Source organism: Solea solea, chromosome 18 (assembly GCF_958295425.1).
Source record: "Solea solea chromosome 18, fSolSol10.1, whole genome shotgun sequence".
NCBI lineage: Eukaryota > Metazoa > Chordata > Actinopteri > Pleuronectiformes > Soleidae > Solea > Solea solea.
In genome coordinates this window covers 22443294-22730247 of record NC_081151.1, presented here as the reverse complement: position 1 = coordinate 22730247, position 286954 = coordinate 22443294, and the positions used below count along the sequence as shown (strand labels likewise).

Below are 286954 nucleotides of genomic sequence, written 5' to 3'. Positions count from 1 at the left end.
CCCGGGCGCACGCTCGCCGTCTGGAGATTAGAGACGAGGACGACTTAATCAGGGAAAATAAACGACAACACATCTGTGTCCACAAACACGGACGACAGCGACAACCAGAGAAGATATTTATGTAAATCTTAAAGAAATATAGAATAAAATGACACTCAGAAATACAAATAAATGGGTTTTTGTATTTCTTTTTTTTTACAAAACAAAAAAGGCATAAACTTTATGCAATATTTCTTTGTAGAAACAAGGATTAAATGTCCACCATGTGGGTTTTCCTACTGCATAGAACCAAGTTTCTTGTTTTCAGATATAATAAGCAATATTCAAGATTTTCCACTCAGTTTTTAAGCAAATTTCAAACGTTTCTTACTTTAAAAAGAGAGATTAAAGATGCAGTACGTAACTGTTGGTGATTTCTGTTGTTTTGAACTGTTAAAAAAAAAAAAGTGTATTCCAACATTTTTTAATCACCTTATTGCAGCCACTTTGACTTCAAGAGACTTAAAGGCACTGGCCAGATTAAAGGGAGGGATTATAACCTTTGAAAATAAGATAACCAGGGTGTGAGATTAACGGGATATTTGAGCCTTTCTCTCCTGAGGAAAAAGATAAAGAGTCTGGAAAAACAGTCACAGAATCGAGAGGGAATATCATATTTGTACGCTATTTTTACAGAATTGCGTCCACGACGATAAACGTCTCGACTCAAACGGATGCTTTTTAAACAGCGTTTTGCTCCAAATTTGGGAAAACGAGGAGGAAAAACAAGGTGGGGGGGGGAAGGTGGAATATTCTGGCTAACACGCCAACTGTAATCTGGATTTACAGTTTATACATCAGCGTTTAAGGTCGTGAAGTAGAGGATACGTGGTGTTCCCTCGGTGCGGCAGACCAGGTAGAGACACGCGGCGACGACGTGCAACGCCTTGCGTCCGCGCGTCAGGTGTTTGCCGAGCGCCATCCTGTAGAAATTATAGGCCGTGTCCAAACAGTGCTGGTTCATCTGCAGCTGGCGACCCAGAGTGTTGATGTGCTGTTTGGCTGAAAAACAAAACACGAGGAAACGAAACACTTTGTTGAATTACAGGCCAATATAAATTTGCTGAAACTTAATTTTTAAATTAAATGATACACAGTATGGTAATATTATTCTTTTCTACTTGACTGAAAATTGTGGATTTTGTTTATATCAATGACATCTGTTGAAAACTCTTTCTATTTTATTTATAGTATATAAAATAATGGGCAAAGTTGTCCTTTCCAGGAGAAATATTTAAACGTTATTTATCACAAACAGCTTCCATAGTATACACAATGTGTTCTGGTCACTGTTGCAAAAACAAGAGCAAAAGAACAGTGTCAATATTAAAATAAAAGAAATTAAAAAAAAATAAAAGAATAAAGATTATTGTGTGAATAACAAAGACCAGAAACAGTGATTTATGAATACTGTGAAAACATGACTGCTCTGTTGTTCCCATTCAACTAACAAATAAACAGATAAATAGAGTCATAGTTCTCTCTCTTTACAAACACTTAACCACACCATTATCACAACCTCAGAAAAGAGGTTCTGCCTCATTAGGACCAGGTTTTGGTCTTCATGAGGACACATGTCCTGACAAGGATGGTGTTTATGACAGAAACAGAGTCCTAAAGTGGTCACACACACACACACACACACACACTCTGGTTTCTATGACTTGAGAGGACATTACATTGACTGACCTCAGCCTACATGTGTTCATTTACATTATGGATTTACTTGATTTTTGTCACCATAAGGAAAACAAGTCCCTATAATGTGACTGTGTGAACACATTTAGGTCCCCACAACATAAGGAATACCAGGTACACGCACACACGCAGGTAATTACAGTGCTACAAACACACAAACATGTCAGGACACACATGACTAAAGACAACCAAAGGTTTCCATTAGACACATGTGTGACCTGTCTGCATCATTACACACACACACACACACACACACACACACTCATGTTCTTTGTGTGTGTAGGCACTCACAAAGAACATGTGTGTGCTTTCTTTGCACACACACACACACGTAACAAACAGCAGGTGGAGACTAAAAGAGTTTATAATTAACTCTCACATAGCTGCAGGGCATCTGTGTGTGTGTGTGTGTGTGTGTGTGTGTGTGTGTCCAGAGTTCATGACCTTGCATGAGCGCACGCGCACACACACACACACACACACACACACACACACACACACACACACACACAGAGAAGACCAGATGTGTGTGACCAGTGAACTGAGTGTGTTGTCTGGGAATGTGAGCGGCTCTGAGCTCATCGAGTGTCGTCACTTTAACACACTTTCACATCTAACTCAATATGAAACCACATCTAACTCAATATGAAACACACACACACAATATAAAGGGCTTTAACTCCCAGATATAATTAAAGGTTTATATACATATTGTCTTGGTCTCAGTCCCTAAAAGTCTTGGTCAAGTTACCCAAAAAGTTCCTTAAGTAAATGTAACTCGTTATTACCCACCTCTGAAAGCACTTACTGATTTCTCATTATGTGTTATATGACTGCTATCTAATATGACGTTAAAACTTTCTACATTGTTTTCTGCATTTATTTCCTAATCTTCATAAAATCATTGAAAGTGAGGTATTGAAATATAACTTTATTTATAGATCAAAGCGGTGTAAAATCACCAATAACAATAAAAGTGGCAAGGTAAAGCATCTACCCTCATCAATTGTTCTAGTCACTAGTCACTCGTGTGTGTGTGTGTGTGTGTGTGTGTCACGTATAAAATGAAGTCACCGCAGTTCCACTCAGCCGTGCAGTTATGGCTCCGCCCACGTTAAGTAGGTACTTTTTTGTAGTGGAGATGCAACCTAATCGTGCCGTGTTGTGGCGAGGCGAGTAGAGCTGGTGGAAATACGCTATAAAAGTCTTGGTCTTGTCCTAGTCTTTGACCCTAAAGGTCTTGGTATTGGTCTTGTCCTAGTCTTTGACACAAAGTCTTGGTCTTGACCTGGTCCCTGGTCTTGGACACTAAAAGTCTTGTCCTTGTCCTCATCTTTCCGTGGTCTCTGTCTCTAAAGGTCTCGGTCTAGTTTTGGTCCACCGTCAACATTTTAGCACATGTTAAAAACACGTTACACCGTCATAATTATGTTGCCAGTGTCGTGCGAAAAACCGAAGCTCGACTCGTAAAGAAAATCGCAGTCGCAGTAAATGTCGGAAAAAAAATGAAGAAATAATTATGAAGTAATTAAGACGTTTTCAGCGTTTTTGTTGAGCGCGACTTTAACAAGTTTAAACCTGAGAAACAACCACAAGCAGCTCGTTCATATCAGAATCACAGCGGGAATGTTTTTCTGCACCGTCGTCACATGAATCACCGTCTGAAGGATTTTTGTTTTGTTTTTACTGCGGCTGCACTTTGTGAATCACTTTGTTTTCACTCATAAATCCAGACTTCAGCTGCTGCTGCTGCTGCTGCTGCTGCTTTTACATTCCAGTCACCTCGCCCGCACTGCGGCGAGCTGCTGTGCACCGATACACCGGGGAGTGCTGGTGACACACTGTTGCACAACTCAACTACACAAACACACAACATGAGGAGGAGGAGGAGGAGGAGGAAGAAGAGGAGGAGAAGGAGGAGGAGGAGAAGGAGGAGGCGGGGTCTGTGACCGGAGACGTGAATCAGTTTGGCGGCGAGACGGAGCAGGAGGAGCAGGACGCCGACGTCCACTGGGGACACATTTCAGCGGCAGAGGGAGATAAGGAAGAAGAACTCTTCCTTCTGAGACGTTATAAATCTTCACACTTAAAGGAAGAGTTTGACATTTGTGCAATTCTACACCACATTAGAGTAAATGCAAAGCTGGAGGCAGTGGCTACTTAGCTTAGCCTGAGTGTAAAGAGTGAAAACAGGAGGAAACAGTGACTTTGCCTCAGCTTAAAAAGGTCAAAGTAAAGACTAACCACAGTCTGTGAAACACAAACACAAAGCGCTGATACGTCTCAAAGAAATGTGGCAAACACTCAATTCTATGAACTAACAATTATTAGTTTAAATCTCCACATAAAGACGCTCCTAACCCTCACCCCGGCTTCTTCTTCAGTTCACCGAGAGGTGCAATGCTGCCCTAATGGTTTCTAATGACAAAACCCAAGGGACAAAAACCCAAGACTTTAGGGACTGAGACCAAGGAAAAAACCAAGACTGTTAGGGACTGAGACCAAGTAAAAACCCAAGACTTTTAGGGACTGAGACCAAGTACAAACCCAAGACTTTTAGGGACTGAGACCAAGTAAAAACCCAAGACTGTTAGGGACTGAGACCAAGGAAAAAACCAAGACTTTTAGGGACTAAGACCAAGAAAAAACCCAAGACTTTTAGGGACTGAGAACAAGTAAAAACCAAAGACTGTTAGGGACTGAGACCAAGAAAAAACCCAAGACTTTTAGGGACTGAGACCAAGAAAAAACCCAAGACTGTTAGGGACTGAGACCAAGGAAAAAACCAAGACTTTTAGGGACTAAGACCAAGAAAAAACCCAAGACTTTTAGGGACTGAGAACAAGTAAAAACCAAAGACTGTTAGGGACTGAGACCAAGAAAAAACCCAAGACTTTTAGGGACTGAGAACAAGTAAAAACCAAAGACTGTTAGGGACTGAGACCAAGAAAAAACCAAGACTTTAGGGACTGAGACCAAGGAAAAAACCAAGACTTTTAGGGACTAAGACCAAGAAAAAACCCAAGACTAATTTTAGGGACTGAGAACAAGTAAAAACCAAAGACTGTTAGGGACTGAGACCAAGAAAAAACCCAAGACTTTTAGGGACTGAGAACAAGTAAAAACCAAAGACTGTTAGGGACTGAGACCAAGAAAAAACCCAAGACTTTTAGGGACTGAGAACAAAGAAAAAACCACAACTGTTAGGGACCAAGCCCAAGACAAGACAAGACAAGGAATTATGCCAAAACTAGACCCACCCTTTAAAGACTAAGACCAAGACAAGGCTGAGACTTTTAGATACCAAGAGCAGTAAAGGGGCAGAGACAAGAGACAGACTTCTAAAGACAAAGATGAACAAACAGTCAATATTTTTAGGGACCGAGACCAGGCCAAGACCAGGACTTATAACAAGACTAGACCAAGACTAGTCTGAGACCCACAGGGGGACACAGGAGCTTTTTTTTTTTTTTTAAAGTTCTTAATCAAGATTGATGTGTATATGTTTTAAAATAACACTCTTGGAAATGATCTGTCAAAATGATATGATATAGAGATGTTAGAGGCTGTAAATGAGTCGCTGCATCACGCACAAATTTACTCTCATCACAATTTACACCATTGTTAAGGACTTTCTTTAAAAGGAGATGGTAATTTTGGGGGATTTACGGTGTTTATGACAAGCTAAGAAGTGCTTTTCCTGTTTAATAAAACCCTTTACACACACAGGGATCATTACTCAGCGTGTGCTGTAGTCTGACAGCTCTGCGACTCTGTTGCTGAAACATCGTCAGCCGAACAGACGGCCGTCGCCGCGGCAACCAGCTGCTCGCCATCATATCGAGCTCTGGCTCTTCGCCCGACAGCCTGTCGAAGCTCAGCGGAGCCGAGTGACTCGCTACAAGTTGTTGATGCGTTTTTTAAGAGCGGGCGGGAGCGAGACGTCGGGTCCTGGGACGTCCTGGGGGGAGGGGCAGGGGGTTTGGGGGTTACCAGAGACTGATGGTGTCGTAGATCTAGTGCCGACACTGCATTATCATAAATACTAAAACCCTACTGAGAGACAGAGAGAGAGGAAACTGAGCTTCTCTCAGCAGCAACATTTTAATTGGTTAATCCATTAGACATGAATTTTTCTGATGGTGTTGACGAGCACTTCATCATGTTGAAGCAAAAACATGACACATTTTCTGCTTTTTTTCTTCCTCCCACGACAGGAAACTAAACATCTTTGATGCCTTAATGTGTGGGAGCTCCATTATTGTTGACCATCAACATAATCAAGCCGCCTGGATTGATTCTTAATTTTATGGCTGTAGAATTGTGTTGAATGACTGAGTGCTTCGGCCCCTTTTTCTAAGATAACTTTCACTTTCAAAATCTGGCAGTAATGACAGTATATGGGCACAAAGCTCCATTCCTCTGCTTTCATGTAGTTTTTGAACTTTGACAAATCCTGTCTGTGACGACAGGACGGTCACAGAAAGGTTAAAACAAAACAGTCCAAGCTCCACGTCCAGTTTCCCTCAACATGTTTGCCAATGCTGTCATCTACAGGTCGCAATCACAGCTCCAAGTCGTTTATCGCAGTTCTCATGTCAAGTTAGGGCCCCGACACCAAGCTGAACAAGTTCACGAGTGATAGTGATGTAAGGAGGCAAATAGACATAGAATATGCTTTTACTGGGATGGATAAACATACGGATCAGTACACCGAGGTTTGTATCATTGTCCTGAACAACATATTTAATAAAAGTGACCAAAACATCCAGAGTTTCCTTCAATCAGAGGAAAAGAATCTCACACTTCTCTATTCCACCTCTTATCACAGCAGCAGCAGCAGCAGCCACTCAGCACTGTTACAGACTTTACAGGTGTGTGGCGCCCCCTGCTGGTCACTCACCCCTCTGCAGAGTCTGAGCTCGGGACTCCGACCCAATTCCGTGGTGACCTTCTCCAAAAACGGGATTCTTGTTTCCTGTTGAACACGACAAGACACGTTTGCATTTGAAATGTTTAAACCAATAAAAATAAGGCAGTAAAAATCATTATTGAATACGAATGAGACAGAGAACTAAACATTTCCCCCTTTCCTTCATTAGAAATATACTCAGAAATCAGAAAAAGTGGCATATTAACTTAGATTTAACTTCTATTTCCATACATTTGTCAAGTTTTGCTTGAAAAATTAAATCAAAACAATTCATCATTTATTAATAAGTGCAGATTTATTGTATTGTAATCAATTATTTCACTGAAATGATCTTCATTTTCTGATTAACCTTTTTTATTTGATGTCCTCATTGACAAAATTGCTAAGATTATATATATATATATATATAGATAAAAAATGTCCTTCTTGCTGCTGGAAAGTTACATTTATCGTCTTCCTGTTACAATGTGTGTTCTGTTAAACTTACTTAAGTGATTAACATGAACTTTGTTTCCCATAAAATATGAAGACTGTTCAGTTTTATTCTTTTATTCACTCTGGAAATGACTGTAAAAAGCAGCGTTATCCAACAGCTCACTCTAGTGGACAGTTGGAGGAAGTGCATGATAAAAAAAAAGAGAAAAATCTGCAGAAAAGAAATGCTGTCGGTTAAAGGTACGAGATAATCTTGTGGTGAATGTTACACACGGAGATTAGCAACTGTAACACACGTGTGTTTTCATGTTCCTGAACTTCACATGCATGTCTGACAACGACACCGTCCGTCTTAAACACCACTCACTCTCTCCCACACCAAAGCCCATAGAGAAAATCAGTTATTTCTGCTTGCAGGGACACAGGAGTTTGGTGCGGGAGAGTGAGTGGTTTGAAAACTTCAGTTTGCAGTAGAAAAAGACTTTAAAACAACAAGATAAAGTGGAAAACATAGTCTTAAGATATCATAGGCATAGATTTTATATGTTTTTATTGATATCTCCCTGTGGCTTGTGTGCGCCTCACTCACCTTCCGAAGAGACAAACTGTCCGACGGCGAGCGAGCCTCCGCCTCCCGACTCCACAAACTCCACCTCGGACACGATGATGTTGTCCTCCAGCACGGAGCCGCAGCCCATGCAGACGGCATCGCCGCGCGCCTGGTCCACATCCACGTCCGAGCTGCCGCAGTTCTTGCACGCTTTGGGACTCATGGCGTCGTCGCCTGAGGAGCTTCAAACACCTGAAGAGAAACCATGAAAAAAGGATCAACACAGGAGAAATGTGTCGTCTGCAACCGCGGACCTTTAGACCCCATCATTGATCAAGAGGAAAAAAAGAAAAGAAAGACATTTTTAAAGTCAACATTCAGTCAATCAATTCATATGTTGCAAAACTCACAGCTGTCAAAATAAAAGCTTCCAGAGACTTTTGATTGATAATATCGGTCTATTAATTGAAGGATTGTCTAAGGATAAGTCATTAAGGCAAAGGCCTTGATTTACGAGAGCAGCCCGGACAAACGTTTCATGTTTTTTTTAATCCTATAATCTGTGAAACAGTTCAGGCTCAGACAGGCTTCAAAACATGCAAGAGATATCGGTAGAGATGTGACAGATATATCACTAAACAGCTGTACCAATCATGCCGTGATGCCGAGTCAGGTGAAAACTGTGTTTTGTTTCGTCCTCAAAACCAAAGACCTTAAATGCACCATCATAGACGAGCAAAGAAAAGTAGACAAACTCACATTTAAGAAGCTGAAATCACAGAAACGTGATATTAATATTCATTGAGATATTGATTTGAGCTTGTTCAGCTACAAGCACATGCTGTAAAACCACATTTCTGGAAGAATGAGCGCTAAAGTGTCTTATTGTGTTTTGATTTGATTTTTAACCATTGCTTCAAGTGCATAAACATGTTTCCATGGCCACAGAAACATGTGTACTTGGTACACACTTGATCGACTTTGTTTAAATATGTGAAGTTTGGTGCTTTATACTTGAGATACCACAACGTCCCGTTTCATAGAGAAAGATTAAAAATTCAACACGTCACCACGGCGACAATGTTGAGCGTAAAACACACAATTTTCACAAAATAGCTTCATTAAGGTCTGAAGGTCATTCTCACCGAAGAACAAGCTGATTTGATCTTAAATGTGAATATTTTCTGGTTTCTTTGCTCCTGATACAGGGTGGGTCATCATGGTCGCAAGTTGTACTCCACCCCTGGCAGGTTGTACTCAATTCCCTTGTAAGTCGCTTTGGATATTAGCGTCTGCTAAATGACATGAAATGTAATGTAATGTAATGTAATGTAATATAATATAATGTAATATAACAGAGAAATCATTGAAACTGAATCAATTTGGTTTGTGGAAAAAAACAATACATCTGAGAATGAGAACATCATCATTTCCAGTGTCTGACAAACACTGATCAGCATTTTCTGAAACTGTCTGGACCAAGCCATTACACGATTCATCGAGAAAATAATCCACAGGTTAACGGACTATTTTAATTTTGATAGTCGGTTAATCTGTGAGAATATTATAATTTTCCAGTAATTGAGACTTTATCAACATTTTTCATGGAACAAACATTTAACTGGTTAATCGGGAAAATAATCAACAGGTTAATCGACTTTGACAACAATAATCGTGAGTTGCAGAGGCTCGTGCAGTGGCTCGTGCAATGATTGTGCACAACTTCCGCCGGTTAGCTACGTGGCACTGCTCTGCAACAAGCACCAGCGGCTAATTTAGCCTTCTCTTCACCTCTCCGTCTCCATTTATTTAAAAAAATCAAAAAACAAAAGCTTGAGTGTCTCTTTTATAACGGTCACATCACTTCTAAGCGTGGAAATCATGTAAAGTTTGTGTTAAATGAGCTGTCACGCGCGCACACGTACACACACACAGCTGACAGCTGACGAAGCTAGCACAGATATGCTAATAACCGGCGAACTCTGACTCAAAACTGCGGCTTTAATACGAAACTACGAGCCGAGAGCGAAGCACCGAGTGTGGGACAGACACGCGGAGAAAGTGTGGTGGTTGTTGTTGCGGTTTTGGATTGTTGTTTAGTGGACGTACCTTGTGTTTTCGGAGCAGCAGAGTCCGTCAGTGAGAACCTGACTGCGGCCACGCTCACGCCAGTCTGCCGCCGCTGCTGCTGCTGCTGCCGCACACACACACACGGATCTACTGCTTCCACTGTTAATGTTGTTTTTTTAAAGAGTGCGTGTGTGTGTGAGAGAGAGAGAGGTTTATCTCTATATGTGTGTGTGTGTGTCAGCGCTCACAGTTCAGCCACATGCTGTAATACCCTTGCAACCATCAACACACACACACACACAACATGTGCGTTTACATGCTGGAGACACGGGCGAGACCAACACGGTCCGAAGAAGAGGGGGGGGGAAGACAGAAACCGAACAATAATAATAATTAACAACACAAACAGGAAATTACTGAAACATAAAGTGGTAATCTGTGGTGAAATATTATTACCTGAGCGCAAGAAAATTAAGTTAAATTACATTACTGGGGAAACAACGTAGCGAGACAAACGAGAATCCCACCCTACTCTGCTACTGTAATGGTACGTCTTACGTCAGTGCTTTTAAATGGACAGTGCGGGCAATTAAAAGTGAAGATAGACAGACAAACAGACAGGTGATAGATAGATTAGCTATGTAGCAAATTAGCTAAACTACTGAAATAGATAGATATGAGCTACCTAGCAAATTAGCTAAACTACTTCAATAGATATTAGCTACGTAGCAAATTAGCTATGCTACTAAAATGTATTAGCTACCTATTCTACTTATTTATTTAAATAAATAATAGTCAGATGGACCAATCTGGGAATTTCAATCACATGTAAATGAAGTAAAATGTTGTTACTACCATAATACATTAAATACCTTGATATTAAATGTATTATTTCCTTCCTTTAATGAGTTTATTTTGTAATTATTATGTCATAGAGATGTGTTTTATATTTAGACAGAAAACAGGGTAGTTTTCTTCCAAAATGTTTGGAAAACACATGAAGTTTAACTCCATAAAGAGACATGTCTGTTCTTTAAATGTTACTTTAAAAATATACATATATTTAAAATAAACAGTAATTGTGTAACATGAAAAATCAGATGACTTTTATTGATTCATTTGGGCTGACTCTTTAGGACTTGAGAGAAAGGTCAATCATTTTTAATTTTAAGTTTTCAACATGAATGGACATTTAAAATTCGATCTCCATGGAGACAATGGTCTTTGAAATGATGCAAACACCACCACAACAGTTATAAACACTTGATTTTATTCCCAACAGAATAATCCAACAAAGTTGTGACATACTGTGGAGCATTTTCAGTAAAATAAATGAAGTTGGCGACAGTAAATCAGCGTGTGAGGGTACATACACCGGTTTTTGTTTAAAGTGACAACAAAAACTCCAGATTATTGTTGAACATTGAAGATAATCCAGAGGAGCGGCAAAATTAGTCCCACATGATGGTGTTCTGTAAACGTAATTTATCATCATGTTTGATAACTGTGCAGCTCTAACATCAACCTCCGTCACATAAATCAGATGTTTAATGGAAGATAACTGACGTCTAACGAGGAGATTATGGATTATAATCCTTTTTTTTCACTCAAATCTTTCCTGGAAGCTTCAAACCAAACAACAACTTCAGTTCTTAGGTGAGCAGCGTATAAAAATAAACTTTACATTACAAAGTGGAGGAAGAGGAAAAGGTGAAGGTCACGACAAGTATTTATTTTTTTACTAAAGGTGAACTCACTCTGTGCTCGATTCACTCAAACAAAGTCAGAAACGGATAAATAAAAGACGTTTGTCACTGTGACGTCATCTTCTACACTTGGCGATCGTAACTAAATATAATATAATACTTGGCGTCTCCACTGACGCAAAACTGAACTTTTGAGTCCTTCACTCGCGTGTAACAAAATCAGATTTAAAGGTCTAGTGTGTGAAATTTTGCAGAAATTGTGCTTTACTTCTGTTTTTCCCATTAACTCCAGAATGAGCCTTTTATATTTGTATATACTGTAGGAGTAGTCAGTTTTGATGCTAACTCAAGGCTACGTACTTTCTCCAACACAATATAACGCACCGATATTGAACCGATACCGATATGAGTAGTGTATTAAGTATCTTTTTTGATGTTATTTCCATTTTATTTATTTTATTTGATCCGTTTTTATTGTGTTTAATTGTTTTGGCTGTTTTTTTTTATTAGGGATGGGAATCGGTATCGGTCAGTATCGGTCCGATACTGGTCAAAATCACTGTATCGGATATCGGACAGATAAAAACATAAAATCCGATACAAAAAAAACCCCAAAAATCATATATATACATATATACACATACATACATATTTATGTATATATATATATGTGTTTAGACTGTAAAAAAAGTCATGTTGCGGGCTGTTTATTTCTTGTTATGTGAGACGAATATTTGTTCTAAAGTTGGAGAATTACTAAATAATAGCCCAACAGTTTAAAAAAATGGTCTAAAATGACACCCATATCAAGGCGATACAGTCATTTGCTATGTTTGCCATTCCTAAATTTCACACAATGTACCTTTTAATGCATAATTTGTGAAAACAAACGCGAAAGTTTGAAACATTTCAGTCCACGTCGACGTTTTCTGTTTGCGACACGTACGTCCCTGGAAGCACGAGTGAGAGTGACCTGCCCGAGCGTTCCAACTCAAACATCGGTGAACTGCGTTTGCGTCGCGGCAGGTAACCATGACGACAACAAACAGGAAGAGAAAATACTGTGTACACAAGTGTTTTTTTACGGAAGAAAAAACAAACTGATTCCAGTCATACTTCGGCTTTAAAAATCACGCCATTACGTGTTAAAGTAGGAATATTAAAGAAAATATCTCGTACAAAACTTTGATACATGAAAGTACATTTAAAGCATTTATTATTATTATTATACGTCTGCGTTTATATTTAGTTTTCACCAGAATCAGTGAAAACATCTCGTCGTTTTCCCCAGACAGACGCCTAAGGAGTTAAATCTGTAAATCCTTGTAAATTATACAGTTATCGCAGAAAAAAGAACCAAAAAAAGACACACACACACACACGACCAGAAGTTTCACGACAGAATCTGAATCTAAAGCTCAACGGTCGCCTGTTAAAGGACAAATACGCCTCTGGCGCTTTTCCACGACACAGTTGCAGTTCAGCTCGACTCTGCTCGTTTTATTTTGCTTTTCCATGAGGGACAGTACGTGGTAATTGGTGCTTTATTGGTGCGTTTGCGTCGCGTATATAAAAGCACGTCACGGCACTTTCGCGCAGCCAGGACTATGACAACCCCGCCCACGTTGAGGAGGAGCTATGAAGTCATGGAAAAACGGCGTGACTGATACCAAAACGTCGCAGAGTCGAGCCGCCGCGTGCTGGAACTGTCGTGGAAAATCCTCCACGCGAGGGTCACAGGGTCGCTGGTGCCAATCCCAGCCGGACATAGGGTGAAAAGCAGGGGTCACACCCTGGACAGGTCGTCAGTCCATCACAGGGACACATACAGAGACAAATAACCAGTGTCCACACCCCAAAAGCAGCTTTTCTGTCCTGATTTAAAGGGTTTTAAAGCGGATTTGTCCTCTAACTTGTAGACGCAGTCTTTTAAGTGTCTCCTGATTTGTACCAGGAAATGAAATCCTCATTAACAAACACACTGAGAAAAATAACAGCAGCGTATAAAGTCGTCGCGTTTTTAAACGGTTTATGAAAAGGTCACGTGTCGCCGTAGTTTAGGATCATTTGGATTTAAAGTCAAGGAGCAGGAAGTTAAAGTGGGCGTGGCTTTTATATAAACGTTATAAGCGCGTGTCTTCATCCCCTGAGAGAAAAAAGACGGGAAGAACAATCAGACTGTTTGTGGTAAACATGAAGAATAGAGGTAATAAAATTGTTGTTGTTTTTTTTTTCAAACATACATATATATATAAACATTTCTTTCTTTCTTTCTTTCTTTCTTTCTTGTAAAAGTGACCGTGATAAGAACGGGTTATCAAGAGCTGATGTGGAATCAGTGGAGGAGCAGAATCGGAACGGACGTTAATTAATTAAATTAAAAAAAGAAAAGAAGAGAAAAGAAACCTCAGAGGAGACGGAGGACAAACACTTGTGTGTGTGTGTGCGCTGCCTGGTTCAGAGTTCAGCTGCTCTGTCCGTCACTGGTCCCGGGATTCATACAGCAGTTTGGCAGCCTGTGGTCAACAAAAACATGTTAAAGGTATAATTCAGCGTGTGCATAAAGCTGAACAATAAAAACAATAAAAAAGTTCAAACCAACATCTCAGACTGGGTCGAAAGCCAAAGAGTAAAAACAGGTTGTAAACGTGGACCGTTCCACAATCACGTTTATTTTAAGAAATAAAGCTCAAAAAAACACATGTAGTTTACCTGCCAGGCCTGTATGTGGCGCTGTAACGCTGCCACAGAGAACTGATCACTCCTTCAGACACTTTAATGTAATCACAGACTTTTTGACATTTTTTGGACTTGTTTAGTTGTATTTTATTTTGAAAAATGCTTAGGCAAATGTCTGGCAAATGAAGCCCAGAAATGATCCCTGGGGTCGTGACCCCAAAGTTAAGAATTAGTTAGTGAACTAACTCACTGACAAACTGACTGACTAACTAACTCACTGACTCCATACCTTGTGCATGGCAGCGAGCCATAGTGAAGCCACCTTCTTGTCGTCTGCAGCCTCCAGGCGGAGCTGCTGAGCGTCCTGAGAGCCCATGGGTTTGTAATGAAGCAACATGCCACTGGCTCTGGATGTCCCTCCTACACACACACACACACACACACACGTCATATTAATTAAAGTGTTCAATGTGATTTTACAGGATACAAAATATAAACAATACTGAAGACGTCTCTCTGGACAGAGGACATTTTTTTTATTAAGTTTGGACGAGTTTATAGATGAATTCAAATATTTGGTTTGTGTTTCCGCTCAAACTAATAAAGTCTGATATTATTATTATTATATTATTATATTATATTATTATTATCCAGCACAATAACAGTAGTCGCTTCAGTCAACCATCGCAGTTTTTCTGATTGATTTGCACAAAATAGCCACATAAAATGAATAAAAATGTTACATTTTAATCTTTAAAAACTGGATTTTTATGAATAAAATTGTATTTATTTAAACTTCTTTGACCACATGCTTTGATCACAGATCGAGACACGACGAAGGTGAAGATGATGAAAGCAACATTAAACTGGAAGAATAATATAAAAACAATGACTTATTTCAAAATAAAATGAAGTAATTAAATGAAGTTGTTAGATTTTTTATGTTCTAGTTTTTTTGCTCATTAAAACAAAGAAATCATTCAAACTCAATAAAGAAACAGATTTTTTTTAATATATTTTCTGACAGTATATGGACCAAATAACCGATGAATGGATTATGAAAATAATCTTTAGTTGCAGCCCTTTGATAAACTTCTATTAAAGTTTGTGTTTCTGTTGTTTTTCAGGCAGAAACTGAGACACAGAAGAATCAGACTCATGCAGACAGATGTGAAACAGAGCTGGGCGGTTAAACCTGTACTTATATTTTTATTACGTTATTATACATTTAATTATATATTACAAAAGACTGGTGTATGAAAAACGGAACATGGGCCTGAGGTGACCACCTTCAGTTTATGACACATTTTTATTCTTTTATTTTCATTATAAAGTGTCTTTGAACACCATTTCAAAGCTCTAACTGAATAAAAACAGATTATTATTATTGTTATATTGTTAATACCGCCCAGCAGTGATGTGACGACACAGAAGACAGACGAGGACATAGCAGCGCTAACCTTCAGAGATACACTGACTGTCCAGCAGACTGGTGTAAGTGTGAATGTCAGTGTCTGCGTCCAGACCACCAAGAAGAAGAGTCACATCATCAGAGTCAAAACAGAAGAGACAGACAGGGGACACAGACAGACAGAGGACACAGACAGACAGAGGACACACAGAGAGAGTTTGTTAGTGAGGAAATAAAGAATAAAAACAGGTTAAGTGAGGAGAACGCAGAGCTGGACACAATTTTAAAGACAGTAAAGACTGTGATTATTTAAAGAGGGAAGCAGAGGGGAGGGAGGGAGAGATCTTTAAGAACCTGTAAGACATTTTACTGTCAGGGGAAACTCAATGTTTACAACTATTACAGTTTTGAAAAAAAGTGTGTGTGTGTGTGTGTCCGAATCCTAATATTGGTAAAAAATAAATAACTCAAATTTAAAAACTCCTAATTATTGAATTCATTTAAAACAAATGATCTTTGTTGTTGACGGTATCACTGTCTCACCTCCTGGACTCGTCCCGTCTGTCAGGATCTGCATGCTGGACATGCGAGACAACTCCACCTCAAAGTGACTTTCACCGTCCAGGAACAAATACCTGACGTCAGGGAAAACTCAAACATGACTCAGCGTTCATCCTCTGATCCTGTGTCAGATTAAGCTTCAACTAAAAAGAAGGAAATGAAATGAAATGAAAGTGTCCCATTGAAACCTCTGACCTGTGGTTGTTGGACAGACGACACGTCATCGTCTCCGTCTTTTCTGTCGTCCCCAGCGTAACGATGAAGGTGCCGCCTGGACACAAGAGACATGTCAAAAATACAACGATCATCAGCATCGTCCTTCACCAGTGAGGATTATTAAAGGTGCAGCATGTAAGAAATGAAACCCAACATTTCAACTTTGTTTCTGATGAAAATAATACAATTTTTTATCAGTTATTATAATAATAAAGAACTTCTCACCTCCCAGCAGAACTTTGAGCTGCTTGTCAAAAAACTCCATCTCTTTCTGGGAGACGAGGCTGCACTCGGCACACTGACGCACCGGGTCCACGAAACACATGCGCGGCAGCGCCACCTTCTTACTGCAGCATTTATCACAGAAGCAGCGGCCGCACCGTCGACAGTGGTGCTGCAGGGAGAAAGACAAGAAATTCATATTTTCTGGTTTCTCTGCTCCATATAACAACAACATAATCAATTAAACTTATAAATTAGGGCAAGACTTCTGAGAACATCATTATTTTGAGATTTCAGACAACTCATCAACTCATTGAGAAAATAGTAGACAGATTTATTGGATGATTTAAATTAAATCAAGATCAAGAAGGTGGTGGTGGTGAATCCCAAAGGGAACGGCTCACGTTTAATGTTTAAATGAGCTGATTTTATTTTGAAGGGACTGTATTTTATTGTGAAACTGGGTAGAGGATGAGTAGAGATGAATATTTACTTCATTTATTTATTTATATATTAATGTTTTTGTTAAAAAAAAAGAAGAAAAAATCTAAATCAAGATCAAGAAGGTGGTGGTGGAGGTGAATCCTGAAGGCCTCAGCTACCGTTTAAGGATTTAATGATTGGATTTTATTTTGAAGGGACTGTATTTTATTGTGAATGTGGGTCAGAAAGGAGCAGAGATGCAGATCTTCATGTTATTACGTCCACACACCACAGAGTCACCTGTGTTTTCATGCCAGAATCAATCAGCAGGATCAAAGTATGAGGAAAAAACAAACTTTCCTTCTCGTTTGTTTGTGTGCGTGTGACAGAAAATCTGTGATTTGTGTTGTGTTTTTTTGCTTAAACAAACAAACGGACCTTTCTCCTGATGAAGTCAAACTTGGTGTCACACTGCATACACCTCGGACACTGAGAGAGAGAGAGAGGAAAGAGGAAAAGACGGGATGTTACACAACAACGTACGTGCTGAGCTCAGCACATTCAACTTGAACAGGAAAAGAAAAGCATGTGGTCGTCATCTGCAGCTTCTCTGGAAACCAGATCCTACGATAAACTACGACATTCATTTACACAGAGCCTTTACAAATGTCGCCATGTTTAAAACTGTCGCTGCTGTGTTCACAACACATTTGTTAATATTTAATCAAAACTGGAGCAGGAGAGGTAAAAAAAAAACTGGAACTAAAATTAAAATCAATAATATTTCCATATACAATTCTCTTTTAATTACATGTAAGACATTTTAGTTTAAGTTCTCAGAGTTTTCAGCTTCTTATATTTGAATATTTTCTGTTTTCTTTGCTTCATATAACAAAATCATTAGAACTGAATGATTTTGGTTTGTGGACACAAAAATCCTTATTTTCCGTGTTTGAGAAATGCCAGTCAACAGTTTCATCAACCAAACAACCCATAAATAAATATATAAAATGAATATTTACTGAAAATATGCAGACATATATGGTTACACTTTCTATAAACTACTAAAAGAAAATCCCTCCTTTATCACGACATACAATAAATCTCAGTGTTTTATTTTACTCAAATATTTATTGCCATAAATACAGTTATTGTTTTATTGACCATTAACTGCGTTTGCAAATGATGATTAATGACTGACAGTGTGTGTCGTAGTTGACAGTCAACGTGTCTGCAGTTCGGCTTCAGTAAAACAAACACATTTATTTGTTAAATCTTTATTTTTCTTTTCTTCTTTATCAAGAAGCTAAGGAGCTACGTGTTAGCCTAGCATACTGTACTCCTGCAGAGAGGCGGGCTAACGCGAAGCTAACACACGAAAAAGCAGCTGCTTTTGTCTCTTTAACAAACAAACACATGACAACTAGTTTTACACACATATTTTAACTAGCTGGTTAGCTGGTTAACGGCCGGGTTAGCTGGTTAGCTGCCTGGTTTGACCGTGTCCGCAAACAAACGCCCAGTCCTGGACCAGGGGCCAAAAGCTCTGACCACCAGAGCTGCGTCAATACCACGCAGTTAGCACCGGATGAACCGGATGTTCGAGGCTTTGCCTACAAAAATAAAAGTATTACACTACTATTCTTTTGCATATTCAATATTTGAAAAAACTCTAAAAGAATACACTTAATTTTATATTAGAAATTTAAATAATCAACAATTATGTTTTACGACTCATGTGTAAGTATATATAATTTATTCTTATTTCTCTAACATACAATGACAAAATATAATATTATATTATTATATTGTTTAATATTGTACACAATTCCATCTTTTTTGGGGGAAAACAAACAAATTATTGATTAATCTGGGGAACAATCTATAGATTAACTGGTTATAAAACAATCCATCTTGATTGTTCATTATCATGGATAATCGAAACTGTCTTAAAACAATCAATAGAGTAATTCATAAAGATATTAAAATACAATATGGTTATATTTAATAATTTATTGCTGTATGTGTCAGAATTCTAATATTTTGACTGAAATTTTGCACCGAATGCACTTTAAAACGAAGGTTTTGATTTTTATCTAAAATAACAGTAGAATAATTTATAATACTGAAAAGATAAAAAATGAATTTCTTTAAAAATGGCCATTTGACTGAATCGTGTTTCATTTAAAAAAAAAAAAAAAAAAAACTATTTTTTTAATGGAAACAGCTGGTCTTATTTTAAAAACAACAAACGGAAGTGCTGTTAGCTAATCTCTCAGTAACTTCTCGCTCCGCGCTGCTCCGACATGTCGTCGCTGTCACATTAAAACACCGCGGTGTCGCTCACCTCTTTGTCCGGGACCCACTGCGGTTCGTCCAGGGCGAAGGGGCTGTTGAAGGCGCCGTTCTCCGGAACCATGCGGAGGCCGCTGGGGCTGCGGAGCAGCTTCTTCCCGTCAGGGACCGAGGACATTTTTCTGTTTCTTCTCCGAACACTCGTTGCTGCTGCTGTCTGAGTCCGAGGACACACCCACCTTCCCAGTCTACACTGATGGACAGGGCGCTCAGCCAATCACAGCACAGATCTGTGGTCACGCGGTGCTGTGGGTGAAAGTGGAGTGTTTTTGTTTTTACGACACCGCCCCCTGAATAAACACACACACTTCTGTGATTATAATCGATATTTATATCAATAATTACAATATTAAAATTAAATCATTAATTTTTCTTGGATGTTTACACCTTTTCTGCCACTGCTTTTAATAAATAAATAAATACAAGAGGAAAAAAAAATATTTTGCAATTGCAATTGCAATTGCAGCGCAAAACTACTGTTTTTGTTTGACTGGAATAGTAATTGATGTTTCCTATCTTATTTTTGTGTTTTATTCTCGATTTTTGTTCAATCTTACTTTTATTTGTTTGTTACATTTCATTTTTTATTTCATATTTTTGCACCTTCTGCAGTTTCATTGTACAGGAATTTACTGTTCCTGTACAATTCTATTCTAAAAACTTTCTTTTCTAAACTTTTTAACTAAACTACATTCACCTTTCCTAATAAAAATATATACTTACTAAACGGTCAACTGACGGTATACGAAATAATAATTATATTATATAATATGTATTTTCCCACTTTTCTCACATTTTTCAAGAAAATTGATTAACAGAATAAAAAGCTAAATTTAACTTAAGTACAAAAATATCAATACAAATGTGAGGGAAGTACAGACAAAACATTATATTCTATAATAATCTAGAGACACTAGGTAACTCATTTTGTTTAATCACTTTATTCTTCATGTGTAATACAACGAAATAAGAGGTTTAAAAAAATAACGCATAATTAGTGTGTGTGTGTGTGTTGTGCAGGTGTAATAAAGGACAGGTTGTATCATTAATGCCAGTCTCAACCAGGAAACATTTATTTACTGTGAACACACATTTAACACAGAGGGGGAAAAAAGGTTTGATTATAAAATTATAATGTCAACAAAAACCCACATTTTTTAGGAGCTCATTAGTGGAGGGAGCAGCAGTCAGTATGTTGCCATGGCAACCAGACATCAATACATCCAAAATTATATTCGATTGGTTTGTTTTATGTATGTGATAATACACTGGAAATATTATAAAAAAAACAAAAAAAAAAACAATTTTGCTTTTGTTTTTAATTTTTTGACATTTACCTGCAGTTCAATTATAGGGTGATAGGGGGCGACACTGAGTATAAACCCTCGCATAAGAGTTCACACATCACACACGACAACGTGGTCCACAGACACGAGAGGAGAAAACACATATAAGGAAAAATAAGATAAGAGACTGAAATTTACCTTCACAAACACAATCGACAAAAAACTACTGTGCTTTCATTAATCACAAATTTACATTCATGTCATCATCATAATCATCAGCTACATAGTCATCGTCCTCACTCAGAAATCATTTCATTTCAGGATTTTCCTTCTGTTTTTGTTGGATTTTCTCTGTACAAGCGCGACATGTGTGTGTGAGCAGGAACAATGCGTACGCCGACGACGCTTCGCTTTTGTCCAACGATCACTTATAAAGTATTTATAAGTAAAACTACGGAAGGCAAAACAGGCCAGAATGAACAGGTCTGTCATTTTACGTATGTGACTATTTTTGGCCTTTCTTTGTTTCCGTAGTTTAACTTATTTATTTTATCAGTTTTATTGGGTTTAAGGAATTTTATATTTTATATATATATATATATCTTCATTTAAATTCTTATTTATTTGCAAAATGCTGAGAAATGAGCCTCCGCTTCTTCTGCAACAAATTGTAACAAATTAAAATATGTAACTATTGTTTTATTTAGTTTTTTTCAGAAATTCATCTTTTTGTTTAAATTGTTGCCCACTAAAACTATCCAACGTTTATTACGTTATTTATGTGCCTCGATACTTTGTGGAGATTCTACATTAAGACGAGAGAGAATTAGAAATAAGAGCTGGAAGCAGGTCGATGAACCGACTGATCAACAGTCAACAAACATCTAAAAATGAGATCTTTGACATTTAAAAAAAAATCACTTTGACTAAATTGTTGCAGGCACAGAAAGAAAAACAACTATAAATGTTGTAAGTTATTCAATCTACTGTTTATTTACATTTCAGGGCTTCGTGTATGTGTTTTTATTATTATTTATTTGGGAAACCAACCAAAAACAATTTTTATTTAAAAAGCTGAAACGTTACATTATAAAGTGTTGGAATGAAAACCTTCACATAAACTCTGAACGACACGAAGCTAACATCAGGTTTAAGAATTGGAATTCAAAGTGTGAGATGTAAAGATTTGTTCAAGCAAATTTAAGGAGACGTCAGACAAAAGCTTATTGCACAGCCCTGCAAAAAAACAAAAACAAACTAAATACACGCATATCCAACTTCTGTGAGAAAAACTAACGCTAACATTTTTCATAATTTAAAAATAACCTTAAAGTTGTGGTTTTTTCTGTTTGCCTGATATTTACAGAGTTTACAGTTTCTTGTTCGTTATCAAACTTCTTCCAATCATGGACGGACTTTTTTATAAGACACTTTTTGGATTTTTTTGCATTTTACATTTCTTTTTTAAATCTATCGTAGAATTCAGAATTTCCTGATTTCTTGATTAGAACTGGGTTAACTTTTCTTTTTATGTGGAAGAAAATCTGTCAGACTTTATCAGGTATAATCTGATAAGAAATTTACCTACAGGGTTTAATAAAGTACCAAAAATTCCCTAAAAATTTTATAATAATAAATTGTTTTGTTTTTTTAAATATAATAACAAAAAAAGTTCAATGTGAGAGTGTATTCAAAATACAAAAAATAATTGTCCTGTTCAATCCTAAGAGAAAGTTTGTAAAGTGTTGGTCCAAACATAATCACTGAAAATATAAAAATAATGTATGAATTCATTGATTTTTGTTCCCAGATTAAGATAATCCAGTCAAACCCGACAATTTAGCCTTACTTTAGAAGAACCACTCACACTTAATAGACTTTCTCTTAAGATAAAAGAGTAAAGTTATTTTCTGAGCTTGTGAAGGTTTTGTTGAACATCGTCTGCATAGAGGCGAATCCAGTGAAAATGCATAGTCATCATTCACGGCAGCGATAGATGACTCAGCGGTCTGTAAAGTGAATAAACCCGCTTTAAGAATCTTTAAATCTCGTACACACAAAACTGCGAAAAACGGAGCTTACGTCACTTAAAGCCCGGCTTTTCTGACCTTTAACCTCAAATTCTGACAAATTAAACTTATTCAAGTCCGTCACCACTTTAAGACGATAACGTAGTAAAATGTGAGCGTGTTTGCAGAGTGAACGTAAATTCAATTCCGATTTTTACACTGAAGAATCTGTATTTTTATTTCATTTGTATGTTTCTTTTGATATATATTTACCTTCAATTCCACTTCTTTGGTTCTATTAAGAATCGCTGGTTTACGATGATTTACGAAAATTCTTACATTATTTATCTAGCAATATTTTTTATACAATAATAACTTTCTTTAAATAGGTTTTGCATAAACTTTTTTGGTTGGATTTGTAAAACTTCACTCTCGTGGTAAAAGTGTTGAGAGTATTTTGTTTTATACATAAACCTGGATGATTTTTTTTGTGTGGAGAGATAATGAAGTTTGCAGTCAGTGTGTGAAACTAAAGCCTCCGTCCTGAGAAAGCCTCGCCTTTATTTTACGTTATTTTACCGCGGAGCTCGGATATTCCCGAGGCTTATTTCAGAAAAAAAACCAAAGAAAAAAACTTCGGAGCAGCAAAACATCAATTTCAAAAATGTAAACATAGAACTTCAAAAGCAAAAGTCTTCATTCATCAAAAACAACGTAAAAACACCAGAAACTCGCTGCAAGAGAACAAATCTTTCAAAGTGCGGTGAAAGCGCTTGACGTATTTTTTATGTTTTGTTTCTTTTTACAGCGGTTGGTCAAATCAATGACTCAGCACAGAAAGTCCGTCCTCACCACTTCCTGTGACCTAACAGGCTCCGCCCGCCCCGTCACCTTCAATGCGCCAGGTCAGTGTGGCTAGCGCTCAGGTCGCGACTTTTCCTCAGACGATTATTTCGTTCCTGTAAGAGAAAAAATGTTCTTTACGTTTACTGTGGATTTTACGACATAATTCAAGCTGTTTACGTAACGTAAACATAAAACAACGACGGTGTGAAGTTAGCATGTTAGCACAACGTTGCTTTTACTCTTATTAGTGAAATAATCTGCGACAAATTAAGAGAAGATATAAAAGAAGAGCAGAGAAAAGTATCTGAACAGCTTATTTTTTTAATCCTTTTTGATGCTTTTTTATTTATGGTTAAAAAAGTATATTTTTTATATAAATTATAATTTAATTTTCAGGTTTGGCAAATCATAATTTTTTGTAAAAAATAATTTCATTTGTCAAACTTTTAGACTCAAATGCTCTTTACAATAAAAATAATCTTCATATTGCACTTATTTTAATCAGGAATGTGTTCTTTTTGACTTGACTTTGTTTTTTAAAAACAAACTGCAGATACTTGAGTTGTCGTGTCTCAGGTTCTTACTTGGTAGTGGTCGCTCACAGCCTTGTCCGCCACGTTAAGAACGCCCAGTGAGCTCGCTCGCTTCATGCTGCACCGGGTCAGTGACATGCAGGGAGGGAGGAGGGGGTGAGGTGGAGAGTCAGGTGTGAGGGGTTAAAGTTCAGTGTGTGTGTGTGTGTGTGTTAATGACATGTTTATGACACACAGATGTTAGTGTCACAACAACAAAACCACAACCTCACCATGTTAATGAACTTTTAAAAAGGTTAAAGGTCACACACTGGAAGCACAATCATGTTTTCAATCCTCTTTCTCCCACACCAAAGCCCATAGAGGGGACACAGGAGCTGCTGGTCCACTGCTGCCTCGTGTGGTCACTTTGTGTCACTGAAGTCAATCTTAACAAAGTACTTTAAATGCCGAAGTCACAAAATGACACATTTGAAGTTAGTGATGGGGGCAGCAGAGGATCAACAATTCCTGTGTGTGTGATGTTAAAAACAGTGATTTTCTCTGTGGGCTTTGGTGTGGGAGAGTGAGTGCTTTACAAACGTGTTGTTTGTTCAGTGGAGTCAGTGTATGTGTGTGTTTATCACACACAAATATTCGCTTCACAACAAAATGTCGGACCTTATCCTGTTAATGAAGGTTCAGAAGGTTCAAAGGTCACACATTAAAACCACGTTCTGACACACGACGCCATCTTTAACACGCTTCTCAGGTTAAATCTTTGGGGTTGCCAGGTTGTTGCTCTTATCCTCCTTGTGTTTCAAATTCATCAGGTCAATAATTTAATTCAGTCCGTTTCCATGAGGCTACGATCGCTTGTTAATCTGTCGGCTGCACCAAAGTCCAGAGAGAAAACCAGGGATTTAAGCTTGCGGGGACACAGGAGCTGCTGGTCCACTGCTGCCTCGTGTGGTCACTTTGTGTCACTGAAGTCAATCTAAACAAAGTACTTTAAACGCCGAAGTCAAATAATAAGACATTTGAAGTAAGTGATGGAGGCAGCAGAGGATCAACACCTCCTGTGTGTGTGTGTGTGTGATGTTAAAATCAGTGATTTTCTCTGTGGGCTTTGGTGTGGGAGAGTGAGCGCTTCACAAACTTCAGTCTCACAGATAAAGATAAAGACGTGAACATGTTCTTAAGACGTCGCAGACTTGAGCTGGTGTTTATTGAGAGCAGATTGGCCATGATGATGATGATGATGATGATGACATCAGAGTGAGGTCATCACATCCATCGCCCCGCCCCCCCCCCACTGAGCCACAGAGAAGAAGAGGAAAGAGGAAGCCACACAGACGAAGCATGCGAGGAGACATTCAAATAAAAAGATATTTATTCATAAATAAACCTTCAACACCGCATCACATCAACAAAAACAGAAACATGCAAGTCCAAAATAAAAGATAAAAACACCAAAGCAGAGTAAAAGGGAACTATTTTTCAAACAGGTTGAAAGAAATAGTCCAAATAAAAACATAAAGTCTCTTCCACAAGCAGACATTAGTCGTTTGTGTCTTTTCTACACGTCATCGTCTGGGAGGAAAAATCACTTTGGTTTTCTCTTTTTATTCTAAACCACAGAGAATCAGAGCCAGCGGCAGGAAGAACAGGAGAAATCTGACAGATTAGGTTGTTTTGTTGTTGTTTTTCATGTTGTCAAGACGACTGAGAGACTTTTTATTCACTTTTACAAAATGTATGTATAAAACCAAACTTTTTTTCATTTATTTTTTACACAATTTTAGATCGGAAACATTTGCTTCATTCTTAGTTTAAATCTTAGACTTCTTTTGTTTTATTGCATTGTTTGCCAATTTTTTTTAAATGAATTTAAATATAAATATTTACAATCTGAACATCATGGCACTTTTCCGAGATATCTTTCTTTTCACACTTTTTTCCTCAACCTTTTCGACCAAATTTGACCAATTTCATAATTTTCCTGAAGCTCTTCAATCTTATTTCACCTCCACACACTTTATTATTAGTATTTATATATATATATATATATATATAAATATATGTACACACATATATATATATATATATATATATACAGTATATATATATATACATACACATATGTATATATATATATATATATACAGTATATATATATTATATACTGTATATAGTATATATTATCTATATACAGTACATACAAAGGTGGTGAGAGTCTTTGTGGGAGGGTTTCACGTATATCAAGACATTTTATTTTGAAAAACTGTTCGTACAGGGAAAGACGTTCAGTTCCTGTGCTGAAAATGGACTTTAATTTCAAACACCTGACTGATTGAAATTATTTCAAACTAAAGTGAACAAAGTTGAACTTTTCTGATGATAAAACTTGTTTCAGGTGTTAAAAATATTAAAGCGTTAATGATATTATAGTTGTCAAATATTATGACAGAGGAAAACTCTCCGATATTTCCTTTTTTTCCCTGTAAATGGGCTGAATTGTCAGTTCCAGTTTGTTAAATGTGTGATGACGATGTGAGTAAAGACAGCTCAGCTCATGCAAAGTGAAATAAAAACAAAAAAAAGGCCGATGTGTAAACGACAGGAGGAAAAAAACCAAAAAAGCTCCTTTTCCATCATTTCATGTGCAAACAGCTCGAGAGTTTCACCACCAGCAGAGTCTCCGTGCAGCGACTCGTCCTTCACCGCGTTAACGTCAGTCACGTGTCAGAGTGAGGGGGAGGTTTTGTGGGTGAGGGTTTTTGTGGGTGAGATAGTTACCCGGGGTTTTTGGGCTCGCTGTCTCGTGGCGACGAGCCGCCGCCGCCTTTCAGCTTACGCACGAGCTTCTCGCTGCTGCGACGGATCGACGCTCGCAGTTTACTGAAGGAGCCGCTTCTCTTCAGGGAGCCGGAGCCGTCCTGAGGGGACACGCCACAGGGTTACACACCCACACACACAGGGGCTGCACAGGCTTACACACACACACACACACACACACACACACACACACACACACACACACACACACACACACACACAATCACAGGAGCTGCACAGGGTTACACACCCACACACACACAATCACAGGGGCTGCACAGGGTTACACACACACACACACACAATCACAGGAGCTGCACAGGGTTACACACCCACACACACAGGGGCTGCACAGGGTTACACACCCACACACACAGGGGCTGCACAGGGTTACACACCCAGACACAATCACAGGAGCTGCACAGGGTTACACACCCACGCACACAGGGGCTGCACAGGGTTACACACCCACACACAGGGGCTGCACAGGGTTACACACACACACACACACACACACACAATCACAGGAGCTGCACAGGGTTACACACACACACACACACACACACACACACAGGGGCTGCACAGGGTCACACACCCACACACACAGGGGCTGCACAGGGTTACACACCCACACACAATCACAGGAGCTGCACAGGGTTACACACCCACGCACACAGGGGCTGCACAGGGTTACACACCCACACACACAGGAGCTGCACAGGGTTAACTTCACATAGATTTACAGTATATGCACCATTTCATTCATTCATTCATTCATTCATGTCATCATGTGTTTTGATTTATGATGACATGAGGAAAATGACTGAATTTTATAAAATTTGACAGATTAAGGAAAATATAATCTGATAGAATTCAATAGGATTTTACTTAATTTGACAAAGATACAGTTAGATAAGAAATAAATGACATTATTTACACTAATATTTGATAAGAGATTTTATATTTATTTAGACTCTTTTACAGTATTAGATAAAACACATACAAGACTTGATAGAATGAAATAAGTTTTATATGATGGGATAAGATTTAATAAGAGTTATGATTCAATAAGATAAACATCTGTGAAATCTGACGATTTTTCAACACTTGTTCAGACACAATCTGATGGAACTGAACAAGATAAAAGGATTTTACTCAATTTGATAAACAACAAGTGACTCATTTTGACAAGATTTTATACATTTTTACAATATTTTATACTTAAAAAAAAGTGATGATTTGATACACTATGCTAAAATGACTTTGGACATGTGATGATGTGATTTGATGATATAAACTTTAATCAGATATAATTTGTTGTGTTCTGCATGTTTGGAAAAGGTTTTCCAAGATACAATTTGGTATTTTGTACATTATTTTTATATTTTATTTGGTCAATTTTGGAAGATTTGATAAGATAAACATTTATAAGAGATTTGGTGAGATACAATCTGATAACATTCAACAGGCTTTCACTGAATTTGACAGGAAATAGAATTTGATTTTTATGAGATATAACTGGTTGACTTTTGTAAGAATAAAAGTTGATAAGTTTTGATAGGAAAACATTTTTCTATGATTTTGATGAGTTAGTTCCAGCTGCAGCCAGTTAATGAACAGATGCTGAAAAATGCTGCTGCTGACGATGATGATGACAAAGGCACACACACACGCACACACGCACACACACACACACACACACAAAGAAGCGACAGGCCCAGGTTGAGGTGAGCGAGTGAGTTCAGGTTTTTATTAGAAGTTTAGAAAGACAAATATTGTTCAGATGCACAAACGGGGACAGAAACACTCAGAGAGGATTAGTAGCAGGAAGAAGAAGAAGAAGAAGAAGAAGAAGAAGAAGAAAAAGAAGAAGAAAAAGAAGAAGAAGAAGAAGAAGAGTTCTGTTTTACTTCAACATGTGCAACAGTGCCCCCCGCCCACAGAGCCTGGTATTACATCTAACATACAGGAGAGGAGCCAATTAACACGTGAAGGGACCAAAAACAACTTCTCTCTTGTCAAATCCCGCCTCATGCGTCGTGTCCATGGCGACGCGACGCCCTGCTTTGTTTTGTTATTGTTGGCATGACGCGGATCATCACACAGCGACGACGACGACGGCGACTAAACTCTAACCTACAGAGGCACGGTCCATCATGCAGACGCCCGTGTTATTTAATTATTTATTTATTCATTTATGTATTTACAGCGTGCTGAGTCACTAGAAGCCGAGTCATGATATTAAGACGTTTGATGGGAATGATTTCATGAAGCAGGATGAACAGGACACAACTCGTTTGTATTTTTAGTTTCTGTGTTCCATTCATCAGATTTTGTACATTTTTTTTTTATCTCTTTTTAATCCAAACAAAAATATTGATCTTAATCATGTTTGTGGTTGTTGTTATGACATATATCCAATTAAATACTGTAATTTAAGGTTATTATTATTATTATTTACAGAAGCGATTTTACTCGTCCCTGATTCATCTACTAAATAAAATGCCTGAACACGAGGAGCTGAAATTCTCTATCGAGCTTTTAAAGTCACTAAAATTTTAAAACAACAAAGAAAAACCCATTCATTTTCTTTTGATTTATCAACTACAGTTAATCTTATGTTCACCTTTACATTTAATAAGCTACATCTTATACCAGTATTCATATTTCTTCTTCTATTTAACCTTTAAAGATCCTGTATCACGTTTATTTATGACTTTCCTTCTCGTGTTAGGGGGGAGGGGCCTGACAAACATATGAATATCTTTAATAGTCATGTGATATTATGGTGTGACATTAAAAGTCCAGTAAACACCTTCAACACCAGAGAAACCCCAGCAGAGAGAGACAGAGAGACACCATCAGTCCAGAGCAGGAAAAGAGAGGAAGAGGAGGAGGAGGAGGAGGAGGAGGAGCTGAAGAAAACTGCAAAAGCCCAAGAGTTGAGGAGCGACGACGAGGCGAAGCGTCCGTTCATGCAGAAGACAAGTTTGTTTGTTTCAGATTAGAACCGATACAAGGCATCTGGAGTTAAGTCTGTCAAACAGCACCAGAGCAGGAAGAGGAGGAGGAGGAGGAGGAGGAAGAAAAGAAGAAGAGACAGAGGGAGGGATTAACAGTGAAGGAGAAGGAGGAGGAGAAAAGACACACGGATTAATACGGATTAAAGAGGGAGAAATGATTTGATTAACGTCAGATTACACAGCTCAGACGCAGCATTTCTCCACCACATGTAAAGTAACTGTGACTCACTAACGGAAGATTAATCCAGATTAATGACTTTAAAAATGTCCATTTCAGTTTCAACATCATGATCTGGAAGAACCAGATTAATAATTTGACTGTAAACCACACACTGCAGGTCCAGTCTTTTATTTTGAAAGGCTTCTAACCAGGTCAGATTTTTCTAAAAATCGTAAACTGAAAGACAGTAGAGAAACTGAATAATCTGCAGTCAGATTATCAGAGGAATAAATTTCATTTGTCTTGTTTTGATTGATTTGTATGTGTAAATTTGATGTAATCCCCACTGTTTGCCACTAGGTGGAGCTTCAGCACCGTTTAAAGATGCTGGAGAAAAACTGGAGTCTGAGACATCAATGATTCATTATTAAAAGTTATTAAACGACAACATAGAGAAGAGAAGAGAAGAGAAGGAGAGCAGAGCAGAGAGGAGGAGACACGACAACAGCCACATCCATACTGAACATTATTTACGCTTTATTTCATATTTACATGTCGTTTTTTATCATTTATCAACGACAAAGAAGCAAAGAACCACAGGAGGAGGAAAAGAAAATAGTCATTAATCTAAAAACGGTAAAATAATAATACATTTAGTCTTTTATTGATATTTACTTTGATGTTTTTAATCTGTTGTGAAACGATTTCCTTCATTAAAATGTATTTTTAGCTCTTAAATAACTTAAATGAATCACTCTTATGTTATACATTATATACAGTATATTCCTCCATGAATCTCAAATTAGAAACATTTTCTCACTTTATTTAACAACGTAAACACATTTGCACATTTTTTATGTATTTAAAAAAAAAAACCTGCAGCATTTTTTCTTTCAGTTTTATGTGGAAAATGAAGGTTTTTTTTGGTTCTAATTTACTTTGCTCACTGGCTGCTGACGTGATGATGATGAAGAAGAAGAAGAAGAAGAAGAAGAAGCAGCAGAGAAAGATCAGAGAGAATAAAGAAGAGTTCATATACTACAGAGGCAAAGAGAGAGAAATACACACAGTACATGAAGAGTACACACACACGAGTAGAGAGTACAGTACAGAGCCCGTGTGGAGTCAGAGGAAGTCACTGACGCTGCTGATCACTGGACGTGTTCATGTGTTCACTGCTGCGTCTGTGAACGCGACGATGAATCCATGAATTATTATTATTATTATTATATATATATAGTATAATAATAATTATTATAATAATAATGTATTAATGCTCTGGGAAGAACCGGACACTGACTGGCCGTCGCGTGCGGTGTGAACACAGCATGACGCTGCATTTTCCCTTCACTCTTCACTCTTCACTCTTCACTCTGTCTGAGTTTAACTTTGAAAACACTTGTTATCGACACGCTCTTCCAGCTACAGCTCTGTCCAGATGAGACCAGAGATCCAGAGATCAGCTGCTGGAGTGACACTGTGTGTGTGTGTGTGTGTGTGTGTGTGTGTGTGACACCAAACCTCCCAAAACTACGGTCACAGTTACAGGAGGAGGAGGAGACTGCTGATTGGTTGTTCAGTGGGCTATTGACGACTGTTGCTATGGGAGCAGAGGCAGCAGCAGCAGGATGCTGAGTGAGTGAGTGAGTGAGTGAGTGAGTGAGTGAGTGAGTGGCTCTGCTTGGTCACTAGAGGCTGAGAAGGAAAACACTAAAACACTGCAGATGCACTGAGATTATGCAGCAGTGTGGTTAGAAAACCAGGCTCTGCAGCAGCAGCAGCAGCAGCAGCAGCAGCAGCAGCAGCAGCAGCAGCAGCAGCAGCAGCAGCAGCAGCAGCAGCAGCAGCAGCAGCAGCAGCAGCAGCAGCAGAGGGAGTTACATGGAGAGGGAGGGAAAAGTGATGATGACATGCACTGCTTTGAACAATTAGTGAGGGAAACCTCTACAGGAGAAGAAGTTAAGGAGAAAAGAGTTCTCTACACTACGACTGAAGTGTTTTAATTTGACATATTTATGTTTACACCAACGCAGCAGCAGCAGCAGCAGCAAAAGAATATCATCACCTCACATGTTGTTAGTCTCTATACTGTTATATTAGAGATAAACGAGGATATAAAGCTGCACACAGGTTGTTTCTCTGGACTCACCAAGACTTTACTCATTTATTCAATATACAGCCTTTAAAACCAGACGAAAGTGTCACAGACACCAAGATCTAAGACCAGAATCTGGTCTCATGTCACTGTATATACTGTAGATATAACAGGATCATTTGCCCAGTCCTAGATCAGAGTCGAGTACAAGCGACAACGAGTGTGGCAGTGCGACAGTCGATCAGCATCATGAGTGCAGCACAGCTTTTATTATTATTATTATAATTATTATAATTATGAAGTATAATTGAATAACTCACTCATTTACAACCCAATTGTTTTATTTCTCAACAGAAGCCGCTGACCAAACTGGAGCGGACTCAAAATAAAAGGTCAAGAGTAAATCAGGAGGACAGGAATCTTGTGACCTTTAAAGGTTAAAGAACATTTCTATTTCTGTTTCAGGCAAATTCATCACAAACACACAATCCACACCCGTCATGGGATTATGTCTAAGACTTAATCTCACCTTTGGACAGACAGAAAACTCAGGTTTCACTCTCCTGCACCAAAGTCCACAGAGAAAACCATCGTGCTGCCCCGTGTGGTCACTTTGTGTCACTAAAGTCAACCTGAACTGAGTGACTTTAACGTCAGTCACAGAACGCGTTAACGCCGTTAAACCAAACCTTTGTCTTCATGTGGCTTTGCGTGTGTGTGTGCGTGTGTGTGCGTTGTGTGCGTGTGTGTGCGTGTGTGTGCGTGTGTGTTGACTCTGAGTGACACGTGCAGGGCCGTGTACTGTACTCACCCCGTTCCACTCGACGCTCATACTCACTTCCTCGCCACCGTCCGGGCCGCTCTCGTACTTCACCGTGTCCGAGGTGAGGCTCTCGCGGCTGCGCTGCTTCTCGCGGCTCTCAGGCTCGCTCAGGACCTCGGCCATGCGCTGCTTGTGCACGTTGTCCAGACCCTGATCCACACACACACACACATAAGAATAAATGCAAACAACATTAGTAACATTTGGGACTGAACCTTTAAAACCTAGAGACTGAAAAACAGAGAAAGCAACATGTTTTTAAGTTGTCCTGTTTGATGATACAGATTAAATGTTTGGATTATGAGCGTCAGGAAGCTTTCAGGAGCCCTCACTTTTAAATCTGTGAAAAACTTGACAGGATTGACAGAGAAATGACAGTTTTAAAATCCCCCTCGTCTTCATGTTTTCAGAGTTTTAACATGGGAGTCAATGGGAGCTTTGAGCACAACTCTCTGTGCTTTCAGGTGAGTTTAGGAAAAACTGCACGTCATATGAAAAAGAAAACAACACACAGGGTTAGACGACAACCACAGCAACGTTTTTAAGTCAAAACTGTGTGTGTAGGTTGGGAATTGTGTGCAGGAGGAGTTAGTTTAGAGATTTTTGTGATTATTTTTCATGGATACACAATCATTAAGTCTGAAAACGTCCAAAGAAAAAGTACAAAACTTAAACTGTGATTGTGAAAAAACTGTAATAGGTGTGTAAACTTTGATTTAGGTGATAAAAGTCTCAAGTCTTGTGCCCCTGTTTAAAGTTTCAACCACGTCTCTACGTTAAAGTGTGACGACACTGTGAGGCTCCAAAGTTCTGATCATTTTTCTACCGTTCTCCATTCATGTGTATGTGGAAACTCTTCACAGTTTTTTTACTGGAAACGCTCTCATTCATCTGGCATTAATCCAGTTTAATCCTTCTGTTACCATCCTGGATTTGGCACGCGGTACTTCTCATAAGAACTCTGCGACCAGCGGTCAGCAATTGGTGGCCCGTGGACCAAAACTGGCCCGCATCAGTATCTGGGCCTGGAAGACTGGATGATTTAATATTAAAGTCATAGATGTGACAGCAGCAGCAGAACATGACTCAGCAGAATTACAATGACAAAATCCTTTTCTTCTTTTTTTTTTTTTTTTATTAAAGTTACACAAAAGAATTGTTTCCCTCAAGAGAAATAAAAGAAATAAACTGATTTCCAGCTGTAAATGATTTTATTGTTGTTTTTAAATCTTATAAAGCACTTTAGTAACTTAGTTTGGAACAGAACTGTACAAGTAAAGTTTTGTTTTTATAAATACTAATAGTATGATGATATTATTTGGCACACAAGCAACCAAAATGATGCTGATTTGACTTTTTTGTTGACGACAATGATGAAAGAAAATGAGTCAGTTTCTTAGTTTGAAACCAGAACATTTTCACATTGAAGAAGCTGAAAAATACTCAGTTGGTTGAGAATTCATTGCGTAATTGATTAGTGATCGATCAATCATTAGACCTGGTTCCTCTTATGAGACTTTTGGGACAAAAGAGGCTAAAAATCCCAATAAATCCCCTAAAATTGAGGGCATATTTAAGTAAAGATTATTTTTTAAAAACCTAAAATTATGACAGACGAGTGTTGTGTGGCAAATCCTCACTCACTGGAGAAATGAGATAAAGAAGAAGAGTTTGCTTTTTCTTCTCTCGTTCTCTTTGTTTCTTTAAATACCAGAAAAACTGGTTGAAATATTCTTTTTTTCATTTTGTTTTGTTTAGTAGACGCCGCAGCAGCTGAAATACAGATCACACAACTACAGTATACAGTATGTGTACAAGAGGAAGAACATTTGATATACAACTGCACTGCAGTGTCATGAGTTCCAGCTGCTGAGATAATCCACTTTAATAAAAGAAGAAGCTAATTCAGCAGCTCCAGAGAATCACCTCACTCACTGATGATTTCACACCACAGAGACAACACTTTCCCTCCCTGCCCTCAGTGACGTCACCTGTTTCCTGGAACGCATGGCAGCTTCCTCCAGAGTCTCCGCCGCCTCGAACTTCCCCTGCCGCTTGTAGAGAGCGCCCAGGTTCTTCAGGGTGGTCGTCACCGTGGGGCTGCGGAGACAAAGACGCAGGAACATGGTGGTCAAAGAATTAGAGATAGGTGAAAAAACAACAACAATAAAATACTCATACAGCTTATTATAAAGAAGAATATTAGACTATTGTGAGTATGATATACAGTACGTGTAGAGATCAAAATAATAAGAATCAAACTGTCACCGTCACCTGTCCACTTTACAGGCTTTGTACCAGCCGCCGTATTCTCCAAACGGTGAGCCGTCCTTCTGCTTCCCCTGGAACACAAACACTGTCATCAATCCATCTGTAGTTTTAGTGTTAGGTTGAGAGTTTTTTGTGATATGGAGGACGCACCAGGACGTAAAGATGAGAGGAACAAATATAAGTATAGTTCGTTAACTACAATAATAACCTTGGTGCAAACCATTATTACAAATCCCCAAAAAACTAATGAATGAACAGAAGCCAGTTGTTAGGGAAAGGGAATGTACCAAAGGCTGCAGGTGACAGTGAGACACATCATATATAATATATACTATATATTATAGTATATATATATATATATATATATACTATATATTATAGTATATATATATATATATAAGACAAGACGTGAGGAATGACGTTAAAATGTTTATTTTATTTTGTAGAACGAACTAAAAACAGCCAACGTTACGACAAAAGTTTGATACGAGCAGTCAGTGGCTCTTATTTTGAAAGGCAGGTTGAAAGGAAGTGGTGCTGTATATGACTGAGACTGTTGTGTATGAAGAAAAAAAAACATCAGCTGGATTCAGGATTTTGTAAAAGTGTTTCACGCTTTGTGATAATGGTTTGCACTTGCAGGCCACCGTAGTTTTCTGGTAGTTTGAGTTTGAGTTTGAGTGTCACCTTGCTCTGCTCCTCTCTCTCCTCAGCGTGCATCCAGATTGGTTTGTTCACGTCTGAAATACAACGAAATACAATCATCAGACAACAGACGCGAACCTGAACGTTATTGACCTTTATCTTGACCTTTACATGAGGAGAAAACTGCAGGGACGTATGAATGTTTGTTTGAGTCTCTCTGCAAATAACAGGATACTGACTGCACTGTTTAAATGTCAGCGTGTGCGTGTGTGTGTGTGTGTGTGTGTCTGTTACCGTCGACTGAGCCGAACTCCCTCTCGTGAGCGCGGGTGAGGATTTCTTTATACAGAGTCTCGGCCTGCTTGAACTTGCCCTGCTTCAGGTAACAGGACGCCTAAAAGAAAACAACACACACACACACACACACACACACACACACACACAGAGAGCTGAGTCAGCAGGACAGTGAAAACGATGAGTCGTGAGAAAAGAAAAGGAAACCTCGAGAGTTTCCACCCTGTAACTCATTAATCTACAATAATACACTCGTTAACCTTTATTTTGAAAAGCACACGTTGTGTATGTGTGATGTTATTTCTCCCTTTATTTTTAATGTTCATTATTTAATTATTGTAAATTAATCTCCCAACAACTGCAAAGTATATTCATTTATTCACCGACTGTTCTGAAGAATTACTTTTTAGAAAACACAGCACTTCCAATGACCCATGTGTATCTTAGGGAGATTCTCCAAAACTTCCAAGGTCCTTGAAATTGTTTTTGTCAAATTCACAAACTTTTGAGGACCTGTAGGAACCCTGAAGCACAAAATTCAAGCACTTCCAATGACCCAGGTCTTTTTAAGATAACAGCCTTAAAAAAAATTCAAATTCACAAACTTTCAAGGATTTCAAGGACCCCCCTGGGAACCCCAAAGGGCACTATTATTTACCTAAATCAACTGAACTTCTTTCTTGCACAAAATTCAAGCACCATTAATAAAGCATGCCTAGAGTGAATTTTCAAAAACCTTCAAGGGTCTTGAAATCCTTGAAAATTTGTGAGTTTGTAAAAATTCAAGGACCCATGGGAACCCTGGAGTGCACATTGGCAGTGGATGTTTCCCACTGCCTAAATATCAACTTCACTTCTTTCTTGAACAAAATTCAAGCACTTTCAATGACCTCATGTCTATTTAAGGCTATTTTCAAAAACTTTTAGGGGGGCTGGAATTATTTTTTTCAAATTCACAACTTTCAAGGATTTCAAGGACCCGCGGAAACACATCAGCAGAGAGTAGACATTTAACTAAACATCAACTTCACTTCTTTCTTGCACACATTCAAGCACTTTCAATAACCTATGTATTTTAAAGTCAACTGCCTTAAATTCTTTTCAAATTCACACATTTTCAAAAACCTTCAAGGGTCTTGACATCCTTGAAAGTTTGGCATTTGGAAAATGGTGGTGGGAGACATTTACCCAAATATAAACTACACTTCTTTCTTGCAAACAGTTCAAGCACTTTCAATGACCTATGTCTATTCAGGGTGATTTTCAAGGGCCTTGATTTATTGTTTTTTCTTTTAAAGATTTCAAGGACCTGTGGGAACCCTGTGTTATGTGCTTACTGATCTTCCAGTGGTGAGTCACTGATTACCAGGTTATTCTTGGTCTTGGCCACGTTGGGGTCGTCTGGGCCCAGCTTGGTCTGGTAGATATCCAGCGCTCTCATGTAGTAATACTCCACCTCCTCATATTTGCCCTGGTTCTGACACAGCAGAGCCAGGTTGTTCAGCTGCTTGGCCACGTCTGGGTGGTCCTTCCCCAGAACCTGGGACAGAGGACAGAGGACAGAGGACAGAGGACAGAGACGAGGGTTATAAAAACAACAACAATCGTGTCCACGGTGACAAATGATCACCAGGTGGCGCTGCTGTTGCTGGGTAAGATTTATCTTATCTACATGTGTATGCAGAATATCCACTATATACACTAGATACAGATGTTTCATTGGGACGTGTCACATGGTCACACCTGAGTTAATGAGCGGAAACATATATTTAGGGCTGCAGCGATTCATTCGTTATTAAACTAATCAGCAACTATTCTGTTCATCAATTCATTGGTTTGAGAGATTTTTCAGCTTCTTAAATATGTACAATAACAAAGAAATCATTCAGTGATTCATTTTGGTGACATTTTGGGGTTTTTCAGACACAAAAATCAACATTTTCTGACATTTTACCAATCAAACAACTCAGTTATGAAGAGTCACTAATATTTAATGTATATGTAGCTCTGCATGTATGTATTTTTTAATGAAAATGAAGCAAATCTGTCTCCTGCTTTTCTTTCCCTGAACTTAAGTCATTTAATCCAGAACGTGAAGTCCTTTGACCAGGCACAGGTTATGTCATTGCAGAAAAAAAATAATCTCAACATAATAATCTGTGTTTAGTTTGGTATTTTTACTACCAAGGTCCTGGAGAACAGTGGAGACGGCCATGAAGTCTGCGACGAGTGAAGTTGAAGGAATTTCATGTGAACATTCTTGGCCGTGGAGAACAGAGGGAACACGAGGACGGGGCACGTTCACGGAGCGACCCTACGACAAAGATAGAATCTCTCTCTCTCTCTCTGGAACAACCAGGCCGGGCTGACACAGGTGAGATTTATAGTTTGGACTGCGAGATAAACTGTGAAAATCTGTAAATTAATTCCTCCTCCTCCTCCTCCTCCTCCTCCTCCTCTCTCCCTGACGCCTGAGCTTTTAAAAGAGACATAACTGCAGCAAAGAGTGAGTGAGTCTTTCTGATTCAGCAGCTCTGCCTCTTTTTCACTCTGCTGCAGAGACACGTTTTCAACTTTAAGCCTGAGTTTCAGAGGCATACACAGAGAAATCCTTCAGCTAAACACAAGGATGACGTCTCCTCTCTATGAGGAGGAGGAGGAGGAGGAGGGTTTGCGGTAAATATAAAGGTGTCTCTTCAGCTCCTTCAGGACTTGCTGAGCAGCAGCATCTCTGTCAGTGTCAGACTACAGCGGGGGAGACAAACGAAGACGATAAAGTTCTCGCCGGATGTTTTAAGCAGCGGAGATAAATGAGAACAAGACGCTGCTGAAGGTTAGAGAAGGAAGAACTATCCTAACCATTATCTGTCGATTATTTTCACAATTAAACGAGTCATCGTTTGGTCCAGAAAATGTCAGAAAATGCTGAAAAATGTTGTAAAAATCACAGAAACTAGAAAATATTCACATTTAAGAAGCTGAGAAATGACGGAAACTAGATATATTTACATTTAAGAAGCTGAAAATGACAGAAACTAGAAAATATTCACATTTAAGAAGCTGAAAAATCACAGAAATTAGAAAATATTCACATTTAAGAAGCTGAAAATGACAGAAACTAGACAATTTTCACATTTAAGAAGCTGAAGAATCACAGAAATTAGAAAATATTCACATTTAAGAAGCTGAAAATGACAGAAACTAGACAATTTTCACATTTAAGAAGCCGAAAAATTACAGAAATGAGAAAATATTTACATTAAAGAAGCTGAACAATGACAGTGTGACGACCTTTGACCTACCTTCTCTCTGATCTCCAGCGCTCTCTTACACAGAGGCTCTGCTTCCTTGTACTTGCCTCTCTTCCCATACAGGACAGCCAGGTTGTTGAGGGTGGCAGCGACCTGACGGACACAAAGAATACATTTCAATTTGAATATTTTCATTGAATGATGTGCAAACAGTAATTCTCTGCCGCCCCCTCAGCAGCATCAGCAGCAGCAGCATCAGTGATCAATGCCATTGATCTGGTGAGTGAGTAATCAATAAAAAAAGAAGGTGCAGGAAGAGAATGATTATGGTGCACTGTAATCTGATCCCAGTGAAGTGGCGTGATGAATCCCCAACACGTGTGCTCAGGAGGAAGGAGGCGTCTGGAGGTCACGTCTGATCTCTGATTCAGACCAGAGTCTGGTGGCCATGTGGGCCGAGTGGCAGGAAGTGTGAGGGGGGGGGGGGTAGGTGGGGCTGACGGTTCGAGGAGATGAAGAGGTGGAGAGCAGTGAAGGGGGAAGGGTCGTTTCTTCCTCTTGTATAATCTAAAGCGATGTGGAGATACTTGAGCTACGATACAACTCAGGAAAAGATACTAGGAAAGAAATCAGCACGATTAGATTACAACTCTATGATGCTCACGGCGCCATGTTGGCAGGGAAAGCTGCGCTGGTTTTAAGCTGCAACGCTGCGGTGTTCACACTGAACGTCGTATTTTAAATTTCTTTTTTACCGTCGGCTCGGGCTGCAACTAATCTGTCGATTGTTTTTCTTGATTAATCGAGTCACCGTTTGGTCCAGGAAATGCCCATCAGCGTTTCTCAAAAGTCCAAAAACCAAACAAATGATTCAGTTTTAATGATTTCTTTGTTACGAGGAGCAAAGTAATGAAGAAAAAACTCACATTTACGAAGCTGAAATAATCAGAAATCTTGTTTTAATTCCTTAAAAACACTCAAACCGATGAATCGACTATCAAAATAGTTGACCATTCATTTAGTCATCGAAATAATCGAGTAATAGTTTCAGCCCGAGCATCAGCCAAAGCATTGTTGCACTCTCTGTCGTGGAAACATCTGCAGAGAAGGAGAAACCGTCGACGAGTTTCACCGCTAACTTGCAATAAAAGCAATAAAATTTAAATTCTCCTCAATATTAACAAGATAAAGATGAATTTAGAAGACGGTGAGTGTTTTTTTTACAAGAGTTATAAACGGCAGCTTCATTAAAAAGATTCACAACAGTCCATTTAGATCAATACAGTCCTTCACTTTATACTTGATGAACTCGTACCAGCACATGTTCACACCGCCTACTATAAATAGAGAGCTATAGACGTGAATATCAGCCAACGTGAGCGTGTTTGGCTTCCAGCACGTACAGCTACAGATCACATGATACGACGACCGCAGCAGAGAATTAACATTAACAAATGATGATGATGATGATAGAGGAAGAATGAGAGGAATCAAAGGAGGGTGAACTGGATTCAAACTGGATATTCAAAGAGAATAATGTAAGTAATAAAGTCAGTCGATTGTGAACCAAGATGAGTTTTCCATGAATAATAAAAATCACTTCCTTGTGGGGGAGAGAAGGATTGTGGTCTGGTGACAGGATGAGAGGGTGAGAGGGTGAGAGGTGGGAGGTGGGAGGGGAGGAATGTGGAGGGCTAACCTCAGCGTGACGACGGTCCAGACAGTGGAGACACGAGCCTGCTGGGGTTCAGACAGTTAGTCCACCTCTGGTGTGTTTACAGGCCGAGCTCTAATGCATCTTTAATTATTTATTCATGACTCACCATCACAGATGTCATTTAACTCAAATCCATATCATCTTAGTTTTAGTGCATTTAAGACAACAACAACAACATTGTTTTAACACTTCACTGACACAGCGAGCTGTGGTGTTCATTAATCATTTATTAAGTTAATATGAATCTATTTTACTAAACTAAATTAAATCAATGTCAAAGGGAAAATCATCTGGATGGTTTAAGGTATCATAGATAAAGTTCTAATCTTAAATCTAATCTTAGTGGCACTTTATTCCGTATGTATTTTATTTATTGTCGGATTTAGTATTAGAATAACAGTTTTTGGCTCTAACCTAAAATAATAATTATAATCCAGCAGTAGCACATAACTGCTTGAAGCTTCCTACGAAGTAAAAGCTTACGTCATAATCAAAGAGGAGCTAATCAAAGGCTACCGTAGTTCCCTGAAGTCCGAGGATTGTTACAATTCCCAATTTCACCACTAGATGTCACTAATTCTATCACACTGTGCCTTTAAAATTGAATATACCACACTTTAATTGCGTTTGTGTAAAGGGATAATCACTTCACAATTAAATTCGGTTGGTTTTCGTAGCTTTAGTAGTTCCCCGAAGCACGTAGCGGAAGGGGGAGGTAAGTTTCCGAGTCTTTTCACCACTAGATGTCACTAATTCTATCACAGTGTGCCTTTAAAATTAAATACACGACAAATAAGTATGTTTGTATAAGGGTACAAATGTTTTAAAGTTAACTGTAGTTCCCTGAAGCACATGAGACAGGGAGAAGTAAGTGCCCTCCGTTGTTTGATGGCACTACTTCTTACAGTTGCAAATTTTATTTATGTTTCTACGGCAACACAAAAGGACAAACCAGCCACAGAGTACATCTCCTGTTTTCAAGTGGAAGTGTACTACTACATAAACAAAGAAGAAGAAAATCCTTTTTTGGTGTGCAAAGGCTACCATAGTTCCCTGAAGCTCGTGGGAAAGGTAAATGTGCAAGTCCTACATTTGTTCGATGATATCTTACATAATGGACCTTTATAGTTAGATATGTTATTTACATACATACGTCAGCCACAAACACAGAGTACAGCTCGTGTTTTTAAGTGAAAGTGTACTACTACATAAACAAAGAAGAAGAAAATCCTTTTTTGGTGTGCAAAGGCTACCATAGTTCCCTGAAGCTCGTGGGAAAGGTAAATGTGCAAGTCCTACATTTGTTCGATGATATCTTACATAATGGACCTTTATAGTTAGATATGTTATTTACATACATACGTCAGCCACAAACACAGAGTACAGCTCGTGTTTTTAAGTGAAAGTGTACTACTACATAAACAAAGAAGAAGAACATCCTTTTTTGGTGTGCAAAGGCTACCGTAGTTCCCTGAAGCTCGTGGGAAAGGTAGAGGTAAGTGTGTTGAATGAATTCTTACATAATGGACCTTTAATCAGTGCTGTTTGATGGTTGTGTACGTCCCTATGGTTCAGGTAACATGTGTGTTTGTTATTGTTTAACTGTCCAGAGCAGGAATAATAAGTAGTAAGTAAGTAAGTGTTGGAGGAGGACGATGGCACTCACAGCTGGATGGTCTCTGCCCAGAGTCTTCTCCCTGATGGCCAGAGCGTCGTTCAGCAGGTTGGCCGCCTCCTTGTACTTGTTCTGGTCCCTGAGTCACACACAAAGATAAAAACAGACCGACTATGTCAACAATTTCAACCCAGGGCTCATTATTTCCCGGCGACAAGGTCGGAACAGAGTCGCAGGAGTTCCCACAGTCACAGAGTCGTGAGAGTTTCTTTCGTTTCTTCAGCGACATCAAATCAAAAGCATGAGCCGACTATTCAGCGGGTAAGATTTGTGTACATGGCAACAAGCCTGGCAAATTCTTGTGTGTCACTCTTTTCTTCCTCGCCTGGGAATTTAACACTGGACCCAGTTGTCGTGTTACTGTAGTGTAAATCTTGTGTTTGCCCCGCGCTCCGCTTCTGACGCACAGAGCGACACGCTGCTCCGGGAGCCTCAAAGGCCGGGCCGTGCAGAGCTCTGAGGGGCGGGTACCACTGTGACGAGGTCACTACTGTGAGAGAGGATTTCTGTCGGTTGTGAGGGCGTTTGGATTGTGCTGTGGCAGCAACAAGGTGATTAGCATTCTTTTCACTGGAATCTACCAGTAACAACAACAACAGTCCTTTACTCTGTGTCACTAAGACGCAGCAAACTCCATTCAGGGAGTCGAGAGTGGCGTTAAACAGTCACCACCGTGGAATTGTGAGGATTTACAAGCTAAAAAGAGACCTCCAGCACGGCTCAAAACACTGCTGTAGCTGTTGTAGCACAACGACACGTTAGCTCCTCCCGCTAACCTGTAGCTGCTGCCAACTAACAGCAACCACGGCAACCCACTGGTGTGGGAATATTTTGCGTTCCGCCGTTTAGTTTCGTCAACAACGTGGAAAAACCCACAGTGTGTAAACTGCGTTACGAGCGTGTAGCGAAAGCACACGACGTCTCCACGGCACGTGCATAAGGGTGTAGACGTATCCATGACAACGACTCCGTTAACACAGACAACTGATGATGTCAATGAAAGCGTTAGAAAGAATTACTCGATTCATCGATTACTAAATTAATTGAAACGGCTTGAAGCTTTTTTCATGATTAAAACAATAACATGATTGTTTCAGCTTATTAAATGTGAATATTTTCTTCGTTTCTTTGCTCCATATGACAAAGAAATCACTAAAAGTGAATCATTTTGTTTGTAGAGAAAAAAAAAGTCATCATTTCCATGTTTGACAAACATTTTTTTAACGTTTTCTGACAAATAATGGACAGATGAATTGATGAGTTGCAGCTCTAAACCTCCGTTACATTACAACAGTGGTAATCATGACATCAAACCAATGATCCTAGACTAAACTAAAGGGATTTGAAGAATCAAGACACCCATATTTATAGCCGTTACCGTCTTACAGAAACAAAACTCCTCCTGATCTGTTAAGATGTCGCTGAGATAAACACACCTGATCTTGTTAAATTAAACTGAACCACGTTACATTGAAATTGCCACCAAATCCCTAATCTGGACCAGATCCGGATGAAACGCAGTCTGATGGTAGAGTGTCTAATCCCGCATACACATTCTAAATTTCACTGAAATCCGCTGAGTTCTGACATCTGAAATGACCTAAAAGCGCTGAAGGACTCACCTGTAAACGAGGGCTAAGATGTTGAGCATGGTGGCCACGTCTGGGTGGTCGTGTCCAGAGGTTTTCTCCAGGTCCTCCAGGGCCTGTTTGCAGAGGGGCACGGCCACCTCGTAGCGGCCCTGGGAGGCGTACTGGATCACCAGGTTGTGGAGCGTCCTCAGGCGGGCCGGGATCTCGTAGCCTCCCTGCTGAGCCGCCGCCGCCGCCGCGCTGCCATGAGCCGGCTGGACTGGAGACAGAAGAGAATGATTTCATGTTTATTTTGTGACCAGAACTTTGAAAAAACGTTCCAGTTGCTGGATAAATTGATTATTTTATCTGTACTGTGTGTAACTTTACTGTCATTTCATTTCCTTTGCTTAAAGCTTTTGTTTTTCTATTTCCATCATTTAAACAAAAATCATCCAACAAATAAATGAATGGATAGAAAGTGAAATGATTGTGTTCCAGCAGCCCTTTACAACTCTTAGATATATAAAATATAAAGATAAAAACGCTGAAGATCTATGTAAAGAAAATGATTTATAAAATAAGATGTTAAAAAGAATTGGATACAGCTACACAGGGAGGTAGAACAATCTTAGAATAAAATATAAAATTGTACAATAAAGTGTCAAAATATAAGAGCTAATACCACAGCTATGGAACAAGGAATAAGGAATCTTAAAAAAATCAAACAACTACAATAAATAAATGTTGTAATGATGTAATTTTAAATAAAAGGGCGCGATTCAACCTCAACACAAACAGGATTATTCACTCATAAATGAGTCTATTTCAGTGTGCTATATTTGACTGGGTCACAAGGAACATGTCTCATGTCTGTAAGTCTGTCTAGAATATGTAAGAATGAATGGATGAATGTGCATGTGAGTGAAAGGTCAGGAACCCAGATTAATAAAGATTTTGTCTGGTGAATAGCCCAACAGAATAATGTCAATAATTCTAAAATTAAATCCACAATTTTCAAAAAAAAAAAACTACGTTGTCCTTTCAAAATAAGACAACACTAGAGTGGATGTATTGTTTTGATGGACTAAAGTCAGGTGTTTGGAGTTCCACACTCACGTGAAACCACAACAGAAGAACTTATTGGACTGATGGAAGAGAAAAAAAAACAAACACTATAATTAACTATAATTCTTTTCCAATTCATTAACACAAACAGGGCTGCGAGTGTTTTACGAGCACATCTGGAAACTCACAGTGGATAATGAGAGCTCGCCGAGTGGCTCAAATGGAAATGTTTGTCGAGAGAGAAATGACTGTATTTAAATCACGGCAGAGCTGTCATCATCATTATCTTCATTTTACTGAAACCCCCGAGGCTTTTCCAGGAGACGCGTCAGCGCTGACGTTCACCCTCTTCATCCTCGCTCTTCTCTCAAGCAGCTCAGTGGAAGAGCTTTTTAAAAGGTTTTGTTGTCATGAAGGGAAATTAGAGCTGCGCCAATTAACTCCTAAATGAAACCGCAGCAACTCTGACTGTTTGAGTTAGTTTTATAGCTTTTATTTTCAAAATAAAAGCAAAATCTTTGACTTCATATTCTGGTTTATTTTGATGTTTTCATTGAGTGCTTTCAGATCGAAATGGTACACCGCTTTCTGACAATTAACCTGAAACAAAACCTATTGATTTATTATATTTAAGAAAATAATGGACAGGAAAACCAATGACTTAAATATTGGCCCTAAAAATATTAAAAAGAAAGAAAAATTAGATTAAAGAAGAATAAAAGAAAAATGAGACGTAAAAGAGGTTATTTTTGGAAACACAAATAAATAAAAAAAGCAGAAATTCTGAGATTAAAAGCAACATTCAGAATTCTGAGGAAAAAATATCATATTCCTGAGATTAACGACTTTTTTCCTCAAAATTCTGACTTTAATCAGAATTTGAGAATTTCTACTTAAATCTAAGAATTCTGGCTTTATATATATACATATATATATATTTGTGTTTTGAAAAAAATTAGTGTGCATATTTGCTTTATTTTCAAAGAAATTGTGCAAAAAATGAGTGCGTATGATTGCAACTTACAACATACTACATATAAAATTTTAGGATGAAAATAACAAAATAAACCTACTTTCCCCCCCTTTAACCTCAGTTTGCAGTTTGTTGAGTGACCTCACAGTGTCACTTTTAAATCACTCTACAGTATTGACCTCCTTTTACTTTAGATTTATGATGCTGGTACAGTGAAGAACCCCACCCTCATCACTCTGTCTGCTGTCCAGTCATAACTCATTTAACACGTGGTCATCGACACGAGAGCAAAGCCAGTGTCCACACAGCAGAGAAGCCAGTTTTAACATAAAAAAAACATTTAAAAAATTCCTCTAATTGATTCAAACCTGCTCCGTTTCCTCTGCTCGACCAACCTGCACACACTGAAACCATCATTTCAGCCAGAACACAGAAGTCTGCACCACACCCCGAAAATTACACCCACTAAACAGAGTCAGAAAGAGGGAAATACCAAAGAGCCACATCCTGACATTTGCATGGAGAAAAAAAAAAATGCATAGCTGACAGATTTCTTTAATGTTAGAAACAACAGTGAGAGCAGAGCTGCAGCAGAACTGCAGCCTGAGGCCGGGTGAGGCCGGGTGAGGCCGGGTAAGCCCTGGACCCTGTGTCACTTATCTTGCATGTGAAGTTTAGTGCAGATTGGTCATTTACATTTAAAGTTACAATGCACTTCCTGTTTTGGGTTAGGGTTCGTTATGTTACGAAATTTGGACACCAAATCCAAAATGGTTGATTTTTTGTTTGTCAGGAACTTAAAAAAAGAACCCACCAGGTACCAGGAACTATCACTGATGGAAGTGTGCAGTGGAAAAACACCATTACTGCGTCTTTAGAACTTAACAAGATCACCCTGTTTTTAAAAAGGTTCCCTCACAAAGGAGGGAGGAGCCGGGACACTTACTGCCTGGGGCTTGATCGTCGTGGTCGTCAGGAAAGAGATCGTCGAGATTCTCTTTGCTGGAGTCCGAGTCCTTTTCCTCCTGAAAGAGAGGAACGACAAAAGGATGGAGGACAAAGAGGTAATACTGAGGGAACATGATGTTTTCCAAACATTTCTAACACATCTGCCGCTTTGTTGGCAGGCAAATATGTGTCAAAGCCCTGTGAGGTCATGCAGGATGGTGTGTTTGACAGTGTTTACTCTCACCACATAACACAACAATGACACAGCTCATCCACCGTGCAGTGTCAAGTATCAAACGCCAACAGCTACTCATCAAAAGTACAAATGAAGCACCCAAATAATGCTTTGCTTTGTGAGTAGAAGGCGGCATGGAGGACTCACAGAGGGCGACAGGTCCTCGTCGTACTTCTTCAGCTGGTTCATGAACTCCAGGTGCTTCTTCTCCTCCTCCAGCTGCGCCACGCTCTGCTCGCTCTTCTGCAGCTTCTGCTGCGTCCCGGCGAGCTCGTCCCTCAGCCACTGGTTCTCCTGGCAGAGCCGGCGGACCTGAGACCGCAGCTTCTGCTTCTCTGACTCCACGGAGCTCAGGTGGCTCGACAGCGCCATCATCACCTGTGTTAGGGCGACGCCACACGTCAACAACGTTTACCCTGATAGCAGCTCATACAAGAGACGAACAAAGTTAACATATTTAATAAAAATTTTATCTAATAACATCTTTCATATCCTGCTGTTAGACTCCCCCACACCAAAGCCCATAGAGAAAATCAGCATTTTTAGCTCTTGAGGACAGAGTTGCTGCAGGTCTACTGCTGCCTCGTGTGGTCAGTTTGTGTCGCTTAAATAAATCCAGTCACAAATCAACACATTTGAACTAACAGATGAAGGCAGCAGCGGATTAACATCTCCTGTGAGCTGAGATGTAAAATCACTGCATTAATCAAACTACTTTGGTCAATTTTTTTAATTTGCAAACATACCAATTAATTCATATTTTTAACAATGCAACAGGTTAGAGATCCACATTTTATTAAAATTAGTTCTGTGGAAATCTCTTTAATAAACAAGCAAAATTGGTATAAGAAAAATGAAAAAGTAAACATCCCAGCCTTAGTTGTGTCAGTAAAAACTATATGATTTATATGACATTAAATAGACTTTAGAGAAAGACGGACAAAGGCACTGTGGTATTTGATGAATTGAACAGTGTGGCTTTGCTCTGTTATTACTACAGACTTGTTTCTCTGCAGACCAGAGCAGCAGCATTTTTTTTGTCCACACAGAACAGCTGAGCTTGTGTATACACCCTGTGGTCCACCAGGACATTCATTCACAAACCTCTTTGCTCTTCTGTTCTGTATCACAGCCGTTCATGGACTGCACAAAAATTCTGAATTTTCTAAATGACAGGAAGTCGACCATTTGGGATTATACAATACCAATGTTAGAGGTCTTTAGGATAATCCAAATCATATGAAACCAGGCACAGACATTCAAAAATATGAATCCCTTTAAATGTTTGCCTTACTTTACTCGGGTGTTGCCTGGTCTTAGTTTTACATATAGTCACACGTATTTTGTTTTACATATTTTGACTCGATGATACTGTATATTGTCACTTTTTTATTTAACTAGCTGTCATTTGTTCGCCTTTTTAATCTTTTTACTAAAACACACACACTGACTTTGAACTTTAATATTTCTCCAGTGAACCTTCAACATTACATATTATTAAGTCGAATGACATATCATGTTAGTCGAGTAATTCAGCATTTAACCTTGATTAAATGAAATAGTTTATGTACAACTAAAAGTAGCATGCGAGTATTTGTGGACACTTTGTCAGTGTCTAAAAAGCTATTGTGGCTATTTTTATTTATTTATCCTTTATTTAGCCAGGAAGTGTCCCATTGAGATACAAGATCTCTTCTTCCAGGGAGTCCTGATCCAGATCAGCAGCAGAGATTTGTACAAATAGTAAAATAAACAACAGAAGAAGGTGATTTCTGTGACGCTGCCGGACACGTACCTGTGCCTCGCTCAGCCCGAGCTCCAGCATCTCCAGGGACTTGCGGATCATGTGGGACTTCTCCTCGACGAGGACGCCCTCCTCGTCCTGCTTCAGGCAGCGCAGCGTGCCCAGCAGGCCGTCCAGGATGGAGTGGTGCTCCTGCTTCAGGGCCTCCAGCCCCTGGATCACCTGCTTGGTCCGGGAGATGATCTCATCCTGGGACAGCTTCTCCCCGGGGTTCTCCTCCTCCTTCACGCACACCATTGTGGACATGTCCTCACGCATCCTGTCCAAATCACAGCAGGGGGAGAAAAGTGTGAGCCGAGCAGAGAGAAAACTACAAATAAATGCTAAATTGATTCACAGTGTGGAAAACAGAATCAAACTACTAAGGATGAAACAATTACTCGACCAATCGATTACACATCGATTACTAAATTAATCGTCAACTATTTTGATAACCGATTTATCGATTTTTTCACGATTAAAACAAGAATTTGGATCGTTTCAGCTTCTTAAATGTGAATATTTTCTGGTTTCTTTGCTCCATAAAACAAAGAAATCATTCAAACTGAATCATTTCCGTTTGTGGACAAAAACAAGACATTTGAGAACATCATCATTTCCAGGTTTGGCAAACACTGATCAACATTTCTCTACATTTTCTGACATTTTAGGGACCAAACGATTATTTTAATGAATCGATTATGAATATAATCGTTAGCTGCAGCTCTACAAACTTATCCAGGGCTGCAACTAACACTTATTTTCATAATCAGTCGATGACAAGTCGTTTGATCGATAAAATGTCAGAAAATATTGAAAAATGTTGAAACCAAACCTGAATGAGGAGGTTTTCAAACGTCTTGTTCCATCCGCAAAGGAAAATTAATCTGTTTTAATTATATATGGGTATATATGTATATATATATATGTGTGTATGTATATATGTATATGTATATGTATGTGTGTATATATATATATATACACACACATATATATATACACACATATATGTGTGCGTGTGTGTGTGTGTCTGCGGAATAAACGTGTGTAATATCTCCCATAATCACCAGCTTCTAAGCGCTGTAGTCTATCACACATAATCAGATTTTGGAAGATTAGGGAAGGAAACGGATGAGTTTATTATTGTTTCACATTGTTTTATAATATGACGTTAATATGCACAAATTAGCCTAACCTGGCAGAGTTATACTTATACGTTCTTTTGTTCCCACTGACACACACACACAGACACAGACACACACAGACACACACACAGAGTTAAGAGGATTATGACTGAGTGCTTTGGCAGCACATGAACTGAGCTGCCTAATAAATCTGCAGACCGTCTCCAAAGCGACTGAAGTGAAGTTTCACTGCAGGTCTCTGTGAAACCAGAGTGGAGGGTGTGACTTTTCCTTTCATGTTTCAAATGCCCACCACACCTCAGCACTACAGCGCAGCAGTGGAGAAGACACCAGACTCCAAACCCTGAGCTGAGCTGAGCTGAGCTGAGGAAAGATCTCTACAGAGGAGATCGCTCCATGTGACTCAGCAACCAGCACCACAGCCAATCAGCTGAGAGTGGAGCAGGAAGCCCACGCTGTGAGGAGCAGCAGCAGCAGCAGTTTTAGCCTTAACAACACTGCAAAAGCACAAAAATTCATTCTATATCTGAACATCCATCCACAGTGAGAAGTGTAAATTAAATCACCAACTGTTTTCAGAACCACTTCATCAGTTTGCAATAATTAAAACAAGTTTCTCTGATTTTGCAGCTCCTAAATGTGAATATTTTCTGGAAAATCATTAAAAAAAATGAAGTTGCAGCCTTAATAACATTACACAAAACTAATCCTAAATATGAACATCAATCCACGGTATTTTTTTTTAAAACCACAACAACACAGATAAAAGGTACATTTTTATCCACTGAGATCACATAATATCCAACTAGGGCTACAACCACTACTGAATTATTAATTCAAGTAAAAATACTTCTAAAAACTCATTAAAACTGAATCATTTTGGTCTGTGGACAAACTAAAACATCAGTTTGAGGTTATGAAAACACTGATTGACATTTTCCAACATTTTATGGAGCAAACAATTAGGTTGCAACACTTGCAAAACCAAGAAAATCAATCCACCACGAAACAGATGAAGGTCCATTTCTACCCACTGAGATCACGTAATATCCAGGTAGGGCTCGATTATTAACACAATGAATAGGTAATGAATCAATTAAAACTAGTTTTCTGATTTTTCAGCTTCTTAAATGTGAATCATTTCTGATTGAGTTTGCTCCAAATAACAAAGAAATCCTTCAAACTGAACGGGGTAACACTGAGCAACGTTTTCACACATTTTACGGCCCAAACAAGTTACTGATTAATCACTGAATTATGAACTGATACCGTTGCAGGCGTCTGCAGGTGTTTGTCAGACAGAAGTGAAAGTGACAGCATGAGTGTGTCTTTATTTTTGATCAAAGATCAGTCTCAGTGCCCAGAGCAGCACCGCAGGGGAACGCAGAGGAAAACTCATTTTTGATGTTAACGTTTGAAATGTAAATAAGTGGCTTAAAGCCGAGCGTCCCGGGGAGAGGAGATGCTGCAGCTCTTTATGTAAACAGGCTTCAGCAGTGGTGCAGTATGTGTTCAATACCAGTGAAGAAGAAGAGGAGGAAGAGGAGGAGGAGGTGGTGGAAGAGGAACACTCAGTGCCTGCTCCGGGATGGAGCCGCTGGCAGGGTGAACAGCAGGAGCACAGAGAGAAAGAAGAAGCATCTTAGTCAGCGATGTGTCGACTCATACAGTCATTACAGTCGTAAACAATCTCTGCAGGTTCAATTTAAACCTCATCCACACAAAATAGGATAACATGATGATTTATTCTGTGTATTATGAACAAACAATGTCCTCAAGGCTTGGCCTGTATGGTAATATTTGATTTAATATTATTCTATATTCCATTCCTCAAACAAAAGCTTATCCCAAAATGTGACTGAAAAGGAGCAGAAAGAAGAAGAATCTTATGTTATATGCACCTATTACTGGAAATGACGATTAAAAGCTATGTTTACGACACATGTTAATTGCCGTCACAAACATAAAAGGGAAAGAAAAATTCACACGTCTGAGATAAAAAATTATTCTATATTTTAATTATTTTCAAATAGATTATTCTCTTGATTAATCAATTGGTTGTTTAGTCCATAAAATGTCTGAAAATGCTGAAAAACCTGGAAGTGATGACGTCTTAAAATGCATGGTTTTGCCTGCAAAACCAAAATTATTGAATTGCAATAATAATTAATTAAATTATTAAATGATTAATTAATGAGTAATTTGTTGGTTATATGGAGCAAGTTTCTGTTTCAGTTTCTCAAAATGCATAAATGCTGCATTTGCATGAATAAAGTTATGTATGAAGTGTTAATTATTGCATTATCATTCATAATTATTATTGCTGGCCTCTTGAGAAGCAGAAAGATGCAGTAAAATTGTCGTCACTGCACTTTTACTGTTCTTATTTATTTATTTTGCATACGCAGCAGAAATGAAACTGCCAGAGTCATGTTTCTGCTCGGTTGACAATTTAAAGTCTGGTATTAATCCGACGTTATCTGTGTTTTGGTTTCACTGGGACACGAGTCTGACGCTGTAAATGTCGTGTTGAGTGAATTAATGTGACAGATGCTGTAAAAGCCTGGTGATCAGAGGCACTGCAGCGTAATCTGTGGATCACTACAAAACAGCCCATTCACACACACACACATGTGCTGTACTGATGCATTCAACAACGTTTGCATTTCGCTCCATTTGCCAAGTTTAAAAAGACATAATGAGTGAATCATGTGACGACGATAAGACCAAGGAAACAGCCGGGGAGTCACGAGTCATGACACAGCCCGAGTGAATCTGAGGAAACGACGACGAGCGTGAAGTGTGTGAACAATGAACACATTTGAGGTTTGAAAGCAGAAGTGACAGATGAGTGAATCACTGAGACACAGAGGGTCCAGCTAACGCTTCTTTTCTGAAGTGATTCATCTGTTCTCAGTTTTTCAATGAATGAAAAAAATGTCCATTCATGTTTCACAAACCTTTTTTTTTTTGTCCACAAACTAAAGGGATTTCTTTGTTATATGGAGCAAAGAAATCAGAGAATATTCACATTTAAGAAGCTGAAAAATGAGAGAAACTTGTTTTAAAGACAAAAAAAAACCAAATAAAAACAAAAATGCAACAAAATACAAGCTTTGAAGTAAGCAAATAAACAAGATGGCGGGCCCTGCCATTGTAAACAATGAATGACTTAATTCAGGATTAATCATAACAACCTTATGCGGCATGTTAAATAATGATAATCAATTATTTTTTCAGTTATTCAACAATTATTCAGATCCCACAGCTATCAGCTAATAATGATAATTACAGAAGTAAGAATACATTATAAAAAATGACTTTGATGACTCAAAAATGACAATTCTCTATTAGCTGGGTTGTAATTTGAAATAACCTTAGTTTAATTGAGTTATTAGGAAATCAAAAATGAAGATATTTTGTTTAAATCTTCTGTTTCTTACTCATTAGTAACCTGAATGTGTGAGGTTTCGGAGAGTTAAACACACACTTGTTTTTCTTCCTAAAACACTCTGCAGCACTACAAGAAAAATCTCAGTCAAGTCTATTTACTTTGCACTCATACGACTGTAAACACCTATTTATTTTAGATTTAGGTCTGTTGAACAAAAGTCATATTTTAAAGGGTATTTGGCAGATTAGACCTGCCACCACCACCACCACCACCACAACAACAACAACAACAACAACAACAACAACAACAACAACAACAACAACAACAACAACAACAACAACAACAACAACAACAACAACAACAACAACAACAACAACAACAAACTCTGCTGTGAAGAACGGGCACATTACTTTTTTATCCCACCAGTAAATAAGGCCAACACACAAAACCTTTGGGATGTGTGTGAGGCAACAACAAGCTGTGCCAGGGGAGCATGGGGTTGTTAGCCTGAGGGGGGCGGAGCCACGCAGGTTGTCAAGAGTCTCTCCTTTGGGTGGATTAAACATTAAATACTTCAGGGAAGGGCAAACAAAAACAAAACACACACACACAAGTACAGAGACTGCACTGGGTTGTCATGCACTTCACGCTCATCATAATAATACGTGCACACAAAGGCGCGACACAAAAGAGGCCCTTCATCAAACCCATATGTGACCACACCATTTAAAAAGCCGCAGCCCATACATTTTTGGTCTTCGTGGATTATTAGCTTTGCCAGAATTTGTGTCTTCTGTGAGGGTTACATTTAAAATGTGTTTGTGGTCTGAAGCCAAACAATCAAGATATTTGCAGTCGGGAGATGTTTTGGAACAGTCCAGAACACGTTTAGCACAACCTCCCAATTAAGGAAAAACATACGTACATTAGTATTTCAGCCACTTTACAAAAGCCCTACTTAGTATCTTACTTCTTAATTCTCTCCAATAACAGCCTTTTCCGAGTGAAAACGAAGGTTTAAGCCACTTTCTAAGCCACTCACTCTCCCCACACCAAAGTCCATAGAGAAAATCATCGATTTTACGTCACAGCACACAGGAGTTGTCGATCCACTGCTGCCTCCATCACAAAAATTTAAATGTGTTGTTTCGTAACTTTGGTGTTCAGAATCCTTTGTTAAGATTTACACAAACTGACCACACGAGGCAGCAGCAGCAGACCAGCAGCTCCTGTGTAGCCATGAGCTAAAAACACTGATTTTCTCTATGGAGGCAAGAGAACGCAGCAAACACATTATTAAAATAGCTAAGAGTTAACTGGGCATATATTTAATAGGTGAGCCTTTAGTTAAGTGGCTCAAACGTGTTCAGTTAGAGAAAGCGTCCATGACACACAATATGTCAGTAACTCACACACCCACACTTCAAAAACTCTAAACGGTCCCTGCTGTGGACACCTCTGTCTGTGCTGTGACACCCACACTGAGACCCACTGTCCCCTGCACACAGGCAGCTTTCAGAGCCCTCACCCGGTCTGAATGTCAATGACCAGGACGTCCAGCGTTCCAGTGTTTGGGTATTTAATCTGTATCATTGTAAAAAGTCAACCAGTTGGGCTTCTTATTGGTTTTAACAGACATTGTCACATCACCTCAGCCCTGGCTGCTCTTCACTGGCTCCCTGTACATTTAAGAAGTGATATTAACATTTTATTGATGACTTTTACAGCTCGTATGGCGCTGGCAGCCCCTAGCAGCCCCTAGCTACATGTTCACAGTTGTTGACGCTGTACAATCAGGGCTCCTCGGCTCTGGAACTACCTGCATGAGGAGATAAGGCTCGCAGAATCAATAATGTCTTTTAAATCACATCTTAAAAACCTTTCTGGTTTATTTATCTGACCCTTTATATGTAACAATATGTAATTACTATTGCTATAAAGTGCCAATTCGTGATTTTCTTAAATGATAGCCTACTCTGTTGTCCATCTATTATCAGAATGTGGCAGCAGCAGCAGCAGCAAGCATTTGGCCAGAAATTATGAAATTTACGAGCTTTCTTGAATGCATTTTGAAGCTGCTCCTCTCAGCTCGACACACTGAGAACCCGACATTACTGTCCATATTAGAATTGGGCATTTAAAGCGAAGATGAAGCAAAAATAAAATAAAATCTACTTGCTGATGTAACTAATCAATTAACCTGTCAACTATTTTTTCGATTAATTGATTAGTTTTTAGTTCCAAAACATGTGAAATAATGTTGAGTGTCAGTTTTGAGAAGATAATTTTAAAAAACTAACAAAACTTCGAATTATTAGAAAAAATATATATATCATTAGAGCCTTACTTGACAGATGTGGGAAAAATGGAACATAAATAAAAGTTATACTAAATGAATCATATCGTTCACGGTTTACCGAGAATCGTATCGTATCGCGATGCCTTTTGCACTTTCCCAGCGTGCTGACAGGCGTGATTTCCCCGCGTAACCCCATCACTGGTCTCCAGCCTCTCACGCACATATGGCTGAACCAGAAAAACCAGTTGGCCTGGACTCATTCCTGTCACCGTGCTAACTCAGCGTTAGCCCCGCGGTGACAGTTCCGGTGCTCCAAGCGTCTAATTCCCGTACCGAACGTAAACACCAGCCGCAGCAGAGGAGACAGTGTGGAGGGAAGATTCTTTACACAACACCGGTGTCCGCACTTAGAATGAATATGTGTCCTTTGACGTCATGTCACTCTAAATAAAAACATGTTTACACAATAAGAAAATGTCAGAAAGTGGCTAATTAGCTTCAGAGAGCGCTCCAAGAAATACACGGAGCCCATTCTTACCGTTCTCTCAGGACATCCGTTGCCAGTGTAGCCGGACTGTTCCGCCGCTTCCTTGTCCCTTCTCCCGGATAAAATCACGACCAATCAGAGGTGGGGGCGCCGCTCCTTTACTGTCAGTGTTCAAATATTTGAATACGAATATTCGAGGGTGACTTTATTTCCAAACTGGGGAAGGAATCCACTGCACGGACCGCCGCGGTTCACTGATGTCCACTGAGCTACGTAGCTACACGTTTAGCTTCACCTCCGCTCTTCAGTCTGAGCTCCAGCGGCTCCATCGTGACAGCGACTGCTCCGAGTAACTAATGCCGACGGGAGAGCGGCTTCGTGGGGGGAGAAGAAGCCGCAGAGTGGCCGCCCATGGAGATGACAGCCCGGTGGTCCAGTCACTGACTGACTAACTGACGCTGCGTGAAAATGGCGTCACCTGGTGCGACCCCCCCCCCCCCCTCTCCCGCCCCTCCTCCTTCAACTGGCTAATGATGACGTCACCTCTGTCCGGGTGAAAGAGGAAGCTGTGGTTTCTGCAAAGCAGCCAGATTTTGTATTTAATGAACACATTAATTTATTTGTTAATTGCATATTATCTATTTATGGACGCACAAAAGAATAATGAATAATGAATGAGATAATAAGTCATAATTATGAGATACTTTTGAGATGCCATGTCATTATTGTGAGATATTCAATGATTATTATGAGATACTTAGTCATAATTACGATATACTGTCGTCATTTTGAGTCATAATACCTCCTAATTAAGACTTACTAATATATATATTTTCATTTTTCCATGTCTATTTTCTAAATAGAGAAAGGCCCCGCCTTTATGCCGTACAACATCCCATAATGCTCACTGACGCAAAATGTGTAAGAATCAGTTGCATCAAGAAAACAAACAAGGACGAGTTCAGACCTCGTCAGGAGCTTAGAAATGTAGAAACTCTTCTGTCTGAGCCTTTAATTCTGTCCATGCACTTATGTAAAAAGTGGAAATAGTCTATAAAAACCTCAGGGGATTCAACTGAATGAAAAATACTGAAAAATGACTGAATAACTCATGTGCTGTTCCCTGAAAAATGAATGAAGCTGTTGAAAGGAAGCTCATGTCGTGACGTGATATTGAAAAATAAAATGAGGTGGAAACAGATTTTTCTTTGGTTGCATAATCCTGCTGAGAAACAAACTGTCTAGAGGAATTAGATACGAGTGCTTTTCTAATTCTTGGTAAATTAGATTAAATCAGGGCAGAAAAACCACACACACACACACACAGAGAGTGGCTGAAGAGTTGTATTATGAGGAAGAAGAAGAAGAAGAAGAAGAAGAAGGAGAAGAAGGAGAGCTGGTTTTCTTGTGTCTGACGTTTGTCCACATGTTACGTAAAGTGACTCGAGCCATGAGGAAAGTGATGGTGAAGTTTCTTCTGTACCATTCCCTGAATATGAAAAGAAAAGGGGCGACAAAAAAGCAAATTAAACATGGAAATATGTTCAAGTTAAAGCAATAAAATAAAACAAAAACACCAGGTTTAGTTCAAGTAAATTCATCTGTAAACAATTTCCTTTTAAACAACTTCTTGACTTGATGAACAACATCGTTAGTTTGTTACTTTATTGACACAAAACATAAACCATCGGCATATACGCGCTGAAAACCAACATAAAGTAAACTGTCATATTAAATTAAATAGCAACAGACGGAGCAGGTGTACCTAATAAAGTGGCTAAACTAATACAAAACAATTCACATAATAACACCGTTATTCAATTTTTGGACGGAAACTTGAATGTTTCTCAAATCTTTTGTTTTGAGGCGAAACAAACGTGTTTCACTTTACAATTAGAGATTTAAAGATTTAAAATCGACTGAGACGAGAAAACCGTGAACTTCTATGATTGATTCAAATTTGAAACCAAAGAAATCAAACTAAAGCAGGAGCAGCTGTGATGTTTATGTTGTTCATCAGTAAACAAACAGATTGTTTTACAGCCCACGGCTCCACCCACCCAGCGACAGACACCCTGGCACATGCTGTGCCGTAAAACAAACTCACCTGTTGTAATTGGCATGTCGCGTTGTGTTTTCGTCCAGAAAGTTCTTGTAAAACTTTGCCATTTCCTCCGAGTCGAGGGAGCGACGGCGTCCTGACGACAGACAGACAGAGACAGACATTTAAATCACCATGAATCCACCATAAATCATCATGGAAGCCCCCCGAACTCTCCAAATGTCAAGTGATTTAAATGTTGGTTATTTCACAGGGACGTGAAATAAACAAGTGTAACAGTGTTTCCATTTGTTTTGTGTGGGTTTTTTTTTGCAGCGATGAAAGGATAAATAAAAAAAAGAACGAATCCTCTTTACTTTTTCTTTCTTTACACGAGTTTGTGTGTTCTCACCGTTCTCGTCACGCACACCCAAGCCTTTCTCCTTCAGCTGTGAGGTGATGAAAGCGTGTTTTTCCTGCAGAGAGCGGACAAATGTGACATTACACAAGCCATTCTAGAGATAACACATATATATATATAAAGAAAGAAAGATGTCTTTCTGAACAACAGGATACACAAAGATTATATTATACAAAATCTATCTTAAATCTAACAAGGAACTGAACTTATACTGAGTTTATGTTAATATATCCAAAATATCCAAGTTTAATTTCAAAAACAAACAAACAAAAACGTTTTTTGAAAAATGAAAAAGCTGCTTTTAAATTAAGTTTAATCTCCAAAATGAAACAAACAAACAAATATGAAGAAGGAAATAAAGAGACAAAGAAGATCAAGATGAGAAAGAATGAAAAAAAGACACTTTGAAAACTGCTTCTAAAACATTAACATTTCATTTCAAAGTAAAAAAGGAAGAAACAAGTTCATTACTTGTGTGTGTAATTAATTATTAATAAAATATAATATAATAAACACTGGCGAACTGTCCAGGGTGTACCCCGCCTATCGCCCGATGTAGCTGAGATTGGCACAGCACCCCCCGCGACCCTCTGGCAGAGGATAAAGCGGTAGATGATGACTGACTGACTGACTTTGTTGTGAAGCTGTAAGTTGTGTGATGCTGCCCCCTGCTGGTGAAGCAACAGCACAGCGAGGAAACAAACACCCACCATGAGGACAAACTTGACACAAACAAACGTGTTTTCTAAATATTTAAATATATAAATGAATGTATGAATGAATGAATGTGTGAATGAATGAATGTGTGAAGGAGACACATGGACCTTGTTGAAGGCGATGTTCTGTTTGGTCCAGAACTGGTGGTTCCAGTCCTCCGTCTCCTGCCTCAGCGTCCTCAGACGTCTCTGCAGCGGGGACTCGTTCTCGGGGACGTGGTAGACGATGGGTCTCAGGTTGGACAGAGGGTTCGGGGGACCGATCCAGTCGTATGTGGAGTCGGCTGCAGGTCTGGAGTTTGACCACTGCGTGTGACGAGAATTCAAAAGTGTGTTCTTAAAACGGATGTTTTATTTCATTTCTCAGGGATGAACTGATCTGATTTTGGTAGTAGGTCAAAGGTCAAGGTTAAATATATATATAAATAACACGTAGTGTAACAAACCTTGTTGTTAGTGGTGTCCTGTTGTTTGTTGAGTCCACAGCTGCTGCTGCTGCTGCTGCTGCAGAGGCGACATTTTACAGCTGAAGACACGTTTGCTCTCAGATTCCGCCATGTTGTCAAACTCTTCATCACCACTGAACTCATCCTCACATCCATGACGACACAAACTGACACAGAACACAGTTACACGACCCGAACAGAACCGAAAACACACGTAACTACACTTCAGCTCACATTGAGCTCACGTCCTTCTGTCAGCGGAGGCAAAAAAAACAAACAGCAAACACACTGACTTCCTGTCACGTGCATCCGGCAGAAGAAAGTAAACAGGTGCGCTTAAAAACTCTCACCTCACCGTCCCGACAGATTAACCCAGCTAGGCGGGTATGGGGTTTTTTCTCCGAATACGGCAATGGAGAAAATAAATATTCATTTATTTTACTCAGTAATAATTAAAATATTAGAACAAATAGACACGAATTGCTGTTGTTGTTATTGACTGGGGCGTTTCAATTAACTTTCTTACAGCGTAGAACAAAATAAAATACACGAAAAGATCATTAGAAATAAAATATACAAGGCTATATACATATCTAAATTCATTAACTAAATGGAAAAAAGCTTAATAAATAAGTAAATAATACATAAATACATTGAGTACAGCCTAGTGTTGGTGCTACGTGACAAACGGAACAGCGACATGACAAAATGGAGCGCACCCACTGTTAGACAACCAACACTTAACACAGAGAACCAGCCGAGTAGATCATCCGTTACAAAAACACGTTAAATCTCGTTTTTAACATAGCATATATTAATATTGTAATTTCGCTAAATATTGATTATATCACCGGTGTTCTTTTACGCAGATAAATACACTTAAATCAAAAATATAACGCAAACTCCGCGTTAGTTCACTGCTCTCGCGAGCAAGCGAAGTCACCGCTAGCTAGAAGGTAGCTAGGTGAGCTAATGTTTAGCGTTAAACGGTGGAGCTGCGCACTTTCCGGCTACTGTTCACATGGCTGTACGCTGGTTATGCAGGTAAGGAGCGGATTAATACACGCGATACAAGTGCTGTTGGTGATATAAAGACTTTAAAAAGAATGATGAGTTCAAGTTATTTGGTGAAGGTGGGGCAGAGTCAGGTGACAATAGCGTTCACACGGCAGTGCCTGCGCGTCGCAGGGACCGGCTCACGTCTCTCTGCTGTTCGGGCTCATTTAATCCAGTTTAAATAATCTGAGGGGGTTCGTTAATGTGTGGATTTATAGAGGAAGTTGACTTAAAGCAAAGACTGAGTTTGAGGAAGCGCCTCACTGTGTGTGTGTGTGTGTGTGTGTGTGTGGGAGGGGCGACACCGGGCAGCGACACCAGCCGCACCGCAGTCCGTCATCCAGGCAGTTGGTGCTGAAGCAGAGCGGAGCTGCATCTTCCTCCTCCTCCTCTTGCTTCTCCTCCGTGGCGTGGGGATTATAATTTCACCTGGATGCCACTGTCCTCCAGGAGCCGCCCTGCTGTGGCTGATGGAAACAGACATTCGTCAAAAATGTGCGCGAATGTGTTCGGAGTTTTGAAAAGGTGAGGATTATGGTGAAGGAGGTGGTGATGATGAGGAGGAGGATGGTGCACATGCAGAACGTGTGTGTGGAGTGATGAAGATGATGATGATGTTGCTGATGCGAGGAAGGATGCAGCTCCTGGAGAGGCTTCAGTTCAGGGTGATGGAGAGGGAGGATGAGGTGCTTGCTGTGGTGATGCTGCGTTTTTTAGGCGATTATCTGCGGTGACATAATGCGCAGATCTGTGCAGGAGCCTGGAGCTGAGGAAGGACGGTGTGTTTAGGGAGGAAGCTTTCACCACTGGGTGCCTCCAGCTCAACACTGGGTCCATATGGAATTGGTCACAACCACCCTGAACGAAATAATTGTGATACCAGATTTTTATTGTGGCTGCAAATGCATGTATGTTGTGCAAAGGCTGTGAAACATGTTTGTTACCAATGTTACTAAAATACTGGATGCATCGCATTAAAAAAGTGACAAAATGTTGTGTCACAAAAACATGACCCAAAACAATTCTGATAATTCATGGAATTCACAAAGGATTAGTAAACAGACGCGACCACAGAGAGACAAAATGTAACAAAAAGACAGTGTAACGTCAAATAGACACATGACTAAATGTTAAAAAAGTAACCCCATGCATCACCATAAAGTTACTAATTGTTGTAATGTTACAAAAACATTCAAATAGACCAAATTAATTGTGATTCATGATTTTTAATGGCAACAGATGCATTTGCCGAATATTATTATTCAACATTCTTTTTTATTGAAATTGAAAGATGTAAACATTCTATTTCTGGCTTTGATGTCATGGCAACAGTGTCTGGACAAAAATGTGTAGGATTGAACTGGATTGGTTGAATGGATCTGTGGATTACTAATAACACTGAGAAGATTGAACACAAACGCCGTTGTAAATAAATCAAAGCGTCACATGTTGTAAGTGTGACCTCGTGTGTGCTTTGTGTTTTTTCCCATTAGAGATGTGGAGATAGATTTTCCACCAGTTGCCGTGTGATTATTTACATGTGAAGGAACCTGTAAGAGCAGCCGAATTAAAGGCTGTTGTAAATGTCTGTGCGTGTATTGTGAGGTTCTATTCAAGAAACACTTCAAGGTTTCATCCATTCTGTCGACTGAGATTGAGCTTGGCTCTGATTTGCGGATCCTGTTGTTTTAACCTCCTTTTAATTTTTCCTCCAGCCTGTTTGGGAAGCCCTTTGATGGCGGGAAAAGGATGGACCATGGTGGCCCGCAGCAGCAGCAGCAGCAACATCCCATGGAGCAGCAGCAGCAGCCGTATAATGCACAGCACCCCGCCATGATGCGCCTCTACGAGGTGCAGAGGGAGGTGGCGTCTCTGGGGCCTCAGGTGTGCACCTTCAGCGGCCTGCAGAACGACCGCGACTACAAGCGCCTGGAGCGGGAGCTGACGCGGCTGCTGCTGGAGGTGGACCAGGTGGACACGGAGGGCAAACCGGAGCTGCAGGGAGCTCGGAAGAGGGCAGCGCAGGAGGTGGAGGGGCTCCTCCGGTACCTGGAGGAGAACGCCACACATCCGTCCCGCCAGGTCATTGAAGAGCTGAGCGTTGAGGCGCGCCGCCTGGTGGACGAACTCATAGTGGCGCCTCAACGTTCTGGCGGTGTAGCCGAAATCAACGACGAGCTGGTGGACGCTCTGCAGGTGCTCGTGCTGAGGCTCACCCAGGTGAAGACTGAGGGGAGGGTGCCGCTCCGCAAAGCACGTTACCGGGCGCTGACGCGGCTGTGTGCGGTGCAGGACGTGATCGAGGGACGCACGCAGGAGCAGACCCTCTCCCTGCCGCTGTCCGGGGAAACCCACGAGGCCGTGAACCGCATCAACCAGGTGATGGTGAAGGTGAGCGTGGCCCGCGGTCAGCTGGTGGCGCTGCTGATGGGCCTGAGCGGGAGGGACAGCTGCGCTCACCTGTCACGCATCCTGACGGAGATGCAGGTGGAGCTGGACGCTCTGGATGTCTCCGGAAATGGAGCGATCAGGAATTACAGGAAGCAGGTTGTGGAGGAGATAAACGGGCTGTTGAAGCACCTGGACCTGGAGGGAGAAGGAGACGACACACGCAGGTAAGAAGAGAAGAAAGTGGAATTTTACCTACTGATTAATCTGCAATAATCTGTCTCATTTGAATTAATCTAGGGCTGAAACTAAATTAACCATCGACTATTATGATCATCGATTAATTGGTTTGAGTAGTTTTTATTTGTCCACCTTTAAAACCAAATATGAATGAAATAAAATGTGTGCAAGTTTTCTGTATTCATTGTCAGAACTGCCAGAATAAATTAAACTGCCGTTTTCCTCACCGCTGAATCCTGAGCTTACCTTACATTTGCTGTGCTTTTATTTTGGCGGTTGTCTTTTATTGTGATTTTTTTCCCCCACCGTCACAGCTGCTGCTTTGAAGCGTCACGCTGCAGACATCCTCTCCGTCACTCACTGCACCATCACAGCGCAGCTCAGTGAGATGTTAGGTGGTTCAATTCCCTGTTTACTCAGCAGCACGGGCTTTTCACACAAGCTCACGTTATGATGACGTTACCATTCTCACCTCAAACACAGCGAACGGTGTTGTGAATCATGCTGCGTGAATCATTCCCAATACAGTCTGATCAGTTTAGATTAAAGTATCACAAACTTTTACTGATGGAGCTTCAAATCAGTGTTTTTGTAGGGGAGTGGTTTACAAACTTCAATCTGCAAACCCTTTACAAAAATCCTGAACTATCCCTTTAAGGCCTCTTCAAGTAAAGTAACTTATAAAAGTAATATATGTATAAAAAATAAAAGCCATAGAAAAGTATTGAATAAGAATTAAATGGGGCCTAAGATGGAACCTTGTGGTTCTCCATCTTCAAATCCTGATCTCCCTCATTTTTAAACTTCTTCCATGGAGATAGAATAAAGGAAAATTAAAATGGAGCGACAGAAACAACCATAGTCGTTCAGGATATTCAAATGTCAGGATTAAGTGAGACTAGCTCGCTACTTGTATCTCACAGATAAATGAAAAGGCAACGGTGGCATTTGGGGATTTCTTCCACTTTTGGACTCATTTCCAAAAAAACAAACTTGTTTTGTGTGGACGGGCCCTTAATTCTCTTTTATTTTGAAGTAAATGGTATGTTTGTTTTTGTTGTTTCTATAGATATGACTTGGGGCAGAACAACTCCATCCGTGAGATCGAGTCTGTGCGAGCTCACGTCTCCCACCTGCGAGAGGGCATCCTGCGACACTGCGCCATGGGCGACCTCAGCTTCAGACCCAAAGCCGAGCTGCAGAGCCTCCTCACACACCTGGACCAGGTGGACACGGCCAAGAACCCGTGCATCCGAGAGGCCCGCCGCCGCGCTGTGGTGGAGGTCCAAGCCGCCATCACCTTCCTGGACCTCCGCGAGGCCCTGGCCCGCCGCCAGCCGGGCCCCAGCGAGCACCCGGCCCACCGGGCCGTGTGGCAGGTCCTGGGGAGCCTCTCGGACCTGCAGGCTCAGGTGCTCGGCTTCGACGGCAAGCGCATCGACAAGAGCTACATGATCCTGGAGGAGCTGCTGACCAAACAGCTGCTAAAGCTGGATGCCGTGGACCCGCAGGGGGACGAGAGCACCAAGGTGGCGCGCAAGCAGGCGGTGAAGTTCGCCCAGAACATTCTCAACTACCTGGACATGAAGACGGACGAGTGGGAGTATTGACGAGTGGGACGTGGCTGCAGGAACGAACGAGGAGCTGATAATGTGTGTAAATAAAGAAAAAAAACAAACTGCTACGTTATCATTCCATGGGCTGTAAATATGGACTCAAACCCCCAGAATGCACTGCAGCAGCGCTTTTCTGTCATCTTTAGCGATAGTCGTGGCCGACCCTGCTGAGAAGTCAACACAGAACTCCTTTTGTGAGACTCTATTTTTGTGAGCGTTTGGAGGATTTTCATCTTAAACGTCCGTGTGTGTGTCGTCTTCGTCGTGTTTGTGTGTGTGTGTGTGTGTGTCTGTGTGTGTGTGCACTTGTTGAACCTGCTGCCAGAGCACCAAACAATCCCTGCTGGTCATTTCCTCCAGACTGCACTCATTATTGATCGATTGCTTGAGCCTGATTGATTGCTTCACAGTGGCTTTTCCATCTTTCCTGGTTAATTTGAGTGTCAGTTGCTAACGGAGACGGTCGTTGTGAGTTTGAACAGTGACCTCATCGGTGAGAGACGTCTGTCCACTTTGACCGTGACAACAGAGCTTTGTCCACATTGTAATATCTACACAAAAATACCAGACATTAAAGTACTACACAGAGGCTACATTTGTTTTCCTCTTTGGCAGCCATGTTTTCTCTCAGTGCAGTGTTTTGCTCACTTAAAAAGCACAGCTCTGGTCGAATTACTAGAAACTAGAAAGTGTTGCGGTCAAAATGGTCATAATCTCACCTATAATCACAGCTGTCGTGGTCAAAATGGTCATAATCTCACCTAGAATCACAGGTGTTGTGGTCAAAATGGTCATAATCTCACCTAGAATCACAGCTGTCGTGGTCAAAATGGTCATAATCTCACCTATAATCACATCTGTCGTGGTCAAAATGGTCATAATCTCACCTAGAATCACAGCTGTCGTGGTCAAAATGGTCATAATCTCACCTATAATCACATCTGTCGTGGTCAAAATGGTCATAATCTTACCTAGAATCACAGCTGTCGTGGTCAAAATGGTCATAATCTCACCTATAATCACATCTGTCGTGGCCAAAATGGTCATAATCTCACCTAGAATCACAGGTGTTGTGGTCAAAATGGTCATAATCTCACTTGACACTAAGGCTGTTGTGGTCAAAATGGTCATAATCTCACCTATAATCACAGCTGTCGTGGTCAAAATGGTTATAATCTCACCTAGAATCACAGGTGTTGTGGTCAAAATGGTCATAATCTCACTTGACACTATGGCTGTTGTGGTCAAAATGGTCATAATCTCACCTATAATCACAGGTGTGGTCAAACTGGTCATAATCTCACCAGAAACCACAGCTCTGGTGGTCAAATGGTCATAATCCCACCTGAGCCCACAGCTGTTGTGGTCAAGTGTCTGAGCTCTTGTGTTTGTGTTTGGTGCTCGTGGAGCCGTCAGTGTGTCGTATGTTTCCAGACGTCGTTGTTGTTGTGACTCCGTGTGATTGCGTTTGTCTATAAATGGATCACAGACCGAGGAGGAGAAGTTTTTTTTCTTTTGTTTTGCTGCTGCTGCTGCTTCAGGTTTTCGTTTCTTCCCGCTGCTTTGTACTGACAGGAGTGGAAGAGTGAGTCTGAGGCTCTGATATTCACTGACTGACACATGAAGGCTGAAGCTCCCGGGGCTGACAGTCGGGGTCCTGTGTGGTAGCGAGCGCTGATGGTGATGGCAGTCGACGGAGCTTTCTAGAAACCTGGCAGAGCTGCTGCTGGAGTCAGTGAGAGAGAAGAATCCAAATCTCTGTGCCTTTATTTTCCCTTTGTGTAAAAGTAGAGACTGAACAAAGAGCGAGCAGCCACTTTTCTTTTTTTGCGTTTCTTCTGCACAAGAACGAGGAGACTCGAGCGCCGAATGTGTTTTTAAAACAGAGCAGCACCTTGGCAGATATCGCCGCTAATTATTTGCACTACTCGTCACAAAGTCCACCCTTTTTTTCACGTCAGTATTTACAAAAAAAAAAGGTGTCACTATGGTAACTCACACAACAACAACAACAACAGCAACACAGAATAATGAACTGCTTCCTGATGACCCCACAAAATGGCGTACAACTGTAGCTACAGCCACTCAGGAAGACACGCCCGCGTGATGCTAATCGGGTCACAGAAGAGACTAAAAATCAGGGATTAGGATTATTTTGTTGCGGTGGTGAGTGGGTGTGTCTTTCTGAGTGACAGCGACCGCACATTTGACCTTTGATTTAAAATGTCTGCCGGACATTTTCAAATTGGAAGCGCGTGATTTGACGCTAAAGCAGCTATGATCTAGAATTCATGTCTTTGACTATTCATTTAGTTCATTAAATGATGTCGCCACAAAGTTTAGTCCAAAAGTACTTTAAATAAATCACCATGTTACAGATAATTGATACATTTGAGTTAATTAAGACACGTTTTCTGTTGTTTCAGCTTCGTACATGTGAATGTTTTGGTTTATTTGCTCCATAAAACAAAGATAATCATTACAATTATGAATTGTTTTGGTTAGTAGACAAAAACAAGACCAAATGGACCAAACGACTAATTAATTAATCCTTCAGATTAATAGATTATGAAAATAATGGTCAGACTCAGCCCTGCTGTTCTTATTTTATTTAATTTTTTTAAAATCAAACTTTCAAACCAAAATAGCCGGGGATTAATTCAGTCATGTATTATTAACGGATTAGTTGATGAATATTTGCCGTGGCACATCACAGTTCATTTTCTGGTCGTCGTCATAGTTACTAAAGAAACACGTTTCCTCAAAGCTGGAATAACTCAAATATTTTAGATCCAAAACAAAAACAAACACCTCACACACACACACACACACACACACAGCAGACGACACACTGTTTATTTACAGTCTGGACTGGACGTCGACCCAGTGTGAGGCTTTTTCTACGGATGATGTATCAATTACATACAGTATTTTCAATAAAAACAACATAAATTTAAGATTAAATACACAAAACAGCCAAAAGATTATTTTTATCAAGAACAAATCTGAGAGAAAAAATGTGCCCGGTCAAGAAATAATCGTCGGCCAACGCAGATTATTTTTGTGCTGCGTTCCATTTGTAGGCGGAATTGGGAACGTCTCCAAAATGGCTGCCAGAGTTCAAACGCTGCGACGTTTACCGACTGCTATCGTGTAACAGCAGCTGACCCGAGAACGCGGAAACAAGACAAATATCGGTTTAACCTCTCGCCTGGACCAGTATGGCGGCAGCATTAGTGTGTGTGTGTCTGTGTGTGAGTGTGAGACGCAGCTTCTGCCTCGTGGTTTTGTGGAAATGACTAAAAACTGATCTGATCACAAACTGTAATCTCCCTCCGACTAAACCAACGTGACACACCTTTCACTTCACACCCTCCTTTTTCTATCCAGTAAAATACACACACACACACATATATACAGTATATATATGATATATAAACGTATATTCACTGTGTCTCTGAACATGAACGCTTCCACCTGAATTATTCATCAAGTGTTTTAAACTGAAGAAAAAAATTGTTTTTTTCTAACTCTCGAAGCCTCTGCTGTTGTTTTTATTAGGGACCGAGCACTCACACAGTGTGCGAGGACCTATTGTAATTCTAGCAACATAAACCGCGCACTCACACAGCAGTGTGCAAGGACCTAGGACCGTGCACAAACACAGTAGTGTGCAAGGACCGAGGACCAAGCACTCACACAGTGCGCGTAGGGTCCGAGCCCACGCAGTGGGCGAGGACATATTGTTATTCTAGGAATTATTATTAGGGACCGAGCACTCACACAGTGTGCGAGGACCTATTGTAATTCGAGCAACATAAACCGCGCACTCACACAGCAGTGTGCAAGGACCTAGGACTGTGCACAAACACAGTAGTGTGCAAGGACCGAGGACCGAGCACTCACACAGTGCACGGAGGGTCCGAGCCCACGCAGTGGGCGAGGACATATTGTTATTCTAGGAATTATTATTATTATTATTATTATTATTATTATTATTTTCTTTCATGCCACGGGATCTCGAATTTGACCCCCTGAACCTGCGTGAAAACGGACGAAAATTGGCACGCACATCAGAACTGCCGAAAAATTCGATAAAATAGTGGAATTGCGAAAAACCAATGCAAAATGGCTCAGTAGCGCCCCCACAGGTCACGTGCCTATGGAGCAGGCAAAATTTAGTTTCACTGAATTTCCCCAAATTTGGAGGGGCGATTGTTCGGCGCAAGCCGAACAAAAAATCCTTTTGACACCATGACCTCGACTCAACAGGAAGTCGGCCATCTTGGATTTGGCGTCCATCTTGGCGTTTTACAAGTTTCGTAACTGAACGAACTTATCTGAGGGCGTTCATCGTAGCAACGCGCAAAACGCGTCAAATTGTTCCAAACCCATCCAAGATCAAAAGTTATAGAAAACTTTCGCAGATTCAAAGGGGCGTGGCCACGGCAGCCATCGAAATTTTGGCGAATTTCGGCGTCTCGCCACGAAACAACACGTGTGCTATAACTTCGCCATACTTTGTCCTATCCGCACGAAACTTCATACGTGACACGAGACCCCGCCCCTGAACACGTCTACGAATGCGAACTTGACCCCAACACCATGTCGGCCATTTTGATTAACGCGTTTCGCCACTAAACAGGAAGTGCCCTGTAACTCGCCCAAAAATTGACCGATTGGCTCCAAACTTGATATGTGAGACCATGGGCCCGCCCTGAACACATCTGCAAGACATCACCTGCACACAGGAAGTAGGTTGCCCAAAACAGGAAGTGCCCTTTAATTCCGCCAAACATTGACCAATCGGCCCAAAACTTGATATGTGAGACCAAGGGCCTGCCCTGAACATGTTTGCAAACCATCACCTGCACACAGGAAGTAGGTCACCTGAAACAGGAAGTGCCCTTTAACTTTGCCAAACATTGACCAATCGGCCCGAAACTTGATATGTGAGATCAAGGGCCTGCCCTGAACACGTCTGTAAGACATCACCTGCACACAGGAAGTAGGTTACCTGAAACAGGAAGTGCCCTTTAACTCCGCCAAACATTGACCAATCGGCCCAAAACTTGATATGTGAGACCAAGGGCCTGCCCTGAACATGTTTGCAAGACATCACCTGCACACAGGAAGTAGGTCGCCCGAAACAGGAAGTGCCCTTTAACTCCGCCAAACATTGACCAATTGACCTGAAACTTGATATGTGAGACCAAGGGCCCGCCCTGAACATGTTTGCAAACCATGACCTGCACACAGGAAGTAGGTCTTCCCAGACAGGAAGTGACCCGTAACATTGCCATACGTCAACCAATCTGCACTAAACTTCACATGCAAGATAAGTAACCCCGGCCAGAGCCCACGTTATACATGAAATGCCGGTAGAGGGTGGCGGCCGCGAGGTCCCGTACAACGCTGCTTGCAGCTTTAATTAGGGACCGAGCACTCACACAGTGTGCGAGGACCTATTGTAATTCTAGCAACATGGACCGAGCACTAACAAAGCAGTGTGCAAGGACCTAGGACAGAGCACTAACACAGTAGTGTGCAAGGACCGAGGACCGGGCAAGCACACAGTGCGCGTAGGGTCCGAGCCCACGCAGTGGGCGAGGACATATTGTTATTCTAGGAATTATTATTAGGGACCGAGCACTCACACAGTGTGCGAGGACCTATTGTAATTCTAGCAACATGGACCGAGCACTAACAAAGCAGTGTGCAAGGACCTAGGACCGTGCACAAACACAGTAGTGTGCAGGGACCGAGGACCGAGCACGCACACAGTGCGCGTAGGGTCCGAGCCCACGCAGTGGGCGAGGACATATTGTTATTCTAGGAATTATTATTATTATTATTATTTTTCTCTCCACGGGATCTTGAATTTGACCCCCTGAACCAGCGTGAAAACGGACGAAAATTGGCACGCACACCAGAACTGCCGAAAAATTCGATAAAATTGTGGAATTTCGAAAAAACAATGCAAAGTGGCTCAGTAGCGCCCCCACAGGTCACTGCCTATGGAGCAGGCAAAATTTAGTTTCACAGAATTTCCCGAAACTCGGAGGGGTGATTGTTCGGCATAAGCCGAACAAAAAATCCTTTTGACACCATGACCTCGACTCAACAGGAAGTCGGCCATCTTGGATTTGGCGTCCATCTTGGCGTTTTACAAGTTTCGTAACTGAACGAACTTGTCTGAGGGCGTTCATCGTAGCAACGCGCAAAACGCGTCAAATTGTTCCAAACCCATCCAAGATCAAAAGTTATAGAAAACTTTCGCAGATTCAAAGGGGCGTGGCCACGGCAGCCATCGGAATTTTGGCGAATTTCGGCGTCTCGCCACGAAACAACACGTGTGCTATAACTTCGCCATACTTTGTCCTATCCGCACGAAACTTCATACGTGACACGAGACCCCGCCCCTGAACACGTCTACGAATGCGAACTTGACCCCAACGCCATGTCGGCCATTTTGATTTACGCGTTTCGCCGCTAAACAGGAAGTGCCCTGTAACTTCACCAAACATTGACCAATCGGCCCGAAACTTAATATGTGAGACCAAGGGCCTGCCCTGAACACGTCTGCAAGACATCACCTGCACACAGGAAGTAGGTCGCCCGAAACAGGAAGTACCCTGTAATTTGCCAAACATTTACCAATCGGCTCCAAAATTAATATGTGGTACCAAGAGCCCGCCCTGAAGACATCTGCAAGACATCACCTGCACACAGGAAGTAGGTCCCCCGAAACAGGAAGTGCCCTTTAACTCCGCCAAACATTGACCAATCGGCCCAAAACTTGATATGTGAGACCAAGGGCCTGCCCTGAACATGTTTGCAAGACATCACCTGCACACAGGAAATAGGTCGCCTGAAACAGGAAGTGCCCTTTAACTCCGCCAAACATTGACCAATCGGCTTGAAACTTTATATGTGAGACGAAGGGCCTGCCCTGAACACGTCTGTAAGACATCACCTGCACACAGGAAGTAGGTCGCCCAAAACAGGAAGTGACCTGTAACATTGCCATATGTCGACCAATCTGCACTAAACTTCACATGCGAGATGAGTAACCCGGCCAGAGCCCACGTTATACATGACATGCCGGTAGAGGGTGGCGGCCGCGAGGTCCCGTCCAACGCTGCTTGCAGCTTTAATTATTATTATTATTATTATTTTTCTCTCCACGGGATCTTGAATTTGACCCCCTGAACCAGCGTGAAAACGGACGAAAATTGGCACGCACACCAGAACTGCCGAAAAATTCGATAAAATAGTGGAATTGCGAAAAAAGAATGCAAAGTGGCTCAGTAGCGCCCCCACAGGTCACTGCCTATGGAGCAGGCAAAATTTAGTTTCACCGAATTTCCCGAAACTCGGAGGGGTGATTGTTCGGCATAAGCCGAACAAAAAATCCTTTTGACACCATGACCTCGACTCAACAGGAAGTCGGCCATCTTGGATTTGGCGTCCATCTTGGCGTTTTACAAGTTTCGTAACTGAACGAACTTGTCTGAGGGCGTTCATCGTAGCAATGCGGAAAACGCGTCATATTGTTCCAGACCCATCCAAGATCAAAAGTTATAGAAAACTTTCGCAGATTCAAAGGGGCGTGGCCACGGCAGCCATCGGAATTTTGGCGAATTTCGGCGGCTCGCCACGAAACCACACGTGTGCTATAACTTTGCCATACTTTGGCCTATCCACACGAAACTTCATACGTGACACGAGACCCCGCCCCTGAACACGTCTACGAATGCGAACTTGACCCCAACGCCATGTCGGCCATTTTGATTTACGCGTTTCGCCGCTAAACAGGAAGTGCCCTGTAACTCGCCCAAAAATTGACCGATTGGCTCCAAACTTGATATGTGAGACCATGGGCCCGCCCTGAACATATCTGCAAGACATCACCTGCACACAGGAAGTAGATCGTCTGAAACAGGAAGTGCCCTTTAACTTCACCAAACATTGACCAATCGGCCCGAAACTTGATACGTGGTATCAAGGGCCCGCCCTGAACACGTCTGCAAGACATCACCTGCACACAGGAAGTAGGGTGCCTGAAACAGGAAGTGCCCTGTCATTTGCCCATACATTGACCAATCGCCTCCAAAATTGATACGTGGTACCAAGGACCTGCCCTGAACACATCTGCAAGACACCACCTGCACACAGGAAGTAGGTCGCCCGAAACAGGAAGTGCCCTTTAACGTCGCCAAACATTGACCAATCAGCCCAAAACTTGATATGTGAGACCAAGGGCACGCCCTGAACACGTCTGCAAGACATCACCTGCACACAGGAAGTAGATCCTCTGAAACAGGAAGTGCCCTTTAACGTCGCCAAACATTGACCAATCCGCTCGAAACTTGATATGTGAGACGAAGAGCCTGCCCTGAACACGTCTGCAAGACATCAGCTGCACACAGGAAGTAGGTCAGCCGAAACAGGAAGTGCCCTTTAATTCCGCCAAACATTGACCAATCGGCCCAAAACTTGATATGTGAGACCAAGGGCCCGCCCTGAACATGTTTGCAAACCATGACCTGCACACAGGAAGTAGGTCTTTTCCAGACAGGAAGTGACCCGTAACATTGCCATACGTCGACCAATCTGCACTAAACTTCACATGCGAGATAAGTAACCCGGCCAGAGCCCACGTTATACATGACATGCCGGTAGAGGGTGGCGGCCGCGAGGTCCCGTACAACGCTGCTTGCAGCTTTAATTATTATTATTATTTTCTTTCTCTCCACGGGATCTTGAATTTGACCCCCTGAACCTGCGTGAAAACGGACGAAAATTGGCACGCACATCAGAACTGCCGAAAAATTCGATAAAATTGTGGAATTGCGGAAAACCAATGCAAAATGGCTCAGTAGCGCCCCCACAGGTCATGTCTATGGAGCAGGCAAAATTTAGTTTCACCGAATTTCCCGAAACTCGGTAGGGCGATTGTTCGGCGCAAGCCGAACAAAAAATCCTTTTGACACCATGACCTCGACTCAACAGGAAGTCGGCCATCTTGGATTTGGCGTCCATCTTGGCGTTTTACAAGTTTCGTAACTGAACGAACTTGTCTGAGGGCGTTCATCGTAGCAACGCGGAAAACACGTCATATTGTTCCAGACCCATCCAAGATCAAAAGTTATAGAAAACTTTCGCATATTCAAAGGGGCGTGGCCACGGCAGCCATCGGAATTTTGGCGAATTTCGGCGGCTCGCCACGAAACAACACGTGTGCTATAACTTCGCCATACTTTGGCCTATCCACACGAAACTTCATACGTCACACCAGACCCCGCCCCTGAACACGTCTACGAATGCGAACTTGACCCCAACGCCATGTCGGCCATTTTGATTATCGCGTTTCGCCGCTAAACAGGAAGTGCCCTGTAAATCGCCCAAAAATTTCCCGAGTGACCCAAAACTTGATATGTGAGACCATGTGCCCGCCCTGAACACATATGCAAGACATCACCTGCACACAGGAAGTAGATCCTCTGAAACAGGAAGTGCCCTTTAACTTCACCAAACATTGACCAATCGGCCCGAAACTTAATATGTGGTACCAAGGGCCCGCCCTGAACACGTCTGCAAGACATCACCTGCACACAGGAAGTAGATTGTCTGAAACAGGAAGTGCTCTTTAACGTCGCCAAACATTGACCAATCGGCTCGAAACTTTATATGTGAGACGAAGGGCCTGCCCTGAACACGTCTGTAAGACATCACCTGCACACAGGAAGTAGGTCGCCCGAAACAGGAAGTGCCCTGTCATTTGGCCATACATTGACCAATCGGCTCCAAAATTGATATGTGGTACCAAGGGCCCACCCTGAACATGTTTGCAAACCATGACCTGCACACAGGAAGTAGGTCTTCCCAGACAGGAAGTGACCCGTAACATTGCCATACGTCGACCAATCTGCAATAAACTTCACATGCGAGATAAGTAACCCGGCCAGAGCCCACGTTATACATGACATGCCGGTAGAGGGTGGCGGCCGCGAGGTCCCGTACAACGCTGCTTGCAGCTTTAATTATTATTATTATTTTCTTTCTCTCCACGGGATCTTGAATTTGACCCCCTGAACCTGCGTGAAAACGGACGAAAATTGGCACGCACATCAGAACTGCCGAAAAATTCGATAAAATTGTGGAATTGCGAAAAACCAATGCAAAGTGGCTCAGTAGCGCCCCCACAGGTCATGTCTATGGAGCAGGCAAAATTTAGTTTCACCAAATTTCCCGAAACTTGGTAGGGCGATTGTTCGGCGCAAGCCGAACAAAAAATCCTTTTGACACCATGACCTCGACTCAACAGGAAGTCGGCCATCTTGGATTTGGCGTCCATCTTGGCGTTTTACAAGTTTCGTAACTGAACGAACTTGTCTGAGGGCGTTCATCGTGGCGACGCGGAAAACGCGTCATATTGTTCCAGACCCATCCAAGATCAAAAGTTATAGAAAACTTTCGCAGATTCAAAGGGGCGTGGCCACGGCAGCCATCGGAATTTTGGCGCATTTCTGCGTCTCGCCACGAAACAACACGTGTGCTATAACTTCGCCATACTTTGTCCTATCCACACGAAACTTCATACGTGACACGAGACCCCGCCCCTGAACACGTCTACGAATGCGAGCTTGACCCCAACGCCATGTCCGCCATTTTGATTAACGCGTTTCGCCGCTAAACAGGAAGTGCCCTGTAACTCGCCCAAAAATTGACCGATTGGCTCCAAACTTGATATGTGAGACCATGGGCCCGCCCTGAACACATCTGCAAGACATCACCTGCACACAGGAAGTAGATCGTCTGAAACAGGAAGTGCCCTTTAACTTCACCAAACATTGACCAATCGGCCCGAAACTTGATACGTGGTATCAAGGGCCCGCCCTGAACACGTCTGCAAGACATCACCTGCACACAGGAAGTAGGGTGCCTGAAACAGGAAGTGCCCTGTCATTTGCCCGTACATTCACCAATCGGCTCCAAAATTGATACGTGGTACCAAGGGCCTGCCCTGAACACATCTGCAAGACATCACCTGCACACAGGAAGTAGGGCGCCTGAAACAGGAAGTGCCCTTTAACTCCGCCAAACATTGATCAATCGCCCCAAAACTTGATATGTGAGACCAAGGGCCCGCCCTGAACCCATCTGCAAGACATCACCTGCAAACAGGAAGTAGGTCGCCCGAAACAGGAAGTGCCCTTTAACTCCGCCAAACATTGACCAATCGCTCCAAAACTTGATATGTGAGACCAAGGGCCCGCCCTGAACATGTTTGCAAACCATGACCTGCACACAGGAAGTAGGTCTTCCCAGACAGGAAGTAACCCGTAACATTGCCATACGTCGACCAATCTGCACTAAACTTCGCATGCGAGATAAGTAACCCGGCCAGAGCCCATGTTAAACATGACATGCCGGTAGAGGGTGGCGGCCGCGAGGTCCCGTACAACGCTGCTTGCAGCTTTAATTATTATTATTTTTCTCTCCACGGGATCTTGAATTTGACCCCCTGAACCAGCGTGAAAACGGACGAAAATTGGCACGCACACCAGAACTGCCGAAAAATTCGATAAAATAGTGGAATTGCGAAAAAACAATGCAAAGTGGCTCAGTAGCGCCCCCACAGGTCACTGCCTATGGAGCAGGCAAAATTTAGTTTCACCGAATTTCCCGAAACTCGGAGGGGTGATTGTTCGGCATAAGCCGAACAAAAAATCCTTTTGACACCATGACCTCGACTCAACAGGAAGTCGGCCATCTTGGATTTGGCGTCCATCTTGGCGTTTTACAAGTTTCGTAACTGAACGAACTTGTCTGAGGGCGTTCATCGTAGCAACGCGCAAAACGCGTCAAATTGTTCCAAACCCATCCAAGATCAAAAGTTATAGAAAACGTTCGCAGATTCAAAGGGGCGTGGCCACGGCAGCCATCGGAATTTTGGCGAATTTCGGCGTCTCGCCACGAAACAACACGTGTGCTATAACTTCGCCATACTTTGTCCTATCCGCACGAAACTTCATACGTGACACGAGACCCCGCCCCTGAACACGTCTACGAATGCCAACTTGACCCCAACGCCATGTCGGCCATTTTGATTTACGCGTTTCGCCGCTAAACAGGAAGTGCCCTGTAACTCGCCCAAAAATTGACCGATTGGCTCCAAACTTGATATGTGAGACCATGGGCCCGCCCTGAACACATCTGCAAGACATCACCTGCACACAGGAAGTAGATCGTCTGAAACAGGAAGTGCCCTTTAACTTCACCAAACATTGACCAATCGGCCCGAAACTTGATACGTGGTATCAAGGGCCCGCCCTGAACACGTCTGCAAGACATCACCTGCACACAGGAAGTAGGGTGCCTGAAACAGGAAGTGCCCTGTCATTTGCCCATACATTGACCAATCGGCTCCAAAATTGATACGTGGTACCAAGGACCTGCCCTGAACACATCTGCAAGACACCACCTGCACACAGGAAGTAGGTCGCCCGAAACAGGAAGTGCCCTTTAACCCCGCCAAACATTGACCAATCGGCCCACAACTTGATATGTGAGACCAAGGGCCCGCCCTGAACATGTTTGCAAACCATGACCTGCACACAGGAAGTAGGTCTTCCCAGACAGGAAGTGACCCGTAACATTGCCATACGTCGACCAATCTGCAGTAAACTTCACATGAGAGATAAGTAACCCGGCCAGAGCCCACGTTATACATGACATGCCGGTAGAGGGTGGCGGCCGCGAGGTCCCGTACAACGCTGCTTGCAGCTTTAATTATTATTATTAGGGACCGAGCACTCACACAGTGTGCGAGGACCTATTGTAATTCTAGCAACATGGACCGAGCACTAACAAAGCAGTGTGCAAGGACCTAGGACCGAGCACTAACACAGTAGTGTGCAAGGACCGAGGACCAAGCACTCACACAGTGCGCGGAGGGTCCGAGCCCACGCAGTGGGCGAGGACATATTGTTATTCTAGGAATTATTATTATTATTATTATTATTATTATTATTATTATTATTTTCTTTCTCTCCACGGGATCTGGAATTTGACCCCCTGAACCTGTGTGAAAACGGACGAAAATTGGCACGCACATCAGAACTGCCGAAAAATTCGATAAAATTGTGGAATTGCGAAAAACCAATGCGAAATGGCTCAGTAGCGCCCCCACAGGTCACTGCCTATGGAGCAGGCAAAATTTAGTTTTACCAAATTTCCCGAAACTTGGTGGGGTGATTGTTCGGCGCAAGCCGAACAAAAAATCCTTTTGACACCATGACCTCGACTCAACAGGAAGTCGGCCATCTTGGATTTGGCGTCCATCTTGGCGTTTTACAAGTTTCGTAACTGAACGAACTTGTCTGAGGGCGTTCATCGTAGCAACGCGGAAAACACGTCAAATTGTTCCAGACCCATCCAAGATCTAAAGTTATAGGAAACTTTCGCAGATTCAAAAGGGCGTGGCCACGGCAGCCATCGGAATTTTGGCGAATTTCGGCGGCTCGCCACGAAACAACACGTGTGCTATAACTTCGCCATACTTTGGCCTATCCACACGAAACTTCATACGTGACTCGAGACCCCGCCCCTGAACACGTCTACGAATGCGAACTTGACCCCAACGCCATGTCGGCCATTTTGATTATCGCGTTTCGCCGCTTAACAGGAAGTGCCCTGTAAATCGCCCAAAAATTTCCCGATTGACCCAAAACTTGATATGTGAGACCATGTGCCCACCCTGAACACATATGCAAGACATCACCTGCACACAGGAAGTAGATCCTCTGAAACAGGAAGTGCCCTTTAACTACACCAAACATTGACCAATCGGCCCGAAACTTAATATGTGAGACCAAGGGCCCGCCCTGAACACGTCTGCAAGACATGACCTGCACACAGGAAGTAGGTCGCCCGAAACAGGAAGTGCCCTGTCATTAGCCAAACATTGACCAATCGGCCCGAAACTTGATATGTGGTACCAAGGGCCCGCCCTGAACACATCTGCAAGACATCACCTGCACACAGGAAGTAGGTTTCCCGAAACAGGAAGTGCCCTTTAACTCCTCCAAACATTGACCAATCGGCCCAAAACTTGATATGTGAGACCAAGGGCCCACCCTGAACACGTCTGCAAGACATGACCTGCACACAGGAAGTAGGTAGCCCGAAACAGGAAGTGCCCTGTCATTAGCCAAACATTGACCAATCGGCCCAAAACTTGATATGTCAGACCAAGGGCCCGCCCTGAACACGTCTGCAAGACATCACCTGCACACAGGAAGTAGATCGTCTGAAACAGGAAGTGCCCTTTAACTTCACCAAACATTGACCAATCGGCCCGAAACTTGATATGTGAGACCAAGGGCCCGCCCTGAACATGTTTGCAAACCATGACCTGCACACAGGAAGTAGGTCTTCCCAGACAGGAAGTGACCCATAACATTGCCATACGTCAACCAATCTGCATTAAATTTCACATGCGAGATAAGTAACCCGGCCAGAGCCCACGTTATACATGACATGCCGGTAGAGGGTGGCGGCCGCGAGGTCCCGTACAACGCTGCTTGCAGCTTTAATTATTAGGGACCGAGCACTCACACAGTGTGCGAGGACCTATTGTAATTCGAGCAACATAAACCGCGCACTCACACAGCAGTATGCAAGGACCTAAGACCGTGCACAAACACAGTAGTGTGCAAGGACCGAGGACCGAGCACTCACACAGTGCGTGTAGGGTCCGAGCCCACGCAGTGGGCGAGGACATATTGTTATTCTAGGAATTATTATTATTATTATTATTATTATTATTATTATTATTATTTTTCTCCGCATGGAATCTCGAATTTGACCCCCTGAACCAGCGTGAAAACGGACGAAAATTGGCACGCACATCAGAACTGCCGAAAAATTCGATAAAATTGTGGAATTGCGAAAAACCAATGCAAAATGGCTCAGTAGCGCCCCCACAGGTCACATGCCTATGGAGCAGGCAAAATTTAGTTTCACCCAATTTCCCCAAATATGGAGGGGCGATTGTTCGGCGCAAGCCGAACAAAAAATCCTTTTGACACCATGACCTCGACTCAACAGGAAGTCGGCCATCTTGGATTTGGCGTCCATCTTGGCGTTTTACAAGTTTCGTAACTGAACGAACTTGTCTGAGGGCGTTCATCGTAGCAACGCGAAAAACGCGTCATATTGTTCCAGACCCATCCAAGATCAAAAGTTATAGGAAACATTCGCAGATTCAAAAGGGCGTGGCCACGGCAGCCATCGGAATTTTGGCGAATTTCGGCGGCTCGCCACGAAACAAGACGTGTGCTATAACTTTGCCATACTTTGGCCTATCCACACGAAACTTCATACGTGACACCAGACCCCGCCCCTGAACACGTCTACGAATGCGAACTTGACCCCAACGCCATGTCGGCCATTTTGATTTACGCGTTTCGCCGCTAAACAGGAAGTGCCCTGTAACTCGCCCAAAAATTGACCGATTGGCTCCAAACTTGATATGTGAGACCATGGGCCCGCCCTGAACATATCTGCAAGACATCACCTGCACACAGGAAGTAGATCGTCTGAAACAGGAAGTGCCCTTTAACTTCACCAAACATTGACCAATCGGCCCGAAACTTGATACGTGGTATCAAGGGCCCGCCCTGAACACGTCTGCAAGACATCACCTGCACACAGGAAGTAGGGTGCCTGAAACAGGAAGTGCCCTGTCATTTGCCCATACATTGACCAATCGGCTCCAAAATTGATAGGTGGTACCAAGGACCTGCCCTGAACACATCTGCAAGACACCACCTGCACACAGGAAGTAGGTCGCCCGAAACAGGAAGTGCCCTGTCATTTGCCAAACATTGACCAATCGGCCCGAAACTTGATATGTGAGACCAAGGGCCCACCCTGAACAAATCTGCAAGACATCACCTGCACACAGGAAGTAGTTGCTCTGAAACAGGAAGTGCCCTTTAACTTCTCCAAACATTGACCAACCGGCCCGAAACTTGATATGTGGTACCAAGGGCCCGCCCTGAACACGTCTGCAAGACATGACCTGCACACAGGAAGTAGGTCTCCCTAAACAGGAAGTGCCCTGTCATTTGCCCGTACATTGACCAATCAACCTGAAACTTGATATGTGAGATCATGGGCCCTCCCTGAACACATCTGCAAGACATCACATGCACACAGGAAGTAGATCCTCTGAAACAGGAAGTGCCCTTTAACTCCACCAAACATTGACCAATCGGCCCAAAACTTGATATGTGAGACCAAGGGCCCGCCCTGAACACGTCTGCAAGACATGACCTGCACACAGGAAGTAGGTCTCCCTAAACAGGAAGTGCCCTGTCATTTGCCCGTACATTGACCAATCAACCTGAAACTTGATATGTGAGATCATGGGCCCTCCCTGAACACATCTGCAAGACATCACATGCACACAGGAAGTAGATCCTCTGAAACAGGAAGTGCCCTTTAACTCCACCAAACATTGACCAATCGGCCCAAAACTTGATATGTGAGACCAAGGGCCCGCCCTGAACATGTTTGCAAACCATGACCTGCACACAGGAAGTAGGTCTTCGCAGACAGGAAGTGACCCGTAACATTGCCATACGTCGACCAATCTGCACTAAACTTCACATGCGAGATAAGGAACCCGGCCAGAGCCCACGTTATACATGACATGCCGGTAGAGGGTGGCGGCCGCGAGGTCCCGTACAACGCTGCTTGCAGCTTTAATTAGGGACCGAGCACTCACACAGTGTGCGAGGACCTATTGTAATTCGAGCAACATAAACCGCGCACTCACACAGCAGTGTGCAAGGACCTAGGACTGTGCACAAACACAGTAGTGTGCAAGGACCGAGGACCGAGCACTCACACAGTGCGCGGAGGGTCCGAGCCCACGCAGTGGGCGAGGACATATTGTTATTCTAGGAATTATTATTATTAGGGACCGAGCACTCACACAGTGTGCGAGGACCTATTGTAATTGTAGCAACATAAACCGAGCACTCAAACAGCAGTGTGCAAGGACCTAGGACTGAGCACTCACACAGTAGTGTGCAAGGACCGAGGACCGGGCACGCACACAGTGCGCGCGAGTCCGAGCACACGCAGTGTGCGAGGACATATTGTAATTGAAGGAATTATTATTATTATTATTATTTTCTTTCTCTCCACGGGATCTTGAATTTGACCCCCTGAACCAGCGTGAAAACGGACGAAAATTGGCACGCACACCAGAACTGCCGAAAAATTCGATAAAATAGTGGAATTGCGAAAAAACAATGCAAAGTGGCTCAGTAGCGCCCCCACAGGTCACTGCCTATGGAGCAGGCAAAATTTAGTTTCACCGAATTTCCCGAAACTCGGAGGGGTGATTGTTCGGCATAAGCCGAACAAAAAATCCTTTTGACACCATGACCTCGACTCAACAGGAAGTCGGCCATCTTGGATTTGGCGTCCATCTTGGCGTTTTACAAGTTTCGTAACTGAACGAACTTGTCTGAGGGCGTTCATCGTAGCAACGCGCAAAACGCATCAAATTGTTCCAAACCCATCCAAGATCAAAAGTTATAGAAAACTTTCGCAGATTCAAAGGGGCGTGGCCACGGCAGCCATCGGAATTTTGGCGAATTTCGGCGGCTCGCCACGAAACAACACGTGTGCTATAACTTTGCCATACTTTGGCCTATCCACACGAAACTTCATACGTGACACCAGACCCCGCCCCTGAACACGTCTACGAATGCGAACTTGACCCCAACGCCATGTCGGCCATTTTGATTAACGCGTTTCGCCGCTAAACAGGAAGTGCCCTGTAACTCGGCCAAAAATTGACCAATTGGCTCCAAACTTGATATGTGAGACCATGGGCCCGCCCTGAACACATCTGCAAGACATCACCTGCACACAGGAAGTAGATCGTCTGAAACAGGAAGTGCCCTTTAACTTCACCAAACATTGACCAATCGGCCCCAAACTTGATACGTGGTACCAAGGGCCCGCCCTGAACACGTCTGCAAGACATCACCTGCACACAGGAAGTAGGGTGCCTGAAACAGGAAGTGCCCTGTCATTTGCCCGTACATTGACCAATCGGCTCCAAAATTGATACGTGGTACCAAAGGCCTGCCCTGAACACATCTGCAAGACATCAGCTGCACACAGGAAGTAGATCGTCTGAAACAGGAAGTGCCCTTTAACTTCACCAAACATTGACCAATCGGCCCGAAACTTGATACGTGGTATCAAGGGCCCGCCCTGAACACGTCTGCAAGACATCACCTGCACACAGGAAGTAGGTCGCCCGAAACAGGAAGTGCCCTGTCATTTGCCCGTACATTGACCAATCGGCTCCAAAATTGATATGTGGTACCAAGGGCCTGCCCTGAACGCATCTGCAAGACATCACCTGCACACAGGAAGTAGGTCGCCCGAAACAGGAAGTGCCATTTAACTCCGCCAAACATTGACCAATCGGCCCAAAACTTGATATGTGAGACCAAGGGCCCGCCCTGAACATGTTTGCAAACCATGACCTGCACACAGGAAGTAGGTCTTCCCAGACAGGAAGTGACCCGTAACATTGCCATACGTTGACCAATCTGCACTAAACTTCACATGCGAGATAAGTAACCCGGCCAGAGCCCACGTTATACATGACATGCCGGTAGAGGGTGGCGGCCGCGAGGTCCCGTACAACGCTGCTTGCAGCTTTAATTATTATTATTATTATTATTATTTTCTTTCTCTCCACGGGATCTTGAATTTGACCCCCTGAACCTGCGTGAAAACGGACGAAAATTGGCACGCACATCAGAACTGCCGAAAAATTCGATAAAATTGTGGTATTGCGAAAAACCAATGCAAAATGGCTCAGTAGCGCCCCCACAGGTCATGTCTATGGAGCAGGCAAAATTTAGTTTCACCGAATTTCCCGAAATTTGGAGGGGCGATTGTTCGGCGCAAGCCGAACAAAAAATCCTTTTGACACCATGACCTCGACTCAACAGGAAGTCGGCCATCTTGGATTTGGCGTCCATCTTGGCGTTTTACAAGTTTCGTAACTGAACGAACTTGTCTGAGGGCGTTCATCGTAGCGACGCGGAAAACGCGTCAAATTGTTCCAGACCCATCCAAGATCTAAAGTTATTGGAAACTTTCGCAGATTCAAAGGGGCGTGGCCACGGCAGCCATCGGAATTTTGGCGAATTTCGGCGGCTCGCCACGAAACAACACGTGTGCTATAACTTTGCCATACTTTGGCCTATCCACACGAAACTTCATACGTGACTCGAGACCCCGCCCCTGAACACGTCTACGAATGCGAACTTGACCCCAACGCCATGTCGGCCATTTTGATTATCGCGTTTCGCCGCTAAACAGGAAGTGCCCTGTAAATCGCCCAAAAATTTCCCGATTGACCCAAAACTTGATATGTGAGACCATGGGCCCGCCCTGAACACATATGCAAGACATCACCTGCACACAGGAAGTAGATCCTCTGAAACAGGAAGTGCCCTTTAACTTCACCAAACATTGACCAATCGGCCCGAAACTTAATATGTGACACCTAGGGCCCGCCCTGAACACGTCTGCAAAGTATGACCTGCACACAGGAAGTAGGTCGCCCGAAACAGGAAGTGCCCTGTCATTTGCCCAACATTGACCAATCGGCCCGAAACTTGATATGTGAGACCAAGGGCCCGCCCTGAACACGTCTGCAAAGTATGACCTGCACACAGGAAGTAGGTCGCCCGAAACAGGAAGTGCCCTGTCATTTGCCAAACATTGACCAATCGGCCCGAAACTTAATATGTGACACCAAGGGCCCGCCCTGAACACGTCTGCAAAGTATGACCTGCACACAGGAAGTAGGTCGCCCAAAACAGGAAGTGCCCTGTCATTTGCCCTTACATTGACCAATCGGCTCCAAAATTTATATGTGGTACCAAGGGCCCGCCCTGAACACATCTGCAAGACATCACCTGCACACAGGAAGTAGGTCGCCCGAAACAGGAAGTGCCCTTTAACTCCGCCAAACATTGACCAATCGCCCCAAAACTTGATATGTGAGACCAAGGGCCCGCCCTGAACCCATATGCAAGACATCACCTGCAAACAGGAAGTAGGTCGCCCGAAACAGGAAGTGCCCTTTAACTCCGCCAAACATTGACCAATCGCTCCAAAACTTGATATGTGAGACCAAGGGCCCGCCCTGAACATGTTTGCAAACCATGACCTGCACACAGGAAGTAGGTCTTCCCAGACAGGAAGTAACCCGTAACATTGCCATACGTCGACCAATCTGCACTAAACTTCGCATGCGAGATAAGTAACCCGGCCAGAGCCCATGTTAAACATGACATGCCGGTAGAGGGTGGCGGCCGCGAGGTCCCGTACAACGCTGCTTGCAGCTTTAATTTTATTTTGAAATTTAAGTGATTGCTCTTTATCGTGGAAATACAGATTTACACTTTACACAAAAAGATGAAGAGGACGCGAGGGGAAAGTCTGGGTTTTTACTAAAAACTGTGTGAGAACATGGAGAAACAAGGTATTATTATTATTCCTGAGAAACATGCGTATATTATGGCCGTTAAATGCTGCTTGAAATGTTATTATACTTTACTTACCACAGACTCACTCGTTCTGTTCTTAAATAAAAGAAAAACTCACAACATTTAAAGAAAAATGTCCCAAAGAACAGATCAACAAAACTAAATCCAGACAAGAAAACACAATCATTCAGTATTTACTTCAAACTAAAAACAAATGTCTTCATTTTTTGAAGCTCTAGTCAAACCAGATTTTTGAATGAAGAAAAAGTCAGCATCATAATTCATCTCTCAAATGATTTGAGTAAAATATAAATCTGTGTGAAAATATACAGTTTGTCTAAACACGTTTAGTTTTTCTGCTGCAGATTAAGTCAAACAGTATTTCAGGCTGCTGTGAAATTAGGATTAATTCTAAATAAATGACATCTGATTTGAAAAGCTTTTGTGTAAAAAATCTGACGTTCATTGACACAGGAGGTGTTTTAGCAACAAAGACAGGATTTTTATTTTGAAAATAAGACTTTTAATCCCACTAGTATCACTACGTGTAATCTGATTTAGTTTATAACAGTGAGAAGACACGTGTGCGTGTTTTATATTTTAGATCATTTTTAACATATTGTAACAAAAACTAGAAAACACTCCAATTGATTTGATTTGTTTTTAAACTGAATAATCTGAGGATTATGGAGAAATCCACAAAACATGTTGAAAGAATTGTTTAGAAAATGTTACGTTCTTTTTTGTTGTTTTTTAAAAAAAAAAAAGGTTGCGGTTCAGATCAGATCCCGCCCACTTTTCTTTCAGAGTTCTCGCTAAAATCGTAATTATATCGTGGGTTTTTGCGTAATCCCGCACGGACTGAAACTAACAAACTGTTCGTGGAACAGTGGTTTCTAATCTTAATACAGTGAGATTATAGATTATGAAGTTAACATGTGTTTATGATATTTTTGTTTACAGTAGCATCGCGTGTTTGTGAGGCGAGACCAATGTTTTTGGCCACACCCCCTCATATTCTGGGCGTGGCTTAAAAGTCAAATATCAGCATCCGGCTGCGGTGATTAAACGAAGGTTTGAGCACGAAGTCGATGCTAACATACAAATCATTCCCTCATTATTGACGATACTGAGTTTAACGACTGTTGCTTTTTTTATTCATTGAAAACTTTTTAATTTCCCTCACTTTTCCAAAAGTCGCCTTTAACTGCAGCGATTGTGACTACGAGCTTTTTTGCCGTTGTTTCTCCTCCGAGACGCACTTGTAAAAAAAAGAAAGAGGAAAAAAAAAGCACAGTGAGACAGAAAACAGACGTTTGTGTGTGAATTTGTGAACGTGTGAATGCGACGTGAATGAATGGTTGTGTTTTCAATTTGTATTCCCACTGCAAAATAAAGACAGTGTGTCGACATCTGTGTCTTCTTCTTATTATCATTATTATAATTAGTACAGAACTTTATCTGATTATAGTCGTCTGAACTTGTTCAATGGACCTGAACCAAGTCACATTTAAATTGACGCCAAATCTGTAATCTGGATTAGATCCGGATGAAACTTGGTCTGATGGTATAGCGTCTGATCCGGCATACATGTAACAAATTTCGTTCAAATCCAAGGACATTTCACTGAAATATTTTAGAATTGTTAGACAGTTTTACCCATTTATAAGAGATGGGGATTTCTTGAAAATTGGACAATTTTTGTGGCGTCATGAGTGGGCAGATTCTTACCAAAATTGAACGGGAACATACTTGGGTGATCACCTTTGCATCACGAAAAATTCAGATTGATCCGATAAAAAAAAACTGTAGACAGGAAGTTGCTAACGGAAGCACAAACTTACAGATGAACCCACACTTATTGGAGGCAATGATGACGAACTCTTAAGGAAACGTACCGCGTAATTTGACCGTTGAACGCTGCGTGAAATTTATTGTGTGCATCATAAACTCACTCACAACATAGAGGCATCTTTGAAGCGGAACAAACAAAAACAGTTGGAGGTTTAACAGAAAATAGTTTGCTTGAATGTAAAATATGCAAAAATATACAAATTGCTGCATTTATAAATGTATATTTAATACATTTATAAATGTATTATTTTCTCTTGGGGAAAATGCTTTAAAATGTACAAATTACAGGTAATAATCACATGATTTAATACGTTATGATGCACCAGTGTGTAAACAGGATGATGACATTTTTACACATTTACTTATTTTAGGGAGACACTTCTGCAGTTTTCATCACGTTCTGTTCCTTGTACGGCCACTAGAGGGCACTACATGCTCAGCTCAGAAGAGTGTGTGTATGTACATATATATATATACACACTCTGACATACACACACATGCATATATTTACACACTCACGCACGCACACACACACACACAGTGCTATAGAGATTACATAAGCCACAGTGATGTTATAAAACACAGCATCGACTTTGTTTCACCTCAGCAGATTTTATGAAGGTTTTTATTTTGTGTCCAATTCAGTGTTTATGAATAAACTTGTGTCTATAAAACACTGACGTTATGAATCACATAGGACATTTTTAAAAAGCCAATATCAGTGATGTTTAATCCAGATTTTAATAAATTCTTCTTCAGACCCCGCCCATTTCACCGTGTTATCACTAAAAAAATCAACGCAGTAGATTTTTCGTAACTCTGCGAACTCTGAAGACACAGTGTCTATGAAACGCTGTCATTATTGTAACACAGCATAAACTTAATCCGACCTAATCCACCATATGTTACTCCATGTGCTTGATTTCTTTAGGAATTTAATACGGATTATCAAGAAATTCATGAAAATGTTGGAAACGTGGTTTTAAAACTCGCAGAGGTATCATTTTATATTTTTAAAAAAAGCTAATATCAATGATGTTTAAGCAGAAAAGTCACTAATCTCTTTGTACGTCAGGCAGATTTGAGTTTATATATTAAATAAAGTCACATTTACAACAACATTTTATATAATTTCTCTGCAGAATTACTCAGGTCTGATATTGACTGGATGTACTTTAATCTCATTGCACACACAAAAAAGAGTCACAAATGTGTTGGATAAAAATCAAAATAATAATAATAATAATAATAATAAAATGAATGATTTAAACATACAATAACCTCCGTTTGTAGACAAACAAGCTCATTAATTGTTCATATAAAGACACTGATTATAATGTTTTTAAGTAATTAAAGTAAAAATGTTGGTAAAGAGGATTATTCTTTGTGAGAAATGTACTCACTGTGAACGATGGTGATGAAGCAGCAGCCGGTGTAAAATCCGGTTAAATCAGTGTTTAAAGACTTTCTTTCTTTAGAACTAATGTTCTACACTAAACACTGAAATCTGTTTGGCAATTAGAGCAAACACAGAACACCTGTGTTGTCATGCAAGTGCTCATGGGAAATGCAGCTCTTTACAGATGCAGGTGCCACGATCCAAATACCTGGAAGATAAAATAAACCAAAAACATAATGACAGCTGCCATTAATTATTATTTGAATAATACATTTATTTCAAGCCCAAAAAAGTCACATATATTCAGTTATCTTATTTTGTTCATCAAAAAGAGTGAAATATGAACCTAAAAGATCAAATCTGTTTAATAAATATGATACAGAAAATCATTACATCTTCAAGTTGAAGCTAATATTTAGCATTGAGAACATTTGCAAGAACTTTAGCTTTAGCCTTAAAGCCATATTTTCTTCCTCAGATATTTATGTAACTTTTATTGGTTTAAAAAAACAATAAATCAGAAGAGGACTTGAAGCTAACAGTGGCTAACAACTAGCCTCATCTATAACTTGGCCAGTAGGTTTTTTTTGCTAAGAAATAGTTTCGGTAAAAAATAAACAACAAATAATAGAAGGAGAAGTTAGATAACAGTGCTCAACAATGGTTGATGCTATGTGAATAGCCACCAATTAGCATAAGCTTTAAAATTTAGCAATAGCTTTGCCAAAGTTTGTGTTTTAGCTTTAGGGCCTTACAGTTAGCTTTAGCCATAGCTTTGCAGCATTTACGTTTTTTTTGCTGGAAATAATATCTGTTATTATTATTATTATTTGGGGTTAAAGTTCAACCAAACAACAAAAAGTAGCTGGTAGCAACACATAGTTTAGCTTTAGCTTTGTCTCTGTTAGCTTTATAACAGTCTTATCCTGAAGATCTTAAATTTTTAAAAACGATTTAGTATAATTGACCGTTTTGACCTTGACTTAAAGAAAAGGAGGAACTAGCTAAAACAAACCATGTAGCCAACAATAGCTTAGCAGTTAGATTTAGCTTTGGGTCACCTTTTTTAAAGAATTAAGAATACAGATTTGTTGAAAGTAATATATATTATTATTATTATTTGGAATATTGAGCAGAAATGAAACCAAACCAATCAAAAAGTAGCTATCTCTTGCTAACTGTAGCCACACATAGCTTATGTACATTTGAAAGATTCTCTTGTGTGATTGACAGTTTTGACCTCGTCTTTAAGAAAAGGAGGAACACGCCGACATAAACCAGAGTCACAACAACATGGAGCAAGGTCATTTTCAGCCTCGGGATTATAATCTCACAACTAATCTCTAATAGACGGTTGTTTTATGTCAACATATCACAACATTTACGGACGGCTCGGCTGCACAGCGCGATGAAGGACGAACGCGTGGAGACAGAGGGAGTTTATTTACTGAGCTGTGTGTGATGAGGAACACGAGGAACACGAGGAACATGAGGAACATGGGGAACATGAGGAACATGAGAATGAGTCACCAGAGGCAGAAGAGACTGAGGAGGAGGAGGAGGATAATGAAGTACTATTAATAAACGCGGTGGATGTGAATGTTTTGCGTCTGTAACAGTCACAGTGAGACTGCACTGAGCTCCTGAGAGGTAAAATGGAGGAGGATGAAGTGTTTGAATGTGACTGTTATGTCATGACAGCAGCAGCAGCAGCAGCAGCAGCTGGTTCCCTCCCTGCTGCTGTCAGCTGTGCAGTGCTGCAGAAACACAGCAGAGGAAGAGGAGGAGGAGGAGGAGGAGGAGGAGTGTTATGTAATTCTCCTCCAGCTTCTTCTTCTTCCCCGGGTCCACGAGTGTGAGCTGTAGCAGCAGCAGCAGAAATAAATAGTGGGTTTTAATGGCTTTGACCTGTGAGGCAGAAACAAGGACGACGACCTGAGCTGAGTCATCCATTCATCCATTCATCGACTCACTCACTTATGTTTTTTTCAGTTTTCACCTCTGTAATATTTCTAAAGTGAAACCGCTTGTGTTTAATGTTGAGATGGAGATGCGTATTAGAGTGTTCACGCTTTTATATCCTCACGTCTTGTTGCCTGTTTTAAATGAGAAGGCACTTGACCGCATTCAGCTCGTCCACAACTCTGCTGCAGGGAGAATTTTAGACTCCATTTGAAAACCTTGACCCTCAATGTTAGAGCAAAAACTACTGCTCACATCTCTGAGGTCAGCAGGTCACATCTATTTTACTTTATGCATCGCCCTGTGAAGCACTTTGTGATTCCATATCTTATGTAAGAATAAGAAGAACAGTCTCATATTTGACACTGTGCCGACATATGGGGAAACAAACTTACATCCTGCAATTAAACTTCAAGAGTTTAGAGCAATTTGAATAATAATAATAATAAATGCACTCATCAGTTTTTCATGTTTAAAATTGCCAGATATTGTATGTTCTAAAACATGAGAGACATTCTTTAAACTAAGAGAAGGAAATTATAATTTACTGGGATTATATAATGTTTGAAAATAGCAAAGTGAGAACAAATATACAGATAAAGACAGACGTGTGTCAGTTTTGATTTATTTTACATTAAAATGTTCAGTTTTAATCCTTGTGTAGAGCAGGGGTCTCAAACACTTTTATTTTGAAATATCATTATAAATATTATCATTTCAATGACTTTTTTACAACTGACCGGCCCCCCAACTGACCAAACTAGACTCCTACCCCTCCCAACTAGCCCCCAGGTCATTTTAGTTTGAAACCCCTGGTGTAGAGCGTTGTTATTGACTAGTATTGCTATGAGAATAGCCACCATTTAGCTTAAGCTTTACAGTTTAGCAATAGCTTTGCCAGTTTGCGTTTTAGCTTCAGGGCCTTACAGATAGCTCTAGCCATAGCGCTTTTTTTTGTTGTAGAGCTGACAGGTTTTAATATACATTATTATTATTATCATTATTATTATTATTATTATTATAACAATAATAATAATAATAAAGAGCCCCCAGGTCATTTTAGTTTGAAACCCCTGGTGTAGAGTGTTTTTATTGACTAGTATTACTAACTATCAATAGCCCCAGATAGGTTTTGGTTAATGTTTCCTCATAGTTTCCAACTAGAATGTGTTTAACTCGGCGTCGCTCTCACTTCACACCACTCATATCCTGGGTCATGAAGGTCTGGAACACATTAGTTGTTTTGAGCCGTGAGTCATTTCCAGCTCACATTTCTCACACGAGACAAAATCAAATATCTATAAAAGTTGAAGACGAGTCAGAGCGAGAAAACTCGTCTCTTGTCTCTTCAGCTAAATTTAAAGGTCATGTCCAGAGGTCAGGGGAGGATACGAGGAGGAGCCTCTGACTGATCAGGTCTGAGGTCCATCTGTCTGCTGTAAGTGCAGTAACTGCTATAACTGCTGTAAGTGCAGTAACTGCTATAACTGCTGTAAGTGCAGTAACTGCAGCTGTGTGGAGAGTTCTGCCGGAAAACCACACACCACATATACACTCAGCTCCAGCTCATGCAGAACAACAGCTGGAGACTCATTTTTTCCTCTGCTCTGCCCTGTGACACACTCACTCGTTTACATTCTTTGAAGAGCGGTCACTCGGTTCATTTTAAATACGATAGCTTGTGAATATGTTCCTCACTGTCAAACAGACTTTTCTTACTCTCCTGCACCAAAGTCCATAGAGAAAATTGGCCTTTTTAGCCTGCGGGGGCAGCAGTGGATCAACAACTCCTGTGTGCTGTGATGTAAAATCGACAGTTTTCTCCATGCACTTTGGTGCAGGGGATTGAGCGACTTAGGCGGACGCAGATTTTATGAGGTGAGCCTTCTCTCTGAGGTGTTTGCACATGTATGGATCCATCCATCTGCACCAGATGGCGATGGTGCCATATTTGGCCGGTTGCCACAGCAACAGCAGGGATTACTCACGCCTCCGCAGTCGGTGCCCTCTGATGGCCGTGTGTCTCCACTCCCACGTTTCTACATCTGCACTTCACTGACGAGTTTGCAGCGTCAATCTGAGGAAGAGGCAAAGTACGGCAGCAGCTGCAGGAAGAGTGAGGGGAGTTACCTAACAGAGGAAACAGCAGAGCAAGAATAGTTGCACTGAATTTTTTATGTCTCCTACAGGCTGAGAGATCGACTGCCATATTTTATTCACGTCCAGAAGATCTGGAGTAAGATGCCATTTTTTTCCGCAGTGAAAACACTTGGAGCTCTCACGTCCATGGTTTCCAGGATGTAACGCAGTGCAGTGTTTGGTGAACATGATGAGGCTGACGCACCTCAGGCTGAACTGCAGGGGGCAGCCCATCATTGTGCCACACCACGGAGAGAGAGAGAGAGAGAGTCACTGCTCACCTTCAAGAGTCATGTGCTCTGTGTGTGTTTTTAGGTCAAAGAAGCTTTTTTTTCCTCCTCTCAACCTGCAACACAAAGTAAGAGAAGGAGACAAAGTGGTCAAAGACAACAGAGGTGAGAGGAAACGTTGATGTGGCACTAAACGGCATCAGCGCCACAGCTGAAGCTCATTTCACTTATTTAGACACAAATTCTTACATGACGTCTGCCAACGAACAACTAGAACAAGGAACCGTGATAGTTATGAAAAAGCTGAAATGCTATAATGGTGTTTTTATTGACAGTGTATATGAACACATGAAAAGGATCTATATCACACAACGAGCAGCTGTTTGTCCACAGACTGAGAACGATTGGACAGGACTGAGGCAGAAAAGGCTCCGCTGTCGCGTTTGTGTCTGCAACGCTGTCAATCAAAAAGTGGCTCCGCCTTTCAGACACTTCCTCCAATCATCATGCAGAGGCGTCCACGTCTGCCCACTGCTCACAGAAACTACTACTAAGATAACAACTACTAAAGGCCTACTACCAAAACTACTACTAAACTACTGTCAAAACACTACTAAAACAACTAAACTACCAGTAAAATAACTACTAAAACTACTACTTAAACAACTACTAAACTACTATCAAAACACTATTAAAACAACTAAACTACCAGTGAAACAACTACTAAAACTACTACTGAACAACAATTAAAAAAAAGAAAATAATAGGCTACATTAATTTGATATAAAAATAATAAAGGTTAGTTGCAGAGCCACAGAATCTTACACACTGGTGCTTTAATAAACATGGAGAAGCTTCAGGTGCATGACTCAACAATCAATGAGAAAATTAAATGAAACATCTGCTCTGTGTAATGAATGAATGAATGAGGACTGCTCTGTGTCTGCAGGACATGAACTCATTTTTGGAGGATTTGTATTTCTTTGTCAAACGTGTGTGTGTGTTTCCTGCTGCAGTGTAAAGTCCAGTCTGTGACTCTGTGACTCTGGGGCTCGTCTGTGTCGTCCTGCAGCGCCGCACGTCCACCGCGCCGAGGTCAAACACACATTCTGCACCTTGTGACACCAACGGGAATGTGACACACCTCAAGTGCAAACACGGATCGTACCATTTTAAATAAAGGACACGCCTGTGTTTTCACTAATACTAACACATATTTATACTAATACATAAGAGTTTAGCAACATATCACTGAGAGCATAAAAGCCACAGTAATTCATTTCAAAGAATTTAGCAACAAAGCAGTGTTAGCATGCTAACATAGAAAAAGCCACATCAATATTTACCAACAGGAATTCATTTAAAAGAATTTAGCAATGTAAGCATGCTAACATAGAAAAGCTTCAACTCTATTCACCAACAGGAATTCATTTATAATAAATTAGCAACAAAGCAGTATTAGCATGCTAACACAGAAAAAGCCACATCAATATTTACCAACAGGAATTCATTTAAAAGAAATTAGCAATGTTAGCATGCTAACATAGAAAAGCTTCAACTCTATTCACCAACAGGAATTCATTTAAAATAAATTAGCAACAAAGCAGTATAAGCATGCTAACACAGAAAAAGCCACATCAATATTTACCAACAGGAATTCATTTAAAATAATTTAGCAGAGTTATCATGCTAACATAGGAAAACAGCGTCACTGTTCATTGAAATGACTAACAAAGCAATGTCAGCATGCTAACCATAGCATTTATCTCAAAGTATCACAGTCAGAACTAGCTAGCAGGGCTAGACTTTTCATTAACAACAATTTATTCCTTTTAATTTATTTTTCCTTATCAAGTTCTTTGAATTTATTTACATTTAATTACTTTTTAATGACCTAGCTTCCTCTGTTGACACTGTTAATATTTATATGAGTGTTTCTGGTTCAGTTTGTGTCTCAAGGTTGCTCAGGCATGAATAAGGTTCAGATTACTGAGTAGAGACCAGTATAAGGAGCTTAGCAGTTAAAGCCTTTGTAAACTAACAATATTTATTAAAGGGAAATATTCCAAGAAAATATGGAAGAAAGATTTTTTTTTACAGAGAAACTCCAGAAAACCAGAGTAAAATCTGTCAAATGAATGTTTCAGCAGACATTTCTGAGATTCTTACCGACAGGAAATTTTTAATTTGGAAGTTTTTGTCCTGTCAAAGTTGCAGAGACACAGTTTCTTTTGTTAGTCAGATGTTCTGTCTCTGCGTCTCGTCCCCCGTGACACACTGACTCATATGAGTCAACGTGGATCCGGATTGAACCCTCGACTGCTCCACTGAGACGGTTTCCATGAGTACAAAAGCGTCTTTTAGATGAACTGAGTGAGACGTCAAAGATCTCGAGCAATCACAAAGTCATCACATAATTCAGAGAGTGTAGATAATATTCACTCTTTGTTGTTTCGTTAGACGTTTACGCCTGTGCACACGTCCTTTTGTCTTGAAATCTTTGGATGTCCAATTGTTGATTTGGGGGAATTTTCCAGAAACACTGGAAGTGGTAGGAGGCCAAGAAATATACACCAGAGAGATTATGTATATAATCTGGCTCGGGGGAAATGTCAGGATCAGGATTATTATTACTATTGACTTTTAAACTTGCTCAGTAAAAGAACTTGAAGTCATGAAATTGTCTAATTTAACAATCGAGTGCAGTAGGAGAGTTTGATAAAATGCATTTAAAGGCATGTTTGCACCTTTAAGATTTGTTCATTTTCAGTTTTAAAGCTGTATGAGTGTTTCCACAGCTTGTACATTTCCATGAGTTGAGTGTTGACTCTCGGTGTGAGTGTGTTCTCCTTTAAATCTACGCCGTCGTCCTGTTTCCTTATCACAAGGTTGAACTGTCAGTATGTACAATCCAGCAGATTAGAGCGGCACGGAGCTAACATGTAGTTCGCAGAGTCCTCATCTCATATCGCCTGCTTATGAATTTGATGTTGATGTCACGTTTACAAGGGTGACATCACCTGCGGCCAATCAGAGAGCCTGTAACAATCATTTAAACTTTAAACTGCTGCTGCCACTGTTGGACTTTGACCGAGAGGAAGTAATTTAACCAGTTACAGGTTTGTTAAATACCCATGTAAACATATTTCAATATTTTCTACATTACGTTAAAATAAAATTTTTTATTGCATTGTATTTAAGTGTCTTTATTACTGTTATTTCACTTGATAATATGAGTTCAAATAAATCTGACGGTGTCCAACAGGGCTCCATTCTTGGACCTCTACTATTTAAGCTTTCAGTGTGTAGTTGGAACTCTCCAGCTTCTAAATCAGTCGTTTTACGGATACAGTAGGTAACGCAGCATTAACAGTCCATCAGAAATCAGAAATATATGCTTTCTATCTTTACAAAACCACCTTCAGTTGAATTAAGAACTTTTCTCATCTGTAACATGTTGTGTAACTCTGACGGTGTCCCACAGGGCTCCGTTCTTGGTCCTCTACTAATCAAGCTTTAAATGTGTAGTCAGAATTTCCGAGGTCAATCAAGGAACCAAAATTTCAAAAGGTAAACATGTTTCTGCGCTGTTTGTGTGAGCAAGTAGAGCATGTAGAGCATTTTTATTGACTGTCTAACAATGGCTAGCCCGATCTATCTTGCACAACCTTCTTCAATTGAATTACAAACTTTTCTCATGCATAACAATTCTACATTGAGAGCAAATGTTTCGATTCCAGCTTTAGTAACAACTGACGACACTGCAAAGAAACCTAAATAAGGAATTTTACATTATACAGCTTCTAGCATGGTTCCGCTTGGATCAGGTTGACTGTACTTGTGTTTTTTTGCTTTTCCATCAGTGATAGTACCTGGTGTTTTTTTTAGTACCTGCTCTGACGAGGTTCCAAGTGAGCTGAGCCCATACTAAATTGTGACGTCAACAGACTGCCATGTGGCTTGAGCTTAAAAAAAAGTCATACGATAAACCACCAAACACCCGAAAAAAAAGAAGAAAAGTCCCACTTTCTTCTCTTCTTCTTTCTTCAGAGCGTGACGTCATGTTCTAATGACCTTCTCGAGTCTTTGACTCCACAGTCACGCTCTGCAGGAGCCCGATTATTACCTGCACTGCTGATGAAGAATCAGAGATAACTGTCTGCTCTTACATGTTCTCATTTACCTTTTGTTCAGATTAGATACTGACGACTGCAGCACTTTGTGTCCTGCTCCTACACACACACACACACACACACTGCTGTACTGTGAATATTTTCTGGTTTCTTTGCTCCATGAAACAAATAAATCATCAAAACTGATGAGTTTTAGTTTGTGAGAACATCATCATTTCCAGGTTTGACAAACACTGATCAACATTTTCTGACATTTTATGGAGCAAACAACTCAATCTTCAACAGATTGTTTCTGCTGCTCTCTGTAAAGTCAGTGACAGGACAAAGACTCACCTCTGAGTGCAGGTGTGGACACTTCCTGTCTGCACACTTTCATATTTCTTAGAGGACAATCCCTCCAGCTGAGAGACGACGTGTGTGTGACATTATCTCCACTTCACTGAGGCTGGTTTTTATTTTTACATTCCTGTGTGATTTAGAGAAAGAAACAAATACATCTTTTACCTCCAAGTGTCAGCAAATATGGTTTAGAAAAATAAGAATAATCCTATTTAACTATAATAAACTGAATGCTCTTCTTTTTGTTACGGTACATATATAGTAATACGTGAAAATAAACGTAGCATTACTTGTCCACACTGCATCCAGGAAATTTAAGAGCTTGGAGCTGCATGGTGAAGGAAACAGCAGCAAAAATTCTACTTATAGTTCCAAAATCCACTTATAATTCCAAAAACTACTTATAGTTCTAAAATCTACATAAAAAAAGTTTGTTGGCTTAATGCATTTGAAAATATCGAAGAGAAATAGATGAAGTAACAAAAACAAATGACCTGTTTAATAAAAACAGGACTTTTAAAGGATCCTCACCCTGGGAACCGGCCTCATTAAAACACATCTCCACTCTCGTCTCTGACGACGTGGTTTGGAACGTGGCCAAATGTTTTCAAACGCGCCGAGGTGTGGGGTCGCACTCAGAGTAGGACAACAATGGGAGGTTAATCAGCATTTCTGTGCAGAGACAGAGACAGAGAGAGCGAGAGAGCAGGGGCGCTGTGTCCGTCGTCTCATTGGCAGGAGTCCACAGCTCTGGACACTCAGCTGCGGGTTCACTGGGAACCTTTATGGTCCTGGGAAAAACAAGGCCGTGTTGTTAAATGTTCCAGGAAACACAAACTGGAAGTAAATAAAAAGATTCTGACATGAAAAGACTGAGGAGATGGAAATTTATCCGATGAACAAGGAAGTGGTGCTTTTTCATTCTTGGCGACTATTTCCATGGACAACTGGTTAAAGGGGAAGTTGTTTTTTTTTTTGAAGTGTGGCCGTAGGAGGTACTGACGCTGGCAAGCAGCTTCACGAAAGACTTAACTAACGTGAGTCGACAAATGTGTTCATTGCATTATCTCGCCAAGTTTGTAAAACGTGCACCAAAGTCCATTAAGAAAACAAGTGATTTTAGCTCACGTGGACAGAGGAGCTGCTGGTCTACTGCTGCCTCGTGTGGTCAGTTTGTGTCACTGACGTTAACCTCAACAAATCATTTCAAACACCAAAGTCACAAAATAACACATTTGAATTTAGTGATGGAGGCAGCAGTGGATCAACAGCTCCTGTGTGCTGTGATGTAAAATCGTTGATTTTCTCTATGGGCTTTGGTGCAGAAGAGAAAGTGTTTCAGAAAACAACAAAAAGTTCAGTTTCCATTTAGAAAACGTCGTCTATCAGTGAAATAAAAGCCCAAACATGTATGAACATGAATTTTGGGCAAGAAAAGTAAAGAAAGTTTAATTGATTTTCAAGGATTTGAAGGACCTGTGGGAACCCTGAAGGACACGTGTGGTGGGAGACATTGACCTTAATATCAACTGAACTTTTGTCTTGCACAAAAATCAAGCACTTTCAATGACCCATGTCTATTTTTTTTTTTTTCCCCAAGATTCCCAAACTTTCAAGGATTTCAAGGACCCTTGGGGAGCTACTTTCAAGGGCTTGGACTTTTTTTGTAAATTTACAAACGATTACGATTTTGACGACCCACTGATGACCCGAAGCTTACTTAAAATCCTTGAAAGTTTGGGAATTTTAGAAAAAAATTCAAGGCCCGTAATAAGAGATGGGTTCAATGACCCATCTGCTTGAATTTTGTGCACGAAAGAAGTTAAGTTGATTTTTTTTTCTCCCAAATTCACAAACTTTCAAGGATGCAAACAATGCTAAACTGTAAATTACAGAAAACATGCGTTAATCTCCAACGTTTAGCAAAGCAAATGTCTAAAAATGAGGAGTCGGTGGAAAAGTGTCATATATGTCACTTCCTCAACAATAACTCTTCAAGAACCCCACAATATCCCTTTAAATGAGGATGTGTCATGTTGGTTTCTTATTTTTTTACATAGATTTAGTCACAAAAAGGAAGAAAGAAGAAGGAAAATACAATCTTTTATGTGTTGTTTGATTATAAAACATGAATAAATATAATACAAATAAGTGTGTGTGTGTGTGTTTGTGTGGTAACACACACCAGCATCAGCTTTCACCCTCACAAAACTGATCAATTGTACTTGGGAACATGTGAGCATTAATATTTGATAGTAACAGGATCAGAGCTTTGAATTCACCGCAGCACGGAAACATTTGTCCCCGACAGAAGAACTGGGTCACAGACATTTTCATTATCACCGCTGTGTCCAAAACAAAGAGACAAGATTAAAACACGGATCTGGTTTGGTTTTTGTTTTCCTCCTCTGCACAGGATCAGCGGCCTTATTTTCACTTATCGTCAACAATGAGGAAACACACGGAAACAAACTTCCTGATACATAAACATGTGACCTTTTTTTCAGGGAAGGTCACTTGTGTTAAATATTCACATCGTGTCACTTTGAATTATCATCACCAGTGAAGAAAATCTATAAATACTGCACTGGCACCAAATATCAATATTTCATCTAAAACATGACCTTGACAGTCCTCTTGGTGGCGCTCTTCATGGAGCAGGATAAAGCACTATGTTATTAGATAAACAGAACCCTTGTGTGATTGATTATTGCACAACTGCTGTGTCGCGATATTATCGTTATTTTTGACCATGTACGGCATCTTTAATCGTGCGCTAACCTGCGATAATAACGGGTAAAAAATGGCCTTTTCTTACAGTTATTATTCAGACAGATATTGTTTTATTAAATAAAGAGCTGATATGTAACATTTAGGAGCCTTTATTGGTCTAAAAATTGTGACTACATGTCACACTGGACCTTTAAAATCTTGTTTACATTGGTGGATTATCTCCAAAAAGGACATCATTTAGATTTGAAGACGGTATTTCGGTTGCGTGTAATGTGCAACGTCACCTCTAGGTGTCACTAAATGCTACACACTGGTATGGATTGAGAAAATGTTCCTGCAAAACACTTAAGAAATAAATAAATATGATTATATAACCAGTAGAACAACAGCGACAGAGAGACGAACGTGTAAGAGGTTTATATCCAGAGCAACGAGCAGCAGCTTTGACTCCGCGCGTCTCTTTTCAGCCTCTAATCTCATCATCTCCACTTTTCTCCTCCGCCTCTCGTTCAGTTTTAGTCGCACCGGGATTAAAGGGTTAAAGGGAAACTGTTTACAGTCACAGAGACCGAGGGTTTCGAGATCCACGTCTCCGTCCACATGGACATGTCTCCTGACTCTGGTTTCAGAAGTCTCACTTAATTAAATCAATGTCTGCTTAAGTCTGTAATATCATCCTAATCTATTCAAGTCTTTTTCTCACTGTTAGACAAGACTTTTCCTGAAGTTTATAAACCACTCCCACTCCCACTCCCACACCAAACCCCATAGAGAAAATCAGTGATTTACGCTTGCGGGGACACAGGAGCTGCTGGTCTACTGCTGCCTCGTGTGGTCACTTTGTGTCACTGAGGTCAATCTGAACAAAGGATTTCTAATGCCGAAGACATAAAATAAGACATTTGGACTTAGTGATGGAGGCAGCAGTGGATCAACAACTCCTGTGTGTGTGATGTTAAAATCGCTGGTTTTCTCTATGGGGTTTGGTGCAGAGAGAAGAAGTGATTAAAAACTTGTCTAACAGTGAGATAAAGATGTGAACATACTCTCCAGATATTGTAGACTTAAGCTGGTGTAGATTTGATTGGTTGGGTAATTTACTTTTATTATTAAGTGGCTAAAATAATGTTGTTTTTTTCCAAAAATATGAACCATCTCTTTAAGAGTGGATTTTTTTAGCTTGTGGGAATAAATGTAAAGTGATGCACGCTGAAAATAAAGAGTTAAACACCAAAAAATTTTTTTTAAAAATAAACGTCCTTTTCCTCACTTCACTTTGAGCTGAGTGATTATAATGTTTCACTGGAGTCGACATTATTTTCTCATCCTCCATTAAAGCCACACTAGCGTCTGTGGTCGACTGCCAGAAAAGAGTCATGTGATCGAGTGAAAGCCGAGCTCTCTGTGGAACCGTCGTCATCGTCGCACGGAGCAGGAGACGTCGAGCGTCTAATCTGTGCAGCGAGGCTGGGAATAGATCTCAGATCTGAGCTGCTGCAAAATCCTAACTGCTAATCAGCTTTTCCTCATGAACTCAGCGCTGAAAGCGGCCTCGCGTCCTGAGGTCAGAGGTCGCGCTACCACGGAGGCGAGACGAGAGGGCACGCGAGCGCGTTCTCATACACGAGATATCACAGTTACTTCTGAAAGGACTTTTACTGTAAATCCATATTCATTGATCATTGGCCTCAGAGCATTTTTTCCCATGACTGTGTTAAAACCTGTGTTTGGAATACATGGGAGCCAATGGGAGCTGTACTTCTGTGGGGGGTCCTTTAAATATAACCCAAAAACAAGGGCGTAGGTTTGTGACATGTCCCCATCAATATTTGGAGAAAGCCAGATTGTCCCTACTAATGTTTGAGACAAGGCAATGTGTACGGACGCGCAAATTCTGTGAGTGAGCGGATTTTACGAGCGCCAATGAATGCATCACAGCTGAGCACACACACACAAAGCGGAAAATACTCCAGACACCCAAACACCTCATTCCTCCAAATCTATGACTTCCCTGTCTCCACCGTTTAACTGAAACATGTTATTTGTGTGCCGTAAATCCCAGATCTCACTAAAAATAACTCAAAAGATACTGACAACAAAACTGGATCTGTTTCAGCATCAATCTGCTGCTGCTGGATTTTGCCTCTAGGTCACACACACTCTCACACAATAAACTAAAACAACCTCAGTGCTTTTTATAACCCACTGTAAGCCCAGGATTAGACTCTTTAACCAGTTACTGTTCCCACTAACTGTAAAGATGCCACTGTGAATAACAGCAGCAGCTCTCAGGTGTTCGATGGGATGTCACAAAATGTCCGCCCACCATCATCATCATCATCATCGTCGTCGTCGTCACAGTTCATACTCTGAGGGTCATGGGAGGAGGAGGAGCAGGAGCAGGAGTCAGTCCCAGCTGACATGAGGAGAACGTGGACAGATGACCAGGTTAAGCTGCTTTCAGAGTCAGAGCTGCACTCTAGCACAGACGCTGCTGCTGCTGCTGCTGTAAAACAACACAAACACTGCAGAGAATCTTCATCACAACACACACACACACACACACACACACACACAATCAAGTGAGGGACAATCATACATGATAAAGAAAATGCCAATCCATATACTTAACTCGATAAATATCTATTCTATATCTATTTTAATAATCCAAAGAGCTGCATTTGGTGAACGTGGTCGGACGCTTGGAAAATTAACATTTGATGAGAAAAAATGTGGAGTAAATGGGTCATGGAGAGGAAAAATAAGACAAGATAGTTCATGGGCTACATCTTATCGTTTTTTGATAATATTTTAACATGTTTATTTTGCAGTTAAAACGTTTGTTTCTGTTAAAAAATGTACAAATACAGCAGGAGGAATGACATAATGCTATAAAAGACTACTCCTTTATCTTTTCATCTGTGACATGAATAAATGACATATTTCTACACTTTACTGGTATTTTAATTGTTTTACAGTTCTTGGTTCAGTGTGATCAGTGTGAGCTTTGATTCCTGCTGCACATTTTCCACTTTCCTGCAGGATAATAATGAAGTTGAAAAACACTTCAAGACGATTATCTTCTCGATTAATAGTCATCGTTTGGTCCATAAAATGTCAGAAAATGATTCAGTTTGAATGATTTCTTGATACAATTCAAAATTTAATAAGGTGACAAATCAGAAATCAGGTCCTTTCATCAGCACTTTCACAATAAAACGAAGAAAACAAGATTTTTCTTTCACACTTTTATTGTTTTCACTTGGGGAAAAAAAAGAAGATTTCTTCTCGTTACAAATTAAGAGTTAAAAAGCAAAGGATTTTTTCTTCTGAAATGAAATTGATTTGATTTTCACTCTTGCTTGATGCAAGCAACAAACCGTTGCCGAGCAACATGAGGATAAAATGACGTATAAACAAAAGTGTACTTCGTCGTGGCGCCGTGGTGCCGACCAGGACCTGGAGGAACACGTCCCCCCGCTGGATTATCAGTCTTTAAACGTGTGCAGATTATAAACTGTGAGAGAGGAAAAACACTAAATTCTGAGCTTCAGGTTCTGGGTTTGGTGGCGAAGGTGAGGTAACCTGTGTGACCCGGAATCTCTCTGGGGGGCGTGGTCGTCTTCAGGGAGATGGAGGCGTGGTTCGGAGCCTCCCCTCTGGAGTCGGGACCGGGCGGAGCGGAGGGGTCGGGGCCGAAGTCCGGCAGCGGCATGGAGACGACCCGGACGTCGTGGACTCTGAGAAGAACCTCCACGCTGCTGAGCTCCTCAAAACCCTGATCCATCAGAGCCTGGCACGTCTTCTGGACCTGCTCGATGCAGGGGGAGAACGAGCACACACGACCTCCTGCTGAGAGACACAGAGACAGAGGGACACAGAGAGACACAGAGACAGAGAGAGACAAAGAGACAGAGAGAAAGAGAGAGGGAGACAGAGGGACAGAGAGAGACAAAGAGACAGAAAGAGAGAGAGAGAGAAAACAAAAGGACAGACTGAGTCAATAATGTGGTTTTATTGTGAAAAAAGAAAACAAATATGTTTCGGCCAACTCCTCTTGTTTTTTCCTCCATCTGATAAAACACCATTAATCAGAATAAAAGACTGGAGGACAGAAAAAGAATATAATCTGAACCAGATTTCTAAATTTAATATGGACTGAAGGACACATTTAATCTCACTCCTGGGAAACTGGGGATACTACGACGTCTATTAATATTTCGTTTTTCTTTCTCACAGAGAAATCGTGTCGTCTCCTGCAGACAGAGGATCATCATGAACTGAGACTGTGTTCTTAACAAACAGATCACCTATCCACCGCGGCCTCTCGTCTCTGACCGACGGCCCGCGGAGATCCAAGCGGGGGGTCGCGACCTCCAGCGTCTGACAAGAAGACTGAGGAATGTGAGCGAGGAGGGAGGCTGCTGGAGGACGAGACCTGTATTGACCAGAGGAACGTTTCCTAATCTGTGGAGCATCATCTATTACCGTGAGGTGGCGACACTGCATGTGTGTTTGCAGAAGCGATGGAATTTACCAGGTTTCTTGAATGCAACTTGAAGCTGCTCCTGAACATACTGTGAATACTGCGTTACGTTCATGAGCTTTTCCACTATACAGTTCCAGCACGACTCGGCTCTGCTCGTTTTCCACGACTTGTCATCATATCACGGCTGCGTGAAACTGCCGTGACCTGGTTTTTTCAGGTGTTTTGGGTGTAAATGAATCATTAGAATCAGTGGATTAAAAACATTTGTTCACAGAATCGTTCAGTACCCGAGTGAACATAATTACCAATGGCACAACTTTGCGTATTGAAAATGTAACGCATATACAGTTGGTTTTAAAGGTATAACTGACACTACAAGTGTTATTGTGTTTGTTTTTAGGACGTGGACGTCTGTTTTTAAAGTTTATTTCCAACTCGGAGCATTTGTGGCAGTAGAAGAAGCAGCACTTCCTGCTCGTTTATGACTGGACGACAGACACAGACAGACGCCTGCCTGACGTGCGGCGCGTTGGTCGCGCTGCACAGTCGATCATTGGGTTAAAGAGCGAGTTGAAACTTTGAAGAGTTCACCGTGTATCTGATAAACACAGCGGGATGTTTTGGATTGCAATCGTTCCTTTGGACCAACGGCACCAGTGTTTTCTCGCTCTCGCTCTCCTGACGGCCATAAACACAACGTGACCGTCTCCCAGCAACCAGAACACACACACACACACACACACACTCACACAAACACACACATATACATACACATACACACACACAGGGAGGAGTCAGGTTGATGATTGACCCACGGCGTCTAAAAGCTGTTATTAATAACCTCCATAATCAACCAGAGCTCCACGAGTGGTATCTGAATGACCTGCGGCGCGAGTCCTGACTGTGAAGCTCTGGGTCTCTGAGTTTGTTTTGTGGGACATGTTTGCTCTGAACTTACATAATAAGACTCCAAGTCCTTCAAGGGAGAGAAAGGGGGAGGGAGGGAGGGAGGGAGGGAAGGAGAAGGAGTATTAGCTGTGCCAGGATTCAGAGAACAGCTGAATACAGGGTTGGGCTTCAGGCCAGGGCATTAGCAGATTTATAAAAAAAAAAAATATATTTCACCGAGTGCAGTTCAGTGAAACTGGCTCTTCTTTCGTCTGGCACTTTCCCACTGTACAGTCCCGGCACGGCACAGCTTGATTGTACATGGTTTGGTATCGTTTTTCATGACTTTCATGACATAGTAACGGCTGCGAGAAAGTGCCGCGACACGACACAAACGAGTGACTTGTATAGCAGTTGTTTTGGGTGTGACTGAATCATTAGAATCAGTCGATTAAAAAAAGATTTGTTCACAGAATCGTTTAGTATTTCCTGCATGAGCGGAGCACAGACTCCGTCTGACACGGCCCTGAACTGAAATACCACTGAATGTGGTTGTGATTGGGCTAATAATCGCCGGCTTTCAGCAGTGCCGTCTCTAAATACACCAGACTCCTCTGTTAAATATCGACACCATAGACATTTCCTTTGCTTAATGTTGGAGATTAACACACGTTTTCAGGATTTTTAAGTCATTTTAACGTTCGGCATTGTTCACTTTGAGTCTTGTGTCGGACGGCGCACTCATGACTCTTCCAGTGACGACACTCTCTGACCGATCAGTGGCCGGCACTCTGTTGACGTCTCATTTTTGTATCTCAGCTCAGCTTAGAACCTCATCAGAGTAGGGACTGAAAAATGTTCCAGGTAACAGGTACTATCACTGATGGAAAAGCAAAAAAACAAAAACATGCTGGAACTCGGTAGTGGAAAAGTGTCATGTACAGTTTGTCTGAGGAGAGACATGAAAACTAGAGCTGTCACTGTTTATCTTAATATTCAGATATCAGTTTGTATTTAGGGGAGAAAGTTTGAATTTGAACCTTTAAAAACCATCTGAGTTCTGAATATGCAGCCTAGAAGTGCATTTGACTCATAAATAATGTGAGTAATAATAATTCTCATTTACATTTGACTAACATAATTAAAATGATCAGCGTGCAGTTAATAATAATAAAGGTGAATAAAAATAAAGATGTTTCTTCAGTCTGTAGGATATGAGGTGTATAGGTAAGGACAATATTTCATCTAAATTGGGGATAAACTGGGAATTTGACACACACACAAAATAAGCCAAATAGAAAACTTTGTATGAGAACATGAATGGTTTTCCATGAATCTGAGCCTCTGACAGACACAACCATGTGACGAAATGATAAAACTATTAACTATTAAAACTATAAAATGTTTGTTTATGGCTGCTTAAGTACTTTGGAGCATCAGTGCTGCGCTTGGCTCCGGCTCTCTTCCCAGCAGTGGGAAAGTTAATCAAACTCTTTTTTTTTTGTTTCCTTCTGGAGCCACAGTCACCATCTCTGTGCCTGCTGCAGCAGCAACATAACCCTGTATGGTCATGGGACCTGTTCTACAATGGCTGCTCTCTATTTATCTGTATCTTTATATACGCGTGTGTCGGCTCATGAAAGGAATACGTGGCAGTGGCTCCATAAATGGGAGAGAGAGAGAGAGAAGAAGAGAATTGCAGAGCAGCATCTTCCCTGCTGCTGAATTCCTCTTCATATTGGGACGTGTTTTACAAAAAAACAAAAAAACAAAAAACAATGCTGCATTTATGTGCCCAAGGCAGATTATGTCCTGGACTCATAAAAGACAAAAAAGAAAAAGTGTGGAGTCACGCACCATTTACAGAGCGAGACTGTGTAAGTCACTGGAAGAAGTGATTAGAGTAAGAGGTTTTCAGTGTTTGTGGCAGCAGCACAGGGTTTTTATTTCAAAACAGAGCCTAATCTGGATTAATCTGTCGATTATTTTCTCGATTCATGGTCCAATAAATGTCAGAAAACGCCACAAACTAAAAGCACTCCATTTTCTCTGTGAGTACTTTGTAAATATGAAGAAAAGAAAAACAGAAAATAGCCGAAAAATCAGATTATTAATGTAAAATTGACAATTTATGACAAGAAGTTAGTTTTGATATGGAACAATATACAGTTCACAATAAAAAAAACATCTATGATGCAAAACTAATCTACTAATCTCTAAAGGAAATTCTAAATTATAATTTGATATTAGTTTGTGGGCCACATGAAATCAACTGGGGGGGGCCACATCTGGAACTTTGATGCTTCTGGATTGTAATAAGTAATATGCTGCATTTTCAAGTGAAAAGTCACCTCAGGTCAGGTTTCCAACTTCCCGAGTCTGTAATCTGACCCGACACCCCAACATGGGATACCAAAATGGCTGCTACTCAAATCAATAATAAAAAATATTCTGCTGACGTCACGATCTTGACATCCGAAAGCAAAGGTGGAGTCAAGGATTTAACCACGCCCCCAGTGAGACGTTGTTCCATTGTAGCATGACGACATGTTAGCTCCTTCCGCTAACCTGCAGCTGCTGCCAACTAACAGTCACCATGGTAACTGCTGATTTGATTTGTCAACAAGAATGTAAACTATGTTATGAGCGTGTAGCAAAGCAGAGGACATATTATTATTATTATTATTATTATTATTATTATCATTATTACACATTAAACATTTAATGAACGTTCTGGAACCAGACTACAGAACGCCAAGCAGGTAACATGTTACCATAAGAGGTGTTTCCTTCCATGTACGATCATATTATTGGAGGTCAGAGGTCAGATTTAGTGAACTGAACAACAGATTGCTGGACCTTCAAATTTAAATGAGTTATCATGACATAAAACCAATGATCCAGGACTAAACTAGACACGTCCATTATAAGGTCACGAATCGTGATTTATACTGGAATAAAAACTACATTTGGACTTGGTGACGTAGGCAGCAGTGGATGAAAACCTCTTGCGTCACGTTTCAGCCAAGGTGGATGTGACCTGGTCACGTTTTAATCTTCTATAATGTCGACCGCTCATTACATAAGCGTTTCCTCACCTTCCTGCAGAGCTCCTTGAACGTCTTTGAAAGCGCGTTGCTATGTGCGCTCACTGAGACGATGAGATAATGCGACTCTGAACACTAAAACACTGACCAGCTCACTGAGCCACACGCACACACAGACCTGTCTGGACACGCTGGTTGTCACAGAGACCGCAGCGAGCGGTTCTGACTTTCATACTGGCTGTTCTGTGAACCAATACGCACATAAGGATGAATGTTAATGAGAGTGGCAGCGTTGATTAGTATCGATGGTGTTGCTGGCAGAGCACAGTGAGCCTCCACAGCCAGAGGGAGGAGGTGGAGGAGGAGGAGGATTTACAGACTGGTGTATCAAAAAAAAAAGGTGCACAGTCATGATCAGAAAGCTGCTGCACTACTGCTGCATCACAGAACTGCGACTGTTTCTCTGTGACATTAACATACATGCACCAGGACAGTACTGCAGTCTTGGGATTGGGACACACCTCACCACCACAAACTATGTCATTTGGAACCACAAGGGCGTGGACTAGAGCAGGGGTAGAGCAAGTTTTTATTCCAAGTAACACCTGATAACATACCAGTAACACTATTATTATAATTTGGTCGAGCAAAGTCAGCTACAGACCGTTCACAGGAGGCAGATTTATTCTCTCGTCCTCACATATGCTTCACTCACACACACACACGGGTATAGTGAGATTAAATTAAGATGGAGCGAGAGATAAGATATTCATTTTCTACTCCACACCGACCACATAGCCTGGTATATACAGTAGAACCGTATTTCTGATTTTACAGCTCTACGAACAAGAAGCAGGTGTATGGTGTACCAGTATGAGAGGAAATGACACTCCTGACCAGCAGGCGGCGGTAGTCTGTAGCTGTCATTGTGAAAAGACAGATACTAAAGAAGTTTTTGGTGGGTACAGATATAGATTGATCAGCTTATTCTGTCTAAATGTTCCCTTTTATGGTTTGTGTGCTGTGTTGACTCTGTCTTCTGTTTGGCTGGAGGAAATCAGCCAATCACGATGTCCTCCTGGTGTGTGTGTGTGTGTGTCTCACCTTGTCTCTTCAGAGCGGTCTTTGCGTGTCTCACTGCCTCCCATGGGCTGGGAATGTCCAGGAACACCGCGTCCGCCACTCCCGTCACTCCGAAGCCGTCTTTGCACACGTCCTGGTTCCTGACGGTGACCAGGTGATCCACACGGTGCTCTTTGAACTCCTCAGCCACCTTCTCTGCCCGCTGCTGGTGAAACTCCACCGTGTGCAGGTGTCCTGTGGGGGCGATGGTGCGCAGGATGGCGTGGGAGAGCGAGCCGCTTCCCGTACCTGCAGCAGAGGGAGGAGGATGATGATGATGATGATGAACCTGGAGAAGTTCTCACACACTGTATTTTTAGCAGGTTCTACTATTTTTCTTTTTATACTGAAAGTCACAATTTGTGACAACAACTCAGGTTAAATGTCTTTGGGTAAGGCTTGAAGTGGAAAGCCTCAGAAAACCTGGAACAACTCCCAGAGGGTTTGGCATTTGGTGCAATATGTGCACCTTTTCTGATGATAATAAGATTAGATTCTTTATTTTCATTGCACACATAGACAGCTTTCGCTCTCCAAAAACTGCTCAACCCTTCACCTTAAAAGACATCCCTAATGCCTTCTATAAATCCCTCCAAAGATTTTCAGTTGGATTTCAATCTGGTGACCGAGAAGGCCATTCCAGGACGTTCCAGGATTTTTTACTCAACCAAGCTTTGATTGACTTGGAGGTGAGCTTGGAGTCATTGTCTTGCTCGAAAGTCCAATGATCACTAAGGTTCAATTTGTTAACAGAAGGCATCACGTTCCTCTTTAAAATGGCCTGGTTATTTCTGGGAATCCATGATGCCAGGTTCACGATCATTGCCAGTTCCTGCCATGCTTGACTGTGGGGATGGTATTCTTCTGGTCATGAGCCTGGCCTTTCGCACGCCAAACATAGCGCTGATCCATATGCCCAAACAGTTCTAGTTTGGATAGAACTTTGTAGATTCAAGGGTGGAGTCCGGCCATGAAGTCCTTGTTTATTCAGTGCACATCTTATAGTTGCCAGTGATGCACTTGTACCGGCCATCATCAGGTCATCCTGGAGGTGTCTTGCAATCACACCAGGCTTTTTCTACACGGCCAGAAATCTTCTTATACCCAAGGCCCTTCATAATCTCTCTCAGCTTTTGTGAAAGCTCCTTTGTCTCCCCCATGATAGCAACTCACATAGAATATCTTCATGGATGTGAAGCAAATGAATGACCATTATTGAGTCCCCAAAGTCCGAATTATGTTTCCACTCCACCATGGGCCATGAATACTGTCAGACAGCTTTGAAAAGCACAATACTATATAGGGGTTGAATAATTGTGACATGGCTCAATCTTAACATGACACATCTTTAATTGTTCAAAAGTGTATGTCATACGTCCGTCGTCTGGCCCTCGACTAAAGACAAGGTTCCAGTTCTGCATAAGTCTATAAGAATAAATGGAAGACACGTCCGTCTGACGGTTGATCGCATAACGGCGGAACGGTTCACTTGACAGGCTTCAATCTTGGCAGGTGACTTACTCAGAGCCGACTTTGACTTTGTTTGGATAAGAAATACAAGAGATATGTGGAATTAGATTTGTGTCAATATTATCAAACAAAGATAAAAGATAAAATATCGATTAAAATCATTCAAAATTATTGTATTTGATTTGTTTGAAAATACACATTTCTTTTGCGCCTGCGCTCCAAAATTGTTCTTTTGCGCTACCTGACTTTTTGTTCGCGAAACTGACCATGGGCCTTATAGATAGATTGTAGATGCCTGCTTTTGTGGTTCATAAAAAATGTTGATAATACTGACACAAATCTAATTCTATAGAGATATGGCAACCAAAAAAAAAAAAAAGGTGCACATTGACCGGGTGCTGCACTATAATTTCAGAATAACCGTCTCTGTTTAGTCTAAGGATGTTTGGGTGTTTCCTCTGTCGTGTGACAGTCATAACAACAGACTCACAGCTGTTACCACAACACACACACACACGCACGCACGCACGCACGCGTCCATACAGCTCGTCTCTGTGTGATAAGTGGATGCTACATTTCTGAGTGGGCCCTCTCTGCCTGGAAGCAGCCGTGTCAGTCGTCCCACTGCACACAATGCCTGCTAATGTACAAGCTGTGACGGAGTGATGCAAGTGTGTGTGTGTGTGTGGGGGGGGGAGAAATAAACCCCGGTCATGTGACCTGCAGCAGTTCAGGCGGAGGGAGTGGAGCATATATCGCAGCTATAAAGTGGCCAGTGGATCCCATCCTCCACACCCCACATCCCCCTTCTCCTCCTGATATTACGTCACCGCTGCCTTTGTCCGCACGACGACAAAGAGGGCAATGTTTACTCCAGAGCTGCACTAAGACTTGATAAGACCTCACACTGCTGAGCAGGATCTGGGACGACGGTGATTTTGATGGTTTCAGTGAGGGGGGAAAAACACCAGGATGCACGTTTGTAAATAAACAGGTCGAAGCAGCAGAGACACGAACCCTCACAGATCCATCGATCGTCATCTCTCAAACTGAAAATGTGCCGTGTGCGGATGGCGACATTGATCTGCAGAAAGAGACGATCGATCAGCACAGCACCAAAAATTATCTGCTTCCACGTGAGCATTTTAGCTCTGGATCAGAATAAACTGCCTCAATTAAGGCTGTTAAATAATAAAAAAAACGACATATCTGATTATAGTGGGTTGAAGAACCTATGAAGCCTTCAGATCCTCAATGGAAGTCTATGGGAAAATTAGCGTTTGGGCCATAAAATGTCACAAATTGTTGACCAGCATTTCTCAAACCTGGAAACAATGTCTTCAAACGCAGAGAACCAGCAAATATTCAAATTTAAGAAGCTGAAAAAACAGAGAACTTGTTATTAATGATAAAAACACTCAAAATAGCTAATCGTTGCATACCCAATGACATCAGTAAACATTTTCCCGAAGGAGTCAAAGGTCTCAATCACTAGTTTTAGCTCTTCTTCAATAGAACACAGTGTAAATCTTGTAAATGATCACATTCACATTGATAGAGAATTGCAGAAATGAGTGGACAGCAGTGTGACCGACAGCTGGATGGCCCTGGTCGCAAGTGACGCATGTGAATTTATGATTTCAGAAACAGATGGCGCAGTTTAAATTAAAAACTGCACGACAGGCGTTTGTTGTCATAGCCATTTTTTACACAGCCAGTGGGAAGTATGGACGACAGGCATGAATGTAGCAGGTGTGATCAGTTTTGAAGTCTGGTCCACTGGAGGAATCATCAATGTGAGTATTAACCCTTACCTAAGAAGTGAAACTTGAGTAGAGGGCAAATATATTTAGCCTGTCTTATGAAAATTCATCTGCAGAAGAAGAAGAAACCACAGACCAAGTCAGTGCTCGGGTCCGACACAAGTGTTCAGATAAACCACGTCTGTAGCACAGCTCAGTTCAGGTTAGGGAAGTGTTTAAGACACTCAGTGCTGGTTATTAGTCAGACACCGTCCAAAAATATGACACGACACATGATGTGCGAGAACAAGGGAGACGTGACTTCCGCGTGAGCAGAGTCGAGGTACAGTATTATTATTAACAGTCACAAGAAAGCAGACCGTGTTAAACTTAGAGGAGTCTCCTGGACAGAAATATGATTAAGTTCTGCCAATTTAGAGATTGATTGTTTGCAGGCCGTTAATCAATCCCCAGATTTGCTGTGATATCCTAATAAGAACCTCTAAAATGGCTCAAAATAATCAGCACTGATGCTCAGAAATGTAGTGCTGACATTTCACAGTGTCTTCATCAGCGTGTGCGGGAGGAGGTTTTCAGGAAGTGAGAGGAGAGACTGGTGCTTCCACTTCCTTCAAACCTTTTCAAGACATTAGACAAACAGCTTTAACATAATTGTTTTTGCAGACATCATTTATCCGTTTTCTAGCAGAGCGTTTTTACGAGTTGTTACACGTGTCGTCGTGCTGAAGAGCAGATTATTACTCCACTGATAACGGAGCTGACGCTTTGATGCAAATGGTGAAACTGAGTGGTGACTCGTCCCCGGTTCCTCTAATCTGCTCTCAGAGCAGGAGCGTTAAGTCTGTGTGCAGAGGAAGCTGCGATGCAAGAGGCTGAAGACTCGGGCGTGGGGGAGGGGAGGATGAGCGAGAATCTGACTGCTGACTTGAACTGCAGGAGTTACACATCCCTGCTTTCTGTGGACGGGAAGTGGAACCGGCACAGGCCAAAGAACATGGACGAGAGACTGAGAGAGTGAAAGTGAGATTCTTTTATCGTTGACCCACTTTGGTCTTTGGGGACTTAAATAATTAAAACGTCAATAAATAATTAAAACCCCTGACATGCTCTCCTGTTTTTCCTCATCCATCTATAAATGCATGCAACGTCTGTCCTTATGTTAATTGCATTACTATCCAACAGTTCACTCACAGGCAGTTCAAACTTGGCAGGTGACTCATCGAGGGCACAAGTGTGTTCAGTGCTGACTCTGACGTTGTTTGGATAAAAAAAAAATCAAGAGATATCAGTAGAAATGTGACATATATGTCGCTAAAAGAGCCGCTTCTACCCCCTCCACTGAATTATTTCAATCTGTCGTTATTTGACATTATTTTTAAAAAACAAACAAGCTTCTGCTATGTAAAAACAACAATAAGTGTGTTGAATAAGTGCACTTTCAGACTAACATACCTGGATAATGTGATTCATAGTCTGATTACTCCTGCATTTATACACTTAGTCGGACTGGAGTTAGACTTGGCGTTCTGCACATGCACCAAAGACATGTAAACTAAATATTGATCTTTAATTAGAAAAATATAACAATAAACACTTTATGTCCACTCCAGGTTTAAGAGAGCCAGTCTTAAAGGGTGAGATCAGTGCTGGGGATAACTCATAAGGTGTGTGACTTGTGTATATTGGTGCGTGTGCGTTGAAGGGGCGTCCACCCGAATGTAACAATAACAATTGTCGTTCACTGTAACCATAAATAAAGGCTAATAACCACCATGGTTGAAGTAGCATCAGCGTACTCTAACTATAGCCTGGTAAACACCTGACGCATCACTGCTGCGTTCCATCGTGTTTTTAATTTCATGTTAACAGATTGGTGTGTTCACACTGCACGCGGGAGGCGCATGAATCTCAGTAAACACAAAATGACAATGTCTAACCTGTGCATCCTCAAACTAAAGGTCTTCGCTCCACAGGAGAACACATGAACATGATGAACACTGACACATCATGTGACGATGTTTCGTTCTGATGCCCGCACCTGTGTGTTCACAATGATGATGATGATGATGATGAAATATACATAAAGCAAAGTAGCAGCAGAGTAATGTGATACAAATGCAGATAGAGCGGCTCTCTGCATGCAGCTGCTGCTGAGAGTGCTGACTCAGCAGATTTCCATCCAAACTCATCCATCACCCCAGAGACCCCTCCCATCAGCACACACACACGGGGTACAATCAATGAGGTGACATTCTCAAGGCTGCCCACGGTAAAATATGATGAAGCACCGCACCACACCCACCTGCACCCACACTCTCCCTCTCCCATCCCCCCCTCACTTCACTTAGACTGAGGGAGACTATGAAACACTCAGAGTGAATACAATTAAACAAATGGAACTGTATGTTGCAGCTGGATGTGAACCACCAGAGATTGAACAAAAACAACAGAGGAAAAAATGGAGCAATATCACCAGAAATCATGGGGGCAGTATAGAGTCACTAGTCCAATCAGTCCATCTACTGCAAGAGTATGTATTGGCATTTAAAACACGCTGCCAGAGCTCACTGGTATCCCTGCAGCCAGAAAATGGAGAGTGACTTACATTCAGTGGTCTTACATTCCACTGCTGCAAAACCCACTTGCATTGCAGTCCATTTCGGACCAAGCACAATAAAACAACCTCTTCAACGGTCGCCGTGTTTGTTAATGCCTGCAACTTGACTCTCGGCACTGCCCTCTAGAGGAAGTATTGCGTAAACATCAATACCAACATAAACGGGCAGTGACAGAGATGAGGTTTGGGACTGATGGACGTAAAACGGACGAAAATGGGTATAAATGGGCTTTTGGAGGTTGAAACGGACAGCCTAGAAGCACATCAGACAGCCAAGCTCGGCTCACACTTGGCATGCATACACCCATGTGCATCAGAAGAAGATAACAGAGATATTAGATATTGTTTCGCAGTGACAACGTAGGAAACAAGCAAACTAAGCTGTCCTTATCAAAAGACAATCACAACACCAAAGCACCTGAACGCATCATGGTGAAGAACCTGTAGTTGTACACCATAGATGGCAAACCTGCAGACTCAGCTTTAATCATGCACTCTCACCTGACTCGCACACGACAGATCCCGGCTTCAGCTCCAGCATCATGGTGATGGTGGCGATGTCTGTGGTGTAGAGGATTTGCGTGCGGTGCGGCAGCGAGACTGTCCACAGCTCCGGTGTGGGGTGAAGCACGTGGACCCACCCGCCTTTGCTGCAGGTGACCTTTGACCCGTAACGCTGACCGATCAGGTCGGTGGAGTGGCGGATGACTCCGTAGCGGGTCTGAGTTTGGGCACCTTTCTGCACCTTGATGGGCATTGTGGAGTCGATGCCGAGGTAGACGATGGCGACGTCGCCGTCCTGAATGACGTCGGAATACTCCACAAAACTCATGGTGAACGCGTCACTCTGCAACAGATGGAGGCAGGCTGGATTCAAGCAGAGAAAACAAAGACCATCGAGAAAATCTGTAATTTTACATCCCAGTACACTGGAGTTGTTGATCCCCTGATGCCTCTTTCAAATGTGCTAATTTGTGCCTTTGGTGTTTGACATGTTTGGATTTACCTCTCCTTTGACCTCCTCAAACGAGTCTCCACAAGCTAAAACCTGTGATTTTCTCAATGGACTTTGGTATGGAAGAGTGAGAGGTTTATAAACATCAGTTTCCAAAATAATAAAGCTGTGTAAACAGTGGCAAAACAATTATTAACGTGGTGTGCACTTAAGCTGGCGTCTTGATGCCTCTGCTAGGGAACCTTGTACAGCCACACCAAAACTATCCCTTTAAATGAAAATGACATTCAAGCAAGCCTGTTGACAAAACACATTTCATATGTACCTTTGTTTTTTTTGTTTTTGTTTGGCCAAATTAATAAATAACGATAGCGATGATTTGGGTACTTTAGTTCAAATACAAAGTGCAAGCAGACAAAACAACAACAGAAACCCCGTTTGAATCTGTGGCTCCTGCTCTTATGGTCTTAACCATGTGTTACATGTGTTGTTGGAGGCTCGCAGTCATGGTAACGACTCTTGCATATATTCTGAAGTGGCTCACGCTTGGACGGTTATCCAAAATCTCTGCAGCTGAGAAGCATTAAACCTTGTTTTAATTAAGTCACATCTGAAGGGCAGCGAGAGACAGAAGGTGGATTCATTGCAGTTGATATAAATCAAATATAGTAAGTAATGGACAAAAACACGACTGTTACAAGTGACATGGAGGAAGAATATCTCTACTCATATAAGTTTATACGTTCCAAGTTCAACTTGCTATTGGCAATAAAGAGAAGAGGGTTGGTGTCAGTCGTCACAGTCTCTTCAAACCAAAGGCCATAGTTCATAGCCTTGATGTGATCTTCAAATCAATAAGCAAAACAGCTTTCTATCAGCCTAAAAATATACGTATACACACAGAGTCAAAGGTTTTATGTCCCAGACAGACCAGCAGAAGCTCATTAATGCTTTAATCTCAGCATCTGTCTCTGACAGAACTCCCCAAAAGGGAGCAGCTGCAACTCATTCAGAACACTGCAGCTCAAGTCTTAACCAGAACAAAAACATCAGAGCACATTACTGCATTTTTAGGGCTGTTTGTTTCGTTTTCTTGGATTGCTTATCCGAACATCGGAATGGACCAAACAAGCAAACCCTGGTCCGCCTGAGTATATGGGTCTTGGTTCACTTGCGAGTGAACCCTGGTGCAGTTCGCTTACAGTGGGAAATGCAAACTGACTATCCAGCAAACCAAAGAGAGGAAGTGAGGATAGCTCGCTGCCTCGCCTGCTGCTCATACTTGTGAAAAACCAAATAGGTTTGAACACCAAAGTAAAAACAGAAACCCCAAGATTGCATAAATTTGATGGTGATGCATTGTTTGTTTATGTGATGAACAAGCCACATAACGGGGATGAATTTCTGTTTTCAGTCCTGGCGAACCAATGAGTCAGGTTATCTTCTTCCTCATGCTTTAATTTCTCCAGTGCTTGTTTGGGGCGGTTATTGCACGTTACAAAGCAGCTGTTTTAACTGTGAGGCGCGGTCCAGGCAGTTTGGTCCACTTAGAAAAGTGCAGTGTGAAAGTGAACCAAACCAAATGAATGGGTGTGAAATGTTTACCTACCCAATTGAACCGGAACCCCGAACCCTCCTCGTGTGAATGCACCCTCACTGGCTTCCAGTCACTTATAGGATAGACTTTAAAGTTCTGCTGCTCATCAACAAATCACTAAATGGTTTAGGTCCAGAAAAAAATCACGACATAATAAAGGAATATACACCTGCTAGGGGGCCACACGGTGGGGTAGTGGTTAGCACTCTCGCCTTGCAGCGAGAAGACCCGGGTTCGAGCCCCGGTTGGAACAAGGGCCTTTCTGCATGGAGTTTGCATGTTCTCCCCGTGTGTGAATGGGTTCTCTCCGGGTTCTCCGGCTTCCTCCCACAGTCCAAAAACATGCAATGTGGGGATTAGGTAAAATTGGACACTCTAAATTGACCATAGGAGTGAGTGTGAGAGTGAATGGTTGTTTGTCTCTGTCTATCTGTGTGTGGCCCTGCGATGGACTGGCGAACTGTCCAGGGTGTACCCCGCCTATCGCCCGATGTAGCTGAGATTGGCACAGGACCCCCCGTGACCCTCTGGTGGAGGATAAAGCGGTAGATGATGACTGACTGACACCTGCTAGGGCTCTGAGATCAACTGACTCAGGTCAGATAGTCGAGAGCAGATTTCAAACCAAAGATGGTGGAACAGCATTTAGTTGTTAAGCTGCAGACAAGTGGAACTGAAATCAGCACCAAATGTAAACATTTTTGAATCCGGGTTAAAAACACTACTTTTCTCATATGTATGGAGACCCGGTATGTATGGGGGGGGAAATGTTTTCCTCCATGTCATATAATTATGCTTCATCTCTTTTTAAGAAGTTTACATTTTGATTTACTTCTCTCTTTCTTTCAAATAAAACACGTTGACTTGTCCTTGTATGTGAAATGTACCATACAAATAAAGCTAGCAAACATGCTACTTTAAAAATGGTTCAAAACTTCTCAATTCCCCCTGCTAAGTAGCTAGCATGTTAACGTTAGTCACCGGTAACTACCGTGTCTGTGTTGTTTAACCTCTTTAACCATTTAAAACATAGTTAACTCGTTTAACAGACACACAAAGAGTGGTGGTAGAAAAATATTCACACGCACGTGACACAACTTATAACAACGTCCTGCTAACGGGCTAGCATGCTAACGTTAGCTACAGCAGCCGATTAAAGCGAATAAAACAAACGCGTGTTGTCTCGTGAACGTACCTTTTCCAGAGAGGTGGGTGTTTGTAGTTTAATCGATAAACGACGGTTGTAGTTATCTCTGTTTGTGTGTGTGTATTAGCGCGTGAGCAGCTCTGACAGATACACGTCCATTCATTTACACACACACACGTGGGGTTGTTTTCAGCGGAAGTGATGTCACACAAACCGGAGGATGATGAATCAGTTTTACACAAAAAAAAGGCTGTGCAAATCGTTTGTTGATTTTCCTGCATTTTCACGGTTAATGACAATAAAATTACATTTAGATTTACAGATTCTCAATTATTTAATACAGTCTTTACTTTACTTAACCCAATAAAAACTTATTTAAAAAAGAAAAAATATCTAAATTATTAGATTTAAAAAATCGAAATTATGAGACAAAACGTCAATTGTGTTGAAATTATTAGATACAAATTTACATCTTTGAGATAAAAAAATTTAAATTGTGAGATAAATTACAAAATTAGTCAAAATTATGAAAGTAAATGTAAAAAATATTGAGATAAAAAGGCAAAAAAATACAACATTGTTGGATAAAATGTCAACATTTTGTGATTGAAAAGTGATAACTGAAATAAAAGTTTATTAATTCAATTAATTTAAAAACTGAATAGAATAGAATAGAATAGAAATACTTTATTCATCCCCAAGGGGAAATTGTTTTAACATAGCAGCAATACAAACAAATATTATAAACATCAAATGTAAAATGTGCAACAGTGAGAAAAAAAGTGCAATTATAAAGGAGGAATACAATTTTGAATAATGAGTGAGTGAATTGTCAGTGTGTCGGAGCAGTGAGCGAGTGAGCGAGTCCTCACCCTCTCTGACTGGAGCCAATAGAATGAATGGACTACAAATAGTGACCAATGGGAGGAGACATGGTGGATTATAAAGGAGGCAGAGGAGCCGCTCATCAGTCTGTGACCGCAGGGACAGAAACAGTCTGCTCCTCCTCTCATCTGCTCCGCTACAGGAAACATAGGGATCTTTGTCTCAACCCCTGGTAGTAATAGTCCACAAATCCGTCAACAAAAGGTAGGAATCCATATTGTATTCTCTTTAAAATCATCCGTTGAATGTGTTACTTTAAAGAAAACAAGGGGATTGACGCAGACTGAGCCGCAGCCGCAGCCGCAGCATCATCTCAGGCCTGGAGATGAAAAATCAAACATCACACAAACAATGGAGGAATCTCATCCTGCAAAATCCCAAGATTCAATGAAACAAACGAACGATGGTGATTCGTGTAACGCGTGCGTGTTTGCGGCGCGTGCGGGGGATTTTAATAATCCCTGCAGGATGATGAGTTAATCTGCATCAGGGGATTAATTTCACTTGATTTATCATTTTTTTTAAAATGATGATTTTTCAAGGTTTGAGGATGACTGTGAACTGTGAGGAGTCTGCGCGTGTGTGTCACCTTGTCCCCTCCTCCATCCTTCCTTCCTTCCGTCCCTCCTTCTACCCTTGTTTCCTCTCCTCCGTCCTTGCAGGGAGCAGCCATGCCTTTCGGGAACACGCACAACCAGCTGAAGCTCAAGTTCTCGTCCGCGGACGAGTATCCGGACCTGAGCAAACACAACAACCACATGGCCAAGGTCCTCACTCCGGACATGTACGAGCGGCTGAGGAGCAAACAGACGCCCAGCGGGTTCACCCTGGATGACGTCATCCAGACTGGGGTTGATAATCCAGGTAAAAAAAAAAAAAGAAAAGAGAAACGGCATCAGTTTTTAAACTGCAGAGCAGCAGCAGGAGCAGCAGCAGCAGGAGGAGGAGGAGCAGGAGGAAGCAGCAGCAGCAGCAGCAGCATCTGTCTCCACACTGTGACCTTGTCAAAGGATAAAATGTTACCGCACATCGTGATCATTTCAGAGCAACACGCTCTCAGATTACCAGTGTTATATAAACTGCGTCTCATAATCTACTGCTTTCACGTTACAAACCTCCAGCCTCTGCTGTTAAAGGGTTTTCATTTTTATTTATTTTTTTATTTTGGTCATGAGACAGTGACGCATAAAGCAGTGCTGCCCTGAGCTGTGTGCGCCCCCTGCTGGCCCCCTCCTCTGCCTACAACCAGTGGCATAGAAACAGGATTTGTTTTCAGTCACTGGATTAAAATATTTGATATATAAGATTATTTAATTTACCCCCAACATTTAAAATCAGCTGGTGCGTGACTATTATTGACACAAATGTAACACTTCAAATTGCATAAAGGTATAGTTGTGTTACTTATTACAAACCGCTCACTCTTTTGATTTGTTTTTAAACTTTTATTTAAATATAAATAAAACCAAACACTATTGAGACTTCTTAAAACACTACAGATATCTAAATATATCTAGATGTCAACATTTCGTGAATTCAGGGATTGAAATTCTCCATGTGGATTAACCTCAGTGGCACAAACTGACCACAAGAGGCAGCAGACGAGCAGCAGCTCCTGTGTTGAAGGTCACACTGACCCCTCCCCCCCTGCTCCTGTTGACCTTTGCCCTCAGGTCACCCCTTCATCATGACGGTGGGCTGCGTCGCCGGGGACGAGGAGACGTACGACGTCTTCAGCGAGCTGCTGGACCCCATCATCGAGGACAGACACGGAGGATACAAGCCCACAGACAAGCACAAGACTGACATCGAAGCCGGCAACCTGAAGGTACCACCAGAGGGCTCTCACACGCACGCATCTGTTTATTATACAAGTTTAGTTTCTTCATTTATGCTCCAAGAATTCAATATTTAAAGACGACTTTAATGTAGCTCAACAGTAAATAGCCACCAGCTAAAGCAGAAACCACATAAACTCTATCGCCACCTAGTGTAGTGGAGGTAGTGGACACTTAATTCAATAAATGGAATCATCTGGAATAAAGTAACAGTCATATTTCTCTGTGTGTGTCAGGGCGGCGATGACCTCGACTCCGACTACGTCCTGAGCTCCCGCGTGCGAACAGGACGCAGCATCCGCGGCTTCTGTCTGCCACCGCACTGCAGCCGAGGAGAGCGCCGCGCCGTGGAGACGCTGTCCATCGAAGGTAAAGACGTCTAATAATGGACAGATTAGTTTTTTTATTTGAAGGGCACCACTTCTCGGCGATGCTCGGTCAAAAGTGGGTGCCATCTGGTGGCGACGAGTGGAATAATACAACACATCAGATTATTATTCTAATGATAATCCGGTCATTTTTGAGCGAGTTAACGATCATAAAAACTCAGGAAACTTGGCATGGAGGTCGGGTGTGGAGAAAATGCGATATTGGCTCAGGGCTCAGACTTGTGCGTGGCACCAGGGCTCTATGGCGCCCCCCTAAGGTGTTTGGCGATTTTGCGTGCTGAACAAACTCGTCTGAGCGCGTTTATCATACAGACATGAAAAAACGCGACAAAATAATCAAAAGGTTTTGCGGATTCAAAAGAAACGACCCTAAACATGTCCTGTGCATGGCACTGGGGCTTTATAGCGCCCCCTAAGGCGAGACATGGACTGCTGCGCTCCTTTCATGACTCGGTTGTTTTTTGTTTTGTTTTTTTAAATATGCTATAGAAATAAATTGGGATTGGTCAAAATCACTGGATCGGATATCGGAAAGTCGTCAAATCTGCTACAGTTCACCTTATTCCAGCAGCAGCTGCGTGGCCTCAAGATGGCGCTGTTTTCCAGCAAAAAACATGAGCGTCTTCCAGTTTATAAATCAGTAAATGTGTTTTGTTTTTTTTTCTAGTGTCAAAATACAACATGCATCACCTGTACGTGGTGAGGCGTGCGTCGTGATTATCCCGAACAAAATAACTGATTCACGATATTATTGCGATGACTGATTTCAAATATATTGATTTAAAATAATTTTTTTCATTCATCTTGTTAAATATATGCCAGGCTGTGCGTTTTTGAGCATTTTCTCCTGTATTTTTAGTCTATTTTGCAAACAACATTAACTAAAATAGTCCCACGAACACACCGTTGAAAGCTGTTTTTTGATGTCGGTGTTGTGCAGCTCTGGACTCTCTGAGCGGCGACCTGAACGGGAAATACTACGCCCTGAAGAACATGACGGACGCCGAGCAGCAGCAGCTCATCGACGACCACTTCCTGTTCGACAAGCCCGTGTCTCCTCTGCTGCTGGCGTCAGGAATGGCCCGCGACTGGCCCGACGCCAGGGGAATCTGGTCAGTGTCCGCGTTCATCGGCAGAGGAAATGCTCGGACTTAAAGGAGGTTATTTGAAGGAAACTCAATTTCTTTTCTTTTCTTTCTTTGAAGGCACAACGACAACAAGACATTCCTGGTGTGGGTGAACGAGGAGGATCACCTGCGCGTCATCTCCATGCAGAAGGGCGGGAACATGAAGGAGGTGTTCAACCGCTTCTGCACCGGACTCACCAAGGTGGGTCGGAAAACGGGATTTAGGAACAATGACGTCACTGAATCATAGGAATTCCGTCTTCATTCGTATTTTTGCCTTTCCATAAATATAATAACTCGCCTTAAACGTTCCATTTTTGGGTACACTTGCCTCGTGGTACTAGAGTAATGGTCCAGTATAGGCGGAGCTAAACCCATGACGGTGTGACAGCTGATGGGGCGACAGAAAAACATTAGTCTTAACGCTGCAGTTTATATGCCAGGCCTGTGGGTGGCACTGTAGCGCTGCCACAGAAATGTAGATTTGGTTTTAAGTATAAGGGTGGCGTTTGGAGGTTTTCTTTTACTCTGGGACCAGATTTATATATAATTTTGTTTTTCTCAAAATGTGGATTCTGTGGCTGATTCTCCATGCTGTGAGGCAAAAATGCTATCCACTGGTGCGCCTTTACACTCTTGTGTCCATCTGTCAGAAAGAGAACAGTACTTTTATTTTAAATATAGATTTATTTTCAAATCTTCATGTTTAAGAGCCAACTTTGGCCTGCGGGCCCCACTTTGAACAGCCCTGCTCTTTGTTTCTTGCTCATGACGTTTTTAGCAGTCGTATAAAAATGTGGCTGCACACTTGTTACGTGATTTATGGTAAAAACGGAGCGTCGAGTGCTCACTAAATTTACTTTCCTGGTAATTTAACGGAAGTGGAGACAGTGAGTTTAGCCACTAACGTTGTGAAAGTGCGAACTAAATTGAACTGTCCGACATTTAGAAGAGAAATGACGCACTTCTGTGGATTTAAAGATTGTTTGCTAATGTAAAAGATGCGACTCAACAAAATGTGCAACATTAATCGCATTGTTTTTAGATATTTTAGCGCAGATTTTTGTCTAACGTTGAGCCTGGTTCTCCTTTTCCAGATCGAGAGCCTGTTTAAGGAGCGAGGCCACGCCTTTATGTGGAACGAGCACCTGGGCTACGTCCTCACCTGTCCGTCCAACCTGGGCACCGGTCTGCGCGCCGGCGTCCACGTCAAACTGCCCAACATGAGCAAACACGCCAAGTTCGAGGACGTTCTCAAGAGGCTGAGGCTCCAGAAACGTGGAACCGGTACGAGAACCTGCTCGTTTCTCCATGCTAGCGCTATAGAGCGTCTTTCTTTTTTATTTCAGGGACGGGACGATGGAAATTCACCGTAATCGACTCATTGATACAAGTTTAGCCGCCATTGGAGTAATCGTGATTGGAGGAAAATCATAGACTGGCTCCCCCTAGTGGTGCTTCAAAGTAAATCAATCATTGCAGGACCTAATGGTTTATGAACGTATTTACGATTTTTTGTTTTTTGTGTAAAACATTTTTTATTAGTATTTTCGCAACTTGTATTATATATTAGGTATATTTTTAGCAGTGCAGCGATGTGCTCGGTGTTAAAGGATTAAAATCACAAAAAGACGCCGTTATTCCAGTCTTGACGGGACACTTTCTTCATCTCTGGTCTTGCCTTGATCCAGATTTTTCAGACTCTAATCGGCTCTTGTTGTTTTTCCGTCAGGTGGCGTGGACACGGCCGCGGTGGGCGGAGTCTTCGACATCTCTAACGCAGACAGACTGGGCTTCTCTGAGGTGGAGCTGGTGCAGACGGTGGTCGACGGAATCAAACTGCTGGTGGAGATGGAGAAGAGGCTGGAGAAGGGAGAGTCTGTCGAAGACCTGATTCCTGCACAGAAGTAAAACAAAGACCACGACCACCGTCCTGACGCACAAACACGTCCTCCTGCACTTCCTCGTCCTCCTCGTCCTCCTCCTCGTCCTCCTCTCCTGTGTCTGAGTGAATGTTTGACTCCGTATCACACAGTCGTCGTCGTCCGGATTTGTTCATGTATTTAAAAATGAAAAAGTGTTCATGTGAGGATGGATCTGCAATCTAATAAAAGAAACTCTGGTTGAACTCTGGCGTGAGATTTTTATCGTAAAATTATAATCCGGTTCTCTTCCGCTTGGATGGTTGCCGTGACGAACATTTACTGTCATCTCTTCTCCGTAATCTAGTGTTAAATGTTTGTTTTTAATATTTGATGAAAACTAATGTTCTAGTCTAAAGGTTGCCCACTAGGTGGGGCTATTCACCCTTTAAATCAACACTACAAGAACATGAAAATATTTTAGATTATGGAGAAACCTTGTGTCAAATATTGATTAATGTACAAAAACACAAGTCATTCCGGGGCTATTTTTGCCCCCGGCACCGGGGGCAAGAATACGCACCACGATGCACATTTACCTTTGATCAATATTGACATACTGCATACCCACAGAAAGCTCAGAAACTCGGCTAAAAGCTCATAAAACCATTCCTGTTAACTAAACGCTAAGTAATCTAACCAACACCAGCCGAAAACATCATAACAGCGTAAACATTTAAAAGCGGCAACGAATTAGCACCGCCATGTTGGAAAAAAAACTCCACAGATTCCACGGTAACATTTATGTCATTCTACGACCAAAACTCGCGTATCCAGCCGCAAAACAACAGCAAAACAACTCACTTTCAAGAAATACAACCATAAATGTTGTCTTACCTTTGTTGTTGAGTAAAACAAGCTGTTTTCACCGGAACAAACCGCGGAGAACTACACTTCCCAGCATGCTTTGGGGGCTCTTCCTGGTCTGATTGGTCATTCCAGACGGCCGTTAGCTGGTTTTGATTGAAGAAGGGCGGATGTCCGTCAAACTACTTCCTTCTGACGGAACAAACGGGAGGAGCTACGTGTATTCGGAGACCGCAGCCTGATCCTATTGGCTTTGATGATTAAAACGAGCTGTCAATCACCCAGATTGGCCAATCACAGCCGCAGCTATGGCCCTGAACAGGCTGAGGCTCAGAGTGGTCTCTGACGCTCCAGAGAAAAATGCCCCACATATTGATTTTTTAATCATTTTTTATTTTTTTAATCCAAAACAAGTTTTTCTGAGACCAATAGTGACATGTAAGTAAAATGAAATGGGTTTAATCATTTTTTACTCATAGTAATCTTAAATGGCATAGATATTGCCACACTAGGCATCTCTTCACTAAAACCTCTGTAATCTCACTCTGCTTCACTTCAGCATCATCACACTTTGCACAGCTAATGTGACTTCCACGAGTTTTAAGCTCCTAATGCACATTTTTAAAAGGTGATCTTTATTTTAAAATGCAATATTTCTTTGGGCGAGGGAAAAAATCCTTCATTTATTGTGGGTCCCATCTGGCACAGTGGTATCTACAGTGAAACGTATATAAAGTGTTATCTATATTTTGAGACCAAGATAATTCACATAGAGCTTGTAATTGCAGAGATATACTCTATTTATTTTGGGCATTTCATTTTCGAACAGGGACCCCAAAAAGAGGGTCAGGGAAGAAGAGGTTAAAACTTCCTTTTACTGTTTCTGCACAAAGTAAATGTGTATTTGAGCTGTGGATGCAGACATTTTCCTCTAGAGGGCAGTGTTGCACCTCTTACTGAAAAGGACGGACTGGACACTTTACTGCAGCACAGATGTTAATGTGGAGAATTGACTTTTTCTGAATTTATTTTAATTTAAAAAGCAGTGCAACCGTTAACCTACTATCTGGATTATTAATGAAATGTATATTTCCTGGTTTCTTTAATTCTCAAAAGACATTTTTTTGGACATTGGAAACAGGAGGTGCTTTTCAAAGAATGCCTGCAATTCTGCACTTTTTCTGGACCCAAAACGTCCACAAGATGGCAGTAAACATCATTTTGTTTCCTGCCAGGTTCACTAACTCCACCTAGTGGCCAACCTACCACTCTGCACATATAACACATACATTGTATGTTGTGTGTATATAGCCAAACACATATTTTCATCGGGATAAATTAAATTTAAATTATAATTAAAAGGATGAGCGTGAGACGAGACGTTCAAGTTGACAGACATTTTAATCGAGACACGAGTGACCCCTCGACCTTGTGGGCATTTACACGGACTCCCCATCGTCATCATCATCATCATCATCATCATCTCTACTCTTCAACAAAATACAAAAGAAAAAAAAAGTACTGCAGTGAAGCGGTTTGAAAGTAACATACATTATTTACACTGAAAACAAAAAAAAAATGCTACGTGATTTTTTTTTCTTCTTTCTATTTTTCCGGGTGAGAGAGAGTGAGAGAGCTAGTGAGAGAGAGAGAGAACAAAAACAAAAAACAGATGAAATAAATAAGACTAGAAATGCTTTTTTGTCCACATTCACAGCATGACAAATCGTTTTCCAGCCCACGTGTCGAGGCCACAGCAACAACACCAACAACAGACTGAAGTATTAGTAGATAATTCAGTGATTATTGCCAAAAGCCTTAAACTATACAGTTTTTAATATTCAATACATAACTCTGTATTTTTGTTTTGTTTTTTTAAAAAAAAGGAGAGGGGGAGACATTTGGAAACTGCTACTTGGATGATTGTACAGCTTAAATACTTCTAGATATTATATATATATATATTTATATATATATATATATATACGTGTGTGTGTGTGTGTGTAAGTGTAAGTGTGGGTTTTGCTCATAGCTTTAACTCGTTGGCAACTTTGGAAGCGATGTTCTTGAATGCGATGGATGAGCCTGATATCCTCTTGAAGCGCACGCCGTTGAGCGAGAGGCGCGGCAGCTTGCACACCTCCATCTCCCACTGCACCAGGTTCTCGGCGTGGCCGTCGCCGTGCACGCACAGCAGCAGGAAACTCTCTTGCTGTTCGTAGTCGCAGTTGTTGGCGTCGAGCACCTTGCGAATCTCCCGCATGATGTCGCAGGGCTCCATGGAGCTGGTGGTCCTCATACTCCAAGTGAATCTGAGGGCGCGGGGTTTACTGTCTTTATTTTCCCCTTTTTGATCCCCAGGTACATGGCGACTGTCGGCACACAGAGAGAGAGGAAAACGGGATTTAAGAGACGCACATTTGGCCACTTTCGCCAGTGGATTTTAGAGAAATGGCAGCCATTTTGTGTCACCAAACCGGCTGGTTTTGGGTGACCCAAAATGGCTTCCAGCCACAGTTGAATATGAAATACTTTTCTAACCCCAGTGTTTTTTATGTACATTACATTCATGTCACACTTTTAAAATGTGTTAAAACATTGAAATGGATCCAATAATTTTATAATTTTATTGTATCAACTGAATTATGTTACCTACCATAAACTAATGTATTACCTTTACCTGTATTGTTTTGGGGGGGATTTTTGAACTATTACTACATTTTCTCAGTTTTATATCTTCACAGGAAGTATAGATTGTTAACAAACTTAAAATTAAAACCCAAAAAAAACCATCTCGTAAAAACAGAACCCATCCCCCCAAAAAAACTCGGAAAAACAGACCCAGAAAAAAAATCTCTCATAAAAAACAGAGCCCGAAAAAGAATCTTGTAAAAAAACAGCCCAAAAAAATCACATAAAGAAAGAGCCCAAAAACATCTCATAAAAAAAGAGCCCAAAAAAATCTTGGAAAATCAGACCCGGAAAAAAATCTCGGAAAAACAGAACCCCAAAAAAATCTTGTAAAAAAATAGCCCAAAGAAATCTTGTAAAAAAAGAGCCCAAAAAAATATTGTTAAAAAAAAAGCTAAAAAAATCTCGTAAAAACAGACACAAAAGAAATATCTCGTAAAAACAGAATCAAAAAAAAAATCTCGTAAAAAAAAGAGCCCAAAAAAAATCTCGTAAAAAAGGATTTAAAAAAATGATTTTAGGTGAATGCGATACGCTTCCGTCAGGAAACACGTTTTGAAACAAATTCTTCGGAGTGTTTATTTTTGAATGTTTGAAATAAACTGGACTTGTGTGACCGTGAATGTAACGACGTAAACTGGGGTTAGAACACGTTCAGATTCAGAGCAGAACAAACAAGCCATGCTAACAGAGCAGCAAACACTGTGTCATGCAAATGTTAAATCAAAACAAAAATCATTGCCAGGCCAAACTTTCAAAAATGCAAAGCTCAAATTCATGAAAACACGATTAATAATAAAAATCGAGGAAAAACGTCAAAGCAGAGAGAGAGTGAGAGAGAGTGAGAGTGAGAGAGAGAGACTGCAGACGAGGAGCAACTGAAGCTTCATTTAAAGGAGGCAGGTGCACATGTAGGGGGCGGGGTTGTGGGCGGGGACAGGTTAGCCTCACCTTGAGCCCTCAAGTCTCCCGTTTCTCTCAAATTCTGTTGAGACTCTGAGGTGCATGAGAAGATCAGACAGGAGGAGAATAAAACACAACAAAAGATGTGGATTGTGCTCGACAAAAATTTCATTTCACTTTCATTTCACTTCAAATTTCAGTGGTTTAATCTTTCATAAAGAGAGAGAGAGAAAGAGAACATGGATGACGACAACGACGAGGAGGAGGAGGAGGAGGCAGAGGAGGCGGAGCCACCAACCGCAAAAAAACAAAAGCACAAACAAACAAACATGGAAGATGTTTCACTTCCATTCAGATCAGTGAGGAAGAGTCATGTGACAGGACGTGGACAGTGACGGTGAACCCCGAACTGAAAGCAACGGCAGCAACAAAAACAAACAATCAGAGCGGAACGGAAACGCCTACTGCACCTTTACATCCACACTCATGTAAATATGAACTTTTAAAAAATTCCTCAACGAGAAACTCAAACAACAGAATCCATCCAAACAACTCCATAAAATGATGTCTGAATGTGATAGAAGTGAGTTTTTAAAGATTTAATTTATTTATTAGAAAACGGTAAAACTAAAGGAAATAAGAGCAAATGTGCAAAATAAAACATCGCAATTTGGTTAATAAATCATGATTAAACATTATTTTAACGATTACAAGTGGATTTAAAAGCTTTTTTTCAACATTTATTGGTAAACCACGCCCACTTTTCTGAGACTGACTCTGCCCAGGCAGTGAGCTGAGTGAGGGAGAGGAGGAGGAGGGAGGGGGAGTGGGGAGCAGTGAAGGGGGCAGAGCCTAGACATTTCACTGCCGCTAATGAGTCAAGGTGACAGGGTTGGGGCGGAGTCTGGGTTAGGGTTAGTTTTTTTTTTATAATCCAAATCACAAAACTAATAATGAAAAAAACTAATTTATCCATAAGATAATTTAAAACTACAGATGTACAAAATTTATACACCCAAAATATTCACCCGCGACCCTTCTGTGGGTCCCGACCCAGAGTTTGAGAACCGTGGCACAAACAACTCTGTTGACGAATCTCAGCGAGTGTGAAGATTAAATAATCCCGTTTTTAACAAGCACAAGTTAGAATTGACCTTTGAATAAAAGTCATAAAACAACACGCGAGATTAAAAACTGTCTGTTCAGTGCGTGATGCTGCAGTTTCACAGATTATATTACACAGAGGAAACGCGTCGACTCAATTTCAAGATCAGGTTTAATTTGACGATTAAATGTGACGACGTCAACGTCTAAACTGTAAAATCCACAGTTAAATCAACCGATGTTTGCTAATCTGGCACCATACTATTAGTCCAGATTAGATTCAGGGGCTATTTTTAACAGTTAAATCCGTATTAGTTTGTCAGATTATAAACGTTAGATATTTACAGTTACTTTGTTGGACGTTGACGGGGGAACGAGTTCCAGACAGACAGCCCGTGACTACTCGCTCCAAAACTCAGTAGCCAATCAGCAGGCAGCTTCCCAAGCCCCGCCCACGGTCCGAATCACATTTCCCATTTTAAAAACAAGATTTTTTGATTGTTTCAGCTTCTTAAATGTGAATATTTTCTAGTTTCTTTGCTCCATAAAACAAAGAAATCATTCAAAGTGAATCATTTTTGGTTTGTGGACAAAAACAAGACATTTGAGAACATCGTCATTTCTGGGTTTGACAAACCTGGGGGGGCGTGGTTAAACCCTCGATTCCACTTTAGCTTTTAAAGGTCGAGATCGTGAGGTCGTTTCGATCGATACAGACGATTTACAATCTAAGAATGATTATGCAGCGTTCACAGGGCTCATGCTGTCCTCGTGAACTCTGCAGAGAGTGAACATGGCGTCCTCACAGCAGACGCACGGACACTCGCGCCGTCTAAAGTCTCTAATCTGTCCCTGACTCACTTACAGGACAAGGAAAATATTTGAAAATGAACAACAAAAGACTCAACGGGGTGAGAAAACCTGGTGACGGAGAACAGAAAAACAGGACGAGGAGCAGGAAGTGACCGCCACACACTCTACCTCCACCCGCCCCCTCCCCCTCCCCCCCGACAGCTCCACTGACTCGACAAAAACATGAGGGACGAGAGAAGACACAGGAACCGACAGCAGGTCCTGAAAGTCGGTCAGAGACGCTGTGGAAGTCACATGACCGAGGGGGGGGGAGGGAGGGGGGGTACGAGGAGAGGGCAAAGTCCCTCCACGTCACTCAAACAGCCTCTTACTCTAGATCTTCATCGTCCTACAACTCTCTACATCTTCAGCTCCTGAATCTGAAAGAAAGAGACGTGAATCTGAGGAGACGAGCTCCAAAAACGGAGACACACGTGACAAAGAAAGAAAAAGAAAGAGGGAAAGAATATTTCTAAATGTGTGACATGACGACAGGCCAATAAAGAAAAAGAAAAGAAAAAACAAAGCATGGAAAGGATGAGGAGGAGAAAGGAGGAGGGAAGTGTGATCGAGGAGACTGAAGACTGAAGACTTACTAAGGGTCTTTCCTCCCTGCGTGGAAGGGATGGCAGGCCCTGTTTTGGCCATCTGCCGTTTGGCCGGGTCAATACTGACCCTACAGGCGAGGAGAGGAAGAGCAGCAAGAGGTCAAGGTTAAAGGGCACAGGAAGGTTAGGAGGACACACACACACACACACATATAGTGAGGAGGAGAAGGAGGAGGTGACTGAAACCTAAAATGACCTGAGGAGAAGAAACTGGTTTTTGGTCAAGTCTGGAAAACAAGATGAAGAGTTTTATCAGGAATGTACGAAGGAACCCAAACTGACAAAAGAATTCCCCTAAAGTCAAAATAAATCTGTAATATTTTAAGTTTAAGGGAGTTTAAAAAACACAAATAAACAACATGACTATTGGAAGAAAGATCAACTTAAGTTAGTTTTACAATTAACCATCCAAATTTAACCTTAATATTTAGTTCATATTTAATAATTAAGTCACTTTTTTCAATCAGAAATGATCGAACATTAGGTTTCGTCAGCTTCACCAGTGAAAAACACTGGAAAAGTATTATTTTTGGACATTTTTATTCTAATAATCACCAGTTTATGACTTATTTATGCAAGTTCACACGTTGTTTGCATAAAATAAACTTTCTGTTGATCCGATTTGCTCAGATTTTGATCACTATTAAACATTTCTTTTTGCTTAGAAGTAAAAGTTAGGTTTTTATGTCATTTGTTGTAAAACAAAGCCAGCATCTGTCGACCCTCTACTGGTTTACAATTTACAATCAATCACCAGAGGCTGCAATTTAACCATAATATTATTTTAATTAATATTTAATAACCAGGTCAGGTTTGGTCCACTTCCACATCACAGTGAAAAAGTTCTGCTGTTGCTTCTTATTTTTGACTTTTAAGCCATTTTCAGTTGTTTTTAAAAAAAATAATGATCACCGGGTTATGACTTATAATACTTTTTGAATCAACGCAAATTATCAAATCACAATATTTTGAAAGGTAAAAAAAAAGAAAAGAAAAAAGAAGGTAAATAGTGAACTGAAACTAAAACTAAGACATTCTAATCCCAGTTTGTTCAGTCCTCGGTTGTCGTGGGATTACGGTTTAACCTCTGGTCTCCATGAATGACACATTTTTAAATGATGCAAACTGTAAACATGACGTTTTAGCTACAATTTGTGTCATTTTATGATTAATAATTGAATAAAATAATCAGGAAATGACTCGATAAGAGAAATAAGGATTGATTTAAAGCAGGAAATTCTACATTTTGTCAGTTTCACGTTTCCCACAGAAATGAAGACGGACAGAAAAGTGGCTCAGAATGAGGTGAGAAGACGGCGAGGACACATGGAGGACACACTTTGTCCAGGCTCTGGATGACGGAGAGGAAGGTGAGGACGATGTCAGGAGGGAAGACATATGCTGAGCCAGCAGAGGGCGCTGCTGAGCCACAGAGGCCTCACTTGTCCTCATCAGGGAGGGACATTCACTCAATCACAGACGTTTAAACTCACTCCGTTTACTGTGGATCGACTTTTTAAAATCTCCCAACGTGAGACAATCCTGAACTCAAACCTCGTAAAAAGATAAATAATCCCAGAAATAAGACGTAACAGACATTCAGAAGAAATAATAAAACAACATAAAGGACAAGGACAAACTCATGTGGTGGATTTCTCTGAGGAGAAAACATTTTAAACAAGAGGAAAATATTATATCAGGACTAAAAAAAAAAGTTTATGCAAATTGTATTCAGCTTTTTCCAACAAATTAAAATGAAACTAATTTAAAACTATATTAAACTATTCAATACTCAAATAATCGAGTGATTTTTAGTAAAAAAAAAGGGTTATTTTATTTAATGAAGTCATTTTCAAGCAGAAATGACAAAATAATGAGGTTTTATCAGCTTCACCACAGTGAACAATACTTTTAGGCCATATTCACTTATTTATTGGATATTTATTATTCTAATAATCGCCGGGTTATGACTCATTTATGCAAGTTTGCACATTTCGTTAGCAAATGTTGTACAAATACTTTGTTACTGTACTTGAGTACAAAATTCAAATATCTCTACTTTACTTTATTTGTATTTCTCGCAACTTTTACTCCACTACATTTCTTACATCGTGTACTTTTACTCCATTTCCAAAAGAAATAGTGTACTTTTATTCCATTTCCTAGATAGTGTACTTTTACTGCATTTTTCAACAGAAATAGTGTACTTTTTTTCCATTTCCTAGATAAATAGTGTACTTTCACTCCATTTTTCAACATAAATAGTGTACTTTCACTCCATTTCCAACATAGTGTACTTTTACTACATTTCCTCGATAAATAGTGTACTTTTCTCCACTACATTTCCTTGAACCTCCAACCTTCCTGTTGAGCGACAACAGGAACAACAGGAGCGACAACAACTACCACTGAGCCGCCATGGCTCAATCCTAACTCCTCACTTAAGATTTTTGATACTTAAGTAAAGTAAATGTCATATACTTTAAGACTTTACCTAAGTACATATTATACAAAAGTGAATTCATCTTCTACCAAAGTCATTTTCTGGTAATATAGTATCACTTTACTTTGGTACTTTGTACAGACTGCTGATTTGTGTGTTTTGATTACACGTTGTTAGTAAAGTTAAGTTTTTATGTCATTTGTTATGATTGCTGTTATAAAACTGTGGCATTTTATCAGATGGAGGAAAAAAAAAAAGAGACATAATCGTACAAACATATAAGGCAGAAATGAAAAAAATCAGCTGCAGTAAAACCTGCACCAGTGTGTAGATTTTATGGTTTAACCTCAGACAAAACAAGTGCAACAGAGTTGAACCGACGTCCACACTGATCTCAGAAGAAGAAAACAACCAAAACAACAAAGAACTGAACCGGGACAAAAGAAGAAGAGTCCCATTTTAAACTAAGGTAATAACTACAGTTACTACAGTGTCACTGCAACCGACTCCTACACAAAACACCACAACCTACAACATAAACCTGCTCCTAAAAGGTCCTGACACGCTTTCTATTGAGTGGGAATCACAAAGAAAACCAACAAATGTGATCAGGAATAAAAAAACGTTCAACGCTCCGTCAGAAAAGTGCAGTTTCAAACAGCTGAGAGAAGAGAGAAGAGAGAGAAGAGAGAAAGAAAGAGAGAGAATTCAGTCATTAACAACAACAATCGTTGTGGGGAGAAAAAGGAAAAAAAAACACCACGATCGACGGCAGCTGTGAAAAGCGACCCCTCATGCATGCACTGGCCAATGATTAGTGGCAAAGCTGCTGCTGCTGCTGCTGCTGCTGCTGATTAATGAGCCGATTGATCGAGGAGTGAAGGTCGTCTCACAATCAGCCTTTAGCCGCTCAGACCAACCACAGCCACGGAGAGAGAGTACATTTACACACACTTACTGAGGAAAACACGTCTCAACAACATTCATTTCAAGTCTGTGCGGTAAATACATAGCTTAGCTAAGCATGGTGGTTTTTAACATTAGGGTTAAAATCACGAGATTACTAGAACTGTACGTTGTTGAGTGTTTTTCTCAACAATAGAAATTCAACACTATTAACTTATTTATAGGGGTGGGTATCGCGATACGATATAAACGTCACAATACGATATTAACACGATATTCACTTCGCAATATGATTTTATCACGATATTGATGACATAATCAAGATATTTACGCTGTAGTGTGATATTATCCCGATTTTCAAAATATTTACATCACAATAGGATATTATCACCATATGTACGTCACAATACCATATTATTATGATATTACAATATTATGTACTTCATTATCACGATACTTATGTCACAATGCGATATTTCCTCGATATTTACATAGCAATATATTATCTTGATATTTACGTCCCAATATGATATTATCATGATATTTAGACCACAATACGATATTCTTATGATATTTACAGCCCAACACAATTTTAACACGATATTTACATCCCAATACGATATCACGATATTTACAGCCAATACATTAAAATGATATTTACACCACAATATGATATCACGATATTTATGGCGCAATACGATACTAAAACGTTATTTACACCACACTATGATACTATCACGATATTTACGTCATAATATGATATTATCACGATATTTACGTCACAATACGTTATTTTCACAATATTGCAAAATACTGAGTATTTGCTTTCTTATTTTCATGCTAATCCTCAAATGATTTCTGAAATAATGTGAAATATCATCATAAATCTTATTATTTCTTTTCTTTTTTTCACTTCACCAGCCCCCGACCGAGCAAACGCGACACTCGGTGACCCACAGGTCATTTGAGTTTGAGACCCCTGGTGAAGACCATGGCAGATTTGATGTGTTGTAAAGTAAACGACGGCAAATTGTGCATGTAGCGAGAATACTGGAGCTGGAAAATGTCCTGTCTGGAAGTGATTTCCCAAAAGAAAACAGCAGAGCTTTATTTTGATTTAACGATACTGCAGGCGCTGCAAAACACAAACAGGGCTGTTAACGTTTTAACGCTTCATATTTACTGCACAGACTCGACAGCGGCTTCAAGGAAACTTAGGGAGAATATCACTGGAAACCCTTGGAAAGATCTGATCACGTTAATCTGATTATAACCTGTGTGATGTAAATGTACCCAGAGAAAGAGAGAGAGAGAGAGTTTGTTTTTCAGCTAAGCGTTGTGTTAGTTCAGTGCCAGCAGCCCCACGCGTCTCTGTTGAGTTTCAAAAGAAAGGTTTTTCTTTTCTTTTTCTTTTCTTTTAATAATGACATTGTTTGTCGGTATGTTTGGCACACAGTGTGAGGCAGTACAGGAAGTCCTACCTTTTGGTAAACCTGAATGACATGTTTCTACAACAGAAACCAGACAAAGAAACAGTGAGAATGGTGAAGGAGACGTGAGAGGAGGAGGAGGAGGAGGAGGTGGGGGAGGAGGAGGAGGAGGAGGAAGGGGAGGCATGAGGATTCTTAATGAGTGAACAAAAATGGGGTGATTGGAATCATCAACAGTGAAAGGGAGGATTCATTTATATTTTTCTTTCTTATTCATTCGATCATCAAAATGATTTCCAGTCCTCATTTTAGGTCAGTCATTGCAGGAGCGACGTCACTGGCCTGGCTGCCGCTTCACAGCATTTTAACAAATGTGGGATCCAATTTCAGGATAATAGGTGCAAATTATACAAACTAATGTGTGGTGACTTTGGAGCGAGAGGGAAACAAGTAGCTGCTCAACAATAATCTGGTCTGGACCATTTCATGTTCACACTGGGCTTTCACCAAGGACGGATCGGATATCGGGGAATTTTAAGAACTACACAATGAGACTTTTTTGGGAAACGGAATCGTTTTTTCTGTTGGAACATTATGTTTCCGAGAATGGTGGCGATGGCTCATTAGTTAGGTATAGTTTCCTTAATAAATTGGAGTAAATTCAAGGAAAAAAAGACTTTAATTGGTGTCCCATGAGACCCATGATTATTGGGATACAAAAAGTTGTACTGGTAACAATCCAGGGAGAGCTGGTTTTCCATTATACGGTTCTAGATCTACTCGACTTGACTCGACTCTGTTTGGATCCAATCACACTTCATAGCTCCTCCTCAATGTGGGTGGAGTCATCATAGACTCACTGACGTGGTTTTCTACGCGGCACAAACGAGTGACTTGTGAAGCCGTTGTTTTGGGTGAAAATGAGTCGTTAAAAAGATTCGTTCACAGAATGGTTTTGTACTTCCTGCATGAGCGGAGCACAGACTCAAGATCATCACATTTGCACAGTGAGATGTTTTAAGTCAGAGTTTGGCTTCTGAATTTCATCCACACATTAACCACAATGTCTCATTCAGTGCAGTTTAGTCCAGAAAAATAATGTTTTTAAACAACTTAAGCCAAACGTGTCTGGCACATTTAATATGATTTTAAGCATGAAATCAAAACCTGCACTCGTAAGGGAACAGAGTTCCCCCGTCTGCAGCTGTGAGCAAAGTCAAGCCTGTAATCTTCCATCATGGGACAATCCTGGTGAAAAGCATGAGGAAGTCTGCAGATATTTATCTTATCGGTTACTAAAAAACATGTGTGTTTTTCTACATGTATCAATAAATGATGTCGCACAAAAGTGATGAAGAAACCACTACTTTTGTTCCAATTTATGGCTTTTTTTTTTTTTTAACCACGTGTGAGTTACAGAAAACGCAGATTAGAGCATGGATTGCGATATAATTCGTAATTGAACATCACTGAAAACTCTAAATCATGTCGAAAAAAAATGTAAATATACATTTTGTCTATTTTGCAATTATTTGTGTGGCCTAAAAATGCTTTAAATAATAAAACTGATCTCTCTAATTCTATTAGATTTTTTAGATAAAAGGACTCCTTGAGCTCAATAGGGAACTACGGTAGCCTCCACAGACCAGAAAGGACAAGGTGGTCACACTCTGGCTCGTTTGTGCGTTGGGGTTGCTGTGGACGCATGGCAGCACAAAATGGCCGCCTCCATAAAGCAAGGCCCTTGGCTAACGTACAGTAAAACTGGTACAATTTTTTTTATTTTTTTTAAGCGATTACACATGTAAACAAACTTTATGGACAAATTATTTCATTTTTTAACAACACAACCTGCTAAATATGATGTTATGATGTATGTTTTTTTTGTATGTTTTCTCTATGAAAACACAAAGGTCACGGCATCAGGCTTTTGTCGGTTTTGGAATCAAAGACGTTTTCTATTACAGACGTCAGTTAACGACGACTACTGCGAGTTAACTGAACAGTGTGAATCTGAATGGACCAGGCTTCTACCTCAACCAATCAAACTTTTCCCCAGTTCTATCAGAGAAAAATAGAACATAATAAAGGACTCCGATTGTTCAAGCACCACATTATCATTTTAATCAAATTCTAAATCTCTGAACAACAACATTAGTCGTTTCTTTTACAAAAAGGGTGAAAGTGTGGCTCATGGTGAGCAGTTTTGGGTCTTTGTCGCAGGCAACCAGGCAGTGACAGATACACAATTTGGACTTGAGGATAAATCACATCGTATAGGACAGTGTAGTGCTCCCACAAAGCATGTAATTAATCATCCTAACTGCAGAAGGCAGCGTGTCAACTGTTTTTTTAACTGGAACAGGCAGAGTCAGAGGAGATTATACTGTGCAGAGCAGCGCTGGCTAGAGTCTATTTCAGTCCTGACCAGAGTTGTATTAACACATGCACACAAATGATAAAAACTAAGACTAAGACTTAAAGAAAACCCCGAGCCCGTGCTGTTCCCTCGCTTACCTGCGGGTGAGTTTGGAGGTGAGTTTGGAGAAAAGGTTGCTGGTCCCACGGCTGCGCGTCTGGGACAGAGGCGTGGCGTCGTGGGAGAGCGTGGGCGAGGCCGGCGGCCCGTTGTACGTGGCCGTGCGCCGGTCTCTCAGCTGGCCGCCGTGGAAGGTGCTGCGGCTGGCGGTTCCCCGGGGGAAGCGGAGTCGGTCGGGCGTGGTGGCGTTGGCGACGCTATGGGTGGACACCACTGGGTTCCTCTGAGTGCCTGGCGACACGGCGATGCTGCTGCGGGAGGACGGAGAAGAGAGGAAGAAGAGGGGGGCGGAGTCAGGTGTGATCAGGTGTTTGGACGACGAGTTTTCTCCACTGCAGACGTGCACGTCACTGAACCTGCGCTCATGAATTATCTTTAACTCCTCACATATTCAGTAAAAGCAGAATAACTAGTACACAAATTTAACTTGAGCTTTTTAAATGTGATGTTAAATGTTTCGCTCCAAATGAGGACAGAAGAGTCGTCTGTGTTAACGGAGTTGTTGTCGTAGTTACGTCCACATCCTTATGATGCGTGTGGAGACGTCCCGACACCCCTACTGTCTTCAGTGGGAAACCCGCTCCTGTGTCTGTCAACAACAACAACAAAGGTCAAATGATGCAGCTACACGACTGGAGTGGAAAAAAACAACAAGCAGCTTGAAACTGTTGCGTCACATTTTTGTCGTCATCTTTTCAATGAATCCACGTGTCTGTGCTGACATGGGTTTCTAATGTTGCCTAATGTGAGTTTAGGATAAATGGATGTTGCGTGTTAGATGTCAACAGGGCAGGAAATTAAATTTAACAGGGACAAATGTAAATAAGCAGCTGACGGATTCAGATAAAATGTTTAAACCTGTTTTTCTTATGTTAAATAGCAGATGTAAAAAAGTTATTTTTAGTCATTCCACCAAATGACACAGTGAAATAAACAAATGCTTTGTTTCTACCACAAATGAGACAGATAAAAGAGGTTAAAACCCCCAAAAATGATGCCATTATTTTACAATTTATTCATTTGTTGATACATTTACCCATGATTATAGCTGTGTTTATTATCCTTATATTTTATACATTTCATATTTTTTCTATGCTAACTTGCTAACAAGCCAACTATCTATGCTAACTTGCTAACAAGCCAAATATCCATCTATGCTAATGAGCCAATTCTCCATCTATGCTTGTTTTGTTTTGTTGACTAAATGAAAGTTGCAGAGGAGAAATTCACTGCTGAAATCTTTATTATCTCACCATCATAACACATAATTCTTTTTTTTTTTAAAGCTTTACACTGAACCTAATTTGTTGTTAAACTCCAGAAATGTCTGCCCATCATCCCTAATGTTAACTCCTACATACAAGCTTTGAATTACACCAATAATAATAATACTTATAATAAAAACGACCCTCTGCTGCACTGCTGACCCCAATCTTTGTGGTAAGCAAAGTAGAGCAGGAACTCAGACGGAGGCTCCTCCAGTCAAAATCCAGCTAAACATCTTCAGGTGGAAACAGGAAACAGAAAATTATGATTTAAATCAGTTCATGAGCCAAAGAAGAAATTTGGAAAAAGAAGGAAAAGGTGTTTATCAGGATCCAGCTGCATTTAATTTCCTGTCCTGGAGATCAAGCTCTTCATGATTTTTTGTCCCTGATCATTTTCACAGTGTGAACAGAACAGAAGTGTCTGAGGGTGCCGGGACAGCAGGGGGAGCCGGTGAGCGGTGGAGCTCGTCCGTCGTGTTTGAACAGATGAGGAGGATCCAGACGGAGAAGATCAGGGTCAAAGGTGACAGCAGAGGGCAGAGGAGAGGTCAGGAGCAGAGCTGAGAGAAGTTGCTGTTATATTGTAAATGACTGCGTCGTTCAGTTTGACCAGCAGGAGGACGAATAACGCAGAGCAGGAAAAATACCATCACACACACACACACAACGTCAGTGTGGGGATACATATTTTTCTGTCCTTGTGCCTCCAGTGGTCAGTGTCTGAAACTACACTCATGTCAGACGCTGGTGAAATGTTTCCTTAAATCACTGAACTGTCAGTAAAATGGCATCACCTGTTCTGTTTACACAAACCAGTGTTCATCCACACACACACTAACTAGCCAACTATCAATCTGCCTATCTATGTTGACTTGCTAACTAGTCAACTATCAATCTGTCCATCTATGCTAGATTGCTAATTAGCCAACTAACAATCTGCCCATCTGTCTATGCTATCGATGCTAGCTCACTAACAACTAGCAACTATATGTTTGCCTATCTATGCTAGTTTGCTAACAGGCCAACTATCTATCTACGCTAGCTTGGTAACAGGCCAACTAACTATCTATGCTAGCTTGCTAATAGGCCAACTATCTATCTATGCTAGTTTGCTAACAGGCCAACTATCTATGCTAGTTTGCTAACAGGCCAACTATCTATCTACGCTAGCTTGGTAACAGGCCAACTACCTGTCTATGCTAGTTTACTAACAGGCCAACTATTTATCTATGCTAATTTGCCAACAGGCCAACTATCTATCTATGCTAGCTTGCTAACAGGCCAACTGTCTATCGCTGCTGTCTCTACTCGTGTCTTTTTATGACAAATTTACAATAAAAATCAAAGGTGTGCTATGTTCTGATAGGTGTAGTCTGTGTAGTTTGACCTGTTCTGCTCTGACAAACATCGACTTCAGACACTGACATGAAAAAACAGGTGGGATGCACTTTGTTTACAGTTGCAGGAAATGTGTCCATGGTTTAGTGGTGGAGTTAGAGAGTGAAGGCGGCTGACTTGTGGGTTAGCGAGGGGCCGATCAGAGGCTCAGACAGGAGAGGGGACACACACAGACAGACAGACAGACAGACAGACGGGGGGACGTTTGGAGGCCCTGCCGTCTTGTCTCGTCTTACTTGGGCACGCTGTAGTCCAGATCGTAGTAGGAGTGGGGCAGCGTGGCCCAGCCTGCCTGGCAAGTGTGCAAAGGGCCGGCGGTTTGATACCTCAGCCGCACCGAACTGGACGAGGCACCCAGCACAGTAGCCGCAAAGGCAGATGAGGGGCTAGTGGCACAAGCCATCTCTGTCATGCTGGTCATGCCACGACGAAGAAAAATAAAACAACCCCAAACCCCCGAAAACCAAACCCCAAACACACACAGGCAGAAATGAAAAATTAGAAAGAAGATGGAAAAGTAAATTTAAGGGGGAAGGAAAATAAAGTCATGAAACAAGTTTTTGTTGGGATCCTCAAACAGCTGGGACTTGATTCTGCTTTCAGAGTTCAGAGAGCGTACATAAAAAATGGACGTAGACTTCAGGTTTGATGTCTGAATGGAATTTTAAGGGAAAATAAGTTTCTATTAAAACTTAGCAAACTCAAATGGTGCAAGTAAAATCATGAATCTCAAGGCTTCAACACGGGAGTGTGTTTTATATCCAGAAGACTACATCGATCCGTCAATAAAGTCACATTTACAGGACTTAAATTTGACCACAGTGATGGGTTTTTGTCCTCTTCTTGTGCCGAGTAATCAGATTTAAACTGTTTTAACTTTGAGTTCAACCCGTTCATCTTTGACCTCAGTTTAAAAAAATAGTAAAATAAATAAAAAGGTTATTATTTTCCTAGTAGTAGGCAACAAACTTCCTCCTCTCACCTGTTCTCTTTCCCGTTGGGGATGACGGCGAGGCGGTCCGCGTTGTTCCTGTCACTGCAGACGTACGTGTTCCTTCTGGTCATGCCTGCCGACGCAGTGATATTCTGCAGGACCAGAGACAGAAAGTCCATCACAAACTGACCTTTGGCAGCACTTTAACCCTACAGCACCTTCAGCACCACCCTGTGACCCTCATGTGGAGGATAAAGAGGTAGAAGACGGATGGATGGATACTGGAAATCAGAGAAATAGAGCACTGCGAGATTCACCGGTGCGTCGCGCGTTTGTGACGTCAGCTTCTCAGCACGGTAATTCCTAAACGCTTGAATAAATAACTGCCAGATATCTAAAGTGAAAGTTATCTTTCACTCATTGAACATTCTGTAACAATTCCACAGCCATTAAATCAAAGTAAATCCAGGCGGTCTGAATATCATGATGGTCACAAGAGGGTTAAAACAAACATCAAATGATATTTAAACTGCTCCAACAGTTGATTGACAGAAAATATGAAATAGGATTGGTTGTGAGGGTGATTTGGTCAATTACGTGATTAAAGTATGTGATAAATTGTAATTTAAGACAGTAAAACCACCAACGATGTATCAATGAATAACAGATTTTTGCAAAAATACAAACAAACTTCATAATAAATGGAATAAAAACGTCAGTGAACATGCGGGTAACGTGACCGTGCGACTCACGCTCGGGCCCGTGGTGGCGCCTTTCCTGCGGTCAGGGATGTCGGCCTTGTTGGGGTTGTTGGCGTTGCCCAGCAGGGGGCTGGCGGGCGGAGCCCCGCGGCTGCCCGGCGTGCTGGGTTTCCGGAGCTGGACGCCGCTCTCCTCCTTGGCGTTGTTCTCCGCCGTAGTCGTCTGACTCCTCTTCGGATTAGACATCCCTGCAGGGACGTTCTGACCGACTGCAGAAGGAAAAAACAAACATACCTCATGTTGATCAATAATGTAAGAGCATCAGTTTTGATAATTAGGTGCTTATTTAAGGCGGAGCTTGTATTTCTGTCCTTTTCTCTTTCGTTTGGTCGACATGTGAAGATGTAGAATTGTGCGTTATTGTTATAAAATTAAAAAATTAAGTTTTAATTTCAGTTTTTAGTTTTTATTTGGCTCAGTTTGTTTATTTTGAGAGGTTTTTATTTCGTGGTATGCGTGTAATTAGTTCAATTTGACAAACATTCTTTTCATTTAATGTTCCATTTGTTATCAAAACATTGACTGTATCTCAGCTCCACGTGTGTAAATGCTTATTTGAACATCCTGCTATTATTCAAACATCTAAACATATCGTGGTCTTTCCTTGTGAACGCTGCAGTCACAGCTTTACGAGTTCTAAGTGAAGACATTTGAGCTGCGGATCTCACAGAGAGAGGAAACACTGTAAACTTAGCTAAAGGTTAAAGTGTCTCCACCATGTGACCAGTTTGATTTAAGAGCATTTAACAGCCTGACACAGGCTACCGTTTCTTTTACAAGGACAGTTTGAGCTCGAGTCAACTCCAAAAAAACAAAAACAAACCAAGAGCGGCTCAGTAAAAATAAAAACGTGTCTGCGACGGGTTTGAAAGAGACACGACGTTTCCACTCGCCTTGTTCGCTGTAACGTCTCTGTTTGTGGTTGGACGACGACACGCTCCGCTGCACTTTGAGGTGAGCGGGCGACTGACCGTTGAGCTCGCTGTTGGGTCTGGGTTTGGCCAGAGAGAGGTTGCTGCTGGAGGCTGACTCGCTGGGTTCCAGCTGGAGGACAAACACACACACACATCGAGGTATGTTAGTCCGACTAAGACTTGCTCCATATTAGTCGGACTAACGTACATATAAAGACAGACTTATCGACTTAATCCAACTAAAATCTGACTTTTAACATTCAAGTAAACACAGGAGGAGGAAGAAGATGACGAAGAAGAGGTTACAAAAGCTAAAATGCCCCAGAACTCTCTCAAAAACTTCTCAACTAAAGAAAAACAAGGGGCTGCAGCAGAGATAAGTTACCATACTTTATCTCTCATACATAATGTCAGTGGATATTTAGCTCATAAAGTGTCTGCTGTTGTCTCCTCTCTTCATTGGATAATTCTTCACTGCTGCACAGAGACGACAACACTTAACCTAGATAAAACGTTTATAAAGATAAAACAGCAGGTTTACAGTGGTTTGAAATGGGATCACAGTAACCTGAAAAAGGTTCAAATATGGGCGACTCATGTCGAGAAAACAATGATGTCCGTACCTCAGAAGCCTTCCTGCCCAGCAGCAGGTACGTGGCCGTGATCTCGTCGTACTTCATCTTGGCCAGAGACTCCTGGATCTTGTCCAGGTTGTAGCCCATTCCCACCATCACGTCTGCACACAAACACAACACGGAAACCGTCACGGTTAATCAGTTCACGGTCAAGTCTACTCTGGATACTGTTCTTTAAATGTCAAAATGTTAAATGTAAAGACTCTTAAAATATTATATACTATATAATAATGTATATATAATATATATTATTATAATAATAACAATAATAAATGAATCAAGCATAACATTCAACCTGTCATTTTTCTGATAATTTGACATCTTAATCCAAAATTTGCATTGAATTAGAAAATTCATGGATAATGACAATAATAATAATAATAATTATATTTTAGCATTAAAAATGTAATTTCAGGTGAAAGAGCGTCTACATACTGGTGTATTAACCATTACAGAAATGTAAAAAATGATTAGAATAATTATCAATGTCTCATACATTTGTAAAGCATTGTATCACTGATTTTTTGGTTGTTTTTATTTAAATGCACCCCTAATTTTAAGCCGTATGGGTGTCTGAACGACGACTACAGACGCCATCTTAGAAGATCTTTATCTTGTCTATAAAAAACAAGAAAAGCAGAAAGTCTGAGTCACCAAAACAAGAAAAATGACTCAAACCATTAAATCACGTCTTCATTTTCCAGCAAATTAGCGGTCGTTTTGCCACGTGATCGACTCACTAATTGTCACAGGAAACGTGAGGCAGGTGGTCGACTTTAGTCAAGTGACTCAGACTCAGTGAGTTCATCAGCCTCCTGCTCACCAATCACAAGTGGAAAGATGCTGATTGGAGAGTCTGAGTGAGACACTCACTGCTACTAATGCATTCCCTAGCACCCTGACCCTAACCTAGACCCTTACCCTCATACTTAAAACCAGGTCTGAAACCGTGCTGTTGTAACACAAAAATGTTGTCATATTTTGGGGTCAATAAAGTACATCCATCTGTCTCTAAATCCATCTATTGGTGGAGACAAAAAAAATTTGAATTGTGGTTCCCGCTCCACATGTAACACACACACACACACACACACGCGCACTCTCCTCCCATGAATATTTAAAAACACAGTTGTCTGTGAAACGCGCTGGAGAACATTTATTTCCAAGCAAAAGATTCTCCTCCTGCAGCTTCTCTCTGACTCACGATGACCCGGAACGTGCCTCTGTGGGATTGTCACGCGCTGAAATGAGATTAAATTAACAGCTCTTCCCTCTGCAGGTTCTTACAGGCCGAGTCCAACCGTCTCACACCAGCGAGGTAGAGGAAGAGGAAGCATTCACACCGACAGACAGAGAGAATTATATTATATTTATTTTTTGGGTGACGTTTAAATCACCTGGTAATTTCTATTCATTTTAGTGGTAGGACAAGATTAAGAATGATGACGTTTCGATATCGTCATATTAAAAAGGTTTTAAAGGCTGAATATTAGACATATTGTAGGTGTGTTTTCAGGTTACGGAATGACATGCGGAAAAACAACAAGTTTAAACGACTAAACGGACACAACTCGCCGATCATTTCTGAACAAAGGACGCAGAAGATATTGCAGAATAATTCTCAATATTGCTGCTGCGAACAAAACCTACATCACATGCAGTTAATCCAACAGTCCCAGCACTGGAAGCTGCTTTTGGTGAATTATTCAGGACGCCGGGAAAGACCTCGCTCTCTCCTCTCTTCCCTTTTCTCCTCCCCCTCATACATCATTATTTTTTTCTCTTTCTTGTGCGATCGTGAGTTTTCCCCGACACGAGCATCGATGGCAAACCCCCCCGGCTGCTGTTATGCAAGAACACGCACTTCCTTCCCCTCCCTCTTGTCTCTCCCTCTCTGCTCTGTTCACACTGCTCATGTTTATTCCTCCATCATCCTCACGTTTCATCTTTCCCTTTAAAAGCTCTTCAGCGCTGACGCATCGCACGTCTCTCCCTCAGCGCCAAGTGAAAAATCACCCCCGATTGATTTTAATACGCCGTGATAAATGAAGAGCGGAGGACGTGTGCACTCTTGTGATTGCAGGGCGTCGCGTTTCGCTGGAAAACTCAAAGGAGTAAGCATGTTTCTGGGCTTTTAAAAAAGGAAATAAAAAACCCCTGCGGTGATGTGATGTTTGAGCTGCTGCTGCTGCACCATCAGCAGCCTGACGAGCATCACTCACCTATTCTCTTCTGGTCCGTGATGTCCAGCTCCGGTTCAGTGTAAGGCTTCAGCTCGTCCTCGTCGAACCCCGTGTTGATCCATCGATCCCTCATGATTTGCTGCACACACAGATCACACAACAAGAGTAAGTAACAGACAATATTTATACTGAGGGATTCCTCGTCATTATTATCACATTCTACGTCAGCTGAGATTGGCCCATTTTCCCAAGATAAGTGAACGTTATCTTGTGAAAATGGGGGCAGAAGAACTCACTCACTGAACTTTTTTTTATGACAATTCTACAGTTAGACACGAACGTCGCACGACATCAGCGGTCACTGCGTCAACAATTGGCATTTGAGATTCTCCAGATGACGTCACACACTCTACAAAACAAGGCACCAATCAAACTAACTACTAAAAATGACTTTTGAACACTGTTGTGGTCTGAAATTTGACCAAATTGGAGTCAGCTATCCATAAATGCAAGCCTTTATCACCGAGCGAAGCGCCAGCACCGTAATCATGCGACGATTTGTGCTATCGGGGAAAAATTCCACCAGTTTCTGAAAGCAAGGAAGTTGCACTTCAAAGCCAAATTTCAAAATCTCTGATTCATTTATAACAAGGTTTTTTGTAAACATGCAGTAAATTGTAACTAAGAGTTCTGGAAAAAAGAGGCAAAAGGCACTTATTTAAGGGACATTTTCCAGCCCTTTTGTGAAAACTTTGAGGCTTGAGTGTTAAACAAATGCAAGAGAAAAGAGCTGCGTCCAGGTATCCCATTAACCTGTGTGTTCACACAAAAAGGCACATATTTAATCTGCAAAAAAAGTTAAAGCAACCAGACAATTTAGGGTCCTTCTTATTTTTCTATTTAATCTGACAAGAAAGGGAATGGATTGTCTTACTTGAAACATTTGGCTCCATTTAACGCAGAGGAAAGAGGAAGAGAAAGAAAGCATTCTCTCTCTGTACCCGGGAACATCTAATTTAATTCCTCTGGGTTTAAAGAGGTTAGTCAAGTATTAGTTCAGGTCACAGCCGCTTCTTTTCTGCGACTTAAAGCAAAAGTAGACCAAACTTTATTTCCGTTTGCCCTTTCGCTGTGTGCAGCATTTTGTTGTGTGGTTGATTTTCAGACCTGATCAAACGCTCTCTCTCTCTCTCTCTCTGCTTACATCAGAGCACGATCAGTGATAATTAGTTTGGCTCGGCTCCTCGTTAAAAAAAATAATCCAGGTCAAACATTGTGTCATCTGAGGTTGACGCGCAGACAACCCTGGGTCAGGCCGGCGACATTTAGCTGAATTCATATATGTATGTACGTATATATATATATATATATATATATATATATATTTTAAAGCCAATATCGGTCGTCTACAGAAATAAATGAGGATTTTTGTGCGAAGCCTGCGGTACAACATTTTTGGAATATATTTGATTCTTTTTGGACGAAGCATTCAGCGGACGAGCCCCATTGTTGAAACACAACCTCCTTTTATCAATAAATTTTGACCAGGAGTGGAAACATTTCAGAATAATCAGATTAAAAGGGAAAGGGGGGGGGGGGGGGGGGGGAACTACCCTCTGTGTATCATCACGATTCAACATCTGCTCAGCTGGTTCATCTTAACAATGTCTCAGTGTTTTCTTCATGTTTCCTCGCTGTAGGTCGTCTTTTGTTACCACTTTACTATATTTGTTAATTTCAGCTCTTTTGTTTGCTTATTTATTTATTCAGTGACACTTCCTCGACTCCAGGAGAGAACAGAAAAGATCTCGTTTTTATACAAAAAGGCAGAAATGGTGATGTATTATTCATATAACATCAGACAGAGAAGAGGATACTGTGGGCGTCAGAGGAGATGATGGAGGGAGGATGGATGGATGGATGATGGATGGAGGGGGGAGTTACACGACCAGGAGAGGGTGAGGTGGAGGGTGGATGGTTTTCTCCGATGGTGCAGACGTGCTGAGGAGGGGAAGAGTGCCAAGAACAAAGAGGTATATTTACATTTTCTGCGTCCTCCCTCACCTCGAGCGTTCCCCGCTTGGACGGGTTGAGCACCAGAAAGCGTTTGAGGAGGTTCTCGCAGTCTGTGGACATGTAGAAGGGGATGCGGTACTTTCCTCGGAGGACGCGCTCGCGCAGCTCCTGCAGAGAGCAGAGCGACCCCGCAGGACCGGGGGTGGAGTTAGGAAGAGACAGTAGGTAACACTATTTAACACAAACACGTCCAAAAATACATTCATGTGGAAGAGCCGCTAAAATCATGACTCATGAGACTGCTTTAGTCACAGTGAAAGGTTGTGATCGTTTATATTTCAGTCATGAGACTGCAGCTAAAAGCCAGGACAGAGAGGAAGAAATGCTCGGGCAAACCTTGAGGTTTTGTCCGTCGAAGGGCAGCGAGCCGCTGACCAGCGTGTACAGTATGACCCCGAGACTCCAGACGTCCACCTCCGGCCCGTCGTACTTCTTCCCCTGGAAAAGCTCCGGCGCGGCGTATGGTGGAGAGCCGCAGAACGTGTCCAGCTTGTTGCCCATGGTGAACTCGTTGCTGAAGCCGAAATCGGCGATCTTGATGTTCATGTCGGCGTCGAGGAGCAGGTTCTCGGCCTGAAGGCACAAGCACACACACAAATGTAACACTTGAGCTCATTTCAAGTCTTAATCTATCCATCTTTTGTCCTCCAGGATGCCTTTGGTCGAGTTTCACTCCACTCGTGGAACACGGGATCGGCAACCAGAAACGACATATGCCAGAAGACCAAGGATCTTTGATTTAATATTATTATACAGCACTTGGTGCAGATAAAAGTTAGATTGGATAAAAATAAATGATTGAAAACTTTGGACTTGAGACTGAAATGTTCTTCTGTCGAGCGAGAGAACCAGCGATCATGGTTTACGTGGCCGCTGATCGATCAGGAGTCGCTGCGCCGCTGCTTTGTGACGCATCACAGGAGCGGCGTTGGCTTCAAACGCCCCGCAGTTATAAACTGCACACGGAGGGAGCAGGAAGAGAAATCTCCTCTCACATCGTCTCCCTCTGCGTGGATCATTTACAGCAGCGGACGCACGAGCGACTCCCACTCAGGGCATGGATATTTATACCTGGACGAGAGCGGAGCGCGTTCACCGCTGTGCAGCGGAGGAGGTCCGCTCACACGTGAGCAGTGGAGACTCGCGCTGACTGTGGCGTCATGTCAAAAAGGGCAGAGCGGCGGAGCAGCCTCGTTAGCAGCAGGTCTCTTTGTTTTGTTTAATCAGACGTGCTGCGGAGAGCGGAGACGAGAGTGCGTCGACGTCAGCGCCGCACGCCGGCCCGTGACCTTCCCGTCCGAGATGAGTCAGAGGGAAGAAATTAGCCTCGCGCGGCGGCGCTCTGCTCGTCTACACTCGCGACAAACGTAATCAAGAGGGTTTTAATTATAGTCGAGTGATTCATGCAGTACACCACCTGGTGTATGAAGCTACTGCAGCCTGGAAGTGAAACTTAAAAGATGCAGAAAACAGTGATTCATTCTCCTTTTTCCATTCGAGTTAATGGGTCACTGAGCACTAATAAAAGTGCTGGATAAACATCCATTATCATGATAACAGAATTTCACTTGCTGAGAGTTGCTTCACTGAACTCACCTTGAGGTCTCTGTGAACAATGTGCTTCTGGTGACAGTACTGCACCGCCGACACGATCTGCGAGACAAGACAAGCGGAGTTTAGCTGCACGTTCACAGGCGGTGATAGAGGAAGTGGTGGCGGCGGAGGAGGAGGAGGAGGAGGAGGAGGAGGAGGAGGAGGAGGAGGAGGAGATGTGGTCGAAGGCGACCGGAAAGACAGACGAGCGCACATGAGGAGGTGAAGATATTCAGGCTCTTCCCCTGTGAAGAGGCTCAGCTGATAGTGCCTATCACGATACATATCGTTATTATATTAGCCCAGCCCTAAGCTGCCCCCAGACTTTGGAACCATTTACCCGTGGAAATGAAATTTGCCCCCACCACTGAACATTTTAAATCACCTTTAAACACCCACCTCTTCTCCTACTGTTACTGTTATACTTTTATGTTTTTATTCATTTATGTTGCTGTGCCTTTAACCCTAGTATGAAAAGTGCTATATGAATAAAGTGTGATTGATTAATGAATGAACTGGACATCAGAGTAACTGAATAACTCAAACTCCAGCCAAGCTTGTTCTGTCAGTTGCTTTCGTTGATTGACAGGAAAACAAAACACTGAAGCTGATTAAAACTTAAATCACTCATTTAGAAGTACTTAGTGGTTTGGACGTCTCTTATGTGGTGTGACGTCTCCCCTTGTGTCTCAGGTCTCAGGACTGAGGACATGTCTGTCTGTGTCTGAAGCAGAGCCCGGAGCAGAGGTGTGAAACCAGAACACTGCAGGGGAAGTAAAGAAAAAGCTGGGTACCTGTCTAAATTTAGCCCTGGCCTCTTTTTCCTTCATTCTTCCATGTGCAACCAGGTAGTCGAACACCTCTCCTGCAAAAGAACCAAGACAGGGAGAGAGGGGAGGGAGGGAGGGAGGGGATTAGACGCAGCAGTGAGAGAAGAACAAAAAGGTGGAGAGAAACTTACAGTGAGTCTCTCACTCACACACACACACACAGTTAAAAATAACTCTGTGATGAATCTTTAAACGCAGCTGGTCTGCACTGACACCCATGTGTATGGTTCCAGGGTGTTTCTTCTCCAAACTGAGACGCGAGTGCCACTGCTTCCTCTACATTTAACCTCTCCTGGAGGCACAAAGCTGCTGCTCTAGAGCAGTGCTTCTCAAACTTTTTACACCAGGAACCACCTGAGCTCTCGCACGGCGCTCTTCCACTAACCAATCACGACCACGTTCAGTGGTATTTCAGGAGTCTGAAGTACTGAACGATTCTGTGAACAAATCCACTGATTCTAATGATTCAGTTACACCCAAAACAACTGCTCTGCAAGTCACGAGTTACCGTGTTTGTGTCGCGTAGAAAACAGCCAAGCTAAGATGACTCCGCCCACGTTGAGGAGGAGCTATAGAGAAATGGAAAACGATACTAAACCGCATAGTCGAGCCGTGCCGTAAATGTATAGTAGAAAAGCGGCATTAGTAAGTGGACTCTGGACTTGAAGCTGCTCCGTCTGAGCTAAACACGCTAATAGATCCCACAGAAGTGATGGAATTTACCAGGTTCTCTGAATGCATCTCGTTAGCTGCTCGTGTTACTTCAACACACGGTGAACCCTGCATTATTTTCACTAGCTCTCATGCCCTCAAGATTAGAATATTCAAATATTCAATGAATAATTCCATTTAACAGTCAAATAGCAATTTTGAACTCGAAATGTTCATCCTACTGATTTTGTGATTTAAACGACAAGCGTGTGGTGCTGCGTGTTGACTGGATCATCTAGTCTGTGCTTCCTCTGCAGCTCAGAAAGCTTCACAAAACGTGACCACGCTTGGTGTTCACGTGTGCTCATTTATCTTTACTTTAAGTGTGTGTGTGCGTGCGCTCAAGCAAACACAACAACATGCAGTGAAATCTGCCACCGAAGCGCCTTCCCCCGCTTTCCCACAATCCTCCTAAACCCTCCCCACTCTCTCAGCGCTGACCTGCGGAGGCGGCCGGTGTGGAGTGAGTGAGCGTTTCTCTACTTCACAGCTCCGGTAAAAAAGCAACAGTCCACGGCCGCGATGCTCTGACTCAACCGCTAAAGACTCGCCGTGCCTGCTAGTGTGATGTCTGCGGTGTGTGTGTGTGTGTGTGTGCACGTGCTGAACGTGCGGAGCATGTGATAATTTGGCAGAAATTGAATACACTTAGATTAATTGGATGACTACATTTTTAGTTTTAGCCAATTAATAGGCAGCTGCATCTGTGTGAGTTTAAAATAAAATAAAAAATATAAAATATAATATATATATATATATGATTTGTGTGTCATCTAGTATATAAGTCTATAAAAGGAAATGAGGAGATGGTGAACTGCACTTTTATGTATAGATTTCGTCTCTAGGGTTAAAAGTGGAGTCTGAACACGACATGCCCCACACGTCCAAGATCTTTAAATTATTAACATGCATTAATCACATTTTGATGTTAATAAATTAAACATGGACCTTCAGGGAGCGGCACAGAGTGCAGACACTTTCTGGCCGTTTCTCTACAGCGGCTTTGGTTTTATGGTCAGATTTCTGTAGAAATAAAGCGTGTATTTGCACAGAGAATGGCTAATCCTGTTTGCTCTGTGCTTATTAATCACTTTGTTAATATTCATTTTTTGTTGGTGTTGTATCCAGTTCCAGTTCCGGCACTTTCCCCGGTGATGACGTCCCAAGTCAAGCTTGTGTTTCTAATCTTTTGTTCACGAGTGCAATAAACATTTCCATCATGATTCACATATTTTCCCCCAGAATCGCGGCACACTATTGTGAGCCAACAAAAGTGTGACTTGCGTCTCACCTCCGCTGGCGTATTCCATCACCAGGTAGAGCGTCCTCTCCGTCTCAATCACCTCGAAAAGCTTAACTGTGAGAGAGAGACACAGACAAACAAAAGGATTCAGACAGACGGCCTCAAACTCAAAATGACCTTGGGGCCAGTGAACTTCTAGGCTGGTCAGGACGGGGGCCGGGCACCGGTCAAAGTAAAAACAGTTTGGACATTGGACAATTATATCCTGATAATCCATCATGATACTGCAAATTTAAAATATCCAGGATGTCGTTGCTCGCCCTTTCAAAGTAAAAGTGTTTGTTTTGATATATCGTTGTACACAAAAAAGAACACATTTATCACATTATCAAAAAAACAGAATTATTGACAAAACATGTAGACGAGATTATATACAATTAAATGTTGAATTTTAGACAAACAATGTAATGAATGTCACCTAATGTTTCCAAACGTACGCCCAGTGGAGTCACGTGGAGCGCTGCGCATGTGCGTGTGTGTGGATCGTGACATATTCAATATTTACTGTACAGTCTAAAAGCTGGGTTATTTTTTTTTAAACTGCAGCAGCAGCAGCAGCACGTACAGCTCAGAGACTTTAAATAAATAAATAAATATACACATAAAAAAGAGCGTGTGATGAAGGGATGAGAGCTGCTAAATATAGAGAAGGTGGGAAGGAAGACAAAGAGAGTGCATGTGTGTGTGTGTGTGTGTGTGTGTGTGTGTGTGTGTGTGCAGACTGAGAGCTTAACATCACCCCGGATAATTATCGTCAGTGTTCTGCAGAGGAAATCAAATCAGTCAGTCACACTTTGTTTGTTTGACTGCTGTATTTGCACATTTCTTCAAATTTTAGGAGACAAACCAAGGTGAGAAGTCGGCCTGAAACCATTACTGCATTCATCGATTATTAATCGGTTAGTAAATTGATCGTTTCTCTGGTTTTTCGGCTTCTTAAAAGTGAATATTTTCCAGTTTCTTTGCTCCATATAACAAATAAATCATTAAAACGGAATGAAATCTGATAGGATTTGATTTTTCCATCTCACGCAAGTTACGTGACCCGAGCGAGACACATTTTGAGTCACAGAGACGTCGACGCCGAGCTACAACATCGCTTTCACCAAAAAGAGAAACTGGAGAAACGGCACACTTCGTCAACGTGAGACCGTAATATTCAAACTTTCTGTAAATCAAATGAAATGTTGGTGCTGAGGTTTTTGTGACACTGCTGCTGCTGCTCGTTGCTGCAGTGGTTTGTTGGCATTTCCTCTCACAGCTGTTTGTTTGATGCCAAAGTTCCAGGTAGCATGACCTCGTGTTTACTGATCGAAACACGCTTCCTTTTCTAATCCAAAAAACACACAAAAACGGGTCGGACTCATCCCTGATGGCGGAGTCTCATCCAGTTTGAGTCCACACTGCGCTGTTTTTATTCTTCATTTTAATTTCTCTAAAATGTGTTTTAGAGAGTGTTTCTGTGTGAATATTTTCTTGGTTTCTTAATAAAAAACAATCATAAAACAAAGAAATCATTCAAACTGAGTCATTCTTGGTTTGTGTGATTTGAGAACATCATTATTTCCAGGTTTGGTGAACACCGATCGACATTTTCTGACATTTCATGGACCAAACCATTACTCCATCGCTCACGTGACTGTGCAGTAAACAGAGAGGTCAAAGGTCCAGTGTGTAAAATTTAGAGTAAAACTATTGTTGTCTTTCATTAACCAAGCAAATAACAATTATGTTCATAATTAATAACCTGTCAGTTCCAGTGCCTTTAAAATCGACATGACGCGTTCATTCACGCGCGTCGACTCGAGACCGATCCCAATAACCAGAGATCAGACTTCTAACCTGTGTGTGAGTGAGATCCACTTACCTATGTTTGGATGATTCAAGATCTTCATTATTCTAACTTCTCTGAAGAGCTGAAATTACACAGAGAGAGAAAACAGATTATTCATATGTATGCAGTTTTTGTTTTTTTCCCCACCACAGACGACTTTAACCCTCTAATGAGCACCATGATATCCAGATCCAGATCCAGATCCAGATCTGGTGGTTATTCAACCTTCTGGGAATGACGGTGTTGGGAAGCTGATGTGAATCTGGTCCTGAGGTTCTACCTTAATGACAAGTGTATGTGTGCAAAAGCTCCATTTGTCCACTTTCACATCGTCTTCTACTGCTTTTATCGTCCACATGAGGGTCACAGGTATGACCAATGCTTTTGGTCCTTCATACACCTCAAAGTGCATGAAATTAAAAAGGTGCGCAACATGAGCATTTGTTTCTCTTTGAAAATAAGGTAAACATGTCGTCACATACGACCCACAAACATCTCACAGTGCCTTTAACTCAACACAAAAGAACCATCGATCCCATCAAACCTGTCAGACTACTGGTGACAGTGAAAAGTGTCTGGAGTCGGGTTTTTCTCTCCGTGTTTCTGGTGGAACCACAAGGCCGGGCCACGAGGAGGAAACAGCCAAGTATTGTCTTCATTTATTCGTGAGGTCATTGAATGAAGTGACATTTTTCATTCATTATCTGAACAAACTATGAATCCACTGTCTTTATTTTAAACAATCAAAACCAGACATCCTTCCTGTGATATCCATCCTATTTATGTGATAAATACATAATATTTTCATCCATTATCAGCTGCTGCATTGTTGTGTTAGTTTGACGCACAGTAAATAATATTATCAATGATATAAAGTAGTGATAAGGGAAGGAGGGAAATAAAAACGCCGTGAGGCGAGCGCCAGGAAACTAAATTATGCCGACAGATTCAAACCCACAGCGAATAAAATCCACTGATCCACCGGGCGGCCCCGCCAGAGTCTCCTCTCCTGGTGTTTGCCCGAGAGGCAAACAGATGGTGACGGACAGCGGGTGATGTTTTCTTTTCCTCTGCTATGATGCAGCATGAACACAACGTTAACACCGCTCTGTTTCCGGGGTTTTTTTTTCGTGTGCCACCGTGACCCCGGTGAACTCTGGGCCACGTCCGTCCTTGTGCAACACACACGGCGTGTCCACAGTCTGTGTGTGTTTGTACGAGTGCAGTGATACATGAGACACGCGGGCACGCTCTCCGTGAAAACACGGCTGCCAGCAGGGCACACACACAAGCAAAAAAAAACAAAAGACTGGACTGACTAAATCCACACGAGCTGTAAGTCTGTGATACCTTAAGAATATGTTTGGCTCGGTTACCTCGCAGTTTGACGGCCTTTGTGTAAACCACACCAAAGCCCATAGAGAAAATCAGCCATTTCAACATCACAGCACGCAGGAGTCGCTGATCCAACGCCGCCGCCTCCATCTCTAAGCTCAAACGTGTGTGTTTTCACAACTTTAATGTTTGAAATACTCGATTCTGCTCGACCTCAGTGACACAAACTTATCAAACAAGGCCGCAGAAGGCCAGCAGCTTGTGTCGCATTGGGCTAAAAATGCAGATTTTCTCTATGGACTGGTGTGGGAGAGTGAAGAGTCAGAACAGGTTGTTTTAGGATGAGATAAGACATTATAGAGTTAAGAAAAGGCTAAAATCTCTTTATATACTTTATGTTCTCACTGATGCTGCTTTAGTAAGCAGCCGCTACCGACTGTTAGCTGATGTTGAGGTAATAAATCTAATTTAATTCCCATTTTAGAAACGACTGGAGGTTAAATCATGGTGTCTGGCCACCGAGGCCTTCCTACAGGATGAGGTCAACAAGGGTTGGACGCCACGGTCACAAGCGGAGCCGGGACGAGGCCGGCCGCTGACGAGGTCCAGACCCTGAGGTCTCCTCGCCTGTGATCCTGATTTGCCCTCATCGCTCCCCTGAGCTCGCAGAACGTACAGAGGGATGAATCACAGAGACGTCAGACCAGTCCATTCAGGACTGGTTACTTTTAAATGAAAATCAGAATTATTATGTAAAAAAAGTACCCTTCCCTCTCATATGCAATCACAACTGCACTTGATTTGGCTCAGAATGAGCTGTCCTGCACGGCAGAGACGCAGTAACATGGGAATACTTTGTCAGGTATGTTGTGCAGTAAACAGAATTAAGGGGGACGGCGATGATTCACCACATAACAGGAGCATTAGCCGCGGGACGTAAAGCTGCCGCTGATCCACAGCGATGCACAGCTGTCCCCGCTTTAGAACGCACAAACCTATCGTGGTCGGCGTTCTCGTGAGTCCAGGTCGGAGTGTGAAAACTCTCCATGTTTTTGCTTTAACTCAAACTCAATTACAAACGCCGCGAGGCTTGTAAACAGAAATCCCACCGGCTCAACGTTAGATCAGCGACTTGATGTTTTCCGCTTTATCCCAACGTTAGAGGTTAGAGGTTTGGAGGGCGAGCCTCTGCACCGTCAGCAAAGCCAGAGCGACGTCTGGATTTTTGATTTTTGATTTTCGCCCTCCGGCCGATGCTGAACAGTTATTGTTCTCATCCGGACGAACCTGAGGGAATAAACGGCCGCGGTTCCAACACGTTTAAAGGAAAATGGTCTGAGCCACGTGAGATTTATGGGATTTGTGATTCCACCGCTGCACGTGTGAAGCAAAACTAACTTCACCAACTACTTTTTCTCTAGTTTTCTGGCCTTTTAGTAAAAAATGTTTGTGAGTCATAAGAGAGATCGCGCACTTTCCCTAAAAGCTCCCATTAACGCGTTTTATTTTCAAGACTGTAGACAAATCTCTTCCTAAATGAATGAGTTATTTACACATATTTGCAGCATTATGTAAATCACATTTGTTGATTTAATGATTGTGCCGTCCGATAATTGGCATTTGTTTTAAGCATTTTTGATTTTGATGGATTAGCTTCAGACGAAGTGATGAGAGTCTCACTTTAACTGTGGCAACGATTCCTACAATAAAGTCAATTAAAAAAACAAACACCTGAAACTGATTTATCGATCATCAAATGAATAATGGATTCATATTTGCAGCTTTTTTTTGCTCTGGAAAATGTTAAAAAGCGTAGATTCCCAAACCTGGAATTCTGATGTTATCAAAAGTCTTCAATGATTCAATATTAATGATTTTCTGTTGTGTGGAGCTAAGAACTTGAAAATAGCTAAGTTATTAAGTGTGAAATCTTTTCTTCCAGAGTGATTTATGCTTATAGAGGCGACTTCCTGTCGTCTTCACTGTTTTGCTTCCACTTAACTTTGCGAGAGACGTTGTGACGTTATCGGTCAAAGTCGGACACCGAGGCCGATGCGTCTCTTTATTGTGAAACGTGGCGTAACCTGGGGAAACACCCGTGTTGTCACAGGTTCATTACCTGTGCGGGTAAATTTCCCAAGGACCATAAATGACGTCAGGGAGTTTAGTAAGCGCTCTAAAAACCACTTAGTGGGAAATAAATGGACAGTGTTTACATTTAATCAAGTCCTCCAGGTGCCGCACTCCCCTCGCTGACCTTTGACCTGGATGGCGGCGGAAACGCCTGGAAGCCTCAGAAACACGGTGGGAGGAAGAGACTGAGAGCGAGTGACAGATGTGAACCACGATTAAAAACTAGACACCGACTCAATCTGCACCCATTTGTAGGCTTAATGCTAAGCTAATTGACTTTTGGCATCAACTCTACTTATTTTTTCTTCTTCATCTAACTCGGGCATGAACGCAAATAAGTGCATTTTCCAAAAATAGTCACACGCCGACTCTAACAGGGACACGGCAGGCAGGAACAAACGGCACAAGGCGCGGTGGCACAATTAAGCACCGCGGTCTTAAAATAAAGCCGCTTTAAAGCCGTTACCTGCAGCTGACGTGCGGAGAACTGGGTCTAGACACCTTCCAGTGTTGGCTGGAGTTTTTCCTGCCGTGTTCTCACTGCAACGACTGATTGCTTTCATCATTGATTAATCTGTTGATTATTTTCTCTCTTGTTTGGTCCATAAAACGTCAGAATATGTTGGAAAACCTTTGATACGCTTTTACCAAACCTGGAGACGATGATGTTCTCCAATGTCTCGTTTTGGTAAAGAAAGCTGAATATATTCACATTTAAGAAGCTGAACAAAATCGATTATGAGCTCACTCAGACTTTATCCCCATATCTGACTAAGAAGCAGTTCTGGACAACGTCTACAGTGACTTTTGTGCCCATTTGCAATATCCGCACAATCCCTGAAGAATATCTGGTCTTTCGTGCAAATGTGAAATCAGCTGCAGCCACAAATCTAATCCATGTCAGGATTTCCTTCATCTCCACCTCACTAAACCGAAAATAAATGGTAATTCAGTCTATGAATAGAAACACGTGACAGGAAAGCAGACATTTGATGTGTAAATCATAAAAAAAGGGGGGGGGGGGGGGTGGCAGTGTGCGTGGTTTCTTTTGGTCAAGTGTGCTCCACTTGCTTAAAATAACCATCAAAAGCAAAGTGTATTCTTGGTGGAACGGCAGGAGAAATAACCCGGCAAATAAAGACAGACTCCGACAAAGCAGGAACCTAAAAACAACAAGAGCTGTCGGGCTTTTGTGTTTTCTGTGAACGCCGCTGCCATGACTCAGTGTTTTTTTGTCCGTGTCACAGTCGACGCCAAAGGGCCGCGGCCTCCGAGATACAAAAGCCAGAATCAATGGAGCTGTGGAAAAACTGATGGAAAACCACTAGACGACCGCTGAGAGGGAGAGAGGGAGTGAGGGTGGCAGGGGCCGGCCGAACATCATCACCCGACATCACTACATCACCAGCAGCAGCAGCAGCAGCAGCAGCAGCAGCAGCAGCAGCAGCAGCCAAAGTCAAAGCCAAAGCCAAACTCTGTCCCCTCTTATCTCTCCGATGAGCCGAAAAAGCCTCCGGAGCTGCAGCAGCCGAGTCGATATCAGGCCCCGACTCTCCTGAAATGACTTCCAGGCCGAGACACGGAGCCAACATGTACAGCGGCACAGATCAAAACAACCACACACACACATCTGCCTTGCTAATGAGCGTCAACATGGGAAGAAAAGAGTAAACGACTCATTCTCGACCCTGACTTCAAACTGTACAGTGAAACTGGGCAGCAGACACGACTCTCACTCTCCCGCCCTCTCTCCTGTGACATTAGCATTTTAAAAGCAAACCCGCTTCCTGGTTTGGTTGAATTAACAGGAAAAAACAAAAGTGTCACTCCCTGTTGAACATGTGTGTGTGTGTGTGTTTCTCATGACTGTAACTCCTGGACCGTTCGTGATATCTGGGAAAATTCAAAAACTATGCACTGGCGATCTGTCATCTGCCATGTCAGGCCCTCATGTTGAGGGTGAAACATGGATGGATGGAGGGATGGATGGATACCAGAAAGCAGAGAAATAGAGCTTTAATTGTGCCTCCATATACTTGTCATTACGGTAGAACCTCAGGACTTCAGCAGAACTTCCACTTCAAAAATATGGAATTAGATTTGTGTCACTGTTATGAATTGAGCAAACACAAATCAAAATACATACACTGCAAATAAAATGTCGATTTAAATCATTCAGAAATATTGTATTTTATTGGTCTGCCCTCGTCAAACGTAGAGACTCGGTTATTTTGTCGGATGTCGACGGGGAGAACTTGCTCCAAAACTCCGTAGCCAATCAGCAGGTAGCTTCCTAAGCCCCGCCCATGCGAAGGAACCCAAACTAAATCCTGATTGTTGCAAACAAATAAAACACAATATTGTTGAATGATTCAATCGATATTTTATTATTATTTTTGTTTGCTCAATTCATAAAGTGTTGTTTTCTTCTTAAAAATAATAGTAAATAGTATTATTGTATAGTAAAATAAGGACATTGAGTTTGTGTTGAACGCTAACAGATGTTAAGAGGAACACCATCACTAACCACTGCTTTGTCCTCAGGGCAAATCTTAACCTTAAAAGACTTTTTTAAAACAGCAAAAAAACAAACAAACAAACAAACAAACAAACAAGGATTTGTCCTTTTTTTGTTTCTCCACTAAATTGGCCAAAGAGAAATGACTCAACACAACCCAAACAAGCAGAGAACGCCATCACACGCCATCCCAGCATGCACTGCTTCCCATTTACACAATTAATACTCAATCTGTTGTGCGTCATGAATTAGTAAACAAATTCTGCCACAGCATGAGAGTTTGAGTGAACCGAGAGAGAGAGAAAGAGAGAGGAGGGGTAAATTACCTTCTGAAGGCTGTTTGGGTTCAGCTGCGTCTTGTCTATTATCTTAATTGCCACCTGTAAAAAGAGGGAAAAAACAGCATTGAAACGGAGATAAATGGCTCTTAACGGCAGAGGAGAAGCATGAAGTTAAGATACAACATCCAATATGTCTTTTTCTGAGAGAGAAAAACACTGAGATTTCAAGATTGTGACGTGTTTCAAATAAGGCAGAGGAGGGGAAACTGTTGTGTTTACTGTTGTAATGCTACGTATGGTTTTAAAAAACATCGGACCACTTTGTACAGGAAACAGTCAAAAATAACAATTAAAACAGCCTTAAAATGATCGAGTAATCTGTTGATTATTGTCTTGATTAAATCGACCAAAAAATGTCCAGAAACATTCTCAGAAGTCTTGTTTTTGTCCACAAAAGTTGTATTTGTATTAAATGATTACTGATCTCTCCAAGTAACACAATTATAATATATACAAACTTTATTTATTCTCTCAACAGCCACCTCTTCCTCTCACACACACACACACACACGTATGTGTGTTATTAGATTAAGATAAAGCAAGTATTATAATTATTATTATTATATATATCAGAATTCCTTAACTGCTCTCCTAGTTCCCCACCAAGTAAGCACCACAGTTTGAGAACCATAGCATGAGACCTTTAAGGTGTGGAGAGGACATTCCACGTGCATTGAGAGTATATACACATTACATAAGCCATCACCACGAAACACACGTTGAACCGGATTTTCCCGTTGCACATATTTAACGTCTCCCGGCAGCAGGAAGTCGGCCGAGGCCGTGACTCAGTGACTCAGTGACTCAGTGACTCGTGCGACTCACCTCTCTGCCGGTGAGGATGTGTCGGGCCAGTTTGACTTTGGCGAAGTTGCCCTTGCCGATGGTTTTGAGCAGCCGGTAGTTGCCGACGTGCGGCTGCTGCGGCTCCTCCGAGCTGCGCGTCCGCACGCCGGTGCGGCTCGAGCGCGTGCTGATCTCCTGACGTCCATTACCGTGAGACGTGTGCTGTGGAGGGAGAGAGAGAGAGAGAGAGAGGAAAGACGTGTTATTTTCCAGAGAACGATGCTCTCAAATGACTCGTTTTACTGGTTAGTTTGTTATATGGAGCAAAGACAGCAGAAAATATTCACATTTAAGAAGCTGAAAAATCAGAGAAACCGATGAATCGATGATCAAAATAGCTTATGGTTAAATTAGCCATTTGTGAACAAGACAGAACAATTAGAAATCAGAGGAATCAGATTCATCCGTCGATTGTTTTCTCAAATAACCATAAAATGTTGATCGGTGTTCCCCCCAAACCTCAAACCTTTGTCCACAGACCAAACTTTGTTATATGGAGCAAAGAAACGGGAAAATAGATATTTAAGAAGCTGAAAAGTCAGAGAAACTTGTTTCAATTGTCCCATTAATCGATAAATACACAAATAACAAGCACCTGTGTGCAGACCTAACTCTTAAAGAGATAAATAAAAGTTGTGTTTTTGTGTTGCACAGTGTTGATTTGATGGCATTGATGGGCTGCTCCACCCGTGTGACATTAGCGACGGCGGTGCCCCTCCCGTCCACACCCGACGTGACCCCCATTTACGCCCGACGACAGCGAAAGTGTCGACTTTCATGCAAACACAAGCGACAAATGAAGACAAATGCCACACACAAACAAATCCAATCCTTAACATCATTCATTCTGGAATATACCGAGCAGACACCACTGCTGATATCAGACGCCACCAGGAGATAACGTTACCGTCACGTGAAACAAGGTCACAACAAACCCAGTCAACACTGCAGACATTAGACATAAACTGAAGGATATTTTAAGATATTGAAAAGGACTCATTTATGACCACAAAACCCCAATAAGGCCACTTTACAGTGAGCTCAGCAGCGCAGACACACTTTTTTAAAGGGGTATTTTCGGGCGATAGCAGCAGAGATAAAAATATCACCAACTAGGATAAGGTCACTGTTGAATACCAAAGACACACTGCAAAATAAAGTCCATGTGGAAATGCATCCGTGCCACACAGGGAAAAGAAAGAGGACAAAACTAAAACCATGACATTTACATTTGTGTGTCCGCAAGATAATAAGAAAAGAAAAAGAAAAGAATCAAATGTGGTCGGATCCTTTTCCGTCCGAGCAGCTGGTTACTCACAAAGCTGCGGTGTCTCCTGGCTGCCTGTGAGCCCGTCATGTTTCAACTGCAAAGACACTCGGACCCGCCGCGCTGATGATGCCCGTACACATTCACACCACAACACGATTTTCCCCCCAACTCAAGAAGCCCCGGCCGGCAACCACAGACAGTCAGACAGACAGACACAGAGAGAGAGAGACACACACACACACAGAGAGACAGAGGGGGAGGAGGAGGAAGGAGGGCTGCACTGATCCCAGTCAGGAAGAGCAAAACCTGATTCCAGACACCAACCTTTCAAAATAAGGGCGTTTTAACCAGCTGTCGTGCTGCAACAACTGATTATTTTCAATTCCAAAAGGACGAGAAGTTACAGATAGGGTTGCAAAGGGGCGGGAAGTTTCTGGAACATTTCCATGGAAACTTTAGTTTGGGAATTTTGGAAATATTCCAAATGAGAAACGGCCCACGGTTCAGACATAAAACAAAAATATTATTTTGGCATTTAGAGCAGACAACAGATGTAAGATGTATGCATATATGTTGTACCGGATGGGACTATCTGACTCTGAATGTCAATAAAAAATTTAATAAAAAATAAAAAAATGACAAACTAGAAAATATTCACAAAAAAAAAAAATGTCATTCACTTAGACAGATATCGCGATGATATATCGCTGTATGATATTATTGGTATCGTGGACCATGGACATTTGAGAAACATCATCATCTTCAGGTTTTTATGATACAATAGCCGATGTATTGAAGCATAAAACCCTGAAAATGACGATGATGTTTCTCAAACGTCTCGTTTTTGTACACAATACAAAATGATTCACTTCCACTGATTTATTCGTAATATGGAGCAAAGAAAGCAGAAAACATTCACATTGAAGAAGCTGCTGAAAAATTAGAAAAAACTCCTTTATCAAAATAGTTGGCGATAAATTGTTGCAGCCTTATTAAATTTAAATTCAAACTCAAAAACTACAGATGCACAATATTGGAATATTTGCAGATATTCAATATGAAGCTATATCAGGAGGGCTTGGGTCAATAACCAATACTGATGTGTAACATATATGATTTATCCCTGTGTCCAACTGCAGAGGCCATTTAGTCTCTTCAGTTGAGAAATTATCATTTTATTTTGAAAACTCAATGTCGCACAAAACTCTTCTTCTTTGTGCAAAATAAGTAAACGCCTGCATAGAAGTCAAGGAGTCAAGCAGCTTTTTCAGCGACTGTTTTAATCATTCGAAAAAATTGAGGGATCTTTACACGTTTGTCGTTATCGCCCGCTACATGTATCTAGTGAAACGATATCGGTCTGATACAGTCACCATTTAAACTCCAAAGCTGTCGACGACACATTTGTGCCATTTCAAGCTATTTCAAAATTCTCCAACTGTGTTACAAAGATTCATCATCAAGGTGGAAAAGTTGGTGGTGAAAAGATAAAGAAAGAGAGGCTCCAAATATGAACACTTGGTTAAATAAATTATGTATAAACAATCATTTGCTGGAAAAACGGATGCAAAACTTCCTCCCACTGGGATTTATTTGCCAGATTGTGCAGCAAGAGGAGTTAAAATGCATTTAAATCATTTGACAGCAAGATGCTAGATGATAATAAATTAATTTAAAGCCATTATTTGTCCTCAAAATCAAACATAGAAAAAAAAAAATAGACTCTCAGCCACTGACATTAAAAATAAAAAGGTTTCTGCTTATATACACAACGTGGACACAGCATGTACTTCAACTTCTTACAATTACTTTCATAATTCAATTCATCTGTGAATTATTTCACCAACTAAATGATCACATTCAACTAAGCGATGACTAAATCAATTGTCGACTATTTTGATAATCGGTGAATCAATTTGAGTGGGGTCTTTTAATATTTTCTGGTTTCTTTGGTCGAAATAACAAAGAAATCATTCTAACTGAATCATTTTGGTTTGTGGACAAAACGAGACATTTGAGAACATCCTTATTTCCAGGTTTGACAAACACTGAGCAAAATCTTTCAACACTTTATTTCAAACGAGTACATGATTATGACAATAATCGTAAATTGCAGCCCAACACTCCCGTAAAACGTCCCATTTTGTCTAAACACCGAAATATTTTGTGATATTTATTGTATAATATGAAGCACAGAAAACAAGAAATATAATAAATAATCACCTTTAAGAAGCTACAAATCTGAAAACGTCACTTTTACTACAGACAAATTAATTTATCGCTTCCACGTGATTTCATTTTGAAAATCATGACCGGAAACTCCAATTGTGGCACTCTTTCAGACAGGAGAGGAAAGGGGGGGCGGGACAAATGAGTCCATATTTGGAAGCTGAGCGGCTGAAAGCTTTGAGTGACAGCCGCGCGGGCCAGTACCGAGCCAGAACACAGAGACGACTGTTGCCTGCCAGATTGAGCAGCAGAAGTGCTGTAGTTTTGTTCGCGGTTGGGCCTCAATATCCACGACAACCTCCTTATTACCTGCAATATTACCACAACTCCTGACTCAGCGAGAAAAAAAACGAGTCATGTGAGGAGCGGGGAAGGGGGGGGGGGGAGAAATCACAAATCACAAACATTCACAATGAAGGGCGTAATCGACGTAGAGGAAACACTTGTTTACCGTGTGAAACATTGAGCTATAACCGTGGCCCGTAAACGCAACACATGAGCCACAATTTCAATTGCACATGAATACTCACTCAAACGTCTCTGAGAAATGTCAGCAAACCAAACTCAAGAGTAGTGAAAGAGCCTCATTGACAACACTTTGTACTTACACTTTCCGTCGCCTTCTCGTTGACTGTAGGTAAGGGAGTTTTTGTTGACATCTTTATTGAGTTAATGCTGCTTCCTTGACCAGTCCAAAAATAGTCTGTAAAAAAAATCCACCGACTCCCTCTTTCAGGAGAAAATTAAAAAGATCGCCTCGCTCTGCGGCTCTTTCTCCGGGGGAAACTGTCTCAGCATGGATCGTGACAATTTTCAAACCAGACCGGACGTGTTCGAAGTGAACATATGAACTGTGAGCGACAAGAGGGGGAAAAAACAAAAACATAAAAAAATATATACAGCTAATTCAACGTTAACACGGTCGGTTAACACTGTTCATGGCGTGGGCTCAAATCCAACCCAGTGTCCGTTTGTCCGGTTCGGGTTTTGAGTCCGTGAAGCTAACTCAACTAAGGCGCTGTCGAGTCGCCACTTCCAAACAAAAATCGCTCCGGGCCGCTTTTTCCCTCACAAAAACAACAATGTGGAAGCGAACATGGTTTCGAGAGTCCGCGGTGGATGTTTGCTGAGGGGGTTCAGAAGGTTTCGGCGGCTGAAACACTCGCCGTCGGTTCGGTTTCTTCCATCTCCGGTGGCCCAAAGTGAAGCTGTTTTAGGTGGAAACCAAAATGGCTACTCAGCGGCTGGGCTGGATTAGGCTGCGTTCACGGACCACTCCCAGGCTCCGAATTCACAATATTTCATACTTTTTGTGATGTGTCCAACAGGGTGATGGGTCGCTGGGTTTTTGTTTGTTTGTTTGTTTGTTGTTTTGAGTTGGGGATACAGCTACAAATTACGTCGGCGTAAATGAAGAGAAAAAAGTAATATGTTGAGAATAGAGTCGTAATATTAAAAAAGTCATAATATTTCGAGAAAAAGTCATAATATTACAATAAAAAATGTTTCAATATTATAATAAAGTAACAATATTACAAGGAAAAAGTTGTAATATTATAAGAATAAAGTCGTAATATTATGACAAAAATGTCGTTAAATGAGAAAAAAGTCATAATATGGCAAAAATGTTGTAATATTATGACAAAAATGTCGTAATATGTGAAAAAATTCGTAATATTATGACCAAAATGTTGTAATATGAGAAAAAAGTCGTAATATTACAACAAAAAAGTTGTAATATGAGAAAAATGCCATAATATGAGAAAAAAGTCGTAATATGAGAAAAAAATCCTAATATGAGACAAACGTCGTAATATGAGACAAAAGTCATAATATTAGAAAAAAGTCGTAATATTCCACATTTTTGTAATATTACAAGAATGTGGTAATTTTAGAAAAAGTTGTAATATTATAACAAAAACATCGTAATATGAGAAGAATTCGTAATATTATGACAAAAATGTCATATTATGAGAATAAAGTTGTAATATAAAAAAAGTCTTAATATTATGAGAAAAAAGTCTTAATATTATGAGAATAAAGTCGTAATTCATGAGAAAAAGTCATAATATTATGAGAAGAGAGTCTTAATATTATGAGAAAAAAGTTGTAATATTTCATATTTAAAGACGACAATCATTGTTGATAATTTATCGACCAGCTTACTAAAATAAAATAAAATAAATGTAATGATCTGCCCTCAGATTCTTAAATGAAATGTCCTGGTTTGGTTTGTGGACAAAACAAAGACTTATGAGAACATCATCATTTCCAGGTTTGACAAACACTGATCAACATTTATCAACATTTTATAACCCAAAAAATAGAGGAAATAATTGATTATGAAAATAATCGTTAGTTGCAGCCCTAATAACAACAATAATAATAATTGTAAGACATAAGACATGAAATAAATCCTAAAACCAACAGGTTAATCCTAAACTCCACACAACACATCATAAATAATAAAAATAATAATAATAATAACAATAATAATAATGATGACAATACTAAGAATAAATGTTTAAAAAAATGAATAAATAAAATGTGAATAATTTAGTTTTTGAGAAAAGATCCAGTCATTGAGTGAGATTCGTTGTTCTGATATTTCTGACGGTCCGTGAAGGCGTCATGAGCAAGTCCAGCCGAACGGCTGCAGGAAATGACGAAAGCAGCCGAGTCCACTCTCATTGGAGCAGAGACAAGACAAGAAGAGAGACATGTCTCTGTGGGAATGTTGTAGAGAGTAACTTAAAGGGATAATTGAGTAAAAGTATGTGACTAGAAAATAACTTTGGTAGAAGTTTAAGTCATTTAAAAAAAAATAAAAAATATTACTTAATATGACATTTACTGTACACAAAGATCAAAAGTAAAATACTTTTTTGATTAATTTACAAAGAAACCAGAAAATATTCAAATATAAGAGGCTGAAAAATCAATACATTATCAATAGTTTTTTTCCTCACAATTTTCTTGTTTTTAAGTTTTTATATTATGTTAAAAATTATGTAATCTTTAAATTTTTCTTTACATTTATACAATATTTTTGTATCATTTAATTACTCTACATTTTAATTTTCCCCCTTAATGTTAAATTAAATCCCTGAAAGACATTTTCCCCATACGTTTAATTGATAAACTTAAACCTTATTTAACGCATAATTCTTTTTCCCAGCTACTTCATATTTTTACATGTTTGTCTGGCAATTTGAAAAAAAAATGCTTCAGATATAAAGTTTAAGAGAAACTTCAAAAACAAACAAAAAAAACACTGAAGAAAATGAGTCCCGCTCATTTTTTAGGGGGTTGTTATGTCTTCAAACAGCTGATGTAGATAAAAAATGTTTGTTCTTCAGCTGTGATTTTAAAAATGTATTTATTTATCACATAAATTCATAAATGGAGTAAAACACATGGGTCTGTACAGGAAACACGAGCTCATGGAGGCAAACACGGCAAAGGTTCAAGAGGAATCGTGGATAACAAAACATTCTTTATTGACTGGAAACAAAGGGACCAAAAAAAACAAAAAAACCTAAATGTGCAGTCAAAATGATCCCAAAACACCCAAGATTAAAATCCTCACATCAACTTCATTTCATCATCAACTTATTAAATCTCCAAAAATTAGATTAGGCTTAATGAGCAGCAAGTAAAGCGCTAATGTTAACGTCATGCCACAAAGCGGAGGAGGAGGAGAGGGGCGGAGAAGGGGGAGGAGGAGAGGAAGGCCAGCCGTTAAAGGTCGTACAGGGCATCATGATTCAAAGCCACAACACAAGAAAAGCATCAGCATCATCAGCAGCAGCAGCAGCAGCTCAGTCTCTCAGATGGCGTCGATGTCGATGTCCTCTTCTTCTTTTTCAGGCGCGGCTGGTTTCACAGTCTCCACTTTGACCTCGCGGGCAGAAGACGAGTAAACGACCTGAGGACAAGAAGGACAGGGAGACAGAGTGAGTGTCTGAGCGGATTATCTACACAGCACTTTTCACACATTACAAGATTTTAATCTGCAAATTGTCCATAAAAAGGCCACCGAAAATATCATCGCTCACGCCCTTTGCAGAGCTAAATAGTGGTTAGTTTGTTTTTTTGTATATTCTATAATATTATCGGGCAGAGATCAGCAGTTAAATGTGGTTTTATTGTCACCATCAGCCAAAGCATTGTTGCAACTCTGTTGTGGAAGAGTCTGCAGAGGAGAAACTGTCGTCTTGTGTGGTTTCGCGACAACAGCCACACGGAGAGGTTTCACCACCAACTTCGCCGGTTTCTTCTTCTCAACTCGAGCAGCAGACTCTTGTCGCGACTTTGTGCTCAAAAAAAACGGCAGAAAACTACTAAACTCACTGAGAAGCTCTAAAAAGAATGACTTTAATAGTTTAAGAGCTGGTGCTTTCTTACTTGTGTACAGAAACTTAATGAGTACTTCAAGTTTTGTCAAAACGATCTGTACTTCTTTACGCAAGAATACGAGAACATTCACTCATTCATCGTCTCAGCTGACACAGGGTTAAAGGTCACAGTGTGGACAACCATTCACTCTCACCTACGGTCAATTTCAAAAGTGTCCAATTAACTTCTATATACACCGCGAGAAAACTGGGAGAAAGGAGTTGCCGTAGTTTTTCCTGCACTTGGTTGAGTTTCATCGACTTTACCTCCAAGTTCTCGTCTTCCTGCTCTTCCTCTTCCTCGCTGCCCTCGCTCTCCTCCTCTGCCTCCTTCAGCCACTTGACGAAAGGCGCGGCCTTGGCGTGGATCTCTTTGGCAAGTTCCTTAGACACGTACTTCTTAGAGACCTGGGGGAGACAGCGAGGGACATTTATGGTGCAGGTTAGATAATAGTGTGTCGAGTAAAGAATGACGGCGTTAAAACTGAACATAGTTTCTTTTTTAGGCTTCGACACACGACTGCTGCCTTTGTTTTGACACTTGATCTAAAAATACTGTAAGATGAGGAAATAAAGTAGAGGACAAGAACAGAAATGGCACTTTTCCATTATACAGTTCTAGCATCAGTCACGTCGTTTTCTCCACGCGTCACAAACAAGTGACTTGTAAAGCAGCTGTTTTGGGTGTGACTGAATCATCAGAATCAGTCGATTAAAAGGATTTGTTCACAGAATAGTCGAGTACTTCCTGCGTGAGCAGAGCAGAGACTCAGTGTGACAGTCACTGAACTGAACGTGGTCGGCTTTCAGCAGCGCCGTCTCTAAACACACCAGACTCCTGTTAAATATTGACATTTTAGACACTTCCTTTGCTAAATGTTGGAGATTAACGCAAGTACTTCCTGCATGAGCGGACATGCAGTCACGTTGTAGTATCGGCTCAACTTGTACCATTTTAAGATGATTCTTCATAAATGTGTGAAATCAGTGCCAGTATTTGATTTGTCTTATCAAAATAAATAAAAAAATTTATAAATTTGAAATTTAAATCTTAAGCACAGACGACTTAAGAATAAAGAAATGGGGTGAATTTTTTTTTTTAGGTTAAAACAAATCAAGTGCACATTTACTTTGTTGTATTGTTTTTGTCATGGGTCAGTTAATAAAGACGGACACTTCTGCTCGACCATCATGTGACGCCGCGTCCGCCTGATCCTCTCAAACTCTGAGCGACCAGACACTCTTCCCTTTTACACACGACAGCAGCAGCAGCAGCATTTCCTGCAGAGCCGTGTGGTCATGAGGCCTCACAGTGTGTAGTTAACAGCAGTCTGTTCAAACACCACTTTTGTACAGACGCAGGTTTTTTGTTTGTTTTTTATAAGTCAATAAAAGTTGTTTGCTGTAAGGTTCAATGCTCTGTTTAGTTGGAAACGCCGCAGGAAAAGATCCAAGTTTTGTTAAAACAAGGAACTTGTTTCATCTGAAAGCTGCTGTGACTTCACATACGTTTACATAGGTTTTAATCGAGCAAATAGGTTCAACTCATATATGTATGTAAGACAGTTCAGGTTTATGACAGAGGGATTGGCACATGTTTGGTGTTCATGTCGCTCTGACAATCCCCACTGAGAAAATCTGCAATTTTACTTCACTGCACACAAGGGGGGGGTCGATCCACTGCTGCCTCCATCAGTGACACAAACTGACCACAAGAGGCAGCAGTGGACCAGCAGCTCCTGTGTCCCCGTGAGCTCTCTATGGGGTTTGGTGTGAGCAGTTTACAAAGTGAGATACAAATACTGCGTTTAAAACACTGTAAGCAATAACTATTTTTGTGAAAATTTGTAAGAGTTTTGGTGATTTGAAATAAATAAAATCCTGTGATTTCAGCTTCTAAATTGTGGACAGTTTCTGGTTTCTTGGCTCCTCTGACAGTTAACTGAAAAACATTTAAAAAGGCCACTTCACTCATAAAATATAGTTGTTTTTTTTACTAATTTCCAGAGATAAATGTGTTTATCGATCACCAGACAGTGGATCTGAGAAACAACAACAGGAGGAAGTTGGTACTGAAAGAAAGTCGTCAAAAGTCAAAGTTACTTCCTTCACACACACACAATAAAAGCCCTTCACTGCGTTTCTGTCAATTATAACATGTATACATATATAACATTATAACAATTTTCTGACCTTTACAGACCAAACAACTTATAAGCTGTAAATGATCATTAGTTGCAGAAAAAGTAAGATTTTTTTTACCTGACAATACACATGATTTTCAGTATTTTTTGTTATGTTCCCTGCTGGGTCGGTAACACAGGTCAGAACAACGGTTCCTGCTGTGTCGACATTCTCCTCACTCTCTGACTCACCTTCTCTGCCCAGGCGAAGATGACCTCCTCCTCCAGCAGGTCTGCGTCGTACAGGTCTTTGAGGATGATGGGAACTCGCGGCAGCAGCTGAACCTGATGCAGCTTCACAACACACTCAAAGCCTCCCATCAGATACTTCTGGGCCTTTTTGTTGTTGTGGCAAAACTGAAGGGGGAAATAAATAAATAAATAAACTCATTTAGACAAAAGAAAAAAGGGAATCAGTCACGAAAGAGTTTAAGCCGACGATCAGGTTTCAACTCACGCGCAGGAAGTGGCGTTTGTACTTCTTGACCTGCTCGCGGATGTTCTCGTCGAAGAGCAGCTCGCTGAGGATGAGCGGACCCATGGCCTTCACATCCAGACGCTCCGCCTCCGCCAGAATCTCCTTGTCTGCCGCGTCGATGCTTCCGTTCTCCTTCCTCAGCTGCAGGAACAAACAAGTTCACTTTAGACACATTTTCCAAACGTGTTCTTCACACCAGCAGCATTTTTCAACAACAATCAACTCAAAACCAACACTAAATATAAATAGGATTCTGGGATTGTCCAGTGATTGGACACTCTGGACGGAGACTCCTAAAAAGGTCTAAAAAGCATGTTTGAGTCGCCGTTCTGTGTTCAGCTCTTCCAGCGCCTCATGGTCACATGATTTCAAACCCAATTGTTAGTAGAAAAACACTTGATAAAATTAGGGATGGGAATCTGTCAGGAGATATGTTAATGGCCTTTATATGAAGCAGTTCTTACTTTCACAAAGTTGTAGAAGAGGTTGACCCTCTCCTCCAGAGGTCTCTCCAGGTCGTCTGAGAGCGTCAGGTTCTTGGCGTGATCGCTGATCTCCTCCATTCGCCGCCTCTGTGCCTCCTCTGTGGTCTCTTCTGCCCAGTCCTCGTCATCATCATCTCCATCCTGATGTCCACACACACACACACACACACACAGGCAGTGGTCAGGAGGGGGAACAGAGGGATACAGAAGGAAAACCTAAACCTTGTTTTGGTTTATCGACAGAAAAGGTCAACTCCAAGTCCATTTGAATGAAAAAGGTCAAATGCACCAACATGGGTTTAAGTGACCTGCTATTACTCACCAAGACTGTGTCATAAATCTGTGCAGCAGAGACTGTTCAGTTTTAGAAACAAACCTAGTTTAACACCTAGTTTTATAATGAATTTGTATTCTTTCATTTTCATTCACTCATCTATTGCACTAGACCTATTATTTTACCATGTTCTCCTTTATCTCATCTCTTGCTGCTCATGTAGCTAATTCATCCATTTCTATATACATTTTTAATTTCTCTTTTACCTGCCGTTTAGTTCACCCACTAGTCATTTAGTCTGCAGTGATTTCCCTCACGGCTGCTTGTGAGTTCCATGATTGCATTTCCTCACTTCTTTCTTTCTTCTTTCCCTCCCTTCTTCACTTGTCCATTGTCATTTTTAATACTATAATAATAAGAATAATATTCTCTAGTGTTACCAGTTTGCATTTTTATTTTATTCATTAGTTTATCTGTCAGGGACAATGCAAAAAGAAAAGGTAAATTTTACACATCACAAATGCATTGCATGTAAGATTTCTAGCCAAGCTAATTTTTTTTTTTTTTACTTGTTGATCGGCAAATTGGAATCTAAATTTTGTCAAAAGCAAAATCGTTTCTGGGTCATTTGCTCATCTTTACAAAAGAATTCAAAGAGTCAAAGACAAGGGTTACAGTCTGCGGCACGTTCACATCTCAAATCTCTTAAATTTAAGAGTTTAGATTAGGAGAAAAAAGTTAAGTAGAAAAACACGACCCCTGCTGAACAACTTCTATATTGACAATCACCTAGTGTAATTTTTGGGGGGACATTATGGTCACTGCAGAAGGCCTTGGCCCATGGGGCTCCGCTCCATTGTGATATTTAACATTGATAAGTATTTATTATTTATATTATAAAGCTGTATCTACTTTGTGCTTTGTCTCAAATCTTAGGTTTCGATAAAGAAAGGTCCGCGTTTCCCACAATAAATCTGAGACCAGGAGAAGCAGGAGCTATGATGAGCCAGTTAGGACTATCAAAGTGATGACTGTTTTTACTGTTGTAGTAGTGATTGCGCTGTAGGAGACGGCAGCATTTCCAGTCGCTCCGCAGCACTTTCTTCTTTTCCACACTTTTACCTCTTTTTTACTCTTTTAAATACCTTTAAACTTCTTTGTGAAGGATTTAACATGTATCCCATGGATACACTGAACTTTAAAACACACACAGGAGCCAGCTCTCTCACTTATTCTCGAGAGAAGTTACTGGCTCTCAGGAGGACAACAAACGGACTGAGGCACAACATCCCAGCGGAGCTGCGGAGGAGCTACCGGGGCTGTAAGGCTGGGGCCAAGCTAAAGGCTAGGCTAGCGGAGAACCGGAGGCGCTTCAAACCATCGCTTCCCTCCGTGATTATGGGGAACGTCAATTCGCTGCCGAATAAGATGGACGAGCTGGCCGCTTTGGAGAACCAGCGGATCTATCGGGAGTGCAGCTTGTTCATCCTGACGGAGACATGGCTAACCGACAGCATACCGGATGCTAACGTGGACCTGCGGGGATTTACTGCGGTGAGAGCCGACAGGAACGCGGAGGCATGCGGCAAATGCAGAGGTGGGGGGCTCATCATTTACGTCAACAACCGATGGTGTAACCCCGGCCATGTCACCGTGAAGGCGGCTTTGTGTGACCCGAATCTGGAGCTGCTTGCCGTTAGCCTGCGGCCATACTATCTGCCGAGGGAGTTCAGTCACGTGATCGCCCTGTGTGTTTACATTCCTCCGGAGGTCAAGGCGCAGGCTAAAGCAGACGCTGCTTGTGATGAGATTCTTAAAGTCACAGCACGGCTGCAGAGGCAACATCCTGAAGCCTTCATAATTATTTCTGGAGACTTTAATAATGTCACCCTGGACTCTACCCTGGCTGCTTTTCACCAGGTTGTCAACTGCCCGACCAGGAAGAATAGGATGATTGACTTACTGTATACCAACGTTAAGGAAGCATACAGAGTCACCGCCCTACCCCCACTGGGAAAGTCAGACCACAACCTGGTGTACATACAGCCCCAATACACCCCCCTGGTCAAAAGGCAGGCTGTCACCACTCGCTCCATCAGGAGATGGACTCCTGAAGCTGAGGAGGCACTGAGAGACTGTTTTGATATCACGGACTGGGATGTGTTGCTGGGTGAGCATGTTGAGGACATTGAGGGGATGACTCACTGTCTCACAGACTATCTCAACTTCTGTGCAGACGTGGTCGCCCCCACCAAGACTGTTCGGTGTTATCCTAATAACAAACCATGGGTAACACAGGAAGTCAAGGCCGTCCTCAACAAGAAGAAGAAGGCCTTCAGGACTAATGACAGAGAGGAGATGAAAGCAGCACAGCGGGAGGTGAAACTCTGCCTGAGGGAGGCAAAGGATTCCTACAGGAGGAAAGTGGAGCAGAAACTGAGGGATAACAACATGAGGGAGGTCTGGGAAGGTGTCAAAACCATCACAGGCCACAAAGCCAAACCCAGGACAGAGGGGGGAGGAGTGGAGAGGGCAAACAATCTGAATACCTTCTTCAATAGATTCAGCCACTCCACCCCACCTCCCACCCTCACTGCGGCCCTCACTGAAGCCTGCTCCCCTCCCCCTCCCAGCACATCCCCACCCAGGTGGCACAGCGGAACCTTCCCCTCCTCCTCCCCTCCTGCGACCACAGCCACCCCCCAACCTGCCCTCCCACTCCCACCTCTCTCTGACACCAGCCATCCCCCCCCCCTTCCCTCCTCTCAGCCACCTCCCTGCTTCACAGCTGATCAGGTGAGGGGAGAACTAAGGAAGCTCCGGCCCCGGAAAGCAGCAGGACCAGACCAGGTGTGTCCACGGCTCCTCAAAACCTGTGCTGCAGAACTCGGGGAGCCACTCCAACGGGTTTTCAACCTGAGCCTACAACTCGGGAGAGTGCCCACCCTCTGGAAGACATCATGCATCGTTCCAGTTCCAAAAAAGAACCGGCCCAGCGAGCTGAATGACTTCAGACCGGTGGCACTTACTTCACATCTGATGAAGACTCTGGAGCGGCTCTTCCTCAACCTCCTCAGGCCTCAGGTACAGCACGCTGAGGACACCCTACAGTTTGCCTATCGGGCAGAGGTCAGTGTAGATGATGCCATTCTCTACCTCCTACACCGAGCCCACTCGCATCTGGACAAGGGAAGTGGCACAGTCAGGATCCTCTTTTTGGACTTTTCGAGTGCCTTCAACACCATCCAGCCCCTTGTACTAAAAGAAAAACTCACCAGAATGCGAGTGGACCCCTGCCTGGTTGCTTGGATTTCCAGCTACCTCACAGACAGACCACAGTATGTCAGGCTGAAGGACATCACGTCTGACACGGTGGTCAGCAACATCGGAGCTCCTCAGGGGACTGTGCTGTCTCCCATCCTCTTCACTCTGTACACTGCAGACTTCTGCTACAACTCGGAAACGTGTCACATCCAGAAGTTCGCAGACGACACGGCCATCATGGGGTGTATCAGAGACAATGAAGAGGAAGAGGAATATAGGAGCCTGGTGAGGAACTTTGTTGTCTGGTGCCACATCAATAACCTGCAGCTCAACACCTCTAAGACCAAGGAACTGGTCATCGACTTCAGGAGGGACAGACCCAGTTCGAGACCAGTTCTAATAGGAGCAGAGGAGGTGGAGGTCGTTCAGACCTACAAATATCTTGGGCTGTGGCTGGACAACAAGCTGGACTGGACAAGCAACACAAGGCATCTGTACAAGAAGGCCCAGAGCAGGTTGTACTTCCTGAGGAGGCTACGATCCTTTAACATCTGCAAAAAGCTCCTGTGGATGTTCTACCAGTCCGTGGTTGCCAGTGTTCTCTCCTACGCCGTGGTTTGCTGGGGCGGGAGCACAACTAAGGCAGACTTCCACAGACTGGAAAAACTCATCAGGCGGGCCGGCTCGGTGGTAGGAATGAGGCTGGACCCTCTGGTGACAGTGGCAGAGAGAAAAACTGTGGACAAACTGCTGAGCATCCTGGACAATGCCAGCCACCCTCTGCACACTGTCATCAGCAGCCAGAGGAGCCACAGAAGCCTCAGCAACAGGCTGCTCCTCCCAAAATACAGGACCAACAGGCTGGGGGACTCGTTTGTCCCCCGGGCCATCAAACTGTACAACTCCTCACTGGGGGGGAGGAGGGCAAACAAGCAAACAAAAAATAAAAAAAACCGGTACGAACTAAACAAACAACAACCACAACAATAACATAATGTGCAATAAAACCCTGGGCATTACGGGGTAACTCTAGGTGTGTGTGTACCTATACCTATGTGTGTGTGTATATATATATATATATATGTATATATGTGTGTATATGTATGTATGTATGTGTATGTATGCATATATAAGTATATGTGTATTTATATGTATGTATGTGTGCGTATGTATGCATGTATCTGTGTATGTATGTATATATATATATACATTGGTTGTGTGTATGTAGGTATACATACATGTATACAGCATGGGTCACTTTCATTTTTATATTTTTATTTTTATTCTTATCTTATTTTATTCTATTCTCTATTTTTAACAGTGCTGTGTATGGATGCTGGAGCTGTTAATTTCCCCGAGGGAACCTCCCAAAGGGATTAATAAAGTCGTCTGTCTGTCTGTCTGTCTGTCTGTTTGACAAACAGATCGGCTCTGTACTCGGTCCATGAACTGTGTCCGAGTCTGTGTGTGTGTGTGTGTGTGTGTGTGTTGAGCCATCATTAGTGCTTAGCAGTTAAGGACATGCAGGCAGCGTATAAGAGACAAAAAGAAAACCCACCACAGCCTGAGGAGCGTCGATGTTGCCGTGGGCCTCCCCACCGCCGGAGCCGTTCTCCTTGTCCTTCTTGCGGTTCTTCTTCTCTTTCTCCTTCTTTGCAGATGCCGATCCACTATCAGTGGCCTCTGTTGTTGGGAGGAGCAGAATCATCAGTGTCTGCGTTTAAAAAGCGGCTGTTTTAAGTTTAAAAAAAAGAGGCAAGAAACCATTTCTCACCTGGTGGGTTTTTGAGGATGAACGTGCAGAGTTTGTGTCTAGTGTCGAGCATGCCGCGGTTTCCACAGGCTTTACAGGAAGTGCCAATGGTTTGTTTCTTGGGGTTGACATTCTGCGAGGAGGACAGACAAAGATTACTCCACTAAACCACAAGAAGAAGGACTCTGCTTTCTAATCAGATATTTACCAGATCAGTTTCAGGGTTGTCGCACTCGGTACACAGCACAAATTTTCTGATGAACCCATCCAGCATGTCCTGCAACTTGTTCGCCTCGTGGGATCCGTTGACGATGTAACGGTCATTTTTGGTATCAAACTGGGTCTGAGCGCCGAGTTCACAACCAAAAAACTTGGTCGGGTCTGTGGAGGAGAAGAGGAAGGACAGCAGAGGCGGCGACATTAAAACAACAAAAACTTTAAACTGTGTTTCCCAAACTTTCCACAAGTGACAAAAAGCAAAATTGTGCGTATGGTAGCAACAAATCTACAACTGCATCTGCAACACACAATATCATTTTTATAAGTAAAACCAATATTTTCCAAGAGATATTCGGTAAATTGATTATTATATCTTTGTTTGTGCACGTTATTTAAAACATATACACATTCATTCATTTTAACTAAAAGATTGGTACAATTCAGCAAATATGCTTGGTGACCCCAGAAAAAGTCTCCCACGACTCATCTGTGGGCCCCAACCCAATGTTTGGAAACCAGTGGTCTAAGAACATGGCAGCAAATGTTTAACTCAATGTTGGGAATCCTCTAAATTAACTTGGCTGGAAAGTGTTTTATTCTTAGCTTCTCCGCTCAAATCCAATGAACAGGTATGATTAGTATTTTTATTTAAATTTATCAACATTGTGCTACATTTGACTACTTTTGTCTTTAATCATAAATCCCATTCATTCCAATTTTTGATATGAACACAATATTAACATTTTACTTTTACAAACATCTCCCACCATCTTGCCCAACTCAATTGTTCTATATTGATCACTTTTGCTGGTTGCAGCCTAAAAGTCTGAACGTACAACTCACTTCATATCGTTTGTCAACACTTCACTTACATGTTGGAGGCCTGTTCAATGCCTTTGCAACATCAACCATGTTGACAATGACTGTCTTGATTCCATTCCCTTTGCCTTCAACCTGAGTGGAGAATGAAAACACAATTGTTTTTCAATAAACACCTTGAAAAAGACGTTTCTTTACATATTTTCTGGAGTGTCGACACGTCTGGACTAAAATCAACGACGCCGAGCCGTTACCTTGGCAATCAGACGGGGCATCTTGTAGCGGTAGAACTGGTCTGACACGCTGCGGTTGACGTTGACAGACATTTTGGCTGGCCGTGAGCACTATCAGTAAGATAAAAGGATCTTGGTTGGGGATTTTTTGGGATCTTCTGTCTGGAAAAGAGGGGATGACATAAACGACTGCAAGCGTGCTCGGTCTCTGACATGAAAAACGTTGTGCCGCTGTGGCCGCAAGCTCCTTGCTTGAAGGCTAGATTTCCACCACACAGGTTCCAACGGCTGCGCAACAGCTCTGAAAGAGGAGAGGCACAAAAAAAGAAAGAGACCATCAATAATTAAAATGGAAAACGATTTAAAAACAAACTCATGCTGTATTATACCACGTCCTAACAAGCGTCGAATGGTTTTATATCTTTGCTCTTATAAAAGGAGATTAAATTACTCAAAATTAAAACACTTTAAATACAAGCCGTCTGACAAACAATCCTTATCGGAGGATTTTCTTTCGCAATTATCAATCATTTAATTTTTTTTTTAATAATTAACAAGTTTTCTGAATTGTTTTCAGCTATTTAAAAGTGATTTTTTTCTGGTTTCTTTGCTTCACAGAACAAAGTCATTAGGACTCGTGATTACACTCGGTGGGTACACGACTTGGACTAAGCGTGAGCAATGGTCACAAAATTCCATTCCGGAAAGTGCAATAAGTGCAATAAATAAATAAATAAAAAATAAAAATAAAAAGTACATTAAAATAAAAACATATAGGAAAAATAAAATAGGTTATTAGAATACAATTAAACAATGGACTTATAGCATAGGAGCAAAGCACAGTGGAAATAGGACAGAATCAGAGGAATCAGGGTTTTTTTTTTTTTTTTTTTTTAAACCTGGGTAAACCTGCTTGTACACTTCAAATGACTCATATTTAACATTGCCACGAGGGGACTGTGTTTTTCCCCCCCTCGGCTGAGTCATGTTTGACGTCATGAACACATTGTCAAACGGAAGTACCGTTGAAAACAAGATCCTTGTTACACCACCACTTAATAGCATCTTTTTTTAGATTGCTACTTTAACGTTGCGAATCATAAACTCACACTCATCTGCTGAAATGAAGTACAAGATGACAACTGTCATATTTACATTAAAGCTGATGCTGATAAAAGTTATTGAGGCAGAAGTGAATGTCATTGGTATTCACGCCCCACCCTAGACAAAAGCTGCCAAGTGTTTACATGGAAGACTGAAAATGACGAAAGCCCTGAGGTCTCAATAAATGAGTCTTAAATTAAACTGGTATTTCCCCAGTGATACCTGCAGTTGGTTAAGACACTTGATAGGTCTGGGTCGGTTTGCTCAAACGATCCTGATCGTTTCAGAACAATGATAATGATAATAATAATAATAATAATAATAATAATAATAATAATAATGATGATAATAATAATAAAGTGACTCATTATCTTTTAAATAGTTTAATCAAATATCCTTTGATATTTAATTAATTTCCTGTGGTGAAAGGTTATAACAGAGCAGCTGCCGCCATTTATCCAGACCAGGCTGATGTGAGGAGCCACAGATTATCCAGATGAGAATTACTTTAACTTAACCAAGTCTGAGCTTTCAATCCTAAAAACACCAGACGGTTTACAAAGAGGGGTGGGTTGTTCTATACAGGGTGTCGCTGGGTTTACACAAAGTTCAATTTAAGACCACTTTAAATTAAATTCCAAGACCAAACGTACAATGGAAACACACACCTTAAGCTAAAATACACTACTTTTAACTACACACAATGTTCAACATGAACAGTACTTTGTTAAGAACATGTGTCGGGTGTAAAAGGAAAACTTATCATTGTCCTAACAGTAATTTATTCACAAAAATTAAGATTAAACGCACCATTTCTTTGTATCGCTTTCTGACTATTTGGACTGTGATCAGTTGGGCCACTCGTGAGCCCGCAATTACACAATGAAATCAAAAGCACTGATAGGTTTACGTATTACTATGCAGGAGAGTTATCAATTAGAGATGCACAATATTGGATGTTCACACACATCCGATATCAGAAGTGCTTGGGCTCTGCATACACAAAATAAACAAAGGGAATAATAGTTGGAGAACACAAGCGTAGAAGTCATGGAGGTAGTCGCCAAGGAGACAAACTGATTTTGTCATTAGTCCTATCAAGCAATCTTGGTGCATTTTGCCGATATCTGATAATACATGTAATATTGTGCATCTCTAGTATCAATTAAATCCTGACAAAACCATCCCTTATAAATATTTTAAGTCTGCATTGAAGCCTCTGCAGTGAGAAAATCGAGCCAACGTCCATGTGACTCAACAGTGAGCAAGCTCAGCAGATTAGTGGAAAGAAAAAACAGCCACATAACTGAATACTCTGCTCAGCTTTTGTGGCTGTTTTCATACAAAAAAAGCCCTTTGTCTTACATGAGGGGCCCCTGGCTTTAGTCACATAAGGCCTGCTCTTGTTTAACAGGTCAAAAACAGGAGGCCTGGCAGCTGCCAAGCACCCCCCCCCCTCTGCTGAGGGTTTCAATGCCAACAACCCAGTCTGCAGGTTATCAGACTGAGTCCATATTAAATGACCCAACTGGTTCATCAGCGGAAACACGAGGTCCAGAGCTTTGGTGAATCAGAAGGGCAGAGGTCGAGACGAGAGCTCAGTCTCGATATCCACCCTCACTGACTATCAGGGTGTTTCTATGCACATTCATACACAAACTCTGGGGAGGTGGTAATGTTGGCATATTGATAAAAAATGAGTAAATGAGTGCATCATTGATGACTGAAATGTCACTAAAAGTTTCCTCATTTCAATACACTGCTGGAAAAATAACAGAAAATGGTGGACAAGGAGGAAACAACAACATTCCAGCATTAGAGGAAGAAGCACTTATTACTTCACTATGCAGAAACAAAATATCACCGCGTGTCAACAGCTACTGACACTCTCCGTGTCATGAATCTGCATCTTCTTGTCTTATCTTCTGGCGGCGAACCAGACATGAATTTTTCTGCCGTCTAATTGCTTATCTCCGCAAACGAGCGGCGAATGGAAACACACAAAAACGTACTTTTTATTCTTTATCCTAAATTTGGTTAAATAAACAGTGATACATTTAATTAAAGTCTTTGTGGGGCAGTTATGGTCAGTCAGCTAAAGCTTAGGAATGTACCACAGGGACATTGTCCAGTGTGCGAGGGTTCTGTCTCATTCAAAGCATTCATGGGCACTTTACAAAAAAATATCTGCATCTGCAGACTTTGAAAAGAGAAACAGCCAGTTTGTCAGTTATGTCGTAACAGTCCAATCAGCGACGTGAAATGGGACATAGGAGTAACTAAACCCGGATAAGAAAAACATTTCTGAATGCTAACCCAAGGAACTGACAACGGAGTGAAAAATCTTACACTTTTCCAACAAATAGTGTGATTGCAATTAGATTTGCCAAGCCTTAGTTCAATATTTACATGGTAAATGTAAATAAATGCTGTGTTCACCCCTAAAGGGAGAAGCCGAAGGAAGAAAAGGAAGTGCTGATTATTTAAACCGTCAGTCAACTACGCTGCAGTCTTTGCCGGGGACAACATAGTAATGGTAAATGTGTTAAAAAATTTAACACAGGAAAAATGGAGAACTATTTTGTTATTAAATGATACCATTCTGTAGGTCAATAGAAAACTAAAAAAAAACAAAAAAAACATATGAATAGTACTGAAAAGTTTGAACATTTTTTGAATGGTGCGTCTACGTGAAAGTATGCGTTAGAAGAAAGAGTTGAAAGATGACTGAAAATGTCTTCATTCATTTCTACGGTGATAATTTCATAGGAAATGCTAAATATCTCAGAAAATATTGAATATTTCAGAAAACACTAAATTGGCCATAAGTGTGAGAGAGGATGCTTGTTTGCCTCTGACTGGCAACCTGCCCAGGGCGTACCTTGCCTTTCACTCAGTCAGCTGGGATTGGCACCAGTGCACCCCCCCACCCTGACCCTCGTGTGGAAGATAAAGCAGTAGAAGATGAATAAATGATTTAGTGGTGATAGGCGTTTTTAAAATAAATAAAACAAAGGTCATTTTCAGCTTCTTAAATGTGAATATTATCAGGTTCCATTGGTCCATTTGACAAAGACACTGTTAAAACCCAAAATTCTGGTCTGTGGACAAAACAAGGCATCCAAGAGTTTGGGAAACACCGATCAGCATTTTCTTGACCAAACAAATACTCGATTAATTAAGAAGGTAATTGACAGATTAATCGGTTGCGAAAACAATCATTAGTTGTAGCTCTACAAGCAATTGAACAGGTGTACCTAATAAAGTGGCCACAGAGTGTATATAATCACGTATTGCACAATATGGAATTAATAAGTATAAATAAACATAATTCAACAGTTGGTGGCGATAATGGTCAAACTGGACCTGGAGGAGGATTTCTCCTTAAAACCAGCAGCAGAAGAAGAGTGGGCCCTGTTTGGGGGAGGAAGCTAAGTTAGCTTAGCTGGGAGCTTGGTGCAGAGTGCGTCATACAGTCAATGTACACGAGTGACGGGACTGGGAGACGCCATTTTGACTCAGTGGCACAGAAAACACGAGAAGAAATAAAGTAAAAAACAAACAAACACAGATGTCAGCATCAAAATACAATTACGTGACGGTTTAGAAATATAAATTGGACCTTACCGTTTTCGCAAAACAAAGACATAAACACAACGCTGATCGTCCAAGAGACGCAGTGAACGGTGTCGGATGGCTGGAGCTGGCGTGTAGATAACAGCAGAGTTCCTTGAATGGTTTATGGCTCTCGAAGACGCACAGTTTAACACCAGAAACCTTCCAAACGGTGCAGGTGCCAGGCTCAGGGGCGGAGGCAAGCAGACTTTCCGGAGCGTCCTCGGGACTTTTCTGGGGGGGAACCTTCGGGGAGGAGGAGAGGCGTTCGGTTATTACACAATTCCCACATGCGCTATACGGTCACAATGACGTTGACATCAGTGGCAGCTGTGGTGGGTGTTTGTCGTTCAAAATGTTACGCGTCGCGACAGAAAAACGATCCCTTCACTGTCCCCCGTTAGACGTTTCTGGGTCCAACGCTGCGTAGCTTGTCCGCGAAGCTAACATGTTTGAGTTGACCCAGCACGTGTTTCGTCACCGAATTCATCACGGAAAAAACATGACATCGCGAAATTAAATCCCTTGAATGTGTGACTATAAAAGTGTGACGACAACACCCGGTGATGCTTCCAACTTACAGCTCCGCGGTGATCGCGGCCCGTTACCGCGTCTCATAGCCTTACATCACCAGGAAATAGCCGGAGCCCAGAGATGCTAACGCCAAGTCACTTACTAGCCCAGTGCTGACGACGCGCTGCGTGTGAAGGTAACGTGATTATAACCGTAGCTTTAAGGGCACTGTTAGCATTTTAGCGAGCTAATGTTTGGCGACGTGAATACGAATTTCGCCGTGAAATCCACGTCAGGGCGAGACGAGGTGACAGAAAATAAGACACACTGTTTAAATTCCTCACCTTACCTCTCGAATGTTCTTCGCAACGCTGCTACTCACGGCGCTTTTACTGTAGAAGTGAAGCTACCAGCCACACGGGGCGGTTAGCCACGTCCGGTAATACCATTCCTTTCAAAATAAATGACCAACAACGACTACACCTTTATGAGTTTTTTTTTGTTGAGGTTTGCTTAGTTGTGGCAAATGGCATCTTTTGTTGGGTTTGGGTTTTTAAGACACAATACTTATTATGACCTTTTTGAATCTTGCAACTAGCAATTACAAAATAAACTAAAACTAGTAAAAACTAAACAAAAACTAAGCATTTACAAAAATAAAAACTATCACACCTGCTCTAAAAAAAAAGTAAAAGTAAATCATATTAAAAACTAAATTTAAGAACTAAAACGATTAAAACCTTGCTCTCCATTAGGCATTTCTCCACTGTAGTTTGGCAAACATAGGGGCCCCGAACAGCATTTTGCATAGGGCCCCCACAAAGCAAGAAACGGTCCTGCCAACATGGATACATTTGGGTCTACCAGGTACAAGCCTGTGCCTCTCTCTCTCTCTCTCTCTCTCTCACACACTCACACACACACACACACACACACACACAATGAAGCGCAAATCAAGGTTATTATAACTAATGAAAACTAATAAAATAACAGAAAAAAAATTTAAAAACGAACTGTAATAAAAACTAAAAATAGCATTTGCAACATCAACATCTTAAGTTGAGCCACTCAAGTTAAGCTGAAAATTATAATACAAGGAACACAACAATCGTCTATATGTCAATACATTAAACTTTTTTACTAAATTATAGTATTTTGTAAATACTACATTTTGAAAACAAAAACGTGACACAAATTCTTACAGCCCAACACAATAATAAAATAAATAAATAAATAAGTGGGCCAAGATCAACAGAAAATAAATTAGGCGATTACTTGAACTTAAAAAAGTAAAAACAAAATGAGCCAGCAGCATCCATATCAATGTTCAAATAATCAAAACAAAACAAAACTTGTAGGAATAATACTTACATTGGAGTTAGTCAGGAATCTTACATGTAACACTCCGACCCCTTCAGGGCCATTTTAGAGCCACGATTTTTGACTTTTTGCCACAAAAACACCAGCCACAGCTCATCACAGTTCATTTTCATTTTGAACATTTAGCTTTGCGTCCCCCTGGTAGCTTGGGGGGGGGGGGGGGGGGGGGGCCTACGCAAGAAACTGCTATGGTTAACTGTGTGCGCTGCATATCGCAGACCCTAGTATACTCATACGTCAGGGTCCTGTAGTATCCCACTTCACCATCGGGTGGCCGTACAAGTCTGGACGCAGGGAATAGGATGCATTCCTACCAAAGAAGAAAAACAGATGCTACAGCTCCCTTGGACACGTCTGGTTTTTCTGCTTGGTGAACGGGACTTAAACGCCACCTAGCAGTTGGGTAGAAGTTCATTTTGCGCATGTGGTGTCCACGCACTCTTTGTACGCGGTGGCTTTTATCCTACTAAAGGAGAGATGGTTTTGTGTCCACGTTGGAGCTGCTGAGTCTTCTCCAGCGCCTCTCACTTGCGGAGTGCCTCAAGGTTCTATTCTTGGGCCTTTTCTCTTCTCCCTGTACTTACTTTATTCGTTTACATAGGTAACATAGCCTTTGTGTTCTCCTATATTTTTAAATGGTCATATTTCTTAGCCTGTATATACTTAAAGTTATAGCATATTCATATTCATATTCATATTCATATTTATATCCTTCAACAGTGTACATTGGTAATATATAGCTAAAAGCACTTCTTGATAGATGCGAACTGCATTTAGTTGCTCTGTACTTGTGACATGTGCAATGACAATAAAGTTGAATTCTATTCTATTCTATTCTATTATATGATATTCTGTTGAATGAGTGAGAAAATATTGAGAAACATTAGAATGTGTGTATGGTCATCTGCTGAAACAAAAAAAAAAGTTCTGCCCCAATTTCACTATACAATGCCTGTGTGTAGTGGCAATAAAGGAATCTTTTTAACACATCACATTCTGTCTTGATGCTGACGACAGTCAGCTTCATATGCCACTAAAACATATTCTGTCAAATTAGGAAAGGAAAGGATCTTTATTGTCATTATACAAACCAAATTGTACAACAAGATTGCAAGGTCAGATGTTTCAATGATTTCTTTGTTATGTGGAGCAAAGAAACAAGAAGATATTTAAATTTAGGAAAGTGAAAAACCAGAAAACTTATTTTGTGTTGGATGTCAATGAAATGTTTGCAATGTTCCAAGCAAAAATGTTGACTTTTAACTCACTTTATTGTTTTACTGTTTACTTTAGTATTTGTCCTCATATCTGTGTACATACATCTGTGTATAAAGTGTTTTAGAAATAAAGTTGGACTGGATTGGATTGTTCATCCGTTTACCGTAAATCACGCTTTTACTTTGAAAAGTCGGACGGAAGTTATCGCCACGAGCTTGACGCGCGCTGCCCTCCTCTGCTCTCGTTGGCTGACGTCGTGACGTCATACGTGCGTAGGCGCTTCCTCAACCCGATAGACTCCTCACAGGAAGGAACAGCAACATAGAAGACGATGGTGAGTATGAAATGGCGAAAAAGGGACCACGAATTCACTCATTCACAGCCCGAGTCTCGACCACCTTGTCCACGGGATGTCTTCGAAGACTTTGTGGACGTGAACTGTGCGACGTGTTTTTGTTTTCTTGTCTAAACTCAGTGAAGCTCCATTGCGAGATGGACCAGCGGTCACATGACAGATGATCACTTTAGTCCCGAAACAGATCATTTGAACAAACTGCGGGTGACTTTTCTCCAAACCCTCCCTCACTTTTGTGTTTGTACAACAGCCGTCGTTGTTATGTGGTTTATTTACAGCACATTTTATTTATTCCTCCCCCCCCATGTTAGCTCTCCGGGCTAGCATGCTAGCAGCTACTCCTGTAAACATTGAAGATGAATTATTACTCAATGTTTGACTTTACATCATCATATTTTTAATGGAGACAACCGTGAAGTTACACCAGGACAATTCACTGCAGTTATTAGTTCATTCATTCACCCTTTCCCACCCTAACATGAACAGGGCTGTAACTTAATACCATAAAATGTTGGGAAAATGTCGAAACCAAAAGTTGTAATGATTTCTTTGTTATATGGAGCAAAGAAACCAGAAAATATTCACTTTTAAGAAGCTGAAAAATCACAGAAACGTATACTTTAAAAAGCACTCAAAGTGATTATGAAAATAGTTGACCATGAATTAATTATCGATTAATTGCAGAGAAACCATAAAATATTCACATTAACCGATTATCAAAATACAATTTAATAATTGATCAATAATCGATTAGTCACAGCAGCCAGAGCTGTAACTAATGATTATTTTCATAATTATTATTTTCACGATTAATCAAGTAATTGATTGGTCCATAAAATGTCAGAAATGTTAAAATAATTTATCAGTTTTAATGATTTCTTTGTTATATGGAGCAAGAAATTAAGAAAATATTTACATTTAAGCCCAAATATCAAATAAATGTGAATATTTTCTGGTTTCTTTGCTTTTGTATAAGAAATAAATCATGAACACTGAATTTTTTTTGGGTTTGTGGACAATAACGGATCCCTTACATTTTAAATGGTAATAAATGCCTTAAAATGACACACTTCTTATTATTTTTAAAGGCAATTATTGAACTATAGTTTTGATCAATATTTATTTGTAAATAACGTGTCGAGGTTGATAATCTTTTAATTATTACTCCGCTGAATTTCTTCACCGTGTCTTCTCACAATCAGTCATTTTTTTGCTTTATCATTATCACTAACCACCCGCCATTAACAAAATAATTCATCCATATTGTTGTTTGATTTTCTGATTTGTTTTTGTTTTTTTGAATGATTAATATCTGTCTACTTAATCCATTCACCTTTTTTTAAATTTTCTAATTTCAGTTTTTTTCCCCCCTCTTGTCCCAACTCTGTTTCTTGTCTTGTGTTTTTTTTTGTGTGTGTGTTTTTTTTTTTCTCCTCCTCAATCTTTGATCATGCATCGTGTCGTTCTCTCCACGCACATCCCGCCTTCTCCTCCCTATCTCACCCACTCCCCCTCCTCCTTGCGTGTCTCCAATCAACCAGGCTGGTCACCGGGTAAGTGTCCCTCGCTCTGTGTCGGGTTCCTGTGTTTTCTGCTCGCTCCTCTGCCTCTGCCTGGCTCGCACTAACACGGGAGCTGGGTTTTTCCTATTTAAACAGAATCGCAATGCGGCCTCCTGCTATTTTCCTGCCCTGGATGTGTGAACCATGATTACAAAACGTGAAACTCTGGAACAAGTCCCCAAAACAAACTAGGAATGCACACATTCAGGATAGGGCCCTCGCGTCCCCACCAAGTCTGGGAGTGTAGCAGTTCCCTGACCTCACTGTCTCCCTCATTCAATAGACTTTTATTCGATCAATCGTATTTATTTATGTCAGTATGACAAACATGCTCCGACGAGTTTGCTCATTTACATATCGTCAAAATGGACGCCAGAATTCAAACTGGCCGACTTCCTGTTTCTAGGGGAATGGTGGCGTCGCCGTTTTGAATCCGCAAAACCTTTGTACAACGTTTCACCTTTGCTGTGTCTAGTACAAATTAGTGTGTTTTTCATGTCGGTACACACGCAAAATTCAAAATGTGCGACTTCCTGTTGAGTTGAGGCCATGGTTACGGCCGACTTTTTTGTTCGTCTTGGTCGCAAAGTTTCGGGAAATTCGGTGGAACTCAATTTTGCCTCTGTTTTCACTTTAGAGAGGGGTCAATATCACATTTAGCCAGACCTGACCTCTGTTTCAAGAGTTTTTATGCACGTTAACTCCCTCAAGAATGTCAGCAAAGCCACGGATATGATAATAATCTGAAGGATTAACAACAGGCTCCTCGCACTAATTTGTGCCAGGAGCCATTTTGGCCCCTGCCATTCGTGGCTCGCGCCCCTAATTATCAACAAAATATGAAATTAGATTTGTGTCAATATTTTCAAGCAACACTATTTTATCTGTTTGAAAATTCCCTTTGTTTTTAATGACGTAAATGACTTCTAAAGCTAATGTCTTGTATCTCTCTGAAGGCCATATCAGTTATGTTATATATCATCATTATTATTATTACTATGAGCCCGTGCGTGTTTGTAAGTCGGTGTTCTTTTGTGTGTCGTTTATTTGACATTGAGTGTCTGAAATCCAACTGTGAACATTCAGTCCACATTAGCCCGTTATGGGTTGTTTTTGGAATAAGAAAAATCAAGAATAAGCAGCGTTCGGAAGAACCCAGTTAGAATTCAGACCATCAATAAGAGCTTTTTACTCACAAGTGTTGCTTTTTAAAAAAAACAAACAAATGTTTGATTTATGAATTAAACTTGTTTATCTACGGTGTAGGAGTGTCACCATTCTCCAAATGCTCAATTCGATTTGATATTTGATTCTCTGCCGTTTTGTTTTTAAAGCTTAAAATTAATTGAATAATTTGTTAACATAATAATATGAATGTAACAATAACATGGAAGGAAACAGCTTTGTACTAGTTGTGACCTGCTTGTCGCTCCGTAGTGTGGTTCCAGATAAAATGTTTAAATCCATGTTTTTCCACCGCTGAATAAGGTCACATGTCTGATGCTACAAACATGTCCACAGCACTAGTTATCGATTTAGTGCGAGTTTGAATTTTGAGGACGTTTTTGCTCCGAGTGAGGACAGAAGCGCTGTCTTGTGTTAACGCAGTAGTTGTTCATAGTCACATCTACGTCCTGTGCTTTGTTACACGCTCATAACACAGTTTACACACCGTGGTATGGTTACTATTAGTTGGCAACAGCTTCAGTTTAGCGGGAGGAGCTAATGTGTAGTCGTGCTACAATAGCTAGAAATCGAGATTGTGACACTCCTACTACTGTACTAAGTGATCTTATGGTTTGTGTGTAGTAAAGTAAAGTTTGGACACTGTTTGGTTAACAAAGACGACGACTGATGATGATGAGGATGACAAGCTAATAATAACCACCAGCAGAAACAACCAGTGGTGTCCCACAGGGCTCTATCCTAGGCCCACTGCTCCTTTCAGTTGTTCTTAAATGACAAAAACGCAGTCACCTAGCCGGTAACTAACTAACCCGTATGTGTCTGTGTGATGCCGTTAGTTGGTCCTGGTGTTAGGTGACCTGCACATCCCCCACCGCTGCAACACGCTGCCGGCCAAGTTCAAGAAGCTGCTGGTGCCGGGGAAGATCCAGCACATTCTCTGCACAGGAAACCTCTGCACCAAGGAGAGCTATGACTACCTGAAAACCCTCGCTGGAGACGTCCACATAGTACGAGGAGACTTCGATGAGGTGTGTGTGTGTGTGTGTTGACAAAACACTTTTCTTTTTACATTTTTCAGGAACTTAACATGTAAGACAACGTCCCATGGTCAGATTACATTACATGTCATTTAGCAGACGCTTTTATCCAAAGCGATTTACAATGGAATTGAGTACAATCAGCCAGGGGTGGAGTCGAACTTGCGACCATGATGTGTTTCGCACACAGGGTACCGGTCTTAACCACTGAGCCACTCCACCCCGATGAGCCGCATGCTGCGGCTCGACGCAGACGTACCCTCTTAAAGAGTTACTTTTATTCGCAGTAACGCAGTAACGTAACATATTACTTTTATTTGACAGCTGTTGAGTTGTAACGTGATAAATGACTTTCCAAAGTAACTACTGTTACTGTTTGGTCGCCATCAATAGAAATGATCTGTAATATTATCAGACCTGACCGAGGGAGCGTTTGTGTGTATACAGCAGCAGAACAGGACCGGCTTCTTTAATGTGAACATTTTCTGGTGACTTTGTGGCGTATAACAAAGAACTTATTGAAACTCAATCATTTCCAGGCTTGAGGAACACCGATCATCGTTTTCTAGAGCAAACAACTAATCTACTAATCAAGAAAATAGTCGACAGATTAATCAGTTATGAGAGTAATTATTACTTGCAACAGACAATTGTTTATGTTTAAAGCTCCAGTGTTTTAGAGAGATAAACAGCGCCGACATCGACCAAACAGAGGCGGAATAAGAACCAAAATTACGCACGACAGCTTTAAAAAAAAACATAAAGCACCGTTAAATAAAAACATGTAATGTGCTGTTGTTTTTTTTTTTTAAAACACCGTCCCCCTCAGAATCTGAACTACCCAGAACAGAAGGTGGTGACAGTGGGCCAGTTTAAGATCGGCCTCATCCACGGTCACCAGGTGATCCCGTGGGGCGACATGGCGAGTCTGGCGCTGCTGCAGAGGCAGCTGGACGTCGACATCCTCATCTCCGGACACACGCACAAGTTCGAGGCGTTCGAGAACGAGAACAAGTTTTACATCAACCCCGGCTCGGCCACGGGAGCCTACAGCGCACTGGAAAGGTAGGAGAGGGGTGGTAGCCATGGCAACCGGGCCGGGCTGCATTCACACTGCAGACCTCCAACTGTCGACACTTAACCTTATTTATTTGTTTGTTTGTTTGTTTGTTTGTTTATTTATTTATTTATTTATTTATTTATTTATTTAATTTTATATTTTTCAAGGTTTAATGAAGATGTAGTTGTATAATTGACTTTATTTTGTAAAGTTTGTAAAGTGAGGAGAAGAAAACAGTGTACCATAAGTGTGCTATAAATTATTTGATTATGTTACAATTAATGATGGAAAAAACACGACATTTTCAAACCTATTTGTTTACTTAAATAACCAAGTCACTGTCCACCTGCAGTACCTGTATGGCCCACCAGAGGGCCACAGCCCCCACTTATTAGTGTGGACTAATGAAAGTTTTATGAATATATTAATATCTGAAGTTATATATATTTATCAAATGTGAAAAGAAATCTGATATCTCACATTTTCTACTCATGTGTGTTCTCTGCTCACAGCAACATCATCCCCTCGTTCGTTTTGATGGACATCCAGGCGTCCACGGTGGTGACGTACGTTTATCAGCTGATCGGCGACGACGTAAAGGTCGAGAGAATCGAGTACAAGAAATCTTAGAGGAGGAAGAGTTGGGTTAAAGTGGCTCAGTTTCTCATTTCATTCCTTTCCACTCTGGGCTGGAGGAGGAGGAGCGCGCGCCCCCCCTCCCCCCCCAACACACACACCCACATAACTCAACTCTAAACGACCCGTGTATCATATTGTTAATACGTCATCAGCATTTGCTCGAGTCAAAGTCGTCATGTGGAAAGTGTAGAGGACGCAGTAATGTCACGCGTGTATCACAAGAAATATTTGGTGCCATTTTCTGTCAATTGTTTTTTTTCCTCCTTTTTTTTCCTGTCACAACATTTTAGCTTCATGTAGTCATTTTTTCTCCCTACAATAAAAATCTAATTTCACTGTCTGTCGTTTTGTCCAAAACAAGAACAACACTATTATTGTTATTGTTAGGAGTAGTAGTTGTACCCCCTTGAACTTTTAATTTACTTAGTAAATTCCCACCTGAGCTGTGGATGTTTGCGGCTCCTCCCGAGTTGCCATGGTTACCTTGTGGTCGCTCTCCTTGCCCTGTCTGTCTTGGTAGGTTTGAATAGTTCTCTGTGCCGATTTAAACTTGTCATCGTCCTTGCGCCAACACACCTGAATCAAATAAATGGGTCGGTATCAGGCTTCTGCAGTGATTGCTGATGAGCGGAGATTTTGAATCAGGTGCAGTGGGTCCCCAGGCCAAGGATTGAGAACCCCTGCTCGAACAAACCTCTGAGACCTTCACAGAACAGGTGTAGTTATTCTGAGATTAAATTACACACAGGTGGAGTCCATTCACTAATTCACTATATGATTTCTTGAGGCATTTCTGGTTGCACTGGATTTTACTTAGGTTTACTTAACAGAATTATGGCTTTAATCTCCTAATTTAGATTAAAAAAAGTTTGAGGAGTATCAGGGAGATACTAACGTCATAACAAAACTATGACAGGAGAAAAGAAATATATAAATATATGTATATAAAGATGTTAAATTGTGGTCAATGCACTGTTTTGTGAAGATTATTTTTATTTGGCAATTTTGGTTTATAAAAGCATTTCAATTATTGGAAGAATGACAGTTTTGATAAAAAATGCCACTTATGACATTTTCACAGGTATTTTATTGCATATGTGATGTACATATTCCAAAATTAACAATAATTAAAAATATGTAACATAACGTACGTGCAAGTTATTCAGTTCAGTGGGTGAATTTATATACGAAATCATATATACTGTGCATATATATATATGAATAAAATATACATTAATAAAAGTGGCTTTGCTAAGGTTTGGAACTTTCCTGGAAACTTCAAGTTTAAGAGGTTCCATTTTGCTGACACTAGAGGGCGCCAGAGAGTGACGCTGCGCTGAAAGCACAAGCATTAACTCTGCAAAGCTGCTCATCTCCACACACACACAACTGATTTCCACAAGGAATTATATTTACAACACTCACTCAAACCAAAAACAAAAAACAGGAATCTATACTAATCACTAATGAGATTTTGAAATGAAAACATTTTAGCAAATGTAAAAAAATGAGATACTGACAATTTGAGGAGTCGTTTAACATTAAAAATCCAATGAGACAGATTTACTTCCATATTCAGTACAAACCCAAACATATACAGTACAGCAGTTTATCAAGAATAAGATTTTCTTACGTGTCCAAAAATCTAAAATCACACAAAAAACGGCAAATTAACTTAACTTCATAGAACATCCCAGAATTCAGAATTTTGTGAAAAAGGTCAGAAATCTGACTTTTTTTCTCAGAATTCTGACATTTTTCCCCCCAGAAATGTTCACATGTGGCCCTAATCCTCTTCCGTGAGTTTCCCACCTGACTGGGTTGTTAGGGAGTTTTGGGAGGAAGGATTTCTCAGGATGCTTTGCACTATGTATGTTCTCATTGTGCTTCATCTTGGAAGAAATGTCTGCTCGTGTCATTAGCGTCTGATGTTTTCGGCTCTCTGTGAGGTCAGGTGAGGTCACGGACGTCACAGCCAGGTCGTCTATGAGCAGAGAAATCATGAAAACCTTTGTTTTAATTAATGTGAGGAGATAAAATTGGTTCTCTGAGAACATCACAACCACTAAACCTTTTTTTTAGCTTAGCATTCTCTAAATCCAATATTTTACCACAGAATTATTTTAAGGCTATTGTTATTTTATTGCTATCATGTTTTATTGCATTACTGTTGTACACAAGATGCTTTATAAAAATGATTGATTGAAAAGCAGTTTTCCCAAAATTTGGAAGGTGTGGTGATGTATGGATGGGAGAAGTTATCAGTCTTTAAAAGACGTTAGAATATTAATGTGATTTATACTGGACATATAAAGGCATTATATATGTATGTATGTATGTATATGTATGTATATATATATATATACACACACATATATATACATACGTATATATATATATGTGTGTGTGTGTATGTATACACACACACCTCACCTGCTCGTATACACCGGTGCAGCACGTTCATGTAGTGCTGTGTGATGAGGCCGCGCACGTGTGCAGAGCTGCTGGAGGACGAGACGCTGAACAGAAACTTTCTCTGAGCAGGTGTCAGTGCAGAGTGCTGAGGAGAAGTTCAGAGGTCAGAGGTCAGGGCCGGACCAAGCCTTTATGGGCCCTGAGCTGAATTTGGTTTGAGGCAAAATCAAAAAAAAAAAGAAAAATATCACAAAAGTGGCCTAGTATTAATTTGCAGTCATCACAGCATGGCTGTGTGAAACTGTGTTTCAGGGCAGACACTTTTGCTGAATTTTACCTGAAATGAAACCTAATTCTTAAATACTGTTTTTAAATCCTTTTTTGGTTCGGTGGTCGGTATTCGATTTCTCTGCGGGGGAAACACTTTAAAATGGAGGATGCTGTGATAAGTTACCTTGAGAAAGGGACCGGTGCTCACTGTTTTAGGGATTTGGACGGTTACGTGTTGGATTTGTGGTTCAGTTCTTGCCGCTTGTCGTCTGTTTCCGTTGAAATCAGCAGCGACATCTTTTAATCCTGTTATCTGGTTATCTGAAAGGAGAGAGTTACTCAGGAAGTGCAGCCCACAATCACAATCAGCTTTATTGGCCAAGTATGAGTTGAAGTTTTTTTTATTACACAGGATCATTTCCCACATTTTGTGATGCAATGGGAGCACTGGCTGCAAAACGTATTTTAAACAGAAGTAAGAGCATTTCAGGAAAGATTCTGTTGTCTGACCCTGTGTGTCAATTTCATTTTAATGACTTGACGTTTTTATTAAAATCACCTAAAAGCACAAAGAGTTCTGCTCAAATCTCCCATTGACCGATGTTAAAACTCTGATTTTGAGTTTTTTTTTTTTTTTTTAAATGAAGATGAGAGTGATATTAAATAAAAACTGTAATTTCTCTGTCAATTCACACCTGTTTTTCACAAATTGAAATGTGGGAGCTCCTGAAAGCCTCGCCCCACAAACCAAAAATGTAATCTGTATCAACCGATCTTGAAATATGACAACTTTAAAAAACGTTGCTTTCACTGTTATTGACTGTTAGAAACAGTTTGAATGACTACCAGTTTGGTCAGGGCCAAAAAAAGAAAAGATTCAAATGTCAGGCAAACACAGTGAACACGTGTGGCTTCTCTTCCTGTAACTGATCCGACGTGACCCAGGTCAGGTTCACGTTTCTCCTGTTTGCCACTGATCTCCAGTGTCACCGGCACAAAAACCTGCAGCTCTCAGGTAAGGCAAAGACAGTGTTTGTTTCAGTTACAGAGAGATCATTCACTCCGTCTGTTTTCATTCACTTTCTTCACGTCGTGCTTTGACAAACTTTTACTCGGTGACCCACTCCTTCAGCATGACGTATTATTGCCACTCAAAGGAAAAAAATGTGCATAACATAACATTTAATTTCTAAAACACTTGTTATTGTTATTATGAAGAAATAAACCGAAGACAAAATATATATTTCCTAAATGTATCACAACTTACTTTTACGTTGAGTTATGCTCAGTAAAATTCACTTGGTGACTAAAAAACACTATTTCGACACAAGTTTTCTTGATTTCGCTCTTTATACACTAGTTTTTCTGTGTATTGGAAATCTGATTAGTCATTTAAACAAAATGGATTTAATCTCATTAAATCTCATCAACATTTTATTTAATCCCACCTCATTTTGTTTCGTCCCATCTCATTGCACCTCAACTTCATCATCTTATTTTTCCCTATTAATTTTATATCATCTTAATGTACTTCATCTCAATGCATCTCATTTTATTCAATCTCATATTTAATCTTATTTTATATCATTCCCATTTTACTGCATTTTTACATTTTATCCCATTTTATTAATCTTTCTCTTTCTAAGAATTTTCTCTCACCTGTTTTTTGCTCCTTCATCCCAGAGTTCCTGCAACACAAAGAACGGCATCATCTCAATGGCACTGAGGTTAAAAATACACCACTCATGTTAAATATTTACACCAGATTTAAATGATGAATTTACCTCTGCAGAGTGTCGTCTCCATGGAGCCTGTGGATCATCTGACCTCCTGCAAATGTCACCCGTTTTTTCATGATAGACGGATGTAGAGGACCCGAAAATCCACAAACAGCAGCAGCATCAGTGTGGAGGCAAGTGCGTGAGTGCAGATAATTACAGCAGCTGTAGGATTTCACTTAATGACCCTCATGTCCAGTGGGAGTGTCCTCTGTCGTGACAGACACTTGTCATGTCCCCTGTAGCTTGTTTACTGAAACAAAACAGAGAAGATGATACAAAGGACTGCATTTATTTGGCATTTTCACCATTCAAAGCGCCTTCACTGTTTCACGATTCACCCATTGCTGGTCTTTGCTGAATGTCACGACAACTTCCTCTGGTAATATTTAAACCAATATCAATCTGTATGTTCCCATATAATGTGTCAGTTACAGATAAAGTACATTCCAATCAGTTTCTAACAATGAGACATTTGGTAAATACTTTTTTTACTTAAATCAATAAAATATTGTGTAAATTATAAGAACTAATGTTGCAGGTTGACTACGCCACAATTACCATTACAGATGTCTGCAACGTCTTTCTAGTCAAAATTACAGTTGTAGATATCTCTGTAATTAATTATTATTAATTGTATTAATTTTGCCATTCATGTGCGTTCACATCAAGTTTCAAGATATGTTTTGTAATTTGCAGTAGACGGCAACACTTTGAAGATGATTGTATAAGTTTTATTAAATGAAAATAAAGCAAATACTTCATAAATGCTTCATTGACTGCTATAGACGTTAATTCGGCCACTGCGTTGAAAATGGCAGCCAATGTTAATATGTGTGCACTGTGCACGAGCCGGCGCGCAAATTAGCCAACTAATTTAGCCAACTCATCTCATACTTGCAATACTTACCATTGTAATAGAATACAACACAATCACTCTTCCACTTTTACTTCACTGGCACTATATTTTAAAACAGATTTTACTTTAACTTTAGTTGGTTAGTCTATTTTAATTTTTAGTTTAGTTTAGTTTGAGTTTAGCACAAATCTGTCATGCTTCGTCATGCTACAGAAACAATTTAAGCTAGCAATCGCGTCAGTCACAGCAGCCCAGTAAAATGCCCTATGTTTGAACACAGCCCGCTACAGAGTTGAAAATACGTATAACGTTTTTTCTAAGCACCGTTTTAAGATTAAATGCTAAAATAAACTTACCTAAGACTCGCTGAACAGAAACATGGCGTCAAGCAAATCCTGACGGTTGAATTGAAAAGAGAGACAGGTGGGCGTGGCTTTCCAGAGTGTTCCTTCAAGCTGTGTCAAGCTGTTATTTCTTCTTAAAAAAACTTTATTAAAATGTCCTTATTAAACATACGTTCGTATCAAAGAGACTTCACAAAAACAATTTCAGTCAATAAACAGCTCGTCTTGTTTGCATTTAACAACTAAATGTAAGAAAAAGATTTATTAAGTTTGTTTTTAAACCAGACTATTGGACTATTTGCATGAATGACAGACTTTTCCTTTAATTTATACAAAAGCTGTAGAGCAAAAATGGAAGAAATACAGCATGATTGTAGCCAACTTGGGAATTGGGAATTTTATATAACATTTATAAATATATATAACTTTGTGTTATATAAGACATAATGTCATGTCCAATCATGTCATCAAGTATCATAACATATGGCACAGCTATATATATATATACAGGCAATTCCTTGCTTGGATCCAAAAACAACAACAGCAGCACAGCTATTACAAACTGTTTTCCAGAGGTCAGAGGTCATGACTTTTAACTACTCCACTTCTTCATCAGGAGAAAATTGAATTCATTAATTTCCTCCCTTCAGACTGTACTTGTCCACATCACAAGCCGCCAACGCTTTGTGAAACAATAGTGGGAAATGATTATGGTGTCGTGCAGGAGCTGGTGAGCCGAGGCGTTTCACGTTTATTGTTTTTGAGGCCGTAACGGCAGTTAATAGCCGCTCCTGCAGTGACGGGAAGGATGTGAGTGTGCAGGGGCGGCTGCTGTGAATTACTGTCCACGCTTTGTGTGTCTTTCCTGAAAGTCTGTGAGAGGAAGGATGTGATCGGTGTAAGACAGAAGGCCGCAAGCAGAGGCGAAGAGGAGTCTGTCAAAGCCACTGATGCTGAACTCTGACCTGCACGTCAATGACTGGAAACTGGTTGGTGGGAGTTCACAGCTCGACTCTACTTGTTTGTTTTTGTTGCTTTTCCATGAGTGATAGTATCTGGTACCTGGTGTTTTTTTTAGCACCTGCTCTGACGAGGTTCCAACTGGAGGAGTCATGAGCCCGACGTCCGACACGAGAATCAAAGCCAACAATGTAGATCAGTTAAAAAGACTTAAAAATCCTGAAAACATGCGTTAATCGCCAACATTTAGCAAAGAAAATGTCTAAAATGTCAACATTTAACAGAGGTGTATTTAGCGACAGCACTGCTGAAAACCGGCGACCTTGAGCCCCATCAGGACCAGGTCAGGCGGAGTTTGACTGTATGGGCAGTTCTGGTCTTAATGTTTGCTGTAAAATGTGTGAAAATGACTTTGGAGGAAATGTTGACTCACTCCCATTAGAAAGTAAGACAAATAAAAACGCACTCGCACAACTTCTAACACATTTAATTGTAACTTCAACATAACATTTGAGACAAAGCATGTGCAAGAAATAAGAACCTCGATGTGTGCACGTGTGCGGCAGCAAACACACAAGCTGGATATCATATTTAAAAAAATATTTCTATATACATATTTATATAAGCACCAGCAGAGAAATGGGACTTCAAAACTGGCAATATTTCCCTTTTTTTCTTTAAACACAAAACACTCGCACACAAACAGCAAACAGCACCACATGTGTGAACTTTAGCTTAAACACTCGTACAGAAACATCGCACTCACACACAAACACTCGAACACTGCAGTACCCGGAGAGAACTGGCCGAGGGAGCGAATCCTCATTTGACCTGAACTTTGGAGAAAAAGGAGTGAGACGCGGCGACGCCCGTTTCTCTCAGCGTGTCCGACAGCGTCTCTTTGACCACTTTCCTGTCGGCTCTGGAAATGTTCGTCTTGAGCTTGAGCAGAGCAGAGACGTGTTTTTCACTGCGGGGACAAAGACAAACTGCGTTTAACGCGTGGAATTATGCAGGTACAGGTCTGAACCCGTGAGCCGAAGATTGTGTCACTTTTGCAAACCACTCACTCTCACACACCAAAGTCCATAGAGAAAATCGACGATTTAACAGGAGTTTTGTGTCCACTTTTGCCTGATTTGGTAAGTTTATTTATGTTATATCATGACTTGAAATCCTTCGTTCAGATTTACTGCAGTGACACAAAGTGACCACATGAGGGCAGCAGTAGACCAGCAGCAGCTCCTGTGTTCTCATGAGCTAAAATCACTGATTTTCTCTGTGGACTTTGGTGTGGGAGAGCGAATGGTTTACAAACTTCAGTCTAGCAGTGAGATAAAGACGTGAACATAGATATTGAAGATGTTGTAGAATCCACACAGGATTAGATTTTATCATGTGAGCAAAAGGTTAAGTGTCAGGAATCTGCTGCAGTCGTGTTATCAGGTCTTGTGAGTTTCCAGACCTTTTATCGGACTGCCCCACTTCACTAGACTGTCACACTTTGTTGGCAGCTCCACGATAAAATTGAGTTGTGGTGTTGTGTGTGTGTGTGTGTGTGTGTGTGTGTGTGTGTGTGTGTGTGTGTGTGTGTGTGTGTGTGTGTGTGTGTGTGTGTGTGTGTGTGTGTGTGTGTGTGTGTGTGTGTGTGTGTGTGTGTCTGTCTGCTTATAGCTCATATCGCTCTCCTGCTGCAGGAAACATCTTACATGTTCTGTCTCGGTTCACTTCCTGCTGCCTTTCAGCCATGAAATGTGAGTTTCCTTCTCCACCTCATCATCTTCATCATCATCATCATCATCACGAGGCTTTTCTGTTCTTATTACACTTGTCAGAACTTGTCAGAACTGGTTAACTTAAGGACTTAGACTTGAATTGTGGTCAGGTTAAGGGTCGGACGAATCCTTTAACTGGTTAAGGTTAAGGCTTTGTTTAGGCTTATCTTTTAAGGACCTTTTGTTTCATTTTATTTGCAAAATATTTGTCTTTTTTTTTCTTTGTACACATGTGGTGATTTGTAAATAAGGTATAATATTATTGTATTACAGTATAAAGTACCTTAACGGGATACTCAGTCATTTTCTGGCCACATACTTGTATTTTACTTTGAGGTACTTTACACAAGCGTGGTTGACGTTTACCTGAGGTCAGGAAAGGCACTTCCCAGCGACGCCACCTGCATCTGAATGGCGGGCACGTCCTGGAGTTTCAGCACTTCAGCAATCTTGGTCAGGATTTCCTTCAGCCAGTCCTGGTTTGAGCCCTGTGAAGACGGAGGAGCAGTGATGATGTCACCGCGTGATTCAGGGAGGAGGAGGAGGAGGAGGATGATTGCACTCTGGTGGAGTTTCTCACGCTGGACTCCCCCCCCCCCCCATTTACTGGCTCACTTGTTATTCACACGCTGTGGTCATTCCATTCAACACTTAACTACTGATTCTCTCTCACTCCGTTAACAGGAAGATCTGAGCCACAAAACAGAGCCTTTCACGCCTGCACGCCTGCATGAGTTAAAGCTCACAAGTCTGGATTTTAACACATTCCTTGTGTCTTAGTCTTTGAAAAAAAATCCTTTATTTCCTCAGACTGACTAAGACTGATAAGGGTTTTTTTTTTACAATAGAGAATTTCATCTTGTTGTAGAACAGAGGGCTTCAAACTGGAACTGCTGCAATATACAGTGTTTTATATCCAAATTTGATGAAATTTGGTGCAACTTAGCCTCAGCTTAAAGTTGTGTATGTAAAGTTGTTAAGTTGTCTATGTAAAGTTGTGTATGTAATGTTAAGTTGTGTATGTAAAGTTGTTAAGTTGTGTATGTAAAGTTGTTAAATTGTGTATGTAAAGTTGTGTATGTAAAGTTGTTAAGTTGTGTATGTAAAGTTGTTAAGTTGTGTATGTAAAGTTGTTAAATTGTGTATGTAAAGTTGTGTATGTAATGTTGTTAAGTTGTGTATGTAAAGTTGTGTATGTAAAGTTGTTAAATTGTGTATGTAAAGTTGTTAAATTGTGTATGTAAAGTTGTTAAATTGTGTATGTAAAGTTGTTAGGTTGTGTATGTAAAGTTAACTTGTGTATGTAAAGTTGTTAACTTGTGTATGTAAAGTTGTTAAGGTGTTTATGTAAAGTTGTTAAGTTGTGTATGTAAAGTTGTTAAATTGTGTATGTAAAGTTGTGTATGTAAAGTTGTTAAGTTGTTAGATTGTGTATGTAAAGTTGTTAAGTTGTGTATGTAAAGTTGTTAAATTGTTAAGTTGTGTATGTAAAGTTGTTAAGTTGTGTATGTAAAGTTGTGTATGTAAAGTTGTTAAGTTGTGTATGTAAAGTTGTGTATGTAAAGTTGTTAAGTTGTGTATGTAAAGTTGTGTATGTAAAGTTGTTAAGTTGTGTATGTAAAGTTGTGTATGTAAAGTTGTTAAGTTGTGTATGTAAAGTTGTTAAATTGTTAAATTGTGTATGTAAAGTTGTTAAGTTGTGTATGTAAAGTTGTGTATGTAAAGTTGTTAAGTTGTGTATGTAAAGTTGTTAAATTGTGTATGTAAAGTTGTTAAGTTGTGTATGTAAAGTTGTTAAGTTGTGTATGTAAAGTTGTGTATGTAAAGTTGTTAAGTTGTGTATGTAAAGTTGTGTATGTAAAGTTGTTAAGTTGTGTATGTAAAGTTTTCTCACCATTCTGACGAACAATGCATGCAGACTCTCGGCGTCGTTCTTCACGACGGCGAACGCCGCGTTCTGCCGCTCCTTGTCCTTCAGTTTGACGTCTCCTCTCAGGAGCCTCCTCACATATTCTACCGTCACGTCCTGATGAAACTGACACAGCAACTCCTGGATTATGAAAACAATAAAAAAAACACATTATTTTAAATTCATTAATCCCATTAATAAGAAATTAACAGCGAGTCACGACAATGCAGTGAGAAAATAGAGCAAAGTTTATTCTTCTGTTATTAGATTAGTTTGGATTAGATTAGAATTAGAATAGAGCACATTCAACAATTTGTTGTGATACTTTTTATTAGATTAGTTTGGATTAGATAAACCTAGATTAGATTGGTTTATTATATTATATATTGGATTAAATTAGATTGAATTGGGTTGTATTGGAGTGCACCTTATCAGGTTTGTTTGGATTACAGTTAGATTAGAACAAAAATAGCAATTTGTTAATACTTTTTCTCATATTAGATTGGATTATATAATATTTAATAAAATTAGATTAGAGCAAATATAGTTGATTTATTTTGATACGTGAGATTAGATTGGTTTAGATTAGGCTTTATTGACTTTGGAGTAAACAAGTGACAGATGGTGTAAACAATAAAACTGGAGAAATATTCAATATGAAAATAGAAGGAGTGATAGTATAAAGTGTAGAAAAGTATAACATTGATGATCTATAAATGAGCGACAGCGACTTTTATTATAATTCAGTTTACCTGGCGACAGGATTCCTTTAAACCCCGGAGTTGTTCGTCCACGGCCTGAGCACTGAGCAGCAGCTTCTCAAACACACCCTTGTTCAGCCACTCACTGGTTCCCAGTTTGCGATACTGTGGCTGCGAGAGATACAGAGACACCACGCATTCATCAGTGAACGCCTTCCGCCCACAGCTGCGTACACTTCAATAGATGGGATTATAATCTCACCCTGAGCGAGTCGTGCACGGGCAATAATAAATACGCGTGAGCCGATTCTTTCATCCCGCTCAAAACGCTCAAACAGTTTCTCCGCACGTCGTCCATGAACAGATGAGCGTTCTTCTCCAGGACGTCTCTGCAGAAAACACACGGAGACAATGAAATCTCTATGCAACAAAGTTATTATATGAAGTCATAAAACAGAGGTGTGTGTGTGTGTGTGTGTGTGTGTGTGTGTGTGTCAGATACACACCTGAACTGTTGGACAGAGCCGAGGTTGGCCTTGACGATGGCTCTGCTGTTTGCTCTGTTCAGCCTCATGACCTCGTCCTGGAAAACCTTGAAGCTAAAATAAATAAATAAATAAAAGCAGTTGATTTTCACCCTTCAGACACGTTACATTTAAAACACAATAATAATAATAATAATAATAATAATAATAACAGTATGACTCCAGTGTCACCTCTGCATTAAAGGGTTGAGTTTGCATGTTATTCTCTGGGCCTTGTGCACGTCTCCCACCACTTTAGCAGCTGACGTCACGATGCCGTAGATAAACTACAAACACACAGATAATTACAATAACCAGTTAATAACAGTGACGTGTCATTTTAAAATCAAACACTGATGAGAGCCTCTTTACCTGAATGATGTCATAGGCCACATGACTGACGTAGCAGCCGTCCTCCATCGCCGGCTCCTCGCCGTTATTCCACTTTCGCTTTTCTTCCTCCAGAATGCGGCCGACGTACGTCATCAGCTCCCCCTGAAGACAAAAGAATGCGACTTTTCTTTAACGCACGCTTTGTGTGTTTGGCTCGAAGACAACATTTAGTGGTGGTTTGTTTTTTCTCAGAATTCTTTTTTGAGAATTTTGAGACTTTTTTCCCTCCGATCTGTCAGAAATTTTGAGATGAAATTCCGATTTCTGACTCCCCCCCTCAGAATTTTGAGAAAAGGTTGTGTTTTTTTAATTTTAATCTCAGGTTTCTGACTAAAATCTCAGAATTCTGAGAAAAAAGATTTCATTTCTGACTTAAATCTCAGACTTTTTTCCCCTTTTCCTAAAAAAAAAAAAAAAAAAAAAAATGTTTTCAAAAAATATTCACACCCAGCGTGCCACACAGGTGGTGTAGTGGTTGGCACACAGGAAAAGCCGGTTTTGCGAGTCAAAACAAAAACCTTTCTGCATGTTAGTAAAAGCATGAACACAATGAACTCCTACCTAACATACATTACAATAATCTGTGGTTACCTGTCGACTGCTCAGATACTGCTCCTCCAGAGGCTCCAGTAACTCCTGAGGCAGAAGCTTTCCCATCACGGTGCAGTCCTCACAGCCCAGATGCAGCTTCTGAACTCGCCTGATGCAGAGGAACCAGAAATCAGACACAAGAGGAACCAATCATTACATTTTGTTTTATGCATCATCAATACTCGTACTCGTCTCTGTGGATTTAAGAATTTCATAACAAGCACAGGAAGTGACCCGTTTATGTGACTTTGAAAACTAAATCCATCTGTGGGGGCGGCAGAGCACCGTGTTCTGTTCTTAATCTGAATAAGAGAGTTCCCAGGAAGTCAAATATTCCAGTTATTCATGTTGAAACCCAAACACATGTCAGGTTAGCCATTGCGACATTCCCGCACTGAACTTGTTAACTTGGGACTGAATCATGTTAGACTGAAATGGACGCCAAATCCATAATCTAAATCTGATGAATCCAGATGAAACTCAGGCTGCGTTCATTCACACCAGCTCCTTCTTAGTCCGTTTGCTCGGAAAGTCCGGTTTTGTTTGTGGAGGTGTGAATGCTTGTAATGCTTGATGCAGCGCCGCCTCAGACGAGGAGGGCAAAATACATGAATCAAAAGGTTTGGCTCGTTTCACTTAAGGTCAAAAGTGTGAACGCAAACTCGGACCGGCTGAATGTCGCAACCCCCGACTGAAGCGAGCCTAGTGGAGACTATTAGGTGTGAAAACAAGCTTGTGGCCGTTTTCCACTATGGTCCCGGGCTCGCCTCGCCTCGGCCTCGCTTGGAATCTCGCCTACCAGGTACCATGCTAGTGGAAACACGACTTGACCACGCCATTAGCCTGATGAGGCTCTGAGGGTCACCATTGTGTCGATTGCAGGACGTTGACCTTTCAGTTTTCTAAATGGCTTCAAAGTTAAATTCACCACTTACTCGGGGTAATATTCGTTGACCCAGCACAGGAGGTGACGGCAGTCATCGTCCTCCAGCACAAAGTCTGCGATCTTTCCGAGTCTGGCGCTGAAGGCTTGGTGGTACAGCCTGATGTAAAAACCACAGATGTCCGTCTGTGGGGGGTAGCACGTCTTGACCACGCCCACCACCAGCTGCAGGTCGTCCAGCAGCTGCCTACCCATGCTGCAGATGTCGGCCATGATGGACGATTTCCCCACCAGTTGGCCGTCGGTGAGCGTTGACGGGTTGTCCATGCGGTCCTTCACCAAGCTGCCAAGAGCTTCGTCATGGAACTCCTTCCAGCCACCGGGCCTCCAGCCGGGTGGAGTGCCATCCCTCTGCTTCCACAGCTGGTCCTGCTTGTCCTCCTGGTGGACGGCCTTCACAGCGGACGTCAGAGCGTCGGTGTTGACTGTTGACAAACTCTGCTGCAGAGTCTGCAGGATGTGCAGTCTCAGGACGGCATAGTCTTCAGCAAGGCTGTTGACTTCTTCCTCGCGACGTTGAGCGCCCTCGGCCTCCGCCAACGCCCCGAATAGAAGCTCCTCCCGCTCTCTCAGGTTCTGACTGGCTTCAGAGAAGAGTCGGTCTTCAAGGCACTGATCAAACGTGGCGATAACTGAGGGGGAACCTGGGAGGGAGACGGAAAGATGAGGACATCTGGAATAAACAAATCCAAACCACACCTGAAAGATGTTAGTTAGTTAGTAATGCTAGTTTTGCCACCTGTTCATTTATTACAATTTTCTACAAAGGAAAAAGAGTGCATATACACATACACAATATACACATGTGAATTTGCCGCCAAATACGTAAGATTTGGTAGAATGTCTGATCCTGCACACGCACACCAAATTGCGGTCAAATCTGATGAATTTTGCTGCTTATAATAAATAGGGATTTCATGAAAATATGATCATTTTAATGTGGGCAGGAAGTTGCTAACAGAAGGACAAACTTACAGATAAACCCAGGTAAAAAGTGACTTTGAGTGGTTATGTTATTCTGCGTCTGTTACCAGTTTGAGGCTCCTCCTCCTCCTCTGTCGTGTTGCTCGGCGAGCGTCGTCCGTCGACGGTGGGCGGTGTGACGTTGGCGGACTCCTGAGCTTTTGGAGCTCGGAACAACTTCATGAATTTGCCGTTGATCCAGCGCCCTCCCGCCAACAGCGTGTTGTGTCCCGGGAGAGAGTTGCGTCTGAAGCCCTCGGCCTCTGTGTCACCGGAGCAAGTTCGCATTCTGGTCCGAGAAATTGAAACGAAGCTGAGAAAGACTCTGACGAGACTGTGGAGGCAAAGAAACCGACAGGAAATAATGATTATCATGTAAAAAATTTAACATATTTTAGTGTATTTTGTTTCTATGGTTGTTTATTTTTTTAAAGTCTTTAGTTATTCCTAAATATCCAAAATAATAATAATAAAAAAAATAATAATAATAATATAATAAAAAGCTCTAAATTTATTGCTAGCTAGTAAGCTATAGTAAGCTAAACTTCCTGTTTTACCTTCAAAATAAAACTCTTAAGAAACTTGAAAATAATAATCCAATCGATCATGGCATTGGCATAAAAATGCATTAAAAATCAGTAAACATTTTTTTTTTTTTTTTTTTTAAATTTGGAGACCAAAACAATGGAAAACAGGACAGACGATGAAAGAGTTAAAATAAAATAAACAGAATTATAATAAACAGTATGTAAATGTATATATATTTGGTACCACGCAAACACAATCATAATAGTCAACATTTTGATAAATGTTATGAATATTTAGTAAGACGAAGAAGTAGAGAAGAGAGAGAAAAACAAACACAATCCTGGTCAGAGTAAGAGAAAACGATGACAAATTATTCAAGTATTCGTTGAATGTACAACAAAAGTATATGAGAACATGAGAAAGACGTGGAAACGGTGAAAGTAAAGTTTAAAAATGATAGAAATGTGTTGCTCACCGCGATCAGTCGCTGCTCTGCGTCAAAGAGCTGCTGTGACTTTATACAAAGAGGAGTCACAGGCCCCGCCCTCTTACGATGACGTCAGTGAACAAGCACACACACACACACACACACACACACACACACACACACACACACACACACACACACACACACACAGGGGGCACAGTTGGGGCTTTTTTTAGACACAAGTGCTGAGGCAACTTTGGACACTTGTGTTTTAGTTACAAAGTTCCTTTCTTTCTTTCTTTCTCCTTTTTTGTCTTTCTATTTGTCTCTGTCCTTTTTTGCCTTTGTCACTTTTTGTCTTTCTTTCTGCCTTTCTTTGTCCTTTTTTTGTCTTTCTCCTTTTTTGCCTTTATTTCTTTGTCCTTGTTGCCTTCTTTCTTTGTCCTTTTTGTCTTTCTTTTCATCTTGTCCTTTTTTGTCTTTCTTTTCAGCTTTGTCCTTTTTTGTCTTTCTTTGTCTTTGTTGTCTCTTTTTCTTTCTGTCTTTCTTTGTTGTCTCTCTTTCTTTTTGTCCTTGTTGTCTCTTTTTCTTCCTGTCTGTCTTTGTTGTCTCTCTGTCTTTCTTTGTCCTTGTTGTCTCTTTCTTTCTGTCTTTCTTTTTCCTTGTTGTCTCTTTTTCTTCCCGTCTTTCTTTGTCTCTCTTTCGGTCTTTCTTTGTCCTTGTTGTCTCTTTCTTTCTGTCTTTCTTTGTCCTTGTCTCTTTTTCTTCCTGTCTTTCTTTGTCCTTGTCTCTTTTTCTTCCCGTCTTTCTTTGTCTCTCTTTCTGTCTCTTTGTCCTTGTCTCTTTTTCTTCCCGTCTTTCTTGGTCCTTGTCTCTTTTTCTTCCCGTCTTTCTTTGTCTCTCTTTCTTTCTGTCTCTCTTTGTCCTTGTTGTCTCTTTTCTTCCTGTCTTTCTTTGTCTCTTTCTGTCTTTCTTTGTCCTTGTCTCTTTTTCTTCCCGTCTTTCTTTGTCTCTCTTTCTGTCTTTCTTTGTCCCTGTCTCTTCTTCTTTCTGTGTCTACATCAGCAGGAGAACTAAGATGACAGCATCATCAGGCTGCAGTGAAACATGATTAACATGATGTTTAGTGTGAGAAACATGTTGTTGTTGTTGTTGTTGATTCTGTACTTGTTAGTCGCGGTGTGAGCTGTGCTCGATGGCCGTGACACGACGGAGGACGTCCAGCAACTGGTTGTTTTCCTGCTCGGTCTGTGGCTGTTTGTCTTTGTACAGTCTGGCTCATTCTGCTCTGGTAGCCCAAGCCAGTTTATTTTATTCCTTATGTAAACACACATATGGTGGTCCAAAATGGCTGCCTCTGTAGAGCTGACCCTGTGATTGTACACTTGTAAAAAAAAAACTAAGTATATTTGATTTAATCTTCTGCCAAATGAGAATAATTTGTCTTAAATTTGGACCTTTAATCATCTGCTGTTTCTTCTTCTTCTAAAAACAGGAAGAGAAAACAGGAAGGATCACACACCACATCTGTTTTGATTTAGTTTGAGAGATGCTGTTGGTTTTATACTTTCACTTTTACATCTGGGAACTTTAGTGTTTTTGTTCCATCTAAACTGACCACAAATTAGCTCAGCTCAGTTTCAGTTTTTATTATAGTCCTTGAGGAACATTTTGCAAATCACACTTTATTGAATGTAAAGTTTTCTCTTTAAATGGCCAGATTATGACGTTTGATTGTAGGAGTTGAGTGATCTTCTGATATACACCAGGACTGAAGATCCTCGTCTGGAGATATGAGACTTCAGGGGTCATTTCTTCAGTTGTTCACTAGAGAAATGTGTTTTTGTAAAGAGTTTGGTCTCATTGCCATGATGAAGAGACGAGATGTTTCCTTCAGAGCAGGAATCTGGTGGAAGACTCTGCTTCTTCTCCACTGTTGAAGATTGTTCAGTGTTTCTGTTTGAAGAAACATGTTCTGAGTGGACTTTAGAGGCTGAGCTTCTCCTTTTGACGAACGAGTGGAAGTCATGTTCATGTTCTGTCTTCACAGTGATGTTCTCCTAATCACAGTTACTATTAATGCGTTTCTAAAATCTGTGTTTTTCCTCGTCCTTTTAGTAGAAAGATAAATATTTGTAGCTGATTTTTCCTGCCGTTCATCATTAAACTGCTGCAGAGGAAGAAGAAAACATCACAACACTGTTTGATTCATGTATGAATCAGACAAATGTCGATGGAAGAGAGTTATGAGTTTGTTAATGGGAAGGATTTAGATTTAAAACATTAAATTAGACTCTAATTTAGGTTCTGTCGACAGGAAGTTGCTAACAGACGGACAGACTTCCTTTACAGAGGTAATACATTTTATTTCATGTGAAAGTTTAATTTCTTTATGGAAAACCAATAAAGGCTGCTGTGCTGCATCCTGCTGGTGATTCATAAAACGTACTATGCCCCGCCCCCAAAAGCAAATCTCACCATCTTTCTCGATACATTTTGTGGATAAAAAAACAAAACACTAATTATGTGCAAAATGTACAGTGCATGTGGACTTTGAGAACCTGAGAAGACGCAAACATGTCCGTCTCCTCGTCCTCGTCGGATCAGCTGTCGGGCAGCAGGACGCCGAGGCAGGACAGACAGTTTGTGTTCACGCTGACCTGCATGTCTCCAAACAACGACTGGTCTCTGTAGGCGGCGCCGGCTCCGCCCACGTTGTTGTTCTTCAGCTCGGTGAATCTGTGCAGGATGAGCTGGCGCTCGTGACCTCGCAGGAGACCCCGGAAGTTCAGAACGGCGACCAGGTGCTTCTTGCTGCAGGTGATGGGGAACAAAGACACCATCAATTCACCATGTCATCCGTCACTGCACCACTTTAACCTCTGGTTCTACTGAAAATCCTCACTGTTTAAAGTTGTTTTTTAACAGTTCATTGATGCATTCATTTTCTGAAAACATCCACAGCAACAGCAAAAATCTCTAATATAATGAGTCACTGATTAAAAGAGGTGTGATCTTCTGATCACTTTTGTTGTCTTTATTTGGCAACACAGATTTAAAAAGTTTAATTTCTACTTTAAAACTTGAAAATGTCCAGAATTTTTTTTAAAAAAAATTCAAAAACTGATGAGAAATTGTAACAAAAATGAAGTGGAGTGGAGGAGATATCAGCCAATCACAGTCTGCACATGATCGGGAGAACTGGTCCAATCAGGTGACATTACAACAGCGCCACCTGTTCAGGTGTTTGGACTTATTCTGATGATCTGAACTGCTGTGACTGTAGGAGGAGTGATCTTCTGACTCACACCAGGACTGAAGATCCTCGTCTGTAGATATGAGACTGAGAGAAACAGAGAAACCAAACTAAGACGATACTTTCATGGATCATCTCTTGAGTTGTTCACGAGAGAAACGCGTTTCTGAAGAGTTTGGTCTCGCTGTGCGTGATGAAGAGATGAGATGTTTCCTTCAGAGCTGGAATCTGGTGGAAGACTATGTTTCTTCTCCACTGTTGATGGAGTGTTCAGTGTTTCTGTTTGAAGAAACATGTTCTGAGTGGACTTTAGAGTGTGTTGATGTTCAAAGTTGACCTTGACCTTTGTGGATCGGTTTGCCTTTTCAAATCAAATTGACGGAAATGTGTGTTCATAAAACTGAACTGCTGAACGTGACCTTAAAACACCTGTGCAGCCACTTGCACTTAAATCGAGGAAATGCGTCGTCGAAACATCAAACTACATCAAAGTAACGTATGTAATCCTGGATTGACCACCAGAGCAGAATCCTTGTAGGCTTGCGAGAAGATCGCCAGGAGACAACAGCAGATAATCCCGGGGTCACAGGTGAGTCACGCAGGCGCCAGAGGGGACATCCCGAGCCGATTCTGATGTAACTTTTTGTCTTTCTTTATCAGGTTTTTTAGAGAAAACAACCTGCAGTGACCTGTTGTGACCAACACTGATGACATCACATCACCAGCGCCCCCACCCGATATGCTTGCAGCCATGAGCAAACATTTCTCCTCACAGCCATGAACTCCAGTTAATACGACCTACAGCTGACTGGAGTTAATATGAGGTTATTATAATCTTAAATAATCCGAAAAGAGTTACCTTTTTGGGATTGAAAACGGCTACAGTTGTCAACATCCAGGGTTTTTATCAAAATGCACGCTCGGGGTAAATCAGTTACTGAAGCAAACTTCACTTCCTCGTTCTCCTGGATTTAATGTTTTACATCCAGTTTGGGTCAGGGGGATTGAATCTGATGATTCTCTACCGGGCCACACAGGTGGTGTAGCGGTTAGCACTCTTGCCTTTGCAGCAAGAAGAGCCCAGTTTGAAACCCGCTCTAACCCTAACCCATCACCCCATGTCAGCTGAGAGTCCCTCATGTGGAGGATTTAACGTTTCTAAAAACGTCTTCAGGGGAAACGGTGAGATTTCTCAGAGACAAAAAACAGGATGTTGGTTAAGTGTTGACGTTTTGGACTTTTCTTTCCTATTTTGAGTCGCTTGCCGCAACAGAGCCGCTGCTTTTCAACACAGACACGTTGCCGCACTTTGACTGTGTTAACATACCTGCAGGTTTCACTTTAACCAGCCTGATGATCAGTGCTGCTGCTGCTGCTCTTCATTCAGTACACCCTGACCTCTCCTACAAGCTCATTAACTGCACAGTCAACTTGGTTTCACTGGCTCAGAGCCTGTGTTTGCTTCACGTTAATTAAAAGCTCAGGTCATCTCCAAACGTTATCAGTCTTCACTGTTTTTCTTCACTGTTTGAGATCTCAAGAACACAAAGACGACCCCCTTGTGTCCTTCTTTTGATGTTTTTCCACTATCCACTATTTCAGTGACACAAACACACAAACGAGTGACTTGTGGCTGTAAGTGAATCATTAGTGAGTCGATTAAAAAGAATCGTTCAGTACTTCCTGCATGACACAGTCACTGAACTGAAATGCCACTGAACGCGGTCGTGATTGGGCTCACGATCGCCGGCTTTCAGCAGTGCTGTCTCTAAATACACCAGACTCCTCTGTTAAATATTGACATTTTAGACATTTCCTTTGCTTAATGTTGCAGATTAACGCATCTTTTTAAATGTAATCTACAGTTTGTTGGCTTTGATTCTTGTGTCGGACGTTGCGCTCATGACTATTCGACACTCGGCAGTTGTCGACGTTACATTTTAGTATCGGCTCAGCTCACGTGGAACCTCGTCAGCAAAAGAAGGAAGCGGGTATTAAAAAACACACCAGGAACCAGGTCCTATCACTGATGGATTTGATTCTGGCGTTGAAACAGTGGTCCGGACTGATGTGAACATCTTTTAAATGTCCTCTCGCCCTGTGTGTCCTAACCCTGACACGACAGAGCGTTCTCAATGTTTACCTGAAGTCAGGGTAACGCTTCACCATCGGCTCCAGATGCTCCTTTATGTCCGTCTTCTTTTTCTGTCCGATGATGTCGCACAGGTCGTCTCCGACCGCGTACATCCACTCGTGACTTAACGTCTACAACGGGAAAAAGGACGGAAGCGTCAAAGACTAATTTGCAATTGTGAAACAGTGTTTGTATACATGTATTTAATAAATAAATGTCGTGGAGCCTGGAAAAAAAATCTTTAATCCTAAAAAAACTGCAGAGAATTTACATGTTTTCTCTCCCTGAACACGTCAACGAGGTTCTCCCACTGTTGTCGGATCTTGGCCGCCGCCTGCACGTGTTTCCGGTTCTTGCAGGAGTAGTTATTCTTCATCAGCTGACCGATGTATTCCCTCAGTACGTGGTAGTGCAAGTGACTGGCAAATGCCTGGCTCCAGGAAACACACACACACACAAATAACAGGATAAGCAGTGTGTGTTTTCATCATCCATCACCTTATTAACACCATCAGATCCTCTAAGCCGCCACCTTCACTTCCACCTATTCATGTGTGCACATTAAGCCGTGAGTTTATCCCTCACACTGAAATCACCTCTGCCGTCGCAGTGTCCGGACAAACACAATGAAAATGAAAAGTGATTCAGTGGAATTTCCAAGAGGGTCAGAGAGAAAAGGAAATAGGGATTTCCTCGGCAGAAAAGTGAGACACTTTAATCTAAATCAAGCCCGTCTCTACATGCATAAATAAACAAACCAACCATACGCGTTTTCCGGATTATGTTGAATTTGTTCGACGATTACGGGAAACTGGAAAACTGTTGGCAAGGATTTCATCAGGATTCCCAGACACGGTACATCATTTTGCAGGGACATTCGGGCTGCTCACCTGGACGTGTTGAGGCCTCATGAGTGCGCAGTGTTCGGCGAGAGCCTCTGTGCGATCGTAGAGCTGATCGAAGTCAACGCCGTTAGTGAGCCACTTCCTCGTCATCATTCTCCTCAGAAACGGCTGGAAAAATAGCAGCAAAGAGATCAGAAATGCAACAAACATCAGATAGATAGATAGCTGGGAGGATAGATAGATAGATAGATAGATAGATAGATAGATAGATAGATAGATAGATGGATGATTAAAACATTAAATATTAACTTGTTTCACCGACTCAATGAGCTATTTTTCAATGATGTAACACAAAGTTGACTTTCTTTAATTAAAGGTTGTGGGAACACTGGTTTTTATTTAACCATGAGTTAAAGTAGTTTTTGTGCCTAAACATGATTAAAACATTAAATATTAACTTGTTTCACTGACTCAATGAGCTTCACCTCTGGTGGGGAATTTACCTTAAGTTGATTTTCTTTAATTAAAGGCTCTGGGAACACTTCCTTCTCTTATTTCCCATTTTACTAAACCACAACAGAAAGCAGCTGAAGCACTTGAGGAAACATGTGATGAAACACGACTTCTTCGACAAACCTTCACATCCTCTTTGAACTGGTCCTCCAGTCTCTGCGTGAGCGTCGCGATCAGCCACTTCACCTCTTTCCTGAAGTTTTCCATCTCTCCAGGACAGACACGTGCATATCCCTCCAGGTGCTGCCTGCAACGGGAGGGAAGAAACAGAAGGAAAACAAACATTTGGTTGATTTTCAATTGTGTGAACAGTGTTGACCCAGTCGTACTCTGTCCATAAGTCACAAAAACACAGTATGTTACCAGAAAATGACATTGGCAGACGTTGAAGGCACTTTTTTATAATAATACTTAAGTAAAAGTCTTACATTTTGTCACATTAACTGTACTTAAGTAAGTAATTTTCTGATATAAAATGTACTTAAGTTTTAGAGGTAAAAGTATTAAGAAAGTGAGGAGTTGTCTCTCAGCTGGAAGGTTGTGGGTTCAATTCCTGACTCTGCTAGTCTCCGTGTGTCCTTGCGCAAAGACACTTAACTAGAGCTGAAACGATTAATCGATCACTAAATTAATCAACAACTACTTTGATAATCGGTTTGAAGCTTTTTTCATAATTAAAACAAGATTTCCGATTGTTTCAGCTTCTAAAATGTGAATATTTTCTTCATTTCTTTGCTCTGGATAAGAAAGAAATCATTAAAAGTCAGTCATTTTGGTTTGTGGACAAAACAAGACATTTGAGAACATCATCATTTCCCGGTTTGATGAACACCGATCAACATTTTTTTGGGATATTCTGAACACCAAACGATTAATCGAGAAAATAATCGACAGATGAATCGATTATGAAAATAATCGTTAGTTGCGGCTCTACACTTAACCCCATGTTGCAGCGTGTGAATGGGTGAAAACTGTAGTGCAAAGCAGCTCATCAAGGGATTTTTAGTTACTTGTTTCCTGTTTTATTTTGTAGTATTTCCTTGTGTTTCCTGTCCTCCCTCTTGATTGTCTGCCCCGCCCTAATGAGACTCACCTGGGTCTCATTAGTTTCACCTGTGTTTGATGATCTCTGCCTCTCTGGTGTGTTTTATACTACGTGTTCCTGCTCCCTTCACGTGTCAAGGCATTTACCATCCTGCCATTTCCTCATTTATTAGTTTTAGCCGGTTATTTTCTGCGTTTGGGTCCTCACATGACTGAGAGGCGTGACACTGAGTTGCAGCGAGGCCTCGAGCTGCCACACACACACATCCTGTTTCTGTTGTGACTGACACAAACAGCTGTGTGTGGTGGTTTGAGGGGTTGAGCTTCTGCCACTGCAGGCAGCGTTTCACACTCACAGCCCCGATTCTCTGAAATCACGTGGGACAAAATGACATGTGGGGGTGATGAGCTGCTGCCCCAGGCTGCCTCAGGCAGCGTCTGCTTTGCCTTATAATCCCTGCAAACTCCTCAACCACTCCGTGTGTGTGTGGGGGGAAAATGTGTTGGCACGAGCGCTCGATTCTGCAGCCATGGTTCACTATAGTTCTCAGATGAGTCATCCACACACACACACACACAGACACAAAGAGAAGCAGTGGGGATTTTGTGTGGATACTTTAACTGTGTGTGAATATGCAGCTGAACTTAAGTTCACACACATTTTTTACTTTTTATTCACTCTTATTTGCTTTTTTGATTCTTGTTTTTATTCCTTCTTTGCTGATATATATATGTATGTATGTGTATATATATATATATTTATATATATGTATATATACACATACATACATATATGTGTGTATATATATATATATATATATATATATATACACACATGCTGGTGTGTGTGCATATTGTGCATGTATGTATTTGTGTGTGTGTATGTCTATATTGTGTATGTGTGTGTGTGTATATGTCTATAATATGCATGTGTGTATGTCTATATTGTGTGTGTGTATATATGTCTATATTGTGCATGTATGTATATGTGTGTGTGTGTGTGTGTGTGTGTGTATGTCTATATTGTGCATGTATGTGTGTGTGTATATAGTGTGTGTGTGAGGGTCAGGGTTAGTGTTAGTGCCACAAGTAATCTGTTTGGTTCAAAGTCAAAGCAGAATAAAGAAGAAGAATTAAGTGAAATAACATTCATGACGAGCACAGATTCCAAACCTTTTACATCACAGCGTGTAACTCGATCAGGATCTTTGGCAGGAAATGACTGCTTGGCTCCGCCCTCGGGTTTTCTGGCCAGATTTATTCAGAGGAGGAGAAGGAGGAGAGTCATGTGACTTACTGTAAAGCAGTGAAGCCGTTGATGTAGGTGATGTGATAGTTTGTCCACTGAGGCTGAGGCTGAGCCTGAGGCTGAGGTCTGAGGGAACTGCAATGATCCATGAACTCGGACTCAAACCTGCACAGGAAAAATGCATCAAACGTGTTAACCCTGACACACAGAGCATTCAGGCTGCTTTTTCCCCCTTTACTAAGTTCAAACGTATATACAGACGCTATAAGAATGTGGAATATAGAATGTCTTATATGTGATATACCCTTTATATATCATATATTAGCCGAGTCATGTTTGGCGCGGTTTATTTTCGTCTTTTTGGGGAGAAATTGGTGGTGGGGAAAACGTGTCGGGGCAACGAGTTCCAGACGGACAGTGAAACAACCACAGTGAAACCAACGCGCTGCACAGAAGAATAAATAAATAAAAGGCATAACAGCTCACGAGGCAAAACGATGCGTCTAAATTAACAATTAAAATCAATGAAAAGATATAAAAACAGATGAAATAAAACAAACTTAAATGGAAATAACATGGACAACTTAAACAGCACCAATGACTTCAAGCCAACGCGCCAAAGATTGGTAGCCAATCAGCACGCAGCGTCCTAAGCCCCGCCCACGGTAAGAATCACCAACAAAAACCCAGCGAGCACAAACACAAAAACAAGCAGAATTCTAACTGTATTTGTGTATTTTGTGGTTAATTTTTGGTTTGCTCAATTCATAGTGTTGTTTGATAAAAACTGACACAGATCTAATTCCTGTGTTAGCGTCATCAGTTTTCTCTGTGGACTTTGGTGCGGGCGAGTGAGTTTACAAACTCGTGAGGAGAAGATCACGCACGGCGATCAGCAGACGGTGGAGAATCACATGCTGGTGAAACTCGTGCACGTTTCCGTCGTTATTCACAGTCACATTTTCATTTCCTGTTATGTTTTCCGCTAAACGTCTCCGGGGGGACGACGGTTTCGTCTGCGGTGCCAGTTTTATTTAGCTAAAGGATGACGATGAGGATGAAGAGGATCTTTTCTGCATCTGCAGAGGGTACTTTAGGCAAATAATAAAAAGAGGAAACAGAAACACTGTTGCTTCATGGGGAAAATCCTGTTTTTGGTTTGGGTCATTCATAAATTGACCTTTCATCATTATCTTTTCAGGAATACAAAATTATTTTAAGGAAGTGGGATTAAATTGAAAACATCTGTCCCTCTCGCTCTCTCGTTTTTTGTAACTTCCTCCCTCACTCGTGTTCACTGTGTTGTCAACTCTTCTGCTGTTGCTGCATCTGTGGAATCCTCTTCATGAGATGGTATTTCCCCACAGATGGACACTGTAAACATCGAGTCTTAAGTGTCTGTTGTCACGGAAACATTCAAGCTCTGTGTGTGTGTGTGTGTCTGTGTGTGTGTGTAACTGGCATTCCTTGTGTTGTGGGGACCTGTCTTCTACATTACTACATTCTGAGGTGAAGACATGTTGTGTGGTTAGGGTTAGATCCAGTACTAGTTCTGGTTAAGGTTTAGAGTTAAAGTTAGAGTTAGTCTCCAGGTCAATGCAATGTCCCCTGAAGTCATGGAAACCAGAGTGTGTGTGTAGATTTGTGAGGACCAAATACAAGGACAGGCTTGTGTGTGTGTGTGTGTGTTTATATCATTGTGAGGTCTAAAAAAAACATACAAACCTATCTTTCTGAGGACATTTTGACATTGTGGGGACATTTTTCAGGGTTAAGACCTGATTTTAGCACCAGGTTTTGGTCTCCATGAGGACTACTGGTCCTGACAAGGTCAGTGTTCATGACAGAAAAAGCTAACAAATAAAACACACACACTTGTTTATCTAAGTGAGGACACACCATCGGCATAAAGCATTCCCTAGCCCTTTACCCTAAAGTTAACCATCACAACTAAGTGTCTAACCTTAACCTTTAACCTTTAACCTATTACCTTACCCTGACCTTAACCCAATTCTTACCCTAACCCTAAAATGAGAGAGAACCTCATTTCTGAGGAGCTGGTTAAAGTTTAGGACTAAGATTGAATTGAATTGTGGTTACAGTTAAGGTAAGAGTTGCACATTAACTGGTTAAGGTTAGTGATAAGGCTTTAGTGTGTGTGTGTGTGTGTGTGTGTGTGTGTGTGTGTGTGTGTGTGTCTTGTACCTTTTAGGGAACAGCTTCAGTTCCTCGAGACAGGAAGTGATTACGCTCTTTTCCAGCTGAGCCTCAATCTGTGCAGAGTTTTTAACGATTCCATCCACTCTCTGAAAACACACACACACACACACGAGTGAGACAGTGAAGCTCTGCCACCACGTGGTCGTTTCTGTGTGTTGCGTGTGTGTCTGTTTGACATTCATTTTAATTATTATTGTCAGAAAATGTCAGAAAATTGTCTTTCTTCTGTTGATCAATGAAATAAAATCACTTAACAGGAATGATCAAATCCAAGCTACTGAGTCTGATTCATGAAGGAATGACAAATGCACTTAAAGTACACGTATGACGAGGTAATTAAAGAATCTGAAAGAGTCTGAAAACAGTCGCACCGTAAAGATGTCCATGTGAAACGGAGAATCCAGGACGTCGCCGTCTCCGTCCTGTTCCCGCATCTTTTGTTCCTTCCAAACCTCTTTGTTCTCGAATTCAATGACTCTGTCGAGGAAAGATCTCACGTCCACCTTAAGCAGCAACAACAATAACACACGGAGAAGAAGTAAATAATAAATCAGTGAAGAAACAAATAACCTGCAGCGGATTAATAATATACAAGAACCACAACTAAATATCTAAATATCTAAATATCTAAATATTTTTTTCTTTATTACATTTTATGTTTATAATATGTGTTTGTATTGCTGTTGAAACAATTTCCCCTTGGGGATGAATAAAGTATTTCTATTCTATTCTATTCTATTCTAATGATAATAATAATAATAATAATAATAATACATGATGAAATTTTACAATTTTGAACATTTTAAGATAAAAACACCTGATTTAAAATGGTAGAAAAATAAATAAAACGTGTTAGTTGCCTGACCTTGACTCTGTTGCAGTATTTGTGCCTCAGCTGTTCGAGGAAGTGCTCGTCCAGCTGCAGGTCACTGCTCTCCTCCCTCATCTCGGGCTGCAGGGACACATCTGCCATGATCCTCTCACTGGAACAGGTAACATTTCACTACATGTCATCATCATCATTTTATTATTATTATTATTACTACTACATATATTAATATTTGAGATTATGAGGATTTTGTGACATTCATTCGTTCATTCTGCCATGAAGCTGCTAAATTAAGTAACCACTTATGAATTTGAGTTATTCATGTATTTAAGTATGATTTTTATATGTATATATATATCCCTGAGCAAGGTACTACTAATGCAGAGATCTAATTCACTATCACTAATGGTTGCTTTCTTGATTTTTGATGTTCCTAAATTGTTACTGAATTCTGTGATGTTTTTATTTTAGTTGTTTTGCTGCGCATTCACTTTCATATTTATTTGCGCTTCTAAAATAATAAGAAATGAATGAATTCATGGTAATAGCAATTGAATGCAAGCTGAAGAAGAACCTGAATTTTCTTTTTCTTTTTTAATAAATGGTAACTCTATAATCCAGATTATCTGGATAGATTCACCATAGACACATTTTTATCGCTATTAAAACAGAACAAAAAGAGTCTGAAATATCATTACTTTCAGTCCCCAGTGAGTCTGACCTTTCTTCATCCCTCTTTGTGTTGTTAATGGTTTTATTATAAGAAGAAGAAGAAGGAGAAGAAAAAGGCTCTTCAGGGAGAATCACACATGCTCTGACTGTGTTTGAGTGACAGGTGGATGCCGGACTCTATGTCTCTATGGACTTTGGTGCGGGAGAGTGAAAGGTGTGCAAGTGGAAAACATACTCCTGGGATATCACAGACTTAAGAGGGCATAGATTTTATTTTGGTGGGTTTTTGTAAAATGGCTAAAATATGGCTCACACTCTGTTGCTCAACCCTGCTCGATAAATCCTGAACTATCCCTTTAACCTTACTTCAGCTGCAGATCAGTGTGTCAGTTTGTCCTGGTCTCCCGTCCGTCCCCCGGTGCACTGACCTCTTGTATCTGTTGAGGATCCAGTCCAGCAGAGCGAACAGGTCCTTGAGCTCGGTCACCTGCTGCTCCAGCTTCCTCAGATGCTGCGCGACCACCCTGTGGTAACTCCTCACGTAGGTGCCGAAGACCCTGAAGCTGGGCGGGTACGACCACCTCAGCTCTCTCTTCACGCTCGCCAGGTCGTCCACGATGGCTTTACCCAGCAGACCCAGGTGGACGCTCAGCCAGGCGGCGTTCTGCTCCCTCTGCTCCAGGTGAACACTCTCCACTTTGGCCCGCACGCCCTCGCCCACCGCGTCCCTCCAGGCCTCCATCCAGCTGCCCGCTAAACCCCCCGCTTCCTCCGCTCTCTTCTCCTCCTCCTGGATGATGCGGGCCACGAGGACCAGCAGCCCCTTGTTCCTGCAGGGGAAAGAGTTGGAGTCGCGCACGATGGTGGTGATCTTGTTCCTCAGGTCTCTGTAGAGGAGGTTGAGGTCTTTCTCCTTCTTGACGAGATCCATGGGTGAGTCTTGGCCACAGTGCTGCAGCTCCTGCTGGAACTCCTGCCGCAGTGCGAGCAGGTTGAGGTGGGCCTCCTCCAGAACCTCCATCTCTATCAGTTTACTGATCTGCATCACTGGGAAATCAACAGAGAGGACGTTTAATAAACCACAGCCAGCAGGTGGCGTTCCAACAACTCGAAACACAGAAATACAGTCCTACTTATTTATTATTAAGCACCACAAGGGGGCGCCTGCATCTTTACAGTCATCCATGGACCTAATGATTTAAATTTATTCGTAATTAATGTTGCAACATTACAGCATTTTGTAAAATATCGGACATTTAAGTCTTTTTTTTTTCAAACTTAAGTAACTAGTTTGTAACTTCTAGTAAAAGCTTTTGGTGAATTTTGAAACTAACACTAGTGACATGATTTTGTAACATATTTTACATCATTTTTGATAATCAAGCCATTTTTTTGCTAACTTCAGTGAAAGGTTTTTGTCATACTTTTGTAAAAAAATATAATTGTTTTTGCAATTTTAGTTTAATTCTTTTGTAACATTACATGATAATAAAAAAAACAAAAAACCTTGGTACTGAAAGTAATTCTTTGTAACTTTTGTTGTTACATGTATTTGTAACATATATAGGCATTTTGTGAAATCTGGTAATGTAAGTAATTTTTTCCCAAAACTTTAGGAACTTATTGTGTAACGCTGCAACATTTTACAAAAAAAGTTTTGGTAATTAATCCTTTTTTTGTAACTTTGGTGAAATGTGTTTTTCTAAGTTTTTGGTGATGTCATTTTTTTGTAATTTAAGTAACATTATTGTGTAACAAACTTGAATTTTCTGTTTCTTTTACAGAATATTTTGTAACATAACATTTTGTAAAAAAAAAAATCGGTAATGCAAGTCATATTTAATAACTTTATTAACGTGTTTTTGTTCCATTGTATTTTGTAGAATTGCTACTTTACCACGGCAGATCTGGACATTTTGTGTTTTTTTTTACTTTTCTTTGTGTCGGAACATTTCAGTTGTGTTTACTGACCAACTCGACCTCTGAGTGCAAGATTTCTATCTTCTGCTCCTGTTGCCAAAACAGAACAAGAGCAACGATAAAGAAGAGACGGACAGGAAGGTTTTCATGTGTGTTTTGTATCTTTCAAACAGAGGCTGGTTGAATTGATTCATTGTCGATTGCTGTTACTGCTCTGTACTTTTCCTCTGGCTGTGACCCTGTAAATGCTTTTAAAGACGACGTGAGCACTCAGGGTTAAGTACTGAGCTTCCTTTTCTGCATCTTGAATCATCTGAAATCATCTGGAATCAAAACACTGGAAGAGACGGTACCTGACAGTGGTGGGTTGGGTATTTCTGGCAGTGTGTACATCTCATCAATCTCTGCCAAATCCTCCATCTCCTCCTTCTCCTCCAGCTTCTCCTCTGATGGACCTTCAGTGACATTTGTCCTGAATTTGTCCTTGTCCTTCTTGGGGCCCTTTGTCAGGCTACGCGGAAAAGATTTTCGAAAAGCCGCCCTTCTGGATGTCGACATGTTGGGATCTGTGGATGGAGAACGCAGCACGTGAACACGTGGTGTTGGGTTGTGGACTTTTGATTGTCCCCATTTAAGATTCATCATTTTAACCATCATAAATGTTTGGTACCTGTCTTTGAGCGCTTCAGAGGTTGGCTCTTCTGCCCACTCTCATCTTCCTGCTTCTTCTGAAAGAAACCTCCGACGCTCTTCAGAGGAGAAGTTGCCGAAGATCCAGCGCTCAGACCTACAAAAGGTTAGAATTAAAAACCATCAACCGTCTGTTTCACTGTGACATTTGTTGACAAAAGCGTGGTTGGTTGAGGCTGTATCATTCCTTATGCCAGTGTCGGTCACAGTTCTGCTCCTGAATGACTGAACATCGGCTGTGGGTTCACGTCCACGAGAAATTTTCTACAGTGAAACTGGTGTCAGGTCCTAAAATGTTGTTTCTATGTGGACAGAACGCCTCTCCCTCACTAAAAAAACCAAAAAAAAACGTTTGCGACACTTTAAATTTAAACACCTTTTTCGCTTTGGGCCTCAGGGCGAGCTACTGAACTACCTAGCGTTAGCTTGAAAAGTCCAAGTTCATTCAGTCAAACTTTATTTATACAGCACTTTTTATACAAGGCAACGCAACTCAGACACAATGAAATAAAGAAACTGCTTCAGCCGACAAATGGTTGGTAGCGGCAGATTCTACAATTGGTCGCTAAATACGTCATGCTAGCTTGCGCAGGCGTGAACATCTCTGCGTCTTTGGCTGACAGCTTACGGAAATAGTCGCGCTGGTTTATTGAAAGAATTTTTTCTTTCTGAGACATTCCCTTCACGGCGCGGGATCATTTTGACAGCGAATACACTACTTGAGGAAAACGATGATATCTCTCTCTCTCTCTTGTGTTTGGAGATTGTTTGACGGTTTTACCAGCTACTGTCAATAAAAAGTAATTAAAGTCAGTCAGTCGATATCACTGGAACACGACCAGTCTTTAGAGAGTTCACACAGGAAAGTGTTGAATCGTAAAATAAAAGGAAAACAAAACCTAAACAGCGCCACTTACAGTCCTGGCATATGTACTGCAGTGTTATTCACTGAAATGATGCCATGTTTATGGGGAACAATCATTTCCTGGCGTCATTTCCTGTCTGACCTTGTCAGGTCACATGACTGCGTGTTTGTACTCACTGGGTGAGGGAGGAGGTGCCGCCGCCGCTGCCGCCTCACTTCCACCTGGCTCGTCTTTATGCGTGACCTTTGACCCTTTGCCTGTAGGTGACAGTGGGCCCTTCTCCGCTGCGCGACGCCCGCTCCTCCTGAACGACTGCATGGCCCCCAGCACCTGTCGCTTCACTCCACCGCCTGTCAGCACCACGTCCCTGTCGCTCTTCGGGGACGCGGGGTCCTCATCAGCGGACCTGTCCGTCATCGCTGATGTCGTATCCTGCTGTGAGGGGACAACAGGATGAAAGGTAAGGGACGACAAGAGGACACGTCCGTCTCTGTGCTCTGTGTGGGAAGCGGAGGTGTTTTCAGGTTGGTGTCGTGTGGTTTCAGTTTTGTTTACAGACAACACAAACAACCGGCCTGAGCAGTTCTTGCATGTTACAACGTATGAATGGGTATGAAAGGAAAGTCTCCGCCTTTTATTTATTTGATTTATCCTCAAATGAAGCAGATTTACTGGACCGCTGATGGAACAGAGACAAGAAAGAATGAAAGTGAAAGGAACTAACTCCACACTCCTTATAAAGATGTCAAAACAAACCATCAATCATCACAAAAACAGGTTGGCAGATCTGGTTTCAGTTTCTTTTAAATGGAAGAAGCAACAGCAACGCTCAAACTATCACTCTCCCACACCAAAGTCCATTCAGAAAATCAGTGGTTTTAGCTCACAGGGTCACAGGAGCTGCTGAACTACTGCTGCCTCGTGTGGTCACTTTGTGCCACTGATGTAAATCAGAATAAAGGATTTCAAACAACAAAGACACAAAATAAGTCATTTGAGCTCAGTGACGGAGGCAGCAGTGGGTCAACAACTCCTGTGTGCTGTGGTTTAAAATCAGTGATTTTCTCTATGGGGTTTGGTGTGGGAGAGTGAGCGGTTAACAAACGTCACTTTCCTGTTGGAAAAGTCTGTCTAACAGTGAGATAAAGACGTGAACAGATTATTAAGTATTGGTACTTTACTTTGTTATTTCTATCAACTTTTACTTTTACTATTCTACATTTCCTCTAACTGTCTTACTAACTGTTACTCGTTACTACCAAATATAATCAGAAGAAGAAGAGTTGGTATTATGGTCTGTATTTCTATAGAGCTGCTTTACACTGCAGTTCTCCCTCAGTCACACGCTGCAACATGGGGTTGAGTGTCTTTGCTCAAGGACACACAGAGACGAGCAGGAGCCAAGATTTGAACCCAGTTCAAAGACAACTCTCCCGACCACTGAGCCACCATGGCGCAATCCTAACTCCTCCCTTTTTTAACACTTTTACTAAAATATTGAAACGTTTAATATCAGAAAATGACCTTTGATACTTCAGAACAGTAAATGTCACAAACTTTAAGACTTTTACTTTAATATTATATAAAAAAAAGGGACATTTTCAGGTAACATACTTGTACTTTTACTCAAGTATCACTTTTCAGGTACTTTATACACGGACTGAAATCAAAGGACACATAATATGTACTACATGTGTTTAATCTACGCACACACACACTGATAAAAAGACGTTTCTAGAACGTTCTCTCCTTACCTGTGGAGCTCACTGCCAGACACAGGAACACTCGTCAAGCTGCCATCTAAAGCTGCTCTCTGCTCTGCTTTCACTTTTGTGGCTATATGACGATTAGGGGGGAAAAAGCAGGTGAAGGGACGTTACCTGGCTCAGGTGTCAGTGAGAGGAGGAAGAGGAGAAATGGAAAAAGAAAGCAGTCTGGGACAAAGATTAACTCTCTCTCTCTGAGTAAATGTTTCCACACACAAACACGCCCACACTGTCAATCACTGGTCTTATCAGAAAACTCGTATTTACCTGAAACTCTCATCCCTCTTTTTCTTTTCTTTCTTTAATTCTTTCTGGCATGTAGCGTCTCACTGTTTGCCCGTGTTGCCTTCAAGGACCTCCCGGAAACTCCTGCTTCAAGGTTATCAGTCATTAATCATTAGGTGTGACGTGACGCTTGGACACCGTACTTGAGTCGTGAAGTGGATCCTTAAAGGGAAAGCTTCATTTCAGCGTCAACTCATTTCAGCTTCAACTCGGTACAGACACGAGCGGTGAATGAAGTTCTCCGTCCAGTGAATGTGTTTCTCAGCTTGAGGGAGCACGAGTGTCAGAATTCTGCGGAAAAAAAGTTAGAATTCTGAGATTAAAGTCAGAATTCTATGAAAAAAGGTCTGAATTCTATGAAAAAAGGTCAGAATTCTGAGATTAAAGTCACAATTCTGGGGAAAAATGTCAGAATTCTATGAAAAAAGTCTCAATTCTGAGATTAAAGTCAGAATTCTATGAAAAAAGGTCAGAATTCTATGAAAGAAGGTCAGAATTCTATGAAAAAAGGTCAGAATTCTGTGAAAAAAGAGAGATCTGAGAAATTCTGAGATTAAAGTCAGAATTCTGAGAATCTTTAATTCTGTGAAAAAAAGGTCAGATTTCTGAGATAAAAAAAAAATAAATCAGAATTCTGATTTTAATATCAGATTTTTTTTACATGTGGCCCTAATACTTTTCCGTTCAAAGGAATAGGTCCAATTTAAAATAAATAAATACAGAAAAGAAAGGAAAAAGAACGCAGCAGGGACACAGAGTAAAAACTGATTATAGCCTTTAAACCAGGGGTCACTCATAATATTATGTTTGAATTGGTAAATTAATCATTTCCAAGAAATGTTTTATTTGGGACCCCCTAAAAAATAGTTAGGGAATCTCTGCCTTACATAACCCCACTTGAAAAACGTGAACTATACCTTTGAGGTTTTTTCCATTTTGTAACCTTATAAACTGTGAAGAGTTAGTGTAGTAAAAATATAAATATGTACTTTTACCTCCTCTGTATTCTACTATATACTATAGGTCAAGTCTAGTATAGTATAAATATATTCTATATAAAATCCTTAAATGTAACAGGAGTAAAAACAAATCTGTTTCCTGTCGTTTTGCTCCACTAGAGGGTGATATTTGCTCTCTTCTCACCTTCCCTCTTGTAAATAACCACACGCTGTCGCTCAGGAGCAGGAAGTGCAGGTGTGTGGACTCTGAGATGTGTCTTTGACCCACATGTGACCACATCAGCTCAACCTGCGTGACCAAGCGATCAGTCAATCTGAGCGTTTCCGGTCCAGATGAGTGACATCCTGACCAGCTGCTCCATCTGTGTGTGTGTGTGTGTGTGGATTATATGTAAATGAGATCAGTGTGTCCAGCTGGTATCTACAGTATCAACAACAGGCTTAACAGAAATCACCACATCCTGTTTCATGCATCGTCCTTCTTCTTCTCCTTCTTCTTCTACTTCTTCTCCTTCTTCTCCTTCTTCTCCTTCTTCTTCTTCTCCTTCTTCTTCTTCTTCTTCTGCCTCTGAAATCAAAAAGGACTTCAATAAAAACCGTGGTTAGAGCCTGTTCTTTCATGTTTTATGGCACTTTTCCACTAACCAGTTCCAGTACGGCCAGTCTCGGCACGTTTTTTGTTTTCTTGCTTTTCCATCAGTGCCTTGTTCTTTTTTTTAGTACCTGCTCTGGCGAGGCTCCAAGCGAGCTGAGCCGATACCAAAATGTGACATCAACAGACTCACATGAATGGTTTTTAATTAAAGAAAAAACTTTACAAATTAAAGTGCTGGCAAAATAACATTTGAAAACACATAATGTGTCAGTTAACAGGGGTCAAAGGTCACAAAGTCACCTGTCCTCATCATTCACCTGTCTGTCCTCATCATTTACCTGTCCCTATCGTTCACCTGTCTGTCCTCATTATTCACCCGTCTGTCCTCATCATTCATCTGTCCTCATCATTCATCTGTCTTCATTATTCACCTGTCTATCCTCATCATTCACCTGTCTGTCCTCATCATTCACCCGTCTGTCCTCATCATTCATCTGTCCTCGTTGTTCACCTGTCTATCCTCATCATTCACCCGTCTGTCCTCATCATTCACCTGTCCTCGTTATTCATCTGTCCTCATTATTCACCTGTCTATCCTCATCATTCACCTGTCTGTCCTCATCATTCACCTGTCTATCCTCATCATTCACCCGTCTGTCCTCATCATTCACCTGTCCTCGTTATTCATCTGTCCTCATTATTCACCTGTCTATCCTCATCATTCACCTGTCTGTCCTCATCATTCACCCGTCTGTCCTCATCATTCACCCATCTGTCCTCATCATTCACCCGTCTGTCCTCATCATTCACCTGTCCTCAAAAGTAACAGATGTGATTTCAAACGTCGTGAAGTACAGTAACTTCCAAAAAACATACTTAAGTAAAAGTAAAAATAACTTAAAACAAAAATTACTTTAAAAAGTACAAGTACACAAAAAAATCTACTCAGTTACGGTAACGCCAGTAAATGTAATTCATTCCTAAAATGAAATCCTCTGTATTCTTCTATTCTTGTCACTACTTCACACATTCATACTTCAACGTGGAATTAATAACTGACCGTAACCATCGCACAGTGATGATGAGGAGATATCACAATCCTTTTTGAGAAAATTAGATATGATAATGAGGTTTGGCTTCATGCCTGTCAGCGGACTCTGCTGACCCACACAGCTGGTTGTATTTCCTGCTGTCAGTCACACTGACATCAGACGGGACAGAAGTGCTCACAGACTGTTGACGGTCACACAGCTCAGGCCTCGTCACTGTCTGCACATACAACACAGCCGCTCTGAACTCTGCTCTCCACTGACAATAGACGCAGGATAATCCGCTGAGCTGCACACGCCTGATGCGCCTTTCCTTCAAATTAAACCAGGAGATCCTTTATCCCGACTGTAATACTTCAACATGCAGTGAAAGAGTCATTTGTGTCACTATCTTCCCTCCTTCATAAAGCTTCAATAAACCCACATATTTCCCCTCACAGTTCGTGTGGATCAGCTTACAATGGGAAAGTCTGTCAGTGATGGTACACATTTAAATTCAGAGTGGATATTGCCTGGCTGTCTGTCACTATTATTATTTTTTATTTTTAAAAAAAAACCAAAATACACGGCGCCAACCTTCCCATCAACTTGCCCCCGGTGTATTTCACTTCAGCTGGAGCTGTCAGTCTGTTCATCCTTTCATTCACTCACTGTTGCTCGTTCTGCATCTCCGTCAAAATGTTGCTGGAGGATGAAGTTTCACTGGCACAGGGAAAGAAAAGAAAACATGTTATTAAACATGTCACACAACCAAATGCATTTCATACATTTTCACCACCAATATATTACGATCATATTTTTACCTACAACAAAGAAACAAATACATTATAATTAATAAATTATTATAAGGTTTTTTTTCCCCCCACAATTTTTTATCCAAAATTGCAAAAATATACAGCCTAGAAGTGCATAAGACCAGTGTAATTACTGTGTGGTCCAGCAGTCAAACACATCATAGCCATACTCATATTCATCTGTTTAGCCTTGCTTTCATATGCTGACATTTGATATGTTACAACTATTTGCATTTAATAGAATAGAGTTAAATAGAATCTAATATAATACCAATATACTGCGATAACAATATTTTTACGTTATTATGACTTACAACTAAGAAACAATACATTATCCCATTATAATGCACATTTTATTCCCCACTCGAAATCTCAAACTCAAACAAAAAAATCCAGCTTGGGCTCAAAATGACAGCCTAGAAGTGCATAATTCTCCAGCAATTATAGTGTGGTCCAACAGGAGGCGATGTCAGTTTTGAATCCTGTCTTGGTCAGAGGAGAGAATCACGACACTAAAAATAAAATATTTCATTCTACATTGCATTTTATTTCTTTGTTGATTTTCTTGCTATTTTCGCCCCCTGATGGCCAGTGAAGAGAATACAAGTTCCAGTCACTTCCTCATTGACCTTGTTCTCTTTAAAGTAATATAGATTTTTTTATGTATTCTGTGCAACAAAACAACAGACATGTAGTATAATGTGACAATATTAAATTGTCAAGTTTTATATCCGTTTCTGCTCCGTGACTCATTTGATTTTCACATTTCTGAGCTGAGGGGAGAGAAAAAAAAACAAAAACCAAAGAGGTGAGTTTTCATATTTATGCTGTCAGATTCTTGGGTGAATGTGGGTTAAAGAAAGAGACAAAAGAGAGCAGACGAGGAGAGGAGGACAAGCTTCAGAGAGACGGAGAGTGACAGAGGAGGAGAGAAGGGAAGAGGGAGTATGAGAGGAAAATAAAGTAGAGGAGTGTTTACAAAAACTGGGTCGTAGAAAGCAGTCTTATATAAAGTACCTTAAAGGGAAACCTCAGTAAAAGTACACAGTATGTTACCACATAATGACGTTGGTAGACTTTTTTATAATATTACTCAGTAAAAGTCTTAAAGTATATGACATTTTCTGTACTTAAGTACGAATATGTGTGTGTGAAAAGTACTTTAGCTCATCAAGACTATAAATACAGACCATAATACCAACTCTTCTTCTTCTTCTGATTTTATTTGGTAGTAACGAGTAACAAAGACAGTTAGAGGAAATGCAATGGAGTAAAAGCTCAAATATAAATAAGAAAGTAAAGAAGCTGGTAGGAAGTAGGGATTATAATATTTTTTTGTCGTAAAAAAAATATTATAACCACTTAACAAAAAAAACCACATTCTAAAATGTAAATAAATAAACTGACTCCGCTCACTCTCCCACACCAAACCCCATAGAGAAAACCAGCGATTTTAGCTCTGCAGGGACACAGGAGCTGCTGGTCTTCTGCTGCCTCGTGTGGTCACTTTGTGCCACTGAGGTCAGCCAGAAAGAAGGATTTCAAACACAGAAGTCACAGAATATCACATCTGAAGTTACTGATGGAGGCAGCAGTGGAACACAAACCTCTTGTGTGCTGTGATGTAAAACGGCTGATTTTCTCTATGGACTTTGGTTCATTTACAAAGTGACACAAACTTGACTGCTTTCTCTTTCAAGTCCCAGACCAACCACCAGTGAGAATGTTGCCTCACATCGTTTTCTGTACAAATGTAACGTCGTCACAGAGTCTCGTCGCAATTTGCACAATGGTCATGTCGCAGCCTCGATAATGAAAAATCCATCTGGAACCTGGATTCTCTGCTCCTGCTTAATAAGTGAAATCAGCAGGAGACTTGAGCTGCACTCACCTGTTAAATGTACGTGATAAACGTGTCGCTTTAATGCAAATATGTGTAGAGTTTGTGGGGCGTGTGTGTGTGTGTGTGTGTGTGTGTGTGTGTAAACAGTCAGTGTAACATTGTGTTGTGTGACTGAATGAATGCATTCATTGGAAGTGACGTTTGACATCGCAGGTCTGCTTTCAAAGAGCTGCTCCCTGTTCAGAGGCTCAAACATCAAACATGAAAAACACACAACCATCACTCTGATGTATTTTTATCTTCTGAGGACACACACGCAGACACACACACTCAGACACACAAACACACACACACACTCTGACCTCTTCCTCCTTTCTCCCCAGCTGAACTGAAGGATAATTGAGGTTGTGAGAATTAACAGAGGAAGTTGACAGGTTGTACAAGACTGGGGCGTGTGTGTGTGTGTGTGTGTACGCGCGTGTTTGTGTGTGATGATGTTTTGTGGCGGCGAAAATGAACGCTTCCCCCTCGATGGCGCCCAAAATAACCTGTGCACCCGTGGCTCCATCGCCCTTCTTTCTCCTGAGGGCCAGGTATCCCAGCTGTGAGACAGGCTGTCAGAGTCTCACACACACACACACACACACACACACACACAGGACTCTATGACTTTCATTCATTTAGACGGAGTAAACAAAACGTCATCCCTTTTCTTAACCATAACCAGTTAATGACTAACCCTAACCTTAACCTTAACCTTAACCACAATACAAATCTAACCAAGGTCAGTGTTTCGTACACACGCTTACAATTTTGATTTAATGTTAGCATTTATTATGCTGCTGTCAACATTATAATTCAAATTTGTAAATGTGTTTATTTTTCCTATTTTCTGTCACAGAGGCACAGGGGGAATTTGACTTCAATGTGTGCATTAAAGTTAAAGTTTAAAGTTTTTAAAGTTTAATTTTATTAATCCCCTTAGGGAAAGGGAAATTAAATAAAACTAAATAAATAAAGTTTGAGAATAAGATAGAAATAAGAATAAGAAATACAGTGTTTGAATAAGTCTTTATGTTTGAATTCATTCATTCTTAATTCACTATTTTCTGTCAAAATCAACTTCACTTCCGCCTCCGAATCCCCGCCCCTCCCCAAGTCACATGCACCTACTTCGGCCAATAGGATTGTGGCATGTAAAAAGGCCGCCGTTCCTAAGTTTGATTCGCTGTCAATCAAAGACGCTGACGTCACAGCTGCGCGAGACTCCCAACAACTGCAGGTGAACACGACAGGTGAGTCGCACGCAAACGCGCAAAGTTCTTCTTATGAGACAAATGTGAGATGATTTTACTTTAAAAAAACAACAACCACAAACGTAAACGTAAAAACTAGCAGAGATCGTCTATTGCGTTTTGTTTTGGTAAGAGGGTTCACTCAAGTGTCGACATGAGGAACCTTTGTTTTCAGTTGTATGTTTCCCTACTGTCCGTTTTGTGGGTGCACAGGTGTATTCATTTGTTATTCATTGACAGTGAAACTTCAGTCAGATGGAAAACACGAGTAAATCAAACTTTAAAGAAAATAAAAATAACTAAATTATAAATAAAGTAAGTCAAACATCTTCTAACTTCTTTAGAGGCCAGGCCAGTGTATTATTATTATTATTGTTGTTGTTATTATTTTTGTTATTATGAGATAACAAACAGTTCGATTGATTTTCATTCAAAATAAAATAGAATTTTGAATAAAATGTGACATCCTTGTTGTTACCTCTTCCCTTTTTCATCCTTTATATTTTGTGCTGTAGCTTCCATCATGTATTCAATTTTTTCTTATCATACGTGAACTTGTTATTTATAAATGTGTTAATATGTGTAGAGCAGGGCCTAAATGACTTCTGGACCACCGACCCTCTCGTCAAGTAAAAAACAGCATCTGTGAAATTTGGTTTTTCAAAAATGTACGTTCCCTTTCTGTCAGAATTGTGGCTTTTGTTCATTTAACTCAAGCTTTGTAAAAGTGTTACAATACAGTATTTGTGATGACAGTTCACAGAATTGCAAAATAATAGAGTTTGTTATTATGATGCAAATTGAATCTATTAATAAATAACTCATTAAATCTTAATATTTATGCGGGCGGTCACATGAACGCGATTAGAGACCCCTGGTTCAGTGTCCACCAGGAGTTTGTGGTTCAGCCAAACAATAATATAATAATACAATATGATGATATAACCTGGATAAGGTTTTGCAGTTCATTAATCTGCCTGTGCTCTGTAACCTGATTACACGTAGTCTTAATCTGTTATTGAAATGAGGGTCGTTAGTGTGCCTTCCTCCGTCTGTGGACGATTAATGACTCAGTCGTCTGGACTAAGAACTCTCCTGTGGTTTCCACAGTCGTTTCCTCCACTGGTGTCGTCAGGTGTTTTATTTCACTCAGCAGGGGGAGCCAAACTCTGACCTGTGTGTCACAGGAGAAAAGACCAAGATAAAAGTCATCATTTCATTCTGAGTGTAAACAGAAAACTTTCTTTTTCTCAACTTCTCCCGAAGGAAGGTGGTGAATGTTGGGAGTGTAGTCAGTGGTTCTCAAACACGGGGTGGAGACCTGCGGATGGGTCGGCGTGGTTTACTGACCAGCTCTCCGTCATGGGAGATTTTTTTTTTTTTTGCTTTTAGTCAAGATTGACGTGTATATGTTTTAAATATCATACTTCCGTGATTCCCAAAGTGTTGGCCCTAGTGGTCGGTGATGGTACTGCATGTGGGCAGTTAAATAAGTAAAGATGTTTTTAGTTTTTTAGTTTTGTTATTATTTTGGGTGTGTCATGATTCTCCGACTCCCCGTGTGTGCGTGGGTTTTCTCCAGGGTTTTCTCCTCCTTCCTCCCACAGTCCAAAAACATGCAATATGTGGGTATTTCACATAAATTGGACACTCTAAATCGCAGGTGTCAAACTCGAGGCCACCATGCAATTGTATTTGACCCGCGAGATATTATATGTTATCAAGTTATCTTGCCAATATCATAAATAAACAAATTCAATCTGGACTTTGAAAACACAGAGCCGGAGCCAGAGGGGGGTCATAAGGGGGCTCAGCTCAGCCCCTCATGTGGAGGATGAAGTGGTTGGAAATGGATGTGTGTGTTGAATAGAACTCCCCTGTGATGAAAGCAGCTGATGATGGATGATGTTCCCTCTCTTTTTTTTGCTCTTTGAGCTCATGATTATTAATCGTCACGTGGTTAAAGATCAGAGACGAAGAGAGAGGCTGAATGTCAAAGTGTAAACGGGAGCGTGAAATGTTGGATTTTGCTGCCGCTGCCTTTTCATAAATGAAAGGAATGGTCTTTGTGGAGCAGAGGAGATAAATGGTGGAAGCAGCAGGTCACACACAGCTCTGCTCTACATCCTCCAACTCCCTCCAGACTCCAACACCAGCCACCTTCACCACACTCCTCCTCCTCCTCCTCCACAAACACAGACGTGTTGCTATGTCGCTTTGGGTAGAAATCAGTCGTCTTCTTCTTCTACTTCTACCTCTTCCCCGTCAAATCTGATTCTCCTCAGGTTTTCAGAATAAAACGTGTAAAGAGGATTTTTAGTGCAAGTTCAAACAGGAAGAAAATGATTTAATCATCACTCTGAAGCTTTTATCATTCTTTTATTATCAGGCCACATCACTGGGATTCCAGCCACATGCTTTCCAGTCCAGGCCTGCTTTTATTTATACAGGTGTATTTTTATTTTCTTATATTTATTTTATTGAACCAGGTCAAAAAAGTGTGAGAAGTTGAGCTGATGGTAAAACATTAAAAAACACATTTTTTGTTGTGCTATTTACAGGAAATAAAAACCGCTCAAATGATTAAAAAGAAAAGACAAAAATAGAATTTAAAAAACAAAACATTAATTAAAAAAAAGAATATATATATATATACATATATATATTCGTGTGTGTTTGTTAGTGTCAGTTATGTTGGGGGAAGAAATCCATTATCCATGTCTGTGAGTCGTGACAGAAGCTCCAGAGTGCAGTTTCTGAGCGGCTGCAGTACAGTGACACCGTGTCTGAGTCGGATAGATTTTTAAATAATGGATGCAGCGTCATCAGCTCTGTGTCGCGTGGACGAGGCAGACACTGTGTCGTGCCCCCCCCGCTGGAGCTCGTGACGGTCGGCAAAGCAAAATTAGGAGCAGCTTCAATTTATAAGAGATGCTGCGGACCCTGGGAGCTTCCCGCACTCTTTGTTAGAATTTTAAAATAAAGATGTCTTATTGTCTAAGATAAAAAAAACAACAATAACTTTAACATGTTGCAAATCTGAAAAAAGTGAAGTGTTGGTGTTTTTATTATTCACACTTTGGCGCCAGTATTTTCACTTTTACTGCAAATGAATATCGGCTCCAAATATCAGTTATCAGCCTCCGTGACTATAATATTGGCCCTGAAAAATCCATATTGGTCTTGCTATCATTTTAATTTACATCTGTACTTTAATGGAGTATCATTATTTGGTGAGACTTCATACTTTGACTCCACTACGTTTGGAGGTGAAACACTATGGAATTAGATTTCCCCAAAATTCCTTATGACCGTGTCACAAGCAGTTTGGAAATTCTTTAAAATACATTTTAAAGACATTATTTTATAGTTAAGTTTGCTTGTTAACTCATCGGTATCTGAATATTTAATACTTGATCATTGATTTCATTATTTGGCGTTTTTTCCACCAGACATTTTGGCTTTTTTTCAAATTCACGTGACAATGACCAAAAGCAGACAGCGGCTAACGTGAACGCAGAAGAAGGAAGAAGAAATTAAAGTGAGAGCTGGAAACACTCGTCGTGACTGAATGACTGAATGACTAGGACTCACCCGGAGCGTCACATGATAACGGCCACGGTGCCAAACAGGACGGATTTTATTTTTGATGAGATTATTCACAGATACAATGAAAAAAGTAGAAACAACAGAGCCATTTTAATTCTGCTCCTCTCCATCACTTGTCTCTATTCAGACTTCAGCGTGTGGACATGTTGTCTCGCCGCTGCCACTGTTACATCCCACCATTGGTGCATGTGTGAATGGGTGAAATGTGCTAATGTGTTGCTGCTCCCGCGGCTCAGTGGGCCTCAGCGTCAGGTCGTCCCCTCCTCGCGCTGTTGGCGGGTGAATGTGCAGCCAATCACAGACCATCTGTGGAAACTGTGCACTCCCACAGCCGCTCCACTCTGAGCTGTGAGAAGAGCTGAGAAGATCTGCTCCGTGGACATGTTACGTGTTTTTACTCGGCTCTATGCGACACGACCGGGTTTGTTGCTTTTCCATCCTGGTGCCTGGTGTTCTTTCTAGTACCTGCGATTCAGAGCTCTATTTCTCTGCTGTCCGGTATCCATCCATCCATCTTCTACCACTTCATCCTCCACACGAGTTCTAGGAGTTACGGAAATGCGGAAGTACACGTGTCAAATCCTGTCGGCGATGTTAGAAAGACTTAAAAAATCCTGAAAACAAAACATTCAGCAAAGGACTGTCTGTGTCGCTGTGAGCTAAAATCAGATTTTCTCTAGGGACTTTGGTGTGGGAGAGTGAGTGGTTTAAAAAAGTCAGTTTCCTGTTGGAAAAGTCTGTCTAACAGGGACATAAAACAAAGATTATTCAGCGAGTCTTTTGTTAAGTTGCTAAAATAGTGTTAATAAGATAAGATAAGCCCCACACTCATGTTAAAGCCATATTTCAAGATTATCTTTTAATTTTTTGGGGGTTTTGTTGGGATATTGGAAGAACAGCAACACTGATTTCAATGTTTAAACTGGAGTAACTGAAGGAAATGATGCTAAATTTGCGTTGCCTGGCCTCACTGATGAAATACTAGTGTTTACGTTCGGTGTTAACAAACCATTACACCCCTAATTATTACACAAAGACATTTCATCATGATGCCTAATCTGATATTCTAACGCATGCTCCACAGATATTTAGACTGTAATGTGATAAAAGTGTGTAGAGCAGGTGGACGTACGCTGGTTTCCCTCCTCCCTCCTTCACCACAGGCTCCACCTGCAGAGCGGCGCCATCTAAAATTGATTACTGTGACATTTACTATTCATAGAAAAGGTTACTAGAGTAACCCTGCGCCGTGACGCATATTTGAGTGGAACATTATTCTGAAACAAATGAAGAGGCGCTCTTCGCTGGACCACTGCATATCGGAGCTGAATGACAAACTGGTTGTGTAATTATGAATAATGTGAGACGGAGATTTGGTTTTCTTTTTTATCTTGAAACAAACAGAAAGAGGAGAAGGAGACACAGGTAAAAACAGGTATATTAAATACAGAATAGATTTGACACTTTATCTCACTGTAAGGCTGTCCTTTTTCCTGACTCACTCTCCCACACCAAAGTCCAGCAGTGGACCAGCAGCTCCTGTGTCACCATGAGCTAAAAACGCTAATTTTCTCAATGGACTTTGGTGTGAGAGAGTGAGTGGTTTACAAACAGAAACTTACATATATATATATACTATATACATATAGTGTATATTGTGTTGTGTCTAATGTATTACATGACACTGCAGTTGTTTTTTGTGGTTGGTGGCGAGCTGAGTGATGGAAAGTGTTGGTCTGCAGGTGGAGGGCAGCGGTGTGTGTGTGTGTGTGTGTGTGTGTGTGTGTTTACCTCGGCCTATCACGGCCACATTTGAAAGAGCTGTTTGAAGCCAGCAGGAGTGGGAGATGAAAGTCCTGGCACAGCACACTTCCACATCATCAAAACACAACTCCCGCACAACACTCAGCTCTAATGGCTGTGCTAAAATGGTACTTTTAAATACAGCGCATTTACAAGTGGCCGCTGGCAGCGTCTGCGTGGTCTTTGTTGCACAATGAACATGAATGAATTCTACATAATGAAGCAGGAGAAAAGAAGCAGCCGCACAACAGAAATACAGTGAACATCCAGGCAACGAGATACATCTGCTTTAGAGTGTAAAAAAAAACCCCAACTCATTAACTTTAAAGTTGTATTTGTACAACCAAAAAGCAAAATAAATGCAAATAAAAATGCGAGGGACAAGAGAAAAGAGGAAAATAGTGCAGGAAACTGAGGGGAGGGGCAGAGTATGAGTGTGGGAAAAGAAAGTTCTAAGTAAACAAAGATGGAAAATAAAGGGATCATAGGGAGAAGGGAAAACAACAGAGAGGAGCAGAAAACATTTGTGATGGAAAATATAAGAGGATGAAAGAAGAGTGGGTCAGTAACTGCAAATACAGATTTCTACAGGAAAAAAACAAATTATATATTATTCTTTCTTTGTAGCTGTTGTGTATATTAAGTGTATCTCATGTCTCATATTTCTGGTGTTGTTGTTAAGTTGTTGTAATGTTCCCTTAAAATAGTGTTGCTATTACACACAATTCTAAACTATTTGACTTCCTAGTTAACAAGCCATCTCTATCTGTCTCTAACTATGTCTGGCTTGCTATCTTTATGTTGCTACAGCTGGCTAGTTAGTTTCTTCTTGCTAACTATCTAATTGTCATCGCTGGCTATCTCTAGCTAGCTATTTAGCTACTTTATCTCTAGCTAACAATCTAGCTACGTCATCTCTGGCCAACTCTAGCTAACTATCTAGCTATGGCATCTCTGGCTAACTATTTAGCTGCGTCTCCTCTGGCTATCTCTAGCAAACTGTATCTAGCTAGGTCATCTCCAGCTAACTATCTAGCTATGTCACCTCTGGCTATCCCTAGCTAACTATTTATCTATGTCCTCTCTGGCTAACTATTTAGCTATGGCTCTCTAGCCATCACTAGCTAACTGTTTAGCTATGTCACCTCTGGCTATCCCTAGCTAACTATTTATCTATGTCCTCTCTGGCTAACTATTTAGCTATGGCTCTCTAGCCATCACTAGCTAACTGTTTAGCTATGTCACCTCTGACTATCCCTAGCTAACTATTTATCTATGTCCTCTCTGGCTAACTATTTAGCTATGGCTCTCTAGCCATCACTAGCTTACTGTTTAGCTATGTCACCTCTGACTATCCCTAGCTAACTATTTATCTATGTCCTCTCTGGCTAACTATTTAGCTATGGCTCTCTAGCTATCACTAGCTAACTATTTAGCTATGTAAACGCTAGCTAACTATCTAGCCCTGTCATCTCTGGCTATCTCTTGCTAAATATCTAAACATCCATAATCAAAGTGAATCAAAGTAGATCAAAATGATCTTTATCCATCTAGCTGCTGTATTTAAACATCCATTTTCAAAGTTTATAAAAAATTGCACAAATTGCCGCATCAGTGAATCTTGGTACAAATCCTGGAGAATGTTTTTATTTGTGATCGCAGCAAATGTAAAAAGCTTCCACCTTTGAGCGAGACACAGAGTGTTTGTGTAAGAGGAGAGATTTTTCTGGAAAAACAGCTGGTGACATTTGCGAGATAATTGACACTGTATTCCCTCTCACCCCCTTCTCCTCCTCCTCCTCACCCCTCCTCACCCAGCTCGCAGCCTGGCTCCCAGCAGCCCCTTCATTTTCCCAGGAGTGACCCCACTTGCTCGGATGAAGTGCTCTTCACGAGGCTGTCATCTGTCTTTTGAAAGGTCAGAGCCAGAAAACGAAGAAAGCACACACACAAAAAATAAAAAGACATAAGACGGAGATGCTGCCATCCATCTGGCCGTGTGCATTAAGACACCAGGCCGACCTTTAACAGTGGATCAGCATCAACAAACAATCACAGTGTACGCGGGGGCGCCTGCCGTTGTCGTCTTTTCACCGCGTGTGTTGATACGCGGCGTTAAAGCAAGACACCGAGAAACACAAGTGTTCGAACTGTGAACATCATACAGTAAAAACAAAATGGAGCGGGAAGAAGCTTGAAATATGGTATCGTAAAAACAGAAGTGCATCACAGACCATGTGATAGTTTATACTAAAGAACAACACATGTATGTCGCAAGAACGATATACGTGTATCGCTATAACGATAAACTATCACGTAAAAAACAAACTTACGTTATAATGATAAAAGGAACATATTTGATGTATACTGTTATGATGCGTAAAAGCAATGTAAGTATACTCTGAAACAACTTGTCTGTAAGAACTATGTACGGAGAATATACGTAAGAAAATACAGATATTACCAGAATGATATACCTATAATATACGAACGATATACATATATTGTGAAAACAATAAAACGATACTGATCATATTTTCCTCATAGTTGCAGGACGAGAGAAGAGTAAAATGTCCATAAGAAATACATATACATAATAATACTATAATACTATACGTGTACTTTATATACTATATATTGTTTACCTGGTTCCATCTTGGTAAATTTAGATTTTTGCCTCCAGGTGATGATGAAGATTTAAATCCCTCACCTCATGTAGAAACAGCCGCTCAAATGTGACACGCTTCACATCGTGCCGTGTTTCTGTGGACACGTACGGCGAGGAACGTCTGCTGCCATTTCTGTCAGGAATAAACTAATACGCTGTATGAAAAGGCTTTCAGACTGAAGCGCTGAGATGTTTTTATTATTGTTATTATTACTCTCTGGACGTGATGTGAAACGCAGCAGTGGGTTCAGCAGATGTTGCCTTCACTTTCCCTGAATAACTCTGATTTATGAAAAGGGGGAAAAAAAAAAACGGAGACTAAAATAAGAACAGGCCTGGGGCTCAGGAGAAGAAACACACCTGAGCTGCTCAGTGCTGCAGGGCTTCACCTCAGCACAGCATTTTTGCTCTATTAGGAAAATGGTTTTCCACTTGAAATGTGCTTATTTACGTCAGTGTGTGCAGCTACTGCAGCTTTTTAAAAGCAGGTCCCCATTTAGTTTTCACGTGAGACTCTCAAATGTCCATTCTATCTATTCAAAACCTGAAGATATTTCATGTAATATTTCTATTTCTGGCTCTGACATTTGATTTACTGATTAGTCAATAAACTGGAAAAATTCTCTGCACTTTGTGCAATAAAATAGTGAGTGTGTTCAGATACATATGGTGTTTTTAAATGTTCAAAACCTACAGGATATTTAATTCACTAATATAAAATGAACATATTTGTCGTTTAGAGTATAATTCAGTTAGTTTTAGCATTTTTGGGGGGTTAGGGTTAACCCTATTCTCTGTAAATATGTCAAATATTTAACTGTAGTGTAAAGCAGCTTTGATTGTATATATTATATATAAATACAAATCATTTACCAACATAAAGTTTCTCTTAGGTTATATTGACTTTCCTGCATTTTTCTGGAAATGTGGTGCTAATTGTCCATTTTTAGATTTGTACATGAATTGCACTGTATTTGCTATCTCCCAAATCTATGAATATCAATAGGTTTAGTTGGATAGAAAGTGGATTTTTTACTGCATATGATTTATATTGCTTTTCTTTGTAGTCAGAAAAATATTATATGTTAAAGGGTTTTTATCTAAAATCGCAGGCTAGCCTTTTCTGATGAACAGTGGAGTACGACTGAAGTCGGCGTTTGAGTCTTTGGGAAATGACCTGATAAAGTCGTAGATGAGAAAACAGCAAATGACAGAAGTGATTTAAATAATCACAAGTCAAATTTGATGTCCTTTGTGAGTCGAAACAGGACAGAAGCATGGTGAATATTGGAGCGATGCTGCGTTCACTACACGTGGGAGTTTCCATAATTACTGTAACATTTCCAGCCATGTAAACACGGTTCACATCAAAATCAAAGTTGTAATTAAAAGCAGGAGACTGATGTTTCCCATGGTGCTCGGCTGTCGCGCTGTCAAGCCTACAAACTTTCATACGACGCGAGGTAACAAACATGCCGAGTCACGTAGGCTGGTTTTCTGATGGACTGATGTCCACTGAGGAGACAAACTACTTCTATTTGTGTCCCACACAGCAGTAAAATAAACAACTCATGTCAAATAGTATCGATACACGATAAATAAAAAAAGAACTGATGAAGAATTTTGAAAATGTTTAATATTAGTTGTGCAATAATTTAGACGCCCAGTATTGTTTTTTTTTAAATAAAATATCATGTCTGTAACAAGCAGCTTACATTCAAAATATACTGGTTCTTTTTTCTTTACGTCTGTGGTCTGTAAGAAAATGGACGTCCTATGAATGTATTGCTCTAATATATGAAAGAAAACAACACGTTTACATTCCCTTTAATACCTACTGCATGAAGACATAGCTTAAATATTATATTAAAGAGATAGTTCAAGGTTTTTTTTGAGGTGTGGTTGATAAAATCTATATTTTATCTCGCTGTTTGGAAGAGTTCTCAGTCTGAAAACTTAAGTTTGTAAACTGCACCAAAGTCCACAGGGAAAATCAGCAATTTTAGCTTGCAGGAACACTGGAGCTGCTGGTCTACTGCTGCTGTTTGTTCAGATTTACCTCAGTGACACAAACTTTCAAAAAGGATTTTAAACACTGACGGCGGCAGCGAGTGGATCAACATCTCCCGCGTGCTGTGACCTATGGAATTTGGTGTGGGAGAGTCAAAAGTGTAAAAAAGTGACCGAATCTTCACTTTGAAGGTTGTCCAACAGTGAGAAGAAGCTGCAAACATGTTCGGAAGCCATGTTTTCACTCACAACAGTCATCACTCACTATGTGTCCACACCTCATGCAACCACACCTCCAAAAAAAACAACTGTACCATCCCTTTAAAGAACGTTACACCATTAAATAAAGTGACAAATCAGTTCATTAATCAAAAAAGTGAAGTGAAAAGTGAGACCAGGTCACCAAACTACAGCAGTGAGCACTTAACAAACAGTCAAATCTAAAAACTTGTGCACAAAATACAGTTGCTACCATCAGTAGAAGTAGAAGTATGGCACACATGAGCTAAATACTTAAGACAGCATTTAGAGACGTCTGTCCAGATCCTAAGTGGAACGACAAGGGCTCGGAGCCAGAGAGACCGTTTTTGACCCATCAAATTAAAAATGTAAGTTTGGTTAAGAAACTCGGACGTGAAACCACGTCTGCTGACATCAATTATTGTATTTGTGGATTTAACCTCTTGTGCAACGGATGTTTAGTGAATGAAGACCGTGTGAATTGACACTAAAGGTGTCTTCAGTGCTTGACTCTGGCTCCAAGCCCCTGAGCTGAGGATGGGGAATCTGTTTTTCTACGCCTTCACGATCTTTCAATACACTCAAAGTGAACACGTCTTTTTCTTTTTTTTTATTGAACTCATCCAAGTCTGGACACACTCACAGTAAAGGTGGATTTAACAGGACGAGGAGGAGGAGGTGGTTCTCAGTCTTGCATCTCCGCTCCTGAAGCCTCCTCGTGCTCACCGACACTTGGCTGTTCCTCATCTGGAAGAACGTACAGAGACTGTGTCAATCACCAGGCCTTTTGCAACACTTTCCAATCCAGTCGACGGTGAAGGAGATGGTAAACATAGAAACCTGCTTATATGAGGAAGTTCAGTGATACCCACACATGGACAAGTCTGCGGTCAAAGAATACAAGGACATACAGAAGAGGGTAAACTCCTCACAAGGAAAACGGCATTCACATGAAAGAAGATCTTTTGCCCAGTTCTGTATGACTTGCATCCTTTGTCCAGAGAAAACATCGCACTTGTCCTCACCTGCAGTTTGTTCCTCTGGACTCTGTCGCGCAGTGTGAGCGTCCGGAGAGCTCGGCTCATCAGGCGGCCAGCGGAGTTCGCCACTTTCCACCTCGGCTCCGTCCGTCGGCTCCACCACAATGGACGGAAGCCTCTTGGACAACTTTGGATACCTCTCGTGAGTGTCTGAGAAGAGCTGGTGGAAGCTTATGTAAGGGTTCAAAGACCATCACACCACGTAGGAAGAAAAACAAAGTGGGGAAAATGAGATTGGGATTCTCCAATTTATGATTTCGGTTTAAATTATACCTAAAAGCATACTCTCTCTGTTGTGGAAAGCACTTAGCTTTGACTATAGTAGCCTTCACATACCAGAGAGGATGTTATTCTTCGTCTGAGTCGTAAGGTTTCGCCTCAAAATGCCCAAATCCAGCTAGTTTGTCCGTACTGGGCTATCCCCTGTAGGGAAATTCCTCCTCTGCATTTACCCTCTACGAGAAACCTTCCTAGAAGGTGGGGGTGCTCAGTGGTACCCCAGCACTTTGACCTGGTGGGGACTCGAACCAGCAGCTAATGACCTTGTTTGTGTCAACCCACATTCATCACTCACCATGAGGGGTTCAACAAAATACCCTCATTCATTCATCTTCTGCTGCTTTATCCTCCTGAGGTTCCATGGGGTGACCCTCGGGAGGTTTGGTCGGAACGGCCAGATCTCACCGCTGTACGTTCTCTGCTTCACAAACACACACACGTGTGTACATGTACATGTACATGTGTGTTTTCACGCACACCTGGAAGGATACTGCGCCCTCGTCCCCCGCTGCTCCTCCCCCGCTGAAGTCCTCCGCCCCGGGCTCCAGAGAGTTCATCACCTCAGTCATCCTGAATGAAGAATACATGCTGATGCCACCGATCGACGAAGTGTCAACTTTCATTGGCTTTTAAGAAGCTGTTTTGTGTACTTGCCAGAACACACATGCCCGCACACGCCTTTACGGTGGCCATACATCCAGATTGAGGCTGGACAGTTTGGATTTAAAATACCCTGTGCCTGATAGTCCTTTGAATGCCCCAAGACCTATGGTTGGCTGAAAGTGGTGTCGATCAAATATGTCTGATATATCATTGGTTTGAAATGTAAACAAGGCTTCCATGTGCTGGCTACCCATGGAAGAAGCACTGCTGCTGCAGCTGCTGCTGCTGCTGCTGACTTTTCATTGTGTACCCCGCCTATCGTCCCATGTCAGCTGAGATTGACCTCCCGTGGAGGATAAAGCGGTAGCAAATGGATGGAGGGAATAAGTTAAGACTGTGGCTTAAGCTTTGTTGCATCTCTCACTTGTCTTTTATTTTGAAACACCAGGTTGTGAATTATCCCTGAATGCACTGATGATTCAAACCCGTCAGCACTGATTGAAGAAACCAAACTTCCCTCGTCTAAGGCTCAGACCTCAGCCAGTATAGTGTCACTCCTCCGCTCTGAAGTGAAAAGCAGACTTTGCATGTGACAAGTTATCCGAAACGCCACTTTCCATACAATCAGACTGGCAGTTGCTGTTGCCATGGGGATGAGCAAATTGAGATTTTACACCTCTGATTGTCGGAATAGTGCACTTTGCCTGAGCGCACGGCGCCAAGAGCTGATTTGGGGGGGGCATTCATGTGCGCATGCTGTCACGCAGCAATTACCGCCATCAGGACGGGGCCACGCTGCTGTTGTGAGACGTCTCTGTGAAACCTGGAATTGCTTCTGCCCTTCATCCCCGAGACAGACAATAGGAGCCTTTATTCCTCATCAGAGGCTGCTATTGTTCGTGTGGAGGGAATCTATGCGGTCGCTCCAGTCAGTCTTACATCAGTGAAGGTGAAGGAGAGTAGAAGAAGAAGAAACCGACCCTGACGCTAAATCACATGAATTATAAAGTCTAAATGAGGTTACTCATGTGTTCATTTGATGCTTTTCCATTATACAGTTCTAGCCAGTGGCGGCACTCATCACCTCAGGCATCCTGAAGAAGAATAACATGCTGATTGCCACTAATCAATAAAGTGTCAGCACTATCACTGGCTTTTAAGATGTTGTACGGTGGCCATACACCCGCATTTAGGCCTGACTGTCGGGATTTTAAATACTCCACCTGTCTCACATGTAGAAGAAGCACGGGAATCACATAAAATAATTTTACAAAAACATGAAAGATCGTGAGTACCGTGTCTCATCTGCGTTCAAATGAAGTTTAAAAAAACGCTCCTTTACACTGAGTCACTGCTTTTTTAGCCCGTTTTTACTTAGAACGTTCAATATCTGGCAGTTATTTACAACTCACTGTGTATTATTAACTCAAGCCAAGTGACACCCATTCACTCACTCATTCACCCACCCACCCACTCACTTAATCACTTACCCATTCACTCACTCATTTATTCACTCATTCACCCAACCACTCATTCATCACTTACTCATTCACTCACTCATCCACTGACTCACTTATTCACTCACTCATCCACTGACTCACTGACTCACTCACTCACTCACTCACACTTGCTTTGCTAAATGTTGCAGATTAACGTTCATGTTTCAGGGATTTTTAAGTATTTTTAACGTTAATCTACAGTTCATCATTGTTGTTTTGATTCTTTTGTCGGACGTCGCTCTTGTGACTCTTCAGTGACGACACTCTCTGACCATTCAGCGTCCGTCATTGTGAGGACGTCACATTTTAGTGTTGGAACATCATCGTCAGGAACTCTCACTGACGGAAAAGCAACAACAAACGAGTCGAGCTGAGCCGAGTCGTGCTATAACTGTATCATGGAAGCAACATAATGTACTTCTGTTGTTCAGAGTAACTATTTAATGTTCAACATAATCCTCAAACATTGAATGAAAATAATCCAGTTATGCTCATCTAATCCCAGGGATTTATTTTACATTTTATCCATATAGTAAGGTTCAGTTCTGTCTGTGAGTTATTTGTGTGATATCTACTGTTTATGCTCTTAAAATACACTTATTACCTTTCATTTTGAGATAATACTTGCTTTATTTCTTTGGCTTTTTAATGTTAAATGAAAGAAATTTATGTATAAACTGACTAGAAATACGGTGCAATTCTGCTATAATGCACATAATTAGGCTCAAAATTAAAAGAAAGTGTTATTGAGTGACTTTGTTTTGTTGAATACATGTATTTTTTTTAATCAAGTGTATTATGACGATTATCAATGCAACGGCCTTTAAAACCAGGAAAATTAAGACCATATCTCAATATAATAACAGTACACCGATCTGTCCTATCTGTAAGAATTCGCCCTTGTTCCCGTTTGTTCCTCACAGATTATAATTCCTCTCTCCGTCTCGTCTCTGTCCATCATGAGACTCGTCGTGGTGAACATGGTCCAGTTAAAGCGATGAAAATCACCTCTGTTACAAATGGAACAGTGAGCTGTAGGAACCTCTTTCCACTTCAGATACTTTTTTTTCCATTTCGGAAATCAGCAGCAGCAGCAGCAGCAATAGTAGTAACATTTTATTGCCCAAAGACGTGAAACCTTATAAAAGTGTCCCACTGCTCTGCTCGTGCTTACATTTCACTGTCATTTTCTCTATTTTTGTTTGCCCCAATTCACATTTCCTGTTCTATTTAAAAAATGCACTTTTATTAATGATCAAACACACACAGCACAGACACTTATTGACCCATATATGCATCTTAATGCATTTTTGTAGTGTGAAATAAATAAATGGTGTAAACAACGTGCAGGTGTGAAGTGGAGGTTGTTTTTTTGTTTTTTTTTCTTTACCCGGGCTACACCACAGATTTGCCACTTGATTGCAGGTATATAACACATACTATAAATAGATTTAAATACTGGCATGTGAAAGCTGATTACACACACACACACACACACACACACACAAGGTTAAACAGATGTTTTTTCTTAAACCTCTGAGGTGCACTTTGAAATGTAAGTAAAGTCATTCACTTCAGCTACTTTTGTATTAAAATGTTATCTACTACTCCTACTTGATAATAATAATAATAATAATAATAATAATAATAATACTAATACTAGTACTTACTAATAATAAGAAGAATGATAACAACAATGATAAATCCGCGTGTGTAAATAAAGGTTGAGTGTTTAAAAAGCTCCGTACCTGTGTGCGGGCTGGTCCAGTGTCTCAGAGCAGGAGGGTCTCAGTCCTCCGCTGCTTCATCACACTCTTACTGTTACACTGTTACTGCTGCTGTTACTGTTACCGCTGCCGCTGCCGCTGCTGATGATGATGATGCGGGGCGCGCGCTGGGCTCCGCGTGAAGTTGCCGCTCACAGTAAAGAACTCAGATTCTGCGCAGATGCGCTGGACTGGTGCTGCCTTCACTGACTGTCGGGAAATGATCGGATCACAAGAAGCCTATAAGTTTATATGGGAAGTCACTTTGCTCGGGGTGGTTTGTGTGATTGTGAGTTTTTTTTTTTGTACATTTAAATCAAACCTTTAACCCTAAGTCATAATTATGAGATGCTAAGTCATTATTAAGATATTTTAAATCATTATTAGGAAATACTAAGTCATAATTATGAGATACTAAGTCATAATTATGATATACTAAGTCATTATTAGGAGATGCTAAGTCATTATTATGATATACTAAGTCATTATTAGGAGATGCTAAGTCATTATTATGAGATACTAAATCATTATTATGAAATGCTAAGTCATTATTATGATATACTAAGTCATTATTAGGAGATGCTATGGCATAATAATAATAATGCGATACTATTTCAGAATTATGACTTAGTATCTAATAATTAAGATTTACTTATAAATATTTTTATTTTTGGAGTGGCGGAAACAGGCTTAAATAAAACAACATCTTAGCAGGAAAAGCACATGTTTTACTGATTTAAAATTAAGGAATTGTGTGCTCCGTTCATGATGGTCAAGATGTAAGCTGAAGTGAGCAAGCAAAAAAATTCAAATTATTGATAATTTACGCCTGTGATTTTCCTGCTGTGACCTGTTATGCTAAGGGTCAATGTGACAACTTAAAAGTGTTAAAGGTAAAATGGCGAAATGATGAAGTGGGTCACCATTTAAAGCCTCTACCATGACTTTAAATGGTGCATGAATAATCTTTAATAGTTGTTTTAGCCGTATAATGTCCTATTTAGACAAAGCCTTAATGGAGAGGGCTACTAGCCAAGTCGCAAAAAAAAACTCATTACAACAACTGCAATTGGAATGAATTCCGTACCATCATCTAGTTGTTGTAAAAATTCTGGTTTTGTAGTTGAATGTATGACATCATACTTAAAAAAAAATCACATGTTGTAAAATGTACCGCATAGTATAAAATAGAAATACCAAAAAATACAATTAAAAGAAACAATAATTATGATTGTCCTTAATAACCCGATTCCTAAATCTTTATTTTGAGAACATGGCCATGGCGACACACAATCTTTGAACTATGGCTCCCTCTAGTGTGCAAATACATGAATGCATCCTATGCAAGTGTTGTGTACTGTAGACACTGGATAACCAGTGTTGACAATAACACATAATATTCTACTTTTTCTAATCTAGTAAGAAACCACAATTGATTCCTCTCCAAAATCCAAAAACCTTTTATCTTAAAGCGCTGACCTGACATGTCATCACAAGGTCCAGACGTATTCTTGGGTGTTATAATATTTATTTATTGTTTATAACTCTGCAAACACTTTCGGAGTTAAAGCCTTTTAGAATACAAACAGGAGCAGGAATCGAATAAAACTCCGGAGGTCATTTAAAAGCTATATATATACATTGCCACTTCAGTATTCCCACTTTATACAGCGATATATATAATGTAAACATAATAAAATGATAATACATTTTTTTTTTAGCAAATTAGGTTCTACGTAGCAAAGTATTAGTAAAAAATATATTTGCAGCAGCACGTTTTCTGTGATTGATTGTAAGCATTTCAGCTTTGCATTGCTATCTTTTTTTTTCCTTTTTACATTTGAACTATTTCAACAAGAGTATCTTGATAATACATATACATATTCCTTTTTTTTGACATATACTGCAGTTGTGTATTGAAGGTGTTTTTACGGTAAAATTATTGTAAAAAATATTGTGGAATGTAAGTGACATGATTTTTTTTGCATCGACCACTTCAAATGCACATTTAAAAACTATGGCATGACAAAAAGACATTGCTTAGTTTAGTTTTATACCATTATTAAAGATATTTGCTGAAGCCCTGTCATAATTTGCACTCTATCTCTTAAAAGCTCAAAATCATGCAACTTGAGATCAAAGTTAAGTTGTACAGTTGTAAAGTTCTCTCTCTCTCCTTCCTCTTACATGACAATCAGCAAATTAAACAACCCGACGGTTAGAGACTGTACTGCATCTAAAAACATAATTTACATCAAATTATTTCACTTTTCAGCTCCATCAAAGAACCTCATTTTCTCAGAGTGCACAGTGTCTCTCAGTCGCTGTATGGACGAAGCCGTCTCGCCTGAGATGGGTTCGGAGGAGTCAAATATATGCGTGACTTGTTTTGTGATGACAATTGTTTCTTTGCTCTCACTTCTTTCACTCGACGTTTCCCTGACGACGTGCCTCTCAAAGACTGTTCTCCTGCCACTTTGGGAATCTTCAACAGTCCACGATGCAGCTTCGCCAGCCTCTGATTCCAGGGCGAGGCCTCCGGCAGACTGAACCTGAACAGCACTGAACAGTTTGGCATGCTGTGCCTCTGGTGTTGCTTGTATATTTGATGAAATGATGTGTATTTTTCCAGATTCCAGTTTGACGGTGTCCTCTGATGAAGATGAGACCCCAGATGACAAAATTGTGATTTTTTCAGGTAAGTTGGGCTCAACTGAGATCATTTCAGTCTTTGTGGTGGAAGTAATGACTTTGCTATGGATCTCTTCTAACTCCGTAGCACCGTTAGGATCAGAGTATTTGACGGTAACCTTGGTGGGAGAGGATATGGATATGCCAACGTGCTCACTCGTCACTGTGGAGCTAATATCAGCAAAGGCATCGGATGATTGGACGGAACAGGTAGGACTTGTTTCCTCAGCCCCTGTTTCGCCCAGTGGGCTCTTTTCATCCCTTTGCTCTTCTTTCTCAAAAGTCTTGACAGGTTCTGATGGAGAGGAAAGCCCAAACCTGGGGAATTTAAACCAACTTGTCTTCTCAGGACTTTTGGCTGCACCTTGCTTGGTATCTGTGTCCTTTTCCTTTGCGTCTAACTGATCTCCACTGGGTTCTCTTGTTCCAAGGTTTTCTCCTTCCTCTTTGTCTGGTTGTGAAACATCAAATTCAACGTCAAAATTCTTGAGCATCTCACCAAATGATGTCAAAGTCATCTTTGGCGACTTAGTCTCTCGTGCTGTCTCCAGTTCATCTTCTTTAACTTCAGTGGGGACATTTTCCTCCTCAGTTTTAGGTCTTGAAAGACTCAGCCTCGGCATTTTAAATGATGGCAGTTTGAATCTACTTGGAGAGCCGTGATCAATGTCGTCAGTGTCAGTCTTTGGTGTTTCAGAATCCACAGCGGTAACATCAACACTGGGGCCACTGATTTTGATAGTGATATCCTCCTCAAGTTTAGCACTGCTGATTTCAGCTTTGTCTGCATCTGGTGCTTCTACAGTGACATCATGGGTGGCACTTCCAAATTTAGGCATCTTCAGTGTTGGCATTTTAAATTTTAATGGCGATCCTCCAACGTCTTTCGACTTTGCCTCAGTCTCCACACTAGTTGAAGATTCTTTGACGTCAACTTCAGGCAACTTGACCTCGGCTTTTACGTCTGGCAGTGTGATGTCTGCATCTTTCTGTGATGTAGTTAAATCAACTTCTGGTCCTTTTGCTTTTGGCAGTGCAATTCCAAACTTTGGTATTTTGAACTTGCTACCTTGTTGACTTTCAAGCTCAGGAGATTTTATTTCCATCTCAGGTTGTTTGACTATTACTTCTCCTTCTTTAAGAGACACATCAACCTGTGGAAGCGCCGCACTGACTTTGGCTGTTGCAACACTTGACTTTGAAAAAGAGATTTTCGGTAATGAAAATTTAGATTTTTTCAAATTTGTGTCAAATTCTGCGTTGGGTGACTCTTCCATTAAAGTAATTACTGAAGATCCTTTGACTTCAACTTCTGGCAGATAGATTTCTTCTTTGACCTCTGGTGATGTAACATCAACATCAAAATCTGGACTGACAACTTCTGTGGCCTTAACACTAGTTTTTGAAAAGGAAAACTTGGGCAGTGAAAATCTTGGCTTTTTCACTTTTGCATCTACCTCAATGCCTGGCTGTTGTACTATTACAATGTCCGCGGATGGTTCCTTGACTTCAATATCTGGCAATGTCACTGATGCTTTAACTTCTGGAAAATCCACAGTGGTGTGTGGTGCAGATATGTGCATGTGTGCGCCATCAATTTTGATTTCTTCATCTGTGTCAGGCACTTCAGCACTGACATTGGGAGAAGCAGTTCCAAATTTGGGGAATTTGAATGTTGGCAGTTTAAATTTTGACGGTGATTCTTTCACACTGCCCAACTGAGGTTCAATCTCAGGAGCTTTGACCTCGATTTTAGCAGAAGGTTCTCTCAGGTCAACATCTGTAACGACACTAACTTCTGCTTTTCCTTCTGGTAATTTGATGTCCGCATCTTTCTTTGATATGCTGATGTCGATTTCAGGTCCTTTTACTTTTGGCATTGACATCCCAAGCTTTGGCATCTTGAATTTTCTTCCTTGTCCATCAAGTTCAACCTCAGACTGTCCAGGTTTGATTTCCAAATCAGGTTTTTCAAAATCCAACTTTTGTTGTGGAATTTGAATATCTATGCCTCCAAGTGTAACATCAACCTCAGGGGCATCTGGAAGACGGACCTCAGCTTTAGCCTCTTGTAGTGTGACATCTATGTCTTTCTTTGGCAAGCTTACATCCAATTCAGGCCCTTTTAGTTTTGGCTTTTTAATTCCAAACTTTGGCATTTTGAACTTGCTTCCTTGTCCATCATGTTCCCCTTCAGTCTGTAAGGGCTTAATTACCATTTCAGGTATTTGTACTTCCATATTTGCTTCTGGAATTAAGACTTCAGCTTTTCCAAGATTAACATCAATTTCGGGTACTTCTGGGATTTTAACGTCAACTTTAATGTCTTTGTCTATGTCAGGTACTTCACTGCTTACATCTGAAGTAGCATGTCCAAATTTGGGGAATTTGAATGTTGGTAATTTAAATTTTGATGGCGAGCCTTTCATGCTGCCTAACTGAGCTTCAATCTCAGGAGCTTGAACTTCCACTTTAGCAGAAGATTCTTTTAATTCAACATCAGGGAGACTAACCTCTGCTTCAACTTTTGGTAATTTGATGTCCACATCTTTCTTTGATATGCTGATATCAATTTCAGGTCCTTTTACTTTTGGCATTGACATTCCAATCTTTGGCATTTTCAACTTGCCTCCTTGTCCATCAAGTTCAACCTCCATCTGTAGAGGTTTGATTTCAACTTCAGGTTTTTGCACCTCCAACTTTCCTTCTGGAATCAACACTTCTGCTTTCCCAAGATTAACATCAATTTCAGGGATGTCTGGGATTTTAACCTCAACTTTAATGTCTTTGTCAGTATCAGGTACTTTAGCACTGACATCTGGAGCAGCAACTCCAAATTTGGGCAATTTAAATGTTGGCAGTTTAAATTTTGATGGTGATCCTTTCATGCTACCTAACTGAGCTTCAATCTCAGGAGCTTGAACTTCCACTTTAGCAGAAGGTTCCTTTAGTTCAACATCAGGGAGACTGACCTCTGCTTTGGCTTCTGGTAATTTGATATCCACATCTTTCTTTGATAAACTGATATCAATTTCAGGTCCTTTTACTTTTGGCATCGACATCCCAAGCTTTGGCATCTTGAATTTACTTCCTTGTCCATCAAGTTCAACCTCCATCTGTAGAGGTTTGATTTCAACTTCAGGTTTTTGCACCTCCAACTTTCCTTCTGGAATTAACACTTCTGCTTTTCCAATATGAACATCAATTTCAGGGACCTCTGGAATTCTGGCCTCAACTTTAATGTCTTTGTCAGTATCAGGTACTTTAGCACTGACATCTGCAGCAGCAACTCCAAATTTAGGGAATTTGAACGTTGGTAATTTGAATTTTGATTGCGATCCTTTCATGCTACCTAACTGAGCTTCAATCTCAGGAGCCTGAATTTCCACTTTAGCAGAAGGTTCTTTTAATTCAATATCAGGGAGTCTGACCTCTGCTTCGGTTTCTGGTAATTTGATATCTGCATCTTTCTTTGATATGCTAATATCAATTTCAGGTCCTTTTATTTTTGGCATCGACATCCCAAGCTTTGGCATCTTGAATTTACTTCCTTGTCCATCAAGTTCAACTTCAGTCTGTAGAGGTTTGATTTCAACTTCAGGTTTTTGCACCTCCAACTTTCCTTCTGGAATTAACACTTCCGCTTTAACATCAATTTCAGGGACGTCTGGGATTTTAACCTCAACTTTAATGTCTTTGTCACTATCCGGTACTTTAGCACTGACATCTGGAGCAGCAACTCCAAATTTGGGGAATTTGAATGTTGGTAATTTGAACTTTGATGGTGATCCTTTCATGCTACCTAACTGAGCTTCAATCTCAGGAGCTTGAACTTCCACTTTAGCAGAAGGTTCTTTTAATTCAACATCAGGGAGACTGAATTCTCCTTCGACTTTGGGTAATTTGATATCCGCATCTTTCTTTGATATGCTGATATCAATTTCAGGTCCTTTTACTTTTGGCATTGACATCCCAAGCTTTGGCATCTTGAATTTACTTCCTTGTCCATCAAGTTCAACCTCCATCTGTAGAGGTTTGATTTCAACTTCAGGTTTTTGCACCTCCAACTTTCCTTCTGGAATTAACACTTCCGCTTTCCCAAGATTAACATCAATTTCAGGGACGTCTGGGATTTTAACCTCAACTTTAATGTCTTTGTCAGTATCCGGTACTTTAGCACTGACATCTGGAGCAGCAACTCCAAATTTGGGGAATTTGAACGTTGGTAATTTGAATTTTGATTGCGATCCTTTCATGCTACCTAACTGAGCTTCTATCTCAGGAGCCTGAATTTCCACTTTAGCAGAAGGTTCTTTTAATTCAATATCAGAGAGGCTGACCTCTGCTTCGGTTTCTGGTAATTTGATATCTGCATCTTTCTTTGATATGCTAATATCAATTTCAGGTCCTTTTATTTTTGGCATCGACATCCCAAGCTTTGGCATCTTGAATTTACTTCCTTGTCCATCAAGTTCAACTTCAGTCTGTAGAGGTTTGAGTTCAACTTCAGGTGTTTGCACCTCCAACTTTCCTTCTGGAATTAACACTTCCGCTTTAACATCAATTTCAGGGACGTCTGGGATTTTAACCTCAACTTTAATGTCTTTGTCACTATCCGGTACTTTAGCACTGACATCTGGAGCAGCAACTCCAAATTTGGGGAATTTGAATGTTGGTAATTTGAACTTTGATGGTGATCCTTTCATGCTACCTAACTGAGCTTCAATCTCAGGAGCTTGAACTTCCACTTTAGCAGAAGGTTCTTTTAATTCAACATCAGGGAGACTGAATTCTCCTTCGACTTTGGGTAATTTGATATCCGCATCTTTCTTTGTTATGCTGATATCAATTTCAGGTCCTTTTACTTTTGGCATTGACATCCCAAGCTTTGGCATCTTGAATTTACTTCCTTGTCCATCAAGTTCAACCTCCATCTGTAGAGGTTTGATTTCAACTTCAGGTTTTTGCACCTCCAACTTTCCTTCTGGAATTAACACTTCCGCTTTCCCAAGATTAACATCAATTTCAGGGACGTCTGGGATTTTAACCTCAACTTTAATGTCTTTGTCTGCATCTGGTACTTTAGCACTGACATCTGTAGCAGCAACTCCAAATTTGGGGAATTTGAACGTTGGTAATTTGAATTTTGATTGCGATCCTTTCATGCTACCTAACTGAGCTTCAATCTCAGGAGCCTGAATTTCCACTTTAGCAGAAGGTTCTTTTAATTCAATATCAGAGAGGCTGACCTCTGCTTCGGTTTCTGGTAATTTGATATCTGCATCTTTCTTTGATATGCTAATATCAATTTCAGGTCCTTTTATTTTTGGCATCGACATGCCAAGCTTTGGCATCTTGAATTTACTTCCTTGTCCATCAAGTTCAACTTCAGTCTGTAGAGGTTTGAGTTCAACTTCAGGTTTTTGCACCTCCAACTTTCCTTCTGGAATTAACACTTCCGCTTTAACATCAATTTCAGGGACGTCTGGGATTTTAACCTCAACTTTAATGTCTTTGTCTGTATCAGGTACATTAGCACTGACATCTGGAGTAGCAACTCCAAATTTGGGGAATTTGAATGTTGGTAATTTGAACTTTGATGGCGATCCTTTCATGCTACCTAATTGAGCTTCAATTTCAGGAGCTTTAACTTCAACTTTAGCAGAGGGTTCTTTTATTTCAATATCAGGGAGATTGAGTTCTCCTTCAACTTTGGGTAATTTGATGTCTGCATCTTTCTTTGATATGCTAATATCAATTTCAGGTCCTTTTACTTTTGGCATTGACATGCCAAGCTTTGGCATCTTGAATTTACTTCCTTGTCCATCAAGTTCAACCTCCATCTGTAGAGGTTTGATTTCAACTTCAGGTTTTTGAACCTCTATCTTTCCTTCTGGAATTAACACTTCTGCTTTCCCAAGATTAACATCAATTTCAGGGACATCTGGGATTTTAACCTCAACTTTAATGTCTTTGTCAGTATCTGGTACTTTAGCACTGATATCTGGAGCAGCAACTCCAAATTTGGGAAATTTGAACGTTGGTAATTTAAATTTTGATGGCGATCCTTTCATGCTACCTAACTGAGCTTCAATCTCAGGAGCCTGAACTTCCACTTTAGCAGAAGGTTGTTTTAATTCAATATCAGGGAGGCTGACCTCTGCTTCGGTTTCTGGTAATTTGATATCCACATCTTTCTTTGATATGCTAATATCAATTTCAGGTCCTTTTATTTTTGGCATCGACATCCCAAGCTTTGGCATCTTGAATTTACTTCCTTGTCCATCAAGTTCCACTTCAGTCTGTAGAGGTTTGATTTCAACTTCAGGTTTTTGCACCTCCAACTTTCCTTCTGGCATTAACACTTCCACTTTCCCAAGATTAACATCAATTTCAGGGATGTCTGGGATTTTAACCTCAACTTTAATGTCTTTGTCAGTATCCGGTACTTTAGCATTGACATCTGGAGCAGCAACTCCAAATTTGGGGAATTTGAATGTTGGTAATTTAAATTTTGATGGTGATCCTTTCATGCTACCTAACTGAGCTTCAATCTCAGGAGCTTGAACTTCCACTTTGGCAGAAGGTGCTTTTAATTCAATATCGGGGAGATTGACTTCTGCTTCAGCTTCTGGTAATTTGATATCCGCATCTTTCTTTGATATGCTGATATCAATTTCAGGTCCTTTTATTTTTGGCATCGACATCCCAAGCTTTGGCATCTTGAATTTACTTCCTTGTCCATCAAGTTCAACTTCAGTCTGTAGAGGTTTGATTTCAACTTCAGGTTTTTGAACCTCCAACTTTCCTTCTGGAATAAACACTTCCGCTTTCCCAAGATTAACATCAATTTCAGGGACGTCTGGGATTTTAACCTCAACTTTAATGTCTTTGTCAGTATCCGGTACTTTAGCACTGACATCTGGAACAGCAACTCCAAATTTGGGGAATTTGAATGATGGTAATTTAAATTTTGATGCTGATCCTTTCATGCTACCTAACTGAGCTTCAATCTCAGGAGCTTGAACTTCCACTTTAGCAGAAGGTTCCTTTAGTTCAACATCAGGGAGACTGACCTTTGCTTTGGCTTCTGGTAATTTGATGTCCACATCTTTCTTTGATATACTGATATCAATTTCAGGTCCTTTTACTTTTGGCATTGACATCCCAAGCTTTGGCATCTTGAATTTGCCTCCTTGTCCATCAAGTTCAACCTCCATCTGTAGAGGTTTGAGTTCAACTTCAGGTTTTTGGACCTCTATCTTTCCTTCTGGAATTGTCACTTCTGCTTTTCCAAGATTAACATCAATTTCAGGGACCTCTGGGATTGTAACCTCAACTTTAATGTCTTTGTCAGTATCAGGTACTTTAGCACTGACATCTGGAGCAGCAACTCCAAATTTGGGCAATTTAAATGTTGGCAGTTTAAATTTTGATGGTGATCCTTTCATGCTACCTAACTGAGCTTCAATCTCAGGAGCTTTAACTTCCACTTTAGCAGAAGGTTCCTTTAGTTCAACATCAGGGAGACTGACCTCTGCTTTGGCTTCTGGTAATTTGATATCCACATCTTTCTTTGATAAACTGATATCAATTTCAGGTCCTTTTACTTTTGGCATTGATATCCCAAACTTTGGCATTTTAAACTTGCCTCCTTGTCCATCAAATTCACCTTCAGACTTTAAGGACTTGATTTCCATTTCAACTTTTTGAACCTTTAACTTTCCTTCTGGAATCAACACTTCTGCTTTTCCAAGATTCACATCAATTTCAGGGACCTCTGGGATTGTAGCCTCAACTTGAATGTCTTTGTCGGGTACTTCAGCACTAACAGCTGGAGTAGCAATTCCAAATTTGGGGAATTTAAATGTTGGTAGTTTAAATTTTGATGGTGATCCTTTCATACTGCCCAACTGAGCTTCAATCTCAGGAGCATTAAATTCCACTTCAGTAGAAGGTTCTTTTAGTTCGACATCAGGGAGTTGGATTTCTGCTTTGGCTTCTGGAAATTTAATATCCATATCTTGCTTTGACATGTTAAAGTCAATTTCAGGTCCTTTTACTTTTGGCATTGAAATCCCAATTTTTTGCATCTTGAATTGTCCATCGAATTCAACCTCTGCATGTTTGATTTCCAATTCGGTTTTTTCAATTTGCAGTGTTTGTTCTGGAATAGAAACATCTACACTTCCAAGATTAATATCAACTTCAGGTGCATTTGAGAGTTTAACTTCAGCTTCTGGTATTGTGATGTCCATGTCTTTCTTTGGCAGGCTGATATCCAATTGAGGTCCTTTCATTTTTGGCATTTTAATACCAAACTTTGGCATCTTGAATTTACTTCCTTGTCCATCAAGTTCAATGTCAGTCTGTAGAGGTTTGATTTCCAACTCAGGTTTTTCAACTTCCAGTTTCTGTTCTGGAATTGAAACATCTATGCTTCCAAGAGTAACATCAACATCAGGGGCATCTGGGAGTTTGACCGCAGCTTTACCTTCTGGAAGTGTAACATGCATGTCTTTCTTGGACATACTTATATCCAATTGAGGTCCTTTCATTTTTGGCATTTTAATCCCAAACTTTGGCATCTTGAATTTGCTTCTTTGTAAATCAAATTCAACTTCAGTTTGTAGTGGTTTGATTTCCAACTCAGGTTTTTCAATTTCCAGTTTTTGTTCTGGGATAGAAACCTCTATGCTTCCAAGAGTAACATCAACATCAGGGGCTTCTGGGAGTTTGACCTCAGCTTTAGCTTCTGGTATTGTGACATCTACTTCTTTCTTCTGCAAACTTAAATCGAGTTCAGGTCCTTTTACTTTTGGCATTTTAATCCCAAACTTTGGCATCTTGAATTTGCTTCCTTGTCCATCAAGTTCAATGTCAGTCTGTAGAGGTTTGATTTCCAACTCAGGTTTTTCAACTTCCAGTTTCTGTTCAGGAATTGAAACATCAATGCTTCCAAGATTAACATCAACCTCAGGGGCTTCTGGGAGTTTAACCTCAGCTTTAGCTTCTGGTAGTTTGACATTTACTTCCTTCTTCTGCAAGTTTAAATCCAGTTCAGGTCCTTTTACGTTTGGCATTTTAATCCCAAACTTTGGCATCTTGAATTTGCTACCTTGTCCATCAAGTTCAATGTCAGTCTGCAAAGGTTTGATTTCCAACTCAGGTTTTTCAACTTCTAGTTTCTGTTCTGGAATTGAAACATCTATGCCTCCAAGATTAATGTCAACTTCAGGTGCATTCAAGAGTTTAACTTCAGCTTTAGCCTCTGGTATTGTGATGTCCATGTCTTTCTTGGGCAAGCTTATATCCAATTGAGGTCCTTTCATTTTTGGCATTTTAATACCAAACTTTGGCATCTTAAATTTGGTTCTTTGTCCATCAAGTTCAATGTCAGTCTGTAGAGGTTTGATTTCCAACTCAAGTTTTTCAACTTCTAGTTTCTGTTCTGGAATTGAAACATCTATGCTTCCAAGATCAACATCAACATCAGGGGCATCTGGGAGTTTGACCGCAGCTTTACCTTCTGGAAGTGCACCATCCATGTCTTTCCTTGGCAAGCTTATATCCAATTGAGGTCCTTTCATTTTTGGCATTTTAATACCAAACTTTGGCATCTTGAATTTGCTTCTTTGTAAATCAAATTCAACTTCAGTTTGTAGTGGTTTGATTTCCAATTCAGGTTTTTCAATTTCCAGCTTTTGCTCTGAAATAGAAACATCTGGAGCTTCAAGAGTAACATTAACTTCAGGAGCATCTGGGAGTTTGACCTCAGCTTCAACATCAATGTCAGTTTTTGGCTTTGTAGCATCAAGGTGAACACCAAAACCTGTAAGATTAATGCCAACACCCATTTTGGCTGGAGAACCACTGACTGAATCAATGTATTCAATGCTATCGATGTCCGGCATTTTAACATCCGATACGACTGCTCCAATCTGTCTCTCGCCAGTTTTTGGTGTTTCACCTTGGAACACTATTGTTCTTCTTCCTAATAGTGCATCACCTTCCTGATAATTGTTCTGTTTCGTGAAGTCACCAGCAATTTCAGGGACTTGTATGACTGGTGCAATTTTAAAGCTAGCCGTTGTTATCTTTAAATTACTGGATTTCTTACTTGATTCTTTTGGGCTGGACATAGCAGCAGATTGATTTTCAAATGTGATCCCCACTGTGCCTTGTTTACTTTCTTTGCCAGGAATTATAATATCTTCTCGTTTGTAGACCTCTGTTTTGAACACTTTTTCAGGTGTTTTAAAGTCTACCTTGGTCTCGACTAAAAGGTCCTCTGAGGTTGAAGCCGCAGGTGTAATCTTAGGGAGTTTGATTTCTGGTGAGGCAGTTATGTCAACCTTCATAAGGTGCCCCCCATATTTTGATTTGGTATCTGCAACTTTAGTAGGTGTTTTCACTGATATTCTTTGTGCATTTGCATCTATCACAGTAATTTCTTCAGGAATAGGGACTCCGGATGTGTCAACCTTTGGCAGCTTGAATCCAGGCAGTTTTGAAACAGCCGCTTTTACACTGTTAACATCGATTAACATTTGTACAGCGTCAGCCTTCATTTCTTCATGATGTCCTCTTGAACCCACTTTAGGCTCTTTAATTCCTTTGGCTTTGGTTCTCACAGCCATGTCCTCCATACCTGGAATTTCAATGTCTTCACGTTTGGGAAGTTGACTGCTTTTTGAAAGTATGTCATAAGGATCGTCTTTCACTGCTGGATCCTCACTTTTACGCTTCATTTTTGTTGGACGTTCTTCAACATTCACTGTTTGTACAGTTTCCTCAGTTGAAATATCACTGAAACCAAGTTTAGGCAGTTTAAATGTCGGACAGGTCTTTATTTCCTGCTTTTGTTTTATGTCATCTTTCTTTGCTTGTTCTTGTTTCTGTGATTTACGCATAAAGGTAGAAGAAATATCAAAATCAACCGTTGGTATACTCATTTCCTTCTGTGGTGTGGCTGACTTTGCAAGTTGACTCTCGTCACTGGTGTTGATATCCAGCAGTAAATTATCTCCTTGTAGTTGTGTTTGTGACTCACTGCCTGGAATGGCATCTGATGTTTCATTTCCAGGTTGATCTGCTGCTTCAATACTTGCCCCTAGTGTTTTTAGCCTTTTTGGTGAGCCTTTTGCATCTTTCTTGTGTGATTTCTCCTTACCCAAAATTTTCATTTTTAATTGAGATCTTTCTTTCTTGCTTTTCTTCTCTTTAGGGGATTTGATGCCAGGGGGACTTGATCCTTGATCTGCCAAAGCCATAGTTAGATCTTCTGTTTTTAAAGTGCTGTCTATACTGATGAGTTCCACTTTGTGTTGAACTGGTTCTGTCATAATTTGATCGCTTCGTTCAAGTCTTATTTCTTCCACTACTCTCACATCCTCCGTTACAAAGACCTCAGGTATTTGTCCTGAGAGGCTTTCAATGCATTCAGGTGACAGCATGTCTGACGCTGTCTGGTGAATGTCATCACTGGTCTGCCCAGTTGTTGGTGCCTCTGTGTCCTGATCTTCAGATGAACTTATGCGGCCTCTCTTTGTCAGAACAGAAAGCTTCATTTTGTGCCTCTTCTTGCCTTTGAGGCCATCCTGAGATTTTATAGGTGACTCGGTGTCACTAGTGGTGGGGCTAAGCTCCAGCTTTCTCTGCTCATCAGCCTCTGAGGAACTGTGAGACCTGGTAAAGCGGGACTTCCCTCCTTTTCCAAAGGAAGGAAACTTTGGCCATGAAATGCGAGCATCTCCACGCCTTTTGGTTTTTCCTTGTTCCCTCATCTCCGGAGCGCAAACCTCGTCCTCCTGTTGGGCAACAGAGATACGACATGTTAGCATCTTAGTGGTAAAGATTATCGATCACAAAATGTTTGGGCGTTAACTTGAAAATAGTTACAGGGATAACATCGGAATCCATGGCTGGTTCAGTCTCAGTGATGTCCGGTTTGCGTTTCAAGCAGAGTTTCACTTTGTACGCCTGAGCATGCTCCAAAATCTGAATGGCATCCTCATATGGTACGTTGTCAAAATACACAGTGGCGCTCAGGACCTGATCACCTGCACAAATAAGACGTTTGTGAGAACACAAATCTTTAGAGAGGCTTTGCAGAGATTCTCCTGTCGAGTCTGACGTCCAAATATTGTCCAAATGATCTCATAAGAGAAAGCAGAAAATCTGGAGAACCCGCAGTGAGTGAACAGGCAAGTGTCCTGCCACATGCAAGCAAAATATAGGCTCAATCGCTCTGGTTTAGAATCTCCAGAGATGCTCCTGCTGTTGGGAATGTGTTTCAGCCAAATTGTCTCCTGCTAGTTGATGTCTGAAAACGGCTGTTATTGAAACTCGATAAGTTTTACTTTATCTAAATGACTGTACACCATAAAAAGAAAGTACATAACCTACAAGTAGCACAGATGTTATGCTCTGTGTGACCATTTCTGGTTTGAACTGTAATTGGAAGAATTACAGTTAAAATGCGAGCTCACCTTCTTTCAGTTTCAGACTTTTTGATGCTGGTGACTCTGGTACCACTTCTTTAATGAAGATCCCCTCTTTCCCCCCTCCACCGTAAATGAGACCTTCTGCACACCCATCTTTGGCTGTTTTCACGATCACACCAGACTCAGGACTGGGAAGCTCCTGTGAAAACATAAAAACAGAGCGAGGATAATAATCATTTTTACCTTCAGGCTGAAGGGATTCACTGAAACAGCACAGACGATTGAAGGTGGCAATATCTCACCTTCAGTTTACTCATCTTTGGAGTCGAGCGCTTCTCAAACATGGACCCGAGCCCAGACTTTTTCCTTTTCTTCCCGGTGCCACTTTTATGGCGCGGGTCATGCTCTGCGTCACACTGAAGGGAGAACAGAAAAGAAAACGTTTGAAATGTGACTCCACATGCTGAATGTTACAACACATAAGACCACAGTCATTCTCTCTTTGTGAGTGTTTCCACTGACAGGAAATTAATAATATGCTGTTGTTTTTACTCCACAAACATTCACACATGGGAGTCGCCGTGTCCTGAATGTAATGAGTGAGAGTAAACAGAACAGATCACCTGTTCCACACACCAGCGAGATAAAGCCTGAGAAATGCACGTCAGTGCAAGATCAAAATAAATCTGTCCATAATTTAATAACTCTTCATTTGAGCAAATTATTTTAGTAATTCATGGGAACACATTCTATATAAATAAGGACGATTTACCATTAACAAGGTCAGTGGAGCCTGTTATTCTCACAAAGACGAGCCGTGTTGACATGAAAATGTCAACACAGGAACTTTGGGACGATGTGACGATACTTTTAAATGTCTCAATGGCCTCACACCTGAGTACCTGACATAGCTCTGTGGTCAGCACTCACTCACTCACTCACTCACTCATTCGCTAACTCACTCACTCACTCACTCATTCACTCACTCACTCATTCACCCACCCACTAATTCACTAACTCATTCATTCACTCACTCACCCACTAACTCATTCACTCACTCATTCACTCATCCACCCACTCCTTTACTCACTCATTCACCCACTCACTCACTCATCCACCTACCCACTCATTTACTCACTAATTCACTCATTCATTCACCCACTCCCTCACTTATTCACTCACTCATCCACCCACTCACTCACTCACTCACTCACTCATTCACTAACTCACTCACTCATTCACTCACTCACTCACTCATTCACTAACTCACTCACTCAGTCATTCACCCACCCACTAATTCACTAACTCATTCATTCACTCACTCACCCACTAACTCATTCACTCACTTATTCACTCACTCATTCACTCATCCACCCACTCCTTTACTCACTCATTCACCCACTCACTCACTCACTCATCCACCCACCCACTCATTTACTCACTCATTCACTCATTCATTCACCCACTCCCTCACTTATTCACTCACTCATCCACCCACTCACTCCCTCACTCACTCACTCACTCTGTCTGTGTACACAAATAAAATGGTTATTAATTACATGTCTGAACAAATCCTGCTTCTCTTTTTCATAAACCTATTTCTATCTTTTCATTTATCTACAGCCTGAACCACGTAGACCAGGGTCTCGCAGTCCTGGTCCTAGTCCTGGTCCTGGTTCTGCATGTTTTAGATGTTCCTGTGCTCCGACACACCTGCTTTAAGCTGCTGGCTCGTTATCAGTGTTTGCCGATCATCTGAATCAGGTGTGTTGGAGCAGGAGAAACATCTCAAACATGCAGGACAGTGAGTCTGAGAAACACTGGAGGCTCATGAGCTTTTCAACGTCTGTGTGAGTCTGCGAGTGTGTGTTGTGTTGTGTTGTGTTGTGAGTCAGTTTTATGTCGAGGTTGTGCACGTGTGTGTGGGTTTTATACCTCTTTGTCACTGTCGGTGTATTTATCGGTTTCAGGAAACTCCTCGACAGGAGACGATCCTTGGGGACGCGGTCTCTCTCCCTCTGTGAACTGAGGCGGCTCGTCACATACCTGCGAGGACATGAGGACGTGAGGACGTGAGGACATGAGGACATGAGGACATGAGGTCAGTCATGTGGTCTGTTCCCACACTTTTTAACACTCATACAAAGTCATAAACAAAACAGCAGAGACACGGAGGAGAACGTGGAGGATGAAATGTGTGACGACACCTTGTTTTGCCAAATGCTTTTCCTGCACGTGAAGCAGCTGCATCTGGTCCAGGACCAGCAAATATCTCACACATGATTGTTTCACGAAGAATGGACAAAGAGAGCGGCCACTGCATCGTATTTGTTTGTTTTTCAAAAGAAAAACTGGCATTTCAAATCAAACTTTGAAACAAATATTATCAATTTTATCTTTTGTTTAAACGATCGACCCAACTTATTTTTATATATATACACGTGTGTGTGTGTTGTGGGGACCTAAACCTGTTAACACAAAAAGCAAAGTCCCCATAACGTAAATTACTGCACTTTAAGGTGAAGATATGTTTTAAGGTTAGGGTCAGGATTAAGATTAGGATTAGGCCAGTAGCAATTATGGTTAAGGTTAGAGTAAGTCTCCAGGAAATGAATGTAAGTCAATGCAATGTCCCCTCAAGTCATGTATGTTGAATGTATGTATATATACGTGTGCATATGTATGAATGTGTATATATATATGAATGTATATATAGGTGTGCATATGTATGAATGTGTGTGTGTGTGTGTGTGTATATATATATATATATATATATATATATATGTATATATATATATGTATATATGTATATGTACAGTATGTGTGTGTGTGTATATCTCATATATATATATATATTATTATATTATATTTCACTCACTGAATCGTCCTCTGTCCCGGGCTCTGGTGCTCTTAGCCTCCGTCCACCAGCTCCTGAAGAAGAACAAAAAATATTAAATATTAAAATAACATCTGCTTGTTGTCATAGTTTCACAGGAAACAGACCAGGTTTTGTCTTTGTCAGAGCAGGAACTTAAAAAAAACACCCGGTACTATCACTGACTGTTACACACTACACACACTTCATATAACAGCTGCTCCACCAGATGAAGTACACAATAAACGTTAGTTTTAATGTAGTGGCTGACATATGAACAGTGGTGTGATCTGGTTTTATATTGTTGGAGCAGTAAGATGATACAGACTCCGGCCTGTTGTTCTCAGACTCGGTCACTGGAGCCGATGATGAGACTATTTAGAGTTTTTCCTGGCAGTGATAATCTCCCGGGAGCCGCTGCCTCCTGCAGACGTTAAGTGCTCGACTGTATCGACCCACAGATTAGACTCTGCAGCAGCTCGGCTCAGCACAGCTCGGCTCGGCTTCAGCCTCCACGAGCTGCTGAAACAGGGAAAGTCTGACTCTACGTGACTCCGGTTAGTTCCATTAGTGTTATCACCTGCTCTTATAGCTCCGTTTTAAAAGTTTACTGCTCGAGGCAGGCCACTTCAATGTGAGCTCATGGTGTTTACGCAGGGATGTTGTGAAATTAGGATTATGAGCAAGTGAGCATTCTGATCTCAATGTTTACGTTCAGATTAATCCCACTGCACTGCAGATGTCCGAGTGTCAGAACTCTAACACTCCTCCACACAGTTCCACAAATGACACTGAGTATTTGATCTTTTTTATCATGTATTAAATAATTAACAACATAGTTTAGTTAAAACAGATTGTGAATTAAACATTTTTAGATGCGGTTGAATGAATGTGTCAGAACAATTTATGGATTTAAAACATGTTTTTAATTCTCAATATATTACAACTTATTCTCATTATTTCGACTTTATTCTAATAATATTACGATTTTATTCATAATATTACGACTTTTTCTCATAATATTAAAGTACAAATGCTTTGTTACTGAAGTGCAAAATTCAGATATCTGTACTTTTACTCCACTACATTTCCTCCAACTGTCTTTGTTACTCGTTACTACCAAATCAAATCAGAAGAAGGAGAAGAGTTGGTATTATGGTCTGTATTTATATAGAGCTTTTCTAGTCTTGAAGCTGCTTTACACTACAGTTTTCACCCAGTCACACATCTTTCACTCACATTCACACGCTGCAACATGGGGTTAAGTGTCTTTGCTCAAGGACACATGTAGACGAGCAGAGCCAGGAACTGAACCCACAACCTTCCAGTTGAAAGACAACTCGCCCTACCACAGAAAATGACTTTTGATACTTAAGTACAGTAAATGTCATAAACCTTAAGACTTTTACTTGAGTAATATTATAAAAAAAATCCCATTTTCTGGTAACATAGTTGCTAAGCACCATACCAAAGCTCCACCCACTGCTTTACAGTAATGTGTCTCATGTGAAGAGCTCTTGAGTACATTAGAACTTAAGTTAACGTGAAAGAGAGACTGAGGGCGTGTCCTCGTCAACATCCAAACCATAATAGGATGAAAACACTTGTCGTCATAGATTCACAACAGAGTGATTGAAGACCATTATGAGAGGAAACTAAACAATATTTACACCAGAGTGAGTGAACACCACGCCGCAGTCTAGACGTGTTGTGAAACTCCCAAACAACACCTGCCCACACTGTTACCCTCATCATCATCATCATCATCATCACTGTCCTCTTCTCTTCACACCAGCTCTGACCAACAAAGACGCCTGTGAATGTCACTGTTGGAGACAGTGGAGACAAACGTCTCGCCTACCTGCTGCTGCTGCTGCTGCTGCTGCTGCTGCTGCTGCTGTTTGTCTAACTCAGGTGTGATAACCAACGCCACGTTGTCCTCACACCTGGCTGCTGTGAGCGACACTCACACACATCTGAGGCTGAAGTAATTGTTTCAGCCACACACACACACACACACACACACACACAAAAGGGGGCGGGACATTTTTGTGGCTGCACACACACACACGTCGTACTTTTGTCTGAACTTATCACTGACTCCCAAATTAAATCACGTGTCCTCATAGACACTTAATTCTCTGCAGCACATACAGTATATTATATAAAATTGTTATTTAAAGTGATACTTCAGTAAAAGTACAAGTATGTTACCAGAAAACTTTTCCTAGTATTACTAAAGTAAAATTCTTAATATGACGTTTACTGTACTTTAATATCAAGTGTCATTTTAAAAATATTAATTACTCTGTTTAAATTATTTTAATAACAGATTGATCTTTTTTTAATAGCTGTCACAAATGTGTGACTTTAGTTTTCCTTCATTTGGTTCGTGAAGTAAATCGGTTTTTCAGAATAAGAGCACACGTATGGATGGATTATTGTCCTCGCATAAATATAATAGGTTTTTCAACACTATTGCAATGAGTGTGTGTGTGTGTGTGCTTTAAGACACACACTGACATCACGTTTACATTTATGTTACTTTTTTAAAAAAAAAGTTAATGTCTAATGTCAGAATAAGAGCACAAATATGGATGAACACTCGTGCAACAATTGAACCCCCAAATATATACCGTATGTGTGTATATGTGTATGTGTATATATATTTATATACTTTATATAATATATATATATATATATATATATATGTATATATGTATGCTTTAAAACACACTGAAAATAACTGTTACAGTTAGTAGTGCTTCACGTGCAGTAAAGGTAGTACAGTTATGAAACAAAGATTTGTTTTCCATTATAACAATTTTGAAATTTGTGACCAAAATGGTCTGAGTTTATGACATTTTTGCGACACTAAACAGGTAAAACGGCTCCTAAATACACTGGAATTACGTAAAGAAAAGAATTCTCTGTGCGAACTCTTCTGTCCTCCCCAATATTTAATCGTTTGACATTCAATTTTGCAAACTACAGATAATTTAAATGAAAGATTGAACGTGTAGTCCTGATTTGTCCAGCTCCTGTTCAGACGCCGCTCTGTAGTCATTTAAAATCCCGACCACAACAACAAGCAGCAACTGTCCTTTGGTTTACTCTAAATCACTGACCCATGCTCTAACACTTAAGCACATTTACTGTAACTTAATTTGCTTAATTTTGTCCGTGGAGAGACTTTAAGAAGCTCGTATACACAACATATACATAACCCCTCACTTTTCTAGTAAAAACACATATCCAAAAACACTGAATTCACAGTCAGACGTCAGAGACTGTGTTTGAGTTCACGTCATATCATACACAAAATACACATACAATTAGACACAATCATTTCCCCTTAATCAGCCTTAATATGCCCTTAAAGTTTCCAAAGCTCCACACAATTTTTCCCACTTTCACAGACGTTTTCATAACTTTCTGCTCGTGTTTCTCTTAGGAAATCTGTGTATTTGACTGATCAGGTCAGAGTTAATAATCAATACTGTGATTCACTGACTAGGTGCAGGTTTAATTTCCATTATTGGTTATAATCGGCCTGTTTTTGAACTCAGCGTTCTAAAAGGCGTTCTGTAATCGATGATTGGTGGATTATTGGGTGTTTTTGTGAAATTCTGACAACGTTAAGAATGTTAAACATCTATGTTTGTCGGACAAATTTAGGCTCAATTTCTGTGACAATTAACCAACATTTGGAGAAAAAAACAGCTGGTTCACTAATGACATGACTGTAAAATAAATGGTGGTGTGTGAATTAAAACGTCTCATTCAAGGTATATAAACTGAACTTTTAAGAAAGTGAAATGTTCTGTTGCATTAATACAAAAATAAAAGTGTTTTTTTTTTTTTATTTCAAGCAACTTGAGAAGTTGAAACCTGAGAGATCTGCCAGTCTTAACATGCATCACGTAAAGCTCACAACGCGTCCAAATTGATGTTAAATGTAATGTAGAGACGAGGAATTAACAAATCTGTTCATTATTTAGTTGTTTGGTCCACAAACCTAAAAATAACATCATTAAAATATAAATAAAACATTTTCTTGTCCACAAACTAAAAAAATATCCAGTTTACTACAAAGAAATCACAATATATTCACTTTTAAGGAGCCAAAATCAGAGCATTCATCCAGTATAACAAACTGTTGTCGCCATACTTTTATATTCAATTGTAAATGACAAAAAAAGTATTCTTACTATTATTATCTATTCTCTTTTAGTTCATGATAAAACCATAAAAACAGTGTTCTTGTTTGTGAATGAAGTGGAGCTGGATTTTAAACTGAATTAGAGCGAGTTTAAGTTCATTAAATGAGCCGGAGACGCCCGAGTCTCATAAACTCTGTCCTGTGCCAGCCGGACTTCACTGAGTCATGTTTTTCACTGTTTGCACAGAGATTTTGACACAATTCAATGATGCTTTTCTTCTGTTTGTATTCAACTCATGTCGCACATGTCCACCACACACACACACACACACACACACACACACACACCAGCCCAACCCTGACTCTCAAACCAGGTCTTAACCCCGAAAAAGCCCTTTAAAGTTGTGGGGCCCAGACAAAATGTCCCCACAAAGATATAGATAAAAGTACACACACACACACACACACAAAGAGGTTTGAACACACACTCCATTGACTTCCACTCATTTGTACAGATTAAACAAACCCTTATCACTAACTTTAACCATCACCACAATTCAAATATTGCTCCTAACCTCACCCAGTTCCTCAGAAAATGAGGTTCTGCCTCATTAGGACCAGGTTTTGGTCTGCATGAGGACTACTGGTCCTGAGAAAATACGTACACACACTATAAAACTTGTTTTTATCTTAGTCAGGACACATTGACATAATGCATAACCCAGCCCCTAACCTTAACCATGACCATCACAACTACAGCAAGTACCTAGCCTTAACATTTAACCTAATCCTAATCTAAACTCAATTCTAACCTTAACCATAAAACCAGGTCTTAACCCTGAAAACGCCCTTTAAAGTTCTGGAACCCAGGCAGAATGTCCCACCACAGATATGTGTGTATGTTTTTGGACCTCACAACAACATAAATACACACACACACACACACACACAGGTTTGAACACACACTCATTGACTTCTATTCATTAAGACAGACAAACAACAAACCCTTAGCACTAACTTTAACCTTAACCACAATTCAAATCTTGGTCCTAAACTTAACCAATTCCTCAGAAAATGAGGTTCTGCCTCATTAGGACCAGGTTTTGGTCTCCATGAGGACTATTGGTCCGTGTTTATGACAGAAAATGAAGTAACAAATACAAGAACACACACACACACACACACACACAGGCGCTCCTTTGTTAAATATTTGTCATGTGGGAGCCGCAGAGACTCTGATGCAGTGAATCTGAAATCACGTGTGTTTTCCGTTGACCTGCGATAATCCCGTGAGCAGGTGAACGAGTTTGGGATGAGGTGGGTGTGGCACTCGCAGCAAAGTCACCGCACGATCACGTGCTGCGTTTGCAGACCACAGGTGCAGCGCGCGATCTCACGTTTGTGACCACAAACAAACAAATTACATTCAGGAAAAACGGGAAAACATCGTAAAAATATAGATTTGATTTGACCCGTGCTTTGACCGTTGACTTTTAGAGGTGCGTTAAACTCTAAATTTGAGCGTCTGCTCATCTGTTTTGTGCTAAGGGAAGTTTTGTCGTCCTGAAATCAGAGTGAAGTGTTTAAAGTCAATGTAAACACAAGCAAATCCTTTTTACTTTAATTTAAGTTAAACTTGTAGAACTAGTTATGTGACTTGAGATAAAATTGAAAATTATAGTCAGATTTCTGAGACTTAATTCAGACTTCTGAGATTCAAAGCTGGAATTTTGAGATTAAAGTCGGAATTCTGAGATTTTAAATCAGGTTTTAGAGATTTTAAGTTAGAATTTTGAGATTTAAAATCAGAATTCTTAGTTTTAAATCAAAACAATGAGGTATTTTGAGATTAAAGTTGGAATTCTGAGATTTGAAGTCAGGTTTTAGAGATTTTAAGTTAGAATTTTGAGATTTAAAATCAGAATTCTTAGTTTTAAATCAAAACAATTAGGTATTTTGAGATTAAAGTCTGAATTGATCCGAAGTTGGAATTTATGAAACGCACACTAAAAAACATTAAAATATGACATTAAACGCCTTACGCAGTCATTTGTCGTTTGTCATTCAAATTAAAAAGAATAAAATAAAGTCGCTGGAATCCTGGAAAGACGGTACAGATGTCTTCAGCTCGTTTTTTTTTTATTTGTTTAGCGCCAAAATCACAGCATGGATTATCTCTAGCTACTGTACATAGTATTACAGAGAGAAGAGAAACCCAACAGTTCACACAATGAGCAAACACTAGGGGTCAGTGGAGATAAAAAAGGAAGAAACCTCGGACAGAACTAGACTCAAACATGCGTGGCCATCTGCCAAGACGGGTTGTGGTGAAAGGGGAAATGGTAGAGACAGAAGAGGAGCAGGTATATAACAATTTGATCACGTTTTAAGTTTAGACAAAGGCAGTTCTTAATCAGTTATGACATGACAAGATTGTTTCTCATCTACAAAAGCACCGGGACGTCTCCCCGAGGCTCCGCCCTCTTCTCGTAAACTAATAAAGTAACACAGCTCATTATTTGTTGCTCTGGAAATTTGGATTCTGCTCAATTTCCTTTTTTTTCCTTTGCTTGTGTCTTTCCACAAAGACACAAGCTCCTTTCACAGGGAGGTAGAGCGTCTGGATGCAGATTATAATAATAAAATTTGAGAATTAGATTTTCTGCGTAGATTATATCAACATGAGACTGCGAAAGCGCATGCTTCCAATCTGCTAATCTGAGTTTGATTGCACGCTCTGGAACTCGACCGTGTCTCCACGGAGACGTCGGGTCACAAACGTACATTTGATTTATAGGACGAGTCTGAAGCGGCAAAACATTTAATTACATTAAATTAAAGGTAATGGGTAAATTCCTCTGTGGGTTACATTGGTTTGATTTCGGTGTTTTATTAAGGAAAATGTATTCAAGCCGTTCCATTGGAATGTTTTTCACTTATCGTTGAGAGATGGACATGAATATTATTAAAAAGTTGTATTTATGGTTGCAAAACATAAGGTGCACCTTTTTTTACCACAAGGTGGCAGCAGCCACAAGCATTCAGTTATAGTGGAGTAAGTGTGTGTTTGCAGAAGTGATGATGACATTTAAGGGGTCTTCATTGATGAATCGACTGGAACTCACCAGGATTAGGATTAGGCATTTATGGTTCTTTTCCACTCTACAGTTCCAGCTCGACTCTACTGTTTGCTATGGTTTTCCATGACTTCATAGCTCCTCCTCAATGTGGGCGGAGTCATCACAGCACGGCTGTGTGAAACTGCCGTGTCGTGGTTTTCTACGCGACACAAACACAGTTGTTTCGGGTGTAACTGAATCATTAGAATCAGTGGATTAAAAAGATTTAATATAATATGCAAATTTTCAGGGATTTTTTAGTCTTTTTTAAATACAGTTAAATTACAGAAATCTGACTATAATTTGATGATTCAGAAGTTAATCTAGGAAATTCTGACCTTTTAATTTTAGAAATCTGATTTAAAGTGTCAGAAGTCTGACTTTAATCTCAAAATTCCAACTTTCGATCTCGGAGGTTTGAATTTAATTTGAGAATTCAGGAGTTAGTCAATTCAGGAAATGTCTAGACATTTCCTTTGCTAAATGTTGGAGATTAGCATCATGTTTTCAGGGTTTTTAAGTCTTTTTAATTGATCAAGGACCCTTAACCTCTCCTCACTGACCTTAAGCATCGCCTAAAGCCACTTAGAGAGAGGCCTATGTCTCTCTCTCTCTCTCTCTCTCTCTCTGTCTCTCTCTCTGTCTCTCTCTGATTTAATTAAAAGTAGCAGCAGAGACAAATGAGTAGAATTGTGGGAAATGGAAAGAGGAAGCATGAATAATTTAGCACACTGAAGATAAACCACCTCCTCTTACTGTACACATCGACCTGAGCATTTACCTGAACGCCAACCACAACACTTAATACCTATATAACATCATTATAGAGATATATATATATATATATATACATATACATATACATATACTGTGTATATATATATATTCCCACCAATCTGATATGGGGAGAGTGTAATGTACCTAATAAAGTGGCCAACTGTAACAAAGTCTGCTGCGAACTTCAGTACGACAGTATTTTCCTCCGAGTGCCACCAGAGGAAGCTCACGTACCACTGGCGGTACACGCACCACTGTTTGAGAACCGCAGCTTTCGACCGTTTAGCTTTGTCTGTGACGAACACGCCTGCAGAATCTCGACTGTGATCGATTTCACACAAACCATGTGAAATCTACATTCTTTGAGCCAATGAGTGATTATTTATGGTCTGATTATGGAAAAACCTTGAATTTGACCATAAACGAAGAGCGGATTAAAGTATTTATTGTGAAATTAAATTGGCTAAATTCAGTTTATAGCACAGTTTATTCTGATGAAGTCATTTAAACTTGTTTTTGTTTTATTAACAAAAATAATAATAATAATGATAATAGTATGTGCTGCTTTTAGTTTTACAGAACTGAAAATATTCACATTTAAAAAGCTGAAAAATCTGAGAAACTTGATTTAATTATTATAAAAAACACTTAAACTGATGAATCAATGATCAAAATAGGGGACGATTAATTTACTTATGGATTTTACTGAGCTATAAAAAAGCTTAAAGGGATAGTTCAAGTTTTATGTCATTGAATCATCTGCCGCAGTCAGAGTATTGAAGTATTTAATTTATTTAGCATTAAAACTAATATTATTAAATTATTTTCTGTATCACATTTTTAATTTGCAAAACACAAAGACAGAATTAAATAAATGAATTGTATTTTTTGTAATTTACTGATTGCAAAAAAAACCCCATAAAATAATTGTATTATATTTATATATTTGTAGAATGATTGATACTTTTTCAGTTTGGGCTTCTGTCCCTTTTTAAGTTTCATATTTATATTTAACTTTATATAGAAACTTATCAGTAAACTGATGCGAGGTTACACGTAGGTAATAAAGTGAATTTTAGGTTGTTGTTTTTTTTTTTTCAATCGTCTAATGCTGTCGTTTTAATAATCCTAATGTTTTTTTTTTTATTTCCTTTCAGCCGCAGCTTCAAACACACACTGAGAGGAAAACAAGAAGAAGTGCAGAGCGATGATGATGATGATGATGATGACATCCTCAAACACCCGCCTGCTCTCTGCAGACACACCCAGTGCTCACTGCAGGTCAGTAAACGCAACTCAGCATCAGCATCAGCGCACACGCACGTACACACACACACAGGATCTGTCATCCTCCGCACTAGTAAACCCTGCTGCTGAATCAGTGAATCGCTGAGAGGAAGCGGCACAGATGGACGTCACACAGTAAAGAAGTAAAGAAAGACAGTTAAATAAAAACAAAAAAAAGAGCAGAGTGATGCCCACCCGTCCCAGAGGAGGCGGCGTGCCAGTTGGGGAAGGCCAGGTGGAAACAGTCGCACATGATGGCGGCGAGATGTTGGTTCAGGCAGGAAGGAGAGACGCAGGGATGGAGGTGGAGGTGGAGGGTGAGGCAGGTGCTGCTGTTGCTGCTGCTGTCTCCCCTCTCTCTCGTCCTGGATCAGCCTCTCTGTGAGTGTGTGTGTGTGTGAGCAGGTCAGCCAGTCACAGAGCAGCGAGGATGAGAGAAGAAAGGGGGGAAAAAAGAGCCAGGAGAAGAAAAGAGTGCGAGCTCGCTGCCGCCTGTTCCTCCACACTCAGAGCCGCTGTCCTCCGAGTGAAGGAGACTTCCTGCGCTGTCCTGTAGACATGGACCTCCAGCAGCACTGCTCACTAACTTCATTATGGGAGGAGCTGCCACACACACACACACACACACAGTTCTCCCTCTGCTCCTCCTCCTCCTCCTCCTCTTCAGTTCACTCTCATCGATCGGACAAGGACGATCACACGATGTCAGCTTCTGGCTCCGGCACAGACGGGGAGTGAAGAGGAGCGTGGACATGGAGACATAACTCAGTCTGTCGCCGTCAAAGTCCACTCACTCTCAGACAAAGCGTGAAGGTTCCAGCTGAGGGGGGAACTCAAGACAAAACAACAACAAACCAGACATGTTAGGTGCCAGTGGAGCTGCAGGCAGTGTTTCAACGAATCATCACATATCTTACTTTAGAGAACGTATGTTGTGATTTGGGGCGCGATACAAACTGATCACTGGGGTCCACTCAAATCTACACGACACACACGGGTTCCCTGACGACGACGGTGTCTTCCATCAAAAACACAGATGCTGGGAAACAGTTAGAGCAGGCCACATTTTTAATTTAAAAGTCCACGGCCCTTTCTTCAGACTTCCCTCCGAAGCCCCGCCTTCAGAGCACAGGGGAAAAAAAGTTCAGACATGAACTTTAGAAAACTAGTGCAGTTCCCGGTTGTGTGTTTTAATAGTCACTGACAGACCCACAGTACTTGCATTTCTTATGTAGACAATATCAAAGTCAGCACTGTACACAATCTGTGTGTTTACATGCATGTTAGAAGTCTGATTTTAGTCGGACTAAGTGTCTGATTTTAGTCGGACTAAGAGTCTGATTTTAGTCGGACTAAGTGTCTGATTTTAGTCAGTCTTTTAGTCGGACTAAGAGTCTGATTTTAGTCGGACTAAGTGTCTGATTTTAGTCAGTCTTTTAGTCGGACTAAGAGTCTGATTTTAGTCGGACTAAGTGTCTGGTTTTAGTCAGTCTTTTAGTCGGTTGTTGTTGTTGTGTAATGAATTATAGATGCTGAAGTGGAAGCAATAAAATAAATCCACCTCTGCCTCCAACACTATCGAATTTGTTAATCAACAAAAGGAAAAAGATTCTAATAATTCATACATTTTAAGATAATTTCGCTATTATCTGGCATTGTTTAAATGTTGTATTACTCAGTGTTAGTTGTGGCTCTAAATGAGTGATTTTAAATTTGACGCACCATGATTTTTGTACATTTATTTATTAATTGTGCACAAATCCTGCATGTTTTCAGCTTTTTAAGCAAGATTTTTGGTCCACATAATCCTGATTTTGTTGGCGCTAAATATGAATGTTCTCTGATTAATGGATTAGATTATTGTTTAGAAAATGGTTTTGGTTTTAAATGAGATATTTTGTCATAAAATCTTTTAAAAACTGTTGGATTAAGCAGCAACAACAACACGGTCTGTGATGATTTTGTTCTCTGCATGGAGGAAAAAGGTGGCGGCCAGTATTTATGGTCATTTTTTGGACAAAACTATAAACTGAAACTGAAAATTGCACCATTTGGTTAATTGAAAGCTTCAAGTCTTGTTAAAGGAGCTCATTAATTGGAATCATTGTCAGAATATTGTGATACCAAATTTGCAGGATGATAATATTCAGATTATGACGATAAAGCTGTATGATTTTTTTTTTTTTAAAAAGGCAGGGATGTTACCAGCAGCAGTTTTTAGAGAGTGGTGTTACATTATTTAGGTTGGACTTCTCCTGTAAAAGACTTTTTGGCTGCAGGGCTTTTTGCACACATCCCCTCTGTCAGCATCAGCTTTTTATTATAAAATCTATAATATAAGGAACATTTTACCTTCCCCCACTGGACAATATCACACAAATCTGAGTAAATCCTCACTCCTGCTCGTCCTCGTCCTCCTCCTCCTCGATGGTCATGCTCTTGTGTCTGATCATCTAAAACGTTAAGTGATATTTGGACCTGAGAGTGAAGCTCGCCGTGCATTAGAGCCATGTTTGGACCGAGCGGCCGGATCAATACGGCAGAAATGCAAGACGGCAGAATGATGACAGTAAAGCTCGTGTATCAGGTAGCTCCTCTCAAAATATGTTTTGTTTCGTCTTCTCTCTGCAAGTTTTTTTGTAATAAAAAGTCAACGCAACAACAAATCAGCAATTATACATCACAGCACACACGAGCATCACTAACTTCAAATTATTATTTGGTTATTTCTTGAATTCTGGGTTTGAAATTCTTCATTCAGATTTGTCTCAGTGGCACAAAGTGACCACACGAGGCAGCAGTGCACCAGCAGCTCCTGTGTCCCCCACGAGCTAAAAACAGGGTTTTTCTCTATGGACTTTGGTGTGGGAGAGTGAGGCGTTTACATCCTTCTGTTTCTGGACAGAAAAAGACAAGGGGTCAACAAGTTTTTAAGATATTGTACTGGAAATGACGTCCCCATCCATGTTTACCGCGTTCTAGTTGGGAAGTTGGAAAATAGAGATCACCATAAATCATGACATAGCAGCTAATAAATTTACAGCTAATATCATATTGAATCGTAAATGAGTAATTTCCAAGTGATGTTTGGTAAATGAATTAAAACGTGCATGCTCTCTGAAACATAGACACATAAATCTTAACTTAAAGGTTGTGGAGATTCATGCAAATTCATCTGGGGACCTAAAAATGAATCCCCCACAGCCCCTCTGTGGGTCGCGATCCACTGCTTTGCTGCGCCGTTTTGGTGTGCAGCAAGTTAAACAGGACTGTGTATACGACTGATTTACTGTGAAGTGCAAGTCGCCCGAAAAGTAAAGTAGCTGTGTTTTTGTGCGAGTGGCAGAACGACACAGAACGAAGTAACTTTCACTCTGGGTACAGTACTTTTACTTGTAGTAAAAATGGATCAGAATCGTGGTGCTTTTACGTGAGTAGAATATTTCAGTGCTCTGTCTGCCTCTGTAGAGCCACACCTCACGAGACCCAAAATATCCCTTTAATGTCCAGTAAGGGTGTGTCCACCACTGCAGAACAAAAAAGTCATATTATCAGGTATCATGGCGGATATTTTTAGCCCTGTTCTCAAACTGTGTGTGTGTGTGTGTCTGTGTGCAGTTACTTCCCAGCAATTCAATCAGACCAAACCAAACGAGCGATTATTCAAATATGATTGAATAACACGGGCGATGTTCGCGCCGTTTATCGCGTTTCTGTTCCGACTCCTTTTTTTTCTTTCTTTTTGTGAATTTGCATTCGAGTCAGAGAGAACACAGACGGATGAGATCATCTCCTCTCCGTCTTCTTGGCGACGAGCGGCCACAGTGACACAGCATTTAGTTTTGGCTCAAGTTCAAAAAAGAAAAACCTAAATCAATTTCTGACCGGAGGAGAAAATAAACGACCACCACAGCCTGAGCAGCCTCTTCCTTCTTCTCTGTTCATGCTCTGTGAACATCATATCAACGGATTTTGTTTCATTATTAATTTTTAATTTGTAACGTATTACACAAGAACGTTAGAGGACAGTTGGGCAGAATAATGTGGACGAGGAGCAGAAGTCTGTGGTTTGTCGTTCTCAGATTACATGTCGGATAAAAGTTGTGTATCTCTGCCAAGGATTAGGGTTGGGCTCCAAACTTAGTACTTTTAATGTGGTACCAACCAAAGTATGACTAAGATTATATCAATCTGACAGACTTTTCACAACTTAACTACATTTTTGTTGACGCAAAGACAGTAAAGTACACACAAAGGTAACACTTAGTTTTTTCCTTGTGTGTGTTGTTGTTTTGGTGTGTTTGAATGATCACTGACAAAGAAGCATTACTTGCATTTTTTATCTCGACAATATCAAAGTCAACACTGCACATACTTAAAAGTCTGATTTTAGTCAGACTAAGAAAATCTGATTTTAGTCAGACTAAGGAAGTCTGATTCTAGTCAGACTAAGACTCTGATTTAAGTCAGACTAAGGAAGTCTGATTCTAGTCATACTAAGAAAATCTGACTTTAATCAGACTAAGAAAATCTGATTTTAGTCAGACTAAGAGTCTGATTGTAGTCAGACTAAGTTTTCTTAGTCTGACTACAATCAGACTAAGAAAATCAGATTTTAGTCAGACTAAGAGTCTGATTTTAGTCAGACTAAGACAATTCAGCTTTTGTAATGTCATGAAAAACAGTAAATCATGGATAGGAATAATTATATTTTTTTATTTTTTTTAATTTAAACATATAGAAGGCTTATCCTAAGTCTACAAAAATCAAACACTTTAAAGAAATTACACAATTATGGGTACTTCATTCAATTATGCCTATAAATCCATTCAATTATGCCTATAAATCCCTGAATTAGAGTAAAGCCAAACTGAGGTCAATGACTTGTAGTGATCCAAAGTGTGGGCTCATCACAGTGTGTGTGCTCCAGCAACGTTCGGCGCCACTGAAAGTTACATAGTGCTGCTTTAAATAGATGAAAGTCCAGTACAAAGAGTAAATAAGCCAATGAAACAATTTGCTCACCAAATTAACTTTACCTGTTAGAGTTCAGATCTGTAAACACGTAAACTGTGAAAGAGTCGACTGTTTTTCTTCTTTTCTTTTAAGCCGCGCTGATTTGATTGGTCGCTGTTTTGCTGCCATGGAAACGTCAGGAAATGTTGCCGATAAGCGTGCGTTCACTTTAGTTCCCAGAGAAATTCAACCCACACGACACAGTGGAGTAAAAGCAGCATCACATAGTACTGTTGGGGTGTCGTAGTGTAAGGGCTGAAAATAACGTAAACATTTTGTCACATTTAGCTTTAAACAATGTTTAACCATATTTACAGCAATATATGTTATCTTAGAAATATATAGTTAACTGTAAATCTTAAATGTTACACTTAAATGTTAAATATTAAATGTAAATGTTAAATTTGCATATTAGCTAAATATTTAGTTTCACCCAAAGCATTTAGATTAAACTTTTATATTTAATATTTATATTTAGCATTTCGATTTAACATAGATTTAGTGTTTATATTTCGATGTAACTATTTAATATATTTCTAAGATAACAAATATTGCTGTAAATGTACAAAAACAAAAAGCATGTTCTTTTAGAACTGCATTCATGTGAACGTTTGACATGAAGATTTCACAGGAAGCAAAGAGAGGGAGAAAAAGAAGTTCCAAAGATTCCAGACTGATTTCTAATTTACACGCTCACTATGTTGACCTCCACCACAGCGTCTCGTGACATCCAAACAACAAAACTCTCAAAAGCTTCATTTTAACGTGAAATATAACAACTTTATTACGTAGCATAAAATGTCCTTGAGATAACAACTTATTTATTGGAATGAATGGAATGTTTTGGCAAGAAGCACAAACAGTATTACAAGCATGAAATACCAATTTCCTCATTTGTTAGTGGTGATTATCTCTGGCATCTCAAGTCAAATTAGAGATGACTGATTGTGATGAGGAGATTATTATATATTTTTTTTTCTCTTCTTGAGTGGATTACAGTGAGTCTCTGTAGTGAGTTGTGTAACAGTTGTGTCGCGAATCTCTCTCTACATCGTCGCACTTTCCGCTCAGAATCAGAATCTTCATGTGTTAAACGTGATTTTATTCTCCACACACATGAAAGTGTGTGTCTGTGTGTGTCTGTGTACATATACATATATGTGTGTATATATGTATATATATATATATATATACATATATATGTGTGTGTATATATATATATATGTGTGTGTGTATATATATATATACATACACACATACATATAAACATATACATATATACACATATACACATATATACACATACATATATGTGTGTGTATACATATATATGTATGTATATGTATATGCATATATATGTGTATATGTATGTATATGTATATGCATGTATATGTATATATGTATGTATGTGTATATATATATATATATATATATATATATATATATATATATATATATATATATATATATATACCCTGAAAATAGAGTGTCAGAGGAACCAGGATACAATATTTTCATGATATTGCAGAATATGGAGTATTCAACCCTAACCCACTACTGAGCCATTGTGCAGCACTTTGACATATTTGTCTTATTCTATTCTATAATATTCTCACCTCTTCTGATTTGTGTGCCAATGTTCATCCATTTTCACCAGGATTTAGTGCCTTAAAAAATGTGATCCTTTCAAAAGCAAAAATAATCCTTTCAAGAGTTTCACTATGGGCCATAAATCTAATGTTCAAAGATACATTTATTTACTTTTTAATATTCAAGACGAGTCTACAGTAAAACCTATAAACACAATAAATTAAATGCAATAAAACAAATCTCTTTATGTAGATATTGAATTAAGAATGAGAATAAATCTGATTTAATCTGATCAACAAAATTCAAAACTAACGTCATTTAACTTCTTATCTCATGCTGTGTGATTATCTGTAAACAAACATCAGATTCTCCTGATATCATAAGTCACACATCTGTAAACGAACAAGTCAGACAGCTGCTCGTCCGTCATGTGACGACGACCACATGACCAAACTCTTTAACGACCTCTGGAACGCTCGGTTCCCAGTGTTTAGGATCTGTTGACTGTGGCTTCAGCTCGTCCGTGTGTCACAGTGTCGTCGACGTCGCTCCGGTTGGTTTTCAGCCAGGACGTGCGCTCACTTTAAAGTAAACAAATATAAATAAAAAATCATTAAACACAATTATGACAGATAACTGCAGAGGGAACAGGCTGAAGCTCGTGTTGGCGTCCTGTACAACACAAGGAACTTTCAGTTCACATTGTAACCTGTCATTATTTTACATTTCAGACTGTTTTTGAGCTTTCATATCATTGTTTGTTTCCCCAAATGTGGTCACAGTGTGACACACATAAGGCGTTACAAGTGAACCGTCAGACAATATCCTAAAATATCCAACATCCTTCATCTTCATCGTCAGGGATGATGTCATCACGTGGAAAGCTGTAAATTCAGAGAAAACCTTCAATCGTTAGGAGGAAAATTCACTTAAAAAAACAACAAACCTCAGATGGAGTCAGAACTATCAATGGAACGGTCTTTAATCAGATTATCGGGAGGTTAATCTGCAACAGTTTCACTGACATTTATTCCAACTACTTTTGCATTTTGGACAAAAACAAATGAAAGTTTGTCTGACGTTTTTATAAATGAAACAATGAACTAATTTAATGCACGTTTGATCACTAATGTAGTTTATGTACAGATTATGATCTATTTATATTATAGTGTGAATCACTCACTCACTGGAAAAACAAAGAATATTTTTATTTTTATCAAGAGTCACTTTTCTACCGCTTTTCTCATAAGATATAAGATATTTCTATAAAATTGTTCAGCCTTAAATTAAATGCTTACATGTTATTTTTTTATATGGAATTAATTAGAAAATGAACGCGCTAAAGTCCCAGCCCTACTGGAAACAGCCCCGCCCCCCCGCTCTGCTGTTGTATAAACACAAACGCTCCCTCAGTCAGTAGTCTGATAGTTTTGCGTGTTTTCAAATGTAAGACGCACCAAACAAATAATCGTAAAAAACCAAACAGAGACAAAAATAAAGTAAAAAAAAACTTCATGTTCTCATGGTCTGGATTTGTGTCTCTGGTTTCCCGCCAAAAAAATTATCATTTTTAATTTGATTTCCTCGCTTCCCCTTTTTTTAATTAGCTTCTCGTGGTCGAAGGGTCGCGACCTTGAAAACAACTCCACCGTCCAACTGTCCAGCTGTCCTTCTGTCTCACAGTCGGTCAACAGGTCCTGAAAAACTATTTGTCTCTGTGTGAAGGATGAATAATGCCGCCTCAAATCCGTTACCACGTGAACGCGGGTGTTTTTTTGTGTGGGGGGGAGGGGTCACATCTTGGACCTGCACTTCAATCTTCACGGCAGTGGGCGGAGCTTAGAGATAATCAGACAAAAAGGAATCTGTTCTTCA

General features: G+C 40.9%; 15 protein-coding genes, 1 long non-coding RNA gene and 2 pseudogenes across 47 annotated transcripts in view; 5 read left to right on the top strand and 13 right to left on the bottom strand.

The window, feature by feature from the left end:
- LOC131444545 (transcription factor IIIB 90 kDa subunit-like) overlaps positions 1 to 9907 on the bottom strand; it is a 63238-nt gene extending 53331 nt beyond the window's left edge. Inside the window, exons 1-4 of the mRNA XM_058614986.1 lie at positions 9765 to 9907; positions 7695 to 7907; positions 6641 to 6715; positions 868 to 1041 (exon numbers count right to left, since the gene is read on the bottom strand). Coding sequence (XP_058470969.1) covers positions 868 to 1041; positions 6641 to 6715; positions 7695 to 7878 — 433 coding nt within the window. The 5' untranslated portion in view covers positions 7879 to 7907; positions 9765 to 9907. The remainder of the gene's footprint in view (positions 1 to 867; positions 1042 to 6640; positions 6716 to 7694; positions 7908 to 9764) is intronic.
- Positions 9908 to 10978: 1071 nt separating this feature from the next.
- Positions 10979 to 19492, bottom strand: zfyve21 (zinc finger, FYVE domain containing 21). Of its 2 annotated transcripts, XM_058616132.1 has the most exons (8): positions 19291 to 19492; positions 17382 to 17432; positions 16524 to 16692; positions 16278 to 16353; positions 16065 to 16156; positions 15571 to 15624; positions 14400 to 14530; positions 10979 to 13947 (listed from the first exon to the last, which is right to left on the bottom strand). In XM_058616132.1, exons 1-8 carry the CDS (start codon positions 19414 to 19416, stop codon positions 13912 to 13914), a joined length of 735 nt encoding a protein of 244 aa, XP_058472115.1. In that variant the 5' UTR covers positions 19417 to 19492; the 3' UTR covers positions 10979 to 13911. The 2 variants fall into 2 exon arrangements, with proteins under 2 accessions (XP_058472115.1, XP_058472116.1); XM_058616133.1 differs by lacking the exon at positions 15571 to 15624 and having other exon boundaries at positions 19291 to 19490.
- An 855-nt stretch (positions 19493 to 20347) lies between these two features.
- klc1a (kinesin light chain 1a) lies at positions 20348 to 57134 on the bottom strand. Of its 4 annotated transcripts, none has more exons than XM_058614740.1 (16): positions 56698 to 57134; positions 49334 to 49601; positions 47686 to 47916; positions 47302 to 47380; positions 44366 to 44594; positions 42735 to 42822; positions 39403 to 39504; positions 37467 to 37640; positions 36101 to 36200; positions 35849 to 35901; positions 35165 to 35232; positions 34882 to 34990; positions 32879 to 33040; positions 26751 to 26890; positions 24024 to 24090; positions 20348 to 23552 (listed from the first exon to the last, which is right to left on the bottom strand). In XM_058614740.1, exons 2-16 carry the CDS (start codon positions 49598 to 49600, stop codon positions 23487 to 23489), a joined length of 1935 nt encoding a protein of 644 aa, XP_058470723.1. In that variant the 5' UTR covers position 49601; positions 56698 to 57134; the 3' UTR covers positions 20348 to 23486. The 4 variants fall into 4 exon arrangements, with proteins under 4 accessions (XP_058470723.1, XP_058470724.1, XP_058470725.1 ...); XM_058614741.1 differs by having other exon boundaries at positions 32906 to 33040; XM_058614742.1 differs by lacking the exon at positions 24024 to 24090 and having other exon boundaries at positions 56698 to 57133.
- An 842-nt stretch (positions 57135 to 57976) lies between these two features.
- LOC131444770 (cytochrome c oxidase assembly factor 8) lies at positions 57977 to 60561 on the bottom strand. Its single transcript, XM_058615404.1, has 5 exons — positions 60271 to 60561; positions 59933 to 60130; positions 59100 to 59163; positions 58754 to 58844; positions 57977 to 58135 (listed from the first exon to the last, which is right to left on the bottom strand). The coding sequence occupies exons 1-5, from the start codon at positions 60424 to 60426 to the stop codon at positions 57994 to 57996; spliced, it is 651 nt and encodes a 216-aa protein (XP_058471387.1). The 5' UTR covers positions 60427 to 60561; the 3' UTR covers positions 57977 to 57993.
- A 402-nt stretch (positions 60562 to 60963) lies between these two features.
- Positions 60964 to 67064, top strand: bag5 (BCL2 associated athanogene 5). 3 transcript variants are annotated; one of them, XM_058615401.1, is made up of 4 exons: positions 60964 to 61314; positions 61623 to 61851; positions 63042 to 63941; positions 65024 to 67064. In XM_058615401.1, exons 2-4 carry the CDS (start codon positions 61760 to 61762, stop codon positions 65562 to 65564), a joined length of 1533 nt encoding a protein of 510 aa, XP_058471384.1. In that variant the 5' UTR covers positions 60964 to 61314; positions 61623 to 61759; the 3' UTR covers positions 65565 to 67064. The 3 variants fall into 3 exon arrangements, with proteins under 3 accessions (XP_058471384.1, XP_058471385.1, XP_058471386.1); XM_058615402.1 differs by lacking the exon at positions 61623 to 61851 and having other exon boundaries at positions 60968 to 61314; XM_058615403.1 differs by lacking the exons at positions 60964 to 61314; positions 61623 to 61851 and adding an exon at positions 62501 to 62777.
- Positions 67065 to 92374: 25310 nt separating this feature from the next.
- LOC131444421 (uncharacterized) lies at positions 92375 to 99015 on the bottom strand. The gene is made up of 3 exons (XR_009233726.1): positions 98767 to 99015; positions 98230 to 98362; positions 92375 to 93879 (listed from the first exon to the last, which is right to left on the bottom strand). It is a non-coding gene; the product is annotated as an uncharacterized LOC131444421 (long non-coding RNA).
- A 5186-nt stretch (positions 99016 to 104201) lies between these two features.
- On the bottom strand, positions 104202 to 120271 carry trmt61a (tRNA methyltransferase 61A). 3 transcript variants are annotated; one of them, XM_058615618.1, is made up of 4 exons: positions 120112 to 120271; positions 116866 to 117231; positions 110497 to 110763; positions 104202 to 104820 (listed from the first exon to the last, which is right to left on the bottom strand). In XM_058615618.1, the coding sequence occupies exons 2-4, from the start codon at positions 117194 to 117196 to the stop codon at positions 104519 to 104521; spliced, it is 900 nt and encodes a 299-aa protein (XP_058471601.1). In that variant the 5' UTR covers positions 117197 to 117231; positions 120112 to 120271; the 3' UTR covers positions 104202 to 104518. The 3 variants fall into 3 exon arrangements, with proteins under 3 accessions (XP_058471601.1, XP_058471600.1, XP_058471602.1); XM_058615617.1 differs by having other exon boundaries at positions 116866 to 117211; positions 120112 to 120270; XM_058615619.1 differs by having other exon boundaries at positions 104202 to 104817; positions 116866 to 117211; positions 120112 to 120270.
- A 760-nt stretch (positions 120272 to 121031) lies between these two features.
- Positions 121032 to 126430, top strand: ckba (creatine kinase, brain a). The gene is made up of 8 exons (XM_058615615.1): positions 121032 to 121152; positions 121611 to 121812; positions 122622 to 122776; positions 123023 to 123155; positions 124116 to 124287; positions 124381 to 124504; positions 125400 to 125589; positions 126035 to 126430. The coding sequence occupies exons 2-8, from the start codon at positions 121620 to 121622 to the stop codon at positions 126211 to 126213; spliced, it is 1146 nt and encodes a 381-aa protein (XP_058471598.1). The 5' UTR covers positions 121032 to 121152; positions 121611 to 121619; the 3' UTR covers positions 126214 to 126430.
- A 1983-nt stretch (positions 126431 to 128413) lies between these two features.
- On the bottom strand, positions 128414 to 168864 carry mark3a (MAP/microtubule affinity-regulating kinase 3a). Of its 18 annotated transcripts, none has more exons than XM_058616008.1 (18): positions 168228 to 168864; positions 164100 to 164282; positions 163260 to 163313; positions 156981 to 157029; positions 155102 to 155167; positions 153064 to 153134; positions 152273 to 152329; positions 151013 to 151249; positions 150644 to 150784; positions 148640 to 148739; positions 146406 to 146518; positions 145762 to 145912; positions 144860 to 145077; positions 144156 to 144259; positions 140486 to 140758; positions 138020 to 138046; positions 130674 to 130718; positions 128414 to 129403 (listed from the first exon to the last, which is right to left on the bottom strand). In XM_058616008.1, the coding sequence occupies exons 1-18, from the start codon at positions 168276 to 168278 to the stop codon at positions 129058 to 129060; spliced, it is 2286 nt and encodes a 761-aa protein (XP_058471991.1). In that variant the 5' UTR covers positions 168279 to 168864; the 3' UTR covers positions 128414 to 129057. The 18 variants fall into 18 exon arrangements, with proteins under 18 accessions (XP_058471991.1, XP_058471993.1, XP_058471995.1 ...); XM_058616010.1 differs by having other exon boundaries at positions 140486 to 140755; XM_058616012.1 differs by having other exon boundaries at positions 150665 to 150784.
- Positions 168865 to 171095: 2231 nt separating this feature from the next.
- On the bottom strand, positions 171096 to 187406 carry eif5 (eukaryotic translation initiation factor 5). 3 transcript variants are annotated; one of them, XM_058614700.1, is made up of 12 exons: positions 187306 to 187406; positions 186456 to 186689; positions 181746 to 182025; positions 181545 to 181626; positions 180662 to 180834; positions 180475 to 180586; positions 180259 to 180383; positions 175142 to 175303; positions 174657 to 174818; positions 174392 to 174556; positions 172284 to 172424; positions 171096 to 171547 (listed from the first exon to the last, which is right to left on the bottom strand). In XM_058614700.1, the coding sequence occupies exons 3-12, from the start codon at positions 181815 to 181817 to the stop codon at positions 171449 to 171451; spliced, it is 1293 nt and encodes a 430-aa protein (XP_058470683.1). In that variant the 5' UTR covers positions 181818 to 182025; positions 186456 to 186689; positions 187306 to 187406; the 3' UTR covers positions 171096 to 171448. The 3 variants fall into 3 exon arrangements, with proteins under 3 accessions (XP_058470683.1, XP_058470681.1, XP_058470684.1); XM_058614698.1 differs by having other exon boundaries at positions 187301 to 187397; XM_058614701.1 differs by lacking the exon at positions 187306 to 187406 and adding an exon at positions 187025 to 187267.
- Positions 187407 to 189791: 2385 nt separating this feature from the next.
- On the top strand, positions 189792 to 195730 carry vps29 (VPS29 retromer complex component). Its single transcript, XM_058614703.1, has 4 exons — positions 189792 to 189888; positions 193496 to 193687; positions 194526 to 194761; positions 195269 to 195730. The coding sequence occupies exons 1-4, from the start codon at positions 189886 to 189888 to the stop codon at positions 195384 to 195386; spliced, it is 549 nt and encodes a 182-aa protein (XP_058470686.1). The 5' UTR covers positions 189792 to 189885; the 3' UTR covers positions 195387 to 195730.
- A 669-nt stretch (positions 195731 to 196399) lies between these two features.
- LOC131444415 (uncharacterized) lies at positions 196400 to 201153 on the bottom strand. The gene is made up of 6 exons (XM_058614702.1): positions 201074 to 201153; positions 199865 to 200111; positions 199740 to 199768; positions 198265 to 198401; positions 197829 to 197955; positions 196400 to 197379 (listed from the first exon to the last, which is right to left on the bottom strand). Exons 2-6 carry the CDS (start codon positions 199933 to 199935, stop codon positions 197096 to 197098), a joined length of 648 nt encoding a protein of 215 aa, XP_058470685.1. The 5' UTR covers positions 199936 to 200111; positions 201074 to 201153; the 3' UTR covers positions 196400 to 197095.
- A 1339-nt stretch (positions 201154 to 202492) lies between these two features.
- On the bottom strand, positions 202493 to 210961 carry LOC131444943 (tumor necrosis factor alpha-induced protein 2-like). Of its 2 annotated transcripts, XM_058615671.1 has the most exons (12): positions 210824 to 210961; positions 209889 to 210154; positions 208850 to 209501; positions 207915 to 208023; positions 207303 to 207425; positions 207123 to 207217; positions 206913 to 207005; positions 206669 to 206795; positions 206458 to 206577; positions 205691 to 205846; positions 204163 to 204284; positions 202493 to 202991 (listed from the first exon to the last, which is right to left on the bottom strand). In XM_058615671.1, exons 2-12 carry the CDS (start codon positions 210106 to 210108, stop codon positions 202844 to 202846), a joined length of 1965 nt encoding a protein of 654 aa, XP_058471654.1. In that variant the 5' UTR covers positions 210109 to 210154; positions 210824 to 210961; the 3' UTR covers positions 202493 to 202843. The 2 variants fall into 2 exon arrangements, with proteins under 2 accessions (XP_058471654.1, XP_058471653.1); XM_058615670.1 differs by lacking the exon at positions 210824 to 210961 and having other exon boundaries at positions 209889 to 210247.
- A 1607-nt stretch (positions 210962 to 212568) lies between these two features.
- Positions 212569 to 212759, top strand: LOC131445366 (small nucleolar RNA U3; annotated as a pseudogene).
- Positions 212760 to 212803: 44 nt separating this feature from the next.
- exoc3l4 (exocyst complex component 3-like 4) lies at positions 212804 to 229165 on the bottom strand. 4 transcript variants are annotated; one of them, XM_058615668.1, is made up of 15 exons: positions 229047 to 229159; positions 228768 to 228849; positions 227190 to 227448; positions 226128 to 226244; positions 225811 to 226023; positions 223966 to 224584; positions 222902 to 223019; positions 222408 to 222539; positions 222022 to 222122; positions 219865 to 219981; positions 217647 to 217770; positions 217056 to 217178; positions 216437 to 216595; positions 216175 to 216296; positions 212805 to 213589 (listed from the first exon to the last, which is right to left on the bottom strand). In XM_058615668.1, exons 3-15 carry the CDS (start codon positions 227428 to 227430, stop codon positions 213379 to 213381), a joined length of 2397 nt encoding a protein of 798 aa, XP_058471651.1. In that variant the 5' UTR covers positions 227431 to 227448; positions 228768 to 228849; positions 229047 to 229159; the 3' UTR covers positions 212805 to 213378. The 4 variants fall into 4 exon arrangements, with proteins under 4 accessions (XP_058471652.1, XP_058471651.1, XP_058471649.1 ...); XM_058615666.1 differs by having other exon boundaries at positions 228768 to 228947; positions 229047 to 229144; XM_058615667.1 differs by having other exon boundaries at positions 228768 to 228893; positions 229047 to 229138.
- On the top strand, positions 214144 to 214338 carry LOC131445375 (small nucleolar RNA U3; annotated as a pseudogene).
- Positions 229166 to 246075: 16910 nt separating the features above from the next.
- On the bottom strand, positions 246076 to 251316 carry si:dkeyp-72h1.1 (uncharacterized protein LOC799956 homolog). The gene is made up of 4 exons (XM_058614603.1): positions 251099 to 251316; positions 247740 to 247818; positions 246955 to 247129; positions 246076 to 246676 (listed from the first exon to the last, which is right to left on the bottom strand). Exons 2-4 carry the CDS (start codon positions 247815 to 247817, stop codon positions 246615 to 246617), a joined length of 315 nt encoding a protein of 104 aa, XP_058470586.1. The 5' UTR covers position 247818; positions 251099 to 251316; the 3' UTR covers positions 246076 to 246614.
- A 1041-nt stretch (positions 251317 to 252357) lies between these two features.
- On the bottom strand, positions 252358 to 279014 carry LOC131444542 (neuroblast differentiation-associated protein AHNAK-like). Its single transcript, XM_058614974.1, has 7 exons — positions 278669 to 279014; positions 269132 to 269184; positions 268189 to 268299; positions 266556 to 266669; positions 266299 to 266452; positions 265709 to 265869; positions 252358 to 265617 (listed from the first exon to the last, which is right to left on the bottom strand). The coding sequence occupies exons 1-7, from the start codon at positions 278724 to 278726 to the stop codon at positions 253381 to 253383; spliced, it is 12888 nt and encodes a 4295-aa protein (XP_058470957.1). The 5' UTR covers positions 278727 to 279014; the 3' UTR covers positions 252358 to 253380.
- Positions 279015 to 286954: the final 7940 nt, after the last annotated feature.

What these genes read in the sequence shown, in the direction of transcription:
- trmt61a (XM_058615618.1), bottom strand. Translation starts at nt 117,196, where the DNA reads ATGAGTTTTGTGGAGTATTCCGACGTCATTCAGGACGGCGACGTCGCC. An exon ending in ATCTGTCGTGTGCGAGTCAG is followed by an intron (nt 110,764 to 116,865) that starts GTGAGAGTGCAT and finishes CCTCTGCTGCAG; the next exon opens with GTACGGGAAGCGGCTCGCTC. An exon ending in GACCGCTCTGAAGAGACAAG is followed by an intron (nt 104,821 to 110,496) that starts GTGAGACACACA and finishes TGTGTCTCTCAG; the next exon opens with CAGGAGGTCGTGTGTGCTCG.
- LOC131444943 (XM_058615670.1), bottom strand. Translation starts at nt 210,195, where the DNA reads ATGATAATCATTATTTCCTGTCGGTTTCTTTGCCTCCACAGTCTCGTC. An exon ending in GTCAACGAATATTACCCCGA is followed by an intron (nt 208,024 to 208,849) that starts GTAAGTGGTGAA and finishes CCTCTGCATCAG; the next exon opens with GCGAGTTCAGAAGCTGCATC. An exon ending in AGTATCTGAGCAGTCGACAG is followed by an intron (nt 207,426 to 207,914) that starts GTAACCACAGAT and finishes TTTTGTCTTCAG; the next exon opens with GGGGAGCTGATGACGTACGT.
- zfyve21 (XM_058616132.1), bottom strand. Translation starts at nt 19,416, where the DNA reads ATGTCCTCGGTCCCTGACGGGAAGAAGCTGCTCCGCAGCCCCAGCGGC. An exon ending in AGTGGGTCCCGGACAAAGAG is followed by an intron (nt 17,433 to 19,290) that starts GTGAGCGACACC and finishes TCTCTCTCTCAG; the next exon opens with TGTCCGAGGTGTATGCAGTG. An exon ending in CAGTCAGTGTATCTCTGAAG is followed by an intron (nt 14,531 to 15,570) that starts GTTAGCGCTGCT and finishes GTGTGTGTGTAG; the next exon opens with GAGGGACATCCAGAGCCAGT.
- klc1a (XM_058614740.1), bottom strand. Translation starts at nt 49,600, where the DNA reads ATGCGTGAGGACATGTCCACAATGGTGTGCGTGAAGGAGGAGGAGAAC. An exon ending in ACGAGGACCTGTCGCCCTCT is followed by an intron (nt 47,381 to 47,685) that starts GTGAGTCCTCCA and finishes CCTCTCTTTCAG; the next exon opens with GAGGAAAAGGACTCGGACTC. An exon ending in CCAAGACCAAGAATAACCTG is followed by an intron (nt 36,201 to 37,466) that starts GTAATCAGTGAC and finishes GTTTTCTTTTAG; the next exon opens with GCGTCCTGTTACCTGAAGCA.
- exoc3l4 (XM_058615669.1), bottom strand. Translation starts at nt 227,430, where the DNA reads ATGACGGACAGGTCCGCTGATGAGGACCCCGCGTCCCCGAAGAGCGAC. An exon ending in GGCACCTCCTCCCTCACCCA is followed by an intron (nt 226,245 to 227,189) that starts GTGAGTACAAAC and finishes AACCTTTTGTAG; the next exon opens with GTCTGAGCGCTGGATCTTCG. An exon ending in AAGCGTTACCCTGACTTCAG is followed by an intron (nt 213,590 to 216,174) that starts GTAAACATTGAG and finishes CATCACCTGCAG; the next exon opens with CAAGAAGCACCTGGTCGCCG.
- mark3a (XM_058616008.1), bottom strand. Translation starts at nt 168,278, where the DNA reads ATGTCAACAAAAACTCCCTTACCTACAGTCAACGAGAAGGCGACGGAA. An exon ending in TGGGCAGGAAGGCTTCTGAG is followed by an intron (nt 145,913 to 146,405) that starts GTACGGACATCA and finishes TTTGTCCTCCAG; the next exon opens with CTGGAACCCAGCGAGTCAGC. An exon ending in CCCAACGGGAAAGAGAACAG is followed by an intron (nt 140,759 to 144,155) that starts GTGAGAGGAGGA and finishes GTCCTCCCGCAG; the next exon opens with CAGCATCGCCGTGTCGCCAG.
- LOC131444415 (XM_058614702.1), bottom strand. Translation starts at nt 199,935, where the DNA reads ATGAAAAAACGGGTGACATTTGCAGGAGGTCAGATGATCCACAGGCTC. An exon ending in GCACCGGTCCCTTTCTCAAG is followed by an intron (nt 197,956 to 198,264) that starts GTAACTTATCAC and finishes ACTTCTCCTCAG; the next exon opens with CACTCTGCACTGACACCTGC. An exon ending in GCACCGGTGTATACGAGCAG is followed by an intron (nt 197,380 to 197,828) that starts GTGAGGTGTGTG and finishes CTCTGCTCATAG; the next exon opens with ACGACCTGGCTGTGACGTCC.
- ckba (XM_058615615.1), top strand. Translation starts at nt 121,620, where the DNA reads ATGCCTTTCGGGAACACGCACAACCAGCTGAAGCTCAAGTTCTCGTCC. An exon ending in TCGAAGCCGGCAACCTGAAG is followed by an intron (nt 122,777 to 123,022) that starts GTACCACCAGAG and finishes TGTGTGTGTCAG; the next exon opens with GGCGGCGATGACCTCGACTC. An exon ending in TCTGCACCGGACTCACCAAG is followed by an intron (nt 124,505 to 125,399) that starts GTGGGTCGGAAA and finishes CTCCTTTTCCAG; the next exon opens with ATCGAGAGCCTGTTTAAGGA.
- LOC131444770 (XM_058615404.1), bottom strand. Translation starts at nt 60,426, where the DNA reads ATGGATGTGAGGATGAGTTCAGTGGTGATGAAGAGTTTGACAACATGG. An exon ending in AGGACACCACTAACAACAAG is followed by an intron (nt 60,131 to 60,270) that starts GTTTGTTACACT and finishes CGTCACACGCAG; the next exon opens with TGGTCAAACTCCAGACCTGC. An exon ending in CGACATGCCAATTACAACAG is followed by an intron (nt 58,136 to 58,753) that starts GTGAGTTTGTTT and finishes TTTCATATTCAG; the next exon opens with GGAATGGTACAGAAGAAACT.
- LOC131444542 (XM_058614974.1), bottom strand. Translation starts at nt 278,726, where the DNA reads ATGTGCGACTGTTTCCACCTGGCCTTCCCCAACTGGCACGCCGCCTCC. An exon ending in CGCCGCCTCCTCTGGGACGG is followed by an intron (nt 269,185 to 278,668) that starts GTGGGCATCACT and finishes GTTCTTCTTCAG; the next exon opens with GAGCTGGTGGACGGAGGCTA. An exon ending in CAAAGATGAGTAAACTGAAG is followed by an intron (nt 266,453 to 266,555) that starts GTGAGATATTGC and finishes ATGTTTTCACAG; the next exon opens with GAGCTTCCCAGTCCTGAGTC.
- si:dkeyp-72h1.1 (XM_058614603.1), bottom strand. Translation starts at nt 247,817, where the DNA reads ATGACTGAGGTGATGAACTCTCTGGAGCCCGGGGCGGAGGACTTCAGC. An exon ending in CAGCGGGGGACGAGGGCGCA is followed by an intron (nt 247,130 to 247,739) that starts GTATCCTTCCAG and finishes AGCTTCCACCAG; the next exon opens with CTCTTCTCAGACACTCACGA. An exon ending in TCCAGAGGAACAAACTGCAG is followed by an intron (nt 246,677 to 246,954) that starts GTGAGGACAAGT and finishes ACGTTCTTCCAG; the next exon opens with ATGAGGAACAGCCAAGTGTC.
- eif5 (XM_058614700.1), bottom strand. Translation starts at nt 181,817, where the DNA reads ATGTCTGTCAACGTCAACCGCAGCGTGTCAGACCAGTTCTACCGCTAC. An exon ending in CATCCTCAAAAACCCACCAG is followed by an intron (nt 180,384 to 180,474) that starts GTGAGAAATGGT and finishes TCCCAACAACAG; the next exon opens with AGGCCACTGATAGTGGATCG. An exon ending in AGGAAGACGAGAACTTGGAG is followed by an intron (nt 171,548 to 172,283) that starts GTAAAGTCGATG and finishes TCTTGTCCTCAG; the next exon opens with GTCGTTTACTCGTCTTCTGC.
- bag5 (XM_058615401.1), top strand. Translation starts at nt 61,760, where the DNA reads ATGCCACTGTCCTCCAGGAGCCGCCCTGCTGTGGCTGATGGAAACAGA. An exon ending in GTGTTCGGAGTTTTGAAAAG is followed by an intron (nt 61,852 to 63,041) that starts GTGAGGATTATG and finishes TTTTTCCTCCAG; the next exon opens with CCTGTTTGGGAAGCCCTTTG. An exon ending in GAAGGAGACGACACACGCAG is followed by an intron (nt 63,942 to 65,023) that starts GTAAGAAGAGAA and finishes TTGTTTCTATAG; the next exon opens with ATATGACTTGGGGCAGAACA.
- vps29 (XM_058614703.1), top strand. An exon ending in TACGAGGAGACTTCGATGAG is followed by an intron (nt 193,688 to 194,525) that starts GTGTGTGTGTGT and finishes CGTCCCCCTCAG; the next exon opens with AATCTGAACTACCCAGAACA. An exon ending in GCCTACAGCGCACTGGAAAG is followed by an intron (nt 194,762 to 195,268) that starts GTAGGAGAGGGG and finishes CTCTGCTCACAG; the next exon opens with CAACATCATCCCCTCGTTCG.